Source organism: Phalacrocorax aristotelis, chromosome 11 (assembly GCF_949628215.1).
Source record: "Phalacrocorax aristotelis chromosome 11, bGulAri2.1, whole genome shotgun sequence".
Lineage (NCBI taxonomy): Eukaryota > Metazoa > Chordata > Aves > Suliformes > Phalacrocoracidae > Phalacrocorax > Phalacrocorax aristotelis.
The window spans coordinates 17082514-17327866 of NC_134286.1; the positions used below are offsets into that span (position 1 = coordinate 17082514).

Here is a 245353-nt window from a genome sequence, read left to right on the forward strand (position 1 = left end):
CCTGGAATCTCTGGATTAAAAGGAAAGGGCTTTCTATCATAATTGGTGTGTTCTTGTATTTCAAGCAGATGGACTGATGTAATACCAGGCATTGTGTATTTCTGCTTTAAAAACAGCCTGTAGGATTTTGACTTCAGCATTCACACGAGACATGTATTTCTGAATACAAGCTTAGTTCAGACAGCTCCCCTGAGAAGACCTGTTTTCACTGCCCTTATTAGGAGGCATTTTCTTTAGTTCTGTACAGGAAGCCAGATCTGATTGCAAGATCTGTAGTCTCAGGGCCCTACTTCACACATGTCAGAGTAAACAGTGTTTCCATCAAAAAAAAAAAACCAACCCTCTTGAAACGCCACCTGAGTACAACAGCACACGCCAGGCTCAAACTGAAAAGCGTGAAATTACACCAGCAATATTACACATTTTCATTGATGAACTATATAAACGCAGCTTGTAATGCATCTTTTCACCATTAAATGTTCTGATTGTCTAAACATTCTGTAACTTTCATACTTGAGGTGTGACATTTATTCCTATAACTATTGAAATTTAATCTACAAAGCTATGTATTTAAAAAGTTTTAAAGCAAACCATTATATGTATCTTTAAAGATTAGCCTTCAGAATAATGGATAAAATTATACTGGGATATAAGGGGGATGGGGCTCAAATTAAGTGTGTTGATAGGAAAAGTAAATAAGTAATATTAAAACACCTGAAAACAGGTTTCTAAACAATGCCACCTGTAAAGAAATAGGAAACCCAGAAGTTCAGTTTCAGGATGAAGATTCCAACGGTGTCCCAAATTTTAAAGTGCACACATATTTTATTTACTAACAATGTTTTACACAGAATGAGGACTTGCAAGATAGAGGATTTGCTTTTTCAGTGTCCATCAATATAGGTGAAGGCAAGAAGCAACTACAGAACCAGTGTATTTATTTGTTATTGAATATTGTGACAACATGTTGATAAATCACTGGAAATTTACACCCAAGGAAATCTTCAGTTCCTGCTCCCCCAGGTTAACAAAAAGAAATACTTCCTCACCTGTAATCGAAAGGCCTGTCTCATGGGAAATGGGTACTTATGCACACAGAACTGTCTATAGATTGACAGAGGGGGAAGTTTTGTCATCTTTGATCTGCAAATATTGCATAGAGAAAAAACACCCTTGGTACGTCGTATCAGTGCAACTGAAACATTTTACACTGTCAACAAATACAATAGTTGACCCTCATTATAACTGTATAAAATACTAAAAAGGAAACTGAAGAGGGGCAAAAAGTTCTCCAAAATAGTCAGAAAATATTTATGTCAATAAAATAAGGTCTTTTTAGATAAAAGTAATACATTAACAGTACTTTGGGTAGCAACCATTTGTAATTCATTACCCTGAAAAGGCACTCAACATCTGAACATGTTAACAGAGAAGACTGATAAAACCTGGCTTAGAAGCCTGTAGGAATCACCAGTATGGAACACTGGGGGAAAACCTACCATGAACAATTACAGGATTGGGTTGGGTTTTTTTAATTACTATTTATTAGAGCAGAAGTTACAAACACAGGTAAGGTTCTATGTAATGAAGGCAACATCATCACATTAACTTAGCACACTGACACGTAATAAATAAAGCATACTAAAATGAAAGCTGAAATAATCGGTGTGTTGAACTGAGAACTGGTCCTCTCTATCTTGCTAAAGAACTTTGTCCAAAAGCAATTGTGGCTGTCTCCTAAATAAAGCCAGCTGAATAAATATGGATATAACTCAAGCTCCTAGACTGCATTTTCACATTTTCACCTACATGCAGCACAGATCTGACAACATTTGACAACTCCCCTGGAAATTATTTGTAAGCAAACTCATACTAAATAGCTACCTCACTGCACGTGCCTTCAAAAGGGCACACTTCGAAATCTTGTGAACAAATTTTCAACCTGCATAGATATATATATATATATAGGGACTGTCAGCATGCTGACAAGCATTGCTCTTTCACTATCTAACATTCAGAGCTTTGCTTAAAACAATCATTCAGATTCCTGGAAGCACTACATCTAGCACAAGTTCAGGGAAATCCATCCTTCCAAAGACCAGCAAGTTTTCAGAAACACCTCTGGAATTGTAAATAGAAAACAAGCATTTTTCCACTGTGGGTTTTACAGAAGGTGGGATTTTTTTCTTTTTTGGAAATCTGTTACTTCCCACAATTGAGCGTAAACATCTCCCACACCTTCCAGTCCCATTGTTTTAACAGTCTGATTGAGGAGGCATTTCATATGCTTGCTCTAGGATTTACATAGCTACCTTTTTTTTTTTTTCCAATGACTCGTTATTACTAAATACTGTAACTTTGACATTTACATGGTTCCCTACATTTAATCAGAATATAACACAATGAGATCTCAATCTGTAACTTTCAAAGTCTTAGCAACTGGTCCATGAAAGTATGTCTGGCCCTGGGGAAAGTTTTGGTCCTCTGTTATCCAAAAGGCAAACACAGATCCTGATTTTGTGGCTCACTCCTTCGGTTAGAATACCTAACCGGTGTAATTACCTACGCAAAAAAAAAAAAAAACCCACCACAAAAAAAACCCACCTCCAGTCTTTCATATACCTTTTTAATGGTCTTCTCCCACTTCTATATAAAAACTTAAAAGCTATTTTATAGCAGCTGTTCAGCATCCTCTTCTGGGCTCTGCTCCACAGAAAGTATCTGAGCAGGGGTTTGTCTGAATTATCTCAAGAGGAAATAGAGGGCATCCTCTGACATCTGCATCCATCTCTCTTCTCAACATTAACTTTCTCTCATCTCCTGCAGAAAAGTATATCAAAGAGTTATTTGAAATGAGTTTTCTGGGGGACAGGGAGGGCAAGGGTTTGGGAAGGTTGCTGTAAGATATCTGCCAATGAACTGAAAGCATAGTAAATTGTGAAAGGGCCATAAGCCACAATAGCCAGAAATGTAGCAAGCCTGTACGGAGACCAGGTGACTACCTATATATAAATTCACTAAACTTCAGACAGTACTTCCCACCCAGATGTACCTCATACTGAGTTGCCCAATGACATTTTAGTTGTCTAAAGCATGTTGAATTGTTAGCACACATGTTGTTATTAACAGAATAACGACCTATCTGCCAATGCCCGTGTCAGATACTTTGCTATCCAATTAAGCAAACACTACTCTTCCCCTGCAGCTGCATGAGTATTTCCGAGCTAAACTGAACAAACCTTTAACTACAGAGAAGTTGTACTCCTTTTTTACACCATGTCTATACTTTTTAAAGCTCTTTTTAAAAATACTTAACCACTCATCATTCTAAGAACTGTGGCAACTAACCTTACCTGCCAGAGACCTGTCAAATTCAGTCACCTTAGTTCTGGCATCTCCCTTTCTCACCTGTACTCTGGAGCGTCTCCGGAAGTGGTGAGCCATCACGAGGGGTAACATCTGGTGCTGCCATGGCGGTGTGAAGTGTCTTGAACTTCACTTTGCTGTGGAACATTTTCGTACATTTTCTTTGTATCTTTCTGAGCGACTCCAGCTGCATGCAACTGTCCATCTCTGAAAAGCCACATTCATCAGATAAAAGATTAGAAGAAAGCTTTTTTCGCTTTGTCTTCGTTTTGCGAGCATTTCCCTCTTCTTCCCTGGATTGTCTCTCACTTTTCTGTCCTTCACGTCTTAATTTACTACTAGACCTCTTACATGACTTTTTAAGCCTATGTTCACACTGCCTTGCCAAGCCCTTACGGACAGAATTAAAACAGAAGCTACATTTGCTGCTTTCCTTCTCTTGATCTTCCAGAGTTACATTTTTAAGGTAAACCAGTAATTTTCTTTCCCCAGCTCTTGCAGGCAAGCACCCTTTATTACAATTACTGTAAATTTCTTCACACCTTCTTTCTGTTCTCTTCATTGAGCCACTACATACCTCTCTAAAGTACTCAGAATCACTGATCTCTTCCAACAGATCCTTTAATCTGCAAGCAGATTTACGTGTCTTGTACGGTACGGTACCTTCATCGCTACCACCTTCTTGTTCGAATTCCTCATCACTAGTAACAGCAGTGCAATCCAAAGAATGATTCAGTCCAGCATGTGGTAAGTTATCAACAGTGAGTGAGTCATTCCTCTGCACTTGCAACTTTTTTGCAAACCTACCCCCATAGGTTTTGTTTTCTAACACTGTGTCTGTTGACTCAAATTCCCCAACAGTGATCACCAGTCTATAATTACCATCGCTACTACAATTTCTCTTGTTGAGGATTTGTACAGGACTCACTTCTCTGAAATGCTGACCACATTTGTTACTCAAGTTGATGTCAAAATCACTATCAGCATCAGACACTACTCTCTTCCACCAGCACTTGTTCGCAGTGGTTTTTGGCTCTAAGCAAACACGTGCATAGCGTGGTGTCTGATAGTAGTTTAGTAAATAATGGATGAATTCATCAGTCTCATAAACCTTCTGCTTTTTGCAGCCATCTTCACCAGACGCTGCCTGTGTGTGAACTACGTTCAATGTTGGGTAGTCCCTTCCATCGAGAGATTCGATGACCCTGCAGTCTTGCGTAACTGTAATCAGTAAAGATCCACAGCCAAAGGAGTTGAACGCTTCTCTGCCAGGCAGTCCATCAGAACACGGGGCTGTAGAGGGATCATTTAAAATCGTCCTGACTATATGACAAGTAGATGCATGGAAGTTACTCACATCTCCTTCCTTGCTACATAAGCCGCTACTTTTTTGGATTAATGAGCACTTGAACTCTTCCTTATGTTTCAATTCTTTGTGTGTATGATAATGGGAGTTAATCAGTTCACGATGTTTGTCTTTTAACGCTGTTTCAGAAAAGGAATCGTCCTTCCTTACACCCACTGAAGGATCCACTTTTTGACTTGCCAACTGTGCAAAATCCTTCAAATAAAAAAATCAGGAAAATTATTATGTACCTTTATTGAGCACGATAAACAGTGCTGAAAGGCAAGCTCATAAGCAAGCAGTCCCACAGTCAGAATTATACAGGTGAGGGACGTTTGGCTTAGTTCAGAGCTCGATCATACAATCTCACTATTCTTAAGTTAGAACTACAGATACTTCATCATCTCAGAAAGCTGCATTCTCAATTAAATAAGAAACCAATTCATCTACCTCACTGCAACTGCATAAGAAAATATTTATTCTTTGTTTGATCACAGCATCACAATTAGTATTGCATGCGACAGTAAAATTATTCTAAATAAAATATTTGATCTACAGAAGTGTAGTAAATTGCCTTGTTACACATTGTTTTAAATGGGTCCAAATACAACCAATCTAATGCTTTCGAAGAGGTGAAACCAAGAAAATGGAAGTTTATTTAACATATCACCTTCATAACTCAGAAGGCCAATGTCAGTTGTCACGGGGCCCCAAAAGTCATGCAGAATGGCAAGGGTAGCCTCCAACTTCAACTCTTAATAAATTATAGTCCTTTACAAATGTTTAACATTAAGGATTGGGTAAAACATGCACTTGTTAAAAGCTGCAAGAAAGTTTTTACTTAGTAAATAGTGAAGACAAACTCATGTTAGCATCCCTGAGAAATTAAAAACCCTGCCTTCATTTAAAACTTCTTTTTTTAGCCCAAAGCACTAAAATAAACCTCCAAACATTAATCTGTGTGCAAAACACTCAAATTTTTATCACTCCTCTGTTGACTTCCTCATGACCTTAGCCGAATCAAACTGACATAAAGCTGATAGCTTAGCATTGGCCACAAAAGAGGGGCTATTAGAAATGCAACTTGCATAATCGTGACAATTTCATTCTGTCGCAGACCTGAGACCAAAACAAGCAGAGATAGCATAATTTGCACCCCTGCCCCGAAACGCCTTGCTTGCAATGCTGGATCAAGTCTAATAGAGCTGATAGGGCCCCTCTGGCCCTGTTTTTGCTCAGTAATGACAAGGCCTCAAACAAGCATCAAAGGCAAAGTTTCTGGGTGGAAATGCACTACCTTTGCTCTTGTAGCAAGACTGAGAGCAGACTGTCACAAGACTTAGACCTCAGGACTTCTCAGTGTTTGATCAGTCCCAAGGCATTCTTCTGAATAGGATCAAGACATCAAATGTCCAGTGAATTATTCAAGCTCTATTAAATACCCTTCAAAATTTAAAATATGTTTTAAAATAGTCTTACTTTCACACGGTTTAACAGCACTGTAAGCAGTCTGACAGACTCCACTCTTCTCTGAGCTAGCAGGGATTTCCTTTCTTCCCATTCAGGCATATTCTCTGGCCACTGCTGTTCTTCAGCTGGTACCTTCTGCTGCTTTTGGGGATGTTTCTCATCTCCATCTATCTGCCTCTCTTCTCTCCTCTCGAGCTTAGCTTTCTTTTTCCTCTCTTGAACTTCTTTTCATCACCACGTCTTTTTCTAGGTAATTATCAATATGGGACAATTTAGATTACACTTGCTTTACATTTTGCGTCCTGGGGAATTGGATGCAAGTCTTTGAAGCGCTAATAATAAGCAACCAGTCGCCAAGAATCCGCATGTGGCTAACAAGAAATCTTGTTTGTTAGAATAACGTGTAAAAAAACATGGCACATAGATGATATGCATCCAACTGATGCATGCATTTAGAAAGCTCTTTGTCTCTTCAAATGGTTTGCATTCTAGGTTTTTCTTTATAAGCACTGCCAAGACAACAGATTCAAATCATTGTTTGTCTCCAAGGACACAACTAGAGACTGATCATTTGGATCTAATTCTTAAGTTAACACATCTCCCCTACAGATTAGCATGAGAATCCCATTCAAGAGATTTTACAACACTGTTTCCACTGTTCTAAAAATTAAAGTTGAAGTTGTATGCTGGTTTTAGCTGGGGTAGAGTTAATTTTCTTCGCAGTAGCTAGTATGGGGCTGTGTTCTGGATTTGTGCTGAAAACAGTGTTGATAATAGAGATGTTTCCATTCCTGCTAAGCAGGGCTTGCACAGAGCCCAGGCCTTTTCTGCCTCTCACCCCGCCCCACCAGTGAGGGGCTGGGGGTGCACAAGGAGATGGGAGGGGACACGGCCAGGACAGCTGACCCCAACTGACCCCAGGGATGTCCCAAACCACTGGCGTCATGCTCAGCATATAGAGCTGGGGGAAGAAAAAGGAAGGGGGGGATGCTCGGAGCAATGGGATTTGACTTCCCAAGTCACCATTACGCACAATTGAGCCCTGCTTTCCTGGGGATGGCTGAACACCTGCCTGCCCATGGGAAGGAGTGAATGAATTCCTTGTTTTGCTTTGCTTGCATGTGCAGCTTTTGCTTTACTTATTAAACTGTCTTTATCTCAACCCACGAGTTTTCTCACTTTTACCCTTACAACAAAGTGTTTACACAAACAAGCATTTAATTTTTTTTAAGAAGTCTTTGAATAAGAAGGTATTGAACAATGGAAGCACAGCAATGTTTTCAGAGACTTAGCATCAGAGTCGCTACGCTCAACATTTTTAAGTGTTGGGTTTTTTTAAGATATGATGGTGTGTAACATGATTAATTACTAGTTACAGTTTAGGATGACATCCAAACACATTGCCTGCAGAAATATACATTATACAGAATAATATTTCAATATACTAATGTTAGTCATATACAAAATTTAAGAACACTGCCCTAAAGATAACATCAATTAAAAAAACACCCACCACGTAAAAAGGGGTAGAGGGAAAGGCAGAAAAGTGTTCATCTCTAGCTTTGGACCTTCCAGTCAGCTGGGAGGCACCTAGAAATGTATGTCACATTAATTTTACTTCAGGGCATAAAGACATTAATTTGTGATGTTGCAGCAAAGAGCTATACAAAAAGCCCACATGCAGAATCTGAAGCAATCAAGACTCGGAACAATTTGAGAGCAACAGCTCCCCAATTTCACTCCAGGCCCACAGAATCATAGAATAATCCAATCTGAAAGGGAACTCAGGGCATCTCTAGTCCAACGTTTCTCACAGCCCAGACTCCTCCATCTGATGCCTTACAGACAGAATTATCATTATATTTTTCTTTCCGACAGTTACACATAAGTTAAAAACTACAAAGCATTGCTTCAAGTTCTCTAACTCCTGTTTCCTCAAAGCCTGGATTTTTACAGTAGCCCTTCTTCCTGGATTTTGCTTGGTATGAGATAGCATAACAAATCTCAAGAAAATGGGACATTCTCTAAAAATTCACTCTCACCTTTCAACACCCTCTCTTTTTTCCCCCCTTTTTCGAACGTTTTCCTGTTCTTGCAGCTTTGGTCTTTCCAGGCTTCTCTTTCTTATGGCTCCTTCACTAAAATGTCTGGTTGTATCAAAAGTCACCTGTCACAGAAGAAGCAGAATCAGACTTAGCAGTCCAGTTTGCCACGTATTTATACAAACACAGACAACCTGCTGAGCAAAGGAGAGACCCTGGGTGACTACCAAATACTACTACACTTGTGAGACTGTTTCTCTCTACCCTGGCACACTAGAATATCTCTTCTGAAGTTCACATCGAGTTGTCAGTCAAGCTCAAACAGCCTACTCCCAAATGTCTCCTCCTGCTGTGACATCAGCGGCTCACAGCCTGACATCACACCTTTGGCCAAATCCATTCCCAGCATGCTCTTCTGGGGACTCAAAGTTCAGTATGTTCAGCAGAGCATTCCTAGCCGCAGGGTTTGCGCAGTTCTGATAAAACTAGCGTTCGCTGACTCTCAAAGCAACATCTTTTGGATCAAATGCTTGCTTGCTTAAAAATTGATGAATTCTGTTGATGTGTACTGCATTTAATCAACTTCAAATGCCCAGATGTGAGCACATTAAAAGAAAACACTCAAGCAAATTGCATCAAGGTCTATCTACACTGAAAAAGTAAGTAATATGAAGTGTTATTTCCAGCACAGAGGTATATTTTAGAATCACAGTTTAGAAATTGCCTGCTGGGAAAAGATACCAACACAGTATACACCCTAGGAAGTACTTATGAAGGTAAGTTATTAGGCTGCTGAAATTAAGCTTACAGGTTGCATGTTTTCTTTTATAATGCCGCACTAAGCATAGCACTTAAATGGATTCATCCCTCAATATACTTAAGCAAAAAGGTACAGAGGAGAGAAAAGGTACCCTTCACTAGCCAAGAACCATGTAAATTAGGGCAGCTGTTGCATCTACTTCATGCTTAACAGTAAGAAACCAAGTATCTTTCAAAGACTCTCGGCAGCTCCGGAGATCATCTCCCAATTTCAGTGCCAATCACACTGAAAATACTTAGAACTTTTACCATACCCACACCGTTCTTTCAGGAAATCACAACAGTAAAGTGCCATTTTTTTGACTGAAGGACTTCAGTTCACATAAATGAACTTCATGTATCAGTATCTCGATACCTAGTACAAACAGGATAATCGTGAGGGTCCCCCCCCCCATGCTTAAGCATCCAAAAAGTTTACAGAAAGGCTTCCAGTGGTTAGCAAGGACTTCTCAGGCTTAGGCTATTACTTGAGGAACACCTGTTTGCCTTCAATCTAGGAATCTACAGGGGAAGACAAGTGCAGCACAACAAGTTGTCTGATAAAGGGGGTGACTATATTGAGAATGATCAAGAAAAAAATACATATGTACTTAAGGAAAAGCTAGTCTAACTAAAAAAAACAACCAAACAAAAACAACAACAAAATCCAGTCATCTCTGGAAGTAGCAGCTACAGCACAGACTGCAGCACTGAATCACTCCTGTTAAGGAACTGCTGCCAAATGCACTCAGAATTAACCACAACGTTGTCAGGCAAGGCTCAATATCTCAGGATTAATCTCTGAATACAGCCTTGTATACATAGACACACCTTCAGTATCTCATTTAAGCAAAGCAAGTACACCCAAAGTACTTACTACAAAACTGAAAAAGCAAGTAGTCTCTAGAATCCTTTCTGCCCTCTAGGTATTAAGATAAAGAGCTTCCTAAAGCTATCTGTAACGTTAGTATCAACTAGACTTTTTCCATCACACTATAATTTGAGGTGCAGCAGGTTAAAACATCCAGGACACTGCTGCTGAAACCTGTAGAAACATGAGAGTCAAGCCCAAAGAAGAGCTGGTGTACCCAAAAGCTTGTTCTGTTTTGCAAGTACATCTTCTATTAAACCAACTGATATTATCCTGCTCTTGCAAATCATTCTTCACTTATATCCTTACACCATCATGGCTGCAACCATATTCCTACTAGTGCAATAAATCACCTAAAAGTAAGCCCAAAAGGCACTTCATAGAGCTGAGTAAGCTATAGCGGTTTGCCAGCGCATACTACTACCCTTGCTCCTCCCCACTCTTCTTCATAGCCAGGTCGTCTCCCAAGCATCAGACATGTACTGCTCGCCACATAACCAAGTACAAAGCACAGAATTATTTACTGACTGATCCACTGGCTTGCTGCAGCGCAGCCCTGTGGAATCAGCCTTGACACTTAATACGCTGTTATTTAAACTTTTGGTTTTAACTGTTCCAACTGACAAATCACAAAGAATCTGACATTCGACCCCTTATCAAATTATTTCCTTTCAGAAATGCTGCCATGATTAAAACATCAGGAACACATCTGCCCTTTAACTAGTGTCTACTACAACAACTGCAGGCTCAACTGTCCATTGCTACCTGCATGCCTTTCTTCTACTTAAGTGTATAAAAAGGAACCAAGAAACTGACCTGGAACTGTAAAGATCTGTCATCAATTCCCAGCTCTGCTGAGGAATTCCTGTGAAACCCAGTAACTTCCTATGTCTTAGGGGCCTAAAATAATACAGTATTTTAGAACAGATTCAAGCAGATCAGGACCACAACAGGCCATCGGATCAATTACTCTGGCCTGTGCTAACTGTATTTGGCTGAAGCACCTCTTCCAGCAAGGTGCCTGGCTCTGGTTTGAAAACACAAGGGTATGAAAACCTGCTACTTCCCATGGGCAGTTGGTTCCATTCCTTACTCATTCTCCATTTGAGCTAGAAGCCACTTCCAGATATTGATTTTTCATAAGACTTTCTCTACTATGTTTACATCCTTTAGCATCTAGTTTGTTTTGTGGAGGTTGGGGGGTGGGGTGTATGGTGCGTGTGGCGTGTTTCCTTTACATGCTATAATCCAGGTGCCTCTCAGTCATCTTTCTTATATAAAATACACAGTCCCTCATTGTGAGGCACTTTCTCCAGCACCCCAAGTATTTTCATTGCGATATTCTAACACTCTCCAATGTAAAACATGAATTCCAAACCTGCACACAGAATTAATGTGGTCAGTGCCATAAACAGTGAATTAAGTCCTTTAAGCCTACTTTCTATCACTGCTTAAACATACTCCCCACAACACTGCAATGGAAACCCAAGGTGTTACTTATGTACTACAATAACCATTTCATAGCTTTAAAGAAAACCACAAGGATAAATCAGTAACTCTGAAACTGTTTTTCTGAATATCTGCACGATCCTTTTTCTACTGACTAAATTATCTTAGAACACCCAAAAACGTGTCACCCAGGTTCACACTTTAAGAGAAAATTAGACTTCAGGGATACATTAATAGCCTGGCAGTATCTAACCTGAAACACCCGTATAACCTGTACGAGCAAAATGCAAGTAGTGAGAATAACTGGATCCAAAGGTGCCCCTCACATTTGCTCATAACACTGGGAGCTCAAACAACTCTTACCATCCCCAGTTTCCCATCTGGTCACTCATGCCAGGCCCTGGGCCATCACAACTGTTTCTGAGACCATACCATCAACCAGGTCAGGAAAGAGATCTAGCTTGGAGATAAAACAAGCAAACAAACAAAATCCTATTTTGCCAGGTTACTTTTCAGCCAGCTGGCCTCCCTGCCCTCACGCAGAGCACAGCCCTGAGCAGTACTACCAGCAGAGCTGAAGCACAGCTTGTGGCAGAGGAAATACCTTAATTCCGCAGAGGTGGATATGCCAGAGCACCTACGAGCAAACAGCAATGTGGCAAGTGCATGGTTTGATCCATACCAGCAAAAAGACTTTGTCACACAGGGAAAAGCACATACTTGAAATAGCCACTTGGAGAAGTTCAAACAAGAGGTTTAAACAGCTTTAATACAGACAGGACTAGTTTATTCAGCCTGATCCACGCAAAATTCAGCGAAGAGCAGAGATGACCTGCAGCACTGCTGCTCACACAAACACAGCAGTGAAGAGCTAACGCTTCTGGCGCCGCTACTTCGCGCTGCGCGTTTTGAGGTGGGGACACAGAACACCGCACGCCAGCCCCATCCTCACGGAGGCAGCTGCCGCAAGGCCGCGGCCCCCGCACTCGGCGGGACGGGGCCCGAGCTCCGCGGGATCGGCCCGCTCAGCAGGCCGGGTTACCCCACGGCCGGCCGCAGGGAGCCCCGCCGGCAGGGCCCGGCCCCCGCCGCCACCCCCGGGCCCTGCTCCGGGCTGCCGGAGTGCCTCAGCGGCTTAGGAAAGCTCCCGGGCCCGGCGACCCGCGGCGCCCACCGGGAACCGCTCCACACGCTCCCGGTGCCACGGCAGGCACGGAAGGGAGCGGCAACCCCTCCACCCACGGCCCCTTCCCCACGCAGACCGCAGCGGGCCGGCTCCCCTTACCCCTCCGGCAGCCGCCGCCACCGCCCACGCTTCCGGGCGCCCTTCCCGCCGCCACCCCGGGGCGGAGCGCGGCGCACGGCGGGCGGTGGGTGGCGGGGGGATCCGCCTCGGCACCGCCCGTTCTTCCCGCCTCCCAGAGCTTGGGCGGCGGCCACCGCGACAGGGTCCAGCTGCCCGCCTCCACCCCGGGTCAGGGCAGGCGCCGCGCCCGCGGGGGCCATTTTGTGGCGGCCAGCGCCCGGAGGAAGGGCGGTTCGGGGTGGTGTGACTGTGCGTATGATGTGGCGTGTGGGGCTTTCACGCGTGCTTTGAGGAACGATTCTCAAAGCGGGATGCGGCGGAGCCCCAGGAGCTGGCGGCAGCTGTCCGCGTCGCGGCTGCCCGCCCTGTGGAGCAACTTCAGCTGTAACCTGGGGGTTCTCTCAACTCCTGCCCCACACAGACTTCTGTGAGGAAATCCAGGTGTTCCTGTAAGCTGTCTCTTCACTAATAGGGGAGAGACCGGGATGGCACCCCAAACCTGGAGGTGGTCATCTAGATGCTCTTCTGAGAGGTCTGCACTTGGGCAAGATAGGAAAAGCTGGGCACAAGGCAGCATTAGAAGAAGCCTGACACCCATTTAAGGACCATGTGGAAGGAAAACATGCCATCAGCCAATCTGAGGAGTCATTTATATGTAACTAATTTGACATTCTGCTGAAGCTTCACAAGCAAGCAGACATGCAGGAGAAGAACCGACTTGAACGAGTTCTTGGAGCCATCTCTCACCCAGAACTGATTGCAAAAGTTCTCACCTTTGCACTTTCAGGAGAGCTACGTCCCCAGGACACAGTATTGGTTATTGGTGGAGTAGCTGGAGGCAACAAGCAGGGGAGGAAAGCTGCCTGGGAATTTGTAAGAGACAATTGCAACGAACTTTATAATCGATACCAAGGTGGATTCTTAATACCCTGCCAACTATGCGAAATGTGTGAGCTGGCACAGGCAGGAACAACCACAAAACCATGGGTGAAATGCAAGGAGTAAATTTCTTTTTGTTACCTCACAGACTGGAGGATCCCCAAAGCAGCACCCAGGCAGAGGCACACAAGCAGGAACATAGGCATCGCGGAGCTCGGTCCTTGCTAGAGGATCACCGAACCTGCTGGTTTCACCTGTATATCAGCGATTCATGCAGGTGTAGTTGTTGCGTTAGTAGTAGGAGTCTGAGGAGTGGCTAGGGGGAGACACTACCTTTGAGTCACAAGGTTCAGACAGGACCCCCTTGCTTTCTAAACTCCTCACAGAGGAGTCTAGGTGTGGGTAAGTGTGGTCTTAGTCTCACATTTGGTCAACGGTTTATTTTCTAAGGATTGTAGATGTAACCACCCATCAGAGTATTTGTTGTTAGTAACTAGTTTGGCAGCTGCCCAGGCTGGTCACATCCAATGAGAACGATCACAGCTAGATTAATGTATAGTACAATTTATTAAAGCAACAGATACACAGGTTCTTTGGATTACCAGTGATAGACTTGCTGGTTACAAGGCACACACAAATACTAGGAAAATTAGTAATGCCTCTAGGCTACAAGTGTGTTAAGCAAATATGAAGTGACTCTAATGCATTGGAGATCTAAAGTGAAACTATAGAGAGGTTTCTAAGTTTTCCCAGGGAAACACTTGGTATAGCCAAGTGCTCAAATCTTACCCAAAGGCATTCCAATGGTAGGGGAAGAGAGGCTCAGCCCATCAACTGGTCCCAGAAGTCAGAGTGGTACACAATGGTACCTTCCCCAACACCCTTTTTCTCTTAACCTAATTTATACTTTTTTTTACCTTTCAGGTGGAGCTTGAGTGACTCTAGTCATACATACCTTTATTATGATTGGTGTAAAATTTCCTTGCTTTGTCCAGTGAGGGTGGTTGCACCTTAGAGGCAGGTAGCTTTTGGGATGGAAGTGTCTTTTGGTATTATATTGATAAAAAGGACAGCATTTTGTCAAAAGCATGACAGACTGTTGGCTCAGGGTAGCAAATGTGCAGTGTACCAGCTCCATGGTCACAGAGCCTGGCCACGGTGTGTCCACACCATTCCACCCTCTGGACAAATCCTCTCAGAGTCAGTACACCAAGTTCTCCTGGCGTTGTTGACATCTAAGGTTATAAGCCTAGGGAACTTCCATGGAATGGATTTCTCACCTGTCAGCCACACCCTACCCTGCAAGCTTCTTCCATGCTGTACCTTTTCTAAAACATAAGTTTAATTTCTAAGTCACACCCAGCAATTATTCCACAGTAGTTTACCACTGTGCTTTGATCTTTCCAGCAGCAGAGCAGGAATCTCAAGCATATTCAATAGGGTGCCTCTGAAACTATCGCAGGCCTATGTTATCTAAACACAGATACCCTATTTGTCAAGCACACAAGACTAAATGATTAGTACGATATGTGCGTTTTTCCACACCCCAGCTGCAAGTCACTTGAGTGTGTTTATAATCCTTCTTACCTTTCTTTGTTATTTTCCCACATTCTACCCCTCACTCGAGACTACTACTGCTGGGGCTGGCAAAGCTGGAGGTGTCCATTTGGGCCTGTAGAGTGTAGTGCAGAGTAACTTACAGAGACACACAGTAAACACATATAGAAAAAGGAATAAACATATCTCTACGGTAATGCTTTGAATCAAGTGTCCCATTCATCCTGTCAGGGAATTATACCTCTCGGCCACCCTGGCACCACCAGTAGATAGTTTCATTTGATGCATTAAATCTTGTAGATGTTGATGTTGTCCACTATGCTGGCTGATTCATCAGTTATGTTGAAGCAACACATGCCTTCAAAATTGAAGCAGCATTTACGGTGTCAAAGGAGGAAAAAGTCCATCACCAATCAATTTTGTAATGTTCATTGGTGTGCAGGCGTTACCTACTCAGAAAAAATAGCAATGAGAAACATTAATAGCAAATCAGTTAGCATAATATAATTCTGTAATACAACTACTGGGGTTGGCATGCCAAAGAAACACATTGTGAAAAGTTCAGCAGCTGTTAGTCTTCCCTTAATAGAAAAGGCAGATGGGTTAGTTACAGTAGAGGCCAACCAAATCCAAGTATTTTCATGGTGATCTTGCAGAAATGTATCCAGGGCATGTGCTTGTAGTACAAGACTACAAAGTAAGATGAGCCAGCCTGTGATAGGGAGGAAAACAAGATTGTCATCTCCTTCCGGTAATGCATATGCCATTACTTCAGCTCCTTCAGCTAATATTACTCTGGGTTTGATCCCTGTTGTGGGGTAATTGCCCACACAGATTGGAGAGTTATGGCTTGTGCTTTTTCAGATTGTATTGGGTTTGCATGACAAGGTTTTTGCAGTGGGGGGCTACAGGGGTGGCTTCTGTGAGAAGATGGACCTGCTGCTGGCCAAGGCCAAGACCATCAGTAATGGTGGTAGCACCTCTGGGATAACATGTTTAAGAAGGGGTGGGTGGGGGAAATGTGGTGGAACAGCAGTGGAGAAAGGGGTGAGAATATGTGAGAGGAAGAATTCTGCAGAAACCAAGGTCAGTGAAGGAGGAGGGGGAGAAGATGCTCCAGGTGCCAGAGCAGAGATTCACCTGTGGCCTGTGGAGAAGACCACGGTGAGGCAGGCTGTCCCCCTGCAGCCCATGGAGGTTAGTGGTGAAGCAGATATGCACCTGCAGCCCATGGAGGACCCCACACTGGAGCAGGTGGATATGCCCAAGAGAGGCTGGGACTGCCATGGGAAGCCCATGCTGGAGCCGGCTCCTGGCAGGGCCTGTGGCCCTGTGGAGAGAGAAGCCCATGCTGGAACAGGTTTGCTGGCAGGACTTGTGACCCCATGGGGGAGCCACACTGGACCAGTCTGTTCCTGAAGGGCTGCACCCCATGGAAGGGACCCACGCTGGAGCAGTTAATGAAGAACTGCAGCCTGTGGAACAGACCCACACTGGAGAAGTTCATGGAGAACTGTCTCCTGTGGGAGGGACCCCACGTGGAGCAGGGGAAGAGTATGAGGAGGAAGGAGTGGCAGAGACAAAGTATGATGAATTGACCACAACCCCCATTCCCCATCACCCCTGCACTGCTGGAGCAGGGAGGAGGTAGAGAATTAGGGTGTAAAGTTAAGCCAGGGTCAACCCACAACTGTGCAATGAATATTGCCTGCATAGATAGTTCTCACAAAAGTGTCTGTTGACTGAATTTCAATAATGCCAGAAACGGACAACATCAAGTTTGCCAACCACTCAGGGAATAAGATTCTTCCCAAAGACAGATGCTCCAGTGCAATTGTGGGTGTAACTAAATTTTTAAGGAGTTACCAAAATCAAGGGAGTCAGCTCCTCTGCCAGAAATACCTTGCATACATCATGCTGAGTCACTAGAACTTTCGCAGCACTCTGCACTTTGCGGAGTTCTTGTGCTACATTGTCACAGCTGGTACCAGCTACTGTGACAGATGCACCTGACCCCTTAACCAAACTAGCAGTAGTTTGGTAGAGGCTCCGAAGGAGGTAAAGGCCTGAGCCGTAGCTGGGCCAAGAACTCCACTAGTTTCAATCTGTTCTCTGAAAACCCACAAAGGAGCAGAGTGACGCAGTGAGCATCGATGCATATGAGCTTGGAACAACGATCATGCAATTAACACATCAATAGCAGGTGGCTCTTCCAAGTCTTATTTATCAAGGAGCAAAGAAAGTTGTGGGTACAAGAAGTCTCCTGCATACCTTTCCCATCACATGTAATTTAACTACAAGCCAACCACTTTATTCCATATGACAGCCTACATGAGCCTTCTTCGAGCTCTCACTGCTAGGCAGCCTGGCTGCATGGCAGTGGTCTCCCCTTGAGCTGGGACACCTCTCAGGGTTGCTCCTTGAGGCAGAGAGACCTTTCACCAATGGCAGATCTTTGGTAAGTAACTGATATTGTGCATAACCTTGTAGTATGGTGACTTTGATTTGCCTTGGTAACTTTGATTTTGTCTGAGTAGTTTTGAGTCATTGTTCAAATGAATGTGCTGTACCGTAGTAGAGTGAAGGTTGCCACTGAACTTTGTTAAGTCACACTTCTACAACATCATGATAAAACCACTTTTGCTAATACCTTTGATAGTGGTTCTTTAAGCAATCTGAATCACCCATTCACGACAGCTACTAGACAACAAACTTCACCTCCAAGATGTTTTGCCACAGTGATCGTAGAGCCCTGACATGCTGGAGAGTTTAATACCAGTGATCAAAGACCTCTCCCTACCCGCTGTGGACAGGCTTGGTCTGCAGAATGGTCTTTTCTCCCTGGCCTGAGCTGGAACCATTAGCACTGTAGAGGTTCTAAAAGTCATGTAAGCTTTTGTGAATGACCCCAATTATACTGTGCCCTGGTTTCAGCTGGGATAGAGTTAATTTTCCTACTAGTAACAGGTATAGTGCTGTGTTTTGGATTTAGCGTGACAAAAATGTGACAACACACAGATGTTTTCGTTGTTGCTAAGCAGTGCTTATACTAAGCCAAGGAATTTTCAGCTCCCCATGCTCTGCCAGTGAGGAGGTACACAAGAAGCTGGGAGGGAGCATAGCCAGGGCAGCTGACCCAAACTGGCCAAAGACATATTCCATACCATGTGACGTCATGCTCAGTATATCAGCTGGGAGGAGTTGGCCGGGGGGCAGCAATCGCTGCTTGAGGACAGGCTGGGCATTGCTCAGCAGGTGGTGAGCAGTTGCATCATGTGTTTTTCTCTTTTGTTTCTCTCCCTTTTTGTTGTTTTCCTTTCCATTATAGTTGTATTATTATTAATAATAATATTTTTATTTTATTTTATTTGTTTAAAATTTCATTTTATTTTAATCATTAAACTGGTCTTATCTCAACCCACGAGTTTTCTTACTTTTACTCTTCCAATTCTCTCCCCCATCCCACCAGGGGGAAGGGCGAGCAAGCTGCTCTGTGGGGCTTAGTTGACGGCTGGGGTTAAACAGTGACATACTGTGTGGAGCAACCTCAGCTGTAACCTGGGCATTCTCTCAACTCCTGCCCCACACAGACTTCTGTGAGGAAATCCAGGTGTTCCTGTAAGCTGTCTCTTCACTAATAGGGGAGAGACCGGGATGGCACCCCAAACCTGGAGGTGGTCATCTAGATGCTCTTCTGAGAGGTCTGCACTTGGGCAAGATAGGAAAAGCTGGGCACAAGGCAGCATTAGAAGAAGCCTGACACCCATTTAAGGACCATGTGGAAGGAAAACATGCCATCAGCCAATCTGAGGAGTCATTTATATGTAACTAATTTGACATTCTGCTGAAGCTTCACAAGCAAGCAGACATGCAGGAGAAGAACCGACTTGAACGAGTTCTTGGAGCCATCTCTCACCCAGAACTGATTGCAAAAGTTCTCACCTTTGCACTTTCAGGAGAGCTACGTCCCCAGGACACAGTATTGGTTATTGGTGGAGTAGCTGGAGGCAACAAGCAGGGGAGGAAAGCTGCCTGGGAATTTGTAAGAGACAATTGCAACGAACTTTATAATCGATACCAAGGTGGATTCTTAATACCCTGCCAACTATGCGAAATGTGTGAGCTGGCACAGGCAGGAACAACCACAAAACCATGGGTGAAATGCAAGGAGTAAATTTCTTTTTGTTACCTCACAGACTGGAGGATCCCCAAAGCAGCACCCAGGCAGAGGCACACAAGCAGGAACACAGGCATCGCAGAGCTCGGTCTTTCCATTATTTTCCCACAATAGACACATTTTCAGTATCTTGTATAACAAAAGCTGATACCTGCAAAGTACTTACTACAAAACTGAAAAAGTAAGTAGTCTCTAGAATCCTTTCTGCCTAACGTGCATTAAAATAAGAGCCCCAAGAGATGCTGGCAGCTGTCCAGGCTGCAGTTTCCAGCCCCCGAGGGGCCACACGCAGAGGCCCGTGGCTGTCCTGCACACCCACCCTTGGCTGGTGCCCACCTGCTTCCAGGTGTCTTCGGCCTGTGGTAATCATGTATGTGCATTGTATTAAGAACACCCCAACGAAAAAGAGTTACTTCCTCAGCAGTTGCCTTGCTTAGGTGGTGCAAAGTCCTAGTTACAGGGGTGTGGTGCGATACCATGTTTTAGTTTGTCCTGTAACAAAGTTAGCTCATCCAGCATGGCTTCGTCTGAGTGATGTGTGTGAGGACTAATATCAGCTTTTCTCTCTTTTCAGTACTAGCTTGTACATGTTGAACCAGTGGAAACGCAGTGCCTGTGCCTCTTAGTACTGTACGGCAGTCAGCTCCCCGCAGCGGAGCAGCTCCCAAGGCTGTCGGTGCCTTGCCAGCATGCTGTTGAAGGTACTATCCACACTTTCCACCACTTGGTTGTTCTTACTTTAAGGTCCCCAAAGGAACTCAGTTTAGGGCAGTCATTCACTCAAATACTCCCTCAGTTTTCAGTGTTTTTGTGTGTCTTGCAGTCTTCCAAACACAACTTCCAAACACAAAAGTAAAACATGGTACATTTTATATCCTTTCTCCCCCTTCTTAAGACACGTTATTTCTTCCCTTGTAGTAGTAAGGTTGTAACTACGATGACGCTAGGGCTGCAGGCAGAGGCGTGTACCGAGCACTTGTTTTCTCAGATGGTCTAATTGCTATGTATGCAATGACAACCTGAGAACAATTGCTATGGGTATATTTAGTGTGGGAGTCTATTTCTGTTACAACTTCATGTGCCAAAAAGCAGGTCTGTGTTTTCTCACTATGCAAGTTGACACAGTAATGATACCACCTTTACCCACAAACATTTCTTGGGTCTAGTTGCATTCTCCATAGTTGTCGGTTTTCTAGGAGTCTCTTATACACTGACATTTATTTGCATTTTCCTTTATCTTAAAAGATAAAATTGTGTTTTGATGGTACAAAAGGTTAAATTTCAAAGATACTGTCTCTAAGTTACATGAGTTTTTCCTTTCTACATAAATTTTTTCCAAATCCAAACAGGCAAACTGGAATTTGAGATTAGTTTTCAGCTGCGTTGTGTTTATCTACTCCGTACCTGCTGCTTTTCCAAAGATGCAATAAGTTGAGAAACTTTAATGACTTAACTTGTAAATAAAAAGTTTAATGTAGCCATATAAAGCTATTTCTTTCAAGATCTGAGAGTGGGGTACAGAAATAAAAGATACGAAGATATACATCTACTAATTTAAGAGACAATGCTGTTAATATTTTGGTTTTCCTATTATGAGAGGGATTATACAGAAAAGTACATTTCCATTTTCTAATTTCATTGGCAACTGTTTTGTAATAATGAGATGACAAACATTGAATAGAGTTTAAATTCTCTTTTATATCGAGCTCTGTTAAACTCTGCCACAAATATCTATCATTTTCTTGTCACCAGCCCAGTGATTTTTAGGCTTTTTGTTTAATTTTCTTAGGCTTGTGGCTGGCCTAAGAATACTGTCTTCCTTTTTAAGCACAATGCATTCCAACCCAACGTTGTCACATCTTAGCAACTCTGCTACCACAGGTACTAACTCACACAAACAAGTGAAAAACTCATAGTTTGCCTCCTGGTTGCAGAAAAATCCCAGTTTCTTACCTGTAATTAAGTACATTATATGTAAATACAATCTATTTTATATTCTGTGTTTCAGGGAGCAAACTTCTGGAAACTGTGGTCTTTTGCAATTGTGGAATATTCTGCCTGCTGGGATCACGCATGTTGCTGGAGCAGTATGGTGAGTTAGTCTGTCAATGAATAGTAAGTTCTATTTCCTCTGGCAAGGAGACGGAGAAACCCGATGTCAAGGAAATTATTCTGCCAATGTTCTCATGTTGAGAAGTGCCATGTCATATTAATTAAAAGTGCCAAATCCAAAACTGATAAAAGGACAAATCACTTTTACACAGTGGATGAAGGAACTGATTCACTTTTACACAGTGAATAATAAAACTGTGGAAATAATTGCTACAAAAAATATGAGAGACTGAGCACTTTGCTTCAGAAGTAGATTTGATGTTTCTAGAGGCAATAAGGAAATACGGAGTTGTTTTGCAGATACAGTTTTGAGCCAGTTTTAGCTATCTTGTTTTATGCAAAATATAGTGTCTGAGACATTAGACAGAGATCTTGAGTGGCATAACTATCCCACATCTCCCTCTTGCAGAATAGTTACACTTTTCTCTGCAACCTCCAGTTTTCTAGGCTTTACCCCATCTGCTACTTACCTAGATTGTGCAGACCCCACATTTGCTCTACTCTTACAAAAACTTTCTTCTTAAAACTGGACAGCAAGGAAAGGTGAAACCCTGCCTGCACTAGTCACGTGATGTCTTTGAAAATCAGTTTAGGCAAAACTAGTGCAATGGACTGTTTTGTCCTCTGTGCTTTTTGTTTATTCTGGGTTTATTCTCATTTAGCTAAAGTGGATTTGAAGTAAATCAACTTTCAGTCACAGGAGCATTCACACAGAGATTGCAACATCATAACCTCCTACATTTCAAACAGGCTTGATTTAAAGCCTCGCAACCAGTGCACATAGGCACGTCTTCTCTGGGAGCTTCAGGAATAGGCTGGGGAGGGAGATGGTTGGAAGAAGCTTTGGGCCTGAAGTGTGTTTAAGTACATGCAAGTAAGAGTCTTGGCTATGGTTCTGCTTGTGGCTTGGTGATGTCATTCCAGGAATTATGTCTGGATGTTACATACTGCTCAAGTAATTTAAAAGCTACGATAACTTTCATATTGAGACTATGTATCTCTCTGCCTTTAGGTTGTACAGTCAATAGGAAAAATCAAACCTCCGTCTTGTATTTAATTTTGAAATAGAACACCAAGACCTGATCCAAGGGACAGTATGAAACTTGCGTAGTTTCGTTTCATAAATAACAATGATACAACAATAAACAATTGCAGATGGCTGTCATTGCAGGTTTTACTCATGAAACTAATTTGTGGACTGCTGAAATATTCTTCCCCTAGATACTGATGTGATCAGTTATTGAATGAGAAGCAGCTCACCTACACACTTTCTATCCCAAAACAACTGAATGATGGGCTGAATACTGCCATCCACTGGCCTGCTGCACAGAAAACTTAAATTTCTTTAAGGTAATATTAAAAAGTACCTGGTGGTATTTTGATTTTTTAACATGTTTAACTTCCCTGTCAGGACTTTCTCATCAGCTTGTATGATGATGGGTTTAATCTACAATAAGGTTACCTCAGAAATACTTTGTATCTAAGTGGTGATTGTGCTTAGAGGCTATTAAAAAAAAAAAAAAAAGAGTTTTTAATCCAACAGGTGAGTTTGGGCTGTAAGGAGAATTAGATTTCCAGAACATAAGCTGTCCAGCCAGAGGAAATACAATAATTTATACAGAAAGTCCAGAATACAGAATCTTTCTTAATATAATTCTGTTTCATAACATTTCTGACCTATGTGTAGAATGTGTATCAATGGCATTAATTCTAGCATGAACTCTTTGTTATAGACTCAGAGATTCAAGAAGTTACTTGGTCGCTTCCTTTTTCTAAAGTCTGCTTTACACCCGACAAAGCCAGCTGGCACTGTGAGTCGCTCTTGGTACAGAAAGGCGGGCTTGTGATTAAGTCACAGGAGTGGGAGTGCAAGGTTCTATTTCTGGCTCGGTCACAGATGTCCTGGGTTATCACAGGCAAATCTGCTAATTTTCACTCTCGGTCATACGGACTGCCCAACTGCTTGCTGGAGCGGCTTCTCTTCCCCCCACCAATGAAGGAATGGACCGAGAGCATGTTGTGCTCTACGAATCTCCAGCAAATGTCCTGCAAAGCAGTGGCAACTGAACACCTCAGAGCAGCACTAAATTTATAGGTTTTTTAACTCATATGTGGGGCATACAAGTTTTTCTGCATGGGCAGAAAAGTGGATTCTTTGGCAGCTCTGTTCATTCTCCCTCCCTGATCTCATAAGTTTCCTATTAGGTACTGACATGCCCGAGGAAGAGAGTATCAGGGTAGAATTGAATTTATTAACTTAATTTAGGAAACAATGGCAAGCTCCAACACAACCTGTACTAATAAAACCAGCGTGTAACAGATTTCAGTGTTGTGCTGATTGTGGTGGTGTAGCCACAGCGGTAATTTCCTAAAGCAACACATTCATAGTGGCCGAACTATTTGCAGAGTCAAAAAAATAAAACCACCCAACTCCAAAACCCCCACCAAAAGCAATCCAGAACTTGATGTTTTCACTGCAAGGGTGTCTGAGGCAAATTTCAAAGATGGCATGATTGATTAAAAGGTGTATAGTAATGCAGGATGATGTCAATGTAGGAATGACTAAAGAATTAAGTAGTAGCTAAAGACAAGGTACATTGTTCTTTATTAACTAGAACTACGCAAGACAAAGTATAAAGAAATACACAGCGATCTTCTAGGAAATAAAAGTTGTCTTCAGAATAGCTCTTACAAAGGACTTGACTACATAAATGGATGTTCAATGAAATTCAGTATCCAACTGTAATCAAAAGGTATTTTTGTATGAATAACAAAAGGGACAAAATCAGTTCCCTCAGAGGATTCATTTGCTCTGGTTGTCTTTGCAGTGACAACTTGTGAGATACAGGAAACTAAGTAGGACAAAAACAACATAAACTTGAGTGGGCTGGCAGAAATGGTGAAAAGAAGCTGCAATTTAAAGTACTCATTTTTAGTAATCTTAGATCCTACTAGTGACATCCTTTTTTTTTTTTTTAAATGGCTGGTTTTATTCTGGCAGGTCCCTTTACACAGGAGAAAAAACAACAGACAAGTTCACACCAACAACCATCTTCATAGAGTCATAGAATCATAGCATACTGGGTTGGAAGGGACCTCAAGGATATTCTGGTCCAACCTTCCTCAGCAGAAGTGCCATCTCGACAAGATGGCCTAGCACCCTGTCCAGCTGAACCTTAGAAGTGTCCAATGCTGGGGAATCCACCACTTCCCTGGGGAGACGATTCCAATGGCTGATTGTTCTCATTGTGAAAAATTTTCCTCTTGTGTCCAGTTGGAATCTCCCCAGGAGTAACTTGTACCCATCATCCCGTGTCTTTTCCATGTGACCCCTTGTAAAAAGGGAGCCTACATCTTCTTTGTAGCCACCCTTTAAATGCTGGAGTAAGGCCTCCCCTAAGCTGCCTTTTCTCAAGGCTGAACAAACCCAGTTCTCTCAGCCTTTCCTCACATGGCAGGCTGCCCAGCCCTTTGATCCTCTTTGTGGCCCTTTTCTGGACCCACTCCAGCCTGTCCACATCTTTTTTGCATAGTGGGGTCCAAAACCAAGCATAGTATTCCAGCTGTGGCCTGACAAGTGCTGAGTAGAGTGGGAGAATGACTTTTTATCTCTGCTGGCGATGCCCTTGTTGATGCAACGCACCATCCTGTTGGCTTTCCTTGCCACAGCAGCACACTGTTCACTCACATTGAGTTTGTTGCCCATCAGGACTCCCAGGTCCCTTTCCACAGAGCTGCTCCCCAGCTGGGTAGATCCCAGCCTGTGCTGCGCTCCTTACATTAGTCTTTGTTGAACTATGTTGAACTTCTCTATGGATTAGATTGTGCTGTGCAAGGCTGAGGTCATTGGCTGATTCATTTTATGAGCCAGAATGAGTACATAAAAACTTGACAAAAAAAATGAGTAATGGAAACGGGAAGACTGGATGGAAAAATCCTGTGCTCAGGAAGAACCTTACGCTGAGGTTTGTCTTGTGCAGACAAGCAAGAAAGGCAAACCCCTAGAAGAAATTCCACTCTTTTATGGTTAGAAGTCTTCTGTTTCCAAGCAGTCTTAATGTATAGCAAGTTTATAGCCATTTATTCTTTTTTCAAAATTTTCCTTTAAATAGTTGAGTTTCCCCCCCTCCCTGGCGATTAAACACTTTCTTCCCACCAAGGAAATACAATGCCATAAATAGTTGAGTTCCTGGCAACTAGAGAGGTGCCTTTTAGCTCTTTTATTGATTTGGGAATACTCTGTTGGATCAGCAGCAGAGCATTCTTGCCAAAGGTGGCCTAAGAGGTATCTTCTTACACTGTTCAGCTGGTTGCACTGTAAAAGGTGCTGAATGTAGACTTAAGAATTAAGTCTAGAATTAAGGTTTCAATTTGCGATTTGGGGTTTGTTTGTTTGTTTTTTTAATTACAAGAAACAGAGCAGACATCCCGTTTTGGAACAAATCACTGCCACTGTCTTCTTACTAGCTGTTACCTCCTCACTCCATAGATCCTGGCCACTACCTCTACCTCCTGTGCACTTCCTTCTCTCCCCTCCCCATGCCTTTTCCCCCTTTCCTCTGGTGACACATCAACAAAGCCTGAACCAATTGACCTCATAAATCTTATTAACAACATTCACACCTTTCCTCTCTTTCAGCATCAGCGCACGGGGCTTCCAAAGCAGAACTCCCTATGTAGGAAGCGGTATTTTCAGCTAACAGCGCAGGGAGTAAACAGTAACCCGTGGGTGCATGTGACCGCGGTGGGAATATGTTTCATTCTAAGGACAGAGGGAGGTGTCCTGTATGCACGTGAGTCACTGCCGTGAGCAGCTGGGGGCGGGGTGGGGGGTGCTAGTGCTGCGCTAACACAAATAATGTAATACTGCGTCACAGCGCCCTCTGGCGGCCGGGGCTCGCGGCGGCCCCGCCCCCCGCGTTGGCCCCGCCCCGCTGGGCCGGGCTGAGCCGGGCCGGGCCGGGCTGAGCCGGGCCGCTGCGGGCGCCCGTGGTGGCGGCGGTGCCGCGCCGCGCCGAGCCGAGCCATGGCCACCTGGCGGCGGGATGGCCGTGTGACCGCCCTGCAGCGGCTGGGCTGCGCCGGGCTGGCGGGCGCGCTGAGCCTCAGCCTGACGGCGCCGCTGGAGCTGCTGACGGTGCTGGCGCAGGTGGGCACCTGGCACTGCCGGCGGGGGCTGCGCGGCGCCGGGCTGCGCCTGTGCCGCGCCGAGGGCCCGCGGGCCCTCTGGAAGGGGAACCTCACCGCCTGCCTGCGCCTCTTCCCCTACAGCGCCCTGCAGATCGCCGCCTCCCGCCGGTAAGCCTCCGGCCCCCGCCCGGGACAGGGCTCCGCTCCCGCTCCGGCCTTGCGCGGCTCTTGCCGACGAGGAGGGGGGTGGAAAGTGGAGAGCTTAGTCCCTAGGAGCGCTTCAGTCTCTCTCGGCTGGATGGCTGTAGCCACTTGTGTGCCTCCTCTCCCCAAAGACTTACCTTGGCAAATAACTTCATTTATTTAGTTTATTCAGCGTGTCGCAGCTCCTGGGGGCTGGCGATGTGCTAGCAGCTGCTTATAAAGTCGTAGGTGTTCTTCAGATGCTGAGGGGCTGATAGACTGTTAAATCTCTTCTGCTCAGCCTCTCGAAATGGAGTTACAGCGCTACCTTCAATTGTGGCTGCAATGTTTGTTCTTTGCAACCCATTTATTTTATTCGTTTATACGTTTTCAAGTATTTATATTTTCTGTATCAAAGAAAATAACGAAATCGTGATTCAAACCTTTTACCCTATTATGCGGCAGTTGTTATGCACATTTGACTGGTTTTGAAGCCGATACGCGACATTTTTGGTTTTAAGATCTTGCTTTTGATAGCACACAGGCGTTAAATTCAGGTAAACACGGGAAGGGCTGCAGCAGGATCCACAGGGAGCGGTGCTGGCTGAGCTCCGCCGGCCCGCGCTCTTTCCTAGGGTTCCCTTTCGCTGCCAGTATCTTTTAGCCTGTGAAAGGAACGCCTGCCTGTTGGCACGCACCAGCGTGTTTTGCCACTTTGCGGGTTGGGTTTCTTTCTTTCTTTTTCTTTTTTTATTGAGGTCAGCTGTGTGCATGGTATGCACTTGACATTTCCTCCCAGCTGGGCGATGGGTTATTCCAGTTCGTGCGCTGCGCTGGGTGGGGAGAAGCACGGGCTCAGCCGGCGCTGGCCGGTCCCGCCCGCTGCGGCGCTCGCCGGGCTGACGCTGCGCAGCCTGCTGGGGTTTGTCATTCATCGGGCTGAGCAAGAGTCATCCTCCCAGCTCTGCCTCCGCCTTTCAGGAAATGATCGATGGAGCGACCCTGGAATCGGGCAGCTTTGTTGTGTCTTTCTTGTAATGCACGCGGTGGTCAAACAAGGGGAGGGATAATGGCAGCTGGAAAGCAGAAACGGTGATTTAAACGTAATTTAAAGTTCCCGGAAGAGTCAGTGTGTTGCACCAGTATAAACCGGTTGATTTTAAGCAAAAAGACTTCATTGTTTGTTCAGCTTGAAACGGTGTATTCCCTTTGCAAGGCTATAGTTTGTCTCTTGTTCTTTTGAATTATAACTGGAAGTAGACTACCAGGACATTAAATAAAAGCTGCCTCCACATATTTCTGGATATATTATTTAAGGATTTTTTACTGTATTTTCTAGTGAAAGAATGGTCTATATAAAGGCAAGAAACACAGAAAGAGAAATGTTACATGGTAACTTAAGTAAATAGCAATGCCAGATGCAGAAGGACCCGGGCTGAGCACAGTCAGCAGCCCCAGGAGTGGTGGTGCCGGGGGAGCTGGCTGGGGAAGGGGGGATTTGCTGACTCTGCACTGTCTGCGGTTGCTGTGCACAGGCTCAGTGTTATCCGGGTAGCGCTTAGAGACATCCCACCGACCTCCCCACATATTTGCGTATGCACAGGAAAATCAGGTTGTGTTGCTTTAGGGACTGTACAAGACACGTAGGAAAAAAATTTTATGCCCTTTTGCTTCTGCTTGGCTCATCTTTCTGCTCTGGACTCTCTCCAGGGCATGAGACATGTAGCGGCAGGGATCTGTCATGCAGCAGAAAACATGCGCTCATGTGAAAAAACATCAGCTGAGCAAGCAGTGACTTGTAAATCTTTGAAAATTATTTTGTTCTGGATGTGGTAACACCATGTAGTTTAAATGTAAATCTGCTGTTTAGGTAGTTCAGTTAATGCTTCCAAAATAGAATAATAAGTTTCTTCACCTACAGCTAAGATTTCCCTCTCAAGTCTTTTCCTTGCTTCTTGCTGCTTCTGTGACACTTCTCCCTGATATAGGAGTGCCCTGCATACATCAAAGAGTCCTCCTGTGTATCACAAATGCACGAGTTGTAGGTTAGCCTTTAAAACTCGGTGCTTCAATTTCAAATTTAGCCTTAACCTCCTGAGCAAATTAGTGCCTGGACATAAGTCTTCTCTAGAAGAGTATCCCTGGGGACATTTCTGTCCCAACGTAAGCCACAGAGGAAGGTTCAGTTCTTCTCAGAAGGCCTGTGATGATGTTATGGACGTATTTCTTACATGGCAGCTTTGACTGGGGGCGTTGGACCAGTGTCTCTAACTGATGACTGCTGATCAGAGAATTTCTTGCAGACTTAAAAGTCATGGTAATTTTCATCCTGTAGATGGAAATATAAATGAGGATTCTGTGGTCAAAAATTACTTTAAATGTTTCTTGCAAAGCAAACAAACAAATTGTTTGAACAATTGGTCTCCATATCTTTGAAGATTTTTTTCATTGTTGAATTGGTGCTCTGGACCTCCAGCACAGTACCACAGCTCAGGCTGTGTGAGCTTAGTCTGTGCTGGGAACTGTGGTGCAGGTAGAGCTATGCAAGCTGCCTTGAAAAAAGCTCTTTCATGTAGTGGAAGTATTTTAGCTCAGTAACACTAAAATCAAAGCAAATTGCATTTGCAGAGTTATATGTTCCAGTCCCTGACTTAGTTCTTGACTATAGCTTTTGCATTTCTGCACTCCTGCACAGTGTGGCTTTACCCAAAATCTCTTTGGGCTTTTAGGCATGTTTTTTGGACTCTGCTCATGCTTGCCCGTTCACAGGTTCTGTTTCACAGAAGTTCTGGTGCTTGTGTGGTGTTATATACAGTAAGGTCTTGGATGAAATACATGTTAGAGTTTCAGCTCCTGCTGCTGAAGAGGCTTGTGAGCAGAAAAATTAAGGCAGATTATTCTCGATTTAATTGTTCATGTGTTTTGTTCATACTGCCATTAATAGTACCTATTGTATGTGTTTACTCTAGACTTGTTATACTTTTCACGGATGAGTTGGGTCATATTTCCCACTGGAGAGCCATCATGGCAGGAAGTCTGGCTGGCATGGTTGCAACCATCGTGACGTACCCCACTGACGTAATTAAGACACGGCTCATTGTGCAGAACCGACTGGAACCATCTTACGAAGGAATTCTTCATGCTTTTTACAAAATTTATCATCAGGAAGGACTCCTTGCACTCTACCGTGGTGTTTCACCAGCTATATTAGGTAAAATAATAATGGGGAAAAATCACCTTATTGTTTATTGCAGCTATGTAGTGCATTCATTTGCTCACTTGATTTCAAAAGGAGCTAGTGATGTTGTTCTGTAGAAGGTATGTAGATTTACAAGGTGCGACAATACTGATTACCTCTGCTGCAGCTTTATTTCTTCAAATTATGACCAACTGTGTAGCATTTTATGTACAGTTAAGTGTTCAACAAAATACTCTCTTTCTTTTATAGAGGATCTAGTTGTGCTCAGGTGCAAGATTTCCACCATTTAACTCTTTAAAAAAAAATATATATATACACACACACACAGAGTGTTCCTAATTCCTATCTAGGTGTGAGAGTGCCTCCCTAGCTGTTCAGTGAAACCAGTATGAGCGGTAATGTATAACTGATGTGAAAAGTGAAGATTAGTGATATTCTGTCTTTACATGAAATGACTTTTAAATTACTTATTTACTCTCCATAGCTTTTTAAAATGCCATTTAACTTTGCGTCCACTTTTTCACACTATGACATTATAAAAAATGCATCATAATAATAATTTATAATCCCACTACAAAATTGATGAGAGCATGAAACAAGCAAAAGAGGACAGAAGTATCCCTCATCAGCTTGACTGAAAAGGCAACTCTGTTTACCTGTACAGCTGCGAGGGTTGGGGGGGACTGAAGAAAGAGCTTGTCACAAAAGAGAGAAGCAGGAGAAAGAGCTGACCTGTCATGAGACTAAAGCAGTTAATAATTCTGACAAGATGCACATTTTAATATGTAAATATATGCCACTATCAGCACATTGAGATGCTACAATATGGGTGTCTGATGGTAAACCAGTGACTAAAAAGTAAAGCTCCTCAAAATATTGATGAGGTTTGAGCAATGTGAGGTGTCAACTGGCAGCAGCTCATCCCATCTTTCTAGTTATGTGATGAGCAGCTCTGTTTTCTTAGTGTACGGCATGTTGATGTAAACCTGTCTGGTTTGCTTTCTAGGTGCTGTCCCGTTTTCTGCGGGCTCATTCTTTGTTTACATCAATCTGGACAAAATCTGGCGAGAACCCATAGTTCATTTCACTCCTCTTCAGAACTTCATAAATGGCTGTGTTGCAGCTGGTGTGGCACAGACACTTTCCTTCCCCTTTGAGACTGTCAAGAGGAAAATGCAGGTACAGAGCATTCGTGTTACTAGTTCATTGTTATAGGTACTTGTTGCAGGAGCTTGGGACAAGACTAGCCAGATGATCATGAATGCCACTTTGTTTCTCTTACCAGTAAGCTAGGGAAGCTTTGGTTTAGGTCGGTTGGTTTGGGGGTTTTTTCTGTTGTTGTTGGTTTTAGGGGAAGGGGTTAAGTCTGAAAATTATTACAAGAATGTTGTTACACTTTTTAAGAAGGATTCAAGTACTGTTATGGGATATTTGTATACTCTCAAACTCTGTGTCTTTAGCTTTCTTTTCTTTTTCATAGTGATTCCATCAAATTCTTGCAGTTCAGAATTGGCAAACCTTCTGACAAATACAGGCATTCAGTCCCCTTGGTGGTAGGCAGGATGAATGAAATCCATGTCATTTTCAGAGCCTGCGTGTATACCATTTATGCCTGACCTATGTGCTGGCAACCACAAGAAACTTCAGCAGCAGGTATTAAGTCTGAAGGGTCAGAACTATCCTCGCTCTTATTTCTGAGTCCTCTGGCTAACAAGTGACTTCCCAGTTGCTGGCGCTGCTGCTTTCCTGGAACATCAGCAATGTGAGAGTTGCTATATCAGGTTACTATATCATTTTATATTATCTTGCTGATCCTTTCTCCTGAAAGTTTAGTAACAATGATTTAAAAGAGAAAAACAGAACAACCACCACCCCACAGCTTCCATCTCACTGACGTAATTCATTTGATGATGTTGACTTTTCATTAGAACTTAATCAGTAGAGTGACAGTGAATAGCAATCATTGTCTGGTGGCTCTCTGGGGGATATGAATTTGTTCTTCCAGCCTAGTTCATGGGACTGCAGATTTATGGGAAGCTTTTGTGATCTTATAAAAAAAGCAGTCACTTGGTGTGGCAGCGTTGTATGTCCTGCTTATCAGGTGGTAGCCTGGTTGGTAAGTCACAAGCCAGCAAAACGTTAGTGAAACTGTGAATTCCCCTCTCCTGCTCCCCAGGTTCCCTTTTTCAGACAGGGCTCAGATCCAGTGGTGTGTGGCACAGAAGCCTTTGTTGCCCTCCCTCCATCTTGTAACAGAGGACCTCAGCAGGAGAAGTAATGTCTTTTATTAGGCCAGCTCGTGTAGCTGATGTGTAAGCTGAGCCCTTTCATCAGGTATCTCATAAAATGTCTCAGGTGAGAAAGAGATTCTGAGCATGAAAACTTGATCATTTTTTTCCAGCTGTATCAGTGGGTCTAATAAAAGCAATTACTCCTTACAAGTCGTCTTTTTCTTTACGTCCTTAGGCTCACAGCAACACTCTTGCCCTAAAGAATAAAGAAAAGAAAGGCACTTACTGTGCTGTTTCCCTTTTAATATTTTTCTGTTGATATATCAGTTACTTGAACAGTCAGTTTTCATAATCAGTTCAAAAGTAACTTTCAGTTGTAACCAGAATGGTGTTAAGTTCTGTGTCAAGCTTTGTCTTGACAGGCAAGTAGAGAAGTGGAACTGGCTAGTCTTTCATTTTCCTGCCACTAGGCTGTACTCTTTCACCAAGGGGATACTTAGAACATCTGATTGGCACTTACAGAAGTAAGAAGGGAACTGGGTTTATTGCCTAAATATGGGCGAAGTGCGTATGCTAAAAATACTTTGGATGGAAAAAAGGCTCAACAGAGAGTTTTTCTTCCTCATAGATGCATTACAACAACTGAATAGTTATTTTTCCAAGCTTAGAGAAACACCTCCTGTTTGGTGATTGATTCTGAAGGCATGGGAAAAGGCAAAGGTGTTTCAGAAGAACTAGTTGCCTAGATGTGAAAGCCCATAATTTGTTTGGTACTGGAAATTACATAAGTCACGGAGGCTTGTCCAGAAAAGACCTTGAAAATCATGCCCAAGCTGATACTGAGAGCTCACTGGAACTCATCTAAGGTCATCTGAGAAGTTTGTTTTTCACAGTTAGCACCAGGTTTGCAGGGGACAGCTCTGCTTTGTGGCTTACTTGCTGGCCTGTTCAGTTTGCAGTTAGAGAGAAATGTCTAGGACAGCACCAGGAAAGGTATCATGCAAAGGGACCTAGAAAGGAGAAGAGTAAATAAGGGGAAAAAAGAGTTTCAAGGCATTTCAAGGTTTTGTAGAAAACTGAAGCAGATGCTTCTGATGACAGTTTTTCTCAGAATTCATCTTCCGATCAGTCTCCATTCAGTGATTCACCTTTCTAGCTGGTAGAAAGAGGGGTATACCAAAGCCTTCAGCTACCCCCAGGCCTGGTGTCAGTGCTCTGCAGTGCATGTAGGGACATGCTGGCTTTATTTTGAAGCAATGAACACTGGTTTTGTGTAGGAAGAGGAACTCAGCACGTTGCAGAGGTCAGTATCAGATTCTTCTTCCTTCCCTCTGTCCCACTGATCTGACAGATGGAGGTAGTATATTGCCAAAGAAGACTTTTCCAGTGAACCTCTTGGTGATGGGGAATCAGGGAGTTGTAAGGCAGTCTCAGGAGCTTCAAAAACTGAGAAACTAGGACGCAAGGCTGTCTTCTCTGATTCTGGGATGGAGTACAAGCCTGAGACCAGAACATCCAGCTCACATCTTTACGTGAGACACTAAGCAGTCTTCGAAGAGTTAGCTCCATCCATCTCCTCATCTAGACAACACTTGAAATGTTTGCACAGACTAGAAAATGAATTCTGCTATGGGAGGAAAGATAAGGTGTTATTTTTAATCTCAGTTGTAATAATTTTTTTCACCCTTTCTCGTTTTACGTATCTGAATCCTACACTCCTGACATCAGCAGCTTCTGCCACTGACATTTGTGGGAGTAGGAGCTGACTGTCAATGAACAATTCTTCCTGTGTTTTGGTGATGATTTATGATGTCAGATTTGCTCTGTAACCATGGCTGCTTCCCCCTCTGCTATTAGAATTATCTTTATCGTGTTTACTTTTTTTTTGACAAAGATGCTGTGTTTGCTAAATATATTTGAATGTTTTTCTTTAATGTTAATTAATATGAGTGAGTCTTACTGAATATGTGTGTCCTCTATGTTGTGCTTATCCTAATTTTATTCCTTTGTCTTCCTTTTTTCACTTTGCTCCTGATTGGCATGTTAGAGAATTAAGAGGTACTGTATGCATGTTTCAGCATGGAAATATGGCTATTGTTGTGCATCTGTAGAAGGGGACTAGTGAAGGAGAGGGTTGTTCAAAGGGATGTTCTATATCAAATGCTTTCCTGACTCACTCTTATGCTATATCAGTTTCTGAACAAAAACTTACCAATCTTTATATTCTTCCAATTGCTATTCTTGGCTTCCTTCCTTACCTCACAATATCATGTTCTTTGATAAATTCAGTATTTAAGTGATATTCCACTACTGCACTTTTACCTTGCAGACTTGCAGACAATAACACTTTTTTCTCTTCTCTCTCCTTTTTTCTTTTATCCAAAGTGGGGAAATACCTGCTCTGGGTCTAAGGGAAGCACTGGTAATATGTTCCCACTTCCCCACATCATCTTTTTGCCTATGATGACCTTCATAAGTGCATAGTGGACTGAGTTTTGGCATTTCAGTAAGGGAAGATGAATTTAGCGCTGTTGTGCCATACAGAAGATTATTATTAGAATGACACCGATCCCAGGCTATGTGTAGAACTGAAAATGTACAAACATGCAAATGGTCAGCGCAAACCTAGTACCCAAGTTTGGCACATCCCTCTGTGCACATGACCCTCAGAGGTAGGCTCAGATACCCCTGGCTGGCACTTCTCAGCCTTCGTTCCAAACTGACCTGTGACTTTGGTAGTTTTGTTAGGCAAAATGCACAAAGATGACCCTGAAGTTTCACAGATACTCCATCGACTGTGCAGTTACTCCTCACCTGCTAACATGAACAGACTTTGCATGGTTTGCAGAAGCTCGGTCCTGTCCACATATTTTGATGATATAATTTGTTTTCATTTCTGTGACTAAAACTTGTTGGAAACTCTCTTTCACCAGTAAATGCTACTCAGGTATAGCTTTACCATCAAACCCTTGTAATATAGAATTAATGTAATTTTAGTAACATGCAGGATTCAGCACGTTTTTGGTGTTGACTGCACAGCAACCTCAAGTTGTGAGGACATCTCTCTGTGGAAAATAGTAGCGATCTTCCTGTTTTAAAATCCAGGCTTTGCATTCCTTCCACTGCCATAAACAAACAGGCTCGCTGTTCTTGGTTAGTGTAGGCTGTTGCAATGCATCACCCAAGAAGTAGCCTCTTTTCAGTGACAAAAGTGAATGAGGCCTCGGCTGCCTATCAATCTGCAATGTGATTTTTTTGTTGTTGTTGTTGTTGGGGTTTTTTTGGTTCTTTGGGCCACAAGTTGCTCTGCAAGTGTGAAATCTGTTGTAAATAGTGTAAATGCTATGAGGTTTTAGTAACCTGGAGAAAGCTAAGCGGTCATTCCCTTTGTGAGGTAGCCTGTTTAAAGTAAATGCAATATTGTGCCCTATTGGCCCATTTCTAGTCTGAAGTCAGTTAAAGGAGATAATGAAGTCTCTTTTTAAAAGGACTACTGTTATCTAAGTATTTATTTAAAAGTAGTCCCCTAACTATGTTCCTCGTATGGTAAAAGTCAGTGCAGCAAGAACCCAGTGGCTGGGTTATAAACAAAGCTTTGGAAAATAAAATTATAAATGTTATTTAGAAAAGCACCTTCTCCCTGCTGAAATGAGGAGGCAGTGCTCCTGCATTGCTTAAACATGAGTAACTTGCAAAGAGTGCTCTGTCATTGGAGATGGTCACTGGTGCTGGCATGGCAGCCTCTGAAAGCTCTCAAGCTGTGGTTTCCCTGCTGTTTGTGAGATCTGTGTTCTTGTCGGCTGGGAATGTGAAAGTTATTGGAGTCATGACCCGGTTTAAAAATAAAAAATCCTTTTTGGGTCATGTGGTTCACACGACATCTGAAAAGCGTACGTGCTCTGAGACTTCGTGCAGGGAGACCCTTTAATCGTGAACGGCATGGGAGCTTGAGCCTTGAAAATTTTCAGTGATGGAGCCATTTGACAAGTTCCATAGTGTGGAAGCAAATAAGGAGCAATGTTACTACTTTTAGTCTGATTTCCTGTGGAAATAAGGCTTATATGGTTGCTAGCTGTCTGTCCTTGTCCCCAATAACTTTTGGTCCTGCTGCCCAGCTTCAACTAAACTTGACAGAGGAGTGGAGGTTTCAGAGATATTAACTTCCTTCAAGCTTTGTGAAAAAAGTGCACAGATAGAGACAAAACCGCAATGTGAGTTCTTACTTTTCTTGTTTCTCCCTATAATCTCATGCTCTCCTTCTCCTTGCTGTTGGAGTTTAGGCATCAGCCAGGACTCGATGCCCTGGGTGGTACTTGAACTTGGCACCAGCCTCGCTCCTCTAATTATTAGCAAATAGGTAACAGATGTCAGATGCTGGTTTTGGTAAAATCCCTTCCTTCCTTCTCTTTTTCCCTATGTGTAAATGCTTTGAGCTACCAGAATTTTTATTGTTTCATTGATGTTGCTATAAAGAGATTTTATACCACTTTCTCTGAGGCTGTTGCAGAATATTGCTTTGGGAAGTACTTGGTCCAGTGAATGATTGAGACACATGCCTGAAAAAAGCTATGGAACATAAGATGGACTTTGCCTTCTGTAACAGCCTAGATCAGCTTTTGTGCGTCTGAACAAACCTCAAGAGCATTTCTCTTACATCCCCAGTCTTCCACAGGAGAAAACTGCTTGTGAAGTTGAAACACTCAATAGTGCCAGTGGAAAAAGTGGATAAGAGGGAAGAATCATAAATTAGGAACCAGAAGCAGCACTGGGCTGATCTAACAATCAGGTCTGCCTCATGACAGCTCATGCTACCTCTAGTGGTCTTTAACCCTGTTGATCCAAGGAGCTGTGGGGTGAGAAGTACATAATACTTGCTCTGAGATGGATTACAGCAGTAGCTTTGCACTGCAGCACAGTGGTCTGCCAAAGAAAAGCAGGAAAACACACTGTATCCATTTGAAATGCAGGAGGCCTGAGGGAGGACAGAATGCAGTTCTCTCCGAATGACTTTCCCAGACACTGAAGCAGCCACTGTGCTCCCAGTCCTAGATTTGGTAGTGCCCGCTGAGCATGGCCACCGGCCTCTTACAGCCTCTGCAGCATTGTGGTCAGTGTGGTATGAACAAGAGCTCTCTAATCTGCTTTGGGGCAGATCAGATGGGTTAACGCCGCCCACCTTTTTAAACTCAGTAAGCTCACCCAGCTGACTGGGCCTGACACAGGTTAGGGTACACTGCTGTGCACACACAACTATTGTAGCCATAATTTTCAGCAGGTGACCGTCATGTCTCCAGAGTGACAGCTGTCACTGTTACCCCTAACGAGCACTTTTATACAGGAGACCCTTGTATCTATTTGGCTGTGCTTAGAAAGATGAGCCTGTGACATGTAAGGTGATTAATTATGCAAAATACTCTGTAAACAGGAGCTAAAACTTTATGGACGCTCTCTTCTTTTATATCTGATTTATTTTGGTTTGGTGTTATTCCTTACCTCATCCACATAAGGCCAATGGAAATAAGTCCTCTGTAAAGCCCAAATCCTGTAAAACGTTAATTTTCTCCCCAGTTCCTACCCAGGCAGCAGGAGCTGCAGGAATTAGCTTTGCTATTCACTGTGTGAAGTGTGGGACCAAGCTAGTCTGCCTAAGGTTTTGCAGCATTAAATAAGCCAGTGCTAATGTGTGTGAAAATGGTGCACCCATTTGTAAGGATTGAGCTAAACCACTGCAAGGCATTCGGAAACCACCCAGAGGTGTCCATGCAAGGGATTTGCACTGCCTTGAGAAAAACAACCTCTATATTCTGTATTAAAGATTTCTTCATACTGCAGGTGTTAAAAGCAGGGAAAGCTCAGGTTCAGTAGCAAAAGAGGAATTTTGCAACAAACTGTGAAGCCTCAGGGTGCAGCAGGCCTGGCAATGGTGTGTTTAAAGCCAACAGTTGAACTTTTGAGCAAGCAGTGAACTGTGTTGCTCATTTGGTGCCATTGATCTCAGAAAGGCAAGATGATTTGGCCCCAATTCAGGTTACAGAGGAAAGGACAACATGTTCCTAGAGTGCAGGAAGCTGGAGGTCAGCTGCTCTGCTGTGCTGCTCTAGAACCGATTGCCTCCTGATTGCTTTTCATCATTTGCCTTCCTACATGCCTGAATACCTTTGGTGGACTTTAGCCAGGAGTAAGTTAGCATTACCAAACCACTGACACAGGAAAGACAATGACTACCGAGTAAGGCTGTCTTCCAGGAGAAAGGATTGATCAGCCCAAGAGAATGTATGCTTTTTTCCCCAATATTAATACTTAGTTACATGTTAATTTTTTATTATCTGAGTGGAATGAAATGCTCTTTCAAGCATTCAGCCTTCTCTTGAGTGAAATTCCTGTTGGCTGTAGTGACATCAGCTTGAATTAAACTGCAGTCTGTCCTTCAGGTTCCTTTGAACTACAGTTACGTTTGCCTGTTGCATGTGTCCTTATTAACCCAGACTGCAAAGACTTCTTATTTTAGCTTCCAGATTAAGAGCGTGAACTCTTGAGCTGTGTTGTAAAGTGCCTTCCTGTGCAAATTGATCAGAAGTGTAGGACACCTGAATCTTTTGAAAATATGTAAATAACAAGCAATTTTACGGTATCTACCATCAGGATAGCATACCACCCATAGAAGCTATTCACTGCTAGTTGATCTTTCATACTCTGTGCCAACAGTACTGCATACTCAAAAAATAAATAATAGCAAATCTTCGTACCAACAAACTTTATGAACTGGGAAGGGGGAGAAAAATTACATTAATTGAGAGGGAAGATTTCCATATAGTCTCTGAAACATGTAAATTCAGAGAGTTGCAAACCAAAATGTCCTAAAGTGCAAGCGGGAATTTTGTATCTGCGCAGGCTCAAGTGGCCTAACCACCGCGTCTGCCATTTCCTAACCCAGTGGTCACTGCTTGGTCCCCGTGGGGCTGCTGTGAGCCTTGGGAAGATTCAAGTGGTTGATCTTTTGATGGGCGCAATTCCCACTGCAGCTACAGTGAACTACGTCCCTCCTTCAATCCTAAGAGGAGGAGATAAGGAGAAGAGGGGCTGGGGGAGGTCATTGAAGGGGAAATCTTTATAAGGGTCTGGGAGATTGATTCCCAGAACGGGACTATGTTGCTCTGGCAGTCACCTCATGATGCAGGCCATGGGAGAGGTGGTGTCTGAGGAGTCTTCGGGTAGGTAACAATTAACTTCAACAATTACCTTGAGTTTTGGCACCCGTATTTAAATATTTTGTTTATATTTTAAAAGTGTGAGTGCAAGTAGTTGAGATTTTTTTGTGTTGATTTTTTAAAATATATATAGATGTGTCTCTCTTGGGTTTAGATTGTCAAAATAGAGTGCTAACTTTGGGGATGTATCACAGTGACTTAGTAGACCTGGTGGCCTCTGGATACGAAAAGACATCTTGTGAGAGAGCAGATGGAAGCAATTCTGCATTTGACATGCTTTAATCATTTAGAGAACCCATTGTCCATCAGAGGTAAAAAGATGAGCATCTTAGCCCCTCTACTACTATGACTAACAACTTGGCGCTGTGTAATCATGCAGTGAGCTGTACCGTATCGCCAGCCTTCTGCAGTATGAGAGAGCTGTAACTGGGGCGGAGGAAGTCTTTAAAAATGTTCATAACAAACAGGTTTCTGTGCAGCAGCCCATTCTGTCAAGGGTTGTCAAAAGAAAGGAATTACAAATACTTTGAGGTGCATGGTATAAAATGTCTCTGTCATAAACCTGATCTTTTTGGTATGAGATTAGCTGTTTGATTTGTATGTCATAGTAGGTGTCTGCAAAAAAGGCAGAGAAACTAGTTTGATCTGTTTGGTTACTTCCATTTTCTGGCTCTGGAGATATAGAGCGGTTGCGAGGGTTGCAGTGTTGCAGACATGCTTAGATGATGCAGAACCATCCAACCCTCACAGCTATTTTTTTTTCATTAAAAACAGTGCCAAATGAAATGCCTTCCTAATTTTTTATTTTATTAACACATTTTTTACTTTGTTTAGCTGTGTTTCAAAATACTGAAGTTTTAACTACACACTGATACAGGTTTTAGTTTAGTAGGCAATTCTGAGATTCTGTGGACAACTCTTACTTCAATACTGTGCCTAGGGTCCTAGAAACATAGTGCTGTAAAGTGGAAGGACTGGCAAAGTATACTTCATTCCACAGACTGAAATCTTGAAGATGACTGTAACCATGGTGAATGTTACCATAAATAATCTTTCAGTAAATCTCTTAAGAGGTCAACATCTTGGGCAAATTAGAAATATGGGGGTTTGACTTACCTGTTCTTTTTTTAACTCTCTTCTGGATGCATTTACCGCATGCAGAATCTTACTGAAACCTGCAGTGTGCTTGTCACCTGTCTTGGTGTTGTAGGCAGGAGTACTGTAATCAAAACCCTTTGGTATGTGCCTTTGCAATGTATACGGTAATGAAGGGGATTAAATCAAACTCATGCAGTTAATTCTGGCAGTCTATGCCCTGCCTACCACAAAGGGACTTAAAAAGGAAGGGAATTGCACGTTAACAGCATTCCTGCTTTCCTGAAGAAAGAAACCTGTCCCTCTTCAGTGCTTGGCTGCCTATAACTTCCTTTACCAAAAAAGCTTGTGGAAACTGGCTGACAGTCCAGAAAGCAAGACAGGGTTTTGAATCCAGCTCTCCTATGACTGCATTTTTAAGGATACTTACATAATTTGGGTGCTCTTCTAAGCATCCCTGGAGCTCATATCGCCATTTTTAGTGGAAATGGTCCCTGAAATCTCAGTTGCAGCACTCGGCAGCTTCTACATTACAGTCATGAGAGTCTTTGTGCAGGAGTTTCTCGCGAACTGTGGATTAAGGCTTGAAAAGCTATTTCTCTCTTTCTCGCTGTTGGATTTAGCTATTGCTTTTTAAACTCTTACATTCCTTAAGTAACAGAGCCAAGCAGGCTGCTGAGCTTCCTTGTGGCAAATGAGCATAAGTGAACGTGTGTGTAACCCTTGGCTACCAGACTAGCTCTGTTACCTTGAACTACCTGCAAAGGCAGGGCTGGTAATACTGTAAGATCACAGCAGTTAAATCCCATAATGTCTGCCTTTCTGAGTCCTAAAATGGGAAGCTGTGGGAGCTTGCACCGCAGTTGGGAATTATGGAAACAGATGTAGCCCCATGGAGTTAGCAAGGCCAATGGAGACACAACAGGGACAAGCAATTAGAACAGTTTAAATACTTTCTCCCTGACAAACGTGATCCCTCTCTTAAAAACCAGGTACACTGTTGAGAAGGTTCAGGGAGAAGCAAATGCTTCTGTCCTCTCCTCCTTAAAGTGTGAAAGACCTTGGATCAAATCCTCAGCCCTACTCTTGTATAGGGGAAAAAAGCCAGGACATGATAAAGGGGATACAGAAGATAACAAATCAGGACGTTGTGGAAGCCTGTTGCCTTCTTTCTCAGTGCAGATGGCTGCCTTCCCTACATCACCTCTCAAAGCCCTGTCAAAAGGAAACTGTGTGGTTTTACCTGTTCTCTTCCACCAGAAATATTTCACATGCATTTCAATCATGCACAAAAAAGTGGGGAAAAAATCATATGTGATTTTTAATTTTTTTTTTTTAATAAAGAAGACTATGCAGTTAGTGTGTAGGGTGTTATGGGGTTTTTTGTTGGCTTCTAAATTTTAGCAGTAGACTTGCCAGTAATGCAAGGGGCTGCAACAGCATTAAAGCCATTTGATCAGCAACTTCTCTTATACACCTGGATCATGAGTTTTATTGTGTCCATTTCCAGCATCTAAGTTGCCAAGTATTTGAAATGCTATAGCCGAGGCATCTAGAAAATGTCATCACCACTTGTCAGTTTATGAGAGGCTTGTCAAAGGCTTAGCAGCTCTGAGAATCTGTAGGTTAGTCTGGCCTGGGAGGGAGAAAATGCTACAGCACATGGTGTTTCAGATCAATGAGGGGTGAATGATATCTGTATTCACCAATCAGGTAACTGTACAAGTCCCATTTTTATCAAACTTGTGCCCTGTGGTGATCAGCTTGCAAGCCCAAGTCATCAACCTGTGTCCTGGGGTCCCCACACACTCCTGACTGCGAAGTGTCACTTGCCATGTGTTTGAGCAAACCCTGATTTGACGATGCAAAATAAACACATGACTGCATGTGCACAGATGGATAAGGATAGGATTATTCAAGGTCACATTATCCTGTCTGTGCTAACACAGTAGGAGATTAATGAAGGAAGGATTTTGCTGTTAAAAATGACCCACTACACTTCCTCCATGTGAACGGACACTGTCTGTACTGCAGTTGGAAATGTAGCTGCAGTCCAGCAGGATGCTCCCAAGCTAACTTTAACCAATCCAGATCAACTGACCATGTAGCAAAGGTACGGGAGCGTGGGCACTGACTGCTCACCTTCAGCCCTTGGTGGGCTTATACAGCCTCGGCCGAAATCTCTGTTCTTCCATCCCTGCTGTGCTGCTGCTGCTCAGCTGATAGTACAGTTCGCCCTTCTCATTGCAGTGCAGACACAGCCTCAGCAGCCAGAGTGAAGTCAGCACACTCTTCTTTTCGACCAGAATTACAGGAAGGCAGTGTGGCACCTGGGGCCAGCCCCAAGCTTCCCTCTCATAGGAGCTCTGCTGCCAGTAATGTGAAATACCTCTCCCCAGACCTGAGCAGATGCGGGGCTGATGTGTTACACGGCTCTGGTTCGCGTGGTTTGTCTTCACAAGGGTGGGCTTTCTTTCTAGTAGTGACATGGCACGAAAGGAAGTGCTGTGTGAAATTACTGCTCTCTTTCTTACCTATCAGAGAGTGAATTCCCTCCCTTTTTAGTTTGTATTTCAAGGCAAAATACCTGATTCTTTTGGGTTGACGGAAGAATCCAGATCAGTCTGTTGAAACCTGGCATTAAGTGTTCCTTATGTACCAGAATGGAAAATATAATTATCTTTAATTACTTTGGTTTTCCTTTGCTTGTTCTAAATCTTCCTGCATGTCTCTTGAAAAGGCACAGAGTCCTTGGCTTCCCCACTACGGAGCAGTTGACGTCCATTTTACTGGCATGGCCGACTGTTTCCGGCAAACTGTGAAGAACAAAGGTGTGCTCGGACTTTGGAGTGGACTCACGCCCAGTCTGCTCAAGGTGACGTTTTGCTTTCATCCCAATCAAAGACTATCCTGAAGTAATCAAGACACGCTTTTGGGCGGTTGGGGTTATAAAGCTTATTATGTGCCTCTATACTTATTAGCAGCTTATAGACAACAGAGTCCATGACAGAACAGATATAACGTCAGGCAGGTTATAAACTAGCTTTGTAACTTGATTTGATCATATTTCCCCAAACGTAAGCTTGGCTTCTAGATGTCACCACTTTGAAGTTCATTTGAATGCCCATAGAGAAGGGAGTGCTGCTAACACGCAAGCCAGGGTACGGATGGGGGATTGCAAGTGATCCAGTTACGACAGCTGAACAAGTTCTACTTCTCAACTGAGCTCCAGTAATTTGACATGTTGTACCAAGCTGTAAAGAAAATTGCACTTGTATAGGCCACTTCCCCAGAAGTCAAAAGTAGTACTTTTGACCGGCTATTTAATTCATGCCTATCAGTTACTACAGCCCTTGCTGAGTTGAAAGAATGAAATAAAGTACGGTAGCTTAAACAGAAGGCAATTTAGTTTACATGAATACATTTTATAGGGTCGTGGTGAGTATTACCTACATGGAGTGCTACAGGTTGGCTAATGAGTGGTAGTTGAGTGACAACGTGATTGATTGCGATGGCCTGCCTGTGCCTGGCCCTACCTTGGCTGGTGTAAAGCCACACAGCACCAGAGCTGCTGATTCTTCATGAGGCAAAAAAAGGAAATTTTTCAGTCGCTCTGCTGTGTGTAGAATAAATCCCACATTTCCTACCAGGATTTGCTGAGGTTGCTTAGGATTTGCTTAGGTATTTGACAAGTTGTGATAATCTATAGGCTAACACACACCTTGTTCCTCACAATATTGTTATCATTAGTTATGTACCAATGATAAAATCCTGCCTTTAGCATGCTATAGGTGCCAGCCTAGTTTGAGGTGAGACTCTGATTTTATATAAATGAGCACAGCTCTATTAACAGATCAGATTTGAAGTCCTAGAAGTTTCCTTTTTCAAAACATCTAAGCTAAGAATGCTACTAGTGAGTCTAATAGTGCTATTTTATCTTATGTTGCCTTTTTTTTATCAGATTGTCCCATACTTCGGTGTTATGTTTAGCACTTTCGAATTCTGCAAGCGGGTCTGTCTGTACAGAAATGGTTATATTGAATCTCCTTTAAATTACAAGCTAACTCCTGGTGTGGACCAGAGTTTACAGCCACAAGAACTGAGGGAATTAAAGCTCCTCCGAAGGGAAAATTTTGAGTCAAGGAAATCACCTCTTGAAAACTGACATCGGAGTGTCCATTGCAGACACGCATGCTACCTTTCTCAAGGAACTTTGCAAGAAAGACGTGCTGAACTACAGGTACCAGCGTCTCAGTGGATTGTGTGGGTTTAGTACTGAGACACCAGTGCCAGGATGAATAAATCTTGTATCTCATTTGCTGAATGGATATAAACAATATGAAGAGCAAGCATAAACTGAAGAGGAGAGGTGCAACTAGTTTGAAAACCCTATGCTATTGGGACTTGAAGTGACATTATTCTAGGTGCTTTTCAATACTGAATATCCATTTTGAGATAAAACCACTTGCAGAAAGGCAAGAGAACTGAGATTATAAATTGTATCTTCAAAAATACTAAGAAAATTCCAATGTTTTTTGTATAGTAATCTGAGATACTGTCAGCCAAAAATTATAAGCAGACTAGAATAGATGCGTGAATTTCTACTGAAGTATAGATATATATTTTTTAATCATACTGTGTGGATGTGGTATTCTGCTGATGCAGAATCAGTCTCAGTTCAGTCACACTCCAGAATCCACTCTTCAGTTTTTGAGACTTACTTGAGAATAATAATTTTATATGAATCTTTGGCATAAAGATGAAAATACGCTGCTGCAACTGTGCTTTTGCTAAGAGAATCGTAACGTGCAAAAGGAACTGTAATACACTGGAATGACAATCTTACAAACTTAAGTGCATACCAGAAAATATTCCCCCCTTTCTCCTATGTTGTTACTGCATGTACTTGAATTATATTCAGGCTTTGAAAAGTAGTTTTCCTGAAGCTCCCTAACGGGAATATTTCCTGAAAAATGCAGCTCTTAAATGTGTTAGATATTTCAGAGTGATAAGCCTCATCATGTTGGTTTGGTATTCTTAAAGTTCTATTTTTATATGAAACTACTTTTTAGTTCCTGTGCATAGGCGCAGGCCTATTGTGCTGCTCAGAACGTGCCAGCAGAATAGCACTGTGCGCACCGCCTGTGGTTTTCGCACTTTAACTGCTGTGATCCAGGAGCCACAGATAGTTTCTGTAGATAGGAACCTCTCTGCAAGACCACTAGGTTATTGCCAGTGCAATTGATAGGCCTCTGACCAGTCTAGGGAGCCTTTGGACAATAAAAGATCATCTTGGTATTATACCTGAGGACCTGTGGTATTGCTCTGGTTCCTTTGTAGAAGTGTGGCTATGGAACAGCCCCCACCCTAGTGCCTTCTGATAGAAAACCTTAACCCCATGTCCACACGGCAAGGCGGTTCTGCCCTCTGTGGCATGTCCCACCAGCCTCGGGCTGTGGCAACGTGTGAATCACAGCAGCTCGGTAAGGCGTATGCACACCAGCTATGCTCCTGCTCTAGCTGCAGCAGCCTGGGCTGAGCACAGGATTTGCCTGCTGGTTTACAAAGCTTTTTGTGTGTGTGGTTTTGTACCATTTATGTCCCTGCTGGGTGGAAATAAGTAAATCTCAGAAGCTGCTCAGTTAGGCCAGGTCACAGCGGGATGAGGCAATGGCAGATCGATGCAGGAACAGTCTGTGACTATGGAGAGAGATTTGCAGAAAGATTTGGGAAAAATTGTAAGGCCTGCCTTCCACCTAGAACTCAGTGTTGATGTACCCTACAGCTGAGGTCTTGCAGTACCTCTCCTAATGGGCTTGCTCGGTTCTGCTGCCGTGGTACTTCATACTGTTTTTCTTCTCAGAGAAGAAACGCAAGTATTGATAGCAAAAATTGAGAGGGCAGATCTGGTGGCTCATGCGACGCATGGAGGCTGTAAGTGCTTTTGGCTCTCTAATAAACCTGCCTACTGAACGTGTTTCTCCATGTCTTAGTTTCCCCATCTGCACAGTGCAGGTAATAATACTGAGACTTATTTGAGATGTACGAATAAGGAGATGTGACTTGTGAGTGCATTGGGGAGGAACGGATTTATAAAGAGTGTCTGTACCTTGTCCAAGCATGCCTGTATGTTTTTTACTAACGTCGTATTTCTAAATAGATTTTAAAGACTGAGTGGTGGGTGCATATGAATGTCTGATCAGCTCTTCAAACCTGGTGAGAGTCAAGTGAGTCAAAAAGTGACCTCTAACTTGTTTCTGGTATGCTAGTAACACCTTTGTATTGTAATGTACTCCTACAACCTATAAATCACTTACTAACCTTTTATCAACCGAGCCTCTATTTTGTGTGATCGCATCTATGTATGAGAAATCCCCTGAAAGGTAGCACTAAGATATTTAAGGCAGCACTGAAGCAAAGCACTTCAGCAGCGTATAAAATCATGAAGAACCAGTTAATAGCAAGGCTAAATTGCAGAGACAGCTCTTAGGTAGTTGAACCGTAACTCCAGTGGCGGTTGGATGCAGCCGTGCAGCTGGGGTGGCCGGTGGTACGCGGTGGGGTGTACGTGTGCCAGAGCATCTCTGACGGTCTGACCATCGCCACAGCTGAGCTCAGCGGTGTGACCGGTGCAAGGGATCCAGGTGATGCCCAGAGCTCTCTGACCGCCGGGGCATCAGGATGGTGATGGGAGAGCTCCGTGAGCGGGGTCCCTGCGGAGGTTCGGTGAGAGGGTCGGGCTCGATCCTGTGCACGGCCGAAGGTTAAGCAGGCTCTGAGCCTCCCCCGCTCCCGCCTGGACCACAGGTATTGCCTTCAGGGCGGCACCCGGCTGGCGCAGAGGGGTTGGGGGGACGTCCCGGGGACGGGGCGGTGTGTGCCCCACGGGGGGCGCCCGGATCCCGACTGGGAGGGTGGGGTGCGTCCCGAGTGGGGGTGTGGGCAGGGGGTGTCCCCGGCCGTGTGCCCCCCATCTCGGTGCTGCGGCGGCCACGCCCCCACCCTCCCGCAGCCAATGGGCGAGCGGGTCGCGGCGGCGCGGCTCGCCCCCGCCCACCTGTCTGCCCCGCCCCTATATAAGGCGGCCATTTCACCGCCTCCCGCCTCGCCTGGCATCGCCTTCCCTCGCCTCACCTCGCCCGCCGCCTCCCGCCATGGCCGACACGGCCGTGTCCTTCGCCAAGGATTTCCTCGCCGGCGGGGTGGCGGCCGCCATCTCCAAGACCGCCGTCGCCCCCATCGAGAGGGTGAAGCTGCTGCTGCAGGTGAGCGCCGGGGCCGCCCCCGGGGAGGGGGGCCGGGGGGCGGCGGGCCGGGGGCGGAGGGGGAGCGGCGCTGACCGGCGGCGGCTCGGCCCCCCGCAGGTACAGCACGCCAGCAAGCAGATCGCCGCCGACAAGCAGTACAAGGGCATCATTGACTGCGTGGTGCGCATCCCCCGGGAGCAGGGCGTCCTCTCCTTCTGGCGCGGCAACCTGGCCAACGTGATCCGGTACTTCCCCACCCAGGCCCTCAACTTCGCCTTCAAGGATAAGTACAAGCAGATCTTCCTGGGTGGCGTGGACAAGCGCACCCAGTTCTGGCGGTACTTCGCCGGTAACCTGGCGTCCGGGGGTGCTGCCGGCGCTACCTCCCTCTGCTTCGTCTACCCCCTTGACTTTGCCCGAACCCGCCTGGCAGCGGATGTGGGCAAAGCTGGGGCTGACCGGGAGTTCAGTGGGCTCGGTGACTGCCTGGTCAAAATCTTCCGGTCGGATGGCCTCAGGGGCCTGTACCAGGGCTTCAGTGTCTCTGTCCAGGGCATCATCATCTACAGAGCCGCCTACTTTGGCATCTACGACACCGCGAAGGGTAGGTTGACCAAAACGGTGCTAAAAGGATGATGCTGGGCTGCAGCAGGTGGCTCACCTGCCATTCTCATCAAAACCTCCCTCCTGCAGGCATGCTTCCGGACCCAAAGAACACCCACATCGTTGTCAGCTGGATGATCGCTCAGACCGTCACCGCTGTCGCCGGTTTGACCTCCTACCCTTTTGATACGGTTCGTCGTCGCATGATGATGCAGTCCGGCCGTAAAGGAAGTAAGTGTCTACCTCCTTGAGCAGGAATCATCAGGCACCCATGAATCAACAGTTGATGGTGGAACTGAGGTGAAGGCAGAGTGTAGATGCATCCCACTGTTTACAAGAGGTGAAGGTGAGAGGGGCTGCGGAAGCAGGTGTCAGGCAGGGGACACGCATGGGTCAGTCTGCAGCATGTCTCTAAGGTGGTGTGCACAAGTCAGGTATCTGTCAGTAGGGTGGGAACAGCAGAACTTGCCCAAGGATGTTGCAAACTAGTGTCTCTGGGACAAGAAGAGATATCCCTGGGAGCAGGCACAGCCTGGCTGACTGTGCAATAACTGTTGGGTCTGGAAGTGTTGGTGTCAAAGCAAATAGTACCTGCCTTCTGCTTAAACCGGGCCTTCCAGTGTCTCCTAGGGGTAATGCAGCAGCAGCGTATCTCCTGGGTGATCTTGTCTGCTGATGCACTAATACCAGAGAAAGTCAGTAAATAGGATGCACTTGAGGTTAGGAAGCTGGCAGATACGTTAGGCCATTTCCGACCTGGATGTCAGGGATCATGGGTGTCCAACTCCTAACGCTGTCTGTCTCCCGCAGCTGACATAATGTACACCGGCACCATTGACTGCTGGCGCAAGATTGCCCGGGATGAGGGCTCCAAGGCGTTTTTCAAAGGTGCATGGTCAAATGTACTCCGAGGAATGGGTGGTGCTTTTGTCTTAGTCCTGTATGACGAAATCAAGAAGTACACATAAGTTGTTTCCTGTTGTGAACTGGCATGTTGTTCTATGTAGTCTATGGCCGCTCATGGACTTGTTTGAAAACCGCCTAGTTACTAAACAGTGGCAGCTGATGTTTATACAGGTTGGCATGGGGCAGGGACAACTGCCTGCCCTGTCTTTACCAAGTTATTCCCCCGGACGGGACTCACAATGGTTTCTATTTCAGTCACTCCTGCTTAAAGAGTACAAAGAAATAAAAATGTGAAACCAACTTTCCTTGTCTCGTGTTTGCTCTTGCAGCAGCTGCAGCATGAGGGGGATGGGGGGGTCTCTGCAATGATTGCAGAGAGGAGGAGGATGAACCACCTCCATCCTGCGTGCCTTGCTACCTGTGGCCTCTGGCAGGTGAAGGCTGCGAAGGAAGCTCTGTGGTGTTTCCACCCCAGTGGTGTGGGGTGGAGCTGGAGTGGAGCTCTGAAAGACTCACCCTGCTGATCTCCCCTGAGACCCCAGTGACGAGAGATGATGCACTGGCTGTGTGCCACCAGTCCTGACTCTGGCCTCTCTGCTCCTCGGAGCTGATGAAACCTTGTTTTGAAAGTACCAAGCACCTAAACTTTCTGCTGCGCTGAATGCCTGAGAGGCTGGAGAAATGTCTAAGGGGTATTTGCTGCTGTCCGGAGGAGCAGAGCTGGCATCACATACTCTGGCTAAGAAACTGAGCTACCTACTCAGGCGTGTTAAAACCCAGCCAGAGAATGTAAGTGCAGGTAATTGCTGCTGTTCTGTAAAGCCCCTGGCTAGCCTTGACCTCACACGAGGTGTTGTGCTGTGGGGGTGTAGTAGCTGAGCAGAAGCAGACAGCTCCTGTGCCAGGGCTGTGCTTGCTAGGCAGGGAGCCACATCCCCAGGCTCATCTCTTACCCCTGGAAGTTAAGCTTGTCCCAGCCCTATGTTCTGGGGGAAGGGGGAAATTTCTTCATGCTGCTGGGCAATTTGGGGAAAATACTGCAAGACTGGGCGATGTGTGTGGCTTGGCCTTTACCCAGACATCTCTGTGGGTCTGTGAGCTGCCTGGTTTCTACCTGGGAAGCTGGGGTGGTGAGTGGATGCTCTCCTGGTCCCCTGCCCTGGGAATCAGCGAGCCTTTCCTCACTGCTCCCACACCTTTGGTCCTTCCTGGCTGCCCAGGCCTGCTCAAAGTGGTTGATCTCAATCACTGAAACCGATCTCAACCACTGTCCGAGGCAGGTAAACATGCCTTGTGTTGCAAAGGGCGGTAGTTGTTTTTATTGCTGAAATCTTAAGCGGGGCAGCTGGGCATGAGAGCACAGCACCATCCCACTGCAGCCAGCGTTGGCATGCTTGGGTGCCTGCAAATGGATGCCTGCGTTTGCAATGGGAGATGGTCTTATACTGTGCTGTTGAGCCAAGAGCCTTTGCTGGTGCTTTTCAAGTACTCCTGGGCTCCGGTGGTGTGAGGTCCTCCACTGCCAGCTATGGAAACAAAATGGGCTGAAAGTTTCCCCATGAGATGGAGCAATGCCACAAGCACCGGGCAGCATGCTGCAGGGAGCAGGCAGCAGCCTGGCAGGGGGTGGCACCACCGGGCAGCCCTCTCCTGCTGCACAAATGCAAGTATTTAATTAAGGGCTCTTGGCTCTTATTGCCTCCTGCTGCTAAGCTCTCCTGGATTTCAGGGGCTGTTCTGAAATGCTGCTGGTTGCTGAGCATGCAGGATCCTTTCCTCTCCTTTCTCCACAAGGGATGCCTGGCTGGGCCGTTAGTACAGGGAGGTAAGTGCATCATTTCAACTGCAGAGGGATGGGTGACCGAGGCGCTGAGCTGGGCTGTTGTGCCAGGCTGCAAAGGACCTGGGGAACTGTAAGTCCTTAGACCTACAGCACTTCACATTGGGCTTTGGGTGCAGGGCTGGCACTGAGTGAAATGGGTTGTAGCTGCGCATGCTCCCTTTGGGACTGAGGAAACAAGCACGTGTTTCACAGCTTTTTTTTTAGCTCTGAGGCATGGGAGATGTGGGGCAGAGCCTACAATGGGTTTTCCCTGCGCTCTGCCACTGGGGAGCACAGGCCGGCAGCCCCCTCTGGCCTGAGGCCCCCTGGGCGTTTAACCTCCCCCTCCTGGCAGCTCCCCTGGGAGCAGCTTTATCTGGGGAAGCAGGCTGGGGGGATTCAGCTGCTGCTTTTGCCTGCCACAGGAGCACGTTATAGAGGGATTAAGGGCTTTATTCTCGCAGGGAAACTGAGGCATGGCAAAGGGACTGGGGCCAGCCAGTGGCCAGGCAATAAGCTGAGTGCAGTCCCTCCAACACAGCGTTTTGTCCACCAGGCTGTGCTGCCCCAAGGACGGCAGGGGTGGATTTTCCTTTTAAACACGATTCTCTTGTGGGGACTACTGACCATCTCATGCATCCTTACTTCCTCCATGGGAGCTGTGCCCGACTCAGTGTCACAGCCCCTTTGCTGGCAGAGAGGGGTGGGCGAGCGCCTGTAGCGCTGCTTTCATCTCAGCTCCTTGCCTGACAGCGGTAAATCCTAGGCTTAGGAACTGTTGACACAGATGGCTGCACATGGGATCATGTGAAACACTTGTCCATGGCTGGGGCAGGTGGCGAGCAGTGCTGGATGTTTGGAATGGCTTGGTGCACACCAGCCCCCCAGGCTGGGCTGGCTGTGGTGCCAGGGGGGGCTGCAGGATGGGGCTGGGACCTTGCCCACTGGGCTGGAGGCTGTGGACACCACCCCTCACTGGCAGGTTTGGGCACCGGGTAAGGCGAGGCAGGGGCAGCTGCCCTCTCCCTAGGGGGATTTGGGAGGTGCTAATGACAGCAGAGATGCCCCAGGTGGGAGGGGGGAGGAGAGCATCCTACCTCAAGGACCTGACTCGCAAAAGGCCAGTGCAGTGCCAGCTTGTTCATCCTGCCACCCACTTCAGCAGTCATTGGGCTGCCCCAGGCTGTGTGTCTGGGCTCTGATTGGAGTCAGAGGTTCCCCTACCGCCATGTCCTTCTCACCTTGGGCCAGGCATGGCCCCAGCATCCTCCATGTGCTGCCTGCACTGGTCCAGCAGTGGCTGGCACAGAGGGGCAGGGGAAGATGCAATGGTTCAGGTCGCACAGGGTGAAATTGGTTGTCCCCAGGGGGGTGAGTGTGTTGAAACCACCTGCGGGACTGATCCTGCCGCTGCCCAGCCATGCGAGGTGTCCCCGTCAGCTGCTCAAAGGACGTGGATCAGGCTGTGGGGCATGAGCTAAAGCTGGCGTGCCTGCGGGGACACAGCCCTGTTTCTGTACACCCTGGTGCCATACTGAGTGTGGTGGGGGGAGCAATTTGGGCACACTGAGACCTCGGGGAACTGCCAAGGCCTGCAGCATCAGAGACGTTCTGAGAGGTGTTGTCCCACCAGGGGTTTGCTGGCTGTCGCTGTCTGATCCTGCTGGGGACATCAGGAGTTACAGCCCTGGCTGCCCGGATGGGGTGGTGTTTTTCTGGCTGACAAGCAAGGAGAGGTTGGCCACTTGTGCTTTGAAATCCACCCAAAAAACCAGCATGCTGGGGCCAGCTAGGTTCATAAGAGCTCCCCAATAGAGAGCTAAAAGGCTTCCTCCCCTATCCCTCGGAAGCCAGCTCTACAGCCTTTTAAACAAGCCCATCATTTTTATTTTGTATTTTTAAATGCCTAGATGTGGCAGTGCCCCATGGACCTGTGGGGCTCTTCAGCATAACAACAGCAAAAGCTGCATCTAGTTTGATTTAGGCTGCTCAGTCAGTACTGATCCAAAGCTCCTCACATTGTCATACAACAAAAAATTAGTGTGCATTTTTTAATATTCATTGCAATAGTCTTGGGAGTCAGCGTGAGCCACCTGTATGCCAGTCTAGTGGGTGAAATAGCAGAAACACGGAGCACGGCCCAAGGAGAGCTGTAGTAGCTGACCAGAAATATTTGCCTTCAGGTTTTAAGGCTGAGCTCTGCACATGGTCTGGTCACTGCCAGCCACCCTGGTGCCATTGCCCTGTGGGGATGCACATGGAACTGGGAAGCTGAGAGCATCCCCGCTGGGGCTCGCTGCTGCCGTGTCCCACAGGCAGACCCTTGCTGCGGGGTGGTGGGTGCAGTGCCCCCCCCCAGCTCCCTGCAGCACATCCCAGGGCATGAAGCACCAGCCTCAGGGGCAAAGCAAGGGAACTATCGGCGCTTGTTCCCTTGAAGGCAGCTTTCTGCCCTGTGCAGCTGTGCTGGGTGGGAACATCATTCTCATGCCATGTGCAGGGTTACAGGGCCAGAACAGCAAGGCCAGGCACTGCCGCAGGGCTCTGCAGGGAGACAGCCCTCACCAGGCTCCCAAGGTCCCGCTCCCTCTGGGCTATTAACCTGCCCAGAGCCCAGGCAGATAAATGCTGAATAGCAGCTTCTGAACAAGCCTTAGTGTTATCCAGCGCCCCGGAGTCTCTGTGATAGCACCAGCTGCGTTGCTCCCCAGGTACAGCTGCAATTAACGCCAACAAGGTTGCGGTCACCGGTACCGCTGCTCTCCAGTGTTTACAAACTGCGTGGGGGCTTTTTTACAGGTTATGAGGAACAAGGCAGCACTGCTACCCATGGAGCTGGTCTGACATGGCAATGCAGATGAGGTTCTTGCAAAGGTGTGTGGAAACTGGACTGGACTAAGCCATGAAACACCAAGTCTGGCCATGTGTGGCATTATTTTTGGAATATATCTCCTCCTCCCCCTTTACTTCACACTCTGCTTTGCAATACCGCTGCATCCGGACAAGTTCTTGTGCACAGTATAGTGCTCAGTTAAACAAACTAATCTATCACCTGCCTACAGATGTAGAAAACCTAATGTTGGCTTTTACAGTAACACAAGACCTGACTTTTCTTCCATCTGAACACTGCTGCAGATTACCCAGTTGTTACCGGGGTGTGGGAAGCTCTGCAGAATGGCTAGTTTTACCTATTATAATAGGACGTTTAACCTGCTTCCTGTTGCTGTAGTCAGATAACATCTTTTAATTCATTTAGACCTAGAAATTAAAAGCCCAACTTGATTTAAATTGTTGTGAATTTGATCTAGTTAGGGTAAGAAATACATACTTAATAATGCATTGGATCAGATTCTCTGTGTTGTTGTTTCAGCCACTGACTGCATACCTAGAGGGTATTAAAAGTATCTCAGGGCCTGCTAACACGACACACTACATACTCGTGAGCCAAACTAAGCAGATCTGTAATGACAAGAATGAAAACCACTGACTGAACATGGGCTGGTCTAAAAGCCAGAAAGGAGGAGTGCTTGTGCTGTGAACACTGCCTCAGGGCTCAAGATGCACTGCGGAGGAATTCGATGGTAGTTGGCAGCTGCTACTTCAGGCAACTTGTGCTGAGCTGTGCGCTCGCCAGATGCTGTTTGCGCTCGCCAGACTGGTCCTTGCCCCTCCTGGCCGCCCCTTCACAGCCCCACGGCAGCTGAAGCCCTGTGTTTTGTCACTCCCAACCTTAACCCTAACTCTAAAATGCACCAGCCCTGAGTCAGCTTTTGTTCTGGGTGCCACTTCAAGCAGGACCGTTCTTTGTCCTTTATGACAACCGGTGACTGAGAAGTCTGCATCCCAGAAGACCTCACACGGGTCAAAACCTGTTTGCAAATTTCAAAGTCTTTGACTCCTGCTTGGAAAAAAACTTCCTAATTTTAATAGAGCCCAACCTGCTGTTACTCAGGGCTTGGGTCGCTCCCAGGGGAACCGCGAGGCCCTCGCCTGGCCGGACCGTGCTACTGCACTTGGAAAAGGAGTTCGTGCAACGGGGTTGTACCTGCTCATTCCTCCTGCCCTTCCCACGTGTTACACACCTCCTTGTAACTGCTTAAGTGAAGAGCCCCTGGATGTAAGATTCTGGAAACAGGCTTCAGATTAGCAGATGATCAGCGGTGAACAAGACCAGCGCTGCTTGAGTTAACCCGAACACGTGCTTACCCAGCCTGGCATTAAATTGGCATGCGACTGATGCCTCCCAGCTCTGGAGCAGTGTTTGCTCCATCCCTTACACCTTATTTTCCCAAAGAAAGGAAGGACACATCCTTAGACTAAGCAGACCTGAGTTTTCCCAGTCAGAGTTATAAAGCCAGATGGAAAATCTGTACTGATTATAGGAAGTCTTCCATAATAATTGCAGGGGATGAAGCATCTTAATCATTGCTCATGTTACTTTACGATACTTGGCAGAGTAAGAACACCCTAGGAAAAATATTTTAATTCAAATCCATAGCATGGTATTTAATCCCAAGTAGAGCAACAGAGACATGGGCTACAGAGCACTGTTATTGCATCACACAAGAGACATAAAATACTATTTCCCAAACAAGGTACTTTACACACCAATTCTTAACATTATCTTTATCCAAGTCCTTAGTGGCCAGTGCATTCACAACCACTCTCCTTCACATTTTACGACTCCAAATACCGATACTGATTTGTAGAACGGGTTAGTTCAGACATGCAGTTGTATTCCACTTTAAATGATCACCAATCATATCAGTAGCTTCCAACTATGTATTTGTACTCATTCGTGGTATAATACACAGGCAGTCCTTGTTTTCAGTAGCTTAAAACAGGGTTGAATTTCATGTTCTTGTATCGGGCAGTATCTGTTGGGGCAGTGTACTTCCACACAACTGCAGCTTTCCGATGTTCAGCAGGAGCCGAGACTTAAGGCTACAGCCAGGCCTGTGCTGGCTGCCTCTGACAGCCCTGCATCCGAGTCGTTCCAGACTGTGTTGGAATGGCATGTCTCTCAGGCTGCTGCATATTTTGGACGCATTTAAAATAACAAAATGAACAATAGGCACAGAGCTTATTTTTGTAATGATTTCTTTGTTGTACAGTCGACCTACTGTTCTAATACATTTGCAGAAATCTTACACATTTGAAAACCACCAAAATAAAAAGACGGGTACCTAAAGGTGCACTGAACTCCCGATGGCACCCAGCGAAGACTTTCCCAAAAGTAAATATTCTGGCTGGAACAGCTTGCTCATAACACTGGGTCTGTGGAGAACTGTAGTTTCAGCAAAGCCTCCAGTGCCATTGGAGTTATTACAATTGGTACCGGAGTATCGCTTATGACAGAGAGGTACTCATCCTCTGAGCTGGTTGTACCACGTCGCCCTTGAATGTTGTCTGTTACTTTGGCTTTGCTGACAGATCTGCGATAGCTCCTGGTAGCTTTCTCCCATCTCCAAATACCCAGCAGACGTGCAGTGTTTCATTTGAACTGGTTATCAATCAGGGTCCCTTTCATCTTGGCTTTCTTGGCTTCCAACTCAGCCTGAATAAGAAAATTAAGACAGAATGAAATAATGACAGGATATGTTTCCCTTCAGTGCTCCCGTGACATTTGGTCTTCTTGTCTGAACACTGTCTGAACTGGGAGGAGTTGGCCAGGGTAGGGAGGCAGCGATCGTGGCTCGGGGACGGGCAGCATCTGTCGGCGGGTAGTGAGCGGTTGTATTGTTTGTGGTTTTTTCCCTTTTTCTTTTTATTATATTATAATTTTTGTTACTATTATCATAATCAATATTATTATCATTATTATTTTATTCTAATTATTAAACTGTTCCTATCTCAACCCACAAGTTTTCTTTCTTTGCTTTTGCTCTTCCGATTCTCTCCCCCATTCCACAGGGGCGGGGGGAGTGAGCGAGCAGCTGCGTGGTGTTTAGTTGCTGACTGGGGCTGAACCACAACAGTCGTTTTTGGCGCCCAACGTGCAGCACGAAGGGTTGAGATAATAACAGTTGCTGTTCACAGCGTAGACTCTGTTCTCAATATTAGTTTATCTGATCTGCACCATGCTCTTGTATTTGCTGGGTCTGTTAAAGATTGGTGTTGGGTTTTCTGGTCTGCTGTGCTCTGCAGTGATTAGTGATGTTTTCCCTGGGAGAGTTGTTTTTAAAACATAGGCCTTGAGTTTTATTTGGTATTTGAAGTTTATATTGAAGCTGTTACTGTATGTCGCGTACCACCTCATGGATATAATTAGCAATTATACCTCCTCCTCTGGGAGTTTTTTTATGGAGAAAATACAGAACGGCACCTTAGCTACCATCTTCTATAATGTCTCCTCTCTCATTACAACAACTTTTCAGTATCTTGTACATCCTTGGGTAGTTAAGATATATCTGTTGATATTGCTTTGGCAGACCATTTCAGCTCTAAGGTTAATAAGCAATAAGAATATCATCCAGATGTCTTCCCCAAGGCTGGACAGCTATGGGTGGCAGGGTATGTGGGATAGTATGGGCAAATGCCTGTGACGGTGGGCACCCCCAGTGTATTGGGACTTCACTCCTGAACAAGTGCAGAATCCTGAAAAATTAGTAGAATATTTGGAGAAAGTATGTTGTCACCCTGGCAACTCCAGAGAGATACAAATCACTGCAATGTGCTGGGGCCTGGCCCATGCTTTTCACACCAGGAACAAGAGTAGCTCAAGATCTTTGCTGATGCCCTCCTCTCCTAAGGTATAAAACAAGGTCTGCCTTCAAAATCATAAAAACCCCAAGACTAACTGCACAGGAGACAACTTCATACTTTCTATCCTCAGATGGAAGCTGCACATTTTCTCCCCCTCCCATCTACTACTCTCCTGTCACAGCAGGTAAGATCAGCTGTGATGTTCTTGCCATTAATTCTCCAGGTGACCCTCCTGGTAGCAGCTGAGCTCCACAGGTCCTCAGCTTGCCCTGGTGCCTCATGGCAAAGACCTGCTCTGCTAAGCAGGCTTGAGAGCACAGCATTAGGGGTGCTCTGGCTGGCAAAGCCACGGCCTGATTTCCCTTCCTTCGCTCCTTGTCCAACAGGTCAGGGGAGTCTCCCTGCAAAAGCTCTACTGGCTGCTCTTCAGTTAGCTCTATAGGTAATTGGACACCATTTTAAGTTTGGGAGGACTATAAGAACTTTTCTACAAAACCTGCAAAGGACAAGTCATCCTCACAAAGGATTTGACATCCTTACCCATGACTGTACCAGAACCTCCCTATACTTGTAGTCCAATCTGCAACACAGCTTTTATGTACAAAGCCCACAGATCCATGTTCAACACCAAAGAAAACACTCACGAGTTCCTGTAGCCTTCTTTTGCTCATGCCTTTGCGTTCCAGCTGTTTCTCAATCACCTTTGCATTCTGTGCATAGGAGTCTGCAATCTCCCTCTGAAACACAGACAATGTCACTTTGCAACAGCAATAACACCAAAGTAACACCACCTCATCCAAACGGTGAGACGATCACTGGCTCTGATCAGTGTCCGAGGCAGCTGCCCAGTTCAGATGCGACTGCCACCAAGGGCAGGCAAAACTCACTGCTTCAATCTCCTCCTCCTCTTCATCAATTGTGGAGACAGTGACAGAGCTGAACTTGCCCATGTCTTTGGTCCGTTTGGTCATCATCACCTGAGTGAGAAGCAGAGTATTTTGTTAAACCCTGGGAACAGCTGTGCCACTAGGGATCACTTTCCCCTCCAAGCCTTTTTAAGGCTTTTCATGCAAGTCATTAAGATTACCTGAACTCCATGGGTGGCAAAGGAAAATTATCCCCAGTGATTTCTTTCTTTTTTTTCTCCCCTCTGCCCCCACCATGAAGTGATTTTACTCACCACACCTTTTTGAAAAGCAGAGATAGCCTTTTAACTTCTCTAAAGCTAATTACCTTTTTGGGAGGTTCTTGTTTCTGAGTATATATGTTTGTTTTCCCAAAACCCTGGCCAAATTTGACCACGGCACCGTCAACAATGAACGTCACGGGAGCATTCTTTTGTTGGTGTTGATAAAAGAGCAGCAGTCCACACCTGGAAACAGAGTCGCATGTAGCTGTGAGGAAACCTGGATTCTGGATTCCTATGGTTACCACAAAAACAGACTCTAAAAGTCACTACAGAGCCACCACAGTCACTCACTTGCCGCACTTCTTCCTGAACTGCCGCTCTATGCCTTCTGGCCTGGGGGAGAGAGGAGGAGCTTGAGAGGAGCGCAGAGGCAGCAGGCACTGGTGCCTGGCTGAGGGACCCCAGCGGGTCAGGAAGCAAGGCCGGAGCAGGGCAGCCCCTTCCCCGGGCGGCAGAGGGGCTCTCAGAGGGACGGGGTGGGCACAGGACGGGGTCGGCCGCGTCCCACCTTCGCAGGAAGACGCTCTCCTCCTCCTCCGCGTTGCAGAACTTGTGGGCGTGCTTGGCGGCGTCCATCACCCGGGCTCGGTCCCGCGGCCGCATCGGCAGCTTCTCCAGCTGGCAGTCTGCGGGGCGACGGCGGGGCCGGACTGGCGGCGGGGCCGGGACGGGCACCCGCGCTACACCCGGCCGCCTCACGGGCCCTCAGAGCTGCAGGACCCTGGCCTAACCTCGGCCCGCCCGCAGCCCAGCCTCCGGCCTACCCCCCGTCCCACCCGCGGCCTACCCCGGGCCTACCGCACGGCCCAAGCCCGGCCTACCCACGTCCTAGCCCCGGCCCGCGGCTCACCCAGCACCAGCACCATCTGCCCGCACAGGCAGTAGTAGACATGAAGCGGCTTCTCCCCATCGTCGTACTCCTCGCGGTCCCGGGTGTCGGAGCAGACGACGGAGCGAGACACCACCTTGGGCATGGCGGCGCCGGGCCCCGGCCTCCCCTCCCGCCCTGCCTCCCCGCGGGCCCGGCCCCCGCCGCAGCGCAGCTCCGCCCGCGCAGCCCGAGCTCCGGAGCGGGGGTTGGTAGGAGCGGCCTGTGCGCTCTCCTCGCGGCTGTTTTTTGGTTTGCTTGGTTGCGTTTTTTTCCCCCATTTTCTCAAAACGTGGTCGTTTCTCCCGAAAGGAGAAGCGGGGGATGTTGGTGTGCACCAGAGGGGCCGTAGGCACTCCGCTTCCAAGCCCGGGATAGCGCAGTATGATTGCGGGTTAAATGCAAACTACAATGGCAAAATTTAGGCCTTACATCATTTCTCTTAACAAACAAGCTAGCCTGAAGTTGGCCCAGCGATGCTCCAAACCCTGGGGAATGGGGAGACAGTCACACTGTTTCCCTTCATAGAATCATAGAATAATTAAGGTTGGAAAGACCTCTAAAATCATCAAGTCCACCTGTCAATCCAACACCCCCAGGCCTCCTAAACCATGTCCCAAAGTGCCCTGTCTACACATTTTTTAACACCTCCAGGGATGGTGACTCTACCACCTCTCTGGGCAGCCTATTCCAATGCCTGACAACCCTTCTGGTGAAGAAATTTTTCCTAATATCCAATCTAAACCTCCCCTGACACAGCTTGAGGCCGTTTTCTCTTGTCCTATCACTAGTAACTTGGGAGAAGAGACCAACACTCACCTCACCACATCCTCCTTTCAGGTCGTTGTAAAGAGCAACAAGGTCTCCTCCCAGCCTCCTCCAGTCTAAACAATGCGAGTTCCCTCAGCCACCCCTCGTGACACGTGCTCTAGACTGTTCAGCAGCTTTGTTGCCCTTCTCTGGACATGCTCCAGCACCTCAATGTCCTTTGCACGCAGTCTCAGGCAGTGCCATCCATGCCTCTGTCATCACCTGGGAAGTAGCTACTCTAGGCAACAGCAGAGAGAAATTCTTTAATCCCAAAGGCAATAAAAAAGTTGTAAAAGAGATTATTTTCCCTTGGAAAAAGCTCCCTCTAGAAGCAGAAAGTGCAGCACAGCAAATTGTGCTGGTTTTGGCTGGGGTAGAGTTAATTTTTCTTCACAGCAGTGAGCGTGGGGCTGTCTTCAGTTTTTGCTGAAAACAGTGTTGATAACAGGGATGTTTTCATTCCTGCTGAGCAGGGCTTGCACAGAGTCAAGGCCTTTTCTGCCTCTCACCCCGCCCCACCAGCAAGGGGCTGGGGGTGCACAGGGGGTTGGGAGGAGACACGGCTGGTACAGTGACGCCAACTGATCCAAGGGATGTCCCACACCATATGGCATCATACTCAGCATACAGAGCTGTGGGAAGAAGAGGGAAGGGGCGATGGGATTTGCCTTCCCAAGTCACCATTACATGAGATGGAGCCCTGCTTTCCTGGGGATGGCTGAACCTCTGCCTGCCCATGGGAGGGAGGGAGTGAATTCCTTGTTTTGCTTTGCTTGTGTGCACGGCCTTTGCTTTCCCTATTAAACTGTCTTTATCTCAACCCACGAGTTTTCTCACTCTTCCCATCCTCTCTTCCACCCCTCCGGGGCTGTGACCCAGCGCCTGTGCCGGACCGAACCGCCGGCAGAGTTTACGCCACGACACAGCCCAAGGGACCAGACCGCTCCTGCCGCTACCGGGCGCCCCGCCCCCGCCACTTCCGGCCCGCCCTCCCTCCGCGGTGACGCCACGGGCCGCATTCCCCCCCCGCACTCCCGCCGTTGGTACAGCCCCCGGCCCTGGGCGCCGCCCCTCGCCCCCTCGCCGCGGTGGTAGAGGCCGGGCGGGGGGGGAGGCTCAGCGGCATCCGGCTCCGCCCCCTCTCCCCGCGGCAGTTGGTACGTCCCGGGATCGCCCGGCAGCAGGCGCAGGAGTCGGTGCAGCCCGGGGCCTCACCCCCGCGCCCGCCTCAGTGGTAGAGGCCGCGATCGTTCCTGTTCGTCAGCGCCGCCGTTGCCTCAGTCGGAGCTCGCTGCCGCCGCCTCCGGGCGCTTCCTACTCCCTCTCACAGTGTATGAGTGATCTATAACCCTGAGCCCGCCATGTCCACTCCGGCCCGTAGGCGCCTCATGCGGGACTTCAAGAGGTACTGAGGCCGCTGGCTGAGGGGAGCGGGGAGGGCGGGCTGGAGGAGGAGGAGGAGGAGGGGGGAGGTGGAAGAGGGTGAAGGGCTCGGTTCTACCGGGGGAGGAGGGGGGCAGTACAACATGGCGGCGGGGTAGGGCGCGCTCCGCTGATTGCGTAGCGCCAGCCGGCGCTGCCTGCCTGCGGGTTACGCTGTTTGCGCAGGGGCGTGTAGCTACCTGCCTGAGTTACGCGAAGTGCGCAGGGGCGGTCGCCGCCGGGAGGGGGGTGTACCGGGGAGGGGGGCCGCGGGACCGTTTCCTCAGCCCTCCCCGTGCCCCGCAGACTGCAGGAGGATCCCCCGGCCGGGGTGAGCGGGGCCCCTTCCGAGAACAACATCATGGTCTGGAACGCCGTCATCTTCGGGTGAGTGTGGGCGGCCGGGGCCGGTGGGCGCCGCGCTGCCGGCCCCGGGGGCCGGGGCCGGGGCCGGGCCGGGCTGCCCGCCGGGTAACGCTGTGCTCTGCTTTTCCCTCCTCTAGGCCCGAGGGGACCCCTTTCGAGGACGGTAAGTGGGGCGGCGTGCCGGCCGGGGTTTGGCTCTCTCGGGGTAAGCTGCTGCTGTTTGACACGGCCCTCACAGGTCGCTGCCGTGGGCTTTCCAACAGGTGTGGGGCTGGGAGGGGGTGCGGGAGCCTATTCACCTCACCTCATGTCCCTGGGCTGCTCCCAGAACTTACACAAATATTATTATTTTTTTAATCCTACTCCAGGAAAGCATTGTAGATCTAGATTGCTCTGTTGATTTACAGAAGCATACAAATTAGCTTGTAGGGGCTTGCTTGTCATCACTAAATCTGACTGTCCCAACCCTAATTTAGTATAACATTTTAAGGACCTCCAAGCTGGATTGTGTTTTTTAGGGACACTCATATTCGGAGCAGTGTCAAAAACCTGGTATACAACTGTTGTTGTTTGTTCTGAGTTCTGGTTTTTCTGAGGCTGGAAGTGTTTTGTGAGTAAGTCCCAACACAAGTCAGTTGAAGTAGGAGATGGGCTGAATGTTTGAGGAAGTTCAGAACAGATTTTTTTTGTTTCTTTTTCTTAGCATCTACTTCACTCTGCTACAATCAGTATCATTCAGGGTTAAAGATTAGAAAGACTTTTTAACTTTAAAAGCTGACTAAATAGGTCCTTGCAACATACCTGCGTCCTAGGAGTTTCTGTCTGGCCTTACTGTCTTTTATAGCTTTACTGATGCTGTGTGAATACTTCAACATCTTTGTGAAAACTTGTTAGACATGAAATACTGTCTAACTGAAATCAGTGATGCATTTTTTTAAGGTACTTTCAGTGCAGGCTGTAATTAATCCTAGATCTCCATGACTCATGACAAAAGCATAGGAAAAATTCCTTAACTCTTATGTTGTTCTTGGCTAACTCCTTTGTCTTTGTTTATCCTCGGAGATGGCACCTGTGGGCATGCCTGTAAATTACAGATTCTTTTTTTCTGTGAAGATTTTGAAGATTTTAAATATTTCAGGCCTAAGAAAACTCCAAAGGCTCCAGTTACTTTTTTTTTTTATGCATTTGATTAGTTAAGAAACATGCTATAGTAGCTGCTTCAGAAGTGTAATGTTTAGAACCTGAGTATTCCACAATATCGCATAACAGAACAGGCAGACTAAATGTATTCTGTTATCTCATCTTGTATACCTTAAAGACGGGCTCCCTTAAACTTAAGTGAGGGTTGCGAGAGCTGCTTAGGTCCTTGGGTGCACTGCCACTAACAAAGTGATTCACTGTTCAGAGCAGAAAGCCGTCGTTTCACAGTGTTGTTTCCTTGTTCAGGCTCTTCCAGCTCAGTGTGGGCTTAAAAGGTGCTATGAGGGCTTCTTTCCATATATTTCCATTTAGCTGCAGAAGGTTGGAAGACTGCTTTTGAGAGCCCTGACATACCGATTTCGTCTGGGCTTTCCACTGTGGCAGCACCGTGTCTTTATCTCAAATACTTAGGATGTGTTGTACTCACAGCAGTTTGAAGTTCAAACAGATGTTTGAGTCTGCTGCTGCTGTCCTACTGCCTCGGTTGATCTAATAATATAATCTCGGTGTGTGAGGGATTGTTCTTTTCATAGCAAAGTGTGTGTTTTCACAGTATGCGCTCAGGAAAACAGATATGTCTTGTGTTGCAGGATATGCTTATCTTCTTTTCTCTGGGACATCTCTTACATTGTGCTAGATAACAAAATACTAGGTGGTGCCTAGAGATACGAGTGTACTGGTGCCTCAGCTGTCCTTTTCCTTTAAGTAGCTGGGGTAGCATAGTTCAGATAATGGTAGCACAGTTCAGATGCAGTTTAGCTTAACATAGGTAAAACTAAGGGAATTTTTATTTAATAGTATTGAACTGTTAGATTGGGCTTGTTTTGTAACTGTGCAGGCCCTTGTGACTCAGAGGTACACTGGAGCTCCGTAATCCTGAAAAAGCCTTTGCAGGGCAGTGTTCTTCCGAAGCTGCTTTGTACTTTCGTTTTTAGGCCGTGTCACTTCCTGGTGATACTGGAAGACTTCCTATAGCTTAGTTCTTGTGAAAGTAGCCTGTGAAATTTTTAATTAGAGGTGTAATAATCAACATCATGAGAATTACTGTTCTTTATGCTCATTTTGGTGAGACCCTTCTCTAGTCTCAGCTTGTGAGGTCCCTTATCTTTGTCTGGACTGAAAACCTTGGGTTCAAACACGTTTGTTTACTTGCTGTGCAGCATAATGCAGCTAACAGCCCTCCCTCCTCTCCGCCCCCAGACGTTAGGGGGTGTTTTCACAACTCTGTGCGCAGGCTGACTCGGCCTAGGAGCAACTACTAATTTAGATAGGCATAACTTCCATCTTCTGGTTTAAGAGGATTCGATTGCAGGTGTCTGCAGTTGGACCCCGGGGATATTTATCCTGCCCTTCACCCTATTTCTAAGAACTATATGTGTGTGGCATCTAAAGTGGTAGTGCTGTCTCAGTGGTGGAAACCCAGGCTCTCCCAGTCCTTCAGACCAGTTTCTCTGAAACTGGATGATGATACTGTGGTTAGTGCAGGATTCCTGGCTTAGAGAGAGTAAAGGAACACAACTATTGTAGTATCCTGTCTTGCTGTCATCATGCAGGAGGCTTGAACAGAGAAGGCAAGGCATTTGCCTTCTGTATGGTTTGTTCCTTGCTATGGAATACGGATTCTGTATCCTCATGTGGGAGAGGAGGAGATTGTCCCTACTTTACAGACAGTGGAATAGAGGGGGCTGCTCTTCCTCCTTGCAGTGAGGAGGGCCCGGCACGGACATGGGTGCTGCTCTAGAAGGGGTTGCTTGGGCTGGCATACAGGTTGTGGAGAAGCCTCTGTGTTAGCCCTGTGAGGACCTTATATCCTGAGGTAGGAGAAACAGATCAATGAGGTAGGTAAGCACAGGAGAGACGAGAGTGTTCTCCTAAGATCAGGGTTGATCCTAATATCAATAATGACAGAGACACTGATAATTTATGTTTTTAAATTGGCTGTCTAGGGCAAGTTGCAAGGAATACCCGTTAAAAGCTTTAAAATTAGTGACAGACGAGACTGGACACTGAAGGCCTCATCCCCAGCAGTATGTGTCATGATACCTATTTCACATGTGTGGTCTTTCAGTGTGAGTGACCCGTGGACTTGGGTTCGTTGAATCTCTGCATTTGTCCTTTAATAAAGCTCAACAACGAGGTGTTGCATACCGCGAAGTTCTTTCATAGAGCCATTGCTACTCTGTGTCTTGACTTGGATGTTTGAGTAGGTAGAAACTCCAGCTGGAAGCTGTCCAACCATTCACTCAGATTTGTGTTAAAAGTAATGCCGGCCTGTCCCTGGTGGGACAGATAGCTTCCCTTTCTTTCAGTAGTTCTAAATGGATTCCAAGACCAAACTGCCCATTATTGCTTTTTGGCCACCCAGTCTGTCCCCTCTGCTCCCACTTCAGTCAGTCTTCTAGAATAGCATTCATTTTCTCAAGTGTGCTTGTTGAACTCTCTTTGATGGTTTGTGCTCAGTTTTCAGCCTACTGCTTGCTTAGTCACTCTTCCACAGAAGAAAGTGCCTGCTTTCTTGCCTCATAAGGAGGCTACTGAGAACCAGAACTGGGGCAGGGAGAGCTGGGAATCCGTTAAGATTTAGAATCAAATCTCCAAGTGTTCGATTCTAAAGGGCCAGTATTGCCTGGGATTGTCACTGTGTAGGGGAGGACAGGTAGTCGTGAGCTGATGTTGGCAGCTGGTGGTTGTTGTTACTAACTTTCCAGGGCTGGCTTAGATCTGAGATCAGTTTGACTCTGTGCCTCTGGATTAGCTGGAGTAAAGCTTCAAAGCCCCACTGCAGACTTCCGCTAATTTAAACAATCTCAACTATACTACTCCTGTTCTTTTGTTTTACAGTAAGATAGCATGCCGTTGGCGCTCTGCTCTTATGTTGTTAGGCTGCTAAAAAAAAACAAACATGCAAAAACTTATTTTTAGGATGTTGAGGCTTCCCACTGCTGTACAGAAAGCTCTGAAGCATCTATACTCTGTCTTCATGTGCAGACTGGAACGTCAAAGCAATGACCTTCATCTCTTGCAACTCAGTGTTGTAGTTTACCTCCTTATAAAGGAAGGAGTCCCTGGGGAATAGCGTTGGCCCTTACTGATCTGAAAAAAGGGAAAAGGGTTTGAAAAATCTGTTCTCTGGCTACCAGTTGTTGGCATGTGTTTGCCAGCTAAATGAAGGAGTATGTTAATTACATTAGGGCTGGAAAACTCCCTCACGGTAGGAAGCAAGGATGAGCTTTATATCTGGGCCTCTGAGTTTTACTGTGGGCACCAAGTTGCAGGTGTTTGTGTGTGTGACACCTGTCACTGATACATAAGAATGCCTTTTCAAAAAAGGTAACATATCTGCCCTGGCAGCTTGTTACAGCTGTTACTATAAGGTGCCTTCCTTTTACAGGAGAGCTATATGTTTATTTGAAGGTGTTTTGGATATTTCTCTCTAGGCAGACTGGGGAACTTCATAAACTGCCTCCTGGATTGGTTGGTCTGAGGCAATGGCATGGTAGAGAGAAGCTTGAAGTGGAGTACATAGAGTTCCTTAGTTGCTGATCTGAATCCCTAGCAGTGCTTAGTCCCTTGGACCCATATTTATGCAGCTGAGTTGTCAGACTTCTTATTCTTATATTGTCGTAGCCTGAGGAGAAGGGCTAAAATACTTATGTTGGTGCAGGCTGTTAAAATGACTGGATTGGGACTTAAGTTTTATGTTTCTGCTTAATCAGCTTTTCTCAAAAGAAGACTAGTTAGTGTGAAGTAAATGATCAGATTTTTATTTTGAAGTGTCTGATTTGGATGCTCCTTTCCATACTACTTTTCTACAATAAGACCTGATTACCTTACAGTTGTTGATAAAAATGTATTTTCTTGAAATTTAAATAGGAAATAAATCAGAAGGCCCTTGTCATGATCGCATATCCCAGTCTCTAGGACTTACTAAATCACGGCCTGTTGCACAGATGGTTATACACCCACTTGTGCTGTTTTTACAGTGCGCTGGGATTAGGCTTTGTGGAAGAAAACCTGAAGGGCAGATTTATTCCCTTACACAAACCTTCTGATGGGTTGTTGGTTTTGGCAATAAAGTCACAGCAGATACTCTTGTACCAGTACTGTCTGCTGCTTCGGCGTTAATCATTAACTTTGAAGAGAGCAGAAGAATCATTGTAGGACTGAGCAATCTGTATTCCATATCCAACATGCGTGTATGAGCACAAGAGTATCAGTTTGTGCTTGTGGAGGGATGCTACTTATTCATCCCTTGTGTAAATACATTCTGGTTAAGGGTTACTTACCTCTCTTTCAACTCCAGGAACTTTCAAACTTACAATAGAATTCACAGAAGAATATCCGAATAAGCCACCTACTGTTAGATTCGTCTCTAAAATGTTTCATCCAAATGGTAAGTACTGACAGTGCTTTTTATTTTGTTTGTTTTTGGTTTTAGTTAGAGCTTGCTGTAGTGCTGTAGAAAAAGGTCTATTTATTATAAAAGTTTCCACAATCTAAGAAGCTAGCAAAATTCCATGTGGTTCTGTGTAGTTTTGGTTAGGATGAATGTGGGAGCAGTGCTCAGGTTTGAAATGAAAAGGGCACTAGAAGGAGCCTCCTACCTTCAGGTGTTAGAGCACAGTATTGGTGAGACGCTCTTCTCTCTCAGCTGCCTGTTGTTAAACCTTGGAGACGAATATATTCTTAAATAGCAATGCCTTGGACCTTTGTCTATACGTATGGCATAGACAGCATGACACTGCTGAATGCAGTTGTCTTTTAGCACTTCCCGGAAATGCCTGTAAGAATGATATACCTTGAAATGTAGTGTTAGTTTCCCATTATAGCCAGTGATAGTAAGATCATTTAATTAAGCCCCTTCTTAGGTCATTGAAGGTTGGAGATGAATTCCTTGCTTCCACACAAATACGAGCTTTGAGAAGAAATACCCCAAACCTTCAAATGCAGCAAGTCAACATGTGTGGGTGAAGTGCACTGAGGGAAGGGTCTTGTAAAGCTGCTGTGAGAAAGGTGACTGGACACCCAGTGTTGTAGATATTTTCTAGGGAAACCTTAGGTGAAAACAGCTTTTTCCTTGTGCTCTTTATTTATTCACTTTTGGGTAGCTTAAGTTTTTTTGCCTTAAAAGCTATCCATGGTTTTCCACAGTAGTAGCTGCAATGTCACAGAGAAGCTTGATGTTGAAGAATAAGCAGAGGTTGAGTTTAAATACAGCAGGCAGCTGTCAGTAACAAGCTTCACCTCTTCCTACCTACAGGCTTGTTTGCTGGATTTAAGTCTGTCAGACACTATTGACTTTTGCAGTGTTTGTCGGTACGTAGGTTTTTCAGGATCAGGCAATACTAGGAAAAATGTGAGCAGCTGTACAACCTCCTGTTTTAAGCCATTCTTCTTGAACCTTTTCTAGTCTATGCAGATGGTAGTATATGTCTGGATATTCTTCAGAATCGTTGGAGTCCTACTTATGATGTCTCTTCCATCTTAACATCCATACAGGTAAAAAGAAGTCTGCATGAAAGGGTAGACTGAAATTAGGATGCTTTGACAAAAACCGCTTGGGAAACACTTTGGTTTTTTCCCCTTTTGCTCCCGACAGCCAGTTACAGCAGCTGTACCTTGGTATTAGCTAAAGTGCGAATACTTCCCAGATGTAAATTGAGCAGACAGTGACAGCGGTGGTCGCTGAAGGGACCTGTCCAGCGATTGCACTCCCTGGGTATTGCCACTTGGCTGGCAATTAAGCGGCCATGTGTGCTGCTAAGAGTAATGCTGTTGGCTAAAGCTTCCAGTAATGTACAGCTGGAACAATGTGACATACCTTACCTGTATCTAGATGAACTTCTGCGCTCTTGCTAGTATGGATAGCTCAAGGAGTATGTTGGGAAACTATGTGTACTTCCACATGCCTAAGAATCTTTTTCTCTTTGCACAGTCCCTATTGGATGAGCCAAATCCTAACAGTCCAGCAAACAGCCAGGCAGCTCAGCTATACCAAGAGAATAAGCGGGAATATGAAAAACGGGTTTCTGCAATAGTAGAACAGAGCTGGCGTGACTGTTGACCCAGGATGATGCAAATGAACACTCTGTTGATGAGGAAAATAAACAAAGTGTCTCAGTCATCTTTTTCCTCCTAGCATTTACTTTGAAAGCAGAATAGCTGTTGTGCTGTTGCCACCCTCCCTTGCTGAAGCTTCTTCTCCTTGGACATCAGAAAGCACCCACCTTGAAGTCAAATGTTCTGTACTTGGGTTACTTGCAAAAGAGTTACTGATGCTGAATTCATTTTTTGTGGTCCCTCTCCAGTCTTAGGGCAGTATTGTGCATTTCTGTAGTGTACACTAAGCTTTTAATTGTAATTGTGTTATACACAGTGATGCTTATGTGTAGCTTGATAAAGGGATGTTTATATACATACACATTTTTTAACTGATATTAACTAAAGTGCTGATCTGTCCAGGCTGGTCATTTACCTCTACTATTGGTTTAGACCCTGCTGCATTTGTAAGTACTGAGTGAAGAAATAACCTTGTTTCCCTTTTGTATTGGTTTATCAGTTCCTTACTCGTGGAAAAAAAAAACTCCAACTCTTAAGTTGATTCCAATTCAGGACTGTGGAATGCTAGTTATTTTGGCACTTCACACACAAGATTTATGTACAGATATACGTAAATCACTACAGTTTTGGTACTTGATCTTTGCTTAGGGTGAAAACAACCCCTCTTTTTAAATTTTATTTTATTTTAAAGGACGTTCCTACAGAGACTGCTTCAGTAAGTTTCTGTAGTCCTGTCACTGAGGCATTACTGGACAAAACCAGGTAGAGCTGTGGTACTCTGAGCAAAAGACCTTCCGCACTAAGGAAGAGGAAAAACCTGGAGCGCTCTAGCAGTGGAATTACTCTCCTTCAGTGTCTTTATCCTGCCCCTTGTCTTTACCTGTGAAAGATAAGTTACTTGGGATCCAACTTTGCCATGTGGAAAGTTTGAATAATGTAGGATAAAGGGTAGGCACCTGAGTCTCTGCAGTTTCTGCTCTTTGTAGATTACTGTGTGGTTTGTGTGAGCTACTGCTGCATGCTTGAGTTACTTCCATAAAACTGAAGGGAAACTGTTTTTTCAATTCTGAAAAAAAAAATGCCATTTGTAAGTCCAGACTCACTTTTTTGGTAAGGCCAAGTTTCTACATTTGGATACAGTACCTTAAGCAGCAGTGTGGGATGAGGAAACCTACAATTGTGTTGTCCACTGTTCCAGTGTCTTTTGTGTGCACATTGGTCTGTTAGTTGAGAAGTTTAACTTTGCACAAGTAACCCATGTAAGAAACTGTACATTTTTCAAAAGTTGTAAATAAAGTGTAACCTTAGTGCTTATTGTATAAATAGGCAAGAGGTGTGTGGCTGTGGTTATTTGACTGGGGTGGCAGGAGCCTGGTGGGGGATGGAGCGTCGGGTAGGAGCTTACAGCAGGGCTGTGGAATACTTGCTAACCTTCTGGGGTGTCTGGGCAAATGCTGTGCTAGTGCAGGGATAACAAACTCAGCCCTTGTAGCTGGAGGGAGGAGGCCTGAGGGGCAAAGGAGGGAATACAGGCTGGGACCAACCAGCTAGCAGGGAAATGGAGAGAGACAAGTCTTCACCAAACAGTCGCTTGCTGGAAGCTCAGCTCTGTGTCATGCCTAGGAGGGAACTGTTAATAAAAAGGAGCCTGTGAGAATGAGTTAGTTACAGCAACCTAATGGGCTCAGTAATGAATTGATACAGAAATGGTATTTATTTTTTTCCTGTCTTAATGAGGGAGAGAACAGGATTTAAAATGAGTGATATGTAACAGAAGCTGGTACTGCTGCTTAGCGCTGCAATGAAGACAGAAGCTGCCAGGCTCTTTCAAAAAATTAAACTGGGATTTTTACCTGCTGTGACACCAGCTCACACCCCAAAACAGGCCTGTTGGGGTACAGGGAACAGCCTTTTACCACTGAGGTACACAGGCTCAGTTTCCTGAAGGCCAGAGTGTCATAACTGGCCCTGCCTTACGGCTGGCTTTGGCAGGCTCTGAGGCATGCAGTACGAAGGCAGGATAGTGAGTCTGCCTCCAGTAATCATGTTTGCTTCTTAAGCATTCCCAAGTCAGAGCCAGTTGAGAAACAAGCACCATGGTTGCATCATGTTAGGGAGCAGTGCAGAAAAAAACCCAAAAACTAACTCACCCCCATGCCCTGCATTGGAAGAGAACCAAGAGTAGCTCAACCACTGCCCCTGTACCAGCTGTAATGATTGCTGCACAGTAGTGCACGGAGAGCCCTTTCTGAATGGTCTAAGTCATTCTTATGGTGCAGAAGCCTCATGTCAGTCCTTCCTGTTCTGTATTTGTCTTGGTAGTCATGAAGAAAAAAAAAAAGACTGAGTCAAGCCCTCACCTTTACACCTCCCCTTAGGCAAGGGCTTCATCCACTAGCTTAATTTAAGCCATGTACTGGCACTCCAGAGAGCTTATGGCTACAGAAACACACCAGAGCTGGTGAGGCTGGCATGCCCTTAGCGCAAAGAGGTAACACCCAGCCCTCCAACCCTACAGCCACTAACCAGGGAGGGAACAGCCCAGCCCTGCACAGCAGAGCTGCGCCCAGCGAAGGTGCGTTGCTGAGTATCACAGCCACTACCCAGGCCAGGAGAAGCACTGCCCTTTGCTGCCCCACAGTAGACAGCTGCCCCTGCTGAGGTACCAGTATGTTTAGGCAGCCTCCTCACCCCTCAAAAGAGGCATTTTCCATCCCACACTGCAGCGGTGCTCTTGCTGCCTTCCTTAGTATCACCGAGCCTTGGAGACCTGCTACATATCCCAGTTAGGGAGGGGGAGCTGCACTCCCGCTTGCAGGAATCTCTGCCTAGGAAGTAGCAGGCTTTTTCCACTCCTACGTCACCATCTGTTAGAGCCCAGTGGTCTTGAGAGCAGAACTCAGCAGCAGAAAGCGGGAATAATGCACACAACTCCCCCCCCCCAACAAGAAAAACCAACATACTTTCAGAATTAACTGCCAGACTACTTTTCTATAAAGACGGCAGCGTGTTTTTAATTCAGACGTCCAAGCTAGCGGAAGCTGTGCTGCAGCCACCCAGGCACAGCGAGGAGGGAATGCTTGCTCGCTTCCTCCTGAGTGAGTCTTACCTGCCAGGGCAGCCTCGTCCTGTTACACTGCGGGGATGGACATGCACCTCGCTGCACACCAGGGTATTCTGCTTCATCAGTAGCAGTCAGGCACCCTCACCTCGGCACTGAGAGCATTTGAACAGAAAACAGAACAGGCGGTGGGGGAGAAAAAAGCCAGAGGATGAGGTAAAAAAGATGGAGAGGCAAATATAGGCAGCAGAAAACAAAAGCAATAGCTGAGACACATGGCGCCAGGACAGACAAAGTAGCACTAAAAAAAAATCATCGGCCAGCCCTGCTGGTGACATGAAAAACCCAGCATCTCCAGGCATGTCACACTCTTGGCTCTTCCAAGGTCAATTCCTAACCTCTGTTTTCCAAGCACAAAGTGAGCATTCGTCCGCGGCTCACAAAGCGCCATGTCCTGCGGTACTGCCGGTGGAACAGCACAGGCGGAGGTCAGCGTCTGCTTTCCTGGCAAGGAGCAAAGTGGCCCCGTCTCCTGGCAGGACGTGCCAGGCCTGGAGAGCTGCCACACTCACGCCGCCCATCAGTGCAACACCAGGACGTTCACCTGTGAGTCACCCTTGGCACACACCAGCACAGGTACAGTGAAGGAGCAGAGAAATAATGAGGCACAGATTTGATTCTGCTCAGGATTAAAGAGCTTATATTCCAAGTGAAAAAATAAGTTACATAACAGTCCCCACACGCTCCACAAGCATCTTTGAGCGTGGGCTCTGCCTTTACCTCCACTTTTTATATTTCACACTTCGCAGTGGTATTTGCACACGTCATGCAGTGCTCCAAGGTAAAAATGCACTGGAATTATGTTAGTCCGAGACACTGACGACAAAGGTGCATTCTGTAATTTGCAGTATGGGCGACTCAGTAGAAGTCTACGAATAAAAACTGCACTGTTAAACTGGTTAAGGACAGCTCTCTCCATACATACACAGCAAAGACAAGACCTTGCTATATATATTTCTCAAGAATAAATGCAGTTTTCACACTTTTTTTTTATACAAAGTGTGACAAATCCTGTTGTGGTTTTTTTTTTTTCCAGAAATAAAACTTTATTTTTTATTGTCATTAATACCAACTTTACATACAGGTTTATTCCCTCAGACTGCATTTCCTTTGCTTTTTATTATTTTATTAAAAAAAAAAAGGCATTTTTTTCCTTCCTCGGCCAAGAAGAATAAGGGAACTATAATTTTAAATTATGTCAAATTCCTTCTCGTTGGACATGTGTTTTTGCTATTACAAAACTATTAAAATGTGAAGGAACAAGTAATATCAAAGACACATACAGTAACAGCACTACTGCTTTTGGGTTGTGCTAATATACTTGAACAGAACTTGGTCAGTTCTAAATGTCTAACAACATTTTAGAAATTATATTAACAAAGTAAAAGACTTTAACGTTAATATAACCCACAACAAGAAAAATGCAGCATCTCTTTCTTTCTTTAATTGAATATCTAGGAAGCTCAGTCTCTGGTAAAATGGGACACCTGACCTCAGTTCGCTTGAGGCATAATAAGCTCGTAGTGCCCAACCTGGCCTTCTTGCTTCAGCTGGTCTAACAGATCTTCCTTGCGCCGCTTCCTGCTTACCACCAGGTATCTGTTGTGCCCCTGCCCGTGGGATTTACTTTTAAGACCATACTTTTGGGCAATCTGATGTATCTGCTTCCGCTCGTCCATGGTCAGTTCTCTGGAGAAAGTCAAGTCAATGTGACTTTCTGAGCGTGCATAGTTTCGAATGATCTCTTCGATATCTCTTTTGGCGATCTTGTTCGCTCTTTCCACGTCAAGCCCAAGTCCTTCCCTTTTAAACTGCTCCTTCACCGAAATAGGCTCCCTAATTCCTTCACCATCTTTCCCTAGGCCACCGCCTGTCCAGCCCATCTTTCTTAAAATTTGATTCCCAATGTTGTCTTCTTTGATCTTCTGTTTGAAAGCCTCTTCTGCTGATCGACCCCGAATCTCATTTCTGGAGATGACGTCTTCAACAGTGCCTTTCTTTAGGTTATTGACAACAGTTGGCTGAGTCTTTTTGAGGATTTTCACGGCTTCCTCTGCTGCCTCATGCTTGACAGATTTCTTCACTCCAACTGCTTCTGCGATGAATTCGTCTTCAAGCAGCACCTTGCACTTCCATCGCATGCCAGTCATCCTTTCAAAGACATACTCCACCGTCATCTTGTTGAACTGGGCGGTGTCGTTCAGCGTACACACCGGGTTACTGGAGTTCTCATAAACCACGAGGTCCTTCAGGTCCTTCTTCCTTCCAGAGCCCCGTGATGAGCAGCCCACTTTCTGAACCTGGGTCACTTTGATGGCTGCTATATTTGTCTGCATCTTCTGCAGAATTTTCAGTGCCTCCTCAGCTGCCGCGTGCTTGCTGGTCTTTTTAGTGCCAAATCCCTCGGCTAGGCAGTGATCTTGTAGATACACTTGACAACGCCATGAGCGGTTGGGCATTAATTCATATTTATATTCAACAGACATTTTGTTGTATGAGGCAGAATTGTTAAGTATTCCTATTGCGTCACTGGCATTCTCCGTGAGGACAAAAGTAGTCCAGTGCTTGTTGGTGTTAGCGGAACCTTTCACGGCTTCAGCACCAGGCTGCATCGGGACGCAGTCTCTATTGGCAACTACAAACTCCTCATGAGGTTTGAGAGCAGGAGGGAAATCAGGGCGACTCACGCCTGCCTCGCACACCACCAAGTCTTCGTGATAGGTGTGCTTGAACTTCCGCTGAACAACTCTCACTTCCACAGGCTTCTTCAGCAGCTTGACTGCCAGCTCCGCGGCTCGATCCCTGGATCCATTTTTGCTGCCGGCATAACCTGTGGTCAGGTAAACATTCTGACATCGCACTTCACAAGCGAAGCCATCTGTTAGGAGCTTCTTGCTCTTGGGGAGGTCAGCAGGGGCGATTTCTTTTAGAGGAACATAAATATATTCAGGATTTGTCTTGCATGCCTGAATAGAACGTGTCAAAAGATACGTATAGTTAATTTTATCAGTCCCAGTGTTTGCATCTGGGTTAGCAAGATTTTTCCAGACAGCTGCTGACAGTTTCTCAATAAAACTCTGCTTCAGCATTATAGCTGACGGAGGGAAAGTCTCTGATGAAGACTGGACAGTTGAAGGAGAAACAGAAACCTGCAATGCACTGCTTGTGGTAGAGTCCATACTATTCACAGCCTTGGCTGCTGCTGCCTGGCCCGCAAAGCCCAACCCAGCTGAGTTGGAGAGCTGGGGATCCACCTCCCGGGCATTCACAAAAGAATTTGTACAGTTTTCAGCTGGCTGTGCTATGCTGTTTGTATTTGCCTCCTGGTTCACCTCCTGCATTTGGTTATCCAGAGGATCTTCCTTCTTGCCATCCTTCTCAGCACTGGTGACAAAGTGTATGGGTTCAAAACGTGGTCGCACCCGGAACCTGGGGACCATCTTTTTGGGTGGCTCAGGAATCTCTTCCAGCTCTGGACCTATGGGGGTGGAAGGAAATGACAAGATTACCGATGTGTGCTATGACAGGGAAATACAGAGTGATCTCCAGGAGGAGCCTGCAAGGCTCTGGACACAGGATTCCTACTTCTTAGCCACAAATCAAAAGGTTTCCTTCCAAAGACATTTGCAATTGATCAGGTAAGACCACGCATTCTTGTGCGGGTCACGGCAGTGGTATTTCCAGGTTCACAACTACAAAACAAAAATCTCTACATATTCAGTTACATGGATTTTAGGTCCAAATCGCTTGCTCTGCCCCCTAACATTGCCCACTGAACCCATCCAGTCATTTCTGAACTTAAACCATTTAAAGCTACCAAAACAGGTAAAAACCTTGGCCAATAAGACAGAACACCAAAGCGGGACTAGAGCCTCAGCTCTGACTCTGACTTTATTTTCAGGACTTCTCATTTGATGGAGAAACACAGTGATACGGAACCCTGCTTTCCAAAACATGCAGGGCTGTTAATGACAGTGTTGATAGAAGCATATTTTCTGTAAATATAACTATCCTTGGCTAAAGGACACCAAACATGGAGAAATCTGCCCGAGCCTCAGGTGACAGCTGCAGTGGCTGGGGGGCCATTACACATTACTGGTAGACCTCTTCTTTCTTAACCAGAAGAAATGCAAATGCAGCAGAATATCCTGGTATGCACAGCTAATGCAGCAAATGAGAATCAAGTAGCTCATAAGCAAATATGTTACATCTAAAAGATGGTTATACAAGACTGTGAAAGATTTAGCCCCCACACGCCGAAGAGGTACATGTGTGTAACTTCACCAGAGGCGCAAAAGGCCACCTCAGCGCCTTGGAATGAGCTGCCTAATCCAACGCCAATGTGTGCAACCGCAATATAGGTCAGGCAATGCATCTGTCTAGACATCATGCTACCATAGCTTATTTATCATAGCCTAGTTCACTGCAGATGAAAAGATCATTTTGCATATAGCATAAACATGCCTTCATCTTTAAATCAGGTGACAAAGCTCTTACAGGTGCGTTAAATCCTTTGGTCATCAGTTTTGATGAATTATGGCAAGGTTTACATTTCTTTCTCAGTTTGGTATTTTGATGATTGCACTGCAGCAGCATCTAAAGGCGCTCACCAGCAGAACAGCTCTTTATGCTGTCTGTGCAACATGCAATAGAGAACCCTTCCCCTCAGAGCTGCTGCCTGAGAGGAAGACAAAACACAGGAGAAAAGTAGGTGTCTTCTCAGTTTTGCAGATGGCCCATGGAAGCCCAGAAAGACTGCTGGGTGCCTGAGTAAGGGAGGAAACTTCAGCAGAGCTACAGATTATAGCCAGACTAGAGGACTCCTGTCCTGTCGGTCCATTTGTGCTTTAAACAGCCAAACCACTGACTGACGCTGCCCCACAAAGCAAGGGCCTGCCTGTTCGCATCCGCAACCTGCACCTGCACACAAGGACAATTCTGCCACCGCTCCCTCTGGAGAGAGGGCAGGGAGCTCTGGAGGCGCTAGAGAGGAGCCAGTGGATGGGGCCATTGAACACCAGCCCTCTCTGCTTGCTGCATTTCCTCCACTGGCAAAGCTACAGCTGGAACATCCATCCCTGCGACCATGGGACTGGGATGACATATGCAGGACTCTTCCAGGCCCAGCAGGGAGAAGAAAAAAAAAGCCAAACCAACATTAAATCCCCCACCACCATCACCCAGTGCTCCAGGCACTCAGAATCAATAAGCTGAGCTCCACATCTCCGTGTACATGTACAATCCCTTCTCAGGTCAGAACACAACCCCTCACCACAGCGAAGAAGGGCAGACAGATTCAATTCCCTAACACTATCGCTAGGGAAAAATCACTTCCCTGGTAATTTCAATGAAAAAATATATTTTCTTAAGCAAAAAGAGAACTCTGCATGATTTCTGTACACCCCACAACATGGCAGAGGAGGGGGAATGGCTGCAATCCAGCAGAGTACATCGCTGCCCTTTAGTTTGCCGCGCTGGCTCTCTCGGAGGTGTCCCCGTGGCGCATTGCTCTCCCCACACTCCCACTAATGCCCACCAACAAGGAAGGGTGTCCCCCTTGACACACAGCAGATATACTCACTGTCAGATGGAGAGTGGCATCTTTTTAGCTTCCTGCTAGGGACCAACTCGTACGTCCTCATTTCCCCGATATCGATGCCTTCGGCCATCTTGAGAACCTTCTCCATGACCTGCAAGCCATACCTGTGCGGATTCAACAGCAAACCACTTTAGAACTGGTCCCACAGGGGCAACACATATATGCACACATAAGCTTTTATTATGCAAAACAAGAACTAAAGTTTCCTGAGACACAGTACCTGGTGCAAGGGAGATGCTCCCCCTGATTTTGCTGGAGTATTAAAAAGGGACCCGGCCGCCAGCCTCGTGCCACAGCTAGTTCAGTGCTGGCAGAGAGCCTGCACACTGGCTAACAAGCTACCTGGCTCTAAGCAAACCCATTCGTGAATAACAAACTATGCAGCCACCAAACTGATGGTGTTTTAAAATTAAATACATTATCTGTCAAAATACAACATTTGGCAGAACTACTAGGAACACTAAAGAACACAGGGGTGTGGAGAAGGAGTCTCCATGGGTGTCGCAGCTTCAGCGAACTAAGCAAAGGAGCGACTGGCTGGCACTGAAGTCTTGTCTGGGTCAGCAGCCACAGACCGTACGTCATCAATACTGAAATCACGGATGTCAGATGACAAAGGCACTGCTCAGCCTTATCGACTGCTCTTTAAAAAGCCATACTAATTTCTAGCTTGGTAGCTGCAACTGAAATGTTTTAAATCCCCGAGCCATGACACAGGTGAGGTGGCTGTAACTAGCTCTGTGCCAACCCTGACCCTGCTGCAGCATGCTCGTAGGTCTGCACAGGCAGGACACACATGCACAACCCCATTCCTCTTGCCCTTAGATTCCCGACCACCTAAGTTCTCCATTGCTCTGGGGATCTGTCACATGTTTTCAAGCCATTTACATGGCTGAAGCCGAACAAGGAAAAACCCCAAACCTTTCTAACCAAGGAGAACCTACAAACATGGCCTGAAGCTAGCCTCAACAGCTTCACACTGTGGTTCAGAAAGGAAAAGAAAGCAATCTTGCATGTGTTCCATGGTGTGTTCACCTTCAAAAGTCAAAAAGCATCAAGTCACTGCCCACAGACAAGAGTCCGCAGCTGTCCCAATAGCAAGTGCTGCAATAATTTGCACGAGCTTTTAAATACGACTGTTCCAAGGGCTCTGGAAATCTGCTCACTCTCCACTCAAGAAATGCCCTTCCTGTTCCCTATTTAGAGGGCCAGGCAGAACTTAGATCCATTTAAACTACTGGGCAAGAACTCTGCGACCACACACCACCGCAGTCCCTGTTTCACCTGCAGGTACCCAGCACAGCTCTGCCCCAGCAGAGAGGCAGTGGAGCTGTGCATGGGAAGAAAATGCCAAGAGGGATCAAAGGGAGATGGACAGTGGCGATACCCTCATCCTGCTGCAGCCAGAAGGGAGAGGGATGGGAATCTCTAGTCCTTTCTCTGGCTTACAGGGAGAAGAGTACACTGCCTGTAACGGGAACGTGAGGGACGATGATGCCCTTTTCCAGCAGGGTGGGAGAACAGCCTTAGATTTGACAGGAGTCTGTCACTCTTCTTCATGGATGGAGATGTCTGGGGCTCAGATTTCTGCCCAGGGAAGATCAGCCAGTTGCAACATGTGTTTGTCTAACCTGGCCTTAGAAATCTTAAGTTGTGGAGGCTGCACATGGAGGCAGAGAAATCCCATGCCTCCGATGCCTAACTAAAGTCTCCCTGGTGTGACTTATATACGTTGCCTCTTTCCCTGATCCCAAGAGCTCTGGAGCATAAATGCTTTCCTCCCTTCCCCCCACCATTTTGCAGCCACCTTTAACATACCTGAGAACACATGCCTCTTCTCTCATCCACCCCTGAACTAAATGAATCCTGTTACTTAACTCCTTCCTCATATACCGTGTTTTCTGAGCCTTCTGGACATCCTCCAGATCATCCCCCACCACAACACTTCTTCAGGTGTCATCAGCAAAGACTCTTATTTGTATTTACTCTGACAGTTTGCCTTCAGCTAGCAAGTGTTCAAAAAACAAACAAAAACACAAAACGAAAAAAACACCCAGAAAGCCCGACCAAACCAAAACCAACAAACTTAAGAGAAAAACACAAAAATCCCCCAAACGTTGAAATTATTCACTTGATACAGCAAAAACAGCTCTTCCCAAGCAGCAAAAGGCAGTTCCAGAGAAAGCCATGGGTCCCCTCCCTTCCCCAGACAACTCTAAGCAAAGCCACCAACTGCTCTTCAACAGCACAGTGCGTTCACCCTGGCCGTGCGAAGGGTTCACGTTCGTGGACAACACAAGCTTTGGGGAAACATCCTCACTGGTAATGGCCCTGCACCGCATCATGCCTAAACCTATCGCTCATGTCTCCCGACAGTTGCAGGTAGAGATGTTCATCCAGGAAATTACGTGCGCTTACAGGCTTAAATTGCATCATTTTTTAGGATTTAGTACCTTGCCACAGCTCTTCACTTCTGTTATTGGCACCCTATCACCACACTATTGCACAGCTTCCAAAAAGCTCTATCACAAAGAAGGCCCTCCATTAAGACAGCACACAAACACATAAGATGAGCTAATGGGCCAACGACACTACATCTTAAAAAGATGCATTCAACTTTAACGTACTACCGAGCTTTGGAATTTGAAGCTGTTTTAAAACTATACTCAATTTTGGCGCTTGCAGAGCAGAATAGTTTAGTACTTGGCCAGAAAGAAACTAGAAAACACGCAGATCTACTTTTAAAGAGGTTGGCTTGGCTCTGTAGAACTGACACAAGATATGCCTCAACAAGGCTTTGGGATAGTAACATTAATAAAAGCCAAACTGTGTGCCCTTCCGTGTTTGCAAGCTCCTCTGCCACTGCACGATTTGCTGAAGTTAGTCGTTAAGCAGTTGCTTCTGTCTTTAAAGCCCTTAGGTCCAGTTAAAAATAATCACAACAGCACAAGCGTCAGCCGGGACGTGGGTGATGTTCCTGCAGATCTCCGCAACCTTGCCAGTTACGGTGCGGTGGTTTCTGCGCCTTAACAGTAATCCTGATGAGGGGAAACCGCTTCCACTCACCGGGGCTACGTCTCGCAGAAAACCCGAGCTGCAAGGGGGCCGTGTAGGCTGCTTTATGCCTAGAGGGATGCTTTCTTCTCACTTCAATTACGAAGCGCAGCACCTTAACAAGCCCTCAGGGTGGGACGTCAAGAACTGATTTTAAAGCACACGTATACTTTTCCAGCAGGCTGCTCGCCGCCCAACGCACAAACACACGCATATTCCTGCAAAGCAAAGCGCCCGGGAGCCGCCCCGGCCCTTCCTCCGCCCCGGAGCTCTTCCGGGGTTACTCTGTGAAAGGCAGCCGGGGCCAGGCTCGGCCCGGCAGCACGGCGGAGCGGGCGCCCAGGTCCCTTCCCCCGCCCCGGGAGACCCTCCTGCTCCCGGCTGACAGGCCGGGCCGCCCAGGGCCAGTCCCAGTTCCCCCCTCAGGGCCGCCCCGGCCCCGCCGCAAGGTCTCCCCAGCCCCGAGCGCTGCCGGTGCCGCCACGGCCTCACCTGCAGCCCATGAAGACGTGGTTGGTCCAGAGGACGGAGAGCGAGAGGAGCTGGTCGATGGCGGCGCCGGGGTAGCCGTGGAGGTGGCGGAGGATGAAGCGGCGGCGCAGCCCCCATTGTCGCTCCGTCTCGTTGTACTGCCGCCACTGCTCCAGCACCGACTCGGGCACCGGCTCCGGCTCCGGCGGCGGCGGCATGGCTGGAGGCGAGGGGCCGGCCCCGCCGGCGGGCACGCACGGCGGGGACCAGGCCCCACGTGTGGACCAGGCCGCGGTTCTTCCGCCGGCCGCCGGGGAGCGCCGGGCCCGACCCCCGCCTCGGCCCCGCCGGACCCGGCCGCGGCCTCGGCCCCGCCCGTGCCGGTGTGGCGGGAGCGCGCTCCTCCCCTCCCCCCCGCCGCGGCGATCTGCCCCCCGGCTCGCGCGGAGCGGCCCGGCCGGTGCCGCGTCACGTGGCCTCCCGTCACGAGCGCGCGAGACGCCGCGAGAAACTGCCGCCGCGACGGACGGACGGGCTCCCCCGAGCGGCGGCGGGGACGGGGCCTCCGGGGAGCCCCGGGGAGGGAGGGGACGCCGGGCCGACCCCGGCCCGTGCCCCCCGCACCGACCCCAGCTGCCGCTCAGCAGCCCCTGCCGCTCACCGGCGCCCGAGGCCGCCCCCTCCCCCCCGCCCCGCCTCACCGGGGGGTCTCCCGACGGGGCTCACCCCGGGCCAAGCGTCCCCGTCCCGTCCCCGGTAACGCTGGGTCACCGGAGCGAGCTCGCAGGGGGCCGGTGCCACCCCCGGCAGGCAGGCTCGGGTGGGTGCTTCTGCGCCGGGGGGCGAGTGAAAACGCCCTCAGGGCCTCGGGATTCTCCCCGCCCCCCCCGGCCCCGGTGGCCACCTCACGCTCGTGGGATCCACGCGGACGTGCAAGCAGCAAACATGATAGCACACCGGGCAGGCTTTCGTGTTTTTTATTTAAAATTTACATTTAAGTTAGAAAGGTATCAGGCTAAACAGTGCTGCTTCTTCAGCGTTTGTCATGTAAATATATAACTTGGTGTGGTTCTCGCACGGTTCCGTTTGTAAAAAGGAAAGAAAACCAGGATCGGGGAGAGAAGATGGCAGGCGGGAAAAGCATGCGGCGAGCGGGTCGGGGCAGGACGGAGGGGCGAGAGGTGCGAGGCTGGCTGCGGCACGCTCCAGGGATGCTGCGCCCTGCTCACGGGCGAGGTGGATGGCGCGCTGTTTGACGATGATGCCACCTGTCAGCATCGCCTCTCCCTCCTGATACTGCTAACTTTTTTTCTAACTTTAAAGAACAAGAGGAGGTTTAGTTAGGGGGAGGGAAAAGTACCACTCGACCCACGTCCACCAGCCGATGGAGCTCGTTTAATAAGGTGGTGAGACAAGAGGAGGACACCAATGAAAACACACACTTCTTTATTTCTTTGTTAAATATTTCGTGGCTGCCAACAGAGCAAATTGCACCATGTCTATATTTCCTTTGACTCTGAACGCACAGTTTCCAAAACCAATCAAACAACAGAATATTGAAAATATTCCTTAGGCTTCACTCCTCATAGAAGCCCATGACATTATTAAAGACAAAATTAGAAAAAAAAAAAATGCCTGTAACAATGTTTGAAAATGTATTCGCTACATTGTTAGTCCAAACATCACGTTTCTGTTGCTCTTCAGAACTCCAGGTAAACAATCAGTTCCCCCGTATTACCCTGTCTTGTCACACAAATTACAAGACACTTCAATTTTGGATACCATGCAAGTCAGTAAAAGAGCTTCTTCTCTCCAAGACACTAACACTGAAGATTTGTTCCCCCCCTCCCCAGACATAAGACCCTTAAACTCTTCTAGAAGTGGCAGTCTTCTCCCTCAGCCCCAGTGCAGCTGGCAAAGACAGATTAAAAAAAGCTAGAGAGAGAGAAAAGGGGAAAAAAAGAGAAAAAAAACAGAAGATTAGCAAAAAAGAGAAAGACATTTAAAAAGCAGGAAAAAGGGATGCAACACGAAAACAGCTGACAGAGGAGAGACGGAACTTCCTTGCGGTACCTCAAGTGCTTCAAGGATATCACACAAGTAACACTTTTTACTTTAAAGTCATTTTAGACTTCACATAACTTCAAATAACATTCTAGTAAGGCAAATGGTCAGGAAGAACAGCCGGTGACCTGCAGTATGGTAAAAAAAACCCCCACATTAAATGGTTCTTTTAGCAAATAATATAGCAATCATTGACAGACTGATACTGACTGGTCCGGGGAGCAGACCGACATTTGACGGTAGAGGAAGAAATCAATACTCAAATTATTTTCACTTGCTTAAAAAAAAAAAAAAACCAACCACAAACCAGTCAAAGACTTATGGGAAATAAAACTGTATTTATGGCAAAACGGAATGCCTGAGAAAATACATTGCAATCAAGAGTTTTAACTGCCTTGATTGCTGGAAACAGAGACAGGACCATCGTTCGATCTGGGTTACTGCATACAGTTTGCTGCTGCTCGAGCAGCTAGCCAGAATAATGCGTTGTATGCAGAAACCGTTCGTGAGGCTTTAGCACCAGCCAGACTACCCTCCTAGTAAAATTCTCAGCAGCAGCTTGCACTAAAACCAGCATTATCACGGCTAGGTCTGAGGTGTGCTTATCTTCCAAAAACCCAGCATTGGAAGGGTTTTTGTTGAAACTATAAGGCAGCGCGCATCCTGATCTTTCAGCGGGGCCAGGAGGTGTGGATTCACACACACACACAGAGAACTTAGCCTGCGCACAGCGTGACTGAAGGATCAGGGTCACAACAAGCAAGTCTGAAATGGAAATGAGGATTACACGCTAGTCGTCAGGTAGCATGAATTAGCAAAAGAAAAAAAAAAAAAACAAAAAAAAGATAGATGATGTCATGAAAATGACACCAAGTATAAAGAGAAAAGAGTTTTTTATCTCTCAACTATGCACTAATTAAACTAAGGTCGTGTTGTCATTTTAACGTCACCAATAAATAAATTTAAACTGCATCGTTATTTTGCCAGCAAAAATAACTCACAGAACTTATTTCCTCATCCCTTATTTATCTGGGTGGAGAAGGACCAGGAGAAAGGGGAATCCATTACTTGCAGGGGGAAAAAAATATTGTGGGATTTAAAGCTGCAGCATCCGAAACCTTGTTAGGACTAATTTTACACGTTTAATAAAAGCAATAACCACCAGTACATAGTAACGACAGAATCACAATGAGGATATAGGAGAGAGCAAGGGTAACACCATGGAAAGGTCACAGCTGAAATGCTGTCACGTTTTATTAGACCCTCCGATTTAACAAGTAAATGAAGGTCCATTCCAGCCCATTGTATTCAGGGGTAATTACTCAGTACAGAGCCATGGGTTACTGTAAAAGAAGGGCAAAGAAAACAAAAACAAAAAAAAAAAGAAGTAAATGTTAACCAGAATTCACTGTCTGATGAAGTCTTTATTTAAAAACAAAACTCATCCAGAAATACACAGAGAAGACATCTGCAGGCAAACCACAGTTGCACTTGGCCAGAGTGAACTCCTGGCCCCAGTGAGCAAAACACCCTCCTTTCTAGTGCAAATCTTGTAGTAAAACAAGGCTTTTGCTGAATAGAAAATGAGAAGTAACCTGTCAGCATCTGCACACTTCTAAACAGATGCCAAATAAAAAAATAAAGGTAATACTTTTTGCATTAAAACCAGAAACTGTTGGAATCACTGAGAAGAAAGTCAAAGAAACATTGTCTTTCTTCACAAACACTGATATGTATAGCAGGGTAACCAGCCTTCCCTGAGATTGGATCCAGGATGTGCATCCAGGCCAGCACACTGAGAGGGAGACAAGGCAAGAGATCCTTCGTGACCCCTGCAGCATTCAGAGAACACTTAGTTGCAAACCGTGGATCCAAATTTGAGAATCCCCCAAGCCTGGGGACTAGAGGTTTGGACTCAGGCCCATGCCTGCGAGGATGTAAAGTTTTGCAAAAAGTCCTTTAAAATTATTTGAGTCACGCAGGGCAGCACAGGGGAGTAATGAGGGGTTAGATACAGCAAATTCAAAAGGGGAGAGGGCAGTTAGTCTCTTGAGACACCGTGTTCCGCCCCACGGCAGCATCGGGTTGCATTCACAGCGGTCCCAAGGTAGGGGCTAAATGCGTACCACCAAGCAGCTGCACTCTCTTACCATGCAGCCCTTGCACAAAGTGGAGGGGGAGACAAAAAGCCGAGCAGCTGAGCAGAGGGGACACTAGCCCTACGAGCGCTCGGCAGCCTGCTACTGCCCAAAGGGGAAGAGGCATCAGCAAGGAGCGTCTCTTGCCAGTTCCACATAGGCTATTGCCGAGTTCTTCACAAGAACCACCATAACCCAGAACAGCCAAGGGCGCGGACTCTTGCTTAAAACAAAATGGTGTGAGCACAGGAAGGGAGCAATGAGTAAAGGTGAGCAAACAGGCACAATGGCATAGCTGCGTGTTAACTGAATGTGGGGGCATTCGCTTCTGGTGTGAAGGGAAAGGTTCTACAGGAAACCCGAACTGAAAATGAAAGAAAAAGGCAGATTAATGGTTTTATGGATTAATGACAAAATAAACCAAAATAAGAATACAAATGTTTCCTAACACACCACAAAAAAAAGAGAAATATTGCTAAGTGTTAATAAGGTTTAATTTGATTACAAAACATGCTTAATGCAGACACACGCATGCATACACGCACACACACTCAGCAGTGGGATGAACCAAATTCATTTTCTGAAACAATCCTTTCACAGTTTTGCAAGCTACAGGACTCATCAACTGTGACTTGTTTGTGTCCTTGCAAAACAGTGAAGCCCTGCAATGCTTTACGTATCAATATGGAGAGTATTTTTCTGAATTCTGGAAAAGCACCATATATACATATTTAATTTAGCAAGGACAAATGCCCATTGAAAAAAGCACTGCCTGCATTTGTATAGTGGGAACAAAGAACTTAATTTGATTCAAAGCCCAGCACACAACAGTGTACAGTTACGAGGACTGCCAAAAGCAATCCAAAACCAACAAAAATCATTAATGTTCACTGTAACTGCACTTTAGCTGTGCCTTCGTGCTCAGCACCAGAATGAACAGTTATTCTTTGAGCTTATTCTTCCACATTCAGAGCCTGATAAGCAGAGAATTGTTCTTTTCATTGTTTTACAGTTACTGTTGGCAGCAGAGACATTCATTCAACTGGACTGCTCAAGATGACTCCAAGCTCCAGTTCGAGCCAGTGCAAGACCCTTCTGAAGCTCTTCTGTTAAGTGGAACGTCCCATTGAAATTAAATTCAAATGCCTCTCATTGACAGGGTAATGTTTACTTGCTTTTCCATTTCCCATGGTGGAGCTAAGAGGGAAGGAATCCTGGAATCAGCTTTTCCCTATTCAAGGGTAGACCATAAGTTCGTTTGGACTGTACCCTAGAGAGAATGTAAATCCTAGCTTTGTCTGCAGGGAAGGGTGGACTCAAGGATGAGTTTTTAGAGTGTTTTATAGTTAAGTGCTGCTATTCCAACAGGTTCCTACTTGGAGAGACCCGCGCACCTCAGTCTGGGGTGCTTGAAACCTTGCCTTGGACAATAACTATTGCTGCTCTGTCAAGAAGCAAGACATTCCTGTGGGAACTTTCTTTCTCCTCTCACCAGAGAATCAACGGCAAATTAAAAAGGCTCAATTAAACACACTCAACCTAGCTGTAAGTAGACCACTGTCATTAGCAGTTTAACTAATAACCCTAATGAGGATGCTGCTCTCCTGCCAGGCAGGTGCATTTCTTACGCATCTTTGTTTAAATGAGCCTTCGTTTTACAATAGATTCTGGCACTTTGCACTGCAGACACTTCATTATGCCCAGGTTTGTTAACCCTTTCAGGCAACCGTATCCAGTCCACAAGCCTGCCCATGCCTATGCGGCCTCCTTGCATCCCTGCTCACACGAAGGCAGAGACAGTCTGGACAGAGTCACAGCAACTGCAGCAGAGCAGACTCACAGGGTAACACCACTGACAGGGCTCTGCTCCAGTGGGAACTCTCCATGCCTTGGCAAAACTCCTCGGAAACTTGGATGCTGGCCTTATTCAGGGGTAAAGTGCTCTGGCAGGCTTTCCGAAGACATCTTGAATACAGCCCTCTTCTACCACTAGCCTTACCCTAACCATGGGCACACTTGGCATGGCTCCCAGGAGCCTGGGTCTGTCTGTCTGCTACTACTGAACATCCAGTCCATGGGTGACCCATTTGACCGTTAAAAATGTCATAAAGTCTCTTAGCCTATCTTCAGAGCCTTCATTATCTTTCTAAATGCTCAGGCCATCATCTCTCGTGGTTTTGGACAATCAACTATGATTGGTCAGCAGGTGAATATTGGTTTGGTTACTCAGCAGCAGCTTCTTTAACACCCCCTCATACATATATACACACACACACACACACGCACGCACCCCCACCCTCTCACAGTCTTGCCATCTACCTTCACCTGCACTGCAACCACAAGTTTATGTTACAACTTGGAGGGGTTGGAGGGAAGGAGGAGAAAGGGAAAAGACATTTTCATGGCTAGCTGGCCATCGTCAGCACCACATCTCCATAGCAATTGTTGCCATAGTATCAACATGGCCTACATGATTAAAGAATATAATTTATTTCTAAGGGAGATGGAATAAAGAAAACGGAGCCAACAAAGTGCTGGGAAGGTTTAAAAAGAAGGGGACTTAATCCTTATTCTTCTATGTTTCATGTCCTAATACTGAGTCTCTCTGCATTTTACTTTGCAGAACCTTTAAAAACAAACTTCATTGCATCCTTTTCTTACAACTGCATGTGTAGAGAGAGGCTTGTAGAGCATGTATAGTAAGGGTGAAAGCAGAGGAAGATGGAGACAATATTTATAGGCTTCAGGACTTGCACAGGGTCTGCTTTTTTAGGAACTGTAACTGATCCCACTGTGAGGTCTATATTAGTTAATGACGCTTACCAGGACAATGTGCCTCATGCACCATGCAGCCAAACAGCAGCTAACTGTAAAACAGCATACATGTAAGAGCTAATAATGATGATAATGATATAACGACAAAACAAAAAACAAATAAACAAAAAAGAAACCGAGTCATGATTAGTGCAAATTACAGAGCTTGGGTTTAAAAGAGTCACCTGTGAAAGAAAAAGGCTAGTGTACTGCCAGCCACTAGTAAACGAGATACAATTAAGCTACAGCTTGTGAAATTCATGGATTGTTAGAGATACTTATGATCTAAATACTGAAATAAATTATTAAGGATAACTGGAAAAGTTAGAGAGTAAAGAAAGCAGCACCTTTTCCAAGGTATTTGGACAGCTATTTTCCTGGAGGAGAGAGAGGCCTCCTAACATCTTCCCAGGCCTTACTCAAGCACTGACCTATCTCCTTCATGATGTTTTCTGTGCCTTTCTGTGTCCTTAACTGACAAGGACGGTACCAATACTTTTCCATATGAATGTGCTTGGTGTCAAGGAGCTCTTCTGAGATCAGAACTGCTTTTATGAACAAGAGTGTGACTTGGGCGACAGTGACTAATTGCTCATACTATAGGGCATGTTGTCTCCCTTTTCTGCATTCCTGACCCTGCTGATCTCAGGGCTGAAGTCTGCAGTCCTCAGCGTGCAGATGTCTGAGGGCTCTAAGCATGAAAGAATTCAGCTGTGTATTCCTCACACAGTCTAAGCTGGGGAGAGAAGTCTGTCCCCAGTCAGTCTCAGGCTCTTCAGTATGAAAAGATATTAAAACCCCCTGAAGGTAACGCAAAAGAGCAAATCAAAATACACAGTAGAAAAAGGAATGGACAAGTGAGAAAAGGGCAGGAGCACTAATTGCTCATTGCAAAAGAACGCTGACATTGAAGCAGCTCCAGCTCAAAACTAAAACGACTAAACCAGGATCTCATCCTGGTTACTGGGTTTTAACTCTCCTGTCTCATTTGATTCCAAGTTTAACAGTCAAGGGCTATTTTCCCTGACAAACAGTCCTGTCAGCTCTTTCAGCACGTGCCATACTGTTCATATTAACAGCACTTCTCCATGTACTTAAGGCTGCATAGTGTAGGCAAGAGTTACTCTGGATTTGCCCCAGAGATGTGCAGAGAAGGGATTATGGCAGTGGGATAGAAACCAGACCCATGTTTATCTGCACTCTTTGTGCCACATGCTAAGTGGCACAGCACTCCATTTTGGGAAACGTACCACAGTGAGAAGGAAAGGAACTGCTCATTGCCAGGTGAACTGGTAGGCCTGTTTCAGCCGTACAGCTGGTTGCTCTTGAGCAACCAGATGAGCTTTAGGAGCCAAGCATGGGCACTGCAGATGGCCCAGATCATAGGACCCTGACAAGGGGCTGGATCTTGTCACAGCAGTCCCTGGCATGGGGAGCCATGCAGTATTCTCTCAGTATTTCTGTGGAAGGCAAAAAGCTGATTTAGGGCTGGAAAGAGTACTAGCGCTAACAAGAAGACATGACTTGTCCCCTCATTTTTCAGCCTTACGTTTTGCAGATTCCAGAATTCAGGACTATTAGTATCCCTGAATAATTTCCACACTATAAGCTTTTTCTCAAATATAAACAACTAAGACCTTGAGGCAGGACACACTTCTCTCTGGGGGCAGCCAATGGAACATCCCTGGTACCCACACCCTGGCCTTGGCAGCCAATGTTCTTCCACTTCATTACAGGCACTGACAAACCAAGGCAGGAGCAGGGGATCTTGGGGAATAAAAACAAGTTCGTCCTCCGCCATGCTGTCAGCAAGAAATCAGGGAGGTTAGTACTGCTCCCCACTCTTCAGGATGACAGCTAAAGGTAAAATGCTTCCAGCTCCTGGTCAGCCTTACTAGGGATTAAATCTGGCTGCAAACCTGCTCCTGATAAGGACTGGCTAGGTTGGGGGAGAGATGTGAGCACCCAGAAAAATAGTAAAAGAGAGCCATTACCAAAAACAAATACCACTGGGTTAGCAACTTACTTTTTTCTTTCCTTATCTCTTTTAAGAGTTTGCGATCCTCCAGCCTGCTGAGCCTGAGATTGGAGCAATTCAGCTGCTGTCTTCCTTTGTTTAAACGCATTTACTTCATCATCCAGAGATTTCTTCTTATCCTCTAGCTTCTTTTTTTCATCCTGATGTAGCTTCTTCAGGCGATCAAACTTTTCGTGCAGCTAGAGGGAAAGGAGAGAGTTGAGCAGGACCCAGCACTACCAAATCCTCTGTTCCCAGAAAAAGAGGAAGATGGAAGGATCCCATGAGGTCTGAGCCTGCAAGCCTCCATCGGTCTTTACATCAGTTCTAGCTCCTTGAGCTGCACTGCGTAGACAAAGGGCAGGGAACAGTCTCCTTCCACAACAGCTTACAGACTAGGCAGTGTTCCAGTGACACACCATTGCATAGAACAGGACTGGGAGAGTATAACTGTAAAAAAATGTTAATCCATTTCCAGGGGTCTCTGCCTTATTCCTCTTTAAATGTCAGTAAATTAATGGATTTTTCACAATGCTAAGGAAGTTGTATGGGTATATTTTTTACACAACAAGCTTATATCAGGGGCTGTTGCTCTCCTTGAGTTCTGCCACACTGCAACTCTCCATCAGAATCAAGACTATGGCACTTCCACGGTGCAGTTAAGTTGTATGCTATAAGGACTGTGGTCTAGTTTTGTCCTACAGGATGAACACCTTCATGTCCCTGTGACCCCAAATTCAACTTTAGACTTCTTGATAAGAAAGTCCTAAACCACACTCTGCAGGAAGTGCTTTGGCAACAGCTACCTGCTTGGGAGTGGATCTATCACTCGCAACCATGAAGAGAAAAGTACTGCAGTCTTCACCTCTTTTTCCGCCTCCTTCAGCTCTGCTTCTTTTTCCTTGACCCTCTGGACGAACATTTGCCTCATTGCCTCTTCCTTTTTCTGCAGTTCCCCCAGAAACTCATTTCTTTTGGCTTCATAAGTTTCTTGTAAGCTAAAAAGACAGGAAAATTTAGTCACATGACTTGGGACAAACTCTGCTTCCCCTGAGCCTCTGACATCAGGCCCTCACCATGAATATTGCTTGCCCACAGCCCATTTGTCCCTCACCCACTCACGTGTGTCCAAGACTTCTTTATCCAACTGTTTCTGGGGTCTGTAAGCTATTGCGCTTTTCTGCATGTTAAATGTTGGGCAATTCAAAGAGACCAGCTGGCAACAAACACTGGTTCAGAGGGACACTGCTGTATCTCTGCAGCACAGACATTTCTACTCCTATATTTGCAGTTCCACAGTCAATCCTGCGCAGACTGGTTTTCACCTTCTCTCACTCAGCCAGCACCTTTGCTGAAGTCTGGATTTATCTGACCTGGCAGGTTTTCTTGCTGCACTGGTTCTTTACATGCTCTCTCAAGGACACACACATACACACACACACACGCAGCGTGACCAACAATGCCTCTCTCAAGCTCTCCTGTCTCCTCCAGGAATCCCACCTGAAGGGTTTGCTGTCTGGATCAGTGTCTTTGAAACCCATCTCTTCCAGTTTACATCGCCGGTACAGCTCATAGTGGCGTGTGTGGGTCTGTTCACGAAGGTCTTCCATGTTCACGCGGATCAGCATCTCCCGCAGCTTCACAAAGTCGCAGTGAGCTTCATTCTCCACTGTAAGAAGACATGATAAGGAGTAAGATGGGAGCAGAAGAAACGGTTTCTTCCCACATTCCCCACCTGTCTACACCTCCAACATGTTTAACAGCCCTTCTGAGCAGAAGAAACTGTCACTATAGGCCTGACACAAGGATTCAACAAAGGATAATCCCCAGGGAGATATTAAAGTCCAGCAGGCCCTTTTTCCTCTTATGAGCCCACTGACTCCTGGCAGAATTGTCACTATTCATGCCATAAAAACCCCAGGGCTCAACTCACCCTGCACTGTGCCCCAGGGATACTGACGAGCTTTCATCATTTTGTTTCCTATTTTCAGCTCCTCCGTGCTCCCAATCACTGCAAACGGCAAGTGGGCCTGCAACACATTTAATGATACCCATGTTAGTCCTTCTCAACTCTGGTTGACTTGCTAGCACACAGAGGTTAGCACAGCCACTGAGCAACACAGTCATTATGCACACGCTAATCTCAGGGAGTCTAGTCACTGTCCACTAGCCCAAGGCAAGGGGGGAGAAGGGAGGGTCCTTTTTGGAAACCTTGTTAGTGCTACCACTCTATATCCTCTACCTGGCTGATCCTCCCAGCCACAGGGTCTCAGGTGAGATGAGCCAGTGCAAGACTAGCATCAGAATGACAGCTCGAACAACATGCTGCGCGGCTCTGACTGCGGTGCTGTCCCGGGGTTTTGCCGTGGCTGAGGAGAACATCTGCACAAGCATAGAAGCAATAAAAGAGGTCTTGGAGCCTTCTTGATTTTATCCCCACCCCACTCCCTCAGCTCACACTGAAGCACAAGACAACTCGCTCTATCAGATCTTGAGATTGAAGTCCCTCCTTCACCCCCAGAGTAACAGCTCTTTCCTCCCTGCTTGCTTCATCCCTGGTGAGGAAGGGCTGAACATGTGCCTGCATCGGGTCAGCCTCTGTGTCCACGTGTGCCGGGAGATTTGCCCCAGGCTGAGCTGGGAAAGACTCTGCATTCCCTGGGGCTGTGCTGAGCCTGCCCCGTACTAACATCCATAGTGCCTCACACTTCCTGCAGTTGTTTTGGGGCTCACCCTCAGTACACACCCCCTCTCCCAAATCCTTTATCAGAACTGGCTCTGAGAAACCCAAAGGAGTGCCAATGGCTTTATAAGATCCTCATTACATCAATACTACATGCAGCCACTGCTAGATAGCTGGACAAAGGAGGCCAGATTCAGGAATTGCACCCATGAGGAGGGATCCTGGGGATAGCAGAGCAGAGCTGTACCACTAGCTCAACTGTGCCGTGTTACACTCTTCAAGCCGAGATGCACATGCCACAGAGCACAGCTGTTGCAAGTACCTGAAGACTAAGAAAAAGAGGGGTTTGCTTTTCAAAAACTCAGAAATAAAAAATAGTCACTTCTTGGTAAAGAAAATACTTTTTGCCTTCTGCAGAGAAACTAAGAGAATCGCCCAGTGCAAGCTCAGCAGTGTTGGAGCAGAAACACTCCCAACACCTCTCTAGGCTCAGAAGACCTCACCTTATACTCCCCCCATTCCCCAGACTCAGGCAGCCAAGCAAATCCCCCAGACGCTGCTATCATACTTTGCTGCATTTATCTGTTGTGCAATAAGCAAGATCTCTCCCCACCTCTGCTTTCTCCTAGGAACTATATAGCATTCTGCCAAGCTGCAAAGAAGTCAAGTGCAAGGTTTCAGCACTTAAAAATAAAGTTGCCAGATCCCTGCACCCACCCCTTCCGCTGAGTTTTGTGCAGTGACATTTGTTAGCTAGAGATTTTAAAGTGCACTGAGTTCTGGGCAATTTAAAGAGCCCCAGGAAGCCAATTATGTGGAAGATCGGTGACCCTGGATTGCCCTCAAGAGCAGGTAATGAAGTTTTAATTCCACAGGTTATCTGAAAACTTGGACAAGCCCATGACAGCTGGTACAAGCAAAAGATTTCAGAGATGATGTTTTCTGCTTTCAGAGTGTGGCTCATAGAGTCAAACTGCAAATACAGCAAAACTGCCTGCAAGCACTCACAAAGATGGGCTCTTCAGCTTTTATCCCTTGGCCCCTCAGCTCTCGCATGGGACACTTGGAGAGGAAGTGAGGCTGATGGTCAGTCTGATGGGGCCATCCTGGGCCACGCAGAGGCTCTGTGCACCAGGGCCTCCTGGGTCACTCTCCATGCCGAGTTACCTTTGCAATCACACTGATGAGCTAGCACCTGGAGAGACACCAGCCAGGACAGAGCTCTGCCTGCTCTGCACAGAGTAGGCTCCCTGCAGGAGAGGTCAAGCAGCAGGAGGAGGAAACTGGTGTCCCAGGCTGAAGGAATCTGATTTTCAGCAGAAGGCTGTCTAATCACAAAGGGCAGAGGATACAAAACACTGGAGGGGAAGGAAACAAAACTGTCTCAACTGAGCGGCCTCCATACTGCAACATTAGGGAAACACCCCTAGCCAGCTTTCAACAGAGTAATTTGTTGTGTCATTTCTACAATCTGTAGTTTTTCCTGCCTTCAAGAAAGACCACACACAAGTAGCAGGACTATCCACAAACACTTCTGCACATGGAGTCAAGAACCATCAGTGGTCCCTGTGGAGCAGATCTCTGCCTCGCCACCAGCTGCAAACAGGCCTTGCATGTCCCGCAGCATCCTGCTGTGCAGCCACTGTCAGGCAGCCTGACAGGGGAGAGACCTGGGGTCTGAGAAAGGGCCACATGGCACCTTCAGCTGCTCTGGGAGGAACCGGAGACATCACACTGCAGGGACATGCTGGCTACTGCCAGGCACTGGATGGGCTCTTCACCTGCTGCAGGTCAGGCTCCTCGTCATGGGATGTGCTAGAACTCATCTGTATCTGTGTTCAACTGCTGGAAACTCTGAAACGCCCCAGGTACTAAACCCCACAAAGGCTACAGCCTCCTCTGCAGGTGTACACAGTGCTACTTCCAAAGGAAAAGCCATCACAGTTCTGTGGTGCCTGAGATTTCAGGCCAGCTGCTCCCTCTCCAGGACATAGGATCAGGCAAATGTTTGCTAGTGCAGTGTGCTCCCCACTGGTGTCTCGCTCCTCCACAGCCCACCAGAGCTGCCCACCTCTCTCCTCTTCACATCCTGCCACTCCTGGGTGAGAGCTTCTGGACCTCCCTGGTGGCTTTTTCAGACTGTCCATGAGGAGCATCCCATGGCTGGCTTCTCCCACAGCTGTAAATGCTTTTCATTTGTTTCATATCCAGATCTCTGGGAGAGTGAAGTAAGGGGATTTCCAAGGGACAAAGCAAGTGATGGGAGCAAGACGAGCAACCTGAGACAGTGGCAGAAACACCATGCTACAGCCACACAGGCACAGCCTGAACCTCAGCTGTCTGTGGGCCTGGTTACCCTCAAGAACAGAGTTGCTTCTTCCGCTGGTACCAACTGTTCGGCTGCTGTCTTTATGAGGGACAAAGTGCTGGTGATTTCCTTCTTCCATCAGCAAGTAAGTTCCAGCTCCCACCATGTGAGACAGCTCATATAGTTGCACGGGGGTTCATTTAACTAGCAGGTACAGGGAGAATATTTTCTTCCGTAATTAGACTAATTAATTAAAAATGGAAAAGCCAGTAGGGAGTTGAAAGAACAGGAGAGTTTGTTTTTCTTATTTGATTTAAGAATAAAATCCAGATGGGAAGAGACCTAAGGAATTTTGGACAGTGTTTTCTCTGAACTTGTGAATATATGCTGGGTGGGATTCTCAAAAAGACCAAATCAGTTTCAAGGAAAATCAGGCATCTTGTTCTGAAGATTTGTTCAATCTGCTTATTTTCTAAATACTTCACTTGATGCCTTTGCTCATAGTTAAATGCTTTTGTTTCTGATCATGATGGCACAGATTTTAAATTCTTCAGTTAATCAACTTCTGCCAGATCAAGCAATATTTTCTCTGTTGGACTTGATGATCGTTGTGGGTCCCTTCCAACTCAGGACATTCAATGATTCTATGTTTAGTAAGCCAATTTGGAATGCAAAATACTCTGAAAAAAAGTTCCTAATGCATCCAGCACAAGTGGATATAATAAAATAAAATGCATATGAAATAGGAAGTTTGCACATTTTAAAGCCTAATTTTACTTTTCATGCAAAAGACAGCTATTGCAGGTTATAAGCAAAACATTAAGTAATCAAAAGACCAGTCCAAATTTTCTCTGGAATTAAAAAAGAAAAAAAAAAAGTAACTGATCCAGGGAAGTTGCTGGTTAGCAAGAAGCACTACTTAAGGATGAAGACTGCATTTATAACCTTTCAAAGATGTTGATCTGTAACAGGCAAAGACAGTGAAGCTTTCTGTAGAGAGGTACAAACACAAAGGTTAAGGCAACTGATTTAAATCAAAGGTTCCCATTCCTCAATTTTAAACATGACTAAAATTTAAGTCTAAACCTAAATCAACCCCTCCTGGCTTTTTTACTGGTCTCAGTCCCTCCACAAGCTCATCTCCTGACCTGAAGCATAAGCAGATTTGTTTTACGTTGCTAATAAAATCAGTCTTTGGATACAAGTTTTCCAGGTCTGCAAAACTGCCTTGATCAGATTCAGATTCTGGCCTGCTTAGTCCCCATAAACCTGGTAATTATGATTTATATCCGTTTAATGGAGGGCTTAAAGAGCTGACCTCTCTGTGCAGCGGCTGACACAACTCAGAACATCTATGACCTGAGACAGCCTCAGATTACCTCCCAGGAGGCATGTAAATGGCTGAAAGGGAAGATGAGCAGAGGCTGACCTCCGCCCTCAGAAGGGCCAAGGGGAGAGGACTTCTCCCTTTGTCATAACACCTCTGGTTCCTTGAGGATGGAGTGATGTTGCATCTTCGTTTCCAGGAATAATGGTAGTCCTGAGCAGTGAGAGTGCTAAGCACTGAGAAAGATGCCATTACAAAACTGTTCTGACCAGGAAACCACCCCTGACAGCTCTTATGGTATGACAAACTTCATGTTTCTTTCAGGCCTCTCCACAACACTCTACAACTATTAATGTTAGATCAAGAGACGACACAAAAGCACATCAGCTAGACCTGTACTTCCTCAACAGCAGTTAAGCAAGCAACCTCCCCTATTTGCTTTCCTGTAAAAAAGCCTTCTGGAGGGTGGGAGCATGGTCAGGATGCGCTGCCAGAGGAGCCAAGGGACAACTTGCTCTATCTTCAGGGGGCCACAGACAGGCACCCACAATGCTGGGAATGCCAGAGCCAGAACAAGCACCTGCAGGCACCTCGAGACATGCTTGGTCCGATTGGTGTACTGTTTTTCACACATTGCTGGTTAAGCTGTCTAACTCCTTGCCACAGGATCCTGGGAATGCACTGGGCAGGGCATCAGGCAATGCGTGGAACAGAAATCTAGAGAAACCTTGAGCCAAATGTGATTAGAGGCTAGGGAAGTAATGGGGGGAAGTAAAGCACTGTACACATTCCCTCTCTTCTTATATACTCCAAAAGTGACCAAAAGCAGATGTTTAGGGAAGAGAAGGGCCACTGGGCTGGATGGGTCCCTGGTCCCACCCTTGTGTTTTATTTCTCACACCAGCACTTTGATGTAGCTCAACAGAAGCCACTGCTCTAACAAGCCTCATAGTGTCCCCCTGTCCATCTGTTCTGGCCAACAGCACCAGAGCCAAAAGGCCAAACCAGACCAAGGACCCAGCTAAGTTACCTGATCAATAATAAAACAGCAACTCAGTGCAGACAGGAGTCCCAGAGCTGGCGAGCTGAAGGGGCTCTGCTGCAAGGACAGCCACAGGCAAGAGGAGACATCTATGGAGGCAAAGCTTCGCAGGAAACACCAGCCCAGGAGAGCAAAATGGGTGCCAAAAACGCATGGCAAGGAGAAGAGGTGCACATATGTAGGCATCCTGCCCCTCACACCAGACAGAAAATACCCATCTGACTAATTCATAACCCAGGAGTGTCCTTGCCCTGCACAGCGAGGCCTCACCATCTGTCTGATTTCCTACAAAACCCTCACAGTTATGCATTAGGACAAGGAAGGGGTTAAAAGACCATCTGTTTTCCGACTGGAAAAGCCCATCAGAAAGGCAGTAGCCTACCACAAGGCTCTGCTAGCCTAGGATGACACTACAAGGACAGGATCCCTGTGAAATCCTCTGGTTTTAAGACACAAAATAAAAGGGAAAGTGGATTTAAGAAGCACCCCAATATGGGCCACCAACCCCTACAGTGACAGTGCTGTTCTGGGAGAGGAGGAAGCGCCGAGTCACTTACATTCATTGTCCCATTTATCTCCGCCACTGATTCATCATCTGTTGGGAACTGGTAGATCTGAACCCCGTTACTGACCAGTTCACTTGTGATTTTAATTTTAAATTTGGTCAGCTCACTCTTGGAAATGGCATCAGATTTGGCAATGATGGGAATGATGTTCACCTGGAAAGGAACAGAGTGGTAAGAAGTCCTCAGCTTCGCTCCAGGGAGTTTTTCCAAGTCTGCAATACAACTTAGAAAAATGTAAAAAGTTCTCAATAAATCTACGGGGTTTATCTGTCAATCCAGTCATCTCCACTAGCATAAGGGCTATTCAAGGTGGGGAGATGTGACCTGGAAAAACAGAATCCTTTCCACCACGCACATGGTGAACCTGTCCAGTAAGAGTTAAATGCGCCTACCTTGCTGTCAAGCTTCTTCATTGTCACCAAGTCCAGGGATTTCAGCGAGTGGCCTGTCGGAGCAATGAAGTACAAGCAAGCGTGGATCCGGGTGTCGTGGTAGTTGTGCAAGACCCTTTTTATCTTCAGTTCTTCTTGCAAGTAGGCTTCAAACTGAGCGTCAATGAACTCAACGATGGGCTTATAGCTTTGGTGAAAGGAAAAAAAAAGTTATACATCTCACAGAGAGTAAACAGACAGTGCTCCTTTTTTGCCTTTAAGAAACAAGTTGCTTGTTAGATTTCACTTCCCAAGACCAATTCTCTCAATCTCCCTTCCTCCCCACCTGTAAGATATTTAGAAGTTGCACTGCTGACAAGGAGATGTGGTCCTACAGCAGACTGTCGCAGCCTGTTTTACAAAACACAGTACTGGAGATTCAGCAGAGGACAAGAGACACACCATCCTCTCCAGGGAAAGTGGACTCATACTTTGAAATGTGAGGGTGAGAGACTTCTAAAAGGAGGGATAATGTAGACTCATTTGCAGCGGTGTGTAACCCTTGCTTGCACTCAGGGAGTGAATGGCTTGCTGCTCACAGCCCAGAGTCCTGCAGGTAGAAGACACATTTCCATTCAGTACTGCCTTTGCCCAGTGCTCTGGGGCAGGAAATCCCTACAATTCCCTTGCAAGGACATCTGAAATACAGAGCCTGTCAGGCTCACAATGTAAAGGACATCAGTGCATCTTAAACAAAACTAAAAAAATCTAACAGTCCCACAACAAAGCAAATTCCATCTGCAATGAATGCACCTTGGAGACAGTCTGGTGGAATCACACGCCCCTTAACTGCCATGCCTCAGCCACGCTGGGACGTGAGCTGCTGGAGGTACTTCCCCAGTGTTTCTCACTGCATATTTATCGTGCTTCCTTTGGCAACAAGGAAGAGCCCTGCCAGAAGTGGCTGTTAAGCCAAGCGGTCACTAGACCACGCTTGTGGTTTGGTCGGCAGCTTGCGGTCAGCACAGCACAAAGAAACAAGCACAGATACCCTGGAGCTCTCTGCTCTCCCCACCAGATGGATTTGGGCAGAAGGCTGCCAGCAGGGCAGAAATTGCTCTGACAGCATGAGAAAAGCTGCTTTAATAGCTGGCGCACCACAGCCTCTGCCATGTCTTCTACCTCTCCCATACCAAAGAAATGACAAGGACAACCCATAAGAAGGAAGGAGGGAAACTTTACAGCACTGTCTGGCCCAACTAGGGCACAGGGAGACCCTGCATGAGAAAACTAGGTCAACGCTACAGCCTCTCTCCCCCTTCACTCACCTGTCCTCTTTGTTGATCTGGTCTCCAAAGCCCACTGTGCTCACAATAGTCAGTTTGAGGTTGACATTGCTCTCCTGCAGATCGTAGGTACTGGATTTCAGCTGGACTCCAGGCTGTGAGTGAGATGCTGGATCACCTTCAAACTTGGTGTTGAAAAGTGTGTCCATTAGGGTGGACTTACCAAGGCCAGTTTCCCCTGTTGGAGAAAAAGAGAGTTGAAATGTTCTGTTGAATATTAATATGGCTTGGCCTTTCAGCTTCCAAACGTTAACAGGGGTGAAATTGTAGCAGATGAAAGCAGATCTCACGCTCCAGAGGGATCGTCTGGCAAGCAGAAAGCCATGTACAATGGGAGGTCTGTATTCCAGGCAAATTACATTTCACAGTCTAATGGCCATTAATATCGTTAGAAAATAGAGATGAAAAGAAAGAGGTGAAAAGGCGAAGGGGAAAGCATCTTTCAGATACTGCATAAACCCACAACTACATACAGAAGGTGCTGTTTTCAGGGCTTCTTGCCATTTCCAAAAAAAGATGCTCCAGATCAATATGACTTTAATAATCAGCCACTCAAATAGCCTTCTTCCGTGCAGAAACACTGAGAATTGGTTCCAGTCCTACAGCAAGTTGTGCACAATATATTGAGTTGGGGGATCAACCTGCTAGACTGGGAGGGGACATTTTCTGTAGTATCTGGTTCCTATAATTTAGGGGCTACACAAGCTATATAAATACTCCAAAATCTGCTTCCAAAATTTCTGCAGCATTTGGATTCCATCTATCAACATCTTATCAACAGGGAACTATTTCCTTGTCTGGAAGGAAGGGACAAATCCCAGAGACCAGATTAAATTTGTTCTAGATACATCCCAGGAAGAACGAAACAAACCCCTCTGTGTACTTGTTCCACAGGACAGCCTCCCTTACCACGCTCTGACAACAGAGCCAGCTTTCCAAGCTCAAAAGGATCCGACTTTGTGCTAAGCCCATAAGCAGTCTGGTTTGCTGCCCTGTAAGGGCTGTTGTGTTTTGGGGAAACAGTGATTTCTGAGCTGCCCAACTGGCTTTTGCTGAAAATTCAGGAGCCGGCCGAACCTGACCCACTGCAAAGGCTGCTCCTCCAGCCTGCTGCGGGACTGCAGGGAGACTGTGTCTGGCTGAAGCAGCCTTCCCCTCCCTCCCCGAGCCCTCAGCTTCCAACCAAGACAACTTCACCATTTTCCTACATTGCTCAGAAGAAAAGAGCTTATTTTTGTAGGCTTAGAGCACTGCAACAGATCCAAACTTGCCTGAAATGACCAATTCAACAAGGGGAAACTCCTCCCCATCCTCCCCCGTCCAAATCTCTGAGCCTCACCCCTGAAGGAGGCAAATTCCTCTCTTGGCCCCAGAAGGAACTTCTCTCACTCCAGGCTGAAGTACATAACAGGCAGGGCAGGGCAAACATCCACTGCTCTGGGAACTGAGCAGTCTCTGATTGCCAGGATCGTATATCAAGTATCTTTCCAGAGGCAGCAAGATTCATTAACGTTTGAAAGTCAATGTACACCTTGAGCTGCAGAGCTCCCTGGGAGCCAGCTAAAAGCTTGTGCTCCATCACAGATTGATGCCTTGATACCAGCTACGGCCAGAACAGCCACAAATCCAGTTGCTCTTCACACCAATCTTGTTTGCAATCCAAAGGGAAGAAGAGGGAGTCAGCACTAGGAGCTGGTGTTGCTGCAATCCCTTGTGCTATGTTAATGCATCAGCTGTATGCCGACTGGCGTGCACTGGCAGGAGGAACGGAGGGGGACGAGCAAAGCACAAGGTTATCTCTGTCACTGGAGGAACAAGCTGGACCACCCAGAAGACTCATGGCTCATCACAGCAAGCCTTTCATTGACTTGGAATCTCTTAGTCCAGGTTTTTGGGGTACCATTTGCCCCAAATGGGGAGCAGGTACAAAAGGCACAGTAGGCCAGAGCATCGCCACAGTTTGGATGGGGATTTTGAGAGTTAACAGCAGACAGCCTGCACGACCTGCCAGGCCTTTCTCAGGGATTCCAGGAAAACAGCAGGATTAAAAAAAAAAAAAAAAAAGACAAAAATCTAAACAGCCTGAGAAGGCTGCAGTGTTTCCAGAGCCCCTGCCAAGGGATGGGTGGGACAGAGCAGGGAGTTGGCTGCTTGCCTGCGAATGCCAGGACCCCTGATGGGGCATCTCAGGACAGAGAAGCTCATCAGCCCTGGGGTGCAGGAGCACTGCCCACACACCAGCCTGCAAACCCCGTCCTGTGCCGCCATCCCGCACACTCCGTCCCACAGCCTGGCGGGCCCCAGAGCAGGGTCAGATCCAGCATGCCATGCCTCGAGCCTCCAGGGCTGCAGGACAGGGTGACAGGGGAGCAGCAGCAGTGACGAGGACAGGGAGCTGCTCTCCACTGCGGATACACAAGGGCACGTGTAAATCATGCAGTCTTCCAGGCAGACAAAAATCCCTGTAAGCCACCTCTCGTTTCTGCCTCCCTCCTCCTTTAGGGCAAAAGGTGTTCACCTGAGGCCAAGGCTATTTTTAAACACATCCTGAACCTGCTAATCATTGCCTTCTTTAAATCAATTTAATGGGTCGTTTCCAGCAGGAGTGACTTTAACTGTCAGAGGGGCCAGAAGTGCATAAGAGATGAAGGCAAGTTTTTAAGACAGAACATGTTTTTATACTCCATCTCATGCTAGCTACACAGGGCCAGCAAAGGCAACTTCAGATTCACACACTGAGATTTTCTTTTTGGAAGGGGAAGATCTGAACTTGTAAGGCATTTTTCCATAGGTGGGAGCTGCCCATCGAAACACCTACAACTTCGTGTTTAAAACATAAAACACCCAGCCGTTTTGGCATCTCAAACGTGAAGTCTCCATGCCAGACATGACATTCAGCCAAGAGATACGCCCATCCCCACACTGTAACCCCACTGACACAGCACGGCATTAAAACCTGCCAGGGAAGAGGATGGAGGAGAGAGGAATGACTGTCTCAGCTAAAGGAAACACGACATTAACATTGACAGAGTAACACAAGATATTAATGTATTTTCAATTTTGTAACAAAGTGCTTCGCTGTGTTAAATACGACCAGAGCTAGAGAGCAGTGCTACTCTGAAGGGCAAAATGACAGAAGGGAGGATTGCTGAATCTCCTGGGAGTTTCTGCCTGACACAGAGGCAACTTTCTGCTGGCTGGAAGATGTAAGTGGTGCCAACTGCTTCTTGTAAGGACAGGAGTCCAGATGGAACAGATGGTCTGATGAAAAGGACAAGTAGTCTGCGCTCATTCCAGCCGACAGCACTGGAATCTTCTCCAAAAAGCAGAAACAATGAATGGGGATTAAGGGAGGCAGAATTACCATGGAAAAAGCAGCGGTGTATACAAACTGAGTGAGAGGCGTCCTTGGCAGGGAGATTATTTCCTGATGTCAGGCTTATAGACACACATGTGATTTGATCTCCAAAACTGTACTTCAGGATTATGCAATTTGGCAGTGGTCTGCTCTCCCAAAGCAGGGCTGACAAAGCACTGTGGGGAGGACAGGGCAGGGAGGGTGACCTTTACTGTTAGAGTTCTGCATCAGGAAGCTCTGAAAGCTACTGAAAAGCTGTAGGATTGTGCCTTTCATCATGGGATGGATTTCTGCTGTTAAGTTTTGATGATTTTCAGAGACGTTAAAAAAAAAAATAATTGCCAGAGACACCACACCAGTCAGGCTCTGGACACACAGCAACACTACACCAGTACCAGGAAAGCACCATCCACTCCTAACACCCAAGAGCCTGCCAGGCTAGAGATGCTGTGCCAGGCAACCTGCACCTCCTCTCAGTCTCCTGAAGCATGCTCCCTGCTCTGACTGCACATGCACATGGTGACTTCAGTGCTCAGTGGAAATGGTTCATCAAATCCCTCATTGACAGAGCAGTGGCACCACTTGCAAAAACACAGGTGGGACAAGTGCCACTCTCCTCCCTTCAGCTACTCCACAGAGACCCTCTGCCCTGGGACCAGCCTGCGCTCCCTTTGTTGCGTGGGCTGGACATCGCTCACATACTCTGGGGCTCTCCAGCTGGTGACCAGGCAGAGACCGTGCCAAAAGTCAGCAAGCACTGGGGCTGCGAGGAGCGAGTGATCCTGCCATCGGTACTGCAAAGCAACACGCCACACTGTGCAGGCAAGCAACGCGAGAGCTGCCCGACACCAGCTATTCTGTGTGAGATGGAGATCAGATGAGAGGTGGAGGTGAGGTGCTACCCATACCTGTCTCTGACACTGGCCAGCAGCTAAGGTGGAGGAACAGAAGCTGCACCCACAGCAAATACTGCTTCCTTTGGAAAGCTCCCAGCTTCCCAAACCAGAATGTGTAGCTTTGTGCTGAATGTACCTTCATGGCTTCTTCCTTCCACAGAAATTTTGGCTTCCTACACACCCCGGAGCAGTAATCTGAATTACACACCACAAAAACTGTACCTCCTTTTTTGTGCCTGGCTATTTAATTTGCTTTTCCCTAGTACATGTCAAGGGAAACAACAAACAACTGCTCGCTGGCCCCCTTCTCCACATCACTCAGGATTTAAGAGGCCCCAGTCGTATCATCCTCAGTCGACTCTGTAGGAGGACAGAGGACCCTTGGAGTATTTCCCTGTTCAAAGCCACGGAGCAGCTTTCACAAGATGCCCTTTCATGAGAGTGCAACACCTGTCATTCACAAGGTTAAGAACCGTGGCTCCAGATATCAAATAATTCAATCTTAAATAAAATGTATATGGATGCACAGCCCTTTCATGTGAAGAAATGGGAGCTAATCCAATGTAGCAGGTTTGTTGAGACAAGCCCTGAGGCAGCTCAGCCTGATAAAACCATCTCTCACAGAGAGAGGAAAAAATAGTTCTTTTCATCTGACAGGCATACAGAAACACCGCGCGATTCACCCATCACAAGGTAAAGGCTGGGCTGTGGGGGCAAGAGGCTCACAAAAGATGCTGAAGCACCTCAGAGGGCTCCCTAGCTCTCAGCTGCCCGTGTCCGCCCCAGGGGACCAGTGGCAAGGGGGCAGGAGAGGGCTGAGGAGACCGATGACTTTTCGGTTGGAGAAACCCTATTCTCTCCTCAGCTGGTTGCACCAGTGACCACAAAAACAACCACTGGGCAGCTTCCAGGCTGTACAGCTCATCATCCCACAGAAAGCTGCCTGCTGGAAAGCAGATGGCAGCTCTGCATGAGGAAACCTGGGCATATCCCTCCCTTCCCCAGCTGGTGAGAGCTCCTGCATGCCAAGGGACTCACTCATTTGGAGTGAGGGGTCTCAAGCAGTTGTGGTACAGCCCCTGGGAAAAGAAAAGGTATTTCTGCCACAAAATAGCTGTTTCTCATTGCACTGAATAGGCTGCTTAGAACAAATCCCCTGCAAATCCTGGGAGAGAGGATGGGGGAAACTCCTGTTTATAATGGAATACTAGTCTAATGCAACTATAACCTACCCTGGCCAAAACTGAGAAAGCTTACATTAAAAAAAGTCAGCCTATTCTTCCTTTTTCTTTCCCCCATCTCACTGAGAAATACAATCATCACAGAAGGTCTCAGCCATTAAATATTCTCCAGCCTTTGCACTGAACTAAGAGGCAACTAACATTGTATCATGAAAGCTTTAGGAATAAAATGGTTGGGCTGAGGAATAAAATACCAGAGAAATCATCCGCAACCCCTAACTTTTTGTGAGAGGTTTGCTCATTTACTCTATCTTTGGCTCTAGTCTCAAAGGGGAGACAGCTTTCAGCATGAGAAGAGCTAAAAATTGCTCCACTCTGGATGTGCTGCTGAGAGTCGTTTCTGAAGCTTTCCTTGGCTCCTCCACCGGGAGCTGGAGGACCTGGTGGCTCAGATCCAGTATGGCATAGAGCAAAATTGCCACTGGATTTTTCCTCCAACAGATGCCACACACAGAGCTGAAAAATGGGGGGCAATGAAGTGCCCTTCTGTCGTGCTTAGTGGTCAGTTCACCTATTCGTTTTTTTGTTGGCTCCAATCCTCATTTGCTCCCTGTTCTTTCCATTTTTCACCCCAGACCTCCTGCTGTATAAGTGAGACCCAACAGAATAAATGACAGGTGGACTCTGACTTTTTGTTTTCTTACTCCAGGATGTTTAAGTGTTTAACTTTATTATCACACATTAACAGAAACACCAGACAACTCTTAAAAGACATTTTAAAGCCTGGCCTCCTCAGATCAAGATTTGTGGATCCTTTATAGAAAAATTTAATAATCTTCATTAGAAAAGTTCTTTTATTTCAAGATTGACCACATCTGTGTTATTACTATTCATAGAAAACTGACATTAGTAACTAATGTGCATTAAACTTGGCGAGTCCTTGTTATTCAGATCAACAAGCAACTAATTTCTTCCATCTCTCCATCTCTGTCCTGCAATAAGGAAAGCAGGGGCATTCCACTTCTCTCCATGCATCAAAGCGAACATATAACCACATAGGACATCCACTGATGTACCTATAACTTGTAGAAAAAAACCACAGCAGCTCGACTAATGCAAAAGGAAATACTGAGACTTCAATCTTTGGGACAAGAGTTTCACTAGGTCATATCACATTCACGTACTGTGGAAATCACCTAGCGACTCAGCCTGACAGTGACCTCCACTTGTCAGCAAAGTTTATCATCTCACACAAATGCCATTGTCAGGGAAACTTTTCTTCTCAGCTCCATTTAACAGGGCTCTGCTCCCCTCTCCTCACTCTAATTCTCTCATCTCAGACTTAACCGTGTCGTGAGCAAACACCAGGTCCATACCACGAGTGGAACCCTCATGAGAGGGGACAACCTTTGTGCGGATGCAGAGCTGATCACCAGCTAAGATGAGTCCCCAGGAGGTATCCACAGCTGCAGCTCTCCCCTCTCTCACGCCAGGCACTGCTGGGAGCATCTGCAGACAGGGCTTAGCCCAAGCAGCCACGGCCACACAGTAACTTCCTATTCCCAGAGGCAGGGCACCAGCATCAGTAAACCAAACTAACCATCCTATCAGACTATTATTAATTCCCTATTAATAACGTCCTTCTACACTTTACCAAAGCCATACAAGATGTTACTTCTGATAACCAGAAGTGCCTCTGAGGAGGGACCGTTTGGGATCCCAACCCTGGGGAAGACCTATGAGACAGGCAGCCACTGCAGGGACAGACACCAAGTCCTACTACAGCGCCAGGCCCCAGCTGAGATCCATACCGCATGGCAGCTTGGATAATTGTCTGACCAGCTAAGGCCTGGCCAGACACTATTCTAATTCAAGTATGCACAGAAGGGAGGAGAAAAAAAATAGCTTTTAGTGATTTATGAGGTGCACGACTGGTCTTTTGTTAAAATAATTATAATAATAATTCAATACCTAACCAAACAAGACCTCAGAACAAAGTTCTCAAGCATGAGTACCTATTTTCTTCTAAAAACATGAAATTGAAACATAGTAGGAAAATAAAGATTGTAATAAAAGCCTGGGATTTTAGGCATTTTATTTCTACGGTTCACTGTCTGGTAAAAAGCCATACTGCATAACCTCAGCAGGGATTTCCCAGGGCACCAGTAAATCTTGCTACTGAAAATAGAACAGTGGGGAAATTTAAATCAAAGATACCTTGTTAACTCTGTCACCTACAAGCTACATCCAGCTGCAGAAAAGCCCTTTTCAGCAAGAGAACTTCCCAAAAATGGAAATACTCACCCACACACAGGATGTTGAAACAAAACCCATGATTAACTGACTTATTAACCAGCTGGTCAGGCAAACTGTCAAATCCTACGTGTCCAGAAAGCGGGACAGTGCGACAGCCTTCACCCTGAAATACAATGAGATAGTTGTGTCATTTTTAGGCAAGATAAACCCTTAAGACCTCCCAGGTAGAATCAACTGCACAGTCCGAGCATAGATTTGCACGTATACTGCATATCATGTCAGTGTGCTTCCCTCTTATCCAGAACAAATCCAGACAGCACAAATAGAACATTTCATTTGCCAAACATTAGAAAGTAGCCCTGTCAGAATAATATTAAACTGTGCAAAACACATACTCAAACACAGCTGCTGAAATAAAGAGACAGCAAAACATTTGTGTCTTGAGAAATTATGTAGACACTCGTCTGGACTTCTGCTGGAAACAAAAAGAATCCCCTGTGCAAAGAAATATATTAATGATGCCTCCTCCCATTAGCCTATTACCAATCACTTAATGTGAATTGTAACTCACATGTAATTCACATTCACGGCTGCAATTACACAAACTAGCTAGAAGCAGCTAGGAAAACCGTACCTACACCTAGTAAAGGAACAACCCAAACACACTGCCTCTGCAAAGATCAAGTGCCGTACACAGAAACAACAGAGGAGACAGTCTTTGAGCTATCAAACACAGTAACATCTTCCATATTGTTGCAAAGCTGAAAATCTCAGACTGCAAACAGGAGTCTGTCCAAAGCTATGAAATGGCCATTAGCACCAGAAAATCAGGGGTCATGAGGTGAAGCTGCAAGGAAGATGCTTGCATGGGCAAGTGGCCAGACCATGCAAGGTAGCAGGTCTTCTCCAGCTTTGAGTGTTGCTATCCAAACTTCAGGATATATCTTTCAAAGCTAGGAACTGAACAGGAAAAATAAAGAAAAAGGCTGAGAAAAAGTGTCCAGAACTGAGCTGCTCACAAGCACACAGCCCTGTCAGAAGGGAGCCTGCATGGGGGTTTGGGAGCGGATGTACCCAAACCCGCCTGCTGCGGGGCACGGGCTGCTCCTGCCCAGCCACCCAAACAACTTCATGAGGAGCTGCTCCCACACCCTGCTCTCTCCTGTGACGCCGCTAGCGCAGCCTCCCCAGCCAGGCGTCCCCTTTCTGCCCTGGGAAGCAGAAGGGCCAAGCTCCAGCTCATGCTGCACTCCACACCCAGCAAGGCCGCCTGCTTCTGGAGCAGGGCTCAGAAATGTTCACCTGGCCGTTGCACAAAGGCCAATGTATGCCACGGCACTCTGGGCTCCAAACCTGCACAGCAGACGGCAATAAACCACATGCCGAGGCGCAACCTCAGAAATGGCATAACGCAAAATAGAGAGTTGGTGCTATCCCCATGTATTCACATGTACTGGGAAGTTCCCCCCCTGCAGCCTCCCAGAAAGGTATTTCCCTCTCTGCAGCAAAGGTGTTTTTTTTAACTATGTATTTTAGTGTCAAATACAGAAAATTCCCCTCTGGCCTTTCAGGGACATCATCAGTTTGCAAGAAATATTACAGCCAAAAGGCAATAGTTCAGAGGGTGTAATTTTTAACTCATTCTTTCAGAATCATGTTTTCCTGTATCTTGAAAGCCTGTTTATAGGGACAAGTACACAGGTTTTCCCTCTTCTGTTAATGGCACTGGTATTTTAGGCCAGGAAAACAACCCCCAAGAACTGGATTTTACTAAGCAGCCTGTCAGAGTACGATTACTTGCCCTGTTACTGTTTTGCTGATGTGTTTTTTTTTTCCAAATATGAGGCTCCAAATACACTTCAGCCATTAACCATATTTACCACCCTATGATGTGTAAATATGTTTCCCCTTAGCCATATTTTGTGTATTAGTCTGACTCTTCCTGCCAAGATGTTCACTGAATATGGCGCTTTATTAATTCCTGAGCACCTTGCCTCCAAACAACATATTCATCAGGAAGGCGCTTGAGTTCCCCAGCAGATTCTGTTTTTGCCTTCTGAGGATGCAGCTCTGAAGCCCAGTAATCCACAAACAGCTAGAGCAGAAGAAAGGGAGACCATCAGGCACACAAATTTTGTGATGACACACCTAAACTCTCCCAAACTGCTTTCACCAGAACAACAACCCAGCACTGGGGTATCTCACGGCAGTATTTGACCTGCAGCGAGAGCACTGTGGCCCTGGTGAAGAACAGATGGGTGGACAGAGTCTGCAAAGGTGTAAGAGAGAACCACAGGCAGACAGACTCCTCCTGGGGAAGGAGAAATATGATGTGTATTTTTAATACTCGGCCTTAGAACTGCACCGTTGGAAGACTGTTTGAACACTACTCTCCCCGGGAAGCGTGGGCGGGAGTGTAGGCTCTCATTAAGAACAAATCTCCTCATCCCTAAATATAAGTGTGATCCAGATGGAACAAAATAAATGGTAGAAGTTAAACCACTCTTGGCTGACAGGAGGCATTTACTGTTGCACAGAATTCAGCCTGCAAGTCATTTCCTGTAGCCTCTTTTTCTAGTCACCTGTGGTTTTATAACACAGTTAAACCACACTTCACATCTGCTACAGGCCAGGAAACAAGTACTGCAAAATCTGATTTCCAGTCACAGCAACTGAGCATTCATGCTAAGTACACAGCCATGAGGTACACTGCTACTCTGGCTAAAAATCCAAAGCCTGCTTGTCCAAGGCATCCAGAGATCAGATGCGGTGGTAAAAAAAAAAAAAAATGTTTTAAGACTGGTTTTGACACACATCAGGAAGTTGTCAGCAATTACCAAATCTGCAGAAGAAAATAAACATTTTCTATCCGATCCACCACAAAAGAGTGCAAGTCACCAGTCTTCTCACACCAAGTGGTGTCTCTGTATCCAGAACGGTGCTATATATAAAGAGCATCATCATAAACAACATATGAACACAGCGATTAGTCATCCTGCCTGTACATTAAATGTAGATTTGGATTACCTTGTTCAAAACTGAAGAATACATTAAGCTTATAAGCTTTTTATTGAAAAAGTGCTCAAGAACTACCTTCCTTCTAGATATTTATCTTCAAAAACAATCTTTCAGGTCAAATCTAAAACACATAAAGAGGTACCAACAAGGTGAGCGAGGTTTTACTGTTGTCTGTGTGAAGGCTTTTTCCACAAGCATCAGTGAGTGCTGGATGGCTGAGAGTCCTTCTGTACTCTCTATTTTAAAGTTAGCATCTTCTTGGAACAAAGACAAAGACAGCATCTCTGGGAAGCCAGTGTGAATGCTGGCGCCACACCAAGATACCAGATGCCTTTTTCCCCCCCCCCCATATACACAGAGTGACCCCCCTAGGGCAGAATGGGCTGTTGTTGTTGCTCAGGAGGAAGCAAAGCGTGCTTGCCACAAACAAGATTAAAAGAACAAAAAGAACAACATGCTCTCTTGCTGCATTATTGCAGAGTGAAAGTAAGGAGTTGCCACTTGGAGAGGAGAATTTTATTTCTTCCCTGTCTTTGGAGGATTCACACACCTTTTGTTAGGGCTCCTCCGTGCCACAGAAACCACCGCTGCCTGCTCTAATTCTTACTGAGAACTATCAGAAATATAGGGAAAATACAAAGACTTTATAATAAATTATTCCAAGCCTGAAAGCACTGCACGTTAAATACTAGTTTATATAAAATGGTAAAGATTTAGACTCCAAGTGTTTGAATCACCCCAGCGTCCTTGGGATGAAAAAGCGATTAGAGGAAAATCTTGCTGAAGGTGCTTCTCTGCCTTGATCTGCTTTACAGGACAAGTAGGTACAGCGCTGTCAGCTCCCAACACCCTCAGAGCCCCAAAGGCCGTTACCACTTTGTGAAGATAACGCAGAGCAAGCTCCCCGAGACACGCAATGGTGCTGTTCATTGCAAATGTCAGCGCTCCATATTCAGGACAATTTCTGGTGGTCTGGACTAAAGGAAAAATCAAAAAGGACACCATGGCAAAGAAAAAGCCTCCACTTGGCAATATTTAGGCAGAGCACAGCAAATAAAGAATGCTACAGCTCTGAACCCATGGGACCCAGCATCCAAACGAGGCCTGCACAACAACAAAACACTCTCAAAGGCTGCAGTACAATATTACTTCTGCATCTGATTGAAAAGAGTGTTTCTGTTTCAGACACCGACAGATGACATTTAGTACTTCTGACACAATTTCCTAGCTCTCCCCAGATGAGAATCACTTCAAACACCGAGGTCTTGGAGACTCCGTGGGAGGATTTCCAAATGGCCGGAACGAACTCAGGAGCACCATCCCTCAGTGAAAACAGATCAAGCAACACTCACAGTGCTCCACCACCACCACCAATGCTCACAGCAGCCTCCCCCCTGCCCCTGTGCCACCCTGTAAAGCTGAGACCCAGGGGGTTAACCACTATACCTGAGACAACTCTTGCACAAGAATTCAAATGTCAAATCACAAAGCAAGGCAGAACTTGAATTCAAGTTTCTAAAACACAGTTTTTCACACCGCCTTTAAGCCAGAACAACATCAGATCCCTTCTGGTGACCTCGGCGTTATGGCATCCACTTCCCCAGACTGCATTTGGCTCTGATTAAACAGAAAATTAGAGCAACATTTGTACCAATTACTTATCACTCGTACAAGTGTGTAATTCTCTTATGCAATGAATTATCCAGCAGACAGTATACACATCCTCCATGAGATAAATGCAAAGCAGGAATGTAAAAACATAGATAAAGACTGTATTTCTTTTCCTCGCTTGGCTGATAAAAGATTGTCAGGACACATAAGAACAAAAAACAACAGAAAAGTGGGAGAGAAACAGTTCTGAAATCAGCCACCACAGAAAGCAAGAAACATCGCACCAAAGCTCCTGATCATTGCCCACCCTCTTAAGGCGCACTGCATCATTCAGCCATTCAACATTCACAAACGGTCAAGCGTTTCCGAAATCTCAAATTCTGACAGCTCTTAAGATTACATTCCATTATGCCCCTGCCAAAGGACTGCAGAAATGCCATGCTGTTTGGATATGTTCCCAGGAGGAGTCTCCTCCAGCAATTTAAAAAATATACATATCTATATCAGCAATGTTAATGATTTTTCTGACCCGTACTACAGAGACTGAGAGTTAGACAGTGCCCAGCAAAGCCCGTCCTCTGCACCCGCCCTCCACCCATGGGGAGCAGGGTGGACACGTCCCCTGTGGGTCTCAGCATCTAGAACCCACACCCTGCACGCTGGCAGAAGACAGGAGAGGGATCGCAGCTCGGCAGTGATGGGGCCACCCTGCCTGCCCGAGGAGGGGGTTTCACTGACCATCTCCACAATAGACATGAGTTTACGTCAAGAGTTCGCTGGGACAGAGGCGGGGTGATGACCCCAACTCCCCCCAATACCCAGCCTCAGCTCTCAGAGATGTTTAACCCCACCAGCACACACGGAGCAGCCCCCTGCATCACCAGGGCATTATGGCTGACTGCTCTACGAACCACAGCCACGATCAGATGACTGAGACCTGGGTTGACAAGTCGGCTGCCTGCACAAAGACATTTTCAATTTGCAGCGCACTAATTTCATGTCCGTCTCACAGCCAGCTTTCCCTTTTGCCTCCGAAGCGAGGGTCTGCTGTATCATAGCTCATTCCACGGTACTAGCAGATGTCTGAAACTCCTGTATGTTATCTTAGGAAAGCCTAACGCTCTATTTCTTTAAAAGACGGGAGCAAATGAGTCACTTTACATACCTTGGCAGTCACATAGAAGGCAATGGGTATGTCCAGGAGGAAATAACACCATGAACTGGCAAGGAATGGCTACACCTACCCGTTCAACAAGACTGGTCCATGCTAAAACCTACTGCTTTGAGAACAAAACGGCAAACATTCATCTCAAGTATTACTTCCGTACTAATGCACGGACACAAAAGTTGAAAACCCATCAAAGAGCAGACAAAACCCTTCCGCATGCAAATGCCTTACAGATGCCTCCTTTGCATTTCTCTACCAAACGCAGAGGTGGCTCAACTCCCTCTGCTCCTCTTCTGGATAGCTCTCCACAGGCACACGGAGAGGTCCGCGCTGCGCTGGGAAGGCAGAGGAGCAGCGGCGGCGGCAGGTGCGCCCGTGGGCGGCCGGGGCCGCCGCCGCGGGGGGACCCTCGGGGACGTGGTGCAGCGGGCATGCGGCGACGATGTTGGCCGCGGGGTCCATGGCTTCTCCGCGGCACACGGTGCCAGACTGACGACCTTCCCGCATCACCCGCCAGCGAGCACAGGATGGCGGTTTATTTGGGAGGAGAACAGCATCCCTGGAGAGACGGGGATGCCGAGGAGCGCCTCGCCCGCTACTGCCCCCCGGCCTGGCGAGGGGCCCAGCCCAGAGTGGGGGAGCAGGATAAGGCCTCCAAGCAGGGCAGCCCGGCCAGCCCCGGCCTGCGCTGCGCGTCCCTCGAGGCCCAGGGACGGAGCGAGCGGCCGGGCAGGAGCCTCGGGCCCGCCCCGCTGCGGGCTGCCCAAGGTCGCCGGGCCGGGGTGTTGCCCCACCGCCTGCGGGGGGGGGACCCCAAACCTCCCCTTCCCCAGTAACCACGGCTCCCCTCGGAGCGTCCCCAAACCCCCGCCCCGAGCCCCGCAGCCCGCGGGAGGCCCCAGGACGGAGCCGCCCCGCCCGGCGCAGCCCGGCCCGCCGCCCCGGTCACGCTAGGCGCTCCCGCCCGCCGCCCTGGCCGGGCCCTGCCCGCAGGAAGCCGCCGCCGGCAGCGCCCGCCGCCCGCTCCCACCTGCCGCGCCACCTCGGCCGCCGCCATCGCTGCCAGCCCGCCACAGCGCCCGCCCCGGCCGGCCGGGCGGCTCCGGGCGCGCCCACCGCGACGCAGCCGGGGGGGGGGGGCGGGGGAGACGGGTAGGACGAGGCACACACCCGCCGCGCCCCCGGTCCCTCCCAGCTCCGCGCCCCACGCCTCACCGCCCCCTCCCCCCGCCCCGCCTCCCCTCCGGCTCCGTGTCCCGCCGATCCCGCCGCCGCCCCCCTCCGGGAGGCGTGGGGCTACCGGTTCCCCCCCCCCCCCCCCCGCCGCGATGGTGCAACCCGGGGCGCGGGCGGGGTCGCGGCCGCAGTGTGGCGGGGCGCGGCGGCGGCGGTGGCTAGTGGGGCCCGGGCACGGCAACCGCCGGGCACGGCAGCCTCTGGCCAGCGGCGGCTCCGCAGCCCTCAGACCCGCTGGCAGGCCCGCGGGCCGCTGTCCGCAGCCCTGCCCTGCCTTGCCCTGCCCGCCCCCGCCGCCTCCCGCGGCCCCCGCCCGCTCCCAGGCCGGTGACGGGTCCCGCTCCTCTGGGCGGGCCTGGGGGAACCCTGCCCCGCTGCTCTGCGGCCCCGCCGGTAACGGCGCCACGCTCCTGGTCAGGCGAGGGCAGAGCCGGGCAGCACCAAGGGTGGGCTGGGGTGTGTGGTTTGGGTCTAAGGGCCTGAGCTCTCCCAACCTCGGGAAATCGCTTGCTATTTAAAATAAAACGTGTGTGTGTTTTGCTCATTTCCTCTGAGGCCTGTCGGGACGGTTCCTGCACACCTAGGGACCTGACTGATGACGGCTGCACCGATTTCTCTTCCTGTGGCAGAACAGCCCCTACCCTGGTTCCTCTCGGCCCCTCGATGTGGCCTCAGCTCCCCGGCCCAGCAGGCAGGGGCTGGATAAGCCCATCTGTTCCTTTGAGGATGTACCTGGTGCTATTTGGGTTTCCCTTCATTTGATGCCAGCACAAGCATCAAACAAAGGCTGAGAGAGAAGAAACTCAGGCCCTACCCAAAGTAAATAACTTTCTCAGCCCCTGGGACCCCGGAGTAAAGCCCCCAAGGTTGGCACACTGGTTTTCGTCCGGTCAGAGCTCACCAGTGCGACCCGTGCCTAATGCAGGCACGACCAGGGCGGCCCTAAATGGTTGCTTTGCTTTGCACCATCAGTGCCCTCGTTCCCCCAAAGCAGCACCTCGTTTTCCTCCTTGTTTTCCCCAGCTGCCACCCAACAAGTGCTTTAAACCATTCCCCAAGCTCCCACGGCTGTGTAGGTCAAGTTCTCAGCCTCCCTGAGCCCGCAGAAGCCACCATCATCCAGTGACAAAACCAGGCAGTGCCAGAAAGGGAGCAAGGGGGCAATTATGTTTTCACCACCAGTTGTTTGGGCTTTATGGGATGACGCTGGATCCCCATGCATCCCAGAAAAACTGGTCCAAGTGGTTGGAGAAAGGCAAAGTTCCCTCGCGGGCTGACGACCAGCCTGGGGCAAGTCAGAGCAGGGCTCAAGCTTAGGGAAAGCAAAGAAAAAGGGTTGAAGGGGCTGGTGTGGCTCTTAGCTGCCTGACCTGCTGCAAAAACACCTAGTAGATGGTTCAGCTACGATATGGGTGTCTGAGGAGTCATGGGTAAGAAAGGCCTTGGGAGAAACATCACTGGGGGCTTTCGGGGCAGAGGAATTTGTCCTGATTCCTAACAAAATTGTGGTACAAAATGCTGGTGGCTGCAGCTGCCAACAATGCCAGGCATGGGGCCTTGCTGGGAAGTGAAACACAGCAAGAGAGGAAGGCTGAAACATCGGGTGGCAAGGGACGCAAAACCACCCTGGTCTGGGTCTCCCTTACGGCACTGAGACCCACCGGCCACTGGGAGAGCGGCCCCTTGGGGCCTTCCTGAGCACAGCACCAGGGAGAAGCATTGCAATGGTGTGGGGCAATTTGGGCAGGGGGGCTGTAAGGCAGGTGCCTCAGCAAGGCACCCAGGGCTCTGGGGTGCTGCCAGGGCCAGAGGAAGTGTCCCTGGGATGAGTGTTACAGATTTACGCACACGGGCCGCTGTGACAGGGTCTGACCCGAGGATCCTGCTGAGAGTGCCAAGTCTGAGTGGAGGTTTCCAATTAGTCTTATATTTGTTCTTCAGTTGTAGCTCAAGCTGGGTGCCTCCAGAGAGGGACCCCTGCCCAATCCACACCTCTCAATCATACCCACACCACCCATCACCCTATCCCCAAGCCTAATCACTTAATTCTGGTCGGTCCTCTCTTGATTTCTTACGGGTTTTCACTGTTGCTGGACTGGTTGTCTTCTGAAGTTACTTCATTCTTTTGGAATTGTCTCCCTGATCTTTTCTCTTCTTCATTCCTCTCCTATCTGCTGAATTCGGTGAGTTCTTTGTTAGCAGCACGAGCTGTATCGAAAGTTTACTCTTGGTCAGCTCTTGTGGCCTAAGGCTTCAGCTAAGTTAGCTGCTAATGCCAGGCCACTAGTGCTAAACGAGACTATTCAGAGAGAAGAATGCAGTTCATCACATTTCTTCCATAACACCAGCATCGGGCTGCTCAAGACCCCCCCACCTCTGCCCGCCCCAGCAGTGCCACGTGCTCCAGGCAAGCAGAACCCAGGGAGGCAGACGGCCTGTGGCTGCGGCCGTGCCTGGCGCTGGCGGCAGCTGAGGACGCAGCTCGACCAAAGGTCGCCTGCACCACCCCAGCAGTGCAGCAGCGCCACGGATCTGCCGCCGTGCCTGGCGAGCCCTCCCGCCGTGCTGAGTTGGTTCCTCCTTTGCCTAACGCTGGGGCAGGAAGTGTGGGGTGAGAGCTGGGGAGCACGAGCTGCGAGCTGTGCCCTGCCAGGGAGCAGGCTGCCAGCCAGCCCCACGGGAGGCACCACCATGGCCCGGCGGGAGCGGGAGCGGGAGCAGGAGCAGGGCTCGGCAGAGCAGAGGGTGGCTGTCATGGCCCGGCCGTTTACCTTCCTGGACACCTCCCAGTCCCAACGGGGGAGCCTAGCCCGCAGCTCCCATCTCTGGCCGGCCGCCACAGGGAGCAGGGAGCGTTTCCATCCACTGCAGAAGATGGACACCAACAGGAGTGTCAGCCGGAGCAGCCAAGGCCTGGGGAGCTGGGGTAGGACTGCAGGCAGGCTCTTCGTTGGTCCTGGCAGTACCCGGAGGAAAGAGCTAAAGGAAATACTCCTGCAGAGCAATAGCCCTGGCAACACCATGCGGTTCACCACTGCTCAGAAGACATCCAACAGCAGCAGTCTCCTTCCAGTGCTGCAGCAAGAGCAGAAGCCTGAGCAGAGCCCCGAGGTGCTGTCCCTTGCCCTGGATCCCCTGGAGCATGAGTGGCTGTTGACGGCAGCCCAGGGTGATGCAGACAACATCGTCAGGCTGCTAGACCTTGATCCCAGCCTGCTGACCAGGAAAGACTTTGTGACGGGCTTTACCGCTCTCCACTGGCTTGCTAAGCACGGCCACCTTGAGAGCTTCATCCAGGTCATCTCCCATGCCCAGAAGATGGGCTATCCCGTCAACGTGAACATCCCCACAGCCAGCGGCGGGTTCACCCCCTTGCATCTGGCCACGCTGCAGGGACATGAGCTGCTCATCAAAGTGCTGGTGGGAGCTTATGGGGCGGACACCAGCCGCAGGGACCACAATGGGCGGAAGGCTTGGCAGTATCTGAGGGCAGACACCTCCAGGGAGCTGAAGGAGCTGGCAGGGGCCTTGGAGGAGGACTTGGTCCAGGTCCACTCTCACAACAACAACAACAACTGTAAGTCATCCAGAGATGCCAGGGCAGGGCGGGACTGTGCGGACTCTGGGGCTGAGAGGAAAGCCCAGCGCCCCTGGGGCCTGTCGACCCTCCGGGACTTTCTCAGACAGACATTTGCTTTCTTCCAGGAGCGCTGAAGCTCCCCTGGCCCATTTGCCTGCAAACCTGTGCTGAATAGCAGCCAGAAAAACCTGCAGGGAGCTGGGAACTTGGCTAGGGCCAGCGCTTAAAATCCTGGCCAAGTGGGGATTAACCCCCTACACAGGGGCACCACAGCTACCCTGGGTCTCACATGGTCTTTGGCGGCTGTGCTGGTGTGAGTGTGTGTGGGGCAACTATGGCCATCAGGAGCAATGCCTAGGGACAGCCCTTCCCAAAAACCACCTGTCCCCCGAGAGGATTTTGCCCCCTGCCCCTGCTGATGGGGACTCCTTGTTGCAGCCCAGCAGAGCCCCACGGTGGGGGCTCACATGCCGGCCCGGCTGCGGGGAGCTGCTTCTCTGACACCCCACGTGCTTGTTGGGGGGACACTGACCCACTGCAGGAGGTGGTGTCCTGTGCTGGGGGACCGGGGTGGACGTTTGGGCTGCTTCTCCTGGGCTGCCTCTCCTGGGCTGCCAGCAGATTTTGTGTGTGACTGTAGGTGAATCAGGCAGCAACTCAGTGACGTGGTTCTCCCACCGGTAAAAATGAGGCTGTCAGCACTGCTTTGACTCCTGGCAGCACTGTGAGGTTAGACTGGTCATGGTGCCTCAGGTGCCTGGACACGGTGCCTCAGGTGCCTGGACATAGACACTGGCAGAATATAATTAAATATTTCACACCCATAGTCAGAGATGCTAGAGGCCTGGCACTGGTCTGATGATGGAGAAGCATCTATGGCTTCAGAAACAACCCCCCTCCGCCAATCACTTTTTTATGTATGCCTCTCTGCTGGCAAAGAGAGTGGGTACAGACAAGAAGACTGTGCCACTGAGCTGGAAATGCTTTCCAGCTCTCTGTGAGATCTGCAGATCTCTGCCACATGTGCCTCCTCTGAGTTGCTGTTTGTTTATGACAGATAAAGCTGTTTCTCAGTAAAGTAAGAGCTGGGGTGCCTGGTTTGCCAGAGGAGGCCAGGCCCAGAGAGGTCTTTCAAAGTGCAAGACGAGTGTCCCTGGCAGCCCTTCCCTGGAGACCCCCGTCCAGGGAAGCCTGAGATACTCAGCCCCACTGGGGACAGGGACCAGAGCAGAGGAGGCAGGAGGGATGCCCAGTGGGGTGGCATGCAGTAGCTCCTGCCGGGAGTGGAGTCCAGGAGGAGCTCTGGAAAGATGATTTGTTGCTGAAAACCATGGAACAGTTATGAAAGGTTTGAGATTATCTTTGTTGCTGCTGAGGTCATGCTCAGAAATTAAACTCTTGAGAAACATTGCTATAGCAGCATAATCCCACTTGTATGTATCAGTAACTGCATTAAAAGGGCAAAGCCTCTGCTCACTTGTTTGTGTTTTGTTCACCAAATGGAACTCTGCTCAGCTGATTTCAACTTGTTTTTCACACTCTCAAAGCGCAGGGCTTCTTCAAAATGTCTTCAGAAAAACAACTGCCCCTTCCTCTTTTTCATCAGCATGAGACCATTTCTATCCCCTTAAATAGCAGTCCCGTTTGAGAAGTGACTCTCAGAATAGCCAGTTTCTGTTCCCCATCGCTGAGTGGCAGCCCTTACGGACACACCTCACTGTGGTTTCTTTCCAGCTGCCTTTCTGGGGGTCTGCAGAGGTGACTGAGGGACTTGAGATAATCCCTGGCTTGGCTGCACAGGTGATTTTGCACCTTGATGCAGAAAGGTACATGGATAACTCCCTCATGGGAACTTGCGCTGTGGGTTTCACAGACCTTGAGCAATATTCAGATTGTGCTCTGAAATGCTGTGCAGACACCGGAATAACCCAGTCTGCATTGGACAATACATGGAAGAACAGCCTCCAGATGAGCGGATAGTGATCCAGTGACTGGATAATGTCCAGTCCAGGTGACTGGGTGGACTCATAGATGTGTCTGGACACCTTTTTAGTCACTGACGTCAGAAGCAGAGACATATGAAACACGCTGGGAATGGATTTAATGCCTGACCTACACCGTTTTTGTAATGCTTTAACTCTAATAGATTAAAGACTATGGCAACATAGCTCCTTCCAGAACTCCTCTGGCCACATCCATGCCACAGGACAGCAGGCTGCCTTCTAACAAGTCTGGTCACACCAGCACAAACTCCATGAAAAGCACTGATGTCAAATCACCTACCATCTTTAGTTCTGGTAACCAAAGCGCTGTTGATACGACAGGTGGGTGCATATCTGATGAAATATTTTTTGACCTGTTAGTCCTCAATCACCCTTTTGCAGCAGCATGCTGTTGGGAAGAGGGGGCGGAACTGCTCTCACATCCTCCTCTGAGTAAGGCACAGAGTAAACAGTGGAATTAGTGAGAGTTTCCTTGAAGGAGCTGTTTCCTTGGCATTCATACCTACAGCTTAGTCACAGTCCACCAGGAAACCTGGACTTCAATGTTCCATTCAAAAGTAAAATTTAACTGGCAAATGCTACACTTAAAAACGACTAAACTTGCCTCCCCTTGACAGCTAACCAAAACCCCCTAAAGGCAGCTGTTGTGGTTTAACGCAGCAGGCAGCTAAACACCACACGGCCACCCACCCTCCTCCCCACCCTGCAGTGGGGTGGGGGAATGGAAAGTGTAAAAGTGAGAAAACTCATGGGTTGAGATAAAGACAGTTTAATAAGGAAAGCAAAAGCCACGCGTGCAAGCAAAGCAAAACAAGGAATTCATTCCCTCCTTCCCATGGGCAGGCAGGTGTTCAGCCATCCCCAGGAAAGCAGGGCTCCATCGTGCGTAACGGTGACTTGGGAAGACAAATCCCATTGCTCCGAACACCCCCCCCTTCCCTCTTCTGCCCCCAGCTCAATATGCTGAGCATGACGCCATGTGGTGTGGGACATCCCTGGGGTCAGTTGGGGTCAGCTGTCCCAGCCGTGTCCCCTCCCAGCACCTTGTGCACCCGGCAGAGGATGGGAAGCTGAAAAAGTCCTTGACTAGTGCAAGCGCTGCTTTCCAACAACTAAAACATCATTGTGTTACCAATACTGTTCTCATACTAAACTCAAAACACAGCACTCTGCCTGCTACTAGGAGCAAAATTAACTCTGTCCCAGCTGAAACCAGGACAGCAGCCTTTCCCCCCATCTTTTGGCCCACTGTGGGTTTGAGGCTGTATCCTGCTCTGAGGCAATTAGGCAGGCACTTCAGAAGGAGCAAGACCAGAGCCTGATTTTCTGGGTGGTGTTAAAACATACTCAACAACACCGCTCCCTGCCTTGCTTGCCCTGCAAGGGTTCCTCTCTGCAGAGCAAAAAAAGGGATCTTCAAATCGCAGTACTCTTTCTGCTGCTGTACGTTGTGTTTGCCCCAAACACCAGGGCACTTCCAGTGGCCCACCCCTCTGCCTCACGTGGTTCATTTTCATACCTACAGAGCAGCAGTCACTTTGGAGATACAGACATTTAAAATAGTATTTCTCAAGTATACAATCAGCTCCAGCTTTGCTTCTCAGAAAACAAAAGCATATCCACCAAAATTAATGGACTAGAATATCCAAATTATTTAGATTTTTTCTTTAAAGCTTCTGTTGATGTCTCAGTGGTCGTGTGTTAGTCCAGTTCTGCAGAGATCCCTGATCCCCCTTGCAACTCTCACAGGGGAGGAGAGGGCAAAGCGAGCTGCCACAGGAACAACACATATAATTCAAACCCAGAGGTATTTGTGTTGGTTAAGGTTCTGTGTAAGATTGATTTTAACCCAATTTTTACTAAATTTACTTCATGCTATCCCTTAAGGTCCAATGTGAAAAGCAAATTCAGTCAAATGGGAAAAATAATATGAGGGGTTATTTTCCAAAGCAGTTCCTTGGTAGAAGCTGCTTCCATCTAATAAAAATAGCACAGCAATGATAATAACAGGGAGACTATCTAATAAATAGTAATTTAAGTAACAGTTCAATCTATTGCTCAAGAAAGCTTTCCGACAAATGCCATGGAGAAAACTGTCTCTTTCCATTTCCAAGTCCAAAAAATTACTTTTTTGCTCCTCAGCCAGGTCCTCGTAGACACAATTAAAGAGGAGCTCTTTGAGCAGCTTTGCATGCCAGCACTGGTGATGGAGAGAGGCAGGGGGCAAGGGTTTGCAGGGCTCCAAGGCTGATCTTTGCTCCTCAGCAGCGCTGCTATTTCCTAAACACTTGCTTCAAAGAGAAGAGCACAGAAGAGATTTAAAAAACATTGGGGTGAAAGCGTTTGCAGCACGCGGGCCTGTATTGAATCATCTCTATCAATGCTGTTGGCTGCTTTCCTGTTGCAGTGACTTACTGCTTCCCCCTGATAACGAAGTAGCAACTCACCTCTTACCAGACAGGAAAAGAAGCTAAAAGATACCTCTGAAGTGTCCTGAAGCTGGTAAAAATCCCAGCTTTGCTCTCCTTTGCTCACAGAAACCTCCAGCACGCCTTAGGAGGGAGAGACTGTCATGAGCTCTGAGCAAAGCATGTATTTGTCATGCATTTACACATGCTTGGCCTAAAATTTGTTACTTGCTACGAATTTTAATGCCAAGGAAATAGATCTATTTACCTTCAACATGAAAAGCAGCAACACAGGTGTGGCAGCCTGAAGCTTCCTCAGGAAGCTGCCACGCAGGAACTGAGCCGCCACAGCAGGCTGAACCCAGAAAGCAGCACCGGAGCACTTTGCAGCCCTTGGCATCAGGATGACCTTTGCCACAGCCGAGAACAGGCTCATGCCTTCAGTTATTTCCTGCTGACCAGAGGATCCATCCCAGGTCTGCGCTGCAGCAGGGAAAGGTGCAGCAGCTGCGCCAGGCTTAGTGCTCAGCTACAGCCTCCTCCTCCACTTCCCCGTGGTAAAAAGGTGATGTTTCACAGGCCCCAGTGGAGAGTGCCGACTACTCTGAGTGTTTAATCCCTTCTTTCCTCTTTCCCCTTTTTAAATAGCTGCTAACTCTTCCTTTGAGCAATATCTTGAGTTACTACCATTCTGCTGAGAATGTTTTAAATTAATCTGCACCTGTGGCCTGCATCAAGACCAACCTGATCAGGCTGTCACAGAGCTCCAAAGCTCAGGAGGAGGTTATTATTCTGGGGAACGTGCAGACATTACATACTACAGTCTGCAAGAGTATTGCATTTTGTAGGAGACAAATCGACCCGCTGCCCTTGCTGTATTCTTCCTGTTCCTCCCTCCTAAGCGAAACTTTCTTTCAACTGATACTCCGCCGCACCTGCTTGCCAGCCAGGATGTTAACTGTGGGCTTGGAGGGCTGCCCTGCCCCACCTCCCACCAAGAGCAGGGGCCAGACCCACCCCGAGTAAGCAGCTGCCACCCTCGGCTTACCACAGGCGCAAGGCTCCCCAGGGGCCACCGGCAGATAGTACAGGCTGGTCTTCAGGGGCAGCCTGGCCCGTACAGTGCTCAGGCGCAGGATGGGTAGCCTCGGTATCAAGTATCACTGTCTACTCTCAGCTCTGTGTTCTCGCTCCCTGGGCAAGTATTTCTATAGTACTTCTGGGGGGAATGTAACATTTCAGCATTTGCCCAGTACCGTAGTGCCATCATTCACTTGCAGTTCAGACACTCTTCCGTTAATTAAAAAAAAAGGCTATCTGACTGACCAACAGGTGTAGCCACACTTCATGCAGCCCACCCTGGATGTTCAGAAGGGTCATGTGGGAGAGAACAGTGGCATCGAGAGCCTGCAGCCGTGACAGAAGGCAGCCACAGGGAACACACACACATCCAACATGTAAGCGTAACGTAAGAGAGGGCAGTAATGGGACAGCAACTTGGCTTAGCAGAAGGTTTTGTCAGTTTGGATCCCCCTCACCTACCACAGCGCACCTCAGGCGGGAAGCCACCTTACACCAGAGGAGCATTTTCAGCGTGCTTTGCTTTCCAGCCCCATAGAATGCATCTAGTGGCTAAACAGGAGCAAATTCTGACAATGCTGCTTACTTTTTAAAGTAATATTTCAAAAATCTACCAGAAATATAATCCAGTGTCTTCTGTGGGGTTAAGTAGTAAGAGGCTGACACTACAGAGTTTATGATCCATAGACCAGCGTGGCTACACAAACTGAGGTTCGCCTTTTTCTAACCTGCCTCTAAAATGCTTGATTTTTTTAACTATTGCAGTTTGTCTAGTAAAAGATTTTCTCCAAATTAACTCCTCTAAAATCAGTTCTGATTTTCACCCCTTTTCTTTAAAAAATTGATACACTTTGTTCTCAAAGGTTTACAGTAAGTGAAAGGGAAGACACGGCCTATCCCTTCTGAAAAGAGCTGACAAGGTTTCTCATGCCAAGTGAGATTATATTAATAACAACATTAGCTTTTATTCTGTTACTATACCACCATATATATGTGAAATAATTTCAACCAAGTCCTTCAGGTCCATATTTATTAGTAAGCCTGTACACTGTCAATACTAATAATGATCTCTGAAAGCAAGAACACTAATAGAACACAGTCTTCATGTTTCAGATGCAAATTACTTCAAGATTTTCCCAGTTAACATCAATAGCCCAGACTAGCTTATAAAAAAACCACACACACACAAATTGGGGATTGCAGTCTGATACTATGGAAGGGATCACTTGGGGGTCGCCGAGCAGCGTCCAGGGTATATCGATCTGACGCATAAAGACAAGTGTTATTAGAGTTCCCAGGAGACTGTCTCTCTTACAAGCCCAGTTTGGTCCTTCTCCAGTGTCTCCTTTTGGAGTTGTACCTAAGACAAAAGCAGCATGAGTTAGCAAAGCGCACATATGTATTTGGAGATCCAAGCAGATGGAAGTCACCTTGAATTAGCTCAATAGTAACAGACTGAAATCTTCCTTATGTGCTATAGCGGCAAGCTATCACCAATAATTAGCCGTGTTCTTTTTTTTTTTTTAATTTCCACCTTTTTTTTTTTTTACTTTCCTCATTCACTAACCAACTGGCACATAACTGCAACAGAATCTAAAACTCAAAGGGAGAAAGATGCCTGCAGAGATGCACCAGCACTGGCATGTGGATACCCTACCTCCTCTTTTGGAGGCAAGACCCGTGATCTTGTATCGATCGTCCAACAACAATGAAAACTGCCTCTTGGAATGTAGTCCATAGCCCAACACAAAAAAATATTATTTTTGTCCAAAATATGAAAGCACAGCAGCATATGGAAAAGGGCCTCTCCCAGGAAAGTATACTCATTTATGAGTATGCACTTGTATATGTTAAGAACGAATGGTTTCACCATTGTATAGGCGAAACCAAAAACAGCATTAACAGAGTTACTCTCAGCAGGAAAATGGCAGTGCTCCCACAGAATGAAGCACTGTAATTGCAGCCTGCTTTAGCACATGGTTTGGATAAAACTGAGGATGGAGGTACCCAAGGGCTGCAAGACAATGATTTTGCCCCATGACAGAGTAGTCCAAAGTACTGCAATTTAGCTAAAACAGAACCCTGTTGTAAATTGGTATCTGGAAGACAAGAATACAGTCTGAAGCACACAACATGGATTTTTCCTACAAAGAAACAAGTTAGGAGAAGTAACAGGAACAGAACCTGACAATTCTGCACTGTTTCACTGCCTGAGCCAGCCACCACCAGTCTCCTAACTACTTAGGACAAAAACTATCTGGGAGAAAGAACCCTGTTTCCTTAAAAAGTCTAGACAAGGGAGTAGATGAGGTAGAAAGCTAGCTGCACAACACGTGTGACTGAACTGTGTTGGTTGAGGCTTTTAAACCAGAGTGCTCAGACATGCGCCACCTTCTGCACGCCTCGCATTTACCTGGTATTACACAGCACACTCTCACTGCATTTTCCCAAATACAGTGCTTGAAAACAAACACTGTAGGCACACAAAAAAGAACTGTTGCAAATCAATTCTGCAGTCACGTGCTAAGGATTTTATGCTATCAGTTTTACCTCCCATACACCCAAAAAGCCTTTTGCTCCCTTATGCACCACCTTCTGTGTCCCTGAACAGCCACACTCAGTAAGGCACCGTTCCTTGAGAATGCAGGGACTCAGAGCACAGCCAGGAGAGAGGGGAAAGGTGTGGGAAGGGGAACGTGAGGAGCAGAGAGGTTACCAGGGCACAAATTCTGGAATAAGTTATCCACACCTGCAGTTCAGGCTTTCAATTTCAATGCATCATCACTGAAAGCTGTAGATACTTGCAGAGCACTGGAACGAACTGAACTACTACAGAGAGGAATGGCATGGAAGCACCACGCTGCCTCGGGAAAACACAAGGGGCCGACAGCAGCCGGTGGAGCTGTGTATCTGCACTAGTACACTTGTACGGTATTCACGGCCATAACACTGAGCTTTTGTTTGCGTAAACGCTTTTACACAACCAGCTTCTGACTTCAGTCCGCGTGGCACACGCAGCCTGATGCAGAGCCAGCGCCGCAGCTCCTCAGAGAGCAACGGCCAACCTTGTTACCTGATCTTATTGCCCGTTTTCATGCGAATCCATTGCGGGATAGGCCGGTTCTGCTTCTGCTTCTTCGCAAGGAAGCGTTTGATCTTGAACGTCTTGTGGGAGGACTGGAAGAGAGAGCAGCCGTTAGTCCCACACGGCGACCCCGGCTCGCAGCCGGCGGAGAGCATCTCCGCCAGGCCCGGGCCGGCCCCGCCGCGGAGCCCCCACAGAGCAAGGCCCTGGCCCCGGCCCCGCCCCGCAAGGCCTCGGCGAGGCGGGGAACAGCAAAGTTGCACCCGGGGCCCTCCCGCCCGCCACCCCGCCTGCCGGGAATCCCGAGCTAGCCCGCGGCGGGGAGAGGGCTCGGGGTGTCGCGGCAGGTCGGCGGATGGCTGCCGATGCTCTCACCATGGCGCGGAGCTGCCCGGCGTCCCGGCGATGGCGGCGGCGGAAGAGGCGGAAGGGGCGGGGGGAAGCGGCGAGAGAGACGGAGTGGAGGGGCCCGGCGGCCACAGCGCCCCCTGGGGGCCCGGCGGGCCCGCCCCGGCGCAGTGAGGGACGGCGGCGGCGCGAGTTTCTGCCAGTTTATTTGAGTTTAGTACAAAAAAAAGCAGCTATGGCTAAAATTCGCTAGCTTAGGAGGAGCTGCTACTGGTGAAGTCTCGTTCTGGGCTGTAAAACAATCCTTCTAGTTATGAGGGAAGATGAAGCAGTACCAAGAGGGCAGGAGTGGAAACATTTCAGACTCTAAGACAGAAGAATTTTGGAAGAGAACAGGATGCTCAAACCAGCGACATTTGATTAAAAATAAGCATTTCAACATAGGTAGACTTTACATAAGAATTTGTCAAGAAGCATTCCAGTATTAAGCCAGCTTATTCATACACTCCAACTCAGTTACTTTATCCAGCGAGCCACTGAAGAGGAAGGTCTCTCCCTCCCTAATGTTATTACTGCCATGCCAGATGCTCTCCTCTCTGCATGCCAGAGGGTTCCTGCTCACCTGTACCTCACCAAGCCCAGCCTGCGCAACTGCCTCAGCGCTAGACAGACATGACTGAGCTATCACTGTCTCAGCAGGGGCACCACACAACACAGCAACACCTGCATTAACTCCAGGCAACTTCAAGCTCACTCTGTTTAAGCACATCAAACACTGGCTCCTATGGCTTTACAGTAAAGCTCTGGCTTTTGATCCAGCTGTCATCTCCTCCTGACCGCATGACTCATTTATTATCACACTTAAGGCCATAAAGTCTTTCTACTTTGCAAAAATTCTCTTCTCTGTTGTAGTTAGATGCTGGGAAAATAAATTCAAATAACTGAAAATACAATGTGAGAACATTTCAAATTCCGAATCTACAACTGAGGTTCTTTAACCAGAAACATCCAACAGCACAATGCCCCCTTTTCTTCCTTTGTTCCTTCTTCGATTCGAAGGCACTTCTGGATTGCGTAGTACATGCTCTTTGGCTGCACAGTCAGAACACATAAGGCTTCCGTGCTAGTCACTCCTCTTCCTTCATATTACTGGTCTCACCCTCCTGTTTCTTATCCGCACCCTGATCTGTGGGCTTTGCAGCACTGTCTTCATACTGACACAATCTGCTTCGGCTTCGCGCTCCTGGCTGGTACAGCTGCATTGCTGGACGATCCTGAAATAAATCAAAACTATTTAGACTCTTTCATAGCCCCATGCTATCATGGTTATTATGGCATCACGTGATACCAGAAATGGCTCCAATTCAAACTTTTCAAGGTGTTCTGAGTTAAATTATTCCACCATGGTGGCCATGTAAATTCAACTGTCTCAAATCAAGGTTGTCTCTGTTGTAAGGCAACATCCCCCTGTTCAAGCCACAAAGAACACCGCACAGTTAAAATTACTTGTAAAGAGTTTCCTTTGAGGTATTTGTAAAGATTTTCCTCTTGAGACGAGTACAGCTCACCCTCTCTCAGAACAAAGGTCAACTTCAAAGCTTCCTCAAAACCTTGAGTTTCATTTGTACCCAAAAATGCCTTAAGTGACATTGAAAACTTGCACACTGATGCTGTGAAACCAGATTTGCAGAGTATATAAAATTAAACTCAAGATGTTATTTCCCAAGTCTACAGGAGATCGCCTGCTATATTCTGCATGTAGCAGTCTTGTCCCTGTTTTACAGGAACCTGTTTGATCACTCTCCCACTTCGATATGTATTTTCAGACATGTATAGCATCAGCAGAGATACTACAGGCAGATTACTGGCGGTCTACCAACACCTTAAAGACACAGCCCATGGCATAAGGCAGCAAGCGAAAGGGATCAGTGTCTTTACAATTTAGCCTGTGGTATCCTGGCTTAACTCTTATACAGCAACAAGAAATACCACAAACAGTTTAGCAAAGCTTAGTGGACAAAGATGCAAGCTTTCTAGCAGCGGCGGAGTTTTGTTACCAGACCAGGGAGAAGTTTCAACAGAGAAACCACATGGTTCTTTCCTTAAAGTGCTTTTACCCTAAAACCCACAAACTGGTCCTATGAATCAACACATGAATTTAAAGAAATCCAGCACCTTGTTTCTGATACGATCCCTTTTAATTGTATCCTCTTTTTTATCCTCTTTGGTTACTTTCTCAGATTTGTCCGTGCTGCTGGTAAAGTCTGTAAGATCACTTTTCTTTCCCTTTTCTCTGAGTAAGTCTCTCTCCTTTTTCACCTCTTCCTCTTTTCTTCTAAAAACCTTCTCTTTCTCAAAGCGCTCTTTCTGCCTCCGACGCTCCTCTTCTTGGCGCCTCAGTTTCTCCCTCTGTGCTCTCTCATATTCTCTGTCTCTTTCAAAATCTCTATCTCGGTCCCTGTAGTCCTTTACACACTCATCTTCTGATCTGTATGAAAACAAAACTGAAAATTAAGCTCAAAAGATTCATCAGACAGAGCTGGGAGATCAATGTAAGACTGGTGTAAATTTGCAATACGAAGCAGACAGACTGGTAGGTTCTAGGGAGCTTTTGGGAAGCTGTAATAACCTGAGTCATGCACGATAACCAGAGATGACACTGACTGCTAGCATTTCCTAGCTTCCTACTCACGTAGCTGGCCAAGTCTCACCTGGTTTTGGAAAAACACCTAGATTTCTCTGTCTCATCTCTACCTCTCCCATGGCAGAACTGAACCTTGCACAGATCACGGAGCTGTTGAGAATGACACTTTCCACTTTGACCTTTTATAAGACTTAAAGGGACTAGTAACTGGAGTACACCTTGCCTCTTGCCATGGTTATAATTCTCTTGTTGCAAGGACAGCTCTCGCAGCCTGTTGTAGGTCACCTACACCTGGGCTTCTTTTGCGGAGTTCCTACAGTGAGGTGTAAAATCATTAAAATTTGTCCACTGGTGAAGAATTGTCAGGTAATTCACACAGCTTTCTGTAATCACGGGGATGGGTGCTGCCACAGAGAACACATCCCATGCCTTCTATCAGAAAAATAATTTGAAAGGAATTTCAAAGCATTGTCACGGCAGAACTGCCTAAGCCTCAGTATGATCAGGAAACAAGGTATATATACATATATATATTTATAGCAAGTACTAGAATACTTTTTCGCCTTCTCTTCTTTTGTCTCCCCATCAGATCGTTTGGCAGATGCACTACTCGCAATTTTTTCCTCCCTCAGAGCCTCTTTTTCCAGTTTCTTGGATTTTTCTTTTTTCTCCAAGTCTTTTTCATCTTTTTCAGGCTTCTTAAGTAGCTACAAAGAAAACAGAAGTCTCAACTAAAAAGCTCAACTCTAATACATATTGTCTGGCACAACACCGAAATTGCATCAAAGGAACCGTAGTCCAGTAAGAAATGAACATTAACGTTACTGCAAATCGTAGTATTTCTAAAAGCTGGAGTGTATGAGTAAGCATAATCCACACAGCAGACTAGGATTTTTCTCCTAAAACAGGCCATTGTAGAAAGCTTAAAATTAGTCTCCATTCCATAGTGAATTCACGGTTCTGTTTACCACAGCATGTACAACAGTCACATGACAAAAGCTTTAAATATTACTATGCAGCATTACAGCGTGTAAACCTTTACAATGCCTAATATTGAATATTACAAAAGAGTGGTAATTTACTAACATCAAACTCACGTGATTCTTCACACAATACTCAAAACACATTTTGAGAGACTGATATACAAATAACAGGGGGAAGGGAGTGTAACAGCTTATAATAAAGAACTGTTCTAGACCTTAATCTTTGGTTCTTCTTTTGATCTGTCTCTTTCTTTTTCTGGGCATCTGTCTACTTTCTTCAGTTTTTCTGCTTCTTTTCTCTTCCTTCTCTCCTCCTCTTTCCATTTTCTTCTTTCCTCTTCCCTTTGTCTTTTTCTTTCCAATTCTCTCCTCCTCCTCTCCTCTCTTTTTTCTTCTCTCAGTCTCTGTGTGTGTAAAAGCAAAGAGAAATAGTCTATTTCCACACTAGAAAACACCCCTTTAAGCCCTGCCAAAGTGATAAAGTATTTCATCACCAAATAACTCACCTCAAACCTGATCCCTATCATAATACAAATAAAAAAAAAGTCCCGTCATCTCTGCTGTTCTGTTGTGAACCTGAACACGTTACAGCAGCATTTAATTTTTTTTTTCCCCTCACTCATAAACCTTGGTTTATACTGTCTTAAAAAACCCAAACACAACACTAGCCTCAGCATTTATCATTCTAGTTTTAATTAGATCTGCCCCATTTGTGATCTCCTCCCCTACTAAGAAATGTTAAAGCAAGAGCACGTTCTAGGAGAAAGATCATCCTCAAGGACCTCAGCCATAACAGCATTAAACGAACACATTAAAATGGAATCTGGTTTGGCAGTGCCACAGAGGTGTTTAGCTGTGACCAGAATACACAGAAAGCACCACCATTCCTACAAAGGCCACCGTTCTAGTAGTTCAAAACACGTGAACCAGATGTTAACAAGGAAGTTGGGTCAAAAGCTTCTTCAAAAGAAAGGGCAGAAACACATCAATATGCACATTGCAATATACGCCCCCATGCTTTAAATGAGCAAGTTGTACTTGCAAGCAAGAATATTCTGCAGATAAGTCTTACCTGCTTATTTTTCAAGAAGTTCAATAAAGGAGTAGTCTTTTTAGCTAGAGAACATATAAAAACAAATGTGAACAATTTGCCTTATCCAATACTACAAGACCTACAACAAAACTGTATGTGAAATGAAGAAGCCCTACGGATTATCCAGCCTATCTCCTCTCACATACCACAACGCTGCAGCGAAACAAGTGTTCCAACCCTACCCCTGAACAGTGGCAAGTATTAGGATTCTATAAACTTCTTTAGGACACTAATATGATATCCAGCACACCTATCTGTAAAAGGATATTCAGTCTGCATTAGGCTTTTCCCAGATTCTCTCACTTTGAAAGAGGTACATGCAACATGCTTAGAAAGAGAGTCCTCTGGTCATTTTTATGGTATTTTACCCAACCACATAACTTGAGCCTGTACAAAACATCACTGCTCACAGCATTCTGCATTAAACACCACTGCATCTCACTGAAAGGCAGCCACTCCACAGCCTAATCTGGCTAACAAACATTTGACTAGCAGCTTAAAACAGGAAAGAAGGTTATCATATAAAACTTAAACCTAGAGAAGAATTTAGAGCATGACAGCAAAACAAAATACACTGAATAATATTAGCCTAAAGGTTTAACAAACACCAAGCAAGCACACAAAAGAATTCAGTCTCCTCAAGGTTGAGAAATCACAGCTTCAAATTACACCACATACATTTTCCTAGAGCACAAAGAAATGTAACTATAGTACATAGATTTCCATACCTATTAGCTCTTTGTTTCTTGCCTCTATTTCCTCCAGCAAAGTTTCAGGAGTGGAGGTTAATTTCTCATCATCTGCACTGTAACTTTCCAAAAATTTCTTGTACTCTGGATCTACAGGGGAGGGGGAAAAGGGCGGGGGGGGGGGGGGGGGGGGGGCGGGAAGAGAAAGAAAAAAAAGGGAAGAAAGAGGTATACTGTAGCATGAAAAGAATTTGCATTGTGCACTGCTGGAAGTCTGGGTTAGATTTACATAACTTGTGTTGTTTATATATCATCTTTTCATAAGTTGGCAGCTCTCAAAATGAGCTGCTGCATTATGTTTGTCTAGGACAACCGTATTTAATAGATTTGCAGCTGACACAGCAGTGCTAATAAGCTTCACACATAAATACGCAAACATTCCATTGATAAACTACAGCGTCACAGTAAAAACACTGTATTCAAAGTACTGCTAGGACTTTGAAGTTGACACATGCAAAGTGAACTAGCTAGCTGTAATACCATCTTCGATAGTTCCAGTTTTGGCATCCTTTTTCTTACTCTTCTTTTTTGCAGCTTTCTGGAAAGGTGCAAACTCAACTATGGCAGCATATTCCTGACCTATTAAGAAGGGAAAAAAATACATTAAAATAGATGATGAAACAGATGTAAAATAAGACTACATTGTCCATGTCTAAAGCAGGAAGATAAGCCTCACAAGAAACATGCAATACTAGAAGAGACTACTTAGACAGCATAAGAAAACTCTTGTATTTTGAAAGCTATTAAAAAAAAAAAACACAAACCACAAACATTTAAAGACAGCAGAATTAATGAACTAAACACTCTCGCTATGTCAACAAAAGAGTAAATTCACAGACTTGCAACAAGGAAACACTAGATGCAAGAATGCCCAGAGCTGTCAGTTCAGCCACCTCAGCTACACCACACAGTATCCTCGTCCTATAGACTGTGTGTTCACTGTGAAGTAGAAGAGAATATTTTAAGATAAGGCAACTGAGGCAAATCTCAATTTTTGGCAAAATACAATAAAATGCAACCAGTTTTATTTTCTGACACGAATGCTACGTTTATGGCTGCATAAATCCAATATTGCTGTTGGGTATGGCACATACAGCGTGCTGTTACTCGGCAAGCCAGCTTATTTCAAAGACCTAGGTGTTATTAGAACCTTGTCATGCAACTCTCCTAAATGAGGGGGAATCTCATGGACAGAGCTTTGTCTCACATAAAACACCCAGCTGGATAAAACGTAAAACGCATGTACTCGAAACAGAGTTCAAGGTGAAACCCTGGGCCTACTGAAGCCAACAGGAACACTCTTTAAATTTGCATATTTAGCAAAAGCTTTAAGGTCTATCGATGACAGACTAACAACTTTTAGTGCTACCCAACATAAGCATTTTGAGGTACGAAGCTTAAAAACACGACATGTACTGAATACCTAATGCGTATTCAGAAAAAAGGCTAGCAGCAACTAAACATTTTGATGTTTAACCAATGAATTAAAATATTTGTTTCCTACAAATTAATGTCTCCAGAGAGCACTTTCACAACTTAAGACTGCAAGGAACAAACAGCTCCTTTACTGAATCAAGAGACTCGCTCAGTTTTAAGTTGGAACAAGTAATAACTGGAATTAAAGACTGGCCAAAAAATAAGTCACATTGTTAGAAGCGTACAGAACAGGCGAGGGGAGTGGCAGAGGGTGGCATCACAAACATCCGCTTTGGTTAGCTTGGACAGCGACACCACCTACTTACTTTGCTTTTCAGACGTTATACTTGAGTACGACAACGCAAGTATTAATCTCAGTAACGCCGCAGTTAGTTTTATATCAATACCACCGCTACCTCAATGTACGCTTAGCTGGGCTTTACACGTAATATATAAAATCAATTTAGAAATATACAAAAATCAATTTAGATTAGTTTTCAAAGAACAAAGAAAAAGGCTTGCGCATCATGGAATGCCACATGACGTTGATTTAAGGCACTAAACCCAAACAAATCACAAGTGGCACGCGAGGCTGCTCACACCGTCCCTCTAAGACTCAACCAGCACGCCGTGCGTGGCAGGAAGGACGTAACCGCAACCGCACAGCCGAGTGCTCATCGCTTGCCTTTGTGGTCAACGAAAACATAGCCGTCAAAGCGATCCCTGAAGAGGACTATGTCTTCCTGGTTTTTAAAGTTGATGTAGGCTCTGGAGAACATGTGCGGGTACAAGCTGCGGGAAGAGAAGAGGGAGAGAGGGAGGCTGACGCCCCTCGGGCCCGGCTGGCGGCAGCGGGGGCTCCGAGAGCCGCCCGGGGGGTCGGTCCGGCGGCCGTACCTGGAGTCGTTGGCGAAGAACTCGAAGTAGTCGTGCTCGGGCAGGGGCTGGAGATGCTCCTCCAGTTGCTCCTTGGTCAGGCTGGGCGGGAGCCGGCGGATCACCACCTGCGGCACGGCGGCGGCGGTCAGGGCGGCGCGGCGGCGGGAGGGAAGGGGGCGGGGGGGCCGCTCCCGCCGCCACCGCCCCCTCCCCGGCCCCCTTCCCGCGCCGGGCCCGTTACCGTGGGGCCCGCACCGAGCGGCACGCAAGGCCCCACCTTGCTGAGCGTCTCCTTCTTGTCCTTAGGTCGCTCCAGGCGGTCGAGCTCGGCGCCGCCGCCCCTGCCATCCGTGCCGGTCCCAGTCCCGGTGCCGGTCCCCAGCAGGGCCCCCGACCCAGCAGCGGGCCCCCGCCGCTCCTTGGGCCTGGCGTTTTCCTTGTCCTCCTTCATCCCGGGCCACAGGACAGCGCCGCGCGCCGCCGCGCCTCTCGCGCGACTGCGCCTTAAAGGGCCACGAACCGCGCCCTCGGCCGGGGCCTCCCCGCCCCGGGCCCCGCTGGACTACAGTTCCCGGCATGCCCCGGGCCCCGCCGGACTACAGTTCCCGGCGTCCTGCGGGACGAGTGGGCCCCGGCGATACCGGTGCCCGGCGAGATCAGCCCCCGGCGCCCGGGCGCGACCACGGCACCATTTCCCGCCTCGGCACTACCGGGGCGCGGCGCCCCAGCGGCGCTGTCTCCACCCGCCTCCCGCCGGTCCCGTTCCGGGCCTGCCTGGGCGGTGAGTGGCGGCGGGGCGCGGGGCAGGGCGGGAAGGCGCGCGGGGCAGGGCGGGAGTGCCCGCAGGCGGCCCGGTGCGGCGGTCCGGGCAGGGCAGGGCACGGCGGCACCGGCAGGATGTGGTACGAGATCCTGCCCGGCATGGCCATCATGGGCATCTGCCTCGCCATTCCCGGCCTCTCCACCATCTACATGCACCGCCGGTGCAACGGCGGCAAGGTCAGCGCAGGGCGGGGCGACCGGACCGACACCCACCACCCCCCCCCCGCACCGCCCCGGCGGCCTCGCCCGCGGCCCGGGACACCCCGGGGATCCCCTTCCCCCTGGGATACCTTCCCTACCAGGCCCCCCTTCCCTTCCCCCGGTCCTCCATCCTTCTGAGATCCCTCCCCCGGGGAGCCCCTTCCCCCTACTTTCCGCTGGATCCCTTCCTTCCCGGGCCCCCTTTTTTCCCCCCCAGGCCCCCATCTGTCTGAGATCCCTCCTCCTGGATCCCTTTCCTCCCGGCCCCCCCCCCCTTTCCTCGGCCCCCCATCCCCCTGAGATGCCTTCCCCAAGCCATAATACGCAGCCCTGTGCACACCCACAGGAGAAGAGGATCGCCCGCTATCCCTACCAGTGGACCCTGATGGAAAGAGACAGGCGGCTGTCGGGTGTCAACAAGTACTACGTCTCCAAGGCAGGTGCTTGGGGCAGGGACCGCCCGGAGGGAAGTGGGAGCTGGGTGCTGTGCCCCCCTCCACCACCCCCAAGCTCTGGGCTGGAGGCTCCCATGGCCTCTGCGGTGGGCATGAGTCACTCTTGGAGCTGTCAGGAGCTCCCTCTACACCTGGCCTGCCTGCAGGGATGTGCATTTTAATTCTTTTTTAATTAGGACTTCAGTACTTAAGCATAGTTTGAAAACCTGCAATTTCAACTATGCCCTCTTGCAAGTCAGTGATGAGAATGGTGCAGATACAGCTGTTACTTTTTATTTTTCAGGGTCTGGAGAACATAGACTAAGGTGGCAGCACTTTGAAGAATCCACATACCGATATAAAATGATCTAACTCATTAATAAAGGTATACATGTATTCAACCCTTGTATCTGTGTTGCTGTGGTGCGTTGACCCTGGCTGGATGCCAGCTGCCCACCAAAGCTGCTCTATCACTCCCCCTCCTCAGCTGGACGGGGAGAGAAAATAAGATTAAAGGCTCATGGGTTGAGATAAGGACAGGGAGGTCACTCAGCAATTACTGTCACAGGCAAAACAGACTCCACTTGGGGAAATGAATTTATTGCAAATCAAATCAGAGTAGGGTAATGAGAAATAAAACCAAATATTAAAAACACCTTCCCCTCACCCCTCCCTTCTTCCTGGGCTCAACTACGCTCCCCCTTTTTTTTTTTCCTACCACCTCCCTGGCCAGCTGTGCAGGGGGATGGGGAGTAGGGGTTGTAGTCAGTCCATCCATGCTGTCTCTGCAGCTCCTTCCTCCCTAGGGGAAGGACTCCTCACGCTCTTCCCCTGCTCCAGTGTGGGGTCCATCCCACAGGAGACAGTCCTCCCATGAACTACTCCAACATGAGCCCTTCCTGCAGGCTGCAGTTCTTCAGGAACTGCTCCAGCTGTGGGTCCCTTCCACAGGGTGCAGCCCTTCAGGAACAGACTGCTACTGCGTGGGTTGCCCACGGAGTCACAAGTCCTGCCAGCAAACCTGTTCCAGCATTGGCTCCTCTCCCCACGGGGCCACAGGTCCTACCAGGAGCCGGCTCCAGCATGGGCTTCCCACAGGGTCACAGCCTCCTTTGGGCATCCACCTGCTCTGGTGTGGGGTCCTCCACAGGCTGCAGGTGGGTATCTGCTCTGCCATTAACCTCCATGGGCTGCAGGGGGGCAGCCTGCCTCACCCTGGTCTTCATCACAAGCTGCAGGGGAATCTCTGCTCCTTTCCCTCCTTCTTCACTGACCTTGGTGTCTGCAGGGTTGGTCCTCTGACATATTCTCACCCCTCTCTCTGCTGCTGTTCCACTGCATTTTTTCCCCCCTCTTCTTAAATACGTTATCCCAGAGGTGCTACCACAGTGGCTGATGGGTTCAGCCTTGGCCAGTGGCGGGTCTGTCTTGGAGCTGGCTGGCACTGGCTCTATCAGACATGGGGGAAGCTTCTGGCATCCTCTCATAGAAGCCACTCCTGCAGCCTCCCACTACCAAAACCTTGCCTCGCAAACCCACTACAGTTGCATATAAGCTTTGGACAGATTTGTTTTCCTCACTTTATGCACTTGATATACGCGCGCAAGGTGTCTGTGAGAGAAAAGGAATGCCAAGAGGACTACCACAAACCTACCTTTATGGATGCATCAGTAATAATAAGTACTAGTGAAATGCAGAAACACAGCAGGACAGATCCTATTTTTACACCAACTTCTGCTGACCTGTAGTTCCCTGTAGCAACCCTGCTGATGGTGCAGCAGCCTGCACAAATAGCCAGTCTCACCTCCTGCAGCTTGCGATTCTTCCCTCCCAGCACAGTAATACTCAGCAGTTTTAACTTACAATACAGCCAAAACCTTCTGCTTCTTCCTAAATCCACTACAGGCAATGACTTTTACTTGTCTGCTTGTCAATGTATGGCAAATGGGAGAGGGAAATGCACATCTTGCGTCAATACAATTAACACTGATTCACTGAGGCACAGGGTATGGAACAACCACAAATAACCACATAGAGTGAACAAGGTGCACAGTCACCTAAATCAGAGAAATACCTGAGAAATTTCCAGTCCTGTGACTGGAAAGTTAAGCTTACTCAGCTGGACAGAGTACTGAAAGAGCAGCTGGGCCAGCAGCAAAATACCCTTTCACTATTCCACAGCAGCGAGAGCTGAGGATGCCCAGCAGCACTAGAAGTAGTTTTCTGCTGACTGTAATCAAGTCTGCTTCTCTGCTCTGCACGAGTGTCTCTGTAACATAATTCTATTTGCTTGTAGCCCTATTGAAAAAGTAATAATATTGCAGAAAAAGAAAATACACTGACATAAACAGAATTCTTCTGGATTTACATCAACACGAATAACAGCAAGGTCAGACACAGAAATTTGCCTCTGTATTCCTCTGCTGATTATTTGGGTTGGGATAAAACATTTCCTATGGTCTATCAGTAGTCCTGAACCGTAACTCATAACCTGTGTCACTAAGCAGGGACAGATACGTCTGACACTTCTCTGTGTTGAGACCCTCTGACATTGTGTTTAGATTAAGTGGTCCAGCTGCTCGTGCTTTCTAGATGTGGTCAGCCTAGGGTTTGGCTCTGACAAGCTTAGTGAGGTCCCAGTTTTCCAAAGGGCTGAAAAGAGCTTGGGAATCAATGAAATACCAGCCCAAAGCACTTACCCCCGGTTAGTCAGCTACAGCGCTGGCTGAAGAGACAGAATAACTAGCAGGAAGAGAGGATCAGGAGGACAAGAAATATGAGAGGGAAAAGATGTGGAGATCAGGACAGGAAGCAGAGGAGGAGACAGGCTTCCAGGGCTCACACTGGCCTCGAGCACCTCCCCCAAACTACACAGACAGCTGAAAAGCAAACTGGGGCTGCTTTAGGCAAGGTTTGCTGTAATCCTTCCAAAAAACAAGGGGCCCTGAACAGCTCTTGTGAGGCTCATCCTGCCCAGGTGAGCATGTCTCCATGGAGAATTTTTGGGCTCAGAAGAGGCCTTTTCTCTTTGACACCATGCCTCGGGCTGTGCTTGCCTGCTCAGCGTGTCCTGAGCAGCAGCTGGAAGAAGCTTCCTCTGTTGCATGAGATGCAAAAACTGAGTGGGCCTCATCTGTCAATCACACAGAGCTCTCCAGGGGTCTGCCCGCCAAGACTTGCCTCCCCAGCGGTTCCAGCACAAGGCCTTCCCCTCAGCTGCTAAGCCATTTTCCTGCCCTCAAATGCTTTCCCATGTCTTGGCATAACTCCCACACCAGGGTCCTCAGGGCTCTTTTCTCCCACCTGTCTTTCAAAGCAGACACCTCTGCTGCAGTTGCTCTTCCCAGTTTTGCTACTGAGGGGATGAAACCAAATGAGGAAAACTCCCCTAAGAAACACAGAACAGAGTGTGCCAACGAGCAAAGTTCCACAGCTCGCTCTCACTCTGCGGTGTTACCTGTTGATATTCATTCTCCCATCTCATACAAACCTAAACCAGCTTCCCATCACTCTCACTACCTCCTTTCACCTTCAAGCAGTAAGCATCTCTATCAGACCACAAGGACTAGGACCTACACTTCCCTCATTTATTCCTCCTGTAGCTGAACCCTTGTAACAGCCCCTTGTCATCCTGGAAGAGCGGCAACTGGGAATTCAGCATCCTGTGATCTGAAAAATATCTCTGGCCTCTCTCATGTAGTGGTCCTTTCCCTCTGAAGGGCTCTGTGTCACTGGCGCTGGTGTTCAGAGCCTACAGCGCCCCTGTGTAATGGGCTGGGCTGAGTCTGTATTTGGCTGAGCACAGAGCCAGAGGCTGGTTTAGTTCCCAAATTGTGGAGACTGGCAGAAACATGACAGAGAATCTGGCAGGATCCCACATCTGCTTTCCTGCTCATACCATCTTCCCCTCCCAAGCAACAGCAATCGCTCTGGGCAGCTGAAAGTGGGGCTGAGCGGAGGCGAGTAGGCTCAGGAGACTGGCCTGCTGCTCTTCATGCTGCCTCAGAACCCCTTTCTAGATCAGCCTGAAATCTGTCACCTGTACAGTAATATGATGCAGCTTAAGAGAAAAAAAAATTGCGCTGAGTAGACTTTTTACCTCCAGAACCTATGCTTACTCATACTGAACCTTAGTTTTCCTACTTACTGGCTATGGATCCCCAAGTAGCAGCCCACAGATGTTGTCATCTAACCCCAGCTGGCAGCTAAGCTCCATGCAGCCGCTCACTCACTTACCCAGCCCTGGTGGGATGGGGGAGAGAATTGCAAATGTAAAAGTGAGTAAACTCATGGGTTGAGATAAAAACAGTAATAATTAAAAAAAGAAATAATAACAAATTATAAGGAAAAAAAATAACCAGGAGAGAGAAAAATAAAAACTAAGACAGACAAGCGATGCAAATGCAAACTTCTTACCACTGAGTTACTGACACCCAGCCAGTCCCTGCACAGCGACCCTCCTGCTAACATCCCCCCGAGCTTTACATGCTGAACATGATGTCATATGGTATGGGACATCCCTGGGGTCAGTTGGGGTCAGCTGTCCTGGCCATGTCCCCTCCCAGCTCCTTGCGTACCCCCAGCCCCTTGCTGGTGGGGTGGGGTGAGGGGCAGAAAAGGCCTTGGGTCTGCGCAAGCCCCGCTCAGCTGGAACGAAAACATCCCTGTGCCATCAACACTGTTTCCAGCACAAATCCAGAAACCAGCCCCATACTAGCTACTGTGAAGAAAATTAACTCTGTCTCAGGCAAAACCAGCACAACAGCTCATAGCCGCTGGTCAGAAATCTTACACCCTAGCACAAGCTTAAAATTATAACATCTGAGTCTTTGCCTTCACAAGAGAATACTCACAGAGGCTTTAAACCGCAAGTCTTCTAATCCATATCAGAAACATACAAATACACAGGTTGTTTTTGAAGAAGTAGATTGCAGCTCTCACCTAAACAAAACGTCTGCTTTTTGAGGTCCTGTATGTGAATTCTGCCCTCTCCTCTCTTGCAGACCTTGCCTGTGGAGGTATTCTTCACTCTGGAGGCCAGCAGGCTGATTCACAGGTAAATGTTATTACTCTTCCATTGCTAAGACACCTCAGGAGGTTCTAGCAAGCTTTTCCATGCCAAAAACAGAGAGCTTGATGTAAATAAGTTTGCTATTATAGCAGAGAGGTTGAAGAAGCTGTCAAAATCTTGCTGCACAAGACCAAATGACCCTGCTTATCATGAGCTTCACTCCACCATGAGCATGGATAGCTACCCGATGAGCACCTGCCTTCTCCATAATGAAGATTTCAATCTACAGAACCATGTATAAAATCCTGGATTTACACAGGTCTAGGTGGTGGTCATCTTTTTTTCAGAAGATAGGCTTGCACTGCAAATAAAGGCCAGCCCTCAGCTGGCCAAAATTAGATTCAATACCATAATATTATTCTTATAACTTACCCTCTTTTTATTCCAGCCTCCAGGCCAGAACAGTGTCAAGTTTAGAGAGAAGTCGCTTAAGGACATCACTGAAAATAAAATAATCCTCACGGACAGACTCACTTTCCAATGAATGGCTCCAATTCACCATCACCAATGCTCTGTTGATATTTTGTGGAGAATCAAATAAACACAATGAAGAACGAATGAAGCTTCCTCATTAGAACTTCTACTTTGTGGATACATAAAAAGCATTAAATCTGTGCCAAATCAACTACGGCTGACCTGGCAGCTGGCTTCACATGAGGGTGCCTTGCAGGTGTGGGCGGGTACAGCAGGACAGAACCAGGTTCCAGAGTGTGAACAGGAAGAGGCAGCTGGGCTGGACTTGCTGTTTGCGAACACCAGGTCTGCAGAACTCCAGGGCAAATGTTATAGGACTTTTATTTTCTTCATACAAACATACAAGACCTCTCTACTGCCAACACGACACCACATTGGTTTAGGGGAACAAAAAAAAAACCTCTAGAAAACACTTTGTTTTTAAAAGCATTTGAGAAGGTGGTGGCTAAAGGGGGCATGTTTGGAAACATGCAGTTGAATCAAAGATAACCATCACAGAAGCACTACCTGGAGGAGGCCTCTGAGCACAGAGTTTGAAGAGAGCCACGTAATACCTCTGAAACAGACCAAATTAAAATACCACAGGAGTTAAAATAAGGTTTTAATCTAGAACACTTCCATAGACAAAAAAATTTTCAAATAAATTGAAAGATACATCCTTGTTACCACCTATGTACATCCAGGGGTTCCAATCACTGCACCCCACTGCTCTGATACCTATGTATAACATAGGAGAAAAAGAAGCAAGCAACTTTGTTCTTCACCATGGGCTTTGGTGGACTGAAGATCAGATCCTCCAATTACTGCTACTTTATATCCCGGTTGTGACCTGCTTGCTTTGAAGTAACTAACGCCCATCTGTATTAAATTACAAGCTCATTTCTATTTACAAGTCTAGTTTGAACCACAAACCAAATGCAACTGTTTTGAGAAAAAAATAAAATCTAGGAGACTTTTGAAAAAATACTTCAGTGGACAGTCTTAGATCTTAAACAGGAAGTTAGGAGTTCCTTTATTTTTGCGACTGTTACTAGTAGCTTGCTTCTGATGGTCAGTCTACTCTCATTGATCAAAATAAATGGAAAAAAATCACACTTATCAGCATCAGGCAAAGCCCTCCCATAGAATTGTCCTGCTTGTCTGATTCAAAGCGAGCACAGAACATTGCCACCTCCAATCTTCCCTGCCTGTTCCGGCCTTCCCTGCCTCATAGCTTTTCACTTCACTGGGACTCCTTGTAGACAGTGAACAAATCATCGAAGAAAATCTGACAAAAGTCACTCTGTTTCCTTGATCCAAGTAACCCACTCCTGAGGCTTGGCCCTGTTGAGTGAAAGGCACTGCAGCATTCGCAGCCTTTTTCAAATCACGACTGGAACCGGTTAGCTGCTGCTTGGTAAAATCTACACTGTACAGTTCAAATAAGGAGTTATTTTTCTTCTTTGCCCTTAGTCTTTCTGTAGACCATCTCTCGAAAGCTTGCAAGGATCTTATTCTCTCGTTTCCTCCTCTCTTCCTGGTTGAAGGATGCCAGAGCTCTCTTTTCATCTGCGCTGTAGATCTGGTTCTCCTTACGCAGACGCACAGCTTCCATTCGGCGATGTCTGCAGAGAAGAACATCGTGTACATCAGCACGGGCAGAGGCACGTAATGACCCATCACAGCTTCCATCCATTAACTGACCTCAACGTCTTGAGGGGCTTATAAATAAAGATACCTATATGCTAGAGAATCCAAACTGCACACAAACCTTCCCAGGAAGGAGCATGGCAGCGATAGAAACTGACTTCTGGGGGTGTCTGCTCCCAGGCAGCCAGCTGGAAGCTCTGCCTACCCCCAGGTTGTCAGCTGCTGGCTCACCAAGATTTAAGTGAAATGCCTATTGGACTCATAGAGGAAAAAAAAATGCAGCCAAGCTCTCACACTTCATCTCCTACTGAAGAGCCGGCACATCACCACTGCTGTCCAAGCACACCAGTTTTGAGCTGCCTGACACAAGCATCTCCTCATTAGAAATACAAGATAATTCAAAGCATAATACCTGGAAGGAACTTTTGCTCCTGAGGAGAAAGTGTCCTTAAAAAGCTCACCATCTCTCTATGGCAATAGGGAGGTTAGCATAGATTATTGCAAGCACAGAGCACCTTCTCTTCCATGCTTTCAACTAGAGCTCAGAAGCTGTCTTCCAATTGGCCGACAGAGGAAGCAGCTCTTGAAAATTTCACTGAACCATTACCATCATCAAAACCATACCTGCTGCCACTCATGACATAACCGGAGCTCTCAAACGACGCAATCTCTTCACTGGTCAAGCCGATTTCACCTCTCCGGGGTATACGTTTTCCTGCTTTTACATACTCTGCCATTGCTGCACCTTCACCAGGCAAGAGGGCATGTCCGTAGCTTAAAAAGAAAAGCAGTGATTTCAATCAGCTCCCTGTTCACGGCTTGCTACAGCTGCATATTTAAGCACTTTCTTGTTCTTTCCCACATATTGGCCTGTTTCTTCCTTCTGGCTAAAACTAGCAACAACGTCTTAAATTGCCAGTTGAACCCATTCTGATTACACGGTAATGAAGGCACTATAAAGTCACAATACTGCACGGCATTAGAATGAAGGTGTCTAACAAATGATTTTTCTAGGAATCAAGGCTAAAGAGCATAAACCAGACTCTTCTACCTCAATTCAGGCCAGGGTGAAGGCTAGCACCAATACAACTTCTGTCTGTGAGCTTCTGGCACTGCATATCTCTCCAATGCATGCCATATTGTTCTAACAGCCCTTCTGAACAGTAACCTTCAGGCTTAATTTACCTGATTTGCTCAAAGTACTGTTAGAGCTGGCTACTCACTTCAAAGGCCTATCATCCTGAGATGCATGAGTTTTGGGAGCTTCTGGTCCAATCAAGCTATCAGCTTCTGTATTTTCTGCAACAATCAAATAATGAGGAAAATTAATATTGTGTTCGTTGTTCTTTGTTATCAGAGCAACACCTAACAAGGAATTCATGAAAACGACACCAAGAAGTTTCGATCTAAGTTTAAAGTCAGGGGCACCTACTTGATCTCTCAATCCAGAGATCTTCCCCTTGCAATGTTTCATCATCAGAATCTTCACTACTTGAATCACTGGATTCCTTCCTGCTCTTCTTATTTTTCTTTTTCTTATACTTCTTCCTGCAATAAAGTGACAGACAGACATGCCATTTACCAAAATTTAAGACGAAAGAAAGTGCTTGGAATCATACTCAACTCCCTAGTTTCTCAAGGCAACTTCCACCTCTGGGAAGGCTGGCTGGCTGTGTATAGATTGCTGTTCTTTCATAGAAAAATGCCTTACAGCAAAACAAAGACAATACATACGCTGTTATGCCTTTCACATAGCACTAGAAAGTGGCTCCCTACGTTTGCAGCCAGTCCTCTATGCTGCATGGTTCTGTAGATTTAAAGAAAATCCACCAAATTCAGATTATTTGACAGCATTTATAGCCCTAATTGCAAGAGTGCTCAGCCTTCCTCACTACCTGCTAGGAAACTGCTGCTGCCCTCTAGTCAAAAGCAGGTAGAACTACAGACAACAACCTGGAAACCTACTTTCTGTTCTTCTTTTTCTTCTTCTTGCTTTTCTTTTTATCTTCATCTGAAAAAAACAAAAGTATAGCTATTATGAAAAAAGAGGTGATTAGCTATAACTAAGCAGTTTACTGCACTGTGAGTAGCTAACTACCTCCACCAGAATGCCTTAGTTCACAGCTTCTCAGACATGATTTGTTTAGGTGCCAAAACTGAGAAAGTGTTAGTAGAAAGCTAGCTGCAGTATTGTTCTCTATGAGAACATATCGAATATGTCTCCGGCATGAGACGCCCAATGGATGCTAAAATCAGGAATTCTATTTCCTGAGGCCAGACCGCAAGCACTCAAGGACAAGGCACTGCATGATGGTGAAAGAAAAGAGTACTGGATCGATGCTGCAGCTCCATAACTTCTAAACACTAAAAGCGTGCAACAAAACCCAGAAGCGTGGCTTTGTGTGCAGAGGAGCAGAAGAGCTCTCTCACCATGCACATTAGCCAAAACCCTCTTCTCTTACCACTGGAATTCTGCTCAGACTCCGACTCACTGTCGCTGTCCTCAGAATGTTTCCTGCGTTTTCTTTTGGATGCCTTGCGCTTTTTCTTCTTCTTTTTCTTCTTCTTTTTCTTTTTCTCCTCTAGAATGTTTTTAAAAGATGACATTAGAGAACAGACAAAGATCATCTAGCTCCATATGCATTTCCTGATCTTCTCAAAGCAACGCTTTCCTTTGAACTGGAGCCCACCACGCTTGCTTCCACCTGTCGAAGTCAGTGAACCTCTTGCAAGCAGCAACAGTGGATCCTAGACTTTGGTAGCTCCCCATTTTAGAAACAAGCTGTGTAAACACAACAAAATACCTTCTGAGCTGGAATCTGAAGAACTACTCTTAGATTTTGCCTCTTCGTCTTCTACCGGTGTATGTTCATCGGAACTGAATAAAAACAAAAGTTTGCTATTTAAAAACCTATTTTGTAGTGTTCAAGACCAAAGGTACCCATGTGACCAAACACATGCCTGCAGATTTTGAGTCAATACTTGCAATAAACTATTAAACAGCTAATATGCAGCATGGGAACAGCTTTCAGAACCACAACATGGAGGTCACCTGATCTATGACAAATTGTATCTTGTGTAATTGATGTGTTGGGATTATTTGGCGACAAAGGTAAAGTAATAATCTCGTTGCATTGCTTCAGAAGTGACCTGACACAACGTGAAGTGTGGCAATGGGACCAGCATGGGGATAAGACATTTCTGTAAGTTAAACTAACGCATAATCTCTATCATAAAAAATTGGAAGGGAAGGAGGAATGCGCCTTACTCGGGGTCAGGAACCTTCGGGGACAGTCCCCAGACTTCAGGTGCCCCCAGTTCTCCAATTCTCTCTCGCTCGTTCAGTCTCCTGTAAGGAAAACAGCTTTGCTGAAGCCTGCCGCGCTACGCCCGGCACGCAAACACTATAAGCCCGCGATCCGTTACCCCTTCTGACGGCCTAAGGCAGCTACCACACGGAGGAGTGGCAGCCAGCGGCCCGCGAGGCGGCGGCAGGCCTCCCCGGGCTGCGGCGGTACCGGTTGCTGCACCCCCCGCCCGGGACCGGCCCGCCGGGGCTCGAAGCGCCGTGAGGGGCCGTGCGGCCCGGCAGCCCTGCCCTCCCCGCGCTGGGGCTCGCCTCTGCCGCAGGATCTCCTCCTTCTCCTTCTCGTAGTACTCGGGCCAGGCCTTGCCGTGGTGGTGGTGGTGGTGGTGCGCGGCGGAGCGCGGCCCGCTGGGGGTACGCTCCCGGGAGCGGGACCAGCTGCGGCTCCGCCGGTGGCTCGGCCGCTTCAGACCGTTGCGTTCCCGGGAGCGGGAGCGGCGGCCGCGGCGGTCGGGGCTGGCGGCCGGCGGGCTGCGGGACCGCGACGCCGGCGCCATGGCGGCCGCTGCCGATCAGTCACTTCCGGGCGGGGCCGCGCCGGTTTCCGGCTCCCTCCCGTCGCAGCGGGGGCGGAAGCGGGACGGGACGGGACGGGACGGGACGGGACGGCCGGAGGGCCCCGCCCGCGGGGCGCACCGCCCTCACCCGCCCGTGCGGCAACGCGGCGCCGCGGAGGCGGCGGCGGCTCCCTTTGTGCTGCCGGCCCCGCCGCGCTCCCCCGGCGGCATGGACGTGCGGGCAGCGGCCCTGGCAGGTAAGGCGGTGCGGGCCGCGGGCGGCGGAGGGGGGACCGCGCCCCGGGGGGCGGCGGGTGGTGGCGGCGGCGCACGCCTGTCCCCGCCCCGCGGGCACCGGCGGGGGCGGCGGGCGGGAGCTGTCCAGGGAGGCCCGGGAGCAGCACCGCCCGGCGGACAGCTCACCCCACCGCCGCGGGGGAGGCCCCAGTACCGACCCTCCGCCGGGCCTCGCGGGGCTGTGGCCGCCGGGAAGCCCCCTTGCCGGGGAACCGGGACCCAGCGCCGCCCGGCACCCTTTTCGTTTTATTTTTTTTTTAATTTTTGAAAATGAAAAAGTCAGGGCACCTCTCAGGCCGGCCTGTAGCCGGGTCCGGCCGCCAGTCTCGGTGGTGGCACGCAGGGAGCGGCCGGAACGGCGGCGGTCTGGGGAGAAAATCATACACCGGTTCTGTATCAGGGCGAGACGCTCGCTGTCCTTCCGAGAGCGCCCTTCCCTTTCGGGGTGCCCGGCTCGAGCACCCGGCCACGGCGCCTTCTTAAAACCCGCAGGAGACCCCGCCATGCCCGGGCAGGTGCGGAGCGACGTGCCGCGAGTCGGCCTACGCCGGGCGCTCCGGAGGCTGCTCCCGCCCGGAAGGCCCGTCCTGCTTTACGCTCTCTAGAAAAGATCTCCGAGCGTGTGAGCCTCTTTTCCACAGATGAAACACTATTTCAGTCCCCAAACCTATCATAAAAATTATCTAAGAAGGAAGAAGCCTATTTAAATCATGTATTATCTTCGGTGTGTGGAACCCCGTGTGGAATGGGGATGGAAAACATGTTACCGGAGGTTTGCGTGTATGAGTGGTGTTACCGTATCCTGTGTTTGTCCGGGGACAGCCTGGTATCTCCCTGCTGCGGGGCTTTGTGAATATTTGGAATATCAGGGACTGCTGCTTGCCTAATTAAACTAGATGAGGCTATCTTTTAAAAGGCTGTTGTTTTGATGGGTGGTAGGATCATTTGAATGAGACAGCTGGAAGTCTGCAGCGGCTGTATTTTTGCCAGCTGAATCTGTACTCATGAATTAAGGCTCAGTGACTTTGTCTCTCTGAGCTTCCAACATCATGAAGAACCCAAAACCTAGGGTGATCCTGCAACTTACCAGCCCCTCTCCCCCCGCTCTCCACACAGGCTGCCTGAGTTCATTTACTCCTGTGGGCTGTGAAGCCAGATGTCCCCAGGAAGAACTCCAGGCCACTATGTCCTCCCAGTGCTGGTTACATGAGGTCATGTCACTGTCCCCTGAGAGAGATGGAAGCTAATGGGCCAGACATATAACGAAGGGACCCGTCCATCTGGCAAGTAAATGTACCCCTGAGGCCTTCATGAGGGCACGTGGCCCTCCCTAGCTTATCCCCTGGGATCTCCCACATCCAGGGCTCAGGGCTAGTCCTGGAAAGGGGTGGAAGCCCGTGAAAGGTGGCTGGCGGCAGCATGCTGTGCGCTGGAGCCTGAGTTTAGTGTGTACTGACATGGGCTGGCTGAGAGGCACACAGCCAGGGGTTTTAGAGGCACTGAGTGCTCGGCACAGCTGGCTACCAGCCTTCGGTTGCGCTGAGGCAGCTCTCACGATAGGGCTACTCACATCTGCGTGCAAGTGTCTGTCTTGGCAAAATGGTGACTAAAACATCTACCTCTCAGGAGCACTCTGCACCTCTGTTACTTAATATTGTTAAGGCCTTTGAAGTATTTTTATACACAGGTTATAAAATGCATGTGTATAAAGTACGTAACAGCATCTACAACAACTACTAATGTCAATAAAAAGTATCACTGGACTTTAAATTCAGTTACGTGAGGCTTTATATAATGGGATTGACAGGAGAAATACTCTCAGGAAATTCTCTGAAGCATGAATGGTGGAAATTAGTATTTTAGAGTCCTTCAGAAGCAGTGGGTCATGGATAGAGTGAGAGTTCCCCTCACTCGAAAGAGAGAAGCAACAATATACTTTCTTGATACAAAACAGTGAGTTAACCAAGTTGAATGGTAAATGCAACAGTGGTTTAACAAGATTTGATGACCAGGTACATGCGATTGTTTACTACATAGAGGACAGGGTGAGACACAGCTTTCAATGAGACCCTTCCGTTGAGTGAGGAGGTTCAGAGAGGACCCCCTTGTGTTCCAAACTCCTTCCCTTAGAGGAGTCTAGGTGTGGCTGGATCCAAACTTAGCCCCGGACTTGGTCAACAGTTTACATCTCAAGGATTATATATGTGCTATCAATCCTTTACATCACTTAGCTAAGATTTCAAAGTTGAGCGCGCTGTTAGTCACTTACTGAGGATCTGTTGGGGCAAGGAATCTCTCAACCTCGAGGAGTGGCTTTGTGAGGCGTCCCTACTCAAGGGGAGATTGTAGCATGCAGCCTACCGCTGTGCAGGAGAGCTCAACGGGCCTGGGCTGTCCACCATTTATGGAGTAAGACAATTGACTTATAGTCATATTTGCATGCCAGCACGAGATTTGGATAACTGCTCTGGATGCCCCTTGGCTACCGTGTTTCCATCCATCCCCAAAGTCCAGCACATGGTGGATACAGCCATCATGACTCCCACTGGGGGTTATGGCTTATGTGGGGCAGTGGGGAACACAGTGCCACACGCTGCCCTGTGACTATAGTTGATTCATCTTACCTTCACAGAGTGGTGGTGTGGTCACCTCTTGCCTCTGTGCCATAAATAGTATATGGATAGTTTGTGTGCTTATAGATCCACAGTAAGTAGAGAGTGAAGCACTGCTATTTGTTATGTGTTAATTTGCATGTTTTGGGTGGTCAAAGTTTGGTTATTTGTTTTATCATGTACCAAACCTTTATATACAATTATAAGCAGTAGCGATATTAAACTTAGAGTTATTGAGTTCACAGCTGGGTGAAGCATAAGATTAAACACTCCCGTTGCTGTTGGTGACCATCCAAAAAGAGTTTCCCAGCAGTGGTGTTCTTCATCCTTCTTCACTTTTTCCAAGACATGGTGTATCTTTTCTGTATCGTGATGAATGGTGATCAGAGTTTTGTGTCCATTGTTTCGGACGCGTTGCTAGCAGTTGATGTAGGTCATCATGTTGTAGTAGTTTCTTCATCAATGTAAGATTAATTCTGATGGGGCAAGGCAATAAATCTTGACTCAATGTATAATTAGATTGTAACAACTGGTTAGATGTAACCGGGGCTGAATAATTAAAATTGCATCCCACAAGTTTAGTAAATTTACAAACACAAGTATTTGAGTGATTGCTTTTACCTACAGTAGTGTTATCTATGAATATAAAATCATAAAGGGTTCTCAAACACATCCTTTTCCAATGTATTCAAGTATCGTTTCAAGGGCTTCGTCGGGATGTATTCCAAAATGACAAACATTTTGTTCAGTGTCAAGAGAAATGTCTTGGGCTTTGATGGTGTTGCTCTCACAACTAAATCCTTGTTGTACAATGCATGCATTAATATCAATGGTTTGCCATTTGCTTCTATGCCCTAATGGATCAAGTATAGTTCCATTGTGATTTAATCCTAATGCAATGATTGGGGATATGGCACATACCGAAGCATTGTGTATTGTTAAGACAAAAGCTGTGGCCTTGTTGTTGTTGGGGTCATAAGTGAAATGACTAAATACCACCAGGACTGTAATTCTTTTCAAATTTAGTTGCATTATCCCAAATTACCTTATGAATTTCAGTGGGAAAGGTGCCCTCGTCACCTTCTCTTATAATTGCTGCTACCACAGATTGCATTCACAGTTGAGCCTGGGAACAAGTAAGAGCTAGAAAAACATTATTTGGGGCTGCACCAAGTGCATCCTCAGTCAGCTGGTGATCCCTTTCATTATTTCTTTCCCACTGAGGTTATATATCAGGTAGGAGCCATTGGTTAGTTCCCAGTGCTGAAAGAGAAGACGGCAGTGGGTGTAAGCAGCATTGTTAGGGTTTGAGGTAGTAACAGGAACACAGCATTTGTCTGTCATCCTGCAGGGTGCTGTAAGAGAAAACAGAGACTCGTTTTGGTGGGGAAGCCCGAACAGGTTACCTTGTTAAAAAGAAGGAAAAGTCCATCGTGCACTAATTCTGTGGTTTTTTGCACCACTGCTATTGGTAGCTTCCCAGGCAAGCAGGCCGGGAGGTTTAATTAAGGTCATAGGCACAGTACCGATGGATGGCAAATTGACCATCACAGGCTGTTCTGGCTGTAATGTCCTTGGATATTCTCTGTTCCTAGTAGGTGGAGCTACTAAGCTCAGTTTTTACAACAAATGCTCAGCTTACAGGGCTTCCAATAGGCCCATACTGATTATTTAAACTGATGGAGTACTTTGGGAATTCACATATCCCATTGAGCCTCATGTAGTTTGAAATTCTTTTTCAATAAGCCATTAGCTTTTTCTAGCATCCCATTTGATTGAGGGAAGTAGAGGGTGTGGAATACCCATTTAATTCCCTCTTCTTGTGCCCAATCTTGCATGTCCTTACACAAAAAGTGTAAGCTATTATCACTTTGGATAACATCAGGAGTAGGTAGATTTGAGAACCAAAACAATAGCCCTCGCACTGTATTTCGCCCAGTGGCTTTCTGACACTTAGTCGCCACAAGCAAACCAGAGACTACTTCTGGTTTGCTGTGAGGATGTATCAATATCCTACTGAGGATTTGAATGGTCCGATATAATCAATTTGCCATGTAGACCATAAAGTTTTTGCTTCATTGATATGTAGGGGTTGTGCTTTAGCAGGACGATCTGCTTGTAATTTCGATCTACACTGGAGACATTTTGAAAAAGAGTTTTGCAAGCTTTTCTGTTTTTAGGCCAGTCTTTACTCTGTGCAGCAAAGTAAAGTGCTTCTTTACCTGTGTGGCCTAGGTTTTGATGTAACCATTCTCCCAGTCGATACCACTCAGAATTTAAGGTGGTTTTCCTAATTTTAGTTAGCTCATCTAACTTCTGATACCGCTTCGTGGCTGTTTGATTATCCTTAGCATGAGCTTTTACCATCCCATCTTGAAAGGTGTTTTCTGGGCTATATCTGGTAATAATTGCCAATCTTTGTTTCTCCAAATTGGGGATCTATTTACTTCCCAATTCAAGGTTTCCCACTGACAGAGCCACTGTGCGGCACCGGCCCACACAGCATAAGAGTCTACATATATAATTTTTGCTCCATTCCGTGCTGCCAGAACTGCTCTTATTTCTGCTACTTGTGCACTGCCTTCACCTTCCTCTATTACTTATTTGCTGGTGTTTAATGCAACAGCCTCATATTGCCATTTACCTTTTACCCTTTTTGCTGAAGCATCCATAAACCCAATGTTTTCTGTTGGGGTACCCTCAGTGAGGGGTGATGCATCCAGAATGGGTGAAGGTTTAAAAGGTTTTTGTACTGCTAGAGGGTGTCTGTTTATGGGCATCTGTGATTTGGAAACCTTAGTGTGTTCTTTAGTTAATTGTATATTTTCTGCAATTCCTGTTAGGTAGACATACCATTTTCTGATAGTGGGTTTTTGTGCAACTCCTTCTAAGGGAGCAGTCCCCTTTAGGATTGCGTCTAGTAAATTAAATGGTCCTCTAGTTTGCACAGGTTGTCCCTGATGTATTTTCTCAACTTGTTTAACTGCTCAGACTAAAGATAAAAGTCTCTTTTCCCATTCAGAGTATCTTTGTTCTGTTTCTTTAAATGTGGTAGAGCCAAACAATAAAGGTCTTTTTGGTCCAGTGGGGCCAGTTTAGAACAGCTTACAGTAAGTAGTATGTTCGTCAAAATACCGTTTGGGTTTAATACGGGTCGCGAGGGTGTACTGGTCCCAGTGACTGGTAGGTTTTTAATTCTTCAGTTAGAGTTTTGACAGCTTCCTTATGTTCTAATTTCCACTCCCAGGGTTTGCTTTTCTGTGAGTATAATGGACAGAAAATGATAGAAAATCCAGGTACCTGGTTCCCTCCATACCCTAAAGCTCCTGTTAATTGTTGTAAGTCCTTCCTTGACTGCGGCATTTGCAGCTCTTCAGTTTTTCTTAAGGTATCTGGAGGAATCACTGCGCTGCCCACTATCCACCAAGTGCCTAAAAATTTTACTTCTTTACTCGGTCCCTGACATGTTCCAGGTGGAATCACAATTTCTGCTTCATTTAGTGCTTGCCATACTGCTGCGGGCGCTTCTCCCCCCTTCTCAGGGGAAGTTCCTCCTATCAGAATATAATCTATATATTGGTACAGTTTCACTTCTTGGGGGAGTGAGGCCATCTGTAAAAGTCCAGCAAGTGCAGCATGAGCAATTGTGGCTGAATGTTTATACCCCCGTGGGAATCTGTTGCAGGTATATTGTATTGCCTCTCAAGTGAAAGCAAATTTCTCTCTACCCTCCTCCTTCAAGAGAAGCACAAAGAACATGATTTGCAGCTAGTGCTGCCATCCATGGGTGTGTAGTTGTTTGCAAAGTAGTTGTGAAGTTTGCAAGTTTGGGACAGCAGCTGTTAGTGGGATAATTAGGTGTCGATTCAGTGTTAAATGCTACCTCCCCTCTGGTTTCCGAACTGGCCACACAGGTGGGTTATATGGGGAGTGGCTTCTGGAGATGATGTGTCATTTCTCCAAATCAGCTCTGACTTCAGAAACTCCATTTCCTGCCGCAGCAGAAATCAGGTATGTTAGTGATTTTTGACTTGGGGGGCAGGGGCTGTGCCAACAACATGCACTGCAGCCCCACTATGATGTGAGCCGAAGGCCCATACGCTGCCATTCAGCAGGCACCAGGTTTGTCCATTTAAAACATTGACACCTAAAATATTGTCATGGTCATTTTTAACTGCAAAGCAAGTATTCGACATGCGCTTCTTACCCGGGAGCCATAAATTGACCCTGGCAGTTTGGCATGCAACACTTGCTCATTTCACAGCAGTAATCTTAACTCTTCGCTTTCCGGATTGCATGCCCAGCTTCTCGGCATCTTGGTGTGGTACTATTGAAATTTATGCTCCAGTACCTATTAAAAACTTCACCAACTGCCCGAGGACCAAATGAAATGAAAATGTATGTATGGGCCATCATCACTTACCCACTGGTAAGCCTCCACTTTCTGGACAGACAAGCCCAATTGCCTTCTGAACACTACTCATTTTTTGGCTTCATGCCCTGCAATTCCTCCCTGAGGCAGAGGGTCTGCCTCCCTTTTGGGAGGAGTTGAAATAAGCTCCTTTCTTTCACCATTATCTGTTTTCTGGAATGCTTCAGTCAGGCTCAAGGTAATGCCAGTAGGCTGACCTCCTATCCTGGCTCTGGGAACAGGTAGGGCTAATGAATTCCTCCTTTGCAGCCCTTTAATGGCTCCCCAATTATGTCAGTTGTCACGAGCCCCTTCTGAGAAGCTGGGGCTCATTTGCTCCAAGCCTCTGTAAATAATTGGTGATACTACTTGCCATCCTGCCGACTGTGCCAGTTTGTCCGCCAATTTCTTGTGGGTAGAGTGAGAGTGCGCCTCACTCGTAAGAGAGAAGCAACGATATACTTTATTGATGTAAAACAGTGAGTTAACCAAGCTGAATGGTAGATACAACAGTGTGTATGAGAGATTTTAGATGATGGTCTGTCTGGGGCCACTATGGAAAAATTACAAGCTAAACACAGCTTTGAGAACACGACCTTGAGAAAGGGAACTGGGAGGATTGTTGTTGAACAATATGCTGTTGCAATCCGCGAACCACTGTTAGCCGGCAGAGCACGTACTTGGCAGGCCTTGTTGCATGCACTGGCCACGCGTGCAGCAACGCCTAGTCAGTAGTTTTGCACTGATTCTGCTGAGGGTATAAAAAGGGGAGGCTCAAAGGGGAGACAGAGAGAGAGGACACAGAGCGCACTCTATGAACCACAGGGGACACCCTGAAGGTGCTGCGCCAACCTTCCTTCTCCACGATGACCCCGCTAATGGTCACCCTCCTGCTCAGCAGTGTCTCGGGCGTAGTCCAGTTGGTAAGGCTCCCATAAAAGGAAAACAATATGCTAGTAACTGCTTATGCAAGGCTATAACAGAGCAATAAATACTGTTGTGCTTTTAAATATCGTGTGTTGGGTGAATTTTGTGCGTAGGAATCCCACAAACCTGTTACACAGTGGTTTAGCAAGATTCGAAGGCCAGGTACAAGTGATTATTTACTGCATAGAGGACAGAGTCAGACACAGCTATCAGGGAGACCCTCCTCTTTTCCCAAAAGTGGGGTCATTCACCTGGTGTGCAAAACGCCAAAATACACACAGAGCGGAGGTATTTTATTCATTTGTATTTGCGCAAAGATGGGTGCTAGGTGGTAACTCCACAAAGCTAGCACACAGCACCAAGAAACTACAAGGTATTTATCTTGTTATATGGTTAGTAAAAACCCACCTAAATTAGTATTCATTGGTTAATAATTATCATCTCATCTGCTATTGGTTAGCTATATTTTACTTAGCCTCGCTAGCTGTGTAAATTAGCACGCAAGCTCCTTCCAGGAGTGGAGGGGAAAGTCTTCCCAGTCCTGAATTGTGCCAGTGGTCATGATCTCCCCCTGCACCTTCCCCTTTCACGTAGTTACCACGGTTTTGGCTGACTTCACACTTGATCACCCGGCTTTCAGCATCTTCTGAGGCGGGATGTTCCCTTTTATCAGTCTCTCAGTCCTTCTTCAAGGATATAGCCATAAAACAAATGCTTCCTTATCTCTCGGTTCCCTCCTCTGACCGCCAGATTCTGTTTTGTAAAGCTCACATGGCCCATTGTTACTACTTAGTGGAAAATTTCATTTTCTGCAGGATATAATTTTTTCCCCCCTTTGAGACTATGAGACCTTTTTCATGGGTCTCGTAAGTCTCACTCCTTTTCATAAACAATATATAATTTCCCATAACTTGTCTTACTATCATACTCTTAATACATCCAAATAATATAAAAGCAATTACAATCATAATTATGACATTGTAACAAGCTTTGCAACCATACAGTAAGGGAGAATCCATGTTTATATAATATTTTCATAGAATGTCCTGAGTTGGAAGGGACCCTCAAGGATCATCGAGTCCAACTCCTGTTCCTGCACAGGACAGCCCCAAACTCACACCATGTCTCTGAGGGCGTCGTCCAAGTGCTTCTGGAATAGCGTCAGGCTTGGTGCCTTGATGCCTCCCTGGGGAGCCTGTTCCAGGGCTCCACCACCCTCTGGGGGAAGAACCTTTTCCTAATATCCAACCTGCCCCTCCCCTGGCACATCTTCCTGCCATTCCCTCAGGTCCTGTCGTTGGTGACCAGAGATCAGAGATCAGCGCCTGCCCCTCCTCCTCCCCTTGTGAGGAAGCTGCAGAGCACCATGAGGGCTGCCCTCGGCCTCCTCTTCTCCAGGCTGAACAAACCAAGTGACTTTAGCCACTCCTTGTACAGCTTCCCCTCTAAACTCTTCACCAACTTTGTAGCCCTTCTCTGGACACTTTCTAGTAGCTTTATATCCTTAATGTACTGTGGTGCCCAACCCTGCCCACAACACTCGAGGTGAGGCCGCCCCAGCGCGGAGCAGAGCGGGACAATCCCCTCCCTCGCCTGGCTGCGATGCAGGGCTCGATGCACCCCAGGGCACAGTTGGCCCTCTTGGCTGCCAGGGCACACTGCTGGCTCATGCTCAACTTGCCATTGACCAGAACCCCCAGGTTCCTCTCCGCAGAGCTGCTCTCCAGCCTCTCGTTCCCTGGTCCGTGTGTACCTCCATGGTTCCTGTGCCCCAGGTACAAGATCCAGCACTTGCCCTTGTTGAACTTCATAAAGTTGGTGATTGCCCAGCTGTCTAATTTGTCTAGATCTCTCTGCAGGGGCTCTCTGCCCTCGAGAGTGTCAACAGCTCCTCCCAGTTCTGTGTCATCAGCAAACTTAATTAGTATTTCTTCCAGTCCTGCATCCAAGACATTAAAGAGTACTGGCCCTAAGATGGATCCCTGCAGAACCCTGCTAGTGACTATCCCATTTCCACTGAAGCCCTCAGGTCCTGGCTTGACTTTGCCACTTGTTTTATTTTGTCAAATTGATAACCTAGATTTTCAGTAATGTTTGGGATGTGAACACAAGAATCCTTATAATTTAAATTTATATATGCCCAAAACCCATGACCATGTAATAACATCTGAATAACTTTACCTCCTGTTATTGGGAGATCAGGCACTGCTAAATGATCAGATATTAAATTTTCAAAGGTTTGATTTAAATCTAGAACTAAGATTCCCCAGTCTGGGGGTTTTGAAGTGGATTTTGGTAGTGGAAGACATGCAGTCAAACAGCTGCTATTGTCGATTCTCCCAAATGACTGGATAAATTGTAAGATTAAATTTCCTTTACAGACAATAAATACTCAATATATGACTATCATCTTGGCATAGTTAGATTAGCAATGCTTTCCAAGGGGGTTCCATAACTATCCTTGTGGGGAAAATATGCACTTAATCTCTGCGTACGCAAGTCCTGTTTCCCAAGGACAGTTCATTGAGGATCTTCCTGGCAAAGTTTACAAACTTGCCTCTTAGAGGTCTGATTCATCCTTTCTACTTTCCCACTAGATTGAGGCCTCCAGGGTGTGTGTAGATACCACTTCATCTGTGAAAACTTGGAAATTCCCTGCACTACTTCTTCAATAAAATGAGGCCCATTGTCAGAGAAGACACCTTCTGAGATACCAAATCTAGGTATAATTTCTTTCACTAAGATCCTAATTACTTCTCCAGCTTTGTTGGTATGACAAGGGAAAGCCTCTAGCCAGCCAGAGAAGGTACCTACTAATACCAATAAATATTTATACTGGTTACATCTAGGTAATTCTGAAAAGTCTATCTGCCAGTATTCCCCAGGAGTCATTCCTTGTTTTACAAGTCCTCCCATAATCTTCTTCCTGATTTTTGGGTTATTAGCACAACAGACAGTACATTTTTTCACTACATTATCCACATCTTGGGATATATTGTGCATTTTGGGCCTAAAACTGCTTCTCTTAGCGGTTAATACCAGTGCATCTGCTCCTGTATGTGTTTCTTGGTGCACCCTTCTAAGTAAAATTTCCATCATTTTTCCAATAATTATTTCAGTGGCGTCACCCACCAACCTAGATCCTTGTTGGAGCACTCTAATTGTTCTACTAACTGGTTTTCTTTCTCAGCATATTTGGTGGTGATAGTTCTAAACAAGATCCTGGAATTAAGGCTCCTTCCAATTTGGCTCCTTCAGGGCTTACCTCTTTAGATAACTGATCTGCTCTTTGATTACCTTTCACAACTTTGCTATTTCCCATTTGGTGAGCTTTACAACGTATTATTGCAACCTCCTTTGGTTGAAGAACTGCTTGCAGAAGTTTCATAATTTCTGTTCCATATTTGATTGGAGCCCCTTGTAGGTTTAATAGTCCTCTTTCTTTCGAAATTGCCCCATGTGCATGTACCACTCCGAACACATATTTGGAATCAGCATATATATTAACTCTTTTTCCATGACTCAGTTCTAAGGCTCGAGTCAGTGCTATCATCTTCACCTTTTGAGCGAATGTGTTACCAGGCAGTGCTCTGGTTTCTAATGTTTGGGCGTTTGTTACCATTGCATATCCGGCTCTTCGTTCTCCTTTTGACAGGTAGCTGCTACCATTGGTGAAGAGCTCCACTTCCACTTCAGGCTAAGGCTCATCCTGTGAATCTGGGCCGCTGGAATACACTTGTTCAGTGCTGGTTAGGCAATCATGCTGTAATTTATCAGACTCAGAGACTGGGAGTAAGGTGGCAGGATAAAGTCATCTACGTGCTGTAACAGTGTTGCGGCACTATATTCGTTGCGCCAGTGCTCTAATCCCCTCACCAATGCATTACCAAACAACGTGGGGCTATTTTTGAAGACCGGGGGAAGGACAGTCCACAAGAGCTGCACACTCCATCCTGTAGTTTGGTTTTCCCATTCAAAGGCAAAAATAGTCTGACTCTGTTCATCCACAGATATACAAAATAAAGTATCTTTCAAGTCCAGCACTGTAAAATAAATGTTACTGTCAGGAATTGAGGCGAGCAGGGTATATGGCTTTGGGACCACAGAGTGTAGGTCTATAGTTCTTATGTTAATTGCTCGTAAATCTTGTACTGACCTATATTCTTGAGAGTGAGGCTTCTTTACAGGCAAAATAGGAGTATTATATTATGACTGACATTCCCTTAACTGTCTATGCTCTAAAAAATTTATCACCAGTTCTAATCCCTTCTGGTCTTCCAATTTAATAGGGTGTTGTTTCTTTCTTAACGGCTGGGCTCCCAGTTTTAGTTCAGTCTTTATCGGAATTACATTCTTGGCTCATCCTGGCGTTCCTGGGGGAATATGTAACTGGGCAGAATCTTCAGAGAAGGTTAACTGTGCATTTAATTTACAGAGTAAGCCCCATCCAAGTAGTGGTAAAGAACATTCTTTAGTATCCCCAATCATGAGCTCCATTAGCTGTGTGTCCTGCTGACTACACCAAATTGTTGGGAATATGATTTGTTACACAGCTTTAGTTAGCAATCTAAGATTTATTAATATTTTTCAGATAGATCACAGTATTAGGTTGTATAATTCTTAACAGCATCAGCCAATTTAAAACACCAATTTGATGGAATTTTTTACAGTCAACATAGCGACTTAGTTAAAGACTGAATGGCAAGGTTCACTCTATTACTTACATAAAAGAAGTGCACAAAGGAAAGTTGAGGTATACTTAAGTTAGAATGATTCACACAGAATCACAGGTTGGAAGGGACCTCAGGGATCATCTAGTCCAACCTTTCATGAAAGAGCACAGTCTAGACAAGATGGCCCAGCACCCTGTCCAGACGACTCTTAAAGGTGTCCAATGTGGCCGAGACAACCACTTCCCTGGGGAGATTATTCCAATGGTGACTGTCCTCACTGTGAAAAATTTCCCTCTGGTGTCCCACCGGAATCTCCCCAAGAGCAACTTGTGTCCATTCCCCCTTGTCCTCTCCATGTGACTCCTTGTAAAAAGGGAACCTCCATCTTCTTTGTAGCTACCCCTCAAGTACTGGTACCTGGTGAAGAGATCCCCTCTAAGCCTCCTTTCTCAAGGCTGAACAAACCCAGCTCTCCCAGCCTAGCCTCGTATGGCAGCTTCCCAATCCTCTGATCATCTTGGTGGCCCTTCTCTGGACACCTTCCAGCCTGTCCACATCCTTTTTGTACAGCAGGGACCAGAACTGTACACAGTACTCCAGGTGTGGCCTGACAAGCGCTGAGTAGAGCGGGACGACTTCTTTCTCTCTGCTGGCGATGCCCTTTTTGATGCAACCCAGCACCCTGTTGGCCTTCTTGGCCGCAGCAGCACACTGTTCACTCATATTGAGCTTTCTGTCCACCAGGACCCCCAGGTCCCTTTCGACAGAGCTGCTCTCCAGCCAGGTGGATCCCAGTCTGTACTGCACTCCTGGATTGTGTTTTCCCAGGTGCATGACCTTACACTTCTCCTTGTTGAACTTCATAAGGTTCTTGCTGGCCCACTCCTCCAGCCTATCCAGATCTCCCTGCAGAGCAGCTCTCCCTTCTGGAGTGTCTACTTCCCCACTCAACTTGGTGTCATCAGCAAACTTCATCAGGCTACACTTGATGCCATTATCCAGATCACTTATAAAGATATTGAATAACATTGGGCCCGATATTGATCCCTGGGGGACTCCACTTGTGACAGGTTGCCACTTGGAAAAGGAGCTATTTATCACCACCCTTAGTGTGCAGCTCGTCAGCCAGATCCCCACCCACTGCACAGACCACTTGTCTAGGCCATAACACATTAATTTCTCCAGGAGGAGGCTGTGGGGGACCATATCAAAGGCCTTGGAGAAGTTCAGAGGGATTGTGGATGCAGAGGAAGAGGAGGACCCTCCTGTTAAGTCACGAGGTTCAGAATAGACCCCCTTGCTTTCTAAACTTCTTGCAGAGAGAAGTCTAGGTGCAACTAGGTCCAATCCTAGTCTCAGACATGGCCAATGGGTTATGTGAATAGGAATAATATATATATGTTATTGCACATGTGCACACACCCCCCAAGGCTTACCTGTGAATAAAATTTCCCTTTTTGTGAGTTTCATAAATTTCTCACTTTTGTGTGCTGGAACTCATCCGCACATGGCCGACAAACCTCATGAAATCAGGCCTTCGAGTCCTTGCGAAATCATCAACAGATGATCCTTTAATCCTCACAAAGTCTACCCTGAGAGGCATCCCAGCCCACGGGGAGATACAGGGTCACACAGCCTGCTGCAGTCCTGGAGAGCTCAAAGGGTCTCCCTCTTGGATCGCTAGTTATAGGATTGAGGTGATTGGCTTTGGTCAATATTTTTACATTTTGGCCACAATTCTGGTACAAAAGTTGGGGAGCAGATGGCCCAGGTGTGGGCAGAGATTGCCTGACGCCCAAGTCATTATGGCCAAGATAACAGCAAGAAGGAGGAATCCCATGGGCTAGGGCTCTAGAAGGCAGGGGGGTCCAAGAGAGCTGGAGATTATTCAAGGACCACTTCCTCTGAGCTCAAGATTGGTGCATCCCCAGGAGGAAGAATTCAGGCAGAGGAGCCAGGATACCCGCATGGGTGAGCAAAGAGCTTCTGGAGAAACTTACATGGAAGAGGGAGGTTCACAGTATGCGGAAAAAGGGACTCGCCACTTGGAAGGAATACAGGAATGTTGTCAGGGTATGCGGAGATGCAACGAGGAAGGCCAAGGCCCACTTGGAATTAAATCTGGCAACGCATGTCAAAGATAACAAGTAGGGTTTCTTTAAATACATCAGCAGTAAAAGGAAGACTGGGGATACAGTGGGCCCCCTGCTGAACAAGGAAGGGGCCCTGGTGACGCAGGATGCAGAGAAGGCAGAGTTACTGAATGCCTTCTTTGCTTCAGTCTTTACTGCTAAGGCTGGCCCTTAGGCATCCCAGCCCCCAGAAGAGAGAGAAAAAATGTGGAGAAAGGAAGACTTACCATTGGTTGAGGAGGACTGGGTAAGAGATCACCTATGCAAACTGGATCCTCGCAAATCCATGAGCCCCGATGGGATGTCTTTGTGAGTACTTAGGGAGCTGGCAGATGTTCTTGCTGAGCCACACTCCATAATCTTTGAAAGGTCATGGAGGACAGGAGAGGTGCCTGAGGACTGGAGGAAAGCATATGTCACTCCAATCTTCAAAAAAGGCAAGAAGGAGGACCTGGGAAACGATAAGCCAGTCAGCCTCACCTCTGTCCCTGGAAAGGTGATGGAGCAGTTCATCCTGGAGGTCATCTCCAGACATTTAGAGGACAAGAAGGTTATCAAAAAGTCAACATGGATTCACCAAGGGAAGATCAGGCTTGACCAACCTGATAGCCTTCTGTGATGGCATGACTGGCTGGGTCGATGAAGGGAGAGCAGTGGATGTTGTCTATCTTAACTTGATTGAGGCATTTGACACTGTCTCCCATAGCATCCTCATAGGCAAGCTGAGGAAGTGTGGGTTGGATGAGTGGACAGTGTGGTGGATTGATAACTGGCTCAACAACAGAACTCAGAGGGTCATGATCAACAGAGCAGAGTCTGGATGGAGGCCTGTCACCAGTTGTGTTCCCCAGGGGTCTGTGCTGGGCCCAGTCCTGTTCAATATATTCATCAGTGACCTGGACAAAGGGATAGAGTGTAACCTCAGCAAGTTCGCTGATGATACAAAACTCGGAGGAGTGGCTGACACACCAGAAGGCCGTGCTGCCATCCAGCGAGACCTAGACAGGCTGGAGGGCTGGGCCGAGGGGAACCTCATGGAATTCAACAAGAACAAGTGCAAGGTCCTGCCCCTGGGGAGGAACAACCCCATGCACCAGCACAGGCTGGGGGCTGAACTACTGGAAAGCAGCTCTGCTGAGAAGGCCCTGGGAGTGCTGGTGGGAAGCAAGGTGACCCTGAGCCAGCACCGTGCCCTTGGGGCCAAGAAGGCCAGCGGTGTCCTGGGGTGCATTAAAAGGAGTGTGGCCAGCACATCGAGAGGGGTTATCCTCCCCCTCTACTCTGCCCTAGTGAGGCCACATCTGGAGTACTGTGTCCAGTTTTGGGCCCCCCAGTTTAAGAAGGATGTGGAACTGCTTGAGCAACTCCAGCGGAGAGCTACCAAGATGATCAGGGGACTGGAGCATCTCCCTTATGAGGAAAGGCTGAGACACTTGGGTTTGTTCAGCGTGGAGAAGAGAAGGCTGAGGGGAGACCTCATCAGTGCATATAAATATCTAGAGGGTGGGTGTCAGGACGATGGGGCCAGACTCTTTTAAGTGGTGCCCAATGACAGGCCAAGGGTCAACGGGCACAAGTTGGAACACAGGAAGTTCTACCTGAATATAAGGACAAACTCCTTCCCTGTGTGGGTGCCAGAGCAGTGGCACAGGCTGCCCAGAGAGGCTGTGGGGTCTCTTCCCTAGAGACATTCAAACCCCTCCTGGATGCGTTCCTGTGCCCCCTGCTCTGGGTGTGCCTGCTCAAGCAGGGGGGTTGGACAAGATGATCTCCAGAGCTCCCTTCCAACCCCTGCCATTCTGTGATTCTGTGAAGATAGGGCTTATCCTGAGATCTCAGGGTTGTCCTGATGTACCATTCAGGCAGCAGATAGTCCAGGTGTGGAGACTGCCTGCTGCCCAGGTTGTTATGGGTAGGGCTCACCTTGGGATCTCAGGGTGGCCCAGGGGAGCTGCACCACCACATTACCTCACCAGCTGGGGGATCCCTGAAGCAGCACCCAGGCAGAGGCACAAAAGCTCAATCCTTGTTAGAGGATCACTGAACCTGCTGTTTTTGCCTATATTTCAGGGATTCGCACAGGCATAATTTACCACTGTGCTTTGATCTTCCCCACAGGAGGGCAGGAATCTCAAGCATGTTGGATAGGCAGCCCCTAAATCTATCACAGGCCTATGTTATCTAAATACAAATGTTTTACTTGTCCAACACACAAAGCCAAACTACAATTAGTATGACATATATGTTTTTCGACACCCCAGATATAAGTCACCCAACCACATTTCTTTCTATTAACCCAGTCATCTCTTAACGTAAAGAATGAATGAACAAAACGACATATGGTATCTCATCCCTTTTCTTATTTCTTCAAGAAAACCACATCAGCTCTAATATAGTGTTATATTTCAAAGACCTACTTTTGGGCCATATTTCACCACCCTCCAACTGATATTCTGGCCACCATTGATTGCAATACCATTTTAATTTCTCCTTAGTCATGGGGTCACCTCCAAGTTTACTCCAATTCTTTAGGATGCATTGTACAGAAGAACAAAGAGGAGCCTTCCTGGAAGCAGTGGAACCCAATTTGGTGCTGAAAAGAACCCAACATTTCATACACAACAAATTCCAAATTCCAAATACAAAACAAGGGATTTTCTCCTTACATTACAAATACAACGCGTAGAAACAAAACCGCACTGCTGCTGCGTATTTCTCCTGATGAGTCTTATGCAGAGCTAATACAAAAACCAATTCCAACTGCTTTCTTAAAAGGTCCTGCTCTTCTCCCCTTTCCCTTTAAAATACCTCTTTTGAATAGCGTTGCACCATTGTGTGGCTCACTGCCCGACTGCAGGAGAGGAGCTGATGGAGTCCCCGATCAACAGGTCAGCACGTGCTGGAGTCCAGTCGGTCCACTTCTCCCCATCGGGTATGGCGAGACAACCAGGGCAAGGCTATCAGCACAGTCCCATCTGGGTTGCCAAAACTGTTTTCCCAAAAGTGGGTTCATTTGCCTGGTGTGCAAAACGCCAAAATACACACAGAGCGGAGGTATTTTATTCGTTTGTATTTGCGCAAAGATGGGTGCTAGGTGGTAACTCTGCAAAGCAACAAGAAACTACAAGGTATTTATCTTGTTATAAAAACCTGCCTAAATTCATATTCATTGGTTAATAATTATCATCTCATCTGCTATTAGTTAGCTATATTTTACTTAGCCTCGCTAGCTGTGTAAATTAGCACGCAAGCTCCTTCTAGGAGTGGAGGGGAAAGTCTTCCCAGTCCTGAATTGTGCCAGTGGTCATGATCTCCCCCTGCACATTCCCCTTTCACATAGTTACCGCAGTTTTGGCTGACTTCACACTTGATCACCCGGCCTTAGGCATCTTCTGAGGCAGGATGTTCCTTTTGATCAGACTCTCAGTTCTTCTTCAAGGATATAGCCATAAAACAAATGCTTCCTTATCTCTCGGTTCCCTCCTCTGACTGCCATATTCTGTTTTGCAAAGCTCACACGGCCCATTGTTACTACTTAGTAGAAAATTTCATCTTCTGCGGGATATCACTCCCGTTGAGTGAGGAGGTTCAGAGAGAACCCCCGTGTGTTCCAAACTCCTTCCCTTAGAAGAGTCTAGGTGTGGCTGGATCCAAACTTAGCCCCGGGCTTGGTCAACAGTTTTTACGTCTAAAGGATTATATATGTGCTATCAATCCTTTACATCACTTAGCTAAGATTTCAAAGTTGAGCACGCTGTTAGTCACTTACTGAGGGTCTGTTGGGGCAAGGAATCTCTCAACCTCGAGGAGTGGCTTTGCGAGGCGTCCCTACTCAAGGGGAGATTGTAGCATGCAGCCTACCGCTGTGCAGGAGAGCTCAACGGGCCTGGGCTGTCCACCATTTATGGAGTAAGACGATTGACTTATAGTCATATTTGCATGCCAGCACGAGATTTGGATAACTGCTCTGGATGCCCCTTGGCTACCGTGTTTCCATCCATCCCCAAAGTCCAGCACATGGTGGACACAGCCATCATGACTCCCACTGGGGATTGTGGCTTACATGGGGCGGTGGCGAGGAACACACTGCCACACAGCGGTGTTTTATTTGCAATTCCACAGTGGAACAACATTTTTGTCCCTAAAAGGCATCTTAGCTAGGATAACTGTTGAATTTTGATTTTACTGAAGGCCCTAAGGGGAAATTCACGTTCCTGTTTATCAAATTTAAGATATTTTAATGTAAAATACATTTTTTTCATGACAGAGGATGCTTCTTTGTCTCTCAGATTTCTCAAGTCTTTTACAAGAATCTTCTGTTCCCACAAATTGTATCTTTAAAAATAAGAGAGCTCTTCAAATTGCTTAACTGAAAAGTTGTTACTCAATTGCATATTTTTCTTCACACAAAAGCCTACACATCACTTCTTCAAATTTGTACTCTGTATTTTCAGAGCCTCCATCCAAGCATTTTTTGGGATCACTTCTATGCATTAAAATTAAAGTTGCGATTGTGTCTTTTACCTATTCTTTCAGTTCTATGAACACCACATTTAGTTCTGTGTTCTAGATGTTTCTTGTCAATATCTTAGATAAAACAGTTCTTTTAATTTGTCATTATATAAGTTTTTATGTGAGTTAAATCACCAAACACTTTCTAGGCTAATCTAAATACAAAAGAAGGGGGAAAAAACCAAACAAGCCCACAACTAAGAGGCATGTGCTAGACAAAAAAATATTCACATTGAAATTCTGCATTCAGGTGCAGGAGTACTGAGTGGCAGCTTCAGTAACACTTTTTTAAGCTGATCAGAGCATTAGCTCTGCCCTGACCATGGCAAGGTGACAGTGGGGGTTCAGATTTTACATCTGAGACAGTAAGTTGCCATAGCAAGAAGCTTCTGCAAAAAGGTAAAAGTCAAGGAGATGGTGCAGCTCTCACAGCTAGACCAGCATCTTTTAAATTAGCCAGCATTTCTGTGCTTAAGGGTAAGCAGTTCAAACCTGATTTTTGAGAAATTATGATGTTTCAGGAGCAGGGCTCCTTCCAAATCAGTGCTCATCTTTATCTCTAAATTTTACTGTTAGTTATTTAGAAATTATATAGGCAATGAGAAGAAAAATCCTTAAAGCTGAAGGATGAACGGCTAAGAAATTGTTTAATTTGGACCATTTCCATTGACCAAAAATGAATGATCATCAGACATTCTTGGAGGAGAAAAAAGAACACTGGGTTATATGTTAAAAATGAAAATGGTTATAGTGTTACTTTTCATTTAATATAACCTCCTGTGTAAAAATGACTAAGAACCCGTATCAAAGAAGAAAACTTAACTGAAGGGTTATCTGAGGAAGAAAAACCTACCTTTCCCCGATTATTGTTCTCTATTATTTATTCTTCTTCACTCAGCTCTCTGGAAAAACCTATAAATAAACAGAAACTGGCTTTGCAACTTTTCAGGTCTGAAGGCTCACTTCAGAAGGGCACTTCTGCTACCAGCTGTATAAATACAGGGAGCATGGCAAGTGATTTTCTTGCTAGAAGGGCTCATAAAGTTAGCCAGGACCATTTTGTTGCTGATACATGCAGTGAGGGATTGCAGTTGTTTGTGCCAGTGGCCTGTTCATGTTTTTGGTTGAATTTGATAGAAGGACATTTCCTTTTGGCAAAGTTTTTGAATCTTGAGAAAAATCAAGAACCCTGCAAAATCCATAGGGGAAAAAAAAAGAAGGAACAGATCAGTAAGTGAAGATGAAAAATATCTTTTATGATCTTGGCGCTCTTCGAGCATTCATGAACAGCGACAGTTTCCCAGAGACCGCGTTGTGGATACGCCACTTTGATGACCACATATCGAATGTGCCGCGAGCCACATTTTTGTCAAAGGACTTATATCTGTAGAGCTCCTAGCAGAGTCTAACACGTGCCACTGTGGTGCAAAGAATACAAAATAAGCGATCCCGCCGTGCAAGCACAGGTTACGGGAGGTTTCCTCGCTGCTGGGCGGAGGTGCCAGCTGCGTCAGCCGTTGGCAGAGCAGCACCAGCCTGGTCTCTACCCGCGGGAAGGAAGCAAGCCGCCGCGGGAAATAACCCGCTGCCATCACGTCTCCACGGCCTTATCCGACACGGTCAGACGTGAGGCGGGCGTTGGGGGGCTCCCTGCGGGCTTGGCCCGGGGTGAGGAGAGCGGATGAGCTAGGGGCCACGCAGGGATTGCCAATGCCGACGCGAGGCCCGCCTGCTCGGCCCTGGGCTGCCCAAGGCCTGCGGCGTAGCGGGGCCACGGGCTGGCCGTGGCCACAACCCAGGGCCTCGGGGCCTGTGGCCTGAGGGCGGCGACCCGGCCGCTGCCAACCACCTCAGCCCGCTACGCCGCCACCGCGGCCGAGGGGCTCCCGGCGCCACTGGGGGGGCCTCGGCGGGAGGCCGGACCGCCCGGGGCCCGCCATGCCACGCACCGCCGGGAGCTTCCCCTGCCCAGCCTGAGGGCCCGCTGGCGGCGGCTGTAGGGCCGCCCCGCCCCACCTTCCGGCCCCGACCGCGTCCGTAGGTTCCCGAGGCTGTTCGGGTCCGGGAGCCGAAAGGTGCCGAGCGCGCTCGGGCGCGGGGGTGGGCGGGGGCAGCGCGGTGCAGCGCCCCCTGGCGGCCGCGCAGCGGGGGCGGGGCCCCGGCTCCGGCCCCGGCCCCGGCCCGACCAGCGGCGGCGGCCGGTGCCCGTTGTGCGGGAAGGGCGCGGGAGCACAGGTAACGCGGGGCTTCGCTTGCCGCCTCCGCGCCGCGGGGCAGCCTCCCCCCTCCCGCCGCCGCTAGGGGCCGGCTCGCCTCGCCTCGCCTGGAGCAGGAAGCGGCGGCGGGCACGGCCTGGCCGCGCGGAGGGGCCCGCCCGTCCCTCAGCCCCGGCTCCCCGGGCCCGCCGCCCGTCAGCACCGCCGCCGCTCCCTCTCGCTGAGGCGTGACCGCCCGTCCGCCGCACACTCCCGGCCACGGGGCCTTGCCGGCGGCGGCGGCGGCTGGAAACGATCGTTTTCATGGTAAACTTCGGCGGGGGCTGCGGGGGGAGCGGGGCGGCGGGGCGGAAGGGTCTCGGCCTCCTCATCCCCTCCCGCCCTTCCAGCCGGGTGGAAATAAACTTTTAGGGGTAAAATGAAGGGCTGGCGGCCTTTACCGAGCTGTTCGCGGATTTTGGTGGTGTTTTTAGCACCTTGTTGGGGGGGGCGTCGAATGGGAAGCGGCGACGGGTTACTTTGACTTTATGGATCTTTTTTGCTACTGTGCTGCTGTGGTACCTCGGTTTCAAACACAAAGCGACCTTGCAAATAAATACATGAGGAGTAAAAAAAAAAAAGTTTATTTTTTCTAGGCAAGAAAGTGAAGTATCGGTAGTGTTTTCAGTAACCTCAGTTGACTGGTAATACACGGACAGACATATTTTGTCATCTGGCCCATAAATAATGTGGATGTTATCGGGCTTTCTCGTAACAATTCATGGAATATTTTCACAATTAAAAAGAAATCTCTAACAGTGTCTAAAGCCCTTTGAGGGACACAAATCTTGCATCTTCTTGGTTTTCAAGTTCACCTTATTTGCTGTTGGATCAGATAAGCAGTTGTTTCCCAGTTCCTCACCTTTTAAGAACAGAGGCGATATCCAGAATTGCATGTACCTGGTGTAGAAGGTGAAGGGACAAATAACAAGAATCAAATTTGCAGAGTGCCATACCGTATAACCTTATGAATAGTATCTCAGATTTGTTTTTTCAAAAGAAGGAATAAACAGTAAATGTGGGAACAACGTCACGCAGTTAAAACCGTAAATCTGTATTTTTACTAATTTGATGTCTTTTATTTTCTAGGAATGGAGGGGAAAAAACTGATTTCTGCAACAGACACACAGTATTCTAGTGTGCTCCTTCAGTCTTTGAATGAACAACGTGGCCATGGACTTTTTTGCGATGTTACTGTCATTGTGGAGGACCGGAAATTTCGAGCTCACAGAAACATCCTTTCGGCCTCAAGCACATATTTTCACCAGCTTTTCTCAGTGGCCGGGCAAGTGGTGGAACTGAGCTTTGTAAGAGCAGAAATTTTTGCAGAAATTCTTAACTATATTTATAGTTCCAAAATAATCAGCATTCGATCTGATTTGCTTGATGAACTGATTAAATCAGGGCAACAGCTGGGTGTTAAATTCATAGCCGATCTGGGCGTGTCTCCGTCTGAAGGAAAAAACATGCCAAGCAAGGTCAAAAATGGTGCTTTGGAAACTTCTAGTCCAGGTCAAAAGGATGCTGAAACGCAAGTACCCGTGATAAGGCCAGAGAATCAGGAGATAACGGATGGGATGCCTGTTATAACACAGTCATTCTCCTTACATGGCATAGAATACGAGACTACAAAAATTACAGTGAGTGATTCAGATGATGATGATGATGTAATTTTTTGCTCTGAGATTGTTCCTCCAAAAGAATGTACTAAAGATACAAATGCTGCAACACAGAACCAGCCTTGCCCAAGCCCAGCTGGAGTTTCTGACCAAAAATCATGTGGCAGTGGTGGCTCTCCCCATTTGGCGAGCACCACAGCAGCTCAAAAACTCTCTTTGTCTGCCAGTCAGCTAAGCCCAAACCAAACACAATTAAGTGCCGAATCGCTTCTCTCTGCAACACCGCAGCATCTGACTCCTAATATCATTGTGCTAAATAAGCCTCGACTTAACTCATCGCTCGGTGCCAGCTCCTTGCATCAAACGCATGTGACCCCTACAATTAATTTAGTTGAGGATAACCAGCAGCCATCTAATAATGGCTCCTTAACTGAAGCGGAAACCACTGCTGTTGATGATGAAGAGGTGGTTGAAGATGATGTCGATATTATCAGCTCTTCTAGTCCTGGTTCAGTCAGCAGTAGCTCTTTGGTTCAGCAACCTTCCATACCCAAGGCAGCAACCGCTGAAGGATCAGGAGTACAGAAAAAACAGGTGGTTACATTTTCACAAGAGCCATTTGCTAAACCTGGAGAATTTAAAATAAAAATCTCAGATGTCCTTACTGGAAACAATAAGGAATTCAGTTCAGGTATAGCATCGAAGCATGCGGCAGAAGGGCAGAAGATCATAACATTAGATACAGCAACCGAGATAGAAGGCCTGTCCACAGGCTGTAAGGTTTATGCAAATATCGGTGAGGATACGTATGATATAGTCATTCCTGTAAAGGGCGATTCCGAGGAAGGCGAAGCCAAGCTCGATGAAACGCCTAGAACATCTGGTGATGATTCCCCAAACAGGAAACGCATGAAAGTAAAGCACGATGACCATTACGAGCTCATAGTGGATGGAAGGGTCTACTACATTTGTATTGTGTGTAAGAGGTCATACGCATGTCTGACGAGTTTACGGAGACATTTTAACGTTCATTCCTGGGAGAAGAAATATCCGTGTCGATACTGCGACAAAGTTTTTCCCCTTGCAGAATACCGTACAAAGCATGAAATTCACCACACTGGTGAGCGAAGGTACCAGTGCTTGACGTGTGGCAAATCTTTCATCAACTACCAAATTACGGCCTCCCACATAAGATCAGTTCATAGCCAAGACCCTTCCGGAGATACCAAGCTTTATCGATTGCATCCTTGCAGGTCGTTGCAGATCAGACAGTATGCATACATTACTGATCACTCCAGCAGCATACCAGTAATAAACGAGGGTGGAATTGTTTATCGTGTTGGCACAGGGAAGGATGGCGCTGAAGGGACAACATCTAATCCCCCAGCCAAACAAATTACCTGGGATGACATTTTCATTCCACAGGGAAATGAAGCAATTTTTAAACAAAACCCATCAGAGGGAAGTACTGAATTTGAGTTTGTAATACCGGAATCTTACTGAAACGCATTAAATGCTGGAAAAAAGATTCAGTGCAGAAATATTGCAGCTGTTTTAAATGAACTGTTAAAATTGCTGTAAAATCAAATGTTAAAGTGAAAACAAGTTAACTTGTTCTACCAAGTCATCAAATGGTAGCACTTAGATGGATCGTTAGTAGCTGCGAGTTGTGGAAGTGATTCATCTGAAAGTTTACTTGAATAGAGAATAAGACATTTCCAAGGAGCTGCCAGTGTTTTCTGGTATGTTAATTGTGATCAAAATGTGGGAATTTGTAGCTTGAAAAGGTACAATTTCTTCTAAAGCGCTAGACATCTTTCTTCTAAAGGAATTGAGGTATTTCCTGTACCCACACTTACTATGTAAACCCTTTCTTTCATGTTAGCACTTTAATGCTGAATTGTGTTTAGACGTTAACCAAGAAAACAGTCAGATTTTTCATTATAGCCTCTTGAATATTGAACCATTTAAAAAAAATACCACAACTTTAATTTATTTTTGTGAACAATGCATTACTGCAAGGGTTCAAAATAACCAATCCAGGACTCTGGAGTAGTGTATTTTTGAACTAGCATCTTAGTTACGCTTTTGTAAGTGCTATGAATAATCTGTCTTCATGCAAATAGTCCTGCCAACAAGAGACATTTGGTTAGGGCTAACATGAACAAATGTTATACTTGGCAGTATGGTGAGCAGAGTATTCAGTGTCTGGACCTTTATATTTTACTCTTTTTGCTTTGGGAAAGAAAAACCAAAACCCACAAAGCTCAATAGCGACGAAGCTTAAGAGCACTTAGGAAGGAGATAATTTTGCCTTTTCAAAGGTTGAGGAATAATGTTAGGTTTTCTTGCTACTGGAAGAGATGCCAGTAGTTAGTTTGGAATAAAGTGCTGTTCCTTTTTTTGCTCTGCAAGAAGAAGGGCCTCAGTCTGGTATTTTTTAGAAAAGTAATTTTTTTTTTTAAGCTGAAGGCTTTGACATTTACTTCTCAAAACTATGAAATATCTAAGCACTGTACTGGTTTGAGCACTGAGACTGCTGAGGATCTTGTATGCCTATTTGGCTTATCCTTTAAGTGAAACAGGGATTTGGATTCCCCCACCCACTCACACACCGCCCTCCCAACCTCCCCCCCGCCATTAATAGGGTGTAAAAGCACGAGGACTAAACCAACAATCAAAAAATCCCCTCTTTCCACCATAATCCAAAGTATAATTTCTCTGCATTTATCTAGTTGTCATCTATTCTCAGTTTTGGTTTCGTTGTATTTCCTTTTTTTTTTTTTCTCCTTGCAACTGGCACACGTTGCGGCACATAGAAGATAAATTAGATGTCCAACTTGAACAGGAAACTGTAGATCTGAGAAAAACAAACAGCTGTTTATCGGAGTCATAGTTTAGCATTTCAGATGTAGCGACTTGTTGAATTTTTGTAAATGGTAATATAAAAACTGCTCAAGTTGTAGAGATGCCTGAGAAAGATTGTCGTGTGTAGTACTACTTAGTTATCGTAATCTTTCATTGCTTAAGTTACAGTTACAGCTTTGGGGGTTTTTTTTGTGTGTTTTAAGTAAGCATCTTGATCCTATGACCCTCAAGGTTAAGGTTTTAGACATACAGTACTCTAGACAGAAAGACATTTAAATGGTAAATGGCTCAAATACAACCGGAGCTACAAAAAAGGGTACCAGGAATCTGTATGAGTAGCGATGGGAGAAAGAGGAGGAGTTGTTTACCTTACGCATGTAACGCTCAGCACTTCTGTTTCATAGGCCAAGAACATGGTATACCTGGTAATTTTCAGCTCATGTTACAGACCCCTTTGACTATAACGGGGTTTGTTTTCAGATGTGTCAGGTTGGATGTTACCTGAGATGGTGTTTCAGCAGTCAAACACGATCCTCACAAGACATACGTACTGATTGCCTGTATGAGCACAGGTAGCTCTGGCATAGCTGGCTGCGTGCTAGATTCAGACTTCCCAAACTTTTTGACAAGACAAATACAATGTTATTTTTGTTATTGACATGACACATCTGGAATGAAGCATACCTTGCAAAGTGTACATTCAGTAATAAGGAAACATAATGGCTATCAATATTTGCTGCTGATATATTTAAAACCTTAAATTAAACTGTGCCTAGTAAAGGTCTCTTTTTGGAGGAAAACTGGAAAATTAGGGCTGTGTAACTATTTTTGCTAGAAGACTCGTGCTTGCATGTGTCTCAGGGTCTTCAGTTTTCCTTGGAAGTGATTTTTTTGATATCCAAAGTCCAGAGGTCACGTAAAGCTTTTTTTTTTTTTTAATTTCACTTCCATTATTTATTAGTTTGGACATATGTTAAATCCATTCTTTTAAAACTTTTTATGGGGCCATGAGCTTTTATATTTAGATTTCTGGCTATTGCACTTATATTTGGGGTTTTGTTTGGTTTTGTAAACACTTAGCTTCCAGTTTAACTTAATGAAAAACCTTATGTAAATATTAAGAAATTGGCTTTGGGTTAATGGAAGAAAAAGATTGAATCTGAAAAAGCATTTTTATAAAAATTAAAAATTTCAACAGTATGGTAGCAAACCTCACAGTCATTTATATGCGTCTAAAAACGTAAATGGATCTGCTGCAAAATATGGTAACGGTGGGTGCATCCTCACTGTATGGTTTCTTTGGGGATCCATGCCATAGCATTCCAGTATGTGAATTGAAAAAATATTGAGTAACAATTGACTGCTTATTTATTTTGTACTGTTAAGGCATGCAGCTTATAAAAAGATGCAGAAGCTGACGACTATATACATTGACCGCTGGCTCCTACAGCTATCGCCTAGGAACTGTTCCATGTGAAACGTTGATCATTTTTGCCAGATCTGTGATGTATATAGTTGTACAGTCTTTCCTTAACATACTTTTTAAAGTTCTGTTCTACTTCTCATTAATCAATACTTGATATTAGTTCTTAGGGCTTTCTATGGCGAAAATAAAGAAGTTTAATTCTAAAGATGGGTGTATCATGTTTCTTTTTAATGACAACTCAACTTTTACAGCCTGACTTTTTGAGATTACCAACCATTTGTGGCTTCCTTTTCCAGGTCTTTAGGAACAGCAGGGAACCTCCTGGGTGGGGTGGGGAGGTGGTTTTATTTGGGGCTTAGGGTTTTTTGTTGGGTTTTTTTGGTTGGATGGTTTTTGGTTTGGTTTTTTTGTCTATAGTGAGCTGAGTGTTGTGACACATGCTTACTCTCAGAATAGCTGGAGCTGCTGTCGAACAGTCTGTCCAGCTACTACTGTCATTGCAAATGATCTAGAAATCAAGAAAAACATACAGTGACCAAAGCATGTCAGCTAACTCATGGGTAGGGCTCCTCTTCTTACCAGTTAGGAGTTGGAAGATTAGATTGTTGGTGAACTGTGGCTAGCATGGAGAAAGTTAATTACTTTATGTAGACTTCTTATTACGGGTAAGGAATGCAAGTTAATAAGTAACATGCCAAATGATGTTTTAGATGCCTTTATCTCCTTTGCATAGGGCTTCCACCTACTTCTGCTAACATCAAAGAGCAGCTGACATCATCAGGAGAGAATTAGGCCCAAAGCAATGTAGCAAACATGAAAGTAAGTAAAGGAGACACTGACATTGCACTGGCTGGATTATACACCTCTGTGTTAAGCAAAACAAAAAGCAGTAATGACTTGACAGTGACTGAAGTCAGGGCACCCTATTACATGGCTGGAACTGCAGAATTACGGAGTGTGGGGGCATCCGCATCTTTTGAAAACAGAACTTAAAAACAATTGTGTCTGGCTAATCCTGGTGAGAAACTCCAGTTTCCATTACAGAAAATACAGGGGTGTTGGGGGGGTGGTGTGGGGTTGTTTGTTTTGTTCTGGTTTTTTTAATGCATTATGCCATTACACTGGAATTCCTCCACTAACAAAGATGCTTGTAAAACAGTGAAGTTGCTAAAATGTAAAATGCAATTTATAAATGTTTACAAAAGTCACACAATTTTATTTAACTTTGGTAAAGTAATAAAAGGGTACATATGAGTCACAATCTTGACATTCGCATAAGAAATGATGCATACAGTGCAGAATGTTGCATTTACAATAAACGCTTAGTTGTACTCAAGCAGAAGGAAATAGGTAATTCAACAGAAAATCCCACCGGTAACTTTTTAAATGTGAAAATGGACCTGTCCTTTATAGTGAATTTAAAGCAGCAATGTAGCTTTTGCTTAAATATTCCTTAGAAAAAAAATGAGAATTTGGATAATTTCCTAAGTTCAGTATTTGTCAACTCAAAACCAACGACAATCATTCCTAGTTGTTTCTCTGCCACTAAGTTATGTTCCCCTCGTGACTGTCTTAGTCCTGGGCTGTAGGGTCCCTGGTCCTTCTAGCCCTATTCAGTTGACAGGCACAAATGGTAGAGTGTGTTTGTCAGAAGTGGGACAGGGCCGTTAGCTTTTATTTCAAAGATGCAGCAATACAATGTTTTCTGATATTAATGTGCCCTTCTCATTCGAGTTTTGTGGGGAGTTTTATCAGTACTGTATATTTTGAAATTGCCCATGATCTCTTTATCAAGATTTAATTCAGGAAAATGTAATCTAAACTGGATGATGTCCTAGCATATGAATTTATTTCCAGTACACAAATTTATAGTAGCTGCACTTCAACAATCTATAATAAAACAAAGTCACTAGGATGTTATGCATACACTACTGCTTTAAATCCCATGAGTTGTATTCCTTTCTCCAGCCATTTATTTTTCTTTGTTACTGGAGAAAAGTTACACTTGCTTCTGGATAAGCAGAGTCATCCTTTAGCTTATTAATACACAGATTAGTATTTGACAGCAGAAATGACAAAAGTTAACACACAGCCTAGCCTAAAGGCTTTGCAAATGCATAGGATTAAGAACAGCACTATAAAGTGTGGGTGTACTTTGAAAAGTGAGATCAGAGACTCCAGTGTTTGTTTTCCATGTTGGCAGGTTGGTTGTGTTGTTGTTGTTGTTGTTTTGGGTTTGGGGTTTTTTTGGGTTTTTTTTTTGTTTTTTTTTTTTTTATTATTAATTAAAAAGTAGAGAGGTGCCACAGTTTAAAATCCAAGTGGATTCTCCCCACCCCCCACCATCCATACTCCACTTTTAGATTCTGAAAGCCAGACTTAGCTTTTAGGTACCTTTTGTCTGGTCCATTGAACGTAAAGGTAAACAATTGAGGATTAGGGTCAACAAGCTGATGCCAAGGAAATTAAATCTTTAGGAAACAAGGAGTAAAATGTCAATACCTTATTTTTATCCCTGAATTAAGCAGTTGGAATGCTCAAGTCGAGCAGCTCAGATCTGAATGCTGTTATCTGAAATCACTTCCTGGAGTAGAACCACACTTTACAGGACACTGTGTAACATATTAAAGCTGACCTTCTTTTGTTATGCAGGATGCATGCAAAATCTGTTGGAATCTAGATCAATCGGCACAGTCATCAGCTGAAGATTAAATGAAAGTCACGACAATAATTGCAAATGCCTATCAGTTTCATCCTATATTACAGGGTGTTGAATTTTATCCATGTGAGACTTACATCTTGGAGAACTAGTAGTGGATATTCTGTATGTGCAGCCCATAATAACAGCTACTAAAACAGTGCTTATTCAGGGTGCTGATTCAGTCCATTTAAAAAGTTAAAAGTACAAGCTTAAAAAAAAATTTCCAACCAAACAGAAGGGAAAAAAAACCCCCAATGTTTTCACTGCACTGTTTCAGTGACTTGTGGACAGTTCCTGATGCTCTTTATAGGACTACAAGGAAGATTTAGGCAGTGCAACCACCCAAACTGTTTGACTTCAGTATTACTTACACAGAATTCAGAGAGACATGACTGCATTTCACCTGCTAGCTTACAAAGCATCCTGAAATAAAAACAGCTTGCCTTTTAAAGCTTTTCCCCTCAAAGAAGCAATATTCCCATTGTTTTGCTGGACATACATGAAAGTATCCTATGATGTTATCCCTTTTCATTAGCACTAAAGTTTGAGACAGTGTTGCAGTTCCCCCCAAGATTTTTCCAGCGCGTAGGCTGTAACCAACAAGTGATGTGAGCGAAGTTCTGTGGCCCAAAAAATCCCAGCAACCGGAGCCCCAGTGCCAAACAAAACAAGCGTCAAGTCGAGCTGCGTGCAAGCACCCTCACCTTAAACAGACTGATGATGCTCTCCGGGAACTACGACCTTGGCTACCCTTACTTCAGCTTGGCACAAGATGGAGTAAGGCAGACCAGAATCTATCATCTGTGTTGTATCACTTTATTAAAAACCAAGGACTAGAGGAACCTCGTGGTAAAACAAGGAGGCTGGAATTTAGGCCACCCGCTACTCCCCGACACTGCAAAACATCAGCAGTATGTCCCCTTCCTCATAGTCTGTTGTTAAACCTCTGAAATAAGTCTCGCAAGAAAGCACAGTCCAACCTAACACTTGTATTTGCAATTATCTTCTGTACCTATCCTCCTGCTCCCTCCCACAGTAAAATATAAATACAAAATGTTCGCAATTATTTCAATGGCAATTTTTTTTTCTTTCCCACATTCTTTACGGTGTATAAGGTGGTGGCTTTTCAAAAGGTGGAAAATACGGTGGCGAGTAACGAGGCGGTGCGTTTGAGGACCACATATAGCTGGGAGATGGTGACATTGACTGGGGATCATCAGAGAGGCCAGAAGGAGTGGAGGCTGGAAACACGCTGGAATGCTGCAGGGAGAAAGCAAGAAGATTGTAATGTAACCACTTCTGAATGCAAAGGGCACTGGCAAAGCGATACGTCATTACCAAGCAGTGCGAAATTAACATTTCAAGGCTCACTTCTGGAAAACATTTGTACATACAAATTAGTATTCAAACATTGTTTCATTCAAGGTAAGCACAGCGTTTAAGTAACTTACATTGCATAATGAGACTCCTTAGACCTAAACTGAAGAAGGCTTTTAAAACAAACAAAAAACCCCAAACAAACAAACAAAAAAAGAATTTTCTCATCACTTCTGTGTACCTGCTGCATTTCACAGAGGCTGGACAACTGAAAACTGATGAGTCTCTCTCAAATCTTGTGTTTTACACATCAGCCAGTAGCAACAATGAACAGACTGCAGATAATTTCTTCTTACACCTCATTTTCTCTTCGTCACAAATAAAAGACTCCCAGAAATCAATGGTAACAAAATAATTTATTCCTTCAGTAAATAAAAAGCTTGAAAAGGTGGAGAAACAAAATTTGTGCATGCCTGAAAATTAGTTGCTCTCTAAAATACTGTCGTTATCAAAAGTACCTTAGGTCTAAAGCTGCAAGTCATACGGCACTGGCGCTTTCCGAGACCCGCACACAGGCTTGTTTTCTGTCCAGAAACAGGCCAGACAAATAGGCAATGAAATGCGGCCAGCCGCATTTGCTCCTCTGGCCACTAATACCCCGTGGTTTTATCCCTGACAGTCATGCCGCGCCCTGCGCTGCTGTCAGCCATCTGGCCCACCTGCACAAGCTGCCTGCAGCACAAGCAGTGTTGGATGGTGCTCGGTGGCACCGCCGGCATGCTGGAACACAGCACCCTTCTGCTCTGGCGCTCAGGCACCGTGCACCCTGTCACCACCCTTCGGCAGCAGGCAGGCACAGGCTGCAAATCCCAAGTGTGCCCAGATTAAGGGCCCCGGCATAGGGAGAAATGCGAGGAGGATTTGCGCTGTGCTGCAAGGGGCATGGGAGCGCACGCCGAGGGACCTGCGCGGGGGCAGCGAGGCCAAGCTGTATGTAGTGGTGACCATGTACAAGGTCAGAGGCGACCATGCCATTTTACCTTGGTGGGCGGAGGGATGACAGAATCTGCAGTAATAGCAGGTTGTTTTCAAACAGCATCTTTTTTGTGTCACTCCCCTAATGCCAACCTGTGACAGTTTATTAAGCGGGTATATAGACCATGAAAGCCCAGCCCGCTCATCAAGGACCTCGCAGAAAGCCATACAAACCATTCCCATTTCAAACAACCCAACAGCTCGTCCATCACACCCCAGTTCCTCTAAAGTTCAGTGGGTGGGAGCCCCAGACTGCAAAGACATTTGGAAAGGCACTGCTACGGCAACACGGCACCAGCACTCATTAGCAAACAGCCCTGGGTTTTCACGGTTACAAAATGCCTGTGCCTGGCTGCCATAGCCACAAGTCCTGGAGGAGAGCTGCCATGGCTGCAAGTAGACCTGGCTTGCACTGGCGGCAGGCAGCAGCCTCGCTTTGTTAACGAAGCCAGTGGTGGGGAAGATGGCACTAATTCCTCTTTTGACAGTGGGTGAAAGGCAGACAAGGCCACCACTCGCCTGTGTCCTCTCATCAGAGCCAAATGTGGCTCAGGGTCTGCAGAAGCCAAAACGTTGCAGGTCCGAGACTTCCTCAACCAACTGCCTCCAGCCAAGCGCACAGAATGAGGAGTAAGATACAGGCACTACTTCCACCAGGGCCCTCTCCTCCTGCCTGTTTCCCATCATGGCCCACTGCAAAGGCCTGCTGCCTTCCTCACCACGACCAGCTGGGTGGAGCATCATCAGCCATGGCAACGAGCGGTGGCCACTGCAACACCCATCAGCTTGTGCTCCTCCACAAACCAGAGAGCCAGGTCTGCCATTTTAGAGTTGTGTGTGAAAGCCAGGCTCTTGCAGGGGCACAGGCTTCCTTTGAAATTCCGGGGTGTTGGTTTTTTTTCCTGTGAAAGATGTGTGGGATGAGTGGGAAGCAGTGACTTGGCCAATTCTTGCACCAGGAGTGCAGCCTTCAAAAGGGATTTGAGAGGCAAGGCTGGGCTTGCTCCGTGTGCTGTGATGGCAGGGGAGAAGGTGTCAGAGTGGTACAGACACTGCTTGGGTCAGAGTAGGGCTCAAGGCAAGAGAGAGTCTCCACAGCCAGAGGCCTTAGCTAATGCTTTCATGCAGATGCTCAAGTTCACTGGAAGACAAGCAAGGCTCAGACTTGGAACTGCATTTGAAAGAGAGAGTTGGCTATTTTAAATTTAGATTACCTCAATTTACACCCAGCTTTTGTGCTGGCTCCTAAGCCAACACCTGTGCTCACAGCACTGATACACAGAGACTTTCAACCATCTGGCTGACATGGAAGCACTAGCAGAGCCCCAGCAGTACTTCTACTGAAAAGCAGGGCAAATCCACCCATGCCCAGCTCTCTGCTGGTACCGTGGCTGCAGTACCAACAAACCCGAGTTAAACGGCACTTGGTGCCAGCCAAGCGGCTGAGAAGAGGACTTTGCAACACAGCTTGGTTTGGTATGTGCTGAGATTGGCATTTTTTTAAGTGTAAAAAGTTATACAACACTAGTGACTGTCCCAGGTTGTGTTAATCTCAAAAATGAGTCACAAATCTGCATACGTAAAAGTCCCAGAAGTTCTGATGTAAGTGTTCAAATATTTCTAGGAAGCCCTGAAAACAGTGGTGTCTAGTGGCACTAGCAGTAAAACCAGGAAGCTTTAGGTTCATGTTACCTCTAATGCATGAGTCTCATGAGGGAGATGGTGGCTATCGCAGAGCGCACCTCCTGGTTGATGTCCAAGACCTTAAGCTCTTGTTAATAAAAAAAAAAGTCTCCAGCCCTGATGGTTGCAAAGAAAACGTACGATGTGTTAAAGTTATCAATCACCACCACTGTGGTAACATCCACCTGAGAGAAGAGCTGAGGAAATGTCCTCATCTGCTTCAACAAGCGAAAGCTGTCGTTGACAGCAAGGTTCACATGAAATCACCATTTCCAACAGCACAGCTCCCTAACTCAGGAGATGAAGGGATGCATTACAGCAGAGGTGATGTTTGCAGGGACCGTTCTTAGACCAGCTGAAATGTGTGTGGGGAAAAAAAACCACAACAGAAGAGCTTTTCAGTCAGTATGTGTCTTCAGGAGCTCAAATAGCTTGTTTCCAAAAGCTCATCTGTTTCTCTCAGACATGGCAGTTGGCCTAATAAAAACCAGCACCTGAACACCTCGCATTGCCTCTATCCTCAGAGCACTGCAGGTGCCAGAGGCAATGCCTATTTTTAACATGGCCTCTACCAGTGAACGATGGCGGGGGCAGGCAGCAGGTTCTGCTGCCTTCCCTTCAAGGACAGCTTTCAGAAAAACACTGCCTTAGTAAGAGAGAGCACTACCAAGGACCAATGCCGAGTAGGAAAGATTTGCTATTCTCTGCAGGAACGGGAAAATTAAATTGTGTGACTGATGGGAAAACAGGCCTCCAGAGTCCTGCGGACCGGCTGGATTTAACCTTGCTGCTAAACAAGAAAACGTCCTGTAACATTCCCTACCTGAAAGTCATATGCAGAGTAGGGAGGCAGGTGAGGAGTGCTGTGGTAATAGGTGTTGTAAGATGCCACTTGTGGCCTCGAGTAGTAGGACACCGAAGGGTGCGCATTTTCAACCGTACAGTTCAGAGTAGGGAGGGAAGGAGTCTGTTAAAACAAAATGAGAGAATCTCAGGCTGCTAACTAAGTCACAGAAAGCTGACACCTGAATGAAAGCAGAAATTATTTAAAAGAGCACTGAGTGAGTGTCTTTAGAGCTCAGCTCTGCCAAATTAGCAACTGGCAACCTGGTCCCCTCTTAGGCAGCAGGTGAGTCCCAAGGTCATTTCATTCCTCAGCCACCTATTGTTTCCTCCCAGATTCCATAGAACAAGCTGGCAGCAGCCCAGCGTATGCCAGTACTCAAACAAAACAACGGTTCAGATTGCATTTTTACAAGTAGGAGAAAGAATCCATTAATTTTGGTTAGTCTGTTATTCACTGCATTTTGAGGTCAGCATATTTCAACTCCTCTTATACTGCTGTTCACAGACACTTCTACACATCTTTTTTGCAGAGGTTTACAGGCTGTCTGGTGTGGATCAAATCTCAAAAGGTCACGATGCACAGCTGGGAATGTGCCTCCTGTTTGGGAAGATCTTGGTGAGTCTGAAAAGAGTGTAGGAAAGTTCAGAGTTCTGAAATAAGGCCCTTAGTGCAGGGCCCAAGATTTGTTTATAAGAAAAATGTATTGCCAGGACGACAAATGCACTTTTCTGGGTGCCTCTTTTTGTATTATTCCAAATATGTTACAAGAGACAAAAAAACCCCAAGTTTATCTGTTGATCTGTTCAGTTCTCCTCACTGACTTGTCCTCTGCAGAACAAAACTGCATGGAAGGTAACAGGCAGCCTGGTTACGTGAGGGTATTTCAAAGATCATGTTGTCAGAACAGCATTTTTTTCATTATCTGAAGTTTGCAGTCTTTCAGCTGGTTTTGGACTCCAGTTCACCCTCTCAGATTCTGCACTGTGAAGAAACTAGATGGAGAGTTTTAGCCTAACAGGGCTGTTTAAACAGTCTGTAAAGCTCAGAAGCTTACTACTGCTATAAAATCAACAATACATGAGCAACCACCACACATTTCCTTGTAGAAGGTCAATGCTATGAAAAGGAAGATCAATTTTTAAGAGAGAGCTATTATTTTTGATTTTTAATAATTCCTTTTGAAAATACAACCTCCCAGTTCTGTTCATTTTTTCTAATTGTGTTCAGGTGTTGACACCAGATCAGAAAGGTGAATCATTTCCACTTTCTCCTTACAGTTATTTCATGCCCTTCTTTCCAGCCTGACTGCAGTGATGCAGTCATTTGCACTGAGATACCAATAGCTGTTTTCATTATTATTTCTAAAAGGCAATTTGCCTGATTTGTTTGGTTTAATGCACGGAGAAATTGGTACCATCTTACCATGTCTTTAAAGCCTCCAAGTATCGCTGCTGTAATGATCCCTAGGAATAGCCCCACTATGTTCAGAATCGTTGCTGACCACAGCAAGTGGTAAAGGTGAATGATGTCCTGGCAGCTGCTGACATCAATGTATTCGTAGTAGCCTCCAGAAATCTCTACTCTGCTAGATTAGAAAAAAACCCAACAATAATGATTAAAAAAACGCACCACACATCATAAAACCTAAGCACTTCTGCTGGACAGTAAAATGCATTCTGTAATTTAATGATAGCCTGGACCTAACTACTGAGGGAATGGGCATAAAGCCTGCTAGATCCCATGCTTGCAGCTTCTGAGATCTCCCTGTATGACAATGGAGAAGACTGCTTGATCTGTTGTGAAACAAAAAAGTCCCGCAAGGCCTGAAAATACCTAAACGACCTTGAGTCTGAATCTGCCTCTTATTTCTATCATCTGAGATCTCCACAGAGATCCTGGAGGCTTCCCAAGGACAAACCGGTCTTGGAATTACCCAGGGAAATCAGTCTGTCCCCCAGGGAGCGGCAGCTGCCCCTCAGGGCAGCACTGGCTGCTCCTCACAGCCACAAGAGCAGCTGGGTGGGACAGGCACAGGGCAGCACAGCTGGCCTCCTGGCACCACAGGACTTGGCCACAGAGCACGTCCGACATCCAACTCGGCTGCCCTGCTCCAGCTGCCTGCCCTTTCCATCTCTCAATGGCATGGGCTTGCCAGGACCCCTGGGACCCTGGCAGAGAGGTCTGTCTGCTCATGTTTTTAAGCTTTTTCACATGCAGAAAAGAGACGGAGAAAACTCAGTTGAATCCACTTAGGTCATTATTTTGGAAAGGGAAGAGGTGCTCCTGCAACAAGTGGGCTGGAGTCTTGCAGGCAGGATTCTTCAGTAATGACTTCTCCCTGGCTGCTGCTTGGCGGAACAGGCTGGCCTTCAGAGTAGCTTACCAGATGTAGTGGGCTACAGCAAATCCCCCTTAACAAAACATATTTATCAGGGACAAACAACACTAAGGGCTTATGAATGACTTATCTCCCAGCTCACATATGGGGTTAGGCTCAAACTGCACAAGGGCTTTGAGGAAATGGGGAAGAACAGGCTCATATTTAAGGCCAAGAAGCAGGAGATCCAGGCTCAGCGCCACAGCAGATTCTGCAAGGCCTGCAGGAACCTGCCCCCTTTTGCAAGAGCCACCTTCCTTGCCTTATTACTCAGTTTTGGTTTCTTCTTTTCCTTTTTTCCATATCTTGTAGCAGGCCACTGCAGAAGACATTACAACGAGGGGACAGGGATTTCAAGCAGAATTGAGGCAGAGCATAATCACAGGCTGTAAAAACCTGTATGTTAGCCTGTGTGACCTCTGTATAACCTGAGCACATACCATGACTGCCTTTAACAATACAACCTGTATGTACTGTTTGCAAGATCTCGTTCCTATGGAGATGCGTGAGAGCATAAAGCTCTCAGCAAGCCTTGGTGTACCACTGAGAACATTCAGCACTGTGCAGATAAGTACAGCACGTACTTATCAGTGGGAAGGGGCTCATCTGATGCTGCCACATATGGGGTTCCCAGCATCAGGAGAGATGCAAGACTGCTTTCACTTTTTCTATAATTTCCATCCTTTACATAATATGTGAGCTAACCAGCCTTAAGTGTCTGTGCCTTCCTTACTGAGATCCCAAAAGAGCCAGCACCTCCTCAGTGCAGAACACTTGTGTGGCACTAAGCAAGATTGAGATGGTAACAACCAATCCTATATCAGAGAGGGGAAAATGGGTCAGAGGCAGGACCCTCAACCAGCTGGGGGGTGGGGGGGTGGGGGGAGAAAAAAGAAAGAAAAAAAAAAACGCAAAAAACACCAAAACAGAAAAGTTAGAAGTTTTTCTATTCCAATCACTTCTCTGTGTATTGCTCTCTGCATCTAGTAAAAAGGGATTGTGTTCTGTAAACTGTCAAAGGAAAGTGTGAGCTTCACCCCTCTGCAGCGGCTTCTACACAAACAAAGTCCCACAGAGACCAGGGATTTCCCTTCCCAGCATGCGGAACCACCCTGTCCCAACAGCAGCTTTTGATCTTCCTCCACCACAGTCAATGATTTAAGTGGGGGCCAGCCCAACTAAGTACTGTGAGAAATGCTAAGCCTGAAACAGCCCTAGGCAAGAGCCAGCACTAAAAAAAAATCAATTTATTAATTCCTTGCTGACACACATTAGACACACCAAATGCTATAAACAGCACATGCTGTAAATTAAGTTGGCTTAGGCACAGTAGCCACATCTAATGATGGTGTGATCAGTATGCAGCAGTGCTCGATGGGTAACCACCCTTCTGACTCATCTTTGCACCGTGCTGGTACACCCTCCAACCTCTTTTGACCAGGAAAGATACTCACTAGGCAGAGAGGACACTGATCTATGAACACGCAGCCTGCGAACTCTCCTCCCTGTTAGCAGGGTGGGGAATGAAACAGTGAGAAGGTGAGGAAGAATAACACTGTCCCAGTTTTTACATCTTCAATCTTCTAAACCAAAATAAAAGCCAGCGAACAAGCAATGCCAACACAGAACAATGGTGTTAGGACAAGGGACGCCCTATATGGGAAAAACTGGGGAAAGCACCAACCACGGAAGTAATGGAAACATTTTTCCAGCCAGGCTGGCTCCAGGCATGCTCACCCATAGCTGGGATGGCTTTAGTGTATTTCATACACCCCTTTACTTGGTTATGTTTTGCCTGGGATTCCCTGCGGCTAGCAACTACAGCTTCAGATCCCTTCCCACAACAGTTGTCATTAACTGATACTTTGCTCCTGACCTATCCTGGCCCTTCAGACACCTGCAAACCGGCATGACCACTGCTCGCCCTTCCCACGGCCAGGAATGGTATTTTTAGCTTACTCACTTTCCACAGTTGTACAGGTCACAGCAGAAGCAGGTGTTGGTTTTTATTTTCGGCGTGCAGGGTGCACGGCGCTGTGGGTGACAGATTGCCTGTGTGATCCCAGAAAAAAAAAAATACAAAGCATATAAGGACATAATCACCAAACACGGTTTCTGCTGCTATTTGGCCTGCTCTACATGTAGATTTTTGCACTGATCTCCAGATTAGCCCCAAGCAGATCTTTCTTTCCTTATCTTGCAGCACAGCTCCTACAAAGTACACAGTTATACTGGAATAAAGACACGCTACAGTAGAACAGACCAGCGTTTCCTTCCACCACGGGGAAGTCATAGATAAGCATTTGCCTGCACAGGAATGGGGTTATGCAACTCTTACAAGCAGCCAAGACCTTGCTGAACTAGCACCCCTCACCACACAGCAACTTAGAACAAAGAGTTGTCCATAGGATGATACAAACTGAGAGCAAGGTTACCATATTGGTGAATAACTGACTAAAGTGGTTGTCTGCTCACTCAGATGGTCTTCAGGCTGAAAAGAGAATGGATCCCAGCAATGCCACTGGGTAGTACTTACTTTGCACTTTGAGCAGGCATTTTAATTTGGAATAGAGTGGTTATTCAAACCGACTTAGGAACTCATGGGGAAATTTCAGAAACTCTCAGTGCACAGCAAAGGCAGCCAAAGATGTTCACGCACACTATCAGTATGCAGCAGGAACATCCACCCCCAATGGGCTTCTCTTTGGAAAAGGCAACAGACATCAGAGGTGCAGAGGCTGGTACATGTTGCTCAAATGCTTAGAAATGACTGCTGTCTAAACCCTCAACCCACCACCCTGCTCCCGTAATGAATGCACAGCTGAAGATCTAGAGAAACTGGTGTATTTTCCTCTCCCCCATCCCCTCTGCTCCACCTGCTCCTTCACTAACGTGGCAGTTCCAAGTGAGGAGCAATTCAATCCCTGAGTCCTCCTGGCACCCCACTCCCTCCTTGCTTTGCAGACCTCCATATACCGGAGCAGCAGCCTGGCAGCAGGTTCTGCCACCTGCACCACGAAGCCAGCCCCTTCATGGAGACAGCACAGCCGAACCTGCTCTCACCTCCGGTGGGGTCGTACTCTTGGAGTAGTACTGACATCGCCCCGCATACAGTGGCCTCAGATCCTGCCGACAAAAAAGCACCAGGCTTAGCACAGCAGCGAAATCAAAATCAGCTAGCTGGTCTGGGGAAAGGGGCCAGGCTTTAGAGAGACCCTGCTCTTGTATCAGCATCTCAATACAGTGGCTGTTAGGCAACATCCCCGCCACCGCAGCCCCCCTGAGCCCCAGGTGATGTTTAACCCCAGCCCTTGGAGACATGTATTTGTTGCAGTTAGCACGAGAGGAGCAGGCGCTTAAGCCAGGCTTGTTTGGGTGAGGGTGGCCACCCGAAACTGAATGATTCATTCCTCATCCCCCCCAGACACATCCAGGGCTGCAAGACTTGTTTCCGAGGGTTCTTCATGCTGAATCATAACAATTTCTTATTGGTGAAGTTGTCTTTCTGGGTTCTTGAGTGACTTGTGGGAAAGCTCTAGAGGATTACCAATGGTTCAGCCTGCAATCAAGCTGCATTAACGTCATGGTTTGAGGCAGCCTGGTCCCCAGGGCAAAACCTCAGTGAGAGCAACACTGGATGTGTATCCACTTCAGTGAGCCCTTCCCAGGAGCAGCTGCACTTGCTCTCAGGGCACCGGATCCAAAGCTCGGGGTGGCAGGGCAGTGGCAGGCGATAGGAGGGAATGCTATGTGCTAGTGTGGCAGGAGCACGTCTCCAGCAAGACAACATTCTTGGACGGTTAGGGGGTGAAGTGAGGCCAAAAGCACATCCATTCATCAAGAGGCAGAAACCAGAGCCCTCATCATCCCAACTGCTCAGCTCTGGCTGCCTCAGACACACAGACATCCCTGTGGCCAGCTGGGAGGAGGTGCCAGCTTATGCCATCACCCAACCTGTGAGGGTCAGCACCTAAAAATCACAGAGCACATCTGTGGGGCTCAGACACACATGGGCAGGATCAGGAGTCGAAGGAGCTTCACCTTTTTATCAAAGCTAGTGCTTCACATGCCCTCACAATGGGGGTCAGAAACGGCCAAGGCTCGCTGGTTGTATCCAGACAGACACCTCTCATGCAGCCGAGTGGAGCTGCCCTTTGCTCTGTCAGCAAATCCTGCCGTCCAGCCATCTCTTCTCCCATTGGAACGCTCAGGGGCAGGAAGGGTGAGCTGGCTTTACAAGGAGAATAATGAGCCAGCTGACACAGGGAGTTTCCACTTCATGGGTGGTTCTGACCTTCCGATATTCCCTTCCATTCTGATCACAAATAAATCCCAAATCTGTCTTTTTAATCCCAAAATTTTTTTTAAAAAGTTGTCAAACTGCAGAGTTGCAGGACAAAAAGAGATCTGTTTGCTGTTACAAATTTAAATTAAAAAGTTGAAATGGAATTATGTTTTTTCATTTCTATACCAATAACTGAAGCTTTTGCACATCCCACTGTGCTAGAGATTGGTCACGACAGCAGTAGCTTGTAATTTTTTAAGTCATCTAATGGAAACTGAGAACCTACTGCAAGTGCTTCCTGTTTATACTGTAAAGCTTTAATAAGCTTCGTATCAAATTGCTTCATTCTACTACAACTTCGAGCAGTTCAATCATCATCAAGAACTACCTCTGCTAATATCTAAAATATGATAGATGTTACTGCTCGTACATCGTCCCTCAGCAAGAGCTGTAATTCACATCACACCTTATAGTTTTGAGACTCACTAAACACATAAAGCACACACAAACTAAAGCAAAGTTTTAACATCTTAATGCTTGCTGTTAATTTCAAAATATTTTTGCAAAACTGATATATTTTTCTAAAGTTTATGATTTAAAACAGCATTCAGCACATGACATATATTTACAGGGTTTGATGTGGCCTGATATGGGATTACGGACACCATCACTTGTTCTCCTAGAGTAAAAGCATTGCAGAACCTGTGTTTTCCTAGAAGCACTTACTATGTGTCTGGCAGCAAAGACACCGTCTACTATGGCACAGCAGAACGCAGCAATGACGCCAAAGCTGATGAAGACGATCGATGCAACCAGCTGAGAAAGGAAAACAAAGCAAAGTATCATCTGCTTCTCCACAACCAAGCATTTCGTGCCCTCTCCACAAGGATACGTAAACCACAGTCAATAAGCGCTCAAGCAATCAATAACCCAAACATTTGCCCAGGCTGCACAGACTGGTCTCATTGAAGGCAATAGGCTGCGCATCTCAAAGGAGAGTGTCTGCTCCTGCAAGGTGGCAGGAGTAAGTAGCAGTTGTGCCAGACTGGTTCTCTGGGGACTTGATATTGTAATGCAAGTTTTTCCATGACCCCAAAGCGCTAAACTTAGGCTGAGGATACACCTCCTCTTCTGGCTGCTGCCGTCCTTAACTCTTCCCTGGAGGGAAAGGAAGGGATTTCTTCTCTCCCCATCCTGGAGAGCTGTGGGGAGCTGCTCCTGTGAACGCTTCCCAGGCTGTAAGGACACAGGACACTGCTGTATGTGAAGCTCTCTGGTGGGACTGCACCTTCAGGAAACAACAATTTCATGCAGGCTTAAGCACAAAGCCGTGAGGCCAGAAGACAGCTGACCAGCCTACGCCAGCAGTGTTGCACACTCTCACAGCAGCCTGGCTGGGCTCCTCGGTGCTGGGTTGCGGCAAGCACAGCCCACAGGGCCTCCTCCTGGCTTGGCGGAGCTGCAAGGAGAGAGATCTTCACCTTCAGCTCAAAGAGGGAAGTCAGACAGGTCTCATCCTCTTCCATTGGCCCCATCCTGCCTGTTCTTAAAATTAGGGTGAAAGCATTCAGAAGGTAAGCCAGCAATACCCCAACATAGGCGTGAAAAACAAAGTCTCTACTCTCACTACGCTGCTTTAAATACCACCTCTGCCAAAGTGCCACTGCTCAGCTGGGAGAACCATGCACAAGTGCCGACATCACCCCTCCTTGTTCCTGAGCAGCAGCTCAGCTGCTGCCAGTGGGCTCCAGACCAGCTCATCACACACAGAGCTCCCAATATGGATCCCAATCCTCCTCGCCAAAACACATCAGGGATATTGCCAGGGCCATGGAGGGAGGGCAAGTGCGGCATTCAAACACACAGGTTCACAAAGACGTAGCTTCGGCAACAGCAGTATTTGCATTTAAAGAACTGAAAGCTTTAGTGTGTTCTTCGTTGGTGGTTTTCCACTCCAGCGATCAGAGCCTTCAAATGTTGATTGCTGGCAGCTGTTCAGAACTGCTTCTCCACAAGTACAAAGGTGACTCTGGTCATTGGGAGCTTTGAACAATAGTAAAAATCACTAATAGCACAAATACAAAAATAACAGTTAGCTTAGCCAGCACTGACAGATATCTCTGGTCTCCTGGCAAGGGGCTGTTTGCATTGAAGCTCCAGGTGCTAAGTTTGCTCAAAAACCTTGGTTCCTGCCACTGCACAATGATCCAGTTCTCCAAAAGAGAAGCCAAACCCCTTGACAAACGCAAGCCAGAAGGATTCTTAAAGTATCTTAGTATTTTGAGGTTAATCACACTGTTTTTACCTAAACCTCCCTCAGTGAAAACTGACCTTCCTCCAGCAACACCCACTTGCAGACCAGGTCAGCTTAAGCAATGACTGGAGGTGCAAGAGGACTCACCTGGGACAGGGAAAATGGTCCCTGTGCAATTGCTTACTTCAGTTAGCTTCAAAATGAGAGAAAATAAAATGGTTTTCTAGATGAGGCAAGTATTCAAGACGTACGTTGTCCCACTGCAAATAAAAACTGCAGCAGTAGATAAAGCAGAGTGTGATATTAAGCCAATGACCATGCAAACAAGTCACCATCACCAGCAACAAGCTGTTACTGGAATATTAGATGCTGTGCCACAAAGTACTCACAGATGGCAGCAGGTGACAAGTTTTCCAGGATCAGGTCCTACGCTGGGTCCCTGTTTCTGTCAGCTGTAAACACTGGCATTACCTCCCCACTCAGACCCATACTGCCTCCACATCTCGGTCACAACTTGCGCTATCTGTCACAGCAGTCACAGCTTCACTACCACAACCAGTGAAGCCACATGGGAGGAAGAACTGCTTCTCACAGTCTCGGTGGAAGAAATGGGTTTTATGGCTTAGGTTATTTTGTAGCAAATTTAGTTTTCCTGTTTCACACACACATGAAAGAGGATATTCTCCCTAAATAGCATGACCCTTGCAGATGGGAACTGAGCCAAATGCTAAATATATACAATTAGGGTATCTGTTGGTCGCCCCTGCTTGCGAGCTGCTAATATGGTTATTTAAAGTAATACAAGGTTAATAATGATACTTTCGTAACAGTCCTACTAGGATACAAGGTTCTGGTGTTAGAAATGGGTTTGCTCACTTTATTTACACAGTTTCCTCTCCTTCAGCTGAAGAAAAGCCTGAAAACCAAACACTGAGAATTTATTATAAAGAAAATCAAACAGCAAATAAAACCATACAAATTCATTTTAACAATCCCACGTTTTTCAACTAATTTCAGGAGTTGCCAACAAGAATTTTGATTTGGGGTTGACAATACTGTTACTGTAGCAAGCAGAAGTTCCTCTCAAGAGCCCTGTGATACTAGTGATTTGTCTTTGCTCACCTAACCTCTGCCAAAGACAGCCACCACAAGTATCATTTGGACAAGAAAAGACAAACTGGATTCGGGGAGTGCAGGAACCATGAAGCAGGAGTGCTCTGGGCTGAGGTTCCCTTTAGGCCACAGGCCAGCGACACATCGGCTGTGAAGCTGTTGGCCATTACTTTTCCATGGCACGGATGACTGTCACAAAAGCCACATAAAAAGCTGACTCCTCGCTTGAAAACTGCTGAGTGGGCAGCTTGGGTGTACGTCAGAGCTGCCTGTGGTGCTGGCAGGCAGGTGGGCAGCGCCGCTGGGCAGCTGGCCCTCCCTGGGGCGACAAAAACTCTCCCTTACTTTGACAAGTGGGAAGTGCAGACGCATGGCATGAAAGCCAAGACACTTGGGTGGGAAAAATGAGAGGGCTATTCCTGTCAGCAGGCCGGAGAGAAGCCAGGAGTGCCGCTTCAGGTTAGCTCTCCCTGTCAGCCACTTGCTCGACTCCTCATGCTCCCCAGCTTACGGGCAGAGACAGCCAGAACAACACAGCAGAAGTTGCTTTTAGCTCTTCCTGCCATCACTGAAGAACAACTGTGTAACAAGCAACACCAAGACTGCCTTTTAGCAAACTAGGACACTGGGGAAGTTCACAGAAGATTAAACAAAAAAAAAAGTCCTGCACTGCCAGTGATATTATGGAAACACGTAACGGACAAAGTTGCCACTGTAAAGTGCTCCTGGGCAAGGAGGAGATGTGACTAAAAGCACAGGGACAATAAGCGACAGCTACTGCTTGTCCTCTCTGCGGTCACAGCAGAGACATGTTAGCTGCCAACCGAGGCAGCAGTGACGCAATCCCTGCAAAGCTGGGTCATGTGTGCTTTTTAAGACACAAAACACTGGAGAGATGAAATGAATAAACACAGGCTATCCAGGGCTCTTCAGAATAAGCAAACAAGTCAAGTCAGAGCCACGCTGTCATTCATGGGCACTCCTGTGAAGAATGCAGGACTGGCATAACACAATCATTGCTCAACCAGACCCTGACATGCTGCTAATACATGATGAGCAAGAGGACTGGAAACCCTGCTAGGACAGAAAGAACAGGACATGTTGCTCTTGCAGAGCCAGGGTGAAAATAAAATTTAAAAAATATCCACTGGAAAACCCACCTCCCCTGCACCCTGACTCTGAGAAAGGTAGTTTTCCTCTCCTACAGCAACTGCCTCGCTCTCTCCCTCACGCTGTTTGCAAAGCAAAGGGCAAGACAGCTCAGCCCAGTCCCTGGATTAGCACAAATTTCTCCCAACTCTCTCTGCAGCCTGGTAAACGTGCCTTAGCCTTGGTCAGCAGCACACCCTGCTAATCTGATCCCTGAGCCCCCCAGCAGAGGCAGCTCCACCCCTGCAAAAGCAGGCAGCAGTGCTGGGCCAGTAGGACAGGCTGCAAGGGACGGCATGATCCCCCGTTGGCGCCATGCAACCTCATACAAGGAAGGCTGGAGGGATTTTGCTGCCAGAGCATGGGGCAACCACTGGTGAGGGGGATTGAGGCCACTCTCCCAGGAGAGCCAAGCAGGGGCAGGAGATAGGCATGCCCTCGGGGCACTCCAGGAGCTGGACTGTACCTCTCCATATGCTACCTCTAGCCAGCCACATGCAGCAAGCAGAGAAAACAGGCTAGGAGACTAAGCTCAACAGCCTGCTGGGACTGCATCAGGTACTGACTTCTTTTAATCTCTCACTACCCACACCTTTTGCTAAATTCTCCCAAAAGACTTCCCCCACCCTAAGCCCTGTTACTGACACCTCTGAGCGCTACAGCTGCTACCTTCAGGCACAAGCAGGAAGATGAGGGGTTTGTGAAACAGCATCTGCAAGACATGTTTAGGGGCCATGAGAGACCCAGCAAAGTCCACACAAGTCTCCTGTGCTTGCCAGAGGGGATAATCTGGGCCAGCTCTGTCCCCACTGCATGGAGAGACTCCCTCCCACTGCAGCACATGCTCAGTTGTGATCATATCATAACAGCAGCACTGGTCTCATATGGTTTGTGCTTATCTGCATGTTCACTGCCCACCTGCTCTCTTCTGAACATTGCTCCCATGGGATGGGACACCAGAGCCCTGACTAGACAGTGGCTGTCCAGCCCCAGCACACAAAAGCCTCCTTGCAGCACGATGAGGGAACCAGAGTGCACTGTGGTCCACACATCTGGTCTAGCCAGCGTCTTCTGTGTTCCTCAAGTCCCCAACTGCTGCTTTACAGCATGCAAAGTTTCTTGGCTTTCCTTCTTACCTGAAGGGGCGTTTAGAAAAGAGGACCAGCAACACACGTGTTAATCAGCAACACTGGAGCAGTTGGTTGCTTTTCAATTACACCAGTCTTCATATTTTTTGTAATGTCGGTATCTTGAGTGACTTATTCTCTAGCAGAGAGCTCTGAGCACTCCTGTCCTCAGGAAGGACTTTCTGCTGGGCCCTCTAATGGCTTTCATCTCCAGTCTCCAGGCTGGCTGTTAGACTACCTGCTTGATCTTCTTCTCTATCCTTTGCTTAGAATAGAAAGTGGCCAAAAGCAATTTTTGCAGAGCCCCAAGCCTCTAAGAATTTATTTTAAAAGATTTAAACGAAATGTATTAGGTTTATGTTATTTACCATATTATGTACCACATACTGTGACAGCTCAACAGAAAAAGCACTGGCCATGAGTCTGTGAAACACTGACTATCCTGAAAACTCCGAACACTCAATTTCAAGCCCTTTAAAAAAATCCCACTGAGTTCAATGAGGCTGTGTATAGTCACTTTCTGCTTTCTTAAGCTTTTTTTTTATTATTATTTTAAAACATCAGGGTTAACAGTCTTGCTCTCCTATGCTGCCAGAAACCATCTCTAGTTCTGCAACACTACCCTGGAAGCATTAGGAAAATCAGTAATAGTCTTTACATACAAAATTTGATTAATTGTCATTTTTTCAAAAAAGGTTTTATTATGAACTTACCATTTGCCTTTTGTTTTCTATCAAGTTCGATCCAATTATTCCAAGAAATGACCCAAAACCAAGCTGAAAAACAACATACTGTTAGCGTTTAGATCAAGATGATATCCAACATATTTTACATACAGACAGAACACAATTCAATCCAGAAGCAGCAAAAGAACATAGTGTGGATGTGTGAGCACTCTTGCTTCAGCAAGTAATCAGTGGAGTCTCTCACTAGCTGGAAGTATCAAGTGTATCCCTTATGTGACACTAAAAGCATGTGTAGAAACCAAAAGGATGAGTTCTGAATCCCCTCCCCAGTGATGCTGAGAAATGGCTGGTGGATGAGGATATGCACTGCTGTCTTGGAACAACGCTACAAACACTCAGGAGCCTGCAGATGCAAACCTAGCAGGACCAGGCTTTTGTAACCTCACTGACAGCATGAGCAATCACCTAAGTTTTCATCTCAGAGAGTTTCTTGATATGAAGTATGAAATAAGGGAGAATTATACTCAGGAAGATTTCGCAGTTTGCTGCTGCCTTCTACTCCTCCCTCATTTCCAGGGGTGAGGATGCACCAACCACTCTTCTACCAGAAGAGCTCACACCAGCCCAGCCAACAGAATAAGCTACACCAGCAAAAGCATCTTTTTTTTCTGCCGTAACTGACAACGCTATTCTTATTTCAGCTCAGTGAAGTCAGCCAGGAGTGCAATTTCCCACCTCCTTTTTCCATAGCCTTAAAATATTTAGCTATGCTGAACAGAAGTTTCTAGGACAGAGCACACCTCAGCCAGGCCAGAAACAGGGACTTAACCAGGAACCATGGACTAGGGGGGAAGATGCAGAAGTACTTCTGTGTCACACTGAGAGAGGTCTTTGATCAGTGTAGAGCATATCCAACTCCACTTCTGTGGGTTGGCAAAATAAGAAATGCTGGAAAAGTCCTACCATTGGACTGGTCATATTAAGCAGGTACAAATCCAGTCAACAGACTAGGGGGGCAGTGGAGACCCAGGTGAGAATGCCAAATAACTGTCCAACTCCTCAGGAAGGAGAAAAAGGCATGAGACAAGCTGCAGTGATTCAAGAATGAGTCAACTAACCTGGAATCAATATTTTAAGATCCAGGAATAGAAAACAAAGGTTTAATAAGTCCAATATTAACAAGCAGAGGCACGTGCAGAGATTAGCAAACATAAACGTGATGAAAAGTTGGGTTTAAAACTTCTCTCGCTCTGCTTAAGCCTGGTAACATTTGGTGCAGTGCCGCAGGCAGCAAGGGCTGCTGGCTCAAACGGCAGGGATTAAAGCAGAACAGCTGATCAGGCTGCTGCTTCTCGGCTGCCTGCCTTGCACTCTGAGCTCTTGGAGACTGTTGTCCCCATATCAGGGACAAACTGCCATGGTGGGAAGCACAGCAATGAGGCCAGGTGCTGCTTAACTGTGGGGCAGCGAGCCAGGGGACTGCTGAACTGCCCCAAACTGATCTGCTGGTGCTTCTGGGCTTATTATTTTGCTCAGATTGAGCAAGCAACAACTCCCACCTTCCCCAAGTAACAGGAGTTTTACAGCTCAATTCCAAGCCCAAAACCTGGGAGATGCAGGCATTAACGGCAACATGGATCCAGGCATTATATTCAGTCTGGTGATGTTTAGCAGCAAGGGAGTTGTGTGGCAACACACAGCTAAGGCAAATGCCCAAGAAAAACATCTTGTGCCCTTTGATCCTGATCCAAGATACTTAAGAGAAATGTCCATGTTGTGTTTCAGAGCAGCCTCAAGCCAAAAGGTGAAATACTTAATGTAAGATAATTAAAAAAGAAGAAATTGGAGCAAGTTTGTACATCCAAGAGGTGAAGACCAAATAAATCAGTGGATTCTCATTAAGTAATGGGAATTCTCATTGCATTAATGGGAAAACCACTCCTCCTGTGGATGGGACAAAGATCTTAGTAATCTGCATCAACTGCCTCACTTATTTGCTGGTGGATATGATCCCCTGGGATGCCTGTCTGAAAGGAGGACAGGACACAAAATGAACATGCTTTTCCAGAGTAAAGCCCCAGGCCAATATGCTCGGCAAGGAACCATTACAGAAGGGGTTTACCAGTCAAAGCCTAAGAAAGGTCAGCCATTTGCAGAGATGCTGGAAGCTTGTGTAACTCAGAGACAACATACTCATCTCACAGAGCCTCTCTTCCATAAGGATGCTTGCCCCCTGTGCCTGCTCGCTACTCTTGCCTGCTGAGCATCACTGTTACACTCTGGGCTTCCCAGGCCCAGGTCAGTCATCCAGCCACAGCCGAGGATATTTCCCACAGAGGCACAGACGGGGCATTCACAGACGTAGTCATGAAGGTGTTGGTGGTCATGGAGGAGGGTGAAGACAGCCTGGCTAAAGGACATGTCACTGCACCCTCTGCATCAGCTCCTCATTGACACAACTGGACGAACTGCTCCGTTTGGGAAAAAAACCTCAAAAACCGCGAAAACCACATCCAAACAAAATTCCATTGATGCATGGAAGGTCTCCACTGCCTGGTCTGTCCTTCCTCAGGAGCAGAGGCCTGGGAAGATAATGCCTTGCATTAGACAGCCGCTTCTTTGTGTGTTTCCTCCTCGCACAAGAGGCATTTGCCCAAGACTCAGAAGTTAAAGGAGGAAAGAATAGTGTATTAGGCATGGCAGGATGAGACATCTGATGTCCCATGAGATAATCCCATCCATGGATCTGGTCCACACATGGAGAAGTCACCCAGCACACAAAGAGACTTCTGGCTCTATCTTTTCCTTACCGATGCAGGGTACTCAGGGTATGACTAATGATGGAGCACCATTAATGGTGCACAGAAATCCCTGAAGGAGATGCACTCAGGCCTAACATTCACGTGAAGTTCTGGATGACAAGATTTGCAAAGAGCTGCTTCTTCAAGGCTCTGGAAACCACCTGCTTAGGGACAACTCACCAAGCACTCATGCACCACAGCAAGCCCTTTTTCCACAGTAAAGGGAGAAATCCCAGCTTGTTACGAAACATCAGCTATTTTAAGCACCTGCTGAAGCATCCATCAGCACACTGAAATGTTTTGCTGTGCAGGGGGACAGGCGAGGTCGTCACACATTTCTACGCAGCAGATTAATGACTGAGAGGGGGAATTTGGTGACAAACACAAATTGTCCGGGTGCCCCTGAATAAAGTAATCCAACGTCCTTCCCAAGTCCAGGAATTCATTAATTCCTTGAGTAGACTGGGTCTTACACAAGCATAAGCGACGCTGACATTCCCAGAGCATAAATAGCACGGGAGACGTCAAGGGGATGTAAACAACACGCTCTACCCATCTGGACCAGTCCACAGGACCTGCTCTGAAGCAGGAGGTTCAACCTGGGCTGAGAGAGCATAGGCTAAGCACAGAGAGTTTGAAGCCAGCCCGTCACCTTTCTCAACACTTCTATACTTCTCTTTAAAAAAGATCAGGCCTAAATGCAGGAGTTACTGGGACAAGCCAGAAGAACAATCTTAAACCGAAGAGGCCCAGCACAGTCTGTAACAACATTCCACTAGTGGCTGTAAAGGGGCTTTCTTCAGTCATAGAAAAGCTTGTCCACAGAGAAGTATAAACCTCCCCGAGATCAGCAATGGGTGGCAAATAAATCAAACAGCGGTAAAGCAAGAAGTCTCCACCTAGTTATCTGGACTGGCTTTAAGCCTCCAAACCAAAACGCACAGCACTCCACAGCTGTTACACCGGGATCCTCTAGTTGGGGAGCTGCAGTTACACGGAATCTGCTAAGGGCTGCAGCTCAGTCCTTTTCGTGCTTCTTTTTGACCATGTCTCAGACATGCATGGGAAGAGACCAGGACTTGCTTTCCAGCTTGTGTTAGACCACTGCTTGTGCCAGGAGGTGCATGGTGCACTCGCCCCTTATGCTTCTGCAGGAGGTTATACATCTACTGGCAAGAAGGCTGGGCACCAGCGGTCTTCTCTAAATTAAGCCATTTGAAGCTACAAGATTGCCCTTTCCCATTTTCGCTGGTTGATAACTAAAAAGAAGAAATGGATGTGATAGCTGCTTTGATGTGCGTGCTCCCCTGGCAAGCTGCCACAGCTATTGCTAACGTGCTTCTCCTCAGTCAGGGACTCAGAATCATTAAACACTTCTGCAAGTGAACTTTTATGACCACGAGTTCATGTGAACAGTATTTCAAGACCTGGTCCCTCAACCGTTCTTGGCACCTACGGTCCTTCTTTGCCTTACTTCTGCCTGGGGTCAATGTGATGCATGCAAACAAAGAAGTTCTAAGGTTGCTTTGACTGACATAAGACCTATTTATCTGTCTCACCATTAGCTCAAAAGCATGTTATTACCTAAGCTCAGAGGAAGCTGCCACTTGGATGGGATTTTTGCATGGGAATGAACAGCAGGTGCAAAACAATAATAAAACAAATAAATCAAACGGCAATGAAGGAGCTGAGCATAATATTCAGGACAAGATCACCCTTTATAACATTTGCAGCATTACAAGGGACTTTGTAGGCAATAAGTTTTCTAGACCTACCTAGGAGTTCTATACTTACAATAACCCCTGGGTAATAACCTCCAACAGTCACATTTTGGGTTCTTGTTGTAGCAGCTAGGCCCACCGTTAGAATTAATACTGACACAATGAGGAGAGTCACAGTTACGTAGAGGGAATTTCTTTTTCTTCTATTGAACGACCCTAAAAACACACATACACAACAGAATTTGCTGATTCCATCTGGGGACAGTCACGGTACCACAAATTTCTCTTCCCACCGCCAACCACACTGTGGTAAATTTTCTTTATTCTAACTTGAAAATATTTTTGGGTTTGGCTGTCACTTTTCACCTTCACTGACATGCTTTATCAAGCATTACTAGGGCATCTGAATCACATTTACTTATTATTGCTCTGACATAGGTGAAAAGAGCCTTAAGACCCATAACTTTGCAAAGCTCATTTGGATACCTTGGAGCCTCCAGTTCCTCTGGCCTGGGGCAACTGAGCTAATGAGGAACACTATCATTAAGCATTTATGTATTTTCTGATATGCCTACCTACATCAAGCTAAATAACCACACTGTATGCCACTTATTTTGAGGGGGGAAATCTTGGTTCTAATCATATCATAAGGCATCCACAATTTCCCACGTAAATGAGACATCACCAGCAACAGCCACTTTTCCTCCTCCTGTAGTATCATCCTCTACTTTCAGCAAGGACCAGGTATTTTTAGATGCTTGAATAATGAATTTGTGGATTAGTAAAACTCATCTACAGCTGCCTGATTATGTTTTTTTCCTTTTATATATTTATAGATCTCCCAAATGAGCATAAATATAAAACTGATTCCCATCAACCAAGAAGAAAGCTGGCTGCAACGTTAAGCTCAGCAACATCTTTAGGCATGTTTGTTCAGTGCGCGCTCTGCCATCTTTACATCACTTTGTGGAACAATGCTTCTGATTATATTTCATATATTACATAGACATAACCCAGCACCTGTGAGAGCAGCTGGTAGGATAACGGTCCCCTGCCGTGCTCCCCGTGGGCTGCTGGGGCCACCCTGAATCCCATCCCTGCAGCCTGGGCTCTCCAACACACGCCAGGAGCAGGCAAAGGTAGTTCCCACCCCAGAGGCTTGCAAGCGATGTGTGTGCTACCAGCACTTCTCAGAGCATTTCAGAGAAGGGCAGGGATGTGCCCCAAGAGCAAGGAGCTGCTTCCACCATTGCTGAGCTTATTTGCTAAAGCAAACCACGTTGGGAACCCCCATCTGAGGTGTTCAGGGGCTCCCTGACAGCCTGTATGTGGTGAGATGAAACACCTGCAGAAAGGCTGGGAGGAAAGACCCAGCCAAGCCAAGCATGACCTCTTTGCCCAAATTCTCCAGAGAGAGGAGCACACCAGGCCTTGCTAGGTAGCATTCTGCCTTGAAGGTTATGCCCCAGGTGCCCACAGGTCCTGCTTTAGGGTCTGTGCCCATTTGCTGCACAGCTAGAGAGACCTTTTTACCCTAACAGCTATACCAACGAAGCCATATGGACACACACTAGTACAAATTATCTCCCTTCCTCTGCAGGGATGGCTGTCCCCAGGGAAAAGGGCAGGAGCTCCCCGCTGCTTCTCCACATCCACTCCATCCCGACCCACCAGCCATGCTGCTGGCAGGAGCACTCCCTCTCTGTGCCGATCCATGCTCCAGGCTGGCATGGCTGCCATGGGCATGAGGCTAGATCATTTCACCCTCACAAACCAGATGAGCGTGAACCCATAAATAACTCCTAAACTTGGGGCTTAAAAGCCCAACACGAGAAGATGAAAGAAAGGCAAGAGAGGTTTACAAAGAAAAGCAACACCCTTTTTGACTGACCAGTGTCTCTGGAAGGAAAGCTTTCCACCCACAAACCTTCTGCTCATGTCCCAGAGCACAACTGTGACAGCACCACTGGAACATCACTGGGTCTAAAAGCAAGGAGCCTGACAGCTAGTTAGTCCTTAGCTAGAATTAACAGCTTGACAGTTACTAATTTCAAACAAATTAAATAATTGCCGGAGAACCCTAAGATCCAGAGTGGATCTTTCTTCAGTGATCCTTGGTTTTCATGCCATTTTTTACAGGATGGAGACAAAGGTACCCAACTGTTTGCTGCAGGTTGCATTTGGGGTTAATCTTTTTATGCTCCTGAATCTGCCAAATAAGTTAATAACATAAAATCTAGACTTATAAAGGATACAAAATTCATCAAGATATTAGGCCATTCTGTATGTATTGTCTCCCAAATACTATAGCTTGTGCCATGCTCCAGTTCCAATGTAATTATTTAAATGCAAGTGTCACATAAACATCTTAAAAATCTAAAGTATTGGGACCAAAAGTTTAGTTGAACAAAACCTTAGAAACTGGAGAAGAAATTGCGACTTCTTACATAGATTAGTTCTGAAAGGAGAGAAGGAACGAACCTGTCTTGCTTACACACATAGTAGATCACCAAACTTCTGATTACTGCTACAGTTTGGCTGGCAAATGAGCAGAAGGTACGGAATATATGGCTGATTTTACTTACACAGCTTAAACTCCTTACGGTTAGGCTGTGTGGGTGTGCAGATGTTTGTGTGCTGTGCAAAACCACCCTGCAGAGCACATCCGAGCTAGCGTCATGGGTACACGAGCACGGCGTTTACTCATGCGAAGCAGCATTCTGCATTTCCATCAGAGATGCTTCAAAAAGTTACAGTGAAGAAACCTACAAAATGTGCTATTTTCCTCAAACGCAGAGTATTTTGTAATAGCACTTCTGCAGGAAAACACTCTAAAAGAAGCACCTTGAAACACTCTATGGATTCTGACCTTATTTCAGAATCACCACGTTTTCCACTCTCACATTTCTACGTTGTTTCCCAGCTCACAACTGGCACACACCAACATGCAGTACAGAGCGAAACAAGGTTTCCAAATGGAAAATTTCTGAAAGCTTTTCAATATTCTTCATAGGATAAAACAAAACAAAAACCCACAAAAAATAATAAAAAACCCACAAAATGCTTTTATTCCAAGTCTTGACAGAACCACCCATAATCTTTTAACTTTATATTGGCAAGAGATAATGTGATTACATCCACTTCAGCTCTGTACTAGGACACTAATTCCATTTTTTCTTTCTCTGAAAACATGTTTTGTTACATGTATATTGAGAAAGTGGGTTTGTACTTCTGTAAGGATGCCTGCAGCTGCTTCAGCATACATGGAGCCATCCTCAGTGTCTCTACTGATAGCTGCTGAAGGGCTGCCCTGGCAAAATCTTCTCTCTCAACACCAATTTTTGCTGAAAGCATCCCCCATTAGATTGTCTTCTTCTTTGCTACTGAGCTTGGTACAGCTTTACAGACAGAAATGGAGCTATGACATCTTTGCTATCTCTGCTTTTAAGAGAGAGTAATAGCCTTTTCTCTGTGATTTACACAAATTAAATACCTCAAAACTTGCAGTGCTTACCTCAACGTGAGTATACAAGGTGGTTTGAAACTCTGGGCTTAACTCTGTGAGGAAGATGTATAGAAATTAATGCTATCTATAGTCTGGCTATTTCTTTTGCTAAAATGGCACTCAGAACGTGGACAGCCTTCAGAAAGATCATTTTTATTTTAAGCCTCAGAAACATCCTCTTACTACAGTTGCCATATATAAGCCCACTCTAAAAACAAGGTTGTAGCAGGTTTTTCCTTCTTCCTTTCCTTTTTTTACTTTAAAAGTCTGCAATAACACATATCTTTGTACTGCCTCTGATCTGCTTAGGTTTTTTCCTGATTATCAGAAGAAAATAGACAAGATAGTACAGAAACAGCACCAAGTTCTCCATCTTAGTCTTTTTGGGGGAGGAAAGCCACAAGCAAAGAATAAGTGCGAACTCGCCCAGGGAAGCCAGCTCTAACTTTTACCCTAGGAGAACCCGGGGCAGATGGCACCAAGCGCTTCTCGACCCCAGGCTGGCTCCTTTTGTTCGTCTTCTCTGCTAAAAAAGCATTTTTTAAAAAGTGTGCCAGATGTGACCCAAACCGCGCCAGATGTGACCCAAACCGCACGAAGGGCCCCGTCGGCAGACCCAGGGGAGAGGGTCTGCAGGTGTCTGGGCGGCTCGTCCCCTGCTGGGATGGGCAAATTGCAATTAGCAGCCGGTGCGGAGCGGTACGAGGGATTCTCTGACCTAATTCCGGAGGCGAAGGAGGCTGCGAGGGACGCGGACGCCCTTCCCGGGGCCGGGGCCGCCTCAGCCGGCCGGGGCCGCCCCACGGGGGTCTCTGCCGCAGCCCCACCCACACCAGGGCGGCGCGGCCCCAGGGGCTCCGGCGGGAGGGGGGCATGGACCGTCCCCCTGCGGCTGAAACCGCGCCTGAACGGCGGCGGGGCGGGCGGCGGGGTTCGGGGCCGGCCCAGCCCGGGCTGCGGCGGCGGCGCCGGCGACCCCCCACCCAAAATGGCCGCGCACCCCCGGCCCCCGCGCGCCACCCCGCATCCTCCCGGCCTGGCCGGGCCAGGCCTCCCCTCCCCGCCGCACTCACCGACGGAGTCGGGCAGGGCCACGCCGCCCGGGCGCTGCTGAGTCAGGGACTGCCGCATGCTGCCGCCGCCGGCCCCCGCCGCAGCCCGCCGGGCCACGGCGGCGGACAGAGCCCCGGCAGCGGCGCCGCCGCGCCTGCGCGCTGGGCCGGCAGCGGCGGGAGCTGCGGGGCCGCCCCGCACCGCCCGCTGCCCCCGCCCGGCGGCGGGGCCGGGGGCGGGCCCGTGGCTCCGCGAGACGGGCTGGGATAAGCGCAGCTCCTTCCAAAATGGTTGTTTACCCTCCCGCCGGTCTGGGCCCGCACGCGTAGCCGGTACCGTTCCGCGGGAAACCGGCGCGGTGATTGTGCCCCAGAGGGGTTTTGGGCGGGGGGGATAGAGATCCTGCCCCATCTCCCGGAGGCTCCCGGCGTTGGAACCCGCTGCCGGCAGCACGGCCGGAGGGTCTCAGCACCTCCCTGGTGCTTCGCCTCCCCTTGCCCGCTCCCCATCTTTCCCCCAGGCCCTTTGCACCCCAGCAGCTCCCACCCAGCCTCCAGCCCTGCTGCTCCAGGCCATTCTGTCCTTCACCAAACTGGCCCATTTTTTTGGTGGTTTCAATGCTCTGAGGTCTCTGCTTCGGTGGCAATGTGTGTTGCTACCTGCGCCCCATCCCACAGAGGCAGCACCCCCAGGAGACCCTGCAAGCTCCCCACGTCTCCAGCCAAGGAGCCAGGGCAGGCCCTCAACCTGTTTTCCATATTGTATCTGTAAAACAGGGATAAAAGCGTCTTCCCAGCAGGCTTCGTAATTGCTTGTAAATCACTCTAATGCCCTGGGCTGAGAGGTGCTAAGTGCAAATCATGTAATTATTTCAAGCCAAAGCATATTTCATCAAGTTAAAAGAAACTAATCCTATCTCTGCTTCAAAAAACCCCACACTTTTATTGGATAAGAGCCTAATTACCCACTTCTCCCAGGAGAAAAGAGAAAACGTACACTGACAGCAGCGCAAAAGGCAAGTTACAAATGCCCGGATCAATTAATGGCAAAGAACACATCCACCTCCAGAGAAAACGGTGGTTATTTACCTTGGATGAACTAGAGGAGCCCTGTGTTCCCTGCCTCTGCCCCCCTGGGCAGCGGGGCCCCTTCCTGCTCGTTACCCCCAGTCCGTGCCGGCGATGGAGGGGAGAGGTCTCAGCTCCCTCCTCCACCCTGTGCCAGGGCCGGGCTGTGCGGCAGCACAACGCTGTGACAGGGCGCGTGTGCTCCCAGGGAGCTGCTGGTGCTCCACAATTGCCCAGGCCAGGTTATATCCCCGCACTCCATCCCAGCTCCTGAGTTCGGGCAGGCAACCCTCCGGCCCCAAGGCCCCAGCCCGGCTGGGGAGAGTCGGCTGTGGGCATGGCTGCCTGCATGCCCTCCCGCCGGCGGGCCTGGCTGCGGGCAGGTGCCAGTATGGAGCCAGTCCTGCCTGTGTACCCAGCAGCAGGCATGCGGCAGCCCCGGCCAACTCGGCGCAGACCGGGGCAGCTGCCAGACCTCTTTCTTTCCCACTGAGCCCATTTATTAGCACAGCCAGTGAGTGGCTTTCAGCCATGCTCAGGAGAGGAAAGGGAGAAATGGTGCTTTGCCTGCTTGAATGGCAGGATGCAGCCCTGAGGGGTGCCAGGACAGACATCGCTGTGCCTCTGGGCAAAGCCCCACCCTGGGGCAAAGCAGCCTTTCCCCACCATTGAATGGGGCCTGGCTCTCCCGTGAAGGGAACAGTCACCAGCCCCATTGGAAAAGTGCCGAGGGAATGAGCTGGTGGATGGTGCCGAGCTTCTGCTGGGACAGACGGTGTAAAACAAGCCCCACTGTTCCTCGAGAGCTACATGGGGCACAGCCAGGGACAGGCAGCCCTCTCGCGCTGCTATCACACTGCTGGAGCGGTTTCAGGTGCTGCTGCATGTGCAGCAGCAGGCAGGGTTTTGGCAAGGCTGGCCCAACACCAGTGCCCTGTTCCCCCAGCACTCCCATCATGCCAGCCCCTCGCAGCAGCGGGACGCCAGCATGCACCCCCCATGCTCCTAATGTACTATCTTGTGCCCGTAATTCACTGATGGGGGAAATCTCACATGCCCTGGTCTGCAGGGTGTCACAGGAAGGTGTCCCTCTAGATTTTGTCTCAGTGGCTGTGGCCAACTCTTACAACCAGTTTGGGTAAGCCGATGCTGTGCACTCCTAGCTGCTGTCTCAGTTCGAAGGGATAAGTATAGACCTACCCCTTGCACTACCCTTTCACTGCAAAAGAGATTTTGCGAGCGTTAAACACGACCCTGCTGTGACTGACAAGCACATATTAACAGACACGTGTGGCCATCGAAAGCCCTAGTGATTTGCTAATGTTTATTAACAGCTACATGGCCTCCCCAGGGCAGAGAGCCCAGCTTCCCCATGTAGGGTGCAGGCTGGCATTGACAGGGACTTGGGCACGACGCAGGATGCTGTGAGGGTGCTTGCAAAGGGCAGCAGATGCCAGGGGGCTCAGCCGGGATCCTGTTGCATTGAGCTCACCCTTCCTAGGAAAGCAAGTTATTTTTTGATCCACTCCTGAACGCTGAAGTCCTGCAGGGTAGGGAGGGAAAGCAGCGTGGTTCCCCACAGACTGGCAAAGGTCTTGGCGCAGCTGTGCTCACTCAGCCTTTTTAGGGGGTGCCGCGGGACTGGGGAGCTCTTCTGGGGAGGTGGCTGTGCCTGCGGGTCCCCGAGAGCTGGGGTGACATGGCACCCACAATGGGGCTGGTGCCACTGGGCTCAGCCCTGGGCTCCTGCGGTGCTAATGCCAATGTTTCTCTGTGTTTCCTACCCAGGGATGGATGGGAATGCCAGCATCACAGGCACAGAGGGCCAGCACAGGAGCCCCCACTGGAAGGCGGTGAGTCTTTTGGGGGCTACTGGTCACCCTCTGAGAGGCAAGGCGGTAGCTGCTGACAAGGACTTTCTTCATGGCTGATAAATATAGCTATTTTGCTTTAGGAAATGCTGCTTAGTCCCTTAGGCGAAGCATAAGCACTTTGCACTGAGAGGGGAAGGGGCAGCAGGGGGTCTGGCTGGTGGTCCCGGGCAGTGAGGGGGGCTAGGAGGGATGGGCCTGGGCATGGTCCACCTTCTGCACACCTGGCTTTCAGCAGGAGGAACCTGCCGTTAAGAGCTGACCTGGTCCAGCGTGAGGACAGGGGAGAGACCCTGGCCTCCCTCAGGGCACCCATGACCATCAGCACAGCATGATCCTACCAGGGATGAACCCCAGCTTTGCTTCACTGCCCAGAGTCACCCCATCTGCCACGGTGGGCAGCAGCCTGGGGCTGTCCAGGGTCCCACCATGGCTGTGCCCCCTCCCTGCCCTGGCACAATTCTACTCCAGATCCTGCTGCTCCTCCTGCCCCTTGTCCAGGTGCAAGGGACTGCTCTGAGACCACCTGTGGTCCTGGGCTGCAAAGATAAAACACCTGGGAGGTGTTGCAATCCAGACCTAACCTAGCTCCCTAGCTCCGGGACCTCCAATGGGGACCTGGCAGTAGGGTCATCCCATCCCATCCTATCTGGCTGCCCCACACAGACCTCCCTGCCTGTGGGGAGAGCCCAGGCCCCCCTCAGCCTTGCCGTGCTGCCACAGAGCCCCTGTGGCCTCTCCCAGCCAGCAGGATGGGACCCTCCACCAAGTGCTGGGTGTGCAGCATGGAGCCAGCAGAGCTGGAAACTTTTCCCTCCTTGCCGAAGCCTTCTGCAGGGCAGAGCTGTGGGGTTCCCTGGGTGAGAGCCCATGGGGGAGCTGTCCCCTCACAGCTCTAAGCATCAGTAGGAGCTTCTGGGCAGGGGCCCCGCATTCAGCCCATGCACTGCCCTCATTGCCTCCCCTCACTGCCTCCGAGCTGCAGCTGCTGTGAAATCCAAAGGGCTTTTCCCAAAGTGTGCAGTAAGCATTGGTGCAAAATCCCTCCAAGCAGTCCCTGCTACTCTGGCAGCCTGAGAAAATGTTTCCAAAACAGCTGCTGGTAGCTCTTTTATTTAACGGGGAGGAGAGTGGGAGGAAGGAGAACTCCTCCTCTTCTTCTTCTATCACTTGTTCCTCCACGGGTGTCCTGGCAGCTGGCAACCCCTACTCCTCTCCCATGTCCCTGCTAGTGATTCGTGCTGGGGCTGCTGCTTCCCCACTCTGAAATCCTCTGGTTTCATCAGCCCTGCATGCAGGGCTGTGGCCATGCAGGAGCTGGCTCAGGAAGGGCTCCAGCGCAGGGTGTGGGACCTGGGCCAAGCATTGCCTTCGCTGTATGGGCAGCCGTGGGCATTTTGCCAACAGCAGCGCTCAGATGCAGGCATGCCTCCAGAAAAGCCCCACCGGGGCTCTAATCGGGTCCAATCGGGGTGATCAGTGGGATGGTGATGGTTTACAGCCCCCTGGGTCTGGCCCAGGCTCTCCAAGGCATTAATTAGGGCATTGGAGTCAGTACGCTCCCACCATTCTCACTGCTTTGCAGTATTTGTGTCTCTGAGCAGAATTTAATCCATGTCTCCCCCCTCCACCACCCTACCCCCCCCCCCCCGATTCAAAGGTGTTTCCAAGCCAGACTTTCTGCCAAGCTGTCGGCCACTTCTCAGCTCCCCTGAGGTGACCCTCGAGGTGTGAATATCTCACTTGTCGGCCCTGGCTCCAACAGGTGCCCGCGGCTGGTGGGTTTCCACGGCCCTTAGTGCAGACATGGGGCGATCACACTGGTGCAGCTGCTGCAGCAGCTTTGAGGAGACATGGCTGGGGTGGGCGAGAGTGGCTCTGACCCAGCCAGGAGCAGTCGAGCCCTGCAGCAGCATTTGAAATGAAGTGCTAGGAGGCGATGAACCCATCCAGATCTCAGCATCACCCCTTCTCCCCAGCTGTACCTGGCCTGGCCCTGCCCCAAGCTCAAAGTGAGGTCTGCACCCTCTCCCACCTTGCTGTCTGCTTTTGGAGATGGAGAGCCTGCCCAGGTTCAAGGGCAGTTAGGGACAGCTGCTGTGTCTCCTGTCAAGCGACTCTTGGCCAGGTGTAGAGAGATTTGTGTTCCCAAGCTCCAGACAAATGAGTTCTCACCACTGAGGTAAAATGCAAACTCTCGCTGCCTGGGGAGATGCTTTTGCCTGAAACTCAGTGTAATTAAAAAATAACAACACAGGGATTTCTCCAAAGACTAAACACTTGCTCACATGCCAAGAAAAACAAACAGGATGACCTCTTAAATAATGCCACCTGCTGTCGTCTGTGGTAGCACAGAAAACATGCACTTGAGCTCAGAGATGTTGCAGAAGCGTGGGAACAACCCCGACCCTCCCAGATTACAGGTTTTCTTTGGTAATGTTCACACAGGTGGAAAAAGAGTTTCTGTAAATGCTGGGACAAGGAGACAGTACCCGGTGTGATGGCAGTGACGTACGTACGTGTCATGGAAAAATAGATGCTGGGATCTAAGCAATCTTAAGTCAGAACAGCCAAAACTGCCTCTCTTTAACTCAAGAGTGATGATGGGAAAATGGAAATTTGAAATGTTTCCAGCTATTAAGTGCTTTTGCATTTATTTTTGGCCAATGAGATGTTCAGCTTGCATGTGGGGGTTGTGTTCTGTAACTTTTCCAGGAAAATAAGCATGAGGAGAAGGTCCAGGATCCTGACAGAGGGGAGGACGAGACCAAGGCAGAGATGGGAAGCAAAACCTGGGCAGACCTGGCTGGGGAGATGAAGATGTTCCTGTGGAACCCAGAGGAGAGAACATGCCTGGGGAGAACAGCCAAGAGCTGGGGTAGGTCCTCGCTCAAGCCCTGGTTTCGGGGATCATTACCTTTTATGCTTCATGACAGACACAGTTGCCTGTGAATGTCCTTGATAGCTTGGACTGACCACCCCCATCCCACATTTTCAGGGTAGATGTTTCTAACCAGTGCCATAAAGAGCTAGTGGGGAGGACAAGCAGAAAACCTTGGGAAAGTTACCCTTGGTCTGGATGTTAATGTTTACTGAGAATGTGAAAGCAAAGATTTTGGGCTGCCCAGACCATGTACTGGGAAGAAATTAAGAGCCCAAGCAAGTGTGGGGGCTACAGGTTGGTCTGCCACAGCCATGCACCCCTGCTGCCACCAGCACCCCGGCTCCTGCCTGTAAAAGTCAGGATCCCATGGGGAGGTGGGTTTGGGGTCATCAGTGTCAGTGGGGGAAGCGTGCCTGAGTCATGGGGCAGGCATTTCGGGGAGGCTGCACACTGCAGGGCCGAGCAGCCCTCCTTGCCTGTGTGCACCCTGGCTCTGGGGTGGGAAAGGCTGGTCATTGCTGTCACCCTGCACTGTCCCGGGGCATGACATAGTGCCCACAGCGGAGCCTGCATGTGCTATTGGGGCTGGTGGGCTTGGATGTGCCAGTGAGGGTTTTGAGTGCCCTGTCTATTTTGTCTGTATCCATGTGGCCTTTGAAAATTATCGCTGAGCCCGGAGGTGCCCTGAGTGGTTAAGAGCAGCCCAGGGCTGTGGGGCCAGCACTGCTGCAGGCTCAGTCTGAGACCAAGGTGCCACAGCACACGCGATGCCATCCACCTTTGCAGCTCTGCTCTCCTGGCCATGCGTAGCCCCCGCAGCGGAGTGAAAATCCCCAACCTTAGCCCAGCATCATGTGCACACCCACAATGGTGTAAGGCTGTGAATTATTGGGGGCTGCTGCTCAGCCTTTGCAGCCCTCAGCAGCTGGCACTGGCAACATGCTCACAAGCCCCACAGCCTGCCTGTGCCCTCACCAAGCACTCTGGGTCTCCTTCTCTGTGGGGACAGAGGAACAAAGGAAACTGCCCATGAGCACCGGAGGAGTCTGAAAACCTGCAAGCATGAGTCTGGGCAGGCTTTGAAATCCACGTTTGCTCTCCCATACCCTTTGCCAGCCACAGGCCATGGGCTGGATGGGAAGGAGCAGTCTGGAGTGTGAGAGCAGTACAGGGGTGACAGTCCTTAGAGTCGTGGGTTTGGGTTTCTGGAAGCTCTGCCAGGTGCTGAGAAAAGCCCTGTGAGAGGACTTCCTCAGGCTGGTGTGCATGTAGCCCCGGCTGGCTACTGCTGGAAGTTATTTATTTACAGCCTCGTGGAAGGTGCAGTGTCCTCCTGTGCCCTGAAAGCATCGTGGTGTGTTATACGTCCCCGCTACCCTGTGGACACACATACCCCCAGCTGCACACACGTGTGTGCTCACTTGCCTGTACAGGGGGGCAGGAAAGAGGCATTGAAGCTACCATGAAAATCAAATTTTTGTTTTAGAAAGAGAGCATTTGGTGGTGAATGGAGGTGAATTTTCCTGCTCTTATCTCACAGGTGAGGAGGAGGAGTTTGCCCAGCCTGGGTCTGCTCCCTCATGCTGGCCCTGAAGGTGTTCCCCAGGGACAGGGTCACTCAGAGGACTTGTCCTGCCAAAATGCAGGGAGCTGGCTGGCCACAGGGTCAGCACTGGAAGCCCCAGCCTCTGGGAAAGGCTGCAGTCCCAGCTCTGCTGGTGATAAGGGTTTCCTGCTGCATTGCAGGAAACATAAGAACAGGAATGGTAGCAGCACCACACCTCAACAAGCATTGGCTTGGCACCCCAGTGGCAGCTCCAGTCCTGCCAGGCTGGTACAGAGGCACCGTACCAGTGTCATTGTGGCAGGGCTGGACATTGTTCCTGCTGTGCCACCAGCAGTGGTAATGGTCCCATCCGCCCTGGCTCGGCCCGCAGCAGGACATGGCAGTGGTTCCCAGCACTGTGGCCCCGGCAGAAGCACGGCAGGAGCACACATCTGCGTTCCCAGGACTCTCTCCGAGCTGCCGGCATGTTTCTCCTGGGAAATGTTTGGGTTAGGGCTTCACTTTGCTTTCTGAGCTGCTGGGTTTTATTCATAGGCTGTGGCCTCTTGAGACATCCTCAGACATCAGCCTGGTCCATAGGAAAAACAAACCCATTCCCTGGATGTCAGGGCTATGAAACAGCCAGTGGTGGCACAGCCCTTGAACAATGCTGCTCATTTCAATCCCAGTGCTGGGGTTCCTGCCTTGCAAGCGACACGAGACGGGACAGGAGCATCACCCTGCAGCCCCCATCGGGAATTCAGACATGCTGAAGCCACTGGGTACCCTCACATGTTACCCTGCCAAGAGGGGGTGGGAAGGGCAAGAGCCAGGGTTGGGTCTGTCTGTCACAGAGAGCTGAAGCAGGTGGACACATGGACCTGGTCCTGACCCAGCCCTGGGAAGGGCCATGCAGCAAAAAGAGTACAGAGCCAAACCGCAGTGGCCCTGGCCCCAGGGCTGGGCAGCGAGCATGTCTGGCTGAGGGTCCTGCACCTAGAAATGCCAGGCCCCATGTGTGGAGGAGGGCTGTAAGCTCCCACCTCCACAATGGACTCAGAGCTGTGGAGGATGCCATGCTGAGTGTGGCTGTGCATCCCTGCAGGATACAGCCCACAGAATGTGCTCTGGTTGCGTTAACAGCAACATGGCCTCTCTCTTTTGCAGGCTTAATCTTACTGTTTTACTTCATTTTCTACGTGTGCCTGGCGGGAATGTTTGCCTTTTGCATGTACGTGATGCTGCTCACGCTGAGCCCCTACACGCCCACGTACCGGGACCGTGTGTCTCCGCCAGGTATGTACCCCAGCCAGCCCAGCCTTGGGCACCTCTGACATTTGCCCAGCAAAGTGCTACCACAACGGCACAGCAGGGACCTTGGGTAAAGCCTTGCTGGAGCTGTACGTGCCTACAGTCAGCCAGCCCTCCGTAACATGGGGTGTTACCACCTACCTCAGAGCACTGACGGTGCTGCAGGTTCTCTGCAGAGAATCAGGCATCTTAAATAGCCCCATGTGAAGCATTAATTCTAATTATACTAATTGTTATTCTAATTATGCTCATTATTAGGCTAATTATTCTCAAGGTAAATGAGCAAGTTTAGGCATTTCATAGGTGATGCCTATTCATTGCAGTTGCTGCCCCTTTATACCTTGTACCTTCAAAATAAAACGCATTATTAATTGAGGGAATCCTGGCAAGATAATATTTAAAAATTCCTTTCCCTATGACAGAAGCAGCATTTTCCCTGTATTTGTATGTCAGTGGGGAACACAAGGCCCCCTCGCCCCCCGCCCTGCCTGGAGCTGGCTGCACAGCTGGGAGCATGGGGGACCCCTCAGCCTCTGCGTGCAGCCCCAAGCCTTTCTCTTCCCTGCAGCACTGCTGACACCCTCCAGGTCTCCCATGTTCCCCAGGATATTTTGATGTGCATGGTGATCTCTGGGTGTGAAATGGAGGTCAGGTTGAGGTTATTTGTGAGCTGGTGCTGCTGCTTTTTTGCCTGTGCCCAGCCCCTACCCCAGTCGCAGTGCAACCAGCCCCTGCAACACAATTCTCAAGCCTGTGGGCCAGTCCACTGATGTCTGCTCTAACAGGGTCCATTTTCTTCTCCAGGAGTAATGATCAGACCGTACTTGAATGGGTTCACCATCACCTTCAACGTCTCTCAGCCCAGCACGTGGCAACCCTACGTGGACAGCATGCACCACTTCCTAGCAGGTAAGCCCTTTGGCACCCCAGGAGTCATGTCAGCAAGTTGTTGGCATCCATGCACACATGCACAGGGATCTGCTCCTGGGGTGTGGACCAGCTCTCAGCATCTCACAACCCCCGTCTAGATTGGGAGGCTCATAAGGTGATCACAGGAGCTTCTGTGGGAGGGAGCTTTGCCTTTCCAGGTGGAACTTTCTAACTCCCTTGACATGTGGATGTAGTCTGAGAGTGTGGGTCTATGCAGGTCTCAAGAAATGTTAACAAGTCTCTTGGTCTCCACCAGCTTATGATGACAAAGTTCAAGAGGAGAAGAATATCGAGTGTGTCTCAGGACAGTACTTCATCCAAGGGGGCAATGAAAGCGAGGAGAAGAAGGCCTGCCAGTTCAAGCGCTCACTGCTGCAGAACTGCTCTGGCATTGAGGACCCAACATTTGGCTACTCTAAAGGCCAGCCCTGCATCTTGCTGAAGATGAACCGGGTACAGAGAAAGCCAGTCATCTTAATTGCTTCCTTCAGGGCATCCCAGTGTGATAAAGACCATCACAAGGACTGAAGGTCCTCCGCTTCTCAGGCCCAGGGAAAAGGGAACTAGAATCCCCAAACCTGCTGGCTCATACCTGCTAGAAAACATAAAAAAGAAACACTACAAAATTTGCTTGATTTGATTTGCTGAGGCCTGAGTGCTTGGAGGGTCTTGTGCCAGGCCCCTGTGTGGAAGTAACTGAGCTTTAGAGCTACACCTCAGACCTCAGTCTCTTTATAATGGGAATTTTCATAGAATCAAGTTTATTTGAAATCTTCTAATAGGATGGTGGCTCAGTGCATGCTGCTGGGAAAATAAACATAGGGGGTGTGTGAGCTGTGTAGGGAAGTCGCTGCATTGCTCCAGGGAGTCTGGGTTCTCTGGATGCTCTGCTCTGCCACTGCTCTCAGACACGGGCAAGCTGCACTGCACGGGGTGGCAGACCCTGCTTCTAGGGACACGTAACTCTGTCCTAAGCAATGTGACTGGCACATAGAAAAGCTTAAGCCTTAGAGAAGGGAGGCAGCCATTCCATACAAGCATGGATGTATTTTGTTTTTGCAGATCATAGGCTATCGCCCTGGTGCTGGGGTCCCTGTGAGCGTGGACTGCAAAGTGCAGGTACTGCTTTCATTTGTGCTCGGCAGCATGGTGCCAAGTATCTCTCTCTGATGGACCCCACCAATATCTGCCATTGTTTTAGCCCCAAACACTCACAGGACCCAGCGCTGCCAATGCCTCTGGGCACAAGTCGGGGTCTGCTGAGAACAACAGAGGCCACCAGTCTCTTGCTTCCCACACTGGACCTCACCCTCCGCATGCTGCCAGCTCCTGCCAGCCTCACTGGTAGCACCCTGCTCAGCCTGAGGGCAGGCCCACAGGGCTGGGTTCTAGAGTGCCAGATGGAGCCTGGAGCTGCTCACATCCATCCCCACCCACTCTGCAGGACCCTCGGTCCTGGGGAGCACCCTGCAAGCCAACAGCAATAGGGCGAAGGAAAGGTTCCCACTGCACAGGCAGCAGCTGGATCACAGGCTTACAGAGCAATAAAGCAGTAGGCAAGCGCAGGGAGGGAATTGACAGGCAGCAAATTCTGTAACCCTCATCTGTGCCCTCATAGCACCATTATGCTCTGGCTTGCAGCAGCAGCAGCTGGCTCTCACAGCAAACACACTGTGTGCAAGCAAGCGCAGCTGAGCCCCGACATGGATTTGCATGTCAGTATTACATGTCTGTATTAAGGCTCCTTCACCTTACTCTGAAGGGAGCTGTATTTTGTGTCCCATGTGCTACGTGTGTACCTTTATTTTCTTTCCAACCACAGAAAGGCAATGAGAGCGATCTCAGATCAGTGGACTTCTACCCTGGAAACGGGACGTTTGATCTCATGTATTATCCCTACTATGGCAAGATCACTCATGTAAGTAAGGACATCTTTGTTACATCTCCTTGGGAAAGGAGAGGGCAGGAGCTGCTGCACAGAGTACAGACATGTTTTCTGGCTGTTATGGGCAGATGCAGGCAAGAGGGAGGCCATGGGCACTGGGATTACAGCACTCTATTTCTGTCTCTGACAACTGCAGGAAACCCTTGGGGACTCTGGTTCCCCCTTGCCAGCAGTAGGAATGATTGCATTTATTGTCTAGAGACTAAGACTGGCTTTGCAAACTCCCAGAGAAGGTCTCAACACCAGCATTTTCCCAGGGTGTTAGTGAAGTCAGGGGTTAGATGACACAAGAGGACAAGGATGGGGCTTCTGTCAAAGCTATGACAAAACCACTTCAGGCTGCATGGCTCAGGACAGAGCAGTCCAACATTGGTGGCTATTTCTAAACACACTGGCCAGCACTGCCATGGTCTGCACTGGGCTGTGTAGCGGTAGGAAGTAACACATCTTCACAACAAAAGCTGACATGGAAGATGAGGCAGGCGCTAGACTCCTGTTGTCATACTGCTGCTGGCTGAGGATGAGGAACAGCCCCAGATGCCAGCTCTGCATGTCCTTTTTGCACAGAGATCTGAGGAACAGCACGGATTTCTTATTACAAGCCATAGGTCAGTTTTTAGACCAGCAGAAAGTATTTCAGAGTCCCATTATCTAATGTTACTTGTCCCTGCTAATCAACCCAAGAAGCACGGTGCAGTGATCCTGTCCCTCTGAGGCACAGAAAGGCTCAGCTTCAGCATCCTGAGGGACCATGATGGACATCAGGCAAACAGACTCGGACGCCTGGGAACCGTGAAACAGTTACTAATGATTTTTACTGAACATGAAAGCACGGACTGCTTTTCTGCTCCCTCAAAAATTACACTTAAGTCTCCCTTCTTTTCAGGTCAACTATACGTCCCCACTGGTGGCTATGCACTTTACAGATGTGAAGAAGAATTATTTGGTCCCCATTCAGTGTAGTCTGAATGGGAAAGGTATTATCAACGACGTTAACAGTGACCGCTTCCTGGGCCGAATCATCTTCACACTCAGCATTGGAAAGTAGCCACCACAAACACCGGGAACTTAGGTTAAGTCAATCAGAGGCTTCTTTTTTAAAGCATAAAGCCAGTGGTTTTTTTTCTGCTAGGAAAAACAGTCACATGGAGATTTTTGTTAATTTATTTTTGTTCATAGTTAGGAAACAAATGAGATGCAATGGAGCATGGAACCACATTTTTCATCGTCTGATGTAAATCATTATTAGCAAAAATTAAAAGTTATCTCCTGGGCAGAGAACCTGCAAAAGCATTTCAATTTTGATTAAAGAAATCTCTGGTATCTGAACACTATTTCCATAAGGTCTTTTACAAGTGACCCCTGTGGAATGCATTATTCCTGGCTTAAAATTTTAATCTTTACCATAGTTTTATGTGCATTTCTCATGCAAAAGCTAACAAGAGGGTATTTTATTAGCACTAGTCCTGTTAAAATAATAAACAGCAAAAATTCTGGATTATGCCTGTAACGACATGGTTAAAAAGTGAAAATAGCACATCTCAAAATGCCTCCTAGGATCTTTGGTACCAGAAGCATCTTGACTGCAGCATTTTACACAGTTCACTCAGCACACCCAAGGTGTTGGAACAAAAGTCATGTAGAAAATCATTTGCCCTTGAACCTTTCCAACTGTTCCTTTCTGAAGTGGGATGATTAATGTATTTCTCCCTCCTCCTCACTCCAGTACTTCTCTCTGCCCCAGGAATCCTCATCAAGTCTATTAGGCAGCAACAAGTGAAAGGAGCTTTTCTCTCCCTGCCATGGTTCACAGGTTCAGGCACAGAAATACCAGTGAAACATGTTAGACACCCCCAAATATTTCAGGCCTGTTCTTCCCTGTTCCAGAGGGGTCACAGCTATAATGCTGCAGAAAACCACAGGGAAATGCTTAGTCATTTCACCATTAAAGGGTCAATGCTGCTATTAGTGAAGTCATCAATTTATCATCCTCAAAGTCCTATGAAGTACGCTCACCCTCGTCAGAGCAGAGTGCTGCTAACCTGCTGCGCGGGCAGACTCCAGGCCTGTAGGCATACGGCCTTCGTATTTGACAGAGATGAACTACGCTCTGCATGTTACGAGCTATGAGAACACAGCAGGACAGGACACCTTAGGATAATGCACTAGTTGAAAAGCACACTTACTAAAATTACTGACTGAACAAGAGCATTATGGTATGTTTGTCCTACATCCTAGTACAGGTACTTAATATGCCATCGTTTCCTGAACTATATAAGTCTCTAAAAAGTAATTTTTTGTATTAAAAATAAAGCAACTACATTAAAATTAACTCCATGGTACCATTCTTAGAACACTGGTGTAAGAGATGCAGTTTGTGATTTTAGCTCCCTGTGCTGGCCAGCTGTGGACCAAATCTCAAAGCAGCATGTAGCTGGATCCTTGAATTTTGAGCACTAGATTAACTTTCTAGGGCCAAAGAGTCCAGAAGCCCAGTACAAGAAGACTTACTAAATGCTAAGTATCACAACCAACCATCGGGCAAAAACTATTTATTAAGAGCTGTTAAAAACCTGAACCAGAGGTAGTTTCAGAACTAGTTTTGCTCAGATGCGGTTATTCATATGACTCTGGTAGAGCTAGGGCAACACATTCTGCCTGCACAATTTACCTGAAAGGGCATGTTCTGATCAATAGAAACCAGCTTCTGCCAAGGAAGATGCTGCTGCGATAGCAGCTCTTCCTCTGACATCAGAAATAAGGTAAACCCACAAACGCTTCCCCACCTGCCAATTACTGTAGCTCTTTTAAAATGTTTATATTTCTGTAGGATTGCGAGAGGAAACCAAACCCTTCATGCTTCAGGCCAGTAAATTAACAGCTCTCCAGCTAGCAACAGGACAAAACTTTATTTACATCTATTCCTACCTGCATATTGGAAAGATCTGCGAAGCAGCTGGTCCTTTAGCAGATGATGGACCCATGCTTTGAACCAATCAACATAGAAATATCAACTAATTGGGGTGTAAATGCTGAACAGCTTAGAAGCAAAAGTTTGTTTCCCCACCAACATCCAGATCCAGGCATACTGACAACCCTATTGGAAAAGCTCTCAGAAATGGCATACATGTCTACTTACACTAAAACACAGCTTTATAAACACCAGTTAACTTTATTTTCCATACACATACTCTGCTTTCAGCATATTTGTACAGTCATTTCAAGATTTGGAGAATTGTACACACCACTGTTCATGCTACAACAACCTTAAAGTGCTCCCTCAATTTTTGACTTCTGTTGAAGCCCCAAATAATACTTTATATGTATATATAAAATATATTTAAGTGCATCTAGGGTATGGCCACATTTTACTAAAATAACCTAGCAAAAGTGATGCAAAACACTTTGATCTGCCACTTGAGCATGAAACCATAGATGGAATCCATCTGCTGGCAGCAGGGAAGCAACACCCTCTGACAAGCAGGTGACAAATGAGCAGAATTTGCCAGTGTCAAAATAATTCACCATTTATCGCTCTGGCAGGGAAATCAAGTATTGCAAGAGCAAAGGTACAACACAAAAGACCAAGGCAACCAAAACCAAAGCACGCAGTCCAACTCAGCAGCATTAAATTACACCTCAAAAAAAAAAAAAAAAAAAAAAGAGATAACTTGGTTCAAGAGCCCATTTGTGGTACAAAAATCAGTTTTGTCCGATTCAGGTAAAGCTTATCTTTGGTCACAGTGAGGACAAGAATAATTGGATGTACAGGTATTTCTCAAACATCAAAACTGACTGTTCAGAAATCTCCCTTCCCTGAATGTATATAGTTGTTGTGAGTAACTTAAACATCAGCGTGAACTGTCTCCTTTGTGCATGTGAAATACTGAAGGTGCTTTCCCTACAACATAGATACAGGCTCAATGCACAAAGAGATTACATATTGAAATAGCTTTAGTAAACACTTGCTGCAAAGGACAAACTTTGTGTGCCAGCAGTAGCTCTCTGCAGACCTGGCAGCTCTTTAGCTGTCCCACAGTTGGAAATCACAGTTCACTAGCTGCAAAAGGTTTTTACCAAGGTGGACCAAAGAGGTTGAGAGAGCAAAAGCCTTCTTTCATCCTATCAACATGAACCTGATGGGAGTGACGCAGAACACAACCACAAACAACTAGCTTCTATTTTGGTACAGTTTAGGTATGGAACAGAATTGCAAAAGGTATGGCATTAACAACCAAGAAAGCATCTTCAAACAGGTCAGATGCTCTTAACTCCTTTGGAAGTCACTTTCTTCACTATATGTATACTAGTTTATGCTTTATGATCAGCATTCCTCATACTAGAAATTTTGTGCTCTTACATTATTCAACATTTTTGTTTGAGGGAGCAATAATTAGGAGATTAAAAGCAGATTAATTCTATCAAAACAGACTTCTAGTATCTTCACTTGCGTTCCTAGATCACAGCTTTTCAGTGATCCTGTTAACCCATGAAAGCTGTCCAAAGGAACTGCAGGAATCTCTGAACAATCTATGCTCTTAGTCAGTCTTTGAGAGCTCTCAATATATTCTTGACCCTCATATGGCTCAGTACTGAAATGCTGTGCAGTTTCTTTTATGTGCACAGAATCAGAGATGAACTGCAGCCGCTGAAATTCCAGCCTCCCACCCTCATTTCACAATTGAGCGCAGAACAAGAGGGAAAACACAGTCAAACAAAACAGCACAGGGCACATTTCCTTTAGCAGACTGTTGGCTTTTCTGAGTTGTGAAAGTTCTCCAGGACTGAGCCTTATCTTAGTGAACAAAGACATTAAAGCCATCATGCTAGTGCAACGCTATTTAACATACATTAGCAGTCAACTTCTCCAACCGATGTTAAACAAATTAATTTACTAGAAGAATCAGATGTTCTTCTCATATTATGTCAGTTTATTAGTAAGAACAGGTACTACCTTTACACTCATAAGGAACAGGGAATTCAGACTGATTCACAAGAACAAGCTGCTAGTGAAAAAAAGACAACTGCCATACGCCAAATTCCCAACAGAAGTTTGTCAAAAGCTTGGTATTAATTTTCCCATAGAACGCAGAGTCCCTTTCGACATAGCATTCACACTTATAATTATGCTTTTAGCTTTAGCATTATCCAAGATAAGCTGTATGCAACTGGAAATCTTCTTGCATAAGAAGATAAAACAACAGAAATAAAGTTTTGTAGATGTCTTCTTTACTCAAAATAATCACATTTCTCACATGGCCACACATCAACCCTACTCATTTCTATGGTCCTCAGACCACCTACTTTCTCCAAAATCATACAGTAGGTTCATGTAATTCTGTAACTCACCTTCGGACCCATGGCATGTTATTCTGTCATGAAGTGATTTAAAAAATTTTTTTAAATAAAGAAACGTCATTTGTTTTTCTTCTTTTTAAAGGGGCAGATCAGGGAGTCTGGGAAAAGGAGAAGAGCAGGGAAGGTGGCAAGAAAGACGGAATTAAGAGATTATACAGACTGATAGCCAGTACGACTTTTTCTTCTTCCAATTATATAAGATATAAAGACAAGAATGATAAGGAAGCCAAGTGCCATGCCCACCGCGATGGGAATAAGAAAGTTCAGCTCAGAATCAGCAAAGCATTCTTCAGCTGCAGAAAGAAGGAAAACAAAAAAAGCAAGGGAGAATAAATTAGTAAAGGAAATCAAGCATTAGAAACCAAATAAAGCAAGGAGCAAACAGGCATTTTTGTGAACTTACAGTGTATTAGAAAAATAGTACATCTAAAGTAAAATCAGTATTGAGTAAAGAATTGATAGATTGCTTTCTTTAAACATATATACTACACACATCATTTGTACTGGTAATATACTTCTTCCAATTTGTCCGTTTAACTTCATCTCCCTTTAGTGAGCAGTCCACTCAGAATAGAAACATGAGGACAAACCAGCAGTCTGAGCATGCATTAGCTGATCATACCCCAGAGTTAACAAACAATATAGCAACAACAATTAAAAAATAGACTGGTATATTACTGCCTTGTTCAAGTGACTTCCCAAACCCTCCAGTCACCAGCACTTCTCTAGGTTCTAGGCATAAAGGGAAATAACAGACAGCAAACCAAGTAACAAAGTAGAAATGTACTGGAAACTACAAGAGACAGCCAAGACAGATATGCTGAAAGCACTGAATGGAAAACACTGGAAGACTCTTTCTTCGGGTGGGCAACTTAATTTTCAATTCAAATACAAGAAAATGGTTATCTGTTTAAGCTGAGAACCAGGCGAACCTTACTGAAATCAACAGAGGAGGAAAAAAGCAAAGAGGCAGCAGTAATACTACAGTGGTTTTTAATATACAGGTTGTAGAACTGATTTTAAACCCAGTGATAAACACCTTAGACACAGAGGCAGGGCTGGACATTTTTCCCGCTTGTAAAAAGAGCAGGGCTCCACCTGCGCGGTGCCAAGGTGAGATGTTTAGTGAGATACAACACAATCTGTGCCCTGCTCCAGCACTGCGAGGATGTTTGACTTACATGCCTTTAATAAAGCAGAGCTCCTCATAAAACTTTCTTGCTTGCATTTATATTACAGCAGAGCTTTATGCACATATTCAATGCTTTATCAAAAGTTAGCCATTATTTGAAGTGAATATTTAAACCATTTGAGCCTCTAACTGAATCAGCCTTAGTTAAGGGAAATTTACTGTCTTGATTTAGCTCACTACAGTCCAGTGCACACTTGCCACTACTCGTTCATGAAATGCTACACAAAGCCTCTGGCTAAGAGGAAAAAAACAAAACACATGGAGATTTAGCACCTCAAAATATTAATCTCAGACAACTTGAAGGCACCTACTGCCAAGTTAGAGCAACACTTGGAAGGGGGAAAAAAGAGGAAGGGAAATACGTACCTTATACAGTGAGCTACTGCAAAATATTCTGACTACTGAGGAAGGATTTAAGCACCTCAAAAAGAGAACTGCATTTGATGTCTAGTCGTCTTTGTTCACTGAAGATCAATATACACAATTTAACTACTACATTGGGTCATGAATACTAAACATGAATGAATTTTCTGAAGATGAAAGGTGCCCAGCAGGCAGTGACAGATATTCCCTTTCTCTCTTCTTTAAAGGAAGGAGATAGCTGCAATACACATCATGCTATGGCACTGTTACAGGGAATTCCCAAGATAAAGAGGGTTTAAAGTTTCATACCAGAAACATTCCATCCTTTCCCTCTCTCAAGCTTGCCACTGTTGGCAGTCATCTATCCACATCTTGTTACTGCATAATGGTTAGAAGCTTCAGAGAAGTGTCTTCAAATGCAGAGCCTAGTAACTGCACACCACCACAAGCAGAATCCCCATTCAGGCCAAGAGAAATAGATTTTTACATACTTGCTTGAATGTGCCTCCATCCAAAATAATCAGAAATTTCAGCCCCCAACAGTTTTAGCCCAGAATAAAAGCTATCTTCCCTTTTAATTCCAATCATGAGATGCAACTGACAGCCCCAAATTGTGTGGTTTTATTGGTATATGCTATAAAATGTGGTAAATTAAAAATAAAAGGCCTCCATTGGCTGGAAAAGCTTCTTTTGAGGACTACTAGCATGGTGTCTTCAAGCTAAAAGATCAGAAACCTTGGTATATTAAGAGCACAAATTTAATATTTAGTAAACTGTATGTAAGGCAAGGTCAATAATAATCAAAGCAAACCGCAGTATATGATAGACACATTAATATTCAAAATCCACAAGCGCACACAAGTTGTGTTCTGGTCTGTGGAAAATGCATTTAGTTAAATTTAGTTAAATGCATTTTCCACAGACCAGACAAAACTATTTTTATTCACATAATGCCCCGCATGTCTTTAATATTCTGAATTTAAAAGTGTAGTATTTTGGAAGAACTGAAATTAATTCATCAATTGATTATGAACCAGAACATATTCTAAGCTGTTGGATTCAAACAAACCATGACAATACCTTCTGTATAATTTCATAACCAGGTTTGTTTTTAACAAACCGTTCATCTGACTCGGCAAGAAAGCTCTCTTGAGTTTAGATTTTTGTTTGGTTATTTAAATTAACTTGCCCATTTACAGAGTAAGCCGGTAAGTGCAAAGACAACTAATCTTCCCAAAGCTGCTCCTACTGCTATGGGTACAATGAAGTTGCCCACCTCTGGGCTGCAGTCTTCAGATAAATAGAAAGAGGGAAAGTCTGAAAAAGAAATGCCTTTAAATAAAAGTATTTAACACTATGATCTCTAATGATTTAAAACAGTTATGCCTTTCTCCAAAAGGATATCAAAGTCATCCACAAAACCCTGACCTTCTCCCCCTCCCCAAAATACAACAGCAATAGCTCCCCTTCCCAAACATCATAACTAACATACTCATAATTCCATTATATACTCTCTTGAAAAGTATCTGCATGTTACTGCAGATTTATCATTATTGCACAACACAAAGTCCCGTCTTCCAGTCTCTAGATACTCACTGCAGGTCTCCAGGAGACACAATACTGGAGATAGTTACGGTAAAAACAGTTAATGTTTTGACAAAAAAAAAAGTCATTACACTTATGCAGGACAGCAGTAGTTCCCACTTGTTCCAAGTTTTGTCAGATTCTTGCAGACTGACTTGTACTGATAATTTCATGGAAATTTGATGCCTGCAGTCCCCATGTAGTTTAAATTCACTTTGATTTACATCATTAGGAACTCAGCTGTTAAGCTCTTTAACAAGAGCCTGTTAAAATACTTGTGTTTTCTTCACATTAAAAAAAGCTTCATCCGACTTCAGCTTACACTCCAGAAAGTTGCCAACATTTTTTTGACTTTGTGTAGCAGATAAGAAGGTAGCTTTAACATAATGATTCTAGAAGCAGTGCAGGCTGGATCAAGAAGAAAGGGTACAGGATTAGATCACACTTTTTCCTCTTGTCATATGACCACAGAGTTCACAAGATAGGCCAGAAAGTACGGTAAAGGGAAGACCAGTGCCTCCCTTGATGCAGGGAAAAAAAAGAAAAGAGTATATGGTAGTACTGTTACCAGAAGAACTGGCAGCACAGACAGGATCAACACAGCTTCTACCTTAGAGGATGAAGCTCTAACCAGTTCCCAGAAGGCTCCCTAATGCTCCCCCACTTTTGCTCAATGCAGAGAAAAATGGTTTGTCTTCCAGGACGACTGCAAGAAGAAACCAAACTGTTCACAGCTGTACACCAATTTAAGATGGCAAACAAAATCAATCATAAAAACACCTTGTCTGAATGGAGCTACAATTGACAAGAGTATACAAGGAAATTCCTAATGATGAACCAGATGTACAGCATCTCATTTACTTCCCAAGCTGTCTTCTGCTAGAGGATTGTTCCCAAGCACACTTCAGAATGTGCTGCAAAACAAAGCATTAAGACACAGACAACAGAGGACTCTCAGAGTAGCACCTTCACCAGCTGTGTAACAGAATCTCAGATATAGACTGATCAAAGTTGACCTCACTCATTTAGTTTATTTTTTAAAAAAAAAGACAGTACAAGATGTCTGTTTTCAAATCAGTTAAAAAATGTGAACAAGTTTCCTTAAGAAATAGAACAATCTTTATTATTCAGAGCACATGTTGAACAGGTTGACAGTTCCCTACAAAGCAATACATACAGGAAAACTAGTGGTTTTATAACAACAGGCAGTTAGGCGAAACTTAAATGCTTTCTGAACCAATTACCTGCACATCAGTCTAGGAGTACTTTAATCTCTCAGCCAATATACTTGCAAATGAAGATTAAGTTGCATGTTTTTGCAAAGATACTTCCAGTACTGTTGCATTTTGGGAGCAGTTTGCACTAATCTTCTGCATTGTCACTTAGAAACCGTGCCCAGTTCAAAAGTTTGCATGGTCAGATGAATACAGCACGGTAATTACTCCTTATCAGAAACGCATGTATAACTGGTACCACTGAGCATCAGTCACAAAATTGCTAAAAATCTGTATGAACTTCTGCATTTGAGGGTATATTAATATGAAAATCATTAGAACAATTTTGTTTTAATTAAAATGGAAAGTCTTGAAGCCTGTTTTAGGATTAAACTTAGTAGTTCCCCACTTTCATTAAAATGAATTTCAGTAACTGATGCAAAATTCGAGCTGTAGTCTGCAACCTATAGCAAGCATTATCCACCCATACTTGCTTCCTTGGCTAGTGTCAAGAGTAAACTGCTTTTACAAAAGAAAAATTACTGAAAGAAGTGTATTTTATGACCTGTATACAAACATGCCACAGACATCTCTACAACCCTAGAAAACACTATTAAAACACTAAACCAGCTTTGATGCAGGCTAAACTCATTCTAAAGAGGGAGACAACATTATGTTCATTAAATAACAGTTTAGGCAGCTCATGTTATGACATATGCAAAAAAGCCACACCTATCTAAAAGTCTAAGAGACTTTTTTTTTTTCCATGCAGTAAAAACTATGTATTATAGCACAGGGAGGCCAGAGGAAAGGTGGGCAGCAAGGGTTAATCTCTACAGAGCTGCACTTTAAAAACAGTCCAGTTGCACTGTATTTAAGATCGTTATCCTTTCCATACTGCAAGGAGAGACAGGTGCTGTGGGTCCATCTCACTCGTTTGGCTTTTGCATTCTTAACATTAATAAATGCTATACAGCAAACAATCAAACACAAAGTACATTAAACATTCAGAATGCCAATGGCGGGCAGTTATAATGGGAATTTTGATAGGCAGAGAACCATTCAAGATGAAGATTTAAAGACAGCTGAAGTTGCAACAACAGATACTGGCTCATTAAATGAAAGCATCTTTAAACAGTGGTCATTCAAAGCAACAAGACAGACCAGTTCTGTGCAGAGTATGATATAAAGTTAAGTGCACTTCAAAGTTCTGGAATATTTAGAAAAGTTATTCCCTTTAAACCGATATCAGCAAAAAAAGCTTGCATTAATTTAGCAGAACTCTGCCTCAGTTGAGTATTTTAGATGATTACCAAGGTATGATAAGTGGTGAAGAATTCAGTGCCTAACCCTAATTTTATTTTTTTTTTAAGTATTTGGAAATGGCACTGAAGTCTTCCTATATATCCACCATTTGGCAAGTACAGGTTACCCATTTTGTTTGTACAGCCAAGCTTTAGGAATGATTCCTGAAACTACACCAAGGCAAGAGTAAACTACTCAAATTCTGTCAAAGCTAAGTAAGTTACTGCTGCCACTTCAAAAGATCACTTAATCACCAGCCTAAAGTTCAATTCTATGAAAAACGAAGTTGTTACTAGGCATCATACAATCCTTGTTAAATACTACACGAGTCAACATAGTGACTAATGCTGCCAGCTTAACCCACAATTATGACAACAACTAAGGAATGCAGAGGGGAGAAGCAAGTACAAATTCTATGCTATTCTGGGAGTTGCCCAATGCACGTAAGTTTAGAATGTGTTCTTGTTTCAGGCTACAATTTGTAAAAAGCAGAAATTAATCCTAAGCAATTTAGGGTTTTTGCAAGACAAAATCCTTAGCCTAGTAATTCATCCGATATTTGACATCTTCACAACAGCTATGAAACCCACGTCGTCTTCTTAGACCAGGAAAACTAAAAACGTAGTTCTGCTTCATCTGAGATAAACATTCTCTCTTTGTTTCTGAACTCCAATTAGCTGTGGCTAGTAATTACTCCTAAATTTTGGGTCTTTTTTTGGACTTCAGAACTTGCACTTGCTTTGTTTAGAATGAAATCGGAACAGGAACCGCATTTGGATTCACAAAGTTTGATATCCAGCATAGCTTTTTCTTCTGCCAATTATGTAAGCAACCACTATAATGGCAATCAAGCCAGCAAGTGCAGCACCAACTACAATTGGGATTAGAATGCTGTCATCATCCAGCGAACACTCCTGGGCTGTAGATGAGAAAAAGGTTGCAACAAGGAATAAATAAAGACAGAATACTTGCCAAGTGTGGTATAAAAATCCCTTTTCCTTAATATGAAGGTGTTAAAAAAAAAAATCAAGTATTATTACATCATTAAACCAAGAAAGAACTGCAGAGGTCTCATGGTTCAGCTAGCATGTATCAAGCATTACAATCACTTGGAGCCTTTGACAAACTATAGTAAGATAATGGAAATGCCCCTGGTGTATGAGTTTTCATGTGCACAAGATCTGTACTAGACAAGAGAGCTGCCATTCTTCTACTTTTAAGAGAGCACCAGGCTTATCCATTTCATGCCTAAGGCAAGTCTGGTGCTTTCACTCATTAAGAATAAAGTGACTTACATTTGGTATCAAGAACCTATCTGGAATGGAGACATGTTACAGAGGGATGAAATACCTATAATTAAGAGAAAAAGGAAGCTAGCTGCAACTTGAACTACAGAGTGAAATGGGACCCTAACTCTTCAGAATATATAATGATAAATGCTGTTTACCTTGCATATGTTTGGGGAGTTAACTTACCTCTGCCTAAAAAACAGAAGTTCAAAAATCTGCACCCAATCTATTTGTCTACAGATTAGTCTAGTATAATAAGACTGTGCTGCAAGTATTATCATTAAGTACAAAGACCAGGTTACACTAAAGATTAAGAAAGAGGTCATTTAAGCCATTCCATTTTTTCCCCAGACAAGACCAGGTTAATGCAGCAAACATTTTAGAATCTTTCTTTAGTTCTGGATATTCAAGACTGCTCCTGAAAGAAGCTCTGCCAGTTCATTTTCTCCCTCAACACTCCTATTCCTTAGACTAATATGTAAAAAGAAATGGAACACCTAACAGTATTACCAAAATCCACTTCTGCTGAAATTTTTGTACTATTTTCTTATATATTTGAGCTACAAAAAGCTGTATTTCAAGATGATGTCAGATAACTTCTAACCTACCCTGCAAAGCAATGCTTAAGTCCTCCTTCAGTGTCTCTAGCTCCTTCAATTTTTATGAAGAACCAACATACCTAGCAGACTTTTTTAAATGAGAACAAAGCTTTCCTTGAACTTGAATGTCAGTCTCTGAACTTCTCTTTATTCCATGTATTGAAAAAACAAACCCAAACCTAAACCAAACCACAAAACCCCCCAAAAAACCCCCAATGGAACAAGAGCTTCAAAAATAAAGTGTTTGTGCCCAATGTCGGTGCTTTTTAGCAAGTAAGAATTTTGCAAGCTTTGCAAGAATTAACAAAAAAAAGAACTCTTACCTGTAGAGAACTTATCTGCCTTCACAAGGAATGGCTGAATCCATAGATTAAAAGTATGTATTTGAAGATTTTCATTAATCTCAAGAGTTTGTTCTTTTCGGCACATATAAGAACTACCAAGGAAAGCATCCCACTTGCTGAAATTGTTGTTATCTGCATTTGAGATGACTAAACAAAGGGGGAGGGGGGAAAAAAAGAGGAAATTTGCATGCCCACTTTAAATGCAAGAGAGTTGCTAATACAATCGTAAGACTAAAGGTCTGAATCTAGAGGGGCCAACTTTTCAACACTGACTACTCTGAAAAAGGTAGTCTGAAGTGTGATTGATCTGCTTAACCAAAAGATGTCAGGCACTGAAGCTATTAGGGCACTTAACAGTAACCTGTCCTCCACGTAGACATGACGTTAGGCTTTCCTTGTACCTCCACTCATCTCAACGTTGCAGAGTTGTGAGTGTTTTAGCTTTAGTGCCCTTTTAACTGCAGTAGCCACGACAAGCAACTTAAAAAAAAATTTGATTTGGAGAAAAGTATACTTTTGAAGGATTGGTCTCTTTTCCCAGTGAGAGTTAAAGCAGAAGTGGTTAGATGATACAGCAGCATCTTCAAAGAAGACAACAGCTGGTTTAGGAAAAACAAAGCTTCAGAGTTGGTACAACTTATTTCACACCTCAAAAAACTACGTTACTGAAAACGGTTATAAAGAAGCCCGCTTAATTTATATTTGTTTATCACAAAGTAAGAGACTCCATTAGCAGAAGTTTCAGGAGAAAGAGAAGTTTAACTTCTGTTACCCACACTGCTGTTTAAATTAACTCTTATACCAGTTTCTGTTTATTACCTTTGCTCCTCTTGACTTAATGACCTAAAGTAGGAAGCACCAGTAAGCATTGAAATAAATAAAAAGTCAGAAGTGTTTGGTAAATACAGACATTGAATAAAAGCTTACACTTGCTTTAAGGCAGATACTATTCCTTACCAGAACCATTCAGGCTGTTGAGCAGTGTAACATTCACTTCTTTCAGATAAAATTTTTGTACGCTTGCACTTGCATTTTTCTGTTTAAGAAGCAAGAATGAACTGTCAGTGTGCAATTCTGCATTCTTAACTTTAAGAACATATGCTTTACAAAGGCCAACACATTTACCACAGCCTTACATTTTCTACAACTTTAACCCCATTTTCCACTTGTCTTCAGGCAGCCAGCTAGCCAGTTCTACCTCCTACATGGGAACAGCTTACCACCAGCAAGTGACAGAAGGATTTTACTACGAGCAATCGCCATGCAATGCTGTTAAAGTGGAAATTTAGTTTAAAAAAATTACTTACAACAACAAACGTGAAACCAATCAATGTGCTATTTCCATCATTCAATCTCAGAATAGCTGTTGTGTTACCACACGTACCATCTGCCACAGTTGTCTTTGGATTGATGTTGATCAGAACAGGCTGAAACACAGACATACCAGGTCAAAGACGTTCAGCTGCCATTAGGAACACATTGTTTTAGTCAGTAGCAGTCTTTGGCTAGATGAGCTTGTCATGAAGATGACAGTGGAAGACTGAGCCTGGCTACTATAGATCCAAGGTTACCAAGGTTTACATGCTGGTAATACTGAAATAAACATATTGCCCAGTGAAGTCCTACACTGTTGACAACAGGTTAGCTTTGGCTCCCTCTGTGGGGAAAGCCAGTATCTGCAGGGACAAACAGCCTTAAAGGCCAAGAAAGTTCCAGGCTTTTAGCAATGTTAGAGGTACTCCCAGTAACATGTTACACTGAATCCACATAAGGTTTTGAAGCTAGATATTATGCCATGAAACTATTCTGATGTCAGAGGGGTGCTACCCTAAATACTTAGAAGCAGTTCTGGACAGCCAGCGGTGTACAAAGCAAATACCCTGTACTCACATTTCATACCAAATAACTACAGCAACCTTTATACTCTTCTAAAATAGAAGAGAAGCACCTTGTCTTGAGAAACATTCAGCTGCAGCCCCACAGTAGCCAGAAGACAAGTTTTGTTTCCACTTTTAAGAGAATAGTTTCCTGTGTCTGGGTTCTCCACAGGTTTGGGAGCAGTGGTTGGAGCAGGCGACCAAGTGGTGGTAGATGCCGTAGTTACGTTGGCAATAGTAGGCAGAACAGTAGGTGCAGAAGTAGGTGTATCAGCACGACATCTAGACTCTGAAAGGAAATTTTAACCACCATTTCAGTGCTGAAATTTTATTGAAGTCTTATGATTCAGAAGTCAGTTCAATACAGATACCAATTTCTCTGTTGAAATCTAGGCTTACTGGGAGTCTGCTAATCAGAAGTCTCAAACTCTGCACTACAGCACAGTATTCCAAACACTTTATAGCTACCATTTGCTTTCAGAAATTCCATAATGCCCACAGTTTTAAATCCATGTAGCACATGCAGTACTACTTACTTCTGACATACATACCCGGACAAAGATAGCTAAGTGGTTATAAAAGTGTGATATGCATTTGCTGTAGACAAAGTAAGCAACCCTATCAAGCTCTATGTAGCAGGATGATGTGCTCATCTCTTTTGAGCACTTGAGCTATGAGATAACAGGCTCTGGACTATCTAAATGAAAAAGAAAGGTTACCACTGAAAATGGGAGGCAGTCAGTTAAAAACCTTGAAACTTAAATGATCTAGTCAGCAACAGTAGTTCTGAAGTGCTTATTTTTAATACCCCAATTACTGGAATACACACACCATTAGACTACCACCTTGGCACAGGAACAATCTACGTTATTATATACTACTAAATCTGTTCTACTAATCTATTTTCCCAGGATCATGAAAAGATGTACTAAAGGATGTTTACACAAATATTGCTCAACACAACACATATTAAAACTGGTGGATTTTTTTATTATGGGACTTCGCTCCCTGCACTAAGGTACAATACAAAAACTCATTCACAAAGTGAAATGCTCACCTTTTTTACCAATTGTGCCATTCTGAACAAAAGCCTGCACAGTAACATTCCAGAAAATCTGTGTTACATTTTCTGCTTCAAGAGAGTCAGTATTATGACACACGAAGACATTGTTCAGTTGAACTGGACGCATAGTATCCTTCACAACAATAGTTACTGGTCCTACAAATAAGCACAAATATTTTAATGCCTTATGAACTACAAGAACTTCTATAGGTAATGTTATGTTTTATGTAATTCCATAAGACATAGATTAAGAGATAATTAATTAAGTTTAACAATCCTAACTCTCTTGAATGTTCTACCTCTGTGTCCTGACCTGAAGTGCTAACTAATGCAGAGAAGTAACCAAGCTTCCAGAAGCTGGTTCCAAGCCGTTAGAGGGGTGAATGTTTTTACCTAAGTTTTTATTTAAGGAAAAAAATCCTATTATTAGTAGCTATTAGTACACAGAAAGCCTAACACTGTATTGCTTTGCTAGGTGGAAGGTCAAGTAATGCACACGAAAATGAATCCTCCATACGCCTGTTGCCTACTAGCAGCACCTTGCTGATCAAGGCTGTTCATCTTCCGTTCCACTTAAAGGAATGACACATTCAGTGAAGCTAACTAGTCTGTATTCTTATCCAGTAGGCAGATATGATGAACAGTAGTTAGGCACTATATTGCACAGAAGTCATCAGATATATTATTAGTCCTTCTAACTTTGAAAAAGCCAACCAAGGTCAGGCACATGTGGCCAAGATTGTTTCATAAGTAGGGTTCTGTACTGAGCATTACCTTTTCGTTTAGCATCAGGAAATACAGCAGTATCATTGGTGTTGTAGATAAATGTGATGAAGCCCCCTTGGTAAGTTTCGTTGGTTTTTGTGAAGTTAATGCTCCAAGAGTGACCTTCTCCAAACTGTACTGCCAGAAGTGCAGCTTGTGTGTCATTGCCACAGACGCTTCCATTGTGTGTCACAGTGGATGACAAATTCAAGGTTGTGTTTCTCTAGAAGAAAAAGGCTGATTTTAAATGTTTTCCCAGGTAGCAGTTCTTTCCCACGACAATGTTACAAACTTGCTGGTGTTAGATGGAACCTTGCATAAGATCAGAATGTTATTCTACAAAGTTATGAAAAAGGCTCCCTGACACCTGACTTAGAAGGGCGCCATATCAGATTCAAGTACAAAAGTACGAATCTAACTCGGCTGTAAATCTTGACTGTGCTGAGCTGCAATTTACATTTACTATTTAAGCAAAGAACATTACTACACTGATACACAAAAACCTACCAAATTTGACCACTATGCCCTTTAAGTAAGTGCAACAGGGCACTTTTGGTTATTCATATTATTCATTGAGAACTTAGCTTTGTTTGAATATTTAGGAATACTCTTAACAACTTAGTTAAACAAAAAAAGTAAAAAACCAAACACCTTACGTAGAAGAGTGTAATTGAACTTTTACCCAGGACAAAATACAGTTCTCAACAAGAGTTACCTCCAAATACTTACATAATCACTACTGTTTGTTTCATATTTTATCAAGAATTTCATCATCCATTTTGCATACAGGCATGTAGCATTAGAGGCATCCTTTACATCTACTTCCACTGCATAGGACTGGAAAAAACCTATAAGATATGATTATTACCTATTCGGATATTGCTTTTACTTCAATTTCTAGAACTGTGTAGGAGGACAGCTCATTACAAAGTGGTAAATTATTTCAGGACTGGCTTCAATTTGGCAGACACTGAAAGAGTATCTAGATTTTTTAAAAAGTATTAAAACTAGGAAGCACACCATGAAGTCATCACAGCTAGATAAAAACTCAGAGAGTGTTTTATAGTCTGTTTACCTGACAAAGACTAATGATCTAAATGAGCATTGGCTTTCCAGTGACAAACCGAGTGAATTGAAGCACACGAACACAGCACTAAAACGTACTGCCTGTAGGCCAGGGTCTTCCCGTTAACTTATCTGTTTCATCAGTGGTATGACTCTAGTTAAAACTCTTAAGAGATAAGATGGGGGTGCTTCCATTGCATTTCCGCCATTTCTGGCTCAAAAGACAGGGATGTTAAATCCCCTTTACGTTTTTCAGAGAAGTTTTTATAGTTGCTGGATTTGACGCCGTGAATCTGAAGAGAGGCACTCCCCGCCCCGGTCAGATTTGGTTTGCACTTCTGTGACCGCCGATCCCTCAGCCTGCGGCGGCCGGTGGCGAGGGGCGCTGACAGGAGCCGGGGGCGCCGGTAACCGCCAGTAACCGTCAGCCTGGAGGCGCCGCTCCAGCGACAGGGCCCCGCTGGGCCGGCGGCGCCGCCGCGCCTCCGCCCGCCCGCCTCCCCGCTCCACTCCAGGGGGTGACAGCGCTGCGGGGAGGCAGCCAGCCGCCGCCTCCGCTGTGGGGCCGCCCCAGGGAACCCGCCGCCGCCGCCTCCACTGTGGGGCCCTCCCGGGGAGCCACCCCCCGCCTCTGGCCTGAGGCGGCCCGGGGCCCGGGAGGCCTGGGCAGCCCGCGCCACCCCCGCGCGCGCCCGACCGTTGCCCGATGCCGCGTCACATGCGCCGCCCCCCCCGTCCTCCCCTCCCCGCCGCCGCCCGCTCGCCGGCCCGGTGAGGGCAGCCGTCCCACTCACCGGAGGAGCCGAGCAGCAGCAGGAGGAAGGGGCAGGCGGAGGAGCAGCACGACGCCATGCCGGCAACGGCGGCGACGACAGGCGAGCGGGCGCGACCAACACCTCGCCGGTCATGTGAGGGGAGGGGCGGTGCCGCCCGCGCGCCGCCCATCTCCGCGCCGCGTCTCGATTCGATGGTTCGCGGACAAGAGGCTGTCCGCGCACCCGCTCGGGCGGGTGGCGGGTCGGTGCTGGTCCGTTCGCCCCCCAACCTCCCGCCTGCTCTGGGGGACCAGTGGCACCGTGCGTCGGCCCCTACCCCGTGCGGCTGCTGTGGGACCCTGCGGAAGCGTGTTACCAGTGACTTTCTTTTGCCTGGGGCTGCTGTAGGTTGAGAAGAGAAAGCGGAGAGAAGATACATAATCATATAAGTTTAATATAGAGGCTTTCACTGCGAAAAATAATGTATTTTCCAAGTTTGCAATAAATAAAAAGGGGTAGAAACGGGCTAAATTGACCTAAACATTTAAGTCAGTGGTGCAGGAGCAGCAGGGCTGCACTGAGTTATCATGGGGAGTCAGGGGTGTGCTAGGCCTGCCCTGGGGAAATGGCGCTGCTCCAGGGCCAGGGCGGCCTTAGGTGGGCTGCTGGTGTGCCTCCTGGCTGAGGGGACGGATAGTAAATATTATTGCTATTAATTAATATTAAATAGATATTAAAAACTAAATTCCATCCTCCCACCTCACCCAGGGCCGACCAGAGACGGTGCCAGGCTCTCTGGGGGTCTCTGCCTCCACTGTGACTGGGGAGACCCCTTTCCTGTGATGGCTTCTGCAAAGCAGGAGGGGGTTGGCACCAGCACCCAGAACAGGGATGCTTTGCTGCGCTTTTGCTGGTGCCGAAATGCAAAATGTGGCAGAAAGAAGGTGGGAGAAGGCAGTTGCTCAGTGCAAATGTGGGAGAAATGAGCCAGTGGGCTGGGGTAGGGGGAGAAGATGGGAGCAGACAAGAAACCTGGTGGATTTGAGACTGGAAGGAGGTATAAAATGTGATGGACTTTGGGTTGCAGCCTGCAGAGTATGATTAGGGGGGAAAAAAAAGGCTGGCTTGGCAAACAAAGGGGAGATGGGGAAGAAGAGATTGAGGCTGCAAGAGGGCAAGGAAAATGGCAGGCAGATTCTCAGCTGCCTGAGGAGACAGGACCTCTAGACTCAGCAAGGAAGGGCCCTCCTGGAATAGCACATTCCTGTTGCTGCTGCTGTGGGAGAACTGCAAATAGTATTTTGAATAGTCGGGCACTAAGAGACATGCCCAGTTATTGGGGTAGAAAATGAAAGCTCTTGAAGAAGACAATACAACACATTGATCTGATATAGTGAGACAGTGGAAGTGTAGACGGTATTGATAGGAAAGCAGTAAGGAAGTCTCAAGAAAGTTGAAATCATGCAATCTGTGATTAAAGGTCAGTTAAATACTCTCAGTTGTATACTTGCAACACTGTACTTTTCCAGAGTATCACAAAACCAAACCTGGCAAGTCAGGACCACCACTGAAACAAGTGCATTGCACACATGCTTGAGTGATCAGACATTTTCACTGTTTCTTTGCATTTCTTTTTGAGCTTAATAACTGCACCTAGAACCAACTTACTATCCCTATTACATACCTGCACCTGCATCTGTCTAAGCATCATTGCAGGTGAATATCAAAATTCATATAATTTCAAAATATTTAGAAATAATAATTTTATTTAGCCTTTGGGCTTAATTTACTGAAAACTTATGTGAAGAAATAAACTTTATATTTAATAATGGAGCAACCACTTGCTGTAGGCTGTGGAAGAGCGTCCAGTAACAGCAGCACAGATGAAACAATGAATTTTGAACGCAGCAAGCCTTTTGTCTTCCTCAGCTCCACTGCAAAGAATGGGGCATTTCAGAGGCTGTGGACAGTCCTGCTGCTGCAGCTTTTACATTTCTTCAGGCTTCACTCTTTTAGTGCAAAGTCCTGTTTTTAAAAGGCGATCTCTCAGGGAGATAAGAGCAATTACATTAAGAGGATTTGACTATTAGGGGAGAGGCTTGGAATTAGGCTTTAATTAATTGGAGGAGGAGAAAATTATTGGTATGTTCCAGGCAGTTTGTGTGGTGGAATGTCACCTTTTGTATCAGCTGAAACATTTACTTCAGTAAACACATATATACTTAATGTATCCTAACTACTACTACGACCTAACCAGCTACTACTAAATATTCAGTAAATATATACATGCTTAATGTATAAACATTGGTATGTTCAAACACCACCTTGTTCTGAGTGAAGAATCCTGAATATCTTGACCTCTTGCTTGCACATAGGAAATAGACTGTAAAATGACTAGATGCTCAGCAGGCATAAAAGGAAGACTGATTACCTTGTCTCCTTCATGCTAATTTTGTGAAGCTTGAAATGAAGTCAGATGGTAGCTATCATAACAAGCAAATCAACTTCTGTTTAATAACAGAATAAAAGTAGCAACTGGTGTGGGATTAAAAGAACAGCATAGTTTACATAATTTAGCATAATGAAAAATATATTGTTTTGCACCAGAAATATAATTATTAATATCAGAACAAAAATTATTCTCTTTCTTCTTTTGCATCTGGTTGCTTTGCCCTCCCTGTATCTCCATCCCTGCTTGCAAACTGCCTTCTGCCAGCACTTTGTAATATTACATTGTTTTACTGTGATTTTAGCAGGTGCACTTTTTATTCAGAGGCTTACTTCTTGCTTGTTGTATCAGTCAAGTAAAATGAGAGGACGGTTCCTCCTGTGGAGCTGTGGAAAAACAACGCTTGGGCTAATCCCGCTTTCGGTTAAGTCAATGCCAAGCTGGCTGTTGGAGTAGCTTAACAGAAAGATGAAGTTGTATGAGTTCAGAGACTGTGAACCAGTGGTTTATTTTCACTGTCGCAGAATATCACAGGAGAGACTGATGTGCCTGTGGTGTGTGTACACCAAGGCTGACCCTAGCGACAACGCAGGAAGGGACGAGGCAGCCACAAAGGCTGCCCGCAGGGTTTCTGCCCTTGCGTGGAGTCCTTGGGGAGACCAGAGGATCAAATTCCACCTGCAGGGAGTTGGTACAGGCACCTCGCATTCACGTATGGGATGAGGTTTGCCCAGCAAAGCCCATATGCTCCAGCCATCTGAATGTGTTAAAAGGTTGTTAAAAACAATGTACTCTTGCATGAGCACAGTGATAGTCTCCTCTTGGCCAGCCAACTGACAGAGGCTTGGTTTTGGCACTGTTGTCCCTAAAATGAATTTTTTTGGGCAGTTCCCAAAGCCTGTCTCCTGTTTGTAGCTTTGGAGGGAACAAAATAAAACTCCGTTCCTCTTTCCAGCTTTCCTTAGAAAAAAAATCTAGTGGTTGGCGTCGGATGTTGTCCAATTCCTCTTAAATTCCATGGAAAGCTATTCTATTCAGTATTTGTGGGATTCCACCTCTAACAAATATCCTTTTGCATCTTATTTGTAATGAGTAATTTCTTTGTTGATTGTGGCAGTCTTAAGACTAAAATGTATGCGATAGTTGGACTTTACTAACATAAGATCAAACTCATATTATCAGGTGTTTTCCTTCAAGATAGAAATATGAATGATTGTAACCACGATGCAGAGAAAATGGCTTACCCTTTTGCCTACTAGAGAGAAATTATTTTGCATTTCATGTGATTTTGGGAGCCACTGATGGATGGCAAGCTGACCCTGGTTTTCTAAGACATTCCTTATGTTTTTTGCTGGATGTGAAAATGAGGACTGTAATGTTTCTGTACAACATTACATTTTTACTGCATGTTATACCGAGTCTGATGTCAGTAATTTTAAGAAGGTATTGACATGTATTGAGAACAGGTATGCAAAACCTTATGATTTCTTTTTAAAGCTTTGGTTCATCAAGAATATAAATTCATGCCTAAATTCAAATGTATAGGCTGTTCTGTGACTTTAATTTACATCATATTCTTGATGTCCAGTGTATGCTTAATCCTTTGCGAATCCTTTAGCAGTTTCAGCTGGTTAGATGTTATATCTGTAATCAAACTTTACTTAACCCTTGGACGTGCAAAAATTGATGGATGTGCGTGGTCAGAAGCAAAGTGTCCAGTGTTTAATGAAGCACTGAATAACTTTGTGTTTCTGGTCTCTGGTGCAGAAGAGTACAGCTTGTGATAAAAAGAAGAAAGAGATAATACATAGGACGTGCAGTAACCACTACTTTATTCTGATGTATTTTTATTCATTGTGTTAGATGTCTTTTTAAACAACAGGGCATCTTCTGTATTTTTACCAGGGCCAAGATTATGGCAGGACCAATTATTCCTTTCCAGGGGGCAGAGGAAGGATTTGGTACCTTTTCACATGGGAGGGATGGAAAGAGGAAGACATTAATACCGGCCAGAGAGGTTGCAGATTCACTTGTCAGAGGGGGATGAACCACTGTTGGGACTGTGCCAACAACTATAAGTTGTTCTTATATATATATAAAAAAAATATATTATATATATAATAATAATATATAATATATATATTATATATATACTATAAGCTATTCACCAACGTTTTCCTTCTCATGCAGCCCAAGTTTGGGGAATAAGGATTTGCTGTGATCCCAACACCATAATGAAGACTGTACTTGGTCCAGCACAGCGTGGCTTCTGCAGCGCTTCAGCTGCATATGCTAGCCTGCTAGGTGGTAGAAAAAGGATGACTCCCGATAGCTCTGCTGTGCTAGCTCTGAAAAAAATCGCTTATTATCTAAAACGTGGGAAATCTGCGGTTCCCTCGTGCTTGAGCAGATGGCAGTGTTTCTGAGCTGGCGGGGTTCTGGAGGAGGTGGTGGTTGGAAACCAAACCATTAAATGCTGCTGCAGCAAACTGCTGAGTCAAGACTGGGGCAATCACGTGAAATGCCAAAAAAAGAAACCTTGGTGGGGAGGTGAAGAGACCAGAGAGCAGGTTGCAGCAGACAGATGCAAAACTTCCTTCCAAAACACTCTAAGCTCTCGTGTTGTGACACAGCTGGAAAAACACATTCCTGGCTTAGCAGGAAGAAGCAAAGGCACAGGCGGCGGTATTTCATCAGAAGCCTGTTATACAAACATAACTCATGTACGTGCAGCTTGGGTTAATCCTACGCTGGCTGCCCAGGGAGGTGAAGGCGAGGCAGGAGCTGGGCTTTGGCATAGTGCTGGTCCAGCCGGTGCTCCTTTGCTGTCCCACTGCAGGCATCCTCGATGCTGTGGGATGCAGGGTGAGGTGGTCCTGTTGGTGTTCGGGTTCCCTGCTGTGCTCAGAGGCATTTCTAGCTGCTGTTGGATGTGACCTGTACTGTAGCACTCAGCAGTCGGGTTAACCTGTGGCAGCAGATGAGATTTATGCATTTTGTGAGTCACACCAAACTACTGGATGTGGATCCGTTCGATGTGAAAAAGAATTTGTTTGACAACTCAGCAGATTCTTTGGGCTTGTAACAGCAATGTAGAAAAATGTCAATACTCTCAAATTTGTGTTTTTATTGACCTACATTGCTAGCTTGCTGGAGATAACATCTGTCAGCTTCAGAGCAGAAAATATTTTGTGAAAATGACTGCATCCGTGCACGAGACACCTCCCACTTTTATGAAAGATCTATTGACTGTAACTTTTTCTGAGAAATTTCAGCAGGAAAGGAAGTTATATCTACAGTAGTGGGTTGGGAGACTATGTATTATACAGTCATTTTCACATCTGGATATTTAAGTGCAGGTCTTCAGTGCTACAGGCTCCCTAGTGACCTAGAATAACGTTACATCCCTCAGCAAGTTCACTGATGATACAAAGCTTGGAGGAGTGGCTGACACACCAGAAGGTCCTGCTGCCATCCAGCGAGACCTGGACAGGCTGGAGAGCTGGGCCAAGGGGAACCTCATGGAATTCAACCAGAGCAAGTGCAGGGTCCTGCACCTGGGGAGGAACAACCCCCCGCACCAGCACAGGCTGGGGTCTGAACTACTGGAAAGCGGCTCTGCTGAGAAGGCCCTGGGAGTGCTGGTGGGAAGCAAGGTGACCCTGAGCCAGCACCGGGCCCTTGGGGCCAAGGAGGCCAGCGGTGTCCTGGGGTGCATTAAAAGGAGTGTGGCCAGCAGGTCGAGGGAGGTTATCCTCCCCCTCTACTCTGCCCTAGTGAGGCCACATCTGGAGTGCTGTGTCCAGTTTTGGGCCCCCCACTTCCAGACAGACAGGGAAATACTGGAGAGGGTCCAGCAGAGAGCAATGGAGATGATCAGGGGACTGGAGCATCTCCCTTAGGAGGAAAGGCTGAGAGACCCTGGTTCAGCCTGGAGAAGGCTGAGGGGAGACCTCATCAGTGCATATAAATATCTAGAGGGTGGGTGTCAAGAGGATGGGGCCAGACTCCTTTAAGTGGTGCCCAATGCCAGGCCAAGGGTCAATGGGCACAAGTTGGAACACAGGAAGTTCTACCTGAATATGAAAAAAAACCTCCTTCCCTGTGCGGGTGCCAGAGCAGGGGCACAGGCTGCCCAAGAGGCTGTGGAGTCCCTTCCCTGGAGACATTAAAAACCACCTGGACACATTCCTGTGCCCCCTGCTCTGGGTGTGCCTGCTCAAGCAGGGGGGTTGGATGAGGTTATCTCCAGAGCTCCCTTCCAACACATATCGTTCTGTGATTCTGTGATCCCTTTTACAGAGAGCACATCAGGGCAGATGATGTATGTATTAACAATACACATAAGTAGTCTACAGTTTCCAGTTCTGACAGAGGTAAGAATCCAGGTTTGGCAAACCCTGAGCTAATGCATATTCACTACACTGTCCTGAGCAACAGAACTCTTCCAGGGAATGTTCCCTCTCCAGCTTGACGTTGCAGATCTGCTTTGTGCTTTTGGAGCTAGGATTGAGGCAGTAGCCACCGCTGTAGGAATAAAAAGGAAGAAATTGCAGGGGTACGCACACGGTGCCAGTTCTGCAAGCAGCAGAATTGCAGCCCTTTGGTTGCAGAACCAGTTCTCTGGAGGAGTGAGCCTGACCTACTCCCTGGCCACAGCCTACAAGCAAGCTTTACCTGCACCATGACAAGGTTCCAGCTCACCTCTGCAGAGGCTGTATTTTGTAATCTTTATTCCCATCTCATGCCTGAAAGCTGTACCTCCTCCCCAGCACGCCCCTGGCAGAACTTGGTCTGCAGAGTGTCTTGCCCAGCCTTTAGTGAAAATTAGTAAAGCAGCCTTGCTTTGACTCTCAGACTGAAGGATTTCCTTGCTATAGATAAGTGACTGCTTTTGAAAAAGATATCTGTTTTTGAGCATGATAACAAATTGTTCTCAGATATACTTCAAACTTCAGAGGCTGTACAAGGGTAAAACCAGAACATGCATTGTGATAATTTCATATGATGTTTGGTCTGGGAGGGAAAAAAAGTGACATATTAAGTGAACATCTTGCTAATAATCCAGCACTGATATTTCATGCTGTATTAAAACTACTTACCACTCCAAATGGTGAAAAGAAATCCATTCCATATAATCTTAAATACAATTTACTGGCATACTAGACCCTCTCTGTTTGCAAAGTCACAGTGACTAAGCTTTGCAAAGCAGCATTGCAACCCTTGAGCCCTGCACTGTGCTGGGCATTATCAGACAGTCTGAGGCCTGACCCTCTGCCTGCCTTAATTGCATAAAGCATCTAAACGTTGGATCTACTGGAAAAGCAGTTTCTGCAACTTTGTTATTAGTAAAAATATCATTAGATGGAGCAGAATCTCTAGACTTCTGTGAAAAGATAAAATTTCGTAACAAAAGCAATTTAAGATTACTTGGGCTTTTTAACACAGAAGTACCTAGCGACATCCCTATTTTCATCCAGCTCTAAAATATAGGTGTTTCAAGCTGACAACCAATTGTTTTAAGGAGTAAGCTAAAGAACTATCATCAATGTTGCAGAATACATGTTATTAACTGTATTCTCTGAATAGTCTCGTTTAGCACTAGCGGCCTGGCATTAGCAGCTAACGTAGCTGAAGCCTTAGGCCACAAGAGCTGACCAAGAGTAAACTTTGATACAGCTCCTGCCGCTAACAAAGAACTCACTGAATTCAGCAGATAGGAGAGGAATGAAGAAGAGAAAAGATCAGGGAGACAATTCCAAAAGAATGAAGTAACTTCAGAAGGCGGCCACCAGTGACAGTGAAAACCCGTAAGAAATCAAGAGAGGACCGACCAGAATTAAATGATTGGGCTTGGAGATGGGGTGATGGGTGGTGTGGGTATGATTGAGAGGTGTGGATTGGGCAGGGGTCCCTCTCTGGAGGCACCCAGCTCAAGCTGTAACTGAAGAACTAATATAAGACTAATTAGAAACCTCCACTCGGACTTGGCACTCTCAGCAGGATCCTCGGGTCGGACCCTGTCACAGCGGCCTGCGTGCGTAAATCTGTAACAATCAGTAATAATTTAGTATTTGCTGGATGTGAACTACTTTTCCTAAGCTTAAGAAAAGAGGTTTATCTACGGTGCTGCAATGTCTTACTGATTTAGAAATGAACTTTCAAAATTACTTCCCTTTGTTAGCATTAGAATATAAACATATTTCCCATAAGCAGCAGTAAGACAAGCTGTAATTTTAAAGATGACCTTGTATCAGGAAGCAGTTACCTAACCAGAAGTAAAAAACCGCTCCATTCTAAGCTGGTCAACATCCATTGCTCCTCTTCCCAGTTAACTCCGTATTTTACAAAGTACCCTCTGCACAAAGTCCAATGTCTCTCAATCCTTCCAGTTTTAAGGTGTTCATTTTCTAAATACCAGAGTATGTCCACAAGGCCTTGCCTCTTTAAGGAGGAAAAAAAAATTCCAAAGCTAGTGTCTTTGATTTGATACCAGTTTCTCTCAAAATCAGGAGGAAGTACAGTAACATATATTGCACTTCATACAGTAACAGAAATGAAAAGGTATTTACAGCTTTCTGGTATTTTTCTCAGAGTAGATAGATCTACCACCAACTACCCAGCTGCTTCTGTAGGATTTTTTTTTTTTAAAACAACAAAACTTTGTAGAAAGTAGGAAGTAGGAAACATTCTCTTTAAGGAGAAATTACTAGTGGAAAAACCACCCCATGCATTTAGATGCCTCCAGGCTGTAACAGAGAAAGAAAGCACGATGCACTAGGAATTCTGTGATAACAGCAGTGCTGTAGAAAGTCAGAGCCTCCCTGTGGTACACACAGGCCTTCAGAGATAAGTCTGGGGGATCAGCACTTGCTTTGCTACAGTTATCTACATTTCTAAACCACCCCATCAGAGCTCAGAAAGCAAAATTAAAACATTCCTCCTCCCCTCTCCACTAAGTCCTCAGAGCTCCTGCACCAGGAAAGGCTGGGCTGAGATTATTCTTGCCAACTTCTGCTCAGATTTAGTCCAGCGGTTCCAAATGGCTGATGAAAAATTAAGAAGTGGCTCAGCTGGCCTTCATCAATAACAGAAGCAAGTTTCCTGTCCCGCCCTGTCCTTTGTACTGCAATAATTGTACCAGAGCTGTTAAAAAAAAAATTAACT

The 245353-nt window shown here is 46.6% G+C and overlaps 16 protein-coding genes, 1 long non-coding RNA gene and 1 other non-coding gene across 44 annotated transcripts; 8 read left to right on the forward strand and 10 right to left on the reverse strand.

Annotated features, from left to right (window-relative positions):
- Window positions 1-805: 805 nt before the first annotated feature.
- Window positions 806-12767, reverse strand: LOC142063391 (A-kinase anchor protein 17B-like). Of its 9 annotated transcripts, none has more exons than XR_012662748.1 (6): window positions 12627-12767; window positions 8224-8348; window positions 6191-6427; window positions 3944-4927; window positions 3409-3573; window positions 806-2820 (listed from the first exon to the last, which is right to left on the reverse strand). XR_012662748.1 is itself a non-coding variant. In XM_075107111.1 (6 exons), the coding sequence occupies exons 4-6, from the start codon at window positions 6278-6280 to the stop codon at window positions 2684-2686; spliced, it is 1746 nt and encodes a 581-aa protein (XP_074963212.1). In that variant the 5' UTR covers window positions 6281-6427; window positions 7695-7771; window positions 8224-8348; window positions 12627-12767; the 3' UTR covers window positions 806-2683. The 9 variants fall into 9 exon arrangements, 5 of the variants coding, with proteins under 5 accessions (XP_074963212.1, XP_074963214.1, XP_074963210.1 ...); XR_012662747.1 differs by having other exon boundaries at window positions 806-1143; window positions 2623-2820; window positions 3409-4927; XR_012662750.1 differs by having other exon boundaries at window positions 4724-4927; window positions 12627-12766.
- A 22-nt stretch (window positions 12768-12789) lies between these two features.
- On the forward strand, window positions 12790-21352 carry LOC142063393 (uncharacterized). The gene is made up of 3 exons (XR_012662751.1): window positions 12790-19441; window positions 19835-19961; window positions 21269-21352. It is a non-coding gene; the product is annotated as an uncharacterized LOC142063393 (long non-coding RNA).
- A 4959-nt stretch (window positions 21353-26311) lies between these two features.
- SLC25A43 (solute carrier family 25 member 43) lies at window positions 26312-46752 on the forward strand. Its single transcript, XM_075107115.1, has 5 exons — window positions 26312-26670; window positions 29655-29896; window positions 30891-31063; window positions 43159-43293; window positions 44380-46752. Exons 1-5 carry the CDS (start codon window positions 26399-26401, stop codon window positions 44581-44583), a joined length of 1026 nt encoding a protein of 341 aa, XP_074963216.1. The 5' UTR covers window positions 26312-26398; the 3' UTR covers window positions 44584-46752.
- Window positions 46753-47483: 731 nt separating this feature from the next.
- Window positions 47484-49474, forward strand: SLC25A5 (solute carrier family 25 member 5). Its single transcript, XM_075107116.1, has 4 exons — window positions 47484-47683; window positions 47783-48269; window positions 48359-48499; window positions 49079-49474. The coding sequence occupies exons 1-4, from the start codon at window positions 47573-47575 to the stop codon at window positions 49234-49236; spliced, it is 897 nt and encodes a 298-aa protein (XP_074963217.1). The 5' UTR covers window positions 47484-47572; the 3' UTR covers window positions 49237-49474.
- Window positions 49475-55475: 6001 nt separating this feature from the next.
- On the reverse strand, window positions 55476-61039 carry STEEP1 (STING1 ER exit protein 1). Of its 2 annotated transcripts, none has more exons than XM_075107118.1 (7): window positions 60578-61039; window positions 59399-59516; window positions 59182-59223; window positions 58935-59073; window positions 58589-58678; window positions 58346-58438; window positions 55476-56553 (listed from the first exon to the last, which is right to left on the reverse strand). In XM_075107118.1, exons 2-7 carry the CDS (start codon window positions 59491-59493, stop codon window positions 56491-56493), a joined length of 522 nt encoding a protein of 173 aa, XP_074963219.1. In that variant the 5' UTR covers window positions 59494-59516; window positions 60578-61039; the 3' UTR covers window positions 55476-56490. The 2 variants fall into 2 exon arrangements, with proteins under 2 accessions (XP_074963219.1, XP_074963218.1); XM_075107117.1 differs by lacking the exon at window positions 60578-61039 and adding an exon at window positions 59741-59912.
- A 673-nt stretch (window positions 61040-61712) lies between these two features.
- Window positions 61713-70946, forward strand: UBE2A (ubiquitin conjugating enzyme E2 A). The gene is made up of 6 exons (XM_075107119.1): window positions 61713-61973; window positions 62297-62377; window positions 62494-62519; window positions 67860-67949; window positions 68967-69055; window positions 69492-70946. The coding sequence occupies exons 1-6, from the start codon at window positions 61930-61932 to the stop codon at window positions 69618-69620; spliced, it is 459 nt and encodes a 152-aa protein (XP_074963220.1). The 5' UTR covers window positions 61713-61929; the 3' UTR covers window positions 69621-70946.
- Window positions 70947-73851: 2905 nt separating this feature from the next.
- On the reverse strand, window positions 73852-82334 carry NKRF (NFKB repressing factor). Its single transcript, XM_075107120.1, has 3 exons — window positions 81883-82334; window positions 78319-78440; window positions 73852-76215 (listed from the first exon to the last, which is right to left on the reverse strand). Exons 1-3 carry the CDS (start codon window positions 82077-82079, stop codon window positions 74231-74233), a joined length of 2304 nt encoding a protein of 767 aa, XP_074963221.1. The 5' UTR covers window positions 82080-82334; the 3' UTR covers window positions 73852-74230.
- Window positions 82335-82823: 489 nt separating this feature from the next.
- Window positions 82824-115206, reverse strand: SEPTIN6 (septin 6). 8 transcript variants are annotated; one of them, XM_075107127.1, is made up of 11 exons: window positions 115056-115182; window positions 108277-108391; window positions 100520-100715; window positions 99213-99399; window positions 98812-98973; window positions 92828-92924; window positions 92395-92563; window positions 91760-91892; window positions 90904-91094; window positions 88887-88930; window positions 85330-86427 (listed from the first exon to the last, which is right to left on the reverse strand). In XM_075107127.1, exons 1-10 carry the CDS (start codon window positions 115080-115082, stop codon window positions 88927-88929), a joined length of 1281 nt encoding a protein of 426 aa, XP_074963228.1. In that variant the 5' UTR covers window positions 115083-115182; the 3' UTR covers window positions 85330-86427; window positions 88887-88926. The 8 variants fall into 8 exon arrangements, with proteins under 8 accessions (XP_074963226.1, XP_074963222.1, XP_074963224.1 ...); XM_075107125.1 differs by lacking the exons at window positions 85330-86427; window positions 88887-88930 and adding an exon at window positions 82824-83796; XM_075107121.1 differs by lacking the exons at window positions 85330-86427; window positions 88887-88930 and adding an exon at window positions 82824-84690.
- A 2499-nt stretch (window positions 115207-117705) lies between these two features.
- Window positions 117706-120317, forward strand: SOWAHD (sosondowah ankyrin repeat domain family member D). The gene has a single exon (XM_075107130.1). It carries the CDS (start codon window positions 117953-117955, stop codon window positions 118973-118975), a length of 1023 nt encoding a protein of 340 aa, XP_074963231.1. The 5' UTR covers window positions 117706-117952; the 3' UTR covers window positions 118976-120317.
- A 5028-nt stretch (window positions 120318-125345) lies between these two features.
- RPL39 (ribosomal protein L39) lies at window positions 125346-127923 on the reverse strand. Its single transcript, XM_075107150.1, has 3 exons — window positions 127793-127923; window positions 127406-127509; window positions 125346-125692 (listed from the first exon to the last, which is right to left on the reverse strand). Exons 1-3 carry the CDS (start codon window positions 127793-127795, stop codon window positions 125644-125646), a joined length of 156 nt encoding a protein of 51 aa, XP_074963251.1. The 5' UTR covers window positions 127796-127923; the 3' UTR covers window positions 125346-125643.
- LOC142063461 (small nucleolar RNA SNORA69) lies at window positions 126172-126303 on the reverse strand. Its single transcript, XR_012662774.1, has one exon. It is a non-coding gene; the product is annotated as a small nucleolar RNA SNORA69 (small nucleolar RNA).
- A 30-nt stretch (window positions 127924-127953) lies between the features above and the next one.
- On the reverse strand, window positions 127954-136058 carry UPF3B (UPF3B regulator of nonsense mediated mRNA decay). Its single transcript, XM_075107148.1, has 10 exons — window positions 135807-136058; window positions 135548-135654; window positions 135336-135442; window positions 133715-133813; window positions 133214-133324; window positions 132465-132508; window positions 131608-131796; window positions 130965-131116; window positions 129941-130253; window positions 127954-129039 (listed from the first exon to the last, which is right to left on the reverse strand). Exons 1-10 carry the CDS (start codon window positions 135978-135980, stop codon window positions 128893-128895), a joined length of 1443 nt encoding a protein of 480 aa, XP_074963249.1. The 5' UTR covers window positions 135981-136058; the 3' UTR covers window positions 127954-128892.
- A 279-nt stretch (window positions 136059-136337) lies between these two features.
- NDUFA1 (NADH:ubiquinone oxidoreductase subunit A1) lies at window positions 136338-137387 on the forward strand. Its single transcript, XM_075107149.1, has 3 exons — window positions 136338-136528; window positions 136899-136988; window positions 137291-137387. The coding sequence occupies exons 1-3, from the start codon at window positions 136427-136429 to the stop codon at window positions 137309-137311; spliced, it is 213 nt and encodes a 70-aa protein (XP_074963250.1). The 5' UTR covers window positions 136338-136426; the 3' UTR covers window positions 137312-137387.
- A 5448-nt stretch (window positions 137388-142835) lies between these two features.
- On the reverse strand, window positions 142836-148024 carry NKAP (NFKB activating protein). Its single transcript, XM_075107138.1, has 9 exons — window positions 147780-148024; window positions 147429-147509; window positions 146965-147038; window positions 146623-146742; window positions 146126-146171; window positions 145593-145708; window positions 145384-145459; window positions 144785-144934; window positions 142836-144135 (listed from the first exon to the last, which is right to left on the reverse strand). Exons 1-9 carry the CDS (start codon window positions 148022-148024, stop codon window positions 143961-143963), a joined length of 1083 nt encoding a protein of 360 aa, XP_074963239.1. The 3' UTR covers window positions 142836-143960.
- Window positions 148023-176620, forward strand: ZBTB33 (zinc finger and BTB domain containing 33). 4 transcript variants are annotated; one of them, XR_012662752.1, is made up of 3 exons: window positions 148023-148281; window positions 170933-173204; window positions 176490-176620. XR_012662752.1 is itself a non-coding variant. In XM_075107133.1 (2 exons), exons 1-2 carry the CDS (start codon window positions 148023-148025, stop codon window positions 172963-172965), a joined length of 2292 nt encoding a protein of 763 aa, XP_074963234.1. In that variant the 3' UTR covers window positions 172966-175961. The 4 variants fall into 4 exon arrangements, 3 of the variants coding, with proteins under 3 accessions (XP_074963234.1, XP_074963236.1, XP_074963235.1); XM_075107133.1 differs by lacking the exon at window positions 176490-176620 and having other exon boundaries at window positions 170933-175961; XM_075107135.1 differs by lacking the exons at window positions 148023-148281; window positions 176490-176620 and adding an exon at window positions 169740-169823 and having other exon boundaries at window positions 170933-175961.
- A 2637-nt stretch (window positions 176621-179257) lies between these two features.
- TMEM255A (transmembrane protein 255A) lies at window positions 179258-205595 on the reverse strand. Of its 5 annotated transcripts, none has more exons than XM_075107140.1 (9): window positions 205431-205591; window positions 200926-201068; window positions 196358-196420; window positions 190728-190817; window positions 188780-188842; window positions 187680-187768; window positions 184762-184921; window positions 183316-183459; window positions 179258-179717 (listed from the first exon to the last, which is right to left on the reverse strand). In XM_075107140.1, the coding sequence occupies exons 1-9, from the start codon at window positions 205486-205488 to the stop codon at window positions 179559-179561; spliced, it is 969 nt and encodes a 322-aa protein (XP_074963241.1). In that variant the 5' UTR covers window positions 205489-205591; the 3' UTR covers window positions 179258-179558. The 5 variants fall into 5 exon arrangements, with proteins under 5 accessions (XP_074963241.1, XP_074963240.1, XP_074963244.1 ...); XM_075107139.1 differs by having other exon boundaries at window positions 184762-184924; window positions 205431-205590; XM_075107143.1 differs by lacking the exon at window positions 183316-183459 and having other exon boundaries at window positions 205431-205595.
- A 2254-nt stretch (window positions 205596-207849) lies between these two features.
- ATP1B4 (ATPase Na+/K+ transporting family member beta 4) lies at window positions 207850-218254 on the forward strand. 3 transcript variants are annotated; one of them, XM_075107144.1, is made up of 9 exons: window positions 207850-208069; window positions 208266-208330; window positions 211064-211226; window positions 213946-214074; window positions 214894-214998; window positions 215276-215472; window positions 216082-216138; window positions 216842-216937; window positions 217851-218254. In XM_075107144.1, exons 2-9 carry the CDS (start codon window positions 208268-208270, stop codon window positions 218010-218012), a joined length of 972 nt encoding a protein of 323 aa, XP_074963245.1. In that variant the 5' UTR covers window positions 207850-208069; window positions 208266-208267; the 3' UTR covers window positions 218013-218254. The 3 variants fall into 3 exon arrangements, with proteins under 3 accessions (XP_074963245.1, XP_074963247.1, XP_074963248.1); XM_075107146.1 differs by having other exon boundaries at window positions 207878-208027; XM_075107147.1 differs by lacking the exon at window positions 213946-214074 and having other exon boundaries at window positions 207984-208069.
- Window positions 218255-222422: 4168 nt separating this feature from the next.
- Window positions 222423-235914, reverse strand: LAMP2 (lysosomal associated membrane protein 2). Of its 2 annotated transcripts, none has more exons than XM_075107137.1 (9): window positions 235777-235914; window positions 234647-234765; window positions 233927-234140; window positions 233147-233308; window positions 232161-232378; window positions 231520-231639; window positions 231170-231248; window positions 230192-230359; window positions 222423-222615 (listed from the first exon to the last, which is right to left on the reverse strand). In XM_075107137.1, exons 1-9 carry the CDS (start codon window positions 235832-235834, stop codon window positions 222473-222475), a joined length of 1281 nt encoding a protein of 426 aa, XP_074963238.1. In that variant the 5' UTR covers window positions 235835-235914; the 3' UTR covers window positions 222423-222472. The 2 variants fall into 2 exon arrangements, with proteins under 2 accessions (XP_074963238.1, XP_074963237.1); XM_075107136.1 differs by lacking the exon at window positions 222423-222615 and adding an exon at window positions 226467-228899.
- Window positions 235915-245353: the final 9439 nt, after the last annotated feature.

Coding starts and splice junctions, on each gene's coding strand:
- LOC142063391 (XM_075107108.1), bottom strand. CDS start 6,280: ATGCCTGAATGGGAAGAAAGGAAATCCCTGCTAGCTCAGAGAAGAGTG. Junction 4,928..6,190: donor TGCTGTTAAACCGTGTGAAA/GTAAGACTATTT, acceptor TTTTATTTGAAG/GATTTTGCACAGTTGGCAAG. Junction 2,821..3,408: donor GGAGACGCTCCAGAGTACAG/GTGAGAAAGGGA, acceptor ACTTTTCTGCAG/GAGATGAGAGAAAGTTAATG.
- SLC25A43 (XM_075107115.1), top strand. CDS start 26,399: ATGGCCACCTGGCGGCGGGATGGCCGTGTGACCGCCCTGCAGCGGCTG. Junction 29,897..30,890: donor TGTTTCACCAGCTATATTAG/GTAAAATAATAA, acceptor TTTGCTTTCTAG/GTGCTGTCCCGTTTTCTGCG. Junction 31,064..43,158: donor CTGTCAAGAGGAAAATGCAG/GTACAGAGCATT, acceptor TCTCTTGAAAAG/GCACAGAGTCCTTGGCTTCC.
- SLC25A5 (XM_075107116.1), top strand. CDS start 47,573: ATGGCCGACACGGCCGTGTCCTTCGCCAAGGATTTCCTCGCCGGCGGG. Junction 47,684..47,782: donor GGGTGAAGCTGCTGCTGCAG/GTGAGCGCCGGG, acceptor GGCCCCCCGCAG/GTACAGCACGCCAGCAAGCA. Junction 48,500..49,078: donor GCAGTCCGGCCGTAAAGGAA/GTAAGTGTCTAC, acceptor TGTCTCCCGCAG/CTGACATAATGTACACCGGC.
- STEEP1 (XM_075107117.1), bottom strand. CDS start 59,864: ATGCCCAAGGTGGTGTCTCGCTCCGTCGTCTGCTCCGACACCCGGGAC. Junction 58,679..58,934: donor AACAAGAACCTCCCAAAAAG/GTAATTAGCTTT, acceptor CTTCTCACTCAG/GTGATGATGACCAAACGGAC. Junction 58,439..58,588: donor AGGAGGAGGAGATTGAAGCA/GTGAGTTTTGCC, acceptor TCTGTGTTTCAG/AGGGAGATTGCAGACTCCTA.
- UBE2A (XM_075107119.1), top strand. CDS start 61,930: ATGTCCACTCCGGCCCGTAGGCGCCTCATGCGGGACTTCAAGAG. Junction 62,378..62,493: donor TGGAACGCCGTCATCTTCGG/GTGAGTGTGGGC, acceptor TCCCTCCTCTAG/GCCCGAGGGGACCCCTTTCG. Junction 62,520..67,859: donor GGGGACCCCTTTCGAGGACG/GTAAGTGGGGCG, acceptor TTTCAACTCCAG/GAACTTTCAAACTTACAATA.
- NKRF (XM_075107120.1), bottom strand. CDS start 82,079: ATGCCGCCGCCGCCGGAGCCGGAGCCGGTGCCCGAGTCGGTGCTGGAG. Junction 78,441..81,882: donor CACGTCTTCATGGGCTGCAG/GTGAGGCCGTGG, acceptor GAATCCGCACAG/GTATGGCTTGCAGGTCATGG. Junction 76,216..78,318: donor ATGCCACTCTCCATCTGACA/GTGAGTATATCT, acceptor CCACCCCCATAG/GTCCAGAGCTGGAAGAGATT.
- SEPTIN6 (XM_075107129.1), bottom strand. CDS start 115,082: ATGGCGGCGGCCGAGGTGGCGCGGCAG. Junction 92,925..98,811: donor AGATAAATGGGACAATGAAT/GTAAGTGACTCG, acceptor AATGTGTTGCAG/GCCCACTTGCCGTTTGCAGT. Junction 91,893..92,394: donor CCAGACAGCAAACCCTTCAG/GTGGGATTCCTG, acceptor CTGTCTTTTTAG/CTTACAAGAAACTTATGAAG.
- SOWAHD (XM_075107130.1), top strand. CDS start 117,953: ATGGCCCGGCGGGAGCGGGAGCGGGAGCAGGAGCAGGGCTCGGCAGAG.
- RPL39 (XM_075107150.1), bottom strand. Junction 125,693..127,405: donor AAAACGGGCAATAAGATCAG/GTAACAAGGTTG, acceptor CTTTTGTCTTAG/GTACAACTCCAAAAGGAGAC.
- UPF3B (XM_075107148.1), bottom strand. CDS start 135,980: ATGAAGGAGGACAAGGAAAACGCCAGGCCCAAGGAGCGGCGGGGGCCC. Junction 135,443..135,547: donor TTCTTCGCCAACGACTCCAG/GTACGGCCGCCG, acceptor CTCTTCCCGCAG/CTTGTACCCGCACATGTTCT. Junction 131,117..131,607: donor AAGAAGAACCAAAGATTAAG/GTCTAGAACAGT, acceptor TTTTCTTTGTAG/CTACTTAAGAAGCCTGAAAA.
- NDUFA1 (XM_075107149.1), top strand. CDS start 136,427: ATGTGGTACGAGATCCTGCCCGGCATGGCCATCATGGGCATCTGCCTC. Junction 136,529..136,898: donor GCCGGTGCAACGGCGGCAAG/GTCAGCGCAGGG, acceptor GCACACCCACAG/GAGAAGAGGATCGCCCGCTA. Junction 136,989..137,290: donor ACAAGTACTACGTCTCCAAG/GCAGGTGCTTGG, acceptor TTTATTTTTCAG/GGTCTGGAGAACATAGACTA.
- ZBTB33 (XM_075107133.1), top strand. CDS start 148,023: ATGGCGGCCGCTGCCGATCAGTCACTTCCGGGCGGGGCCGCGCCGGTT. Junction 148,282..170,932: donor GCGGGCAGCGGCCCTGGCAG/GTAAGGCGGTGC, acceptor TTTATTTTCTAG/GAATGGAGGGGAAAAAACTG.
- NKAP (XM_075107138.1), bottom strand. CDS start 148,024: ATGGCGCCGGCGTCGCGGTCCCGCAGCCCGCCGGCCGCCAGCCCCGAC. Junction 146,172..146,622: donor GTCTGAGCAGAATTCCAGTG/GTAAGAGAAGAG, acceptor TGTTTTTTTCAG/ATGAAGATAAAAAGAAAAGC. Junction 144,136..144,784: donor TATGTCATGAGTGGCAGCAG/GTATGGTTTTGA, acceptor TCTTCTCTGCAG/ACATCGCCGAATGGAAGCTG.
- TMEM255A (XM_075107139.1), bottom strand. CDS start 205,488: ATGCGGCAGTCCCTGACTCAGCAGCGCCCGGGCGGCGTGGCCCTGCCC. Junction 187,769..188,779: donor AGAGTACGACCCCACCGGAG/GTGAGAGCAGGT, acceptor GGGATCACACAG/GCAATCTGTCACCCACAGCG. Junction 183,460..184,761: donor TTGGAGGCTTTAAAGACATG/GTAAGATGGTAC, acceptor TTGTTTTAACAG/ACTCCTTCCCTCCCTACTCT.
- ATP1B4 (XM_075107144.1), top strand. CDS start 208,268: ATGGATGGGAATGCCAGCATCACAGGCACAGAGGGCCAGCACAGGAGC. Junction 208,331..211,063: donor GGAGCCCCCACTGGAAGGCG/GTGAGTCTTTTG, acceptor TAACTTTTCCAG/GAAAATAAGCATGAGGAGAA. Junction 215,473..216,081: donor TCTTGCTGAAGATGAACCGG/GTACAGAGAAAG, acceptor TTGTTTTTGCAG/ATCATAGGCTATCGCCCTGG.
- LAMP2 (XM_075107137.1), bottom strand. CDS start 235,834: ATGGCGTCGTGCTGCTCCTCCGCCTGCCCCTTCCTCCTGCTGCTGCTC. Junction 232,379..233,146: donor TGGCACAATTGGTAAAAAAG/GTGAGCATTTCA, acceptor ATTTCCTTTCAG/AGTCTAGATGTCGTGCTGAT. Junction 231,640..232,160: donor TGAATGTTTCTCAAGACAAG/GTGCTTCTCTTC, acceptor TCTGTGTTTCAG/CCTGTTCTGATCAACATCAA.